Consider the following 240731-nt stretch of genomic DNA (forward strand, 5'->3'; position numbering starts at 1 on the left):
TGCTTCTGTTTCAGTTCAGTTTTCAGAACCGCCGTTTTCTTCTCTCTGAGAGAATCTAAGGAAGATTTCAGCTGATCCTGGGATTGGGAGAAAAAAATCACAGAATGAAAGTGTTCGACCATGAAAGTGTGATCAAATAATCAGGTGATCAAATCTGTTCCCTTTTACCTTATAGATTTCAACAGCTTCTTTAATCGGCATGAAGCGGTGGTCTCTGTGTTCCCGCGCATCTCTACAAGTGCAACAGATCAGTTTCTTGTCAGTTTCAGAAAACAGCTTCACTTCTTCCTGATGTTCCTCACAGTGAAGTTTACTTTCCTTCTCTTCCGGATTCAGCTTTAATTTTCGAGCTTTCTCTGCCAGATTCACTAAGGCCCGATTGACCCTGAAGTTTCTTTCCGGAAACTCCTCTCCACATTCCGGGCAGGAGTTTGTTTCCTTCTGTTCACAACACTGTGCGATACAGGAGCGGCAGAAGTTGTGCCCACACTCCAGTATAACCGGATCAGTGAACAAATCAAGACAGATGGGACAAATTGCCTCCTCGGTCCAACTCTCAGCCTGCCGTCTGGAAGCCATGTTCACACTCAGCACTTCCTCATTCAAACTGCTTTTACCTTCGATGTTACTGGGCTCCCAAACACCTTCAGACTACAAACCCTCCGGTGAATCACCGTGTAAGATACAGATCCATAAACTGAATTGTGTTAATGATTGTAGCCGCTCACCCTAAAATACAAAGCGTCATAAATGTCAAGGAGCTGTCTGGAAGCTGTGATCAGTTTCAGTCCTTCCTGATTCAAACTGTTGGTGTCATGTTTCTGTGGGTGGATCCAGCCCCGCCATCTCAATCTGATTGACAGTCCCCGGTCTCACTCACTCACTCCTTGCCCCTCCGCCTCGTCTGATCGACAGTTCCCGGGCTCCTTCACTCCAAGCCCCGCCCCCTCAGTCTGATTGACAGTCCGCGGGCTCCCTCACCACCAGCCCCGCCCCCTCGTCGGATCGACAGTCCCCGGGCTCCCTCACACCTGAACCTGCCCCCTCAGTCTGATTGACAGTCCCCGGGCTCCTTCACTCCCAGCACCGGCCCCTCAGTCTGATTGACAGTCCCCGGGCTCATTCACTCCAAGCCCCGCACCCTCAGTCTGATGGACAGTCCCCGGGTTCCTACACTCCAAGCCCCGCACCCTCAGTCTGATGGACAGTCCCCGGGTTCCTACACTGCAAGCCCCGCACCCTCAGTCTGATGGACAGTCCCCGGGTTCCTACACTCCAAGCCCCGCACCCTCAGTCTGATGGACAGTCCCCGGGCTCCTTCACTCCCAGCCCTGCCCCCTCAGTCTGATGGACAGTCCCCGGGCTCCTTCACTCCCAGCCCTGCCCCCTCAGTCTGATGGACAGTCCCCGGGCTCCTTCACTCCCAGCCCTGCCCCCTCAGTCTGATGGACAGTCCCCGGGCTCCTTCACTCCAAGCCCCGCACCCTCAGTCTGATGGACAGTCCCCGGGCTCCTTCACTCCAAGCCCCGCACCCTCAGTCTGATGGACAGTCCCCGGGTTCCTACACTCCAAGCCCCGCACCCTCAGTCTGATGGACAGTCCCCGGGCTCCTTCACTCCAAGCCCCGCACCCTCAGTCTGATGGACAGTCCCCGGGTTCCTTCACTCCAAGCCCCGCACCCTCAGTCTGATGGACAGTCCCCGGGTTCCTACACTCCAAGCCCCGCACCCTCAGTCTGATGGACAGTCCCCGGGTTCATAGAGTCATAGAGTTATACAGCACGGAGAGAGGCCCTTCGACCCATCGTGTCCACGCCGGCTATCAGCCCTGTCTACTCTAATCCCATATTCCAGCATTTGGTCAGTAGCCTTGTATGCTATGGCATTTCAAGTGCTCATCCAAATGCTTCTTGAATGTTGTGAGGGTTCATGCCTCCACAACCCTTTCAGGCAGTGAGTTCCAGACTCCAACCACCCTCTGGGTGAAAAAGTTCTTTCTCAAATCCCCTCTAAACCTCCCGCCTTTTACCTTGAATCTATGTCCCCTTGTTATAGAACCCTCAACGAAGGGAAAAAGCTCCTTAGTATCCATCCTATCTGTGCCCCTCATAATTTTGTACACCTCAATCATGTCCCCCCTCAGCCTCCTCTGCTCCAAGGAAAACAAACCCAATCTTCCCAGTCTCTCTTCATAGCTGAAGCGCTCCAGCCCTGGTAACATCCTGGTGAATCTCCTCTGCACCCTCTCCAAAGCGATCACATCCTTCCTGTAGTGTGGCGACCAGAACTGCACACAGTACTCCAGCTGTGGCCTAACCACGGTTTTATACAGCTCCATCATAACCTCCTTGCTCTTATATTCTATGCCTCGGCTAATAAAGGGAAGTACCCCATATGCCTTCTTTACCACCTTATCTACCTGTTCCGCCGCCTTCAGGGATCTGTGAACTTGCACACCAAGATCCCTCTGACCCTCTGTCTTGCCTCGGGTCCTCCCATTCATTGTGTATTCCCTTGCCTTGTTAGTCCCTCCAAAGTGCATCACCTCGCACTTTTCCGGGTTAAATTCCATTTGCCACTGTTCCGCCCATCTGACCAACCCATCTATATCGTCCTGCAGACTGAGGCTATCCTCCTCGCTATTTACCACCCTACCAATTTTTGTATCATCAGCGAACTTACTGATCATACCTTTTACATTCATATCCAAGTCATTAATGTAGACCACAAACAGCAAGGGACCCAGCACCGATCCCTGTGATACCCCACTGGCCACAGGCTTCCAGTCACAAAAACAACCTTCGACCATCACCCTCTGCCTTCTGCCACTAAGCCAGTTTTGTATCCAAAGTGCCAAGGCACCCTGGATTCCATGGGCTCGTACCTTCTTGACCAGTCTCCTGTGGGGGACTTTATCGAAGGCCTTACTGAAATCCATGTATACCACATCCACTGCATTACCCTCATCCACACGCCTAGTCACCCCCTCAAAAAATTCAATCAAATTAGTCAGACATGATCTTCCCTTGACAAAGCCATGTTGACTATCCCTGATTAATCCTTGCTTCTCCAAGTGGTTCCTTCACTCCAAGCCCCGCCCCCTCAGTCTGATCGACAGTCCCCGGGCTCCTTCACTCCCAGCCCTGCCCCCTCAGTCTGATCGACAGTCCCCGGGCTCCTTCACTCCCAGCCCCCGCCCCCTCAGTCTGATCGACAGTCCCCGGGCTCCTTCACTCCCAGCCCTGCCCCCTCGTCTGATGGACAGTCCCCGGGCTCCTTCACTCCCAGCCCCACCCCCTCGTCTCATCGACAGTCCGCGGGTTTCTTTGCTCCCAGCCCCGCCCTCTCAGTCTGATTGACAGTCCCCGGGCTCCTTAACTCCCAGCCCCGCCCTCTCAGCCTGATTGACAGTCCCCGGGTGTCGAAGCCCTGCTTTCCCTGTCCTGCGAGTTTTTACTGGGACAGTTTAGAGGGAGCTTTACTCTGCATCTATCCCATAAGACCATAAGAGATAGGAGCAGGAGTAGGCCATTCGGCCCCTCGAGCCTGCTCCGCCATTTAATGAGATCATGGCTGATCTGATTTTTCCCTCAACTCCACTTTCCCGCCCTTTCCCCAGATCCTTTGACTGCCTTGTTGATCAAAAATGTGTCTCACTCAGCCTTGAATGTATTCAATGACTCGGCCTCCACAGCTTTTTAGGATTAAGAATTCCAAAGATTCATGACCCTTTGGGAGAAGAAATTCCTCCTCATTTCCGTCTTAAACGGGCGACACCGTATTCTGAGACATTGACCCCCAGTTTTAGATGCCCCCACGAGGGGTAACATCCTCTCAGCATCTACCCTATCGAGTCCCCTCAGAATTTTGTATGTTTCATAAGATCTCCTCTCATTCTTCTAAACTCCAATGAGTATGGAGCAAACCCGTTCAATCTTTTCTCATAAGACAACCCTTCCATCTCTGGAATCAACCTAGTGAAGCTTCTCTGAACTGCCTCCAAAGCAATTATGTCCTTCCTTAAATAAGGGTACCAGAACTGCATGCAGTACTCCAGGTGTGGTCTCACCAGCACCCTGTACAGTTGTAGCATGACTTCCCTGCTTTTATACTTCACCCCCCTAGAAATAAAGGCCAATATTCAGTTTGGCTTCCAGATTACCTGCTGCACCTGTATGTTGACTTTTTTTGTCTCATGTACGAGGACACCCAGATCCCTCTGTACCGCAGCACTTTGTAGTATTTCTCCATTCAAATAATATTTTGCTTTTTTATCTTTCCTCCCAAAGTGAATGACTTCACATTTTCCCACATTATGTTCCTTCTGCCAAATCTTTGCCCATTCGGTTAACCTGTCAAGATCCCTTTGCAGACACTTTGTGTCCTCATCGCAACTTGCTTTCCCACCTATCTTTGCATCATCAGCAAATTTGGCCACAAGACACTCTGTTTCTTCATCCAAGTCATTGATATATATTGTAAATAGTTAAGGCCCCAGCACTGATCCCTGCGGCACCCCACTAGTTACTCATTGCTGTTTTGAAAACGACCCTTTTATCCCAACTCTTTGTTTTCTGTAAGTAAGCCAATCCTCTATCCATGCCAGTATATTACCTGCAACACCATGAACTCTTATCTTGTGCAGTAATCTTTTATGAGGCACCTTATTGAATGCCTTTTGGAAAACCCAATATACTGCATCCATTGGTTCCCCTTTATCCACTCTGCCTGTTACTCCCTCAAAGAACTCTAATAAATTTGTCAGACATGATTTCCCCTTCATAAAACCATGTTGAATCTCCTTCATTGTATTTTGAGTCTCCACATGTCCTGCGACTACTTCCTTATGAATGGATTCTCGCATTTTCCGAATGACAGGTGTTCGGCTGACTGAGCTATAGTCACCTGCTTTCTGTAACACCCTTCTTGAATAAGGGTGTTACGTTTGCGGTTTTCCAATCCACTGGGACCTTTCCAGAATCTAGTGAATTCTGGAAGATTACAATCAATCACAACGAACCCGTGCTGTGCCTGACCTGGGACTGTTTTTTTAGAGCAGTGTTGGCAGATCTCTGGGGGCCGATTGACTCAGTGCCGTCTGGTTGGGGAGTGATGTGTGTTTTGGGATAAGATCAAATAAATGCAAAGAAAAAGAAGAAAAGAAAGAAACGGGTAAATAATTTAGGTACCTCTGAAGAAGGCATTTAATCTCCTGAAAAAGAAAATGAATGAAAACATAACTTTAACATTGTGCCATCACAGTGCGGTCAGTGACCATAATCTGCATCGTCACTTGCTAATTACGTGTATAATTTCAATATACTTTTCGGCCAAGAAAACAGGGATTTTTTATTCTGAATTTAGCTCGTGGTGTAATTCACCTGGGAGGACTTCATGTTCAACGTGAAAATGTTTTTCATTTCCCAGCACCGAGAACACTCCACTCGATGGATACTGGGAGACACCAGCAGAGGGAGGTGGATAAAGGTGAGACTGAGTACAGTGATACTGAAATACACCGGGTGATAATGTTTGAGGTGCTTGAGGTGTTGGTATCGGTGGTCCAGGTCTGGTCCATTGTCCGATGCTCCGCCACCACAATCATCCGAGTCATCGTCCACTTTGTCTGGAGTTCCAAGATAGACAGCGTCCACTGGGAAACCATGTCCAAGACCCCAGACAAAAGGGTGAAAGGGCATCAACAACGCTGCCCTAATCCTGATGGCCACCTTTCTGCGTGACTGCCCCAGGATTTGGGTGGAGCCCCATTATGCAAACACCAAGTGTCACTACGTGCTCAGTTTCTACCTGTCCACCACACTGACAAGATTAAGTTCCCTGGCCCTCCCTGTGCGTTCTTTCCTGCACGCACAGAATCTCCGCGCCACTGCGAGCTGTCATCGATGCTGCAGTGGGAATGAGACCGTTGCCCAAATTGGACTGCCCCTTCACACAGAGAGTGTGGAGAGAGATGCGTTGGTATTTGTCTCAGATCATCGCCAACCGCTCGGTAACAAAGGAATCTGTGCTCTACAGGCTGTTCCCCAGGACGCAAACAGAGACAGATATCAACTGCTGCTGGAAGACGAGCAACTCAGTGAAGGAGGCCCTTTGGTCTGCCCAAAACCTGCTGGTCTTCCAGCTCAAGCACGACCGAGTACTGCCGATTGGCACACTCCAAAGTCCGTGCTTTGGAACGAACTGAAGTGAGGTGCGCTCCACGCAAAGGCTCCATGGGGAAAGGCCACCGTGTAAGGCCATCCCACCTTGTATTGTACACCATATATTAGGAGATATGTACTGTGCTTGAATTGTAATATTGAGATCATTTGTGAACGATCTGTATTGTATTGTTTTGTATTGTATGCTTTCGAATTGTTTTTTTTATATTGTATCTTTAAATTCTATGAAATAAAGTATATCTTGAATTTTTTTAATAAAAGGCTGTCTGTACCTTTAAAAACTATGTCTAACTGCACAAGTATTTGGAATATATTGTAGGACGGTGTGATTGTTTCTGTACCTTTAAATTCTCAGACTCACTGCACAGTTATTTCAAGTGTATTGAAGGGTGATGTGTGAGGGAGGAGGGTCTGTGAGGTGATGTGTGTGAGAGGAGGGTCTGTGAGGTGATGTGTGTGAGAGGAGGGTCTGTGAGGTGATGTGTGTGGGAGGAGGGTCTGTGAGGTGATGTGTGTGGGAGGAGGGTCTGTGAGGTGATGTGTGTGGGAGGAGGGTCTGTGAGGTGATGTGTGTGGGAGGAGGGTCTGTGAGGTGATGTGTGAGGGAGGAGGGTCTGTGAGGTGATGTGTGTGGGAGGAGGGTCTGTGAGGTGATGTGTGTGGGAGGAGGGTCTGTGAGGTGATGTGTGTGGGAGGAGGGTCTGTGAGGTGATGTGTGAGGGAGGAGGGTCTGTGAGGTGATGTGTGTGGGAGGAGGGTCTGTGAGGTGATGTGTGTGGGAGGAGGGTCTGTGAGGTGATGTGTGTGGGAGGAGGGTCTGTGAGGTGATGTGTGTGGGAGGAGGGTCTGTGAGGTGATGTGTGAGGGAGGAGGGTCTGTGAGGTGATGTGTGTGGGAGGAGGGTCTGTGAGGTGATGTGGGAGCAGCGCCTTTGTGCAGGGTGAGGATTGCACTCTTTATTTTCTCTCTCCCCTCTTTCTTTCTCTTCCTTTCCTCTCCTTCCTTTCACTCTCTTTTCATTCCTCTTATTTCTTACTCTTTCTTTCTGCCTCCAGCTCCATTGTCTGTATCCTCTTTTAAAGCGTTTCATTCCCTCATCCTATTTCCCTTGCCTTGCCCCTCTCTCGCGTTCCCTTTTTCATCTCTCTGTTTTCACTTTCTCGCTCTCTCTTTTCTCTTTCTCTCTCTTTTCTTGCTTCCCTCTTTCATTCTTTTTTCATCATCTCTCATTCATTTTTCTCTCTATTTACACTTTCTCGCTCTCTCCTTTATTTCTCTCTCTCTCTTTCCTTTCTCTCCTCTTTATCCGGCGAGAATAGTATGGGAGAGGGTTCCCACCACGGTCCAGGAATCGCAATCCCCCGGGGTAAATCTCCCTCACTGTGACCTGACCCCCATGGTATCATTCCCCCCCCCCCCCCACCGCGCTCTCCCTGCCATCACCCCTGTAGTGCACTGGACATTACAATATACAGGACCTTGCAATGCACCAGATGTTACTTCACTGGTGGTGTTCAGGCAGCTTCAAGAATCCAAACTGGTGGCCCTTGTGGAGAAATGGAGACATATTTTTGAGTATTTGGGATTTTAACTTTTATTTCCCAAGCTCTTCCAAAGGGCAGGCTATTGACAACATATAGTCATGGCCACTAAATTTATTAACGTGACATAGTTGATACAATAAAATGAGAATATTAACATTTGGTATTGAGTTACAAAAAAGGTAAGTAAAGAGCATGCATTACCACTTGTTCTGATCAGCTGCTTTCCAATCGAATAAACACAGAGCTTCGCTCACACTGAGAGTGTTCTCTGCTTAATCGATTGTCAGGCTCGTGGTAGCAAGATCAGTCATATCAAAGTGATTGCAAGAGTATCAACTCCTCAATATTCTCGCTGGAACAATGACAGAAACGAAATATATCTGGAAAGTTACATTTCTGTGCAGTTATGGACATTGCCATGAAATTAGTCCCAGTGACACTTGGAAACACCCAAGGGAACTAAAACAAGATTTCAAGATAATTACAGGTGAGGAAGGCCTTTCTGCCCATCTTGATCCATCCATCCAGACAGATCTTAACATCACCCCATTGTAGCATCAAATTGTTTCTGAAATGATTCCAGGGTTCTTGTCTCCATCGCTCTATCTGGAACCTCACTCCACAAGATGATGACACTTTGGGGTGGAAACAAGGTGGTAGTACCCCCAAAAATGGTGGGCAGAGACAGAGGAGAATTAAAACTTGGGCAATGCTCCGTCAGTGCTGCACTGAAGTGTCAGCCTGGATTATGTGCTCAAGTCTGTGGGGCGAAAGAGAGGCAGGAGGGTTCCATGGGAGTACGAATAATTGGATGGCTCTTTCAAAGAGCAGCCACAGGCACGATGGATTGAATGGCCTCCTGCGCTGCACGGTTCGAAATGAGGCTGGTTTGTAATTTAAATGGGATTATCACCTGACTCGGGACTATCCGCACCACCTGTGACTGAGGCCGACGCCCAGCAGTTTGCAGCTGGCAGGAGGCAGGTCGGCGGTGTGGAATTATGGGATGGACATGTTAGTGACCTTTAACCCCGCGGATTGTCAGCGGTGCTGAGTTTCTCCCGTCCTCATTCAGTCCTGGACTGAAGATCGGAAAGATTCTCTCAGTGAAAGTGTGGGTGAAAGTGTGGAGATGGGACATGTTGTCCGCATTGTAAAATGACACCTGTCCTCCCTCATAGTCCAGGTGCACCCCGATCATCCGGGGCTTCACACTCGGGGTGAGGGGGGTCCGTGAGGGGGAGGTGGCGGCAAAATAACCAGTTCCAGGATTCAGCCGCACAGTCCAGTATCCGGTCTCAGGTCTCGGGTCGATGATCACTTTCCTGTTAACAGACACACGGGCCACTCCCACTCTCCACCAAGTCTTGTTCCCCACCTCCACCTCCCAGTAGTGTCTCCCTGATGTGAATCCCTCCGATCCCAGGACACAGGCCACACAATCAAACCTCTCCGGGGTGTCAGGGATCGGCTGCCGTTTCTCTCCGTCTCTCACACTGGTCCGGTCCTCAGATACGATGAGCCGGGGATGGGCTGTATTCGGATCCAGAGTCAGAGAGGCTGGAGCTGGGGGAAGGTTAAAATAACACAGTCAGTGAGTGAGTTTCTTGCTGTGATTTATTCAAACACTTTCCTGTTTAAAGTGCCCACTCGGGAAGTTCCCGGGACCTCTGGTGTTTTTAAAGGGTTCCAGGTTCTGTGATTGGAATCTGCTCCCACCCGGGGGTAGACGCTCCTGGGGCCGCTCTGACTTCCAAACCCAGTGAGAGCTGAGCGGGGACCGGGCGCACCTTGTGTTTTATTTTTGTCTTTCTTCAGCCCCTGACGCCCTGCTTCGACACCGACCCGCCACAAGGAACCCAGCGCCCCCTTGCCCTTCCCACTCCCCACCCCAACCCGAGTCCCATGTGGTTCTCAGCTCCTGCAGAGTGACCCTCGGGCCTGTAGAAATAAACAAGGAACCGGCACCAAGAGGCTCCGACGTGACTTGGAGCACAATCTCGGCCCGGAGATGTTACCCCTGATATCCCACATCACCAATCAGCTCGATTAACGAGGGAAGATGGGGTGTGGAGGCGGAAATAGGATACCAGAAGGAAAGAAAATGAAGAAAGGGTGAAAGAAGTAAAAAGTAAGGAGGGGAACCGCTGCAGAAGAGAAGAAAGAACCGAGAGAGAGTGGAGGGGAACTAAACTCATCAGAGGGAATGGGAACCACAACAGATGCCGCAGAGGGCGGGGCGGAAAGAGCGCTCGCGGGGCAAACAGTGAGGAAGGGAGAGAGTAAAGAGTGCAAGGGGAAAATTAGAAAAGCAAGGGGATAAAGAAGCTGCGGTCCACAACTCGATGTGTCCAACAGCCTGACTCGGAACTCGAGATATACTGGAACAACCGGGCAGTCTCAGATTCAGAGAAACCCGCCCCCGTAATAGAAAAAAACACCCTGGACACAACAAATCGACATCATCCTGAATACAGTCCATCAACAAAATTATATCCAGGAATCTCAACAGACTCCAACACAAAATCAGCCAAAACAAAACGGATCTACATAAAAGGAGAGGTGGGAGTGTCATTTCTACAGGAGACCCTCCTCACCATATGTGAACTGCTGCAGCCTCAGAACAGGGCAAGGACATCATTGCTTGTGGATGTCAAGGTAACGGTGGCACTGAACTTTAATGGCTTTGGATCCATTCAGGTCTCTGCTGGCGATATTCTTGACAGAGAGAAGCAGAATGACCAAGCACGAGTGTGTGCCGCATTGCAGGCTTCCCCATGGTGCAGGGTGTCTTTGACTGCACGCATATAGCCATGTGTGTTCCATATCTCAACTCAGCCATCGTTATGAGCAGAAGGGGTTCGACTCCCTCAATTTGCAGCTGGTATGTGACCGCACGCAGTGCATCATGCAGCTCAATGCAGTCATGACGCCTCCATTGTGCTGCAGTCCAATCTACCAAATACCTTTGAACCGGCTCCATAAATCAATGGCTGGCTACAGGGTGACAATCGCTATCCCTTCATGAGGTGGCTTGTGATTCCGTTCAGTCACGCATGCACGCGCACAGACCGGCCTACAATGAGAGCCATGCAGCCACATGAAATGTCATTGTGCAAACCACAGGAATCTTATAGCAACGTTTCCGCTGCCTGGACCATTCTGGAGGAGCCCTGCATTACTCAGCTGAGCGGGTGTCTAGATACGTCGTGTTATGTTGCATGCTGCAAAAACTCGCCCTTATGAAGGAACAGCCCTTGCCACCGCCTATCCACCAACTCCCTGAGCCAGAGGCAGAGGAGGAGGAGGGCGAGGAGGAAGTGGAGGAAGAGGAAGTGTCAAGAGCAACAAAATGCACAGGCCCTGTCTGCCAGGGCTCTTCATGCTCACCTTATTCAAGAGCGATATCTGTAACCTCATTGACAACTCCCAAGTCACCAACAGTCCTACACTCCTCACATTTCCTCTCCCTCATGACCATCAAATCGCCCTCCACGTGACTGCACATTGCTTCCTCCCACAGCTTAAAGCGTAAATAAAAACCACCACCAACTGCGACTTCCAAACAAACATTTATCAGATTGCAGATTAACTCAAGTATAAAACCATTCACCTTTGTGAATTCCGTCAGTGCCTTTCATTCGTCTGCCTTTGCCCTTCCTGGTGCTTCTACGAGATGCACCCCTGTGGCTGGAGCATGGGTGGTGGAAGGTTGCTGACCTTCAATTGAGGTGCATACAGAGGAAAAATCGGAGCAGCTGTGGACCAGGAGGGTCCGGATTTGACTGCACCATCTGGACATGGAATGCAGCAGTCTAGCCTGGCAGGCTGACAGGCAACAGCAAGGGCACTAACAGAGAGGCAGGGCTGGGAGCAGCAAAACTGTCATCCTGAGAGAGGACAGCAAGTTCGACTGCCATGGCGCCACTGCCAGTCGAATGGGGCGGCACCTCAGCAATCGTGGTGATCAACTGAAGAGCAGATGGATGGAGTGCTGTGATGCCGTGGAAGCCCCGTTCCACAGTGGTACCTTCCGGCGAGCGGGCACCTGTGGTATCCGTTCACCCCGCCCCGGCTCCTGTGAACTTGTGCCCATTGTCTCAGCACGTGCCGATCCCTGCTCTAATCTAGTCTCTACACTAAACGTGGTGTCAGTATCTCAGCTGGTGGATGCGAGTGTCAGCTCAAGAGCTGGTGTGGCTTCATTATCCTGTCTTTCTCATCCTCCACCTCAGATAGTGCCGGCTCAAGTCTTGCTTATCTGCAATGAAAAAAGGAGACGGGTTGAGCTGTGGAGCGGTGAGAGGAGCAAGTAAGACGTGCGTGCTGACACCACCGACAGCACATTAGTCAGAAAATATTGTGGGATGTGGGAAACGAAAAGTAGAAGTAGGTATGTCGAGAACCTCTTCGTTGGGACCTCCAGCGCGCCACTTGCCATCGCCACAGCAATGGCCCGCCCAATTATCCAAAGCACAGTCACCTCCAGAGGAGTGAGGACATGCAGGAGTGTTGATACTCCCTGAGGTCTTTCACACTGCCCGCTGATATGCGCCATCTTCTGTTGCAAGACAGAGAGAAGAATGTCAGTGAGTGTCCTGTAAGAAGTTTGGGTGATGTGCCTGTCATGGGTGAAGAACTGCCGGTAAATGTGACCTGTGAGTGGTGGGTGTGTGGATTGAAAGTGTGGTGTTATGTGAGGGTGAGATGCAGCATGCGAATTGCAGCATTGTGTACAGATGGGCAGCGTTTGTTGGTGGGTGGGTGACGGGGGTGGGGGGTGGGTGTCATCTTGGAGCAGTGTTGTGATTGATAGGATGTGTCACTTGACACTTGCATTCACTCACCTTGACCACTTGTGTCAAATCATTGAACTTCTTATGGCACTGCACCCACGTGCGTGGTGCAATGCTCCTGGCATTCACCTCCACCGCCACTTCCTCCCTCTGCCTCCGCAGTTGGTGTCTGGAGGGTCTCCTGCCGCCGTGCAGGTACAGGATGGCTCTCCGTTCGTCCACTTACTCAGCCAGGGCCTCCACTGAGCTGTCGGAGAACCTCGATAAATTCTCTCTTGCCGGTCTACTCGTTCTAATTTTTATCCTCCACTGCTTGCATTTGCAGTGCACTTCCCCTTTAAGAAGTGGAGGCGGCCTTGAACTTGTGCTGGCCACGCCCCATATTGAGCCTCCTGGTGGCTGCACCCTCTCGCCAAGGATAGCGCTGGCCGCAGGTACAAATAATGGAAATGAGCCTGAAGCATGAATCTCGCCTGATGCCTGCATCGGAAACAGCGGGCGCGGGTTAATCGCACACCGCGACCGTCGCGCCCGAATTCGGGCGTTCGCGAATTTAACCCCCACTCTCTTTGATATAATCTGATTCGTTATAATAAGAAATGAGTTGCAAATCAGCACAAAGAATCATCTCGGACTTTTACCGGGTTTGATGGCATCAATCATTTCTCTCCACACTGTGTACTGTAAAGGGCCGTTGAATTTTTCGATCGACAGGGCGCCATCTGCTAATGACAGTAATTGACCATCCTCGCTAATCCTGCAAATATTCAATAGTTGGTTATAAATTGATCATAAACACCTTTCTGAATTATTTTACCAAACTGTGCAGAGTTTCAGTAAAGAACATGTCCTACCTCCTCTTCTGACAAATTTTCTCCTGAAATAAATAAAACACAAATCTAAGTTGACAGACACTGACCATCTATATCCGGACAGCAGAATTAGCCCAAATTGTGATAATCTGTTAATAATTCTGAATTCTCACTGCTGCCGGCACACAGATTGAAAGATGACATTACAAAAAGGTACAGAAGCATCGTAGAAAGTGCAAAAAGTTCCATGTCCGATATATTTGAAAGCCGGACAGAAGAAATTACACCCAAATTATTAAATGCTTCTCATAGAAACAGGGTATGGCTGAAAAATCGTATTTGTTTCAGACGATGGAAATCAGCATCAGTCCCCCTCACAGACACAGTGACTCTCACACCCACCGGACCAGACACACCCACACACTCACACAATGTAACTGTAACTGCATTGCAATATGAGTTTCAGGAGAATATTAAACTCGTGGGCAACACGGAAATAATTACAAGCTAAATATCAAGATCAGGGCAAATCATTCCCGGGGTGGTTGCTGGTATTCCAGGGATTCTGTAGACATTGTGTGAGGCCGATTAGTTCGGTGACAATAACAGATCCGCCTCGGAATTGACAAAAAATCGATCGATTTACAACAGTCCCGAATTATCTGGAAATTCTGCATTTACTTCAAAATTCTTGCCCATCATTTTGTGAATGTGAACATTCACTGAACTAAACTGAAATATAATCCTCACCTTCAGAAATATCACTCCGTCTTTTTCCTCTATCTGGTTTTGGAACTTTGAGAGCTTTTCCTGAATAGAATTTAAATTCTCTTGAATTTCTCGAAGATTTTCCTCCATTGTTTCTAGAATCCTCTCCTCTTCTTCCCTGAGATCTCTGATTAAACGCTGCTCTTTCTCACTGAGAATCTGGTGCATTTTAGCGAACTCGGATGTGATGCGGGTCTGCAGACTGCTCGACTGTTCCTACAAAATGAAATGTGAAAAATAATAATGTACCGCGATAAAGGAACAAAACTAATCGAGTTCGCAGAGAATCAGCTCAGGGAGACCTCACCCTAACTTTGGAAATCTGCTGCTTCTGTTTCAGTTCAGTTTCCAGAACCGCCGTTTTCTTGTCTGTGAGAGAATCTAAGGAAGATTTCAGCTGATCCTGGGATTGGGATCAAAAAATCACAGAATGAATGTGTTCGACCATGAAAATGTGATCAAATAATCAGGTGATCAAATCTGTTCCCTTTTACCTTGTAGATTTCAACAGCTTCTTTAATCGGCATGAAGCGGTGGTCTCTGTGTTCCCGCGCATCTCTACAAGTGTAACAGATCAGTTTCTTTTCAGTTTCACAAAACAGCTTCAGTTCTTCCTGATGTTCCTCACAGTGAAGTTTACTTTCCTTCTCTTCCGGATTCAGGTTTAATTTTCGAGCTTTCTCGGCCAGATTCGCTAAGGCCCGATTGGCCCTGAAGTTTCTTTCCGGAAACTCCTCTCTACATTCCGGGCAGGAGTTTGTTTCCTTCTGTTCACAACACTGTGTGATACAGGAGCGGCAGAAGTTGTGCCCACACTCCAGTATAACCGGATCAGTGAACAAATCAAGACAGATGGGACAAATTGCCTCCTCGGTCAAATACTCGGCCTGCCGTCTGGAAGCCATGTTCACACTCAGCACTTCCTGATTAACCCCGCTTTTACCTTCGTTCCTGCTTCAAACTGCTTTTACCTTCGATGTCACTAGGCTCCCGAACACCTTCAGTTCAGTGATTTCACAATGCTGGTCACTGCAATAGTCAGGGAATTATTATTATATACTCGTCTATGTCTCGTCGAATTTTACACGGGGAGATGAAAACTGGAGCAGGATTAACCACAAACAGTGTTAGAGGACGGAGAGGCAATAGTTGAACCTGGGCGGGGAGGGTGAAAGTCCAAGGAATTGGCAGTGTGGGGAGGGGAGAGATCGAGGGAGGGGGCGGAGATGGTCAGGGATCGAGATTCCACTGCACTTTGCTCCTGACCGAACTCGCTGACGACTACAAACCCTCTGGTGAATCACTGTGTAAGATTTAGATCCATAAACTGAACTATGCTAATGCTTGTAGCCGCTCACCCTAAAAGACAAAGTGCCATAAATGTCAAGGAGCTGTCTGGAAGCTGTGATCAGTTTCAGTCCTTCCTGATTCAAACTGCTGGTGTCATGTTTCTGTTGGTGGATCCAGCCCCGGTTCCCAGTCTGAGATCACTCCAGAGTCCCTGCAAGTGCTCTTCACATCTGGATGAAATTGTATCACATTTATAAAGAGAAAAGACATTCGATGAAGTTTGGGTGTGCACCCATCATCAGACTGAGAGACAAACGGGTATTTTAGTCAGTCTGGGAAACGGAGAGGGAAAAAGGAGGAGGGGAGAGGTGAGATCAACGCTCATTTGAAAGAAATTGTTCTGTTGCATGGATCGCAGGCTCGGGCTCAGGATTGGTGTCAGCCTCGCCCACCTTGTCTGTTTTGCCGGCCTGTGATTCGGGCAGCTCCTGCGGACGAGCCCCATCTCCTCACAGGCGGGGCACCGGACACCCTCCGATATCCAGAGGACGCGGTGGGCCGTCCCCTCGTGACTCACATAAAAGCCACCCTGGGTTTCCTCCTCCCGGGCCGGCTGGACGCAGGTCTATTGCCGGAAGTATTGGACCTGACGGAGGTTCGTCTCCCTGAGGCCGAGCGGGATCGGTGCAACATCTGTCCTCACCTCTCCCAGTTGATTCTGAAGGAGGAGGAGCTCGTTGGGGGATCAATGGCGGGATGTTTGATGAAACGATCCTCTGCCTCCCGGCTTGGAGAGGATCCACCAGCTTGAATCTCCCGACCACCGTGAGCTCCTTATTGAGGGCCAGGAACACAGCCCGCTCCGACCTCAGGAAGAACACGGCCTTCCCGGACATTGCTGAGGCGGCGACTATGACTGAGTGGCTGACAACCCCAGGCATGGTCTTCACACAGGCTTCAATGGGCATGTTGGGCTGAGTGTAGCTCTTGACCCCATTCTGTTTCGTAAAGAGCCGAAAAGGTGCGGGGGCAGCAGGAGCAGCTGCGGAGGCCACGCACGCGTACGTCCGGCTTGTAGCCGGCACCGGCGAAGGTGAAGTCGCCCGATGAAAAATGGGAGCTGCAGATGAGAATGCCCACGTGGCAAAGGAGCAGAATGCAAAATGGTTAGGCAAGGGTTAATTAGTTGGTAGCTGAGGTGGGCCGAGAGGCCCGCCCCCCTTCTAGGCCATATGTTTGCGTAATCAGCAGGCCTGCATTGTCTTATCAATGTGGAAGTCTTTGATGTGATTCAGGATCTGGTCTGAGTGTCTCCATGTTTATGGCAAATCAATAGAGGTAACGAGCTTAGCCAGTTTGAAAGACATTCCAAGTTAGGAGATAAGGAACAGAAGGGACAGGAAAGAACATTCCAAGTTGGAAGATAAGGAGGTATCCCCTTTGATGTCTAATTGCAGCATGATCAGCATATGGACTATCTATGATTGGCCGGCAATAATATAACCCCGCATGGCAACCTATGCCCAGCTTATGATTGGTGTTGACCCTTGTGTTAACGATGTTCCAACCCCTACTGATCTGTATAAAGGTGTGAACTTCTGTATGTGTCTTTGTCTTCTTATTCTGTCAGGGTCATCCGGACTCTCTCAGGAGTCTGAATCGAAGCTGCAGACTGAGTCCTGCTATTAAAGTTGTGTTGAACTTTAAAGGTGTATTCGACTCAGTGTTTGCTGAACCAGACTGAGGGGAGAAAAAGAATCCGGTTCATCATTTGGTGGCCCGTACGGAGATCTCAACGGTCGTTCACCGAGAGTTCGCGGAGTAAGAGGCGGATTTGTCTTGGACACGGAGGAAGGAGAGAGCGCGCCCGGTGTGAGTAAACCTTTCTTTACTATATCGGCTTTCCTGAATCTGTTAAGTCTGACGACGAATCGTCCAATCGCTAACACTCGTGTGGCTTCCATACGAGATTCAGGTCAGCCTGACGAATACACAATGATAGCAGGAAGAGGTCAGTGGTCAGATATCACTGAGGGTCAGTACATGTACTGAGGGAGTAACTTGTAAGCGGTAGGTCAGTGATCGAACTATCACTGAGGGTCAGTGATCAAATTATCACTGAGATTTAAAGTTCGAGTTCCTGGTGATTGGATATAAACCGGAACTTCGAGTCAGTGATTAAATTATCACTGAGAGTTAGAGTTCGAGTTCCTGGTGATTGGGTATAAACAGGAACTTCGAGTCCCTGGGGATTGGGTATGAATCGGAACTGATTGCTTGTGCTGATCGACTAAGGAAGGAAGTGCCTGTCTCAACGCGCAGCCTTAGACCGGTTGTTAAGAGGGGGAATCCCCCACGCGAAGGTCAGGACCCTGAAGTGGGCGTAGAGACCAAAGGCACTTAGGATTGTGAGGCACAAGGAGTCAGGTCCATCCTTGAATTCTGTTCGAATACGGTTGTATTAATAAGTTGACTAGGATAAAGGAAAACGGGACATAGAATGGGTAATTGTCAGGACATCACTGCAGAACCGGGAAGTGCCTTACAGACTTTGTGTGAAAATATCCGGACAAGGCAAAACAATTTAGACAATTGTCAGGCAGACTGAATAAAAAACTGGGGAATGTCAACTGGCCATTGGGAGGAACTAAAGACCTGGATACTGCCATAAAAGCACAGGAATTAATTTGGAAAAGTAATAGAGGCAAACCAGTCAAAGGGTTAATTGCTTTATGGAGACAGTACTGTCAAGAAATAAAAGAAGCTTCGTTATTAGCAAGTTGGCAGGATAACGCGTTGAAGTTAGGGATAGGACTCACTGAAGGAGGGGTAGTCAAGTCTGTAGAAGTCCTAAAAGGAGAATATGCTCATGGAAAACGCTCTAAACAGGAGTCTGAAAAGACTTCGGGCGAGCCCAAAACAGTTGAGAAAAGTGAATTATGTAATCCAATGATTGGCCTTGCCTTGGCTGGGGGAGACGATGATGATTTGGATGAGTGGAATTATAGGCCCCACGTAGCTCCCCAGGGTCCCAGTGCCCCTCCTGAGTACAGTAACATCGATTCTTCAGTGCCTACGGGACCGACTGTTCAAACCCCTGTGACACGACAGGACATACTCCAGTAGATATAGGGAATAGATATGCTGATCAGGAAGCTAAGGAAGCGTCCCAGACACAGAGGGTGGTTGTCCCTAGAATGGTGAGTCAGATTAAAAGCTAAAACCAGAGCAAGTCTCCCTCTGAAAAGCCAATGCCAACCATCCAAGACGTCATTAACTTACAGGAGGACGCTGCTGACTGTGATAAACAATTGTGGAAACAACTTGGTTGTACTTATGACTGTGTATCTAAATTGTGGGTTACCCCTGCGGGGCAGACCTGAATGTCAGATGAATTAGCAGTATGGGTTATTGAATGTGTACACTTTGCAACTCATTGTGGTGCCAAAGCTGCTAGTGATACGCTGCTGGCCACTTGGTGGCATCCTAGGTTGCAAGCATTAGCCCAGTGCATCAGCAGTCATTGTCTCGTTTGTCAACAACACAACCCTGGGAAGGGAGTGCCTTGCGAATGTGGAAATACCCCTTTGCCAGAAGGTCCCTTTGAGACCCTCCAGATGGACTACATTGAGTTGGAAAGATGTCAGGGTTATAAATATGTTCTAGTTATTGTTGATGTATTTAGTAAATGGATAGAGGCCTATCCGACAACGGATAACAAAGCCTCCACTGTTGTAAAGGTTCTGATGAAAGAGATCATCCCTAGATACGGAATCCCAAATCAAGTGAGTTCAGATAACGGCCCTCATTTTGTGGGTCAGGTGAACAAGGAATTCTGCACCCAGATGGGCATTAAACAGCAGCTACATTGTGCTTACAGACCACAGGCCGCTGGATTGGTTGAGCGTGCTAATCAGACTTTGAAAAATAAACTGGCTGAACTGCAGGCAGAGACTGGTACTACTTGGCTCAAACTTCTTCCTGTAGCCTTATTTCAGATACGTACTACTCCGGCTGGGGTAGCGCGATTAAGTCCTGCTGAAATTATATATGGTAGACCCCTCAAGACCCCGTGGAATCAAAACGTTCCGAAAACCATCCACTTTCACCACATGACGACAGAAATGACTAACTATATTTTGTCATTAACTAAGGCATTGAGAAGCCTCCACTCTCGGGTACGAGCGGCCTACGTCGAACTTCCTCCTATAGCCAGTCCATCTAAAATCGAACCTGGAACGTATGTGTTAATCAGGAATTGGACAAGGAAAGGACTGGAACCTCGTTGGGAGGGACCCTATCAGGTTCTACTCACCACCCCTACCGCTGTGAAGGTAGAGGGGAAGAGTGCTTGGGTTCACCTCCACCACTGTAAAACTATCAGTCCCACGTCTCAAATTTAAAATGCTAACTTCTCTCTTCTTCTAAGAAATCTTACCTATACAGGTATCTTGACCAGCCATGAAAGTCTTCCCTTGGATTTTCTGCCTTGAACTCTTGCTGACCCTGAGAGTAACCAAAAGGAGAACATGTCGACGGGACCAGCCTAAGCGCATACATCACCTATGCCAAGGAGACGTACTTCGGTGCAACGATAACGACCCAGACGGATTCGGAAGGTGGAACATCACCCGGATAGACGGATGTGCCGGGCTCCTGAGGCAGCCCCACCGCTCGATAGAGTTAGAAATATCGCAGGGAGGAATACCTTGTTACTGGACTGAATGTCAATTTGATTATGTCTGTCGAAGGTCTGGAGAGAGAACCCGTAAGATGTGCCAACAAGACTTAGATAGTGAACGGCACAATCGTTACTTAAAATTTAACCAAGAGAGAAAGCGTAATGGGTTAGCCCCCATGGATATTTTTGACTATCTAAGATTAGAGGGTTCTCTGCCACAAAGACGTAAGAGAGATCTCCAACTCCAAAAGCGCGAACTGCACGTTAACACCTTCCTGTACATGAGTTATGTGTATGCCAAACGGCAAGGTATCTCTAGCTGTTGGATGTGTTCCCACATCCCTAACCATTCCAAGGGAGGTATCCCTTTAAGGCCGATTCCCTTTACGTCCCATGAATCCGCGGAATGGGTCATAAGACGAAACCATTCGGGAAATGCGATAAGAACCCCGGAAACAATAGAATGGGCATCAGCGGGGTATAGCCTTAATGAGTTTAGAGGATGGTACCAGCCTAATTACAATCGAGCCCATAAGCCCCCGTTTCTGCTCTTGACCAACACGTCTAGACCAAACGGGACGGTATGTTGGAATAAGAATGCCCCAAATAATGGCCTTTTATGGGACAAAGTAATTATAGCACCACCCACTATTGGCTACCGCCCATAGTCAACCTGACGACCCAGGGCATGTTCCAGGGCCAGTGGGCCCCAACGCTTAATAAAACCAATGGGTTGCCGTGTAATCACCTTGACTCTCAGCCTTTTATATATATGGCTAATGAGGGAAATTTAACTGCATATAATGGTACGTATTTTATATGCGGCCATAAGGCATACCCATGGTTGCCTCAGAACTGGATCTATTTAGGATATGTAGTACCATATGTTTATCACTTGCCTTCCCTAGCGGATCACCACCATTACAGGCCAAAAAGGGCAATTACAGAAACGGAGCGGTATTTCGCTATTTTGTTTCCTGGATATGGGGTAGCCAGGACAATCAAGGAAATTCGGCAGTTGGCTTCGGTATTAGAAGAAGTAGCCAATGAAACTGCAGTAGCACTGAAGGATATTAATGCAGAAATGATAGCCATTCGGACAGTGGCCTTGCAGAATCGCATGGCTCCAGACTACCTGTTTGCCGCAAAAGGGGGAACATGTGCACTGATTGGATCAGAATGCTGCACCTACATACCAGATAACTCAGAAAATATAACTAATCTGACTGAGCATATACAGAAAGCCGTAACAAAACTACACCAAACCCTGGGAGAAGTTTGGTTAGAATGGCTTTTCAGTGGCTCATGGGGATCGTACTTGATGCACGGATTAGTTATGCTAATTGTAGCAATACTTACTTGTGGCCTGATCGTTGCTTGCGTCAAAATCTGCTGTAAGGTAGCAATGGAACAAATTCGAATATGAGACTCTGCTCAGGCAGAACTGCTGAGTGAGCAAAAATTAGTTATCAAGGAATGATATAAGGGGAGGACGAGAATGCCAACGTGGAAAAGGAGCGGAATGCAAAATGGTTAGGCAAGGGTTAATTAGTTGGTAGCTGGGGTGGGTAGAGAGCCCCCCCCCTTCTAGGCCATATGTTTGCGTAGTCAGCATGCCTGCATTGCCTTATCAATGTGGAAGTCTTTGATGTGATTCAGGATCTGGTCTGAGTGTCTCCATGTTTATGGCAAATCAACAGAGGTAACGAGCTTAGCCAGGTTGAAAGACATTCCAAGTTAGGAGATAAGGAACAGAAGGGACAGGAAAGAACATTCCAAGTTCGAAGATAAGGAGGTATCCCCTTTAATGTCTCATTGCAGCATGATCATCACATTTTTTTTTATTCGTTCATGGGATGTGGGCGTCGCTGGCGAGGCCGGCATTTGTTGCCCATCCCTAATTGCCCTCGAGAAGGTGGTGTTGAGCCGCCTTCTTGAACCGCTGCAGTCCGTGTGTTGCCGGTTCTCCCACAGTGCTGTTAGGAAGGGAGTTCCAGGATTTTGATCCAGTGACAATGAAGGAACGGCAATATATTTCCAAGTCGGGATGGTGTGTGACATGGAGGGGAACGTGCAGGTGGTGTTGTTCCCATGTGCCTGCTGCTCTTGTCCTAGGTGGTAGAGGTCGCGGGTTTGGGAGGTGCTGTCGAAGAAGCCTTGGCGAGTTGCTGCAGTGCATCCTGTGGATGGTACACACTGCAGCCACAGTGCGCCAGTGGTGAAGGGAGTGAATGTTTAGTGTGGTGGATGGGGTGCCAATCAAGCGGGCTGCTTTATCTTGGATGGTGTCGAGCTTCTTGAGTGTTGTTGGAGCTCCACTCATCCAGGCAAGTGGAGAGTATTCCATCACACTCCTGACTTGTGCCTTGTAGATGGTGGAAAGGCTTTGGGGAGTCAGGAGGTGAGTCACTCGCCGCAGAATACCCAGCCTCTGACCTGCTCTCGTAGCCACAGTATTTATATGGCTGGTCCAGTTAAGTTTCTGGTCAATGGCGACCCCCAGGATGTTGATGGTGGGGGATTCGGTGATGGTAATGCCGTTGAATGTCAGGGGGAGTTGGTTAGACTCTCTCTTGTTGGAGATGGTCATTGCCTGGCACTTATCTGGCGCGAATGTTACTTGCCATTTATGAGCCCAAGCCTGGATGTTGTCCAGGTCTTGCTGCATGCAGGCTCGAACTGCTTCATTATTTGAGGGGTTGCGAATGGAACTGAACACTGTGCAGTCATCAGCGAACATACCCATTTCTGACCTTATGATGGAGGGAAGGTCATTGATGAAGCAGCTGAAGATGGTTGGGCCTGGGACACTGCCCTGAGGAACTCCTGCAGCAATGTCCTGGGGCTGAGATGATTGGCTTCCAACAACCACTACCATCTTCCTTTGTGCTAGGTATGACTCCAGCCATTGGAGAGTTTTCCCCCTGATTCCCATTGACTTCAATTTTACTAGGGCTCCTTTGTGCCACACTCGGTCAAATGCTGCCTTGATGTCAAGGGCAGTCACTCTCACCTCACCTCCGGAATTCAGCTCTTTTGTCCATGTTTGGACCAACGCTGTAATGAGGTCTGGAGCCGAGTGGTCCTGGCGGAACCCAAACTGAGCATCGGTGAGCAGGTTATTGGTAAGTAAGTGCCGCTTGATAGCACTGTCGATGACACCTTCCATCACTTTGCTGATGATTGAGAGTAGACTGATGGGGCGGTAATTGGCCGGATTGGATTTGTCCTGCTTTTTGTGGACAGGACATACCTAGGCAATTGTCCACATTGTCGGGTAGATGCCAGTGTTGTAGCTGTACTGGAACAGCTCGGCTAGAGTCGCAGCTAGTTCTGGAGCACAAGTCTTCAGCACTACAGCTGGGATGTTTTCGGGGCCCATAGTCTTTGCTGTATCCAGTGCACTCAGCCGTTTCTTGATATCACGTGGAGTGAATCGAATTGGCCGAAGACTGGCTTCTGTGATGGTGGGGATATCGGGAGGAGGCCGAAATGGGTCATCCACTCGACACTTCTGGCTGAAGAAGGTTGCAAACGCTTCAGCCTTGTCTTTTGCACTCACGTGCTGGACTCCACCATCATTGAGGATGGGGATGTTTGCAGAGCCTCCTCCTCCCGTTAGTTGTTTAATTGCCCACCACCATTTACGACTGGATGTGGCAGGACTGCAGAGCTTTGATCTGATCCGTTGGTTGTGGAATCGCTTAGCTCTTTCTATAGCATGTTGCTTCCGCTGTTTAGCGTGCATGTAGTCCTGAGTTGTAGCTTCACCAGGTTGGCACCTCATTTTTAGGTACGCCTGGTGCTGCTCCTGGCATGCTCTTCTACACTCCTCATTGAACCAGGGTTGATCCCCTGCCTTGTTGGTAATGGTAGAGTGAGGAATATGCCGGGCCATGAGGTTACAGATTGTGGTGGAATACAATTCTGCTGCTGCTGATTGCACACAGCGCCTCATGGATGCCCAGTTTTGAGCTGCTAGATCTGTTCTGAATCTATCCCATTTAGCACGGTGGCAGTGCCAAACAACACGTTGGATGGTGTCCTCAGTGCGAAGACGGGACTTCATCCCAGCGAGGACTGTGCGGTGGTCACTCCTACCAATACTGTCATCGACAGATGCATTTGCAACAGGTAGATTTGTGAGGACGAGGTCAAGTAAGTTTTTCCCTCGTGTTGGTTCGCTCACCACATGCCGCAGGCCCAGTCTAGCAGCTATGTCCTTCAGGACTCGGCCAGCTCGGTCAGTAGTGGTGCTACCGAGCCACTCTTGGTGATGGACATTGAAGTCCCCCACCCAGAGTACTTTTGTGCCCTTGCTACCCTCAGTGCTTCCTCCAAGTGGTGCTCAACATGGAGGAGGACTGATTCATCAGCTGAGGGAGGACGGTAGGTGGTAATCAGCAGGAGGTTTCCTTGCCCATGTTTGACCTGATGCCATGAGATTTAATGGGGTCCAGAGTCAATGTTGAGGACTCCCAGGGCTACTCCCTCCTGACTGTATATCACTGTACCGCCACCTCTGGTTGGTCTGTCCTGCCGGTGGGACAGGACATACCCAGGGATGGTGATGGAAGTGTTTGGGACGTTGGCTGAAAGGTATGATTCTGTGAGTATGGCTATGCCAGGCTGTTGCTTGACTAGTCTGTGGGACAGCTCTCCCAATTTTGGCACAAGTCCCCAGATGTTAGTAAGGAGGACCTTGCAGGTTCGACTGGGCTTGGTGTTTTGCCGTTGTCGTGTCCGGTGCCTAGTGGTCCGATGCCGGGTGGTCCGTCCGGTTTTATTCTTATTATGACTTTTCGTAGCGAGATTTAACAACTGAGTGGCTTGCTAGGCCATTTCAGAGGGCAATTAAGAATGAAACACATTGCTGTGGACTATCTATGATTGGCCGGCAATAATGTAACCCCGCATGGCAAGCTATGCCCAGCTTATGATTGGTGTTGACCCTTGTGTTAACGATGTTCCAACCCCTATTGATCTGCATAAAGGTGTGAACTTCTGTATGTGTCTTTGTCTTCTTATTCTGTCAGGGTCATCCGGACTCTCTCAGGAGTCTGAATCGAAGCTGCAGGCTAAGTCCTGCTATTAAAGTTGTGTTGAACTTTAAAGGTGTATTCGACTCAGTGTTTGCTGAACCAGACTGAGGGGAAAAAAAGAATCCGGTTCATCACACTCACCCCAATTATCAGGCCTGGTTTTAAAAATGGCTTTTTATAAAGGAGGCTTTAAAAGGAAACCATCTCTTCCCCCAGTTGCTAACTGGTAATGAGAGAGGGGCATTCTCACCTCTTTGAACAAAAAACAGGGGGGATCGCTCCAACGAGAGAGAAAGGGGAGGAAAGATGGGAGAGAGAGAGGGAAGGACGGAGAGAGAGGGAAGGAACTGAAGGAAGGTGGGGGAGAGAGAGGGAAGGAAAGGAGCGAAGGAGGGAGGGAGAAAGAAGGAAGGAATGGAAAGAAGGAGGGGGAGAGAGAAGAAAGGAAAGGAGTGAAGGAGGGAGACTGTAGGGGTTGGGTTGCTGCAGAAGTGGGAAAAACATTGGGTTTCGTTGCGGTGCACTCGACTGATGATGTTCCTCCCCTTCTTGATGGGGGGAGGGGAGGTGTGGGGGGTGGGGGTGGGGGGAAGAGACGTCTTCACCCAGACAGCTGGAACTGCCGAGGCTCAGTGCTCCACAAAGTGTTCTTTGCAAAAATGCATCAACCAGGCAGCTCCAGCTCTCCTGGACCAGGCAATGGGGGTGTTTACATCAAGTTTTGTTCTTAATCAATCAATCAATCAGCCCCTTGTTGTTCCGGCCTTGTCCAGTGACACAGATGATTGACATTCCCCGGGCTCCATCGCTCACAGCCTCGCCACCTCAGTCTGATTCACAGTTCCCGGGCTCACATGCTCATAGCCCCGCCACCTCAGTATGAATGACAGTTCCCGGGCTCCATCGCTCCCAGCCCCTCCGATTGGCGCTCTTAAAGCGTTACCGCAATCTGCCACTCAGGGGATGAATGACCGCAATCTGCAGCTCAGGTGATTAATGACCGCAATCCGGTGCTGACGGACCTGTGTGTTTACAGCATTTCCTCTCTCCCTTTCACCTTAACTGTGGGAATGAAGGCCATTGTCTCTGTGGCTCATACAAACCAGTGTCACCTGAAGCCTGGGCTTCCAAGTGGTGTTGTCACTGGGAACAGCAGCTCTTGGAGAGAAAGCCCATCTGCTCAGTGTTTAATTACAAACAGAGAGAGAGAGCAACCTCATTGCTCACTCAGTCAGATTATCAGGGATGTGCCTCACACATAGCAACAAGAGAAAAGGGCAAGAAACTAACTCCAATTTATCTTCAGAGTCTGTTCAAGCAGTCATCTGTTCTTAAAGTCTGAAAACATTTATTCGTTTTTAAAGAACCAACGAGAAATCGCTGACTCCAGCATCTACAGAGAGATTCCCGACAACGTTCATATCACGTTCATGGCCAACCAGTGATGTGCTGTCAGATCCTGGGATACTTCCATTCCCACCCGTGGTGTCAGACACTTCCACCCACTCCCCCCGCCAGAAAACACAGTCCACTCCCAAGCTCTGCAAGACTCCCGGTTCTGCCTCTGCGGTGCTGCCAAAGGGAAGGATTCCCTGAGGACCTATTCTCCCAATTCCCCATTCCCAGTGCGGTCTAAACCCAAGGACCACCCCCACCCAAAACCTCGGTTTTAATTCACCTCAGAACCGCTACCGCAGCGCTGCAGAACCCGAGACCCATCACTTTGTGTGTTCACACCTCAGGACACCTCCTGCAAAACCGCTACCATTTAATCCTGGACCCTTAATCAAATTCTTCTAAATCGAACAATCGTGTCCCATCTTTACCGAATGTCAGAACTCTGCCTCCATTGTGCAAATTCTTAGCTCACCCACTGCCCTGCAGGTGAACCGCGGGACTCCCACACCAGCTCGGTGAAACCCGAGACCACAACCAATGTGACCAGAATCTCTCCCACCCTCCCAGTGCTGCCGAAACTCGCAACTAACCCCCGCTCCGCCACATTTTCGCGAAATGGCAGACGCAGTCCTCCATCGTGTTAACTCCTCCCAAGCGCTTCATTTTGTGCTGGAGACCGTAAAGAGGTAAGAGGTGAATTAAGCTCGCAGCCAAACGAATTTCCAATTGGAAATAAAATCACTGATTCCGTTTTGAACGAGAAATTGACAGAATCAGTGAATTACTTGCCTGAACAGAGGTAAAAGCCCAGGATATCATATCATTAAATAATCACTTAGAAACCTTAAACCAGTCGCCCTGACGGTATTGAATTACCTCTCAACGGGTACATCCCCTCCGTAATTCTAAAATAGCACGGCCGGGGTTTCAGCTTGAACGCTCTCGGCCCCTCGTCCCCAGTTATTCATTTCAATTGACAGGAAAATGAGGCTGGCGAGCGGCGAACCAGGAAACTCAGATCCATATATTTCCTCTGAGTGTGAGCAATTCGACGGGAGATTCACGTTTGCACATTTTCACTTCTGCTGAAGAACTCCTGTTAAATTTGGAGGGATTTAATTGGAGCTAATTTTAACTTGAGGGATAGTGTAAAATGGACGCTTTGAATTTAGCCGCCCATTATGGAAGGATGCAAAGGCTGCAAGTGGATATAGACAGGTAAAGTGAGCGGGCAAGAACATGGGAGATGGAATATAATGTGGAAAAATGTGAAGTTATCCACTTTGGTCGGAAAAACAGAAATGCAGAATATTTTTAAATGGTGACAGATTGGGAAATGTTGATGTTGAAAGGGACCTGGGTGTCCTTGTACATAAATTACTGAAAGCTGACATGCAGGTGCAGCAAGCAATTAAGAAGGCAAATGTTATCTTGGCTTTTATCACAAGAGGCTTTGAGTACAGGAGTAAAGATGTCTTACTGCAATTATATAGCGCCTTGGTGAGACCGCTCCTGGAGTATTGTGTACAATTTTGGTCTCCTTACCAAAGAAAGGATATACCTGCCTTAGAGGGAATTCAAAAAAAGTTCGCCAGACTGATTCCTGGGATGGCGGGATTGTCGTATGCGGAAAGAGTGAGTAGACTCGGCCTGTATTCTCTAGAGTTCAGAAGAATGAGAGGTGATCTCATTGAAACATTAAAAATTCCCTCAGGGCTCGACAGGGTAGATGCAGGGAGGATGTTTCCCCTGGCTGGGGCGTCTAGGACCAGGGGTCACAATCTCAGAATAAGGGGTAGGCCATTTCAGACTGAGATGAGGAGAAATTTCTTCACTCAGAGGGTGGTGAATCTTTCGAATTCTCTACCCCAGAGGGCTGTGGAGGCTCAGTCATTGAGTACATTCAAAACAGGCATCGATAGATTTCTGGATATTAAGGGCATCAAGGGATATGGGGATAGTGCAGGAAAATGGAGTTGAGTTAGAAGATCATCCACGATCTGATTGAATGGCGGGGCGGGCTCGAGGGGCCGGATGGCCAACTCCTGCTCCTATTTCTCATGTTCTTATTATAAACCACTTCCGATTTTCCTTTCCTTTAAGTCAATGGACGGGAAATTGGGCGTGGTGCATAGTGGGCGCTCAATTCGATATCACCCCTTTTGCACCAATCCCCAAATTAAAATGATTCACATCGTGTTTTAATATGGCGAAGCAATTTAATTATTTACATGAATACGTTATTCGAGACAGGGGACGCTTTACCATATTCTTCAGCTCATCTCTGAATTTACTCTGGGACGCTGCATAATCTAACGTGTTTGTGCAGGAACTCAAAGCCTGAAGCATGTGCCCGGATTGTTCCATAATGTTGAAAGGCGCATTGTAATTTGTTTCTAAAAATTGAGTATCTGTAAATTGTACATATATATGAGCTATGAATCTTACCATCCATAACAGTGTAAAACTGCCAGATATGGCTAGCTGCAAAATGATGGATTTTCTTCGGTTCTCCATCTCTGGATCATTGTGTATCTCACTATTGTTGTTTTCCCCGAGTCCCCTCCTCACTCTGTTGGCCAGTACAATGTGTCTGATGGTCAGAGCATTGAGCAGTAAAATCAACAGAAATGGAACAAACGGGGTTGAAATAGTTTCCAACCACAAAAATGCTACCCATATGGGTACGGTACAGAAGCTTCATTTTACGTAGCAGGACCACGGTACATTGTCAATTATTTCCCGTGGTTCATACACAAAATAGATTGGAACATTTTCCAACAAGCTCAAGGAACACACCATTGCGAGAACCACAGCCGCAGTTTCTTTGGTACAATATTTTGTTCTCAACTTTTGGCAACAAATGGCGACACACAGCGCCTCATGGATGCCCAGTTTCGAGCTGCTAGATCTGTTCTGAATCTATCCCATTTAGCACGGTGGTAGTGCCACACAACACGTTGGATGGTGTCCTCAGTGTGAAGACGGGACTTCATCTCCACGAGGACTGTGCGGTGGTCACTCCTACCAATAATGTCGTGGACAGATGCAACTGCGACAGGTAGATCGGTGCGGATGAGGTCAAGTAATTTTTTCCCTCTTGTTGGTTCGCTCACCACCTGCCGTAGGCCCAGTCTAGCAGTCATGTCCTTCAGGACTCTGCCAGCTCGGTCAGAAGTACATCATTTGTTCTTTGTTCTACTGAACCCGAAGACAGCAGCAGCAACGCAGACTTTATCTCCAGCAATACTTTCCGGGGTAGAATTTCGAGGGTTGGAGGTTCTTCCGATCGCTTGTCGTAAGTTCGGCGGTTCACACCTTTTCTCCAGAATTTCCGTTAATCTCAGCAACTTGTCTTGATGGACGTTTTCTACTTTTCAACGATACTAACGCACCAGATCCAAGACGGGATGCTAATATTTGGCTGGGACTGAAAATTACACGACTCTCTGCAAAGGAGACGAAATCCTCATTAAATTGTTTACTTTAAAACTTGAGTACAAATTGCACTGCCGTCAGGATATTACATCAAGAATATGTCTAAAACTTGACGTTTTCTTATTGTTATTTGATTGATGGCTGTAACATCGACTACATAAATACAAACCGATAATATTATTACTCCGACAGCAGGAGCAGTGATACAGTGAAACACTGTTAAAGATTAATATTAACTGATTATAAAAGGCTGACCGGGAACACCAATCACTGCAAGAATAGGGTAGTAAATGTTTTCTATCTGTGTGATTACCGGCTGTCCCATTTTCGGAGAGAAGCGACTTGTCTCTTAGTGTTATGGACACGCAGATCATCTGCCTTAAAAAAATGGGCTTCTTTATACCTGAGAAACACCTCAAGTGAAACATGAGCATTGCACAATGATTGGATTTAATTAATGAACAAACAGATTAAGCCGAGTGTATTCACTCCCACTGATGGGAAGTAGGTTATTATATAACGACATTTCACATTGAAAAAACGAAGTCTAGAATATTACTTTGATCACATTTTAGAAATAATATATTTTGAAATCTGCACTCCTAATGTAATGGTGCATACCCCCGAAACTGTGGATAATCCCTTATAGGTTCATGGAAGCTATTTAATTGAAGAAATGCGCACATTTGTGGTAGATTGGCTCCATCTACGTTTTAGGTACATCATATTTTTTTCTTTTTTAATTACACTCTACATAATATCGATATGAGGAGGCTCCATGGGGCACGTGAGATCGAAGAGCCTTCACAGATACACACAGAAAGTGATATAGTCAGTTGCATACAGCTGAGCAGCCACACGAAGATGCTGAGATGTTGGATTTCAGCATCAACAGGCGTTGGGCAGAGGTGAAAGCAACAGGGTCTGGTCTGATAAGTACTGGCTGTGAGAAAGATAATTGTGGATAAGGATCTTAATAGCCGTTTGGAAGGGCTTTGGGAGTTTATGGCCATCATGTAATAATGAGTTGGAGGGTGAAAAGGACACTTCATTGAGGCTGTGGAGCCGGAATTTGGATCGGGACCCGGTTCTGCCCGTCGGATCAAAGGGGCCGATTTATTTTAGAAATTTGGCACAGGGCCCCGAATGACCGACACCTTTTGGGATATTTCACTATTTGGCCAACGGTGGATTTTGGTGTGCTATGTATTAAAATGTTGATGTCCAGTCAAACTGTGGGAAAGGGATTACAATTCCCACAGCAGCAGATGCTGGCATGGGCGGGTGGGGCGATTTTGTGTATGAAAGTTAGATGGGCCACTTTGTGCTATTTGAATGCTGTTTTCATAAACTCCTCAAAAGACTGAACCGTACTTGATCCAGAGAGTTACTTCCCAGTTGGAACTGAGGTAACTGATTCCAGTCAGGGCCGCGATTCAGAAATTACAATCCGTCTCAGCTCCCTTGGATTATGTAGGATCATGGGCACAGGTGTGAGCCATTCTGCCCCTCGAGCCTGTTCCACCATTCAATTAGATCATGGGTGATCTGCATCTAAACTCCACCGATCCGCCTTGGTTCCATATCCCTTAGTACACCTACTGAACAAAAATCTATCAATCCCATGTTTGAAGTTTTCAATTGATCCCCCAGCCTCAACGGCCTTTTGGGGGAGAGAGTTACAGATATTCACTATCCTTTGTGTGAAGAAGTGCTTCCTGACATCACACCTGAACAGCCTAGCGCTAATTTAAAGGTTATGGCCCCTGTTCTGGACCATCCTACCAGAGGAAATAGTTCCTTCCTTCCTATCTTGAATCATCGTAAACACTTAGATCACCCCTTCACTTTCTATACTTGACGGAATACACGTCTAATCGATGCAACCTGTCCTCATAATTTCACCCTTTGAGCCCCAGTATAATTCTGCTGAATCTGCGCAGTGCTCCTCCAAGGCCGATTGTTCCTTCCTGAGATGTGGTGCCCAGACCGGAATGCATTACTCTAAATTGGGGTCAAACCAGAGTGCTGTACAGCTCCAACATAATTTCCACCCCCTTGGATTCCAGTCCTCTTGAGATAAAGGCCAACATTCCATTAGTCTTTTAAATTAATTTTTGTATCTGTCACACAAGGTAAAGGTGAGACTGAGTGTAGTGAAGCAGACACCAAGAGAAGGAGATTGATAAAGGTGTCACTGCGTACAACGAGTGATGGAGAGAGACACTAACAGAGGGAGACAGATAAAGGTTAGAGTGAGTAAAGTGATGCTTACACCCTCATCTACAAGCAGAAGGGGAGAGGGAAGAAATCAGAAATTGGCAATCCATTTCCGTGCGAAATATCGACTATAAAGTTCTGTCGAAGGCCATCGCCAAAAGGCTCAAGTCTGCTCTGGAGCGGGCGATCCTCCCCGGTTAGAGCTGCACTGTGCCTGGCAGGACGATCTCAAATCGCCTTGCGCTGCTCAGTGATAAGATCACCTAAGTGTAGGACAGAGGGGTGAACACCTGCCTCATCAGCTTGGACAAGGAGGAGGCGTTCGACAGAATATCCACCACGTACATGATGGGCGTGTTCTCCAAAATGGGGCTCAGGGAGGGAATTCGTGAATGGATCCGACTGCTCTGCGCAGATATCAGTTGCGCAGTCCTAATCAACGGGTGGGATTCGGTGAGCTTTCCAATCAGATCTTGAATCAGGTAGGGCTGTCCTCTCTTTGCAGTCTTGTTCATATATTGCATCGAACCGTTTGCCTTGTCCATCACCAAGGATGCAGGTGTCAGCGGGTGACGATCCCAGGCTCACAGGTTAAAGCTTCCCTGTACATGGAGGATGTTACGGTTTTTTGCACCGATCATTGGTCGGTACACAGACAGATGGGCACCTGCAACCAGTTTGAGCTGGCCTCGGGATCTCGAGTGAACTGAAATAAGACAGCGGCCATGTTCATTGGCAGGTGGGCAACCCGATCCTATGTCCCCTTCACTATCAGGTCTTACTACCTGAATGTGCTGGGGATCTGGTTCGGGGGGCCTCAGGCCTGCACCAAGAACTGTGGGGAGTGGGTCACCAAGGCCAGCGAAGGCTTGGTATTTGGGTGGTGGGGGGTGCGCTCCCTCTCCATAAACGGCAGGAACCTGGTGATAAGGTGTGAGGTGCTCGCGGTGTTGCTCTACATGGTCAAGGACTGGCCCATTCCCTGCCATCACAGTCACCTGAGCTATCGTGCACTTTGTCAAGGTGGACCACACCCACTGGGACACCATGTGCAAGCCCCTAGACAAAGGGGGTAAGGGCGTCCCCAATGCCACCTGATCCTGATGGCCACCTTTGTGTGTGGCTGCCTCAGGATGTGTGTAGAACCCCTCTACGCAACACCAAGTGTCACTACCTGCTGAACTTCTATCTGTCCACCACACTGAGAAGACTGGTCTGGCCACGCTGGCCGAGCAGACGCAGGCTGTCCCATCCAGCTGGTCCGTACCCCAGCTGAAGGAGCTGTCCATGACCGTGTATTGCCGACTGGCACACTTCAAGATCCATGAGTACGTGCTGTGAGACGTAATGAAGTGAGGTGCATATTACGCTATGGGAAAGGCCACAGAGTAAGGCCATCACACCTTGTATTGTACACCATGTATTGGGAGATAAACGCTGTGTTTGAATTGTAATATTGGGATCGTTTTGTCTACGATCTGTATTGTATTGTTTTGAATTGTATTGCTTTTGAATTCTGTTTTTTACATTGAACTGTGTGTATCTTTAAATTCTATGAAATAAAGTATATCTTGAATTTTTTTAATAGAAGAGTGTCTCTGCACCTATCAAACTCTGTCTCACTGCACAGATATTTATAATGTTGGACCGTGTGATTGTTTCTGTATCTTTCAACTCTCTGACTCACGACACACTTATTTAAAGTGTATTGTAGGATGATGTGTGTGGGACGAGGGTCTGTGAGGTGATGTGAGAGCAGCACCTTTGTGCAGGGTGAGTATTGCACTCTTTATTTTCTCGCTCCCCTCTTTCTTTCTTTTTCTCTCCTTTCCATCCTTTCACTCTCTTTTCATTCCTCTTATTTCCTTCTTTTTCTTTCTGCCTCCAGCTCCACTGTCTGTATCCTCTTTTTATGTGTTTCATTCTCCGATCCTATTTCCCTTGCCTTGCCCCTCTCTCACGTTCCTTTTTCCATCTCTCACTTTACTCTTTCTCCTTCCCTTTGTTCTTTCTTTCCTCTTTCTCTCTTTTCTTGCTTCACTCTTTCATTCGCTTTTTTTTATCGCTCTTTCATTTTTCTCTCTATTTACACTTTCTCGCTCTCTCCTTTCTTTCTCTCTCTCTCTCTTTCTTTTCTCTCCTCCCTATCCAGCTAGAATCAGTTAGGGAGAGGGCTCCCACCATGGTCCAGGAATTGAAATCCTGCCGGGGTAAATCTCCCTCACTGTGACCTGTCGCCCCGTGGAATAATTCCCCGCAACCCCTCCCTGCCATCACCCCTGCAGTGCACTGGACATTACAAAATTCAGGACTTTGTAATGCGCCAGATGGTAATTCACTGGTGGTGCTCAGGCAGCTTCAAGAAGCCAAAGTGATGGCCCTTGTGGAGAAATGTTGACAAATTCTTGAATATTTGGGATATAAAGTTTTATTTCCAATGCTCTTACAAAGGGCAGACGATTGACAACATATAGTCATTGCCATTAACTTTATTAACGTGACGCAGTTGGCATAGTAAAATGGGAATATTAACATTAATTATTGAGCTACAGAAAACTTATGCAAAGAGTATGCATTACCTGCTGTTCTAATCAGCTGCCTTCTAATCTAATAAACACAGACCATCGCGCACACTGAGAGTGTTCTGTGCTTAATTGATTGTCAGGCCAGCAGAGGCCTGAAATGATCCAAAGCCATAAAAGTTCAGTGCCACGGTCACCTTGACATCCACAAGCAATGATGTCCTAGCCCTGCTCTGCGGCTGCAGTTGTGGCTGCAGCAGTTCACATATGGTGAGGAGGGTCTGCTGGGGAAATGAGACTCCCACCTCCTTTTATGTAGATCGGTTTTGTTTTGGCTGATTTTGTGTTGAGTCTGTTGAGATTCCTGGATATAATTTTTTTGATGGACTGTATTCGGGCTGACGTCCGTTTGTTGTGTCCAGGGTGTTTTTTCTGTTAGGGGACGAGTTTTTCTGAATCTGGGGGCTGCCCGGTTGTTCCAGTTTATCTCGAGTTCCGGGTCAGGCTGTTGGACACATTGAGTTGTGGGCCGCAGCTTCTTTATCCCGTTGCTTTTCTACTTTTCCACTTGAACTGTTTATTCTCTCCCTTCCTCACTGTTTGCCCCGCGTTAGCTCTTTCCCTCCCTCCCTCTGCCGGATCTGTTCTTGTTCCCATTCCCTCTGATGAGTTTAGTTCCCCTGCACTCTCTCTCGGTTCTTTCTTCTCTTCTGCAGCAGTTCCCCTCCTCACTTTTTACTTCTTTCACCTTTTCTTCCTTTTCTTTCCCTCTGGTTTCTTATTTCCGCCTCCCCCACCCCCCATCTCACCTCATCGATCGAGCTGATTGGTGATGTGGGGATTTCAGGGGTAACATCTCCGGGCATCTTAAAGCAACGTTTCTGCTGCCAGGACCGTTCTGATGGGAACCTGCATTACTCAGCTGAGCAGATGCCTGGATTCGTCATGGAATGTTGCCTGCTGCAGAACCTCGCCCTTATGAAGGAACAGCCCTGCCACCGCCTATCTGGCAAGATCCTGAGCCAGAGGCAGAGGAGGAGGAGGACGTGGAAGAAGTGGAGGAAATGGATGAGGAGGAAGAGGAAGAGGCAAGGAGGCAACAAGATACACAGGCCCTGTCTGCCAGGGCTCTGCGTGCTCACCTTATTCATGAGCGATATCTGTAACCTCATTGACACCTCCCAACTCACCAACAGTCCTACACTCCTCACCTTTCCTCTCCCTCATGACCATCATATCGCCCTCCATATGATTACACATTGCTTCCTCCCGAGGCTTATCACATAAATAAAAACCACCACCAACTGTGACTTCAAATACAAATTCATAACGTTACACATTAACTCAAGTATAAAACATTACATTATTCACCCTTGTGAATTCCCTCAGTGCTTGTCGCTCGTCTGCCTTTGCCCTTCCTGGTGCTCCTACGAGGTGCATCCCCTGTGGTTGGAGCATCGGTGGTGGAAGGCTGCTGACCTTCAATTCAGGTGTGTGCAGATGGACTTGGAGGACAAACACAAGCAGCTGTGGGCCAGGAGAGTCCGGCTTCACCCTGCACCATCTCAACATTGGTTGCAGCAGTCTGGCCTGGCTGGCTGACAGGCAACAGCAAGGGCAATGACAGAGTGGCAGGGATGGGAGCAGGAAATCTGTCATCCGGAGAGAGGACAGCAGGTTTGACTGCCATGGCGCCACTGCCACTCGAATGGGGCTGTGCCTCAGCAATCCTGGTGATCAACTGAAGAGCAGATGGATGGAGTGCTCTGATGCCTTGGAAGCCCCGTTCCACAGTAGTGCCAACAGCCACGATCGCAGCAGTCTGCACTTCCAAAGCAGCAGTCCGAGATTCAATTGAAGCATGAAGACCTTTGATGACATCGGATGGTGCTGCATTGGAAGTCGTGGTTTCGGCCATCAGGCGTTGCATCTTATGGGTTCCTCAGTTGTGCTGATGGAGGTGATCACCCATTCCATGTGGGTAAGGATGGGCTCCAAGCTCTGCGCAAAACCTGTGCCAAGTTTGAGGTGACTCCTCCATGGCCCTTGACGTTGCATGCAGGCTTTCTGGCTGGCTTTCCAGTGTCTCAAGCATTTGGTGGTGTACGCCCATCAGAATTCCTCTGTTGCCTGGTCCATCAAACTCATCATCTGACAGCCGAACCATTGGGCGACCTCGCACTCTGGTGGAGCTGGCATCTGTGATAACTGTTCACCCCACACCGACTCCTGTGCACTTGTGCACGAAATCTCACCACGTGCAGATCCCTACTCTAACCTAGCCTCTACAATATGCGTAGCGTCAGTATCTGAGCAGTTGGCTGTGAGTGTCAGAACAAGTGATCGTGTGGCTTCATTGTCATTGTCTTCCTCCTCGACCTCGGGTGGTGCCGGCTCCAGTCTTGGGTATCTGCAATGACAAAAGGAGGTGGGTTGAGTTGTTGAGCCGTGAGAGAAGCAACTATGATGTGCGTGCTGACACCATTTACAGCACGTGAGTCAGAAAAGATTGTGGGATGTGGGAGATAAGAAGGACAATTAGGTTTGAAAAGACACCCTCCATTGTGACGTTCAGCGCCACCAGTGGCCATGGCCGCAGCGACGGCCTGTCCAATTATCAGAAGCACGGTCTCCTCCAGGGGAGTGCGGATGTGCAGGTGTGCCCGTCCTCCCTCAGGTCTTTCATGCTACCAGCTGTTATGTGCCTCCTCCTCCTGCAAGACAGAGGGAAGTGTACCAGTGAGTGTGCTGCAAGATGATTGGGTGATGTGCCTGTCGTGGGCGAAGAGCTGCCAGTGTGTGTGACCTGTGGGTGGTGGGTCAGTGGGTTGCAAGTGCGGTAATATTTGAGGGTGAGATGCAGCCTGCAACGTGCTGCATTGCATACAGATGGGCAGCGTTTGTTGGTCGATGGGTGACTGGGTGTGTCGTGGTTAAGCCATATTGCGGTTGGCAGAACGTGTCACTTGACAATTGCATTCACTCACCTTGACCATTCGCGTCAAATCATTGAACTTGCTCCAGCACTGCACCCACGTGCGTGGTGCAATGCTCCTGACATTCACCTCCACGGCACCGTCCTCCCACTGCCTCCGCAGCTCGTGTCTGGAGGGTCTTCTGCCACCCTGGGGGTACATGATGGCTCTCTGTTCGTCCGCTGCCCCCACCAGGGCCTCCACTGAGCTGTTGTGGAACCTCGATGCACGCGCACTTGCCGGTCCAGCCATTTTACTTGTTACCCTCCACCGTTTGCATTTGCAGTGCAGTTCCCCTTTAAGAAGTGCAGGTTGCCTTTAACTGGTGCTGGCCACGCCCCATATCGAGCCTCCTGGTGGGTGCAGCCTCTCGCCAAGGATCGCTCTGGCCTCAGGGACAAATAATGGAAATGAGCCTGAAGCACGAATCTCGCCTGCTGCCTGCATCCGAAACACCGGGCGCAGGTAAATCGCACACCGCTACCCTCACGCCCGAATTTGGGCGTCAGCGAATTTAACCCCCACTCTCTGATATAATCTGATTCGTTATAATAAGAAATGAGATTTCAATCAGGACAAAGAAACATCTAGGACTTTTACCGGGTTTGATGGCATCAATCATTTCTCTCCACACTGTGTACTGAAAAGGGCCGTTGAATTTTTCGACAGACAGGGCGCCATTTGCTAATGACAGTAAATTATCTTCCTCGCTAATCCTGCGAATATTCAACAATTGGTTATAACTTGATCATTAACACCTTTCTGAGTTATTTTCCCAAAATGTGCAGAGTTTCAGTAAAGAACATGTCCTACCTCCTCTTCCGACAAGTTTTCTCCTGAAATAAATAAAACACAAATCTGAGTGGACAGAGACTAACCGTCTACATCCGGACAGCACAATTAGCCCAAATTGTGACAATCTGTTGATAATTCTGAATTCTCACTGCTGCCGACACACAGATAGAAACATCACATTACAAAAAGGTACAGAAGCACCGGAGAAAGTGCTAAAAGTTCGATGTAGGATGTATTTGAAAGCCGGACAGGAGAAATTACACCCAAATTATTAAATGCCTCTCACAGAAACAGGGTGTGGCTGAAAAATCTTATTTGTGTCAGACGATGGAAATCAGCATCAGTCCCCCTCACAGACACAGTGACTCTCACACCCACCGGACCAGACACACCCACACACTCACTCAATGAAACTGTAACTGCATTGCAATGTGAATTTCAGAATAATATTAAACTCTTGGGCAACACCGAAATAATTACAAGCTAAATATCAAGATCAGGGAAAATCATTCCCGGGGTGGTTGCTGGTAATCCCGGGATTCTGTCGACATTGTGAGAGGCCGATTAGTTCGGTGACAATAGCAGATCCGCCTCGGAATCGACAAAAAATCGATCGATTGAAAACAGTCCCGAATTATCTGGAAATTTTGCATTTACTTCAACATTCTTGCCCATCATTTTGTGACTGTGAATATTCACTGAAGTAAACTGAAATATAATCCTCACCTTCAGAAATATCACTCCGTCTTTTTCCTCCATCTGTTTTTGGAACTTTGAAAGCTTCTCCTGAATAGAATTTAAATTGTCTTGAATTTCTCGAAGATTTTCCTCCATTGTTTCTAGAATCCTCTCCTCTTCTTTCCTGAGATCTCTGATTAAACGCTGCTCTTTCTCAGTGAGAATCCGGTGCATTTTAGCGAACTCGGATATGATGCGGGTCTGCAGACTGCTCGACTTTTCCTACAAAATGAAATGTGAAAAATAATAACGTACCGCGATAAAGGAACAAAACTAACCGAGATCGCAGAGAATCAGCTCAGGGAGAACTCACCCTAACTTCAGAAATCTGCTGCTTCTGTTTCAGTTCAGTTTCTAGAACCGCCGTTTTCTTCTCTGTGAGAGAATCTAAGGAAGATTTCAGCTGATCCTGGGATTGGGAGAAAAAATCACAGAATGAAAGTGTTCGACCATGAAAATGTGATCAAATAATCAGGTGATCAAATCTGTTCCCTTTTACCTTGTAGATTTCAACAGCTTCTTTAATCGGCATGAAGCGGTGGTCTCTGTGTTCCCGCGCATCTCTGCAAATCATACAGATCAGTTTCTTGTCAGTTTCACAAAACAGCTTCAGTTCTTCCTGATGTTCCTCACAGTGAAGTTTACTTTCCTTCTCTTTCGGATTCAGCTTTAATTTTCGAACTTTCTCGGCCAGATTCGCTAAGGCCGGATTGGCCGTGAAATTTCTTTCGGGAAACTCCTCTCTGTATTCCGGGCAGGAGTTTGTCTCCTTCTGTTGCCAACTCTGTGCGATACAGGAGCGGCAGAAGTTGTGCCCACACTCCAGTATAACCGGATCGGTGAAAAAGTCAAGACAGATGGGACAAATTGCCTCCTCGGTCAAACTCTCTGCCTGCCGTCTGGAAGTCATGTTCACACTCAGCACTTCCTGATACAAACCGCTTTTACCTTCGATGTTACTGGGCTCCCGAACACCTTCAGTTCAGTGATTTCACAATGTAGGTCACTGCAGTATTCAGGGAATTATTATTATATACTGGTCTATTTCTCGTCGACTTTTACACGGGGAGATGAAACCTTGAGCACGATAAAGGACAAACAGTGTTGGAGGACGGAGAAGCAATAGTTGAACCTGGGCGGGGAGGGTGAAAGTCCAAGGAGTTGGCAGTGGGGGGAGGGGAGAGAGGGAGGGAGGAGGCGGAGATTGGAGGGGATCGAGATTCCACTGCACTTTGCTCCAGACCGAACTCGCTGACGACGACAAACCCTCTGCTGAAAGACGATGTAAGATATCGATCCATAAACTGAATTGTGTTAATGATTGTAGTCGCTCACCCTAAAAGACAAAGTGCCATAAATGTCAAGGAGCTGTCTGGAAGCTGTGATCAGTTTCAGTCCTTCCTGATTCAAACTGCTGGTGTCATGTTTCTGTGGGTGGATCCAGCCCGGTTCCCAGTGTGAGATCACTCCAGAGTCCCTGGAAATGCTGTTCACATCTGGATAAAAATGTATCACATTTACAAAGAGGATAGACATTCGTTGAAGTTTCGGTGTGCACCCATCATCAGACTGAGAGACAAACGAGCTGGCGACTCAGGCTGGGAAAACGGAGAGGGAAAAAGAAGAAGGGGAGAGGAGAGATCAACGCTGATTTGAAAGAAATTGCTCTGTTGCATGGATCGCAGGCTCGGGCTCAGGATTGGTGTCAGCCTCGCCCACCTTGTCTGTTTTTCCTGCCTGCGTTGCGGGCAGTTCATGCGGACGAGCCCCATCTCCTTACAGGCGGGGCACCGAACACCCTCCGATGTCCTGGACCCACCCTGGGTTTCCTCGTCCTGGACAGGTTGGACGCAGGTCTGGTGCGGGTAGGATTGGACCTGACGAGGTTCGTCTCCCTGAGGCCGAGCGGGATTGGTGCAACATCTGTCCTCACCTCCCCCAGTTGAATCCGATGGAGGAGAAGCTTGTTGGGGATCAATGGCGGGACGTTTGATGAAACGATCCTCTGCCTCGTGGCTTCGAGAGGATCCACCAGCAGGAATCTCCCGCCCACCGTGAGCCCCTTATTGAGGGCCAGGAACACAGCCCGCTCCGACCTCAGGAAGAACACGACCTTCCCGGACATTTTAGAGGCGGCGACAATGACTGAGGGGCCGACAACCCCAGACATGGTCTTCACACAGGCTTCAATGGGCATGTTGGGCTGAGTGTAGCTCTTGACCCCATTCTGTTTCGTAAAGAGGCGAAAAGGTGCCGGGGCATTCTCAACTCTTTGAACAAACAACAGGGGAGATCTCTCCAACGAGAGAGAGGGAAGTAAAGGAGGCAAGGAGGGAGAGAGATAGGGTAGGAACGAGAGAGAGAGGGAAGGAACTGAAGGAAGGTGGGGGAGAGAGAGGGAAGGAAATGAGCCAAAGAGGGAGGGAGAGAGAAGGAAGGAATGGAAAGAAGGAGGGGGAGAGAGAAGAAAGGAAAGGAGTGAAGGAGGAAGACTGTCGGGGTTGGGTTGCTGCAGAAGTGGGGAAAACATTGGGTTTCGTTGGGGTGCACTCGACTGATGATGTTCCTCCCCTTCTTGATGGGGGGAGGGTGGGTGCGGGGGGGGGGGGTGGGGGGGGGGGAAGAGACGTATCTTCACCCAGACAGTTGAAACACCCGAGGCTCAGTGCTCCACAAAGTATTCTTTGCAAAAAGGCTTCACCCAGGCAGCTCCAGCTGTCCTGGACAAGACAATGGGGGTGTTTACATCAGAGTATAATTCATAATCAATCAATCAATCAGTCCCTTGTTGTTCCGGCCTTGTCCAGTGACACAGTCTGAGTGACAGACCCCGGGCTCCATCGCTCCCAGCCCCTCCAATCGCGCTCTTAAAGCGTGACCGCAATCTGCATCTCAGGGGATTAATAACCGCAACCCGGTGCTGACGGACCTGTGTGTTGAAAGCATTTCCTCTCTCCCTTTCAGCTTAACTGTGGGAATGAAGGCCATTGTCTCTGTGGCTCTTACAAACCAGTGTCACCTGAAGCCTGGGCTTCCAAGTGGTGTTATCACTGGGAACAGCAGCTCTTGGAGACAAAGCCCATCTGCTCAGTGTTTAATTACAAACAGAGAGAGAGAGAGAGAGCAACCTGATTGCTCACTCAGTCAGATTATCAGGTTTGTGCCTCACACTTAGCAACAAGAAAAAAAGGCAAGAAACTAACTCCAATTTATGTTCAAAGTCTGTAAAAGCACTCATTTGTTCTTAAAGTCTGAAAACCTTTATTCATTTTTAAAGAACCAACGAGAAATCGCTGACTCCAGTATCGACAGAGAGATTCCCGACAACGTTCATATCACGTTCATGGCCAACCAGTGACGTGCTGTCAGATCCTGGGATACTTCCATTCCCACCCGTGGTGTCAGACACTTCCACCCACTACCCCCGCCAGAAAACACAGTCCACTCCCAAGCTCTGCAAGACTCCCGGTTCTGCCTCTGCGGTGCTGCCAAAGGGAAGGATTCCCTGGGGTCCGATTCTCCCAATTCCCCATTCCCAGTGCGGTCTGATCCCAAGGACCACCCCCACCCAAAACCTCGGTTTTAATTCACCTCAGAACCGCTACCGCAGCACTGCAGAACCCGAGACCCATCACTTTGTGCGGTCACACCTCAGGACACCTCCTGCTAAACCGCAACCATTTAATCCTGGACCCTTAAGCAAATTCTTCTTAATCGAACAATCGTGTCCCATCTTAACTGAATGTCAGAACTCTGCCTCCATTGTGCAAATTCTAAACTCACCCACTGCCCTGCAGGTGAACCGCGGGACTCCCACACCAGCTCGGTGAAACCCGAGACCACAACCAATGTGACCAGAATCTCTCCCACCCTCCCAGTGCTGCCGAAACTCGCAACAAACCCCCGCTCCGCCACATTTTCGCTAAATGGCAGACACAGTCCTCCATCGTGTTGACTACTCCCAAACACTTCATTGTGCGCTGGAGACCGTAAGGAGGTAAGAGGTGAATTAATCTCGCAGCTGAACGAATTTCCAATGAGAAGTAAAATCACGGATTCCGTTTTGAACGGGAAATGGACAGAATCAGTGAATTACTTGCCTGAACAGAGTTAAAAGCCCAGGATATCATATCATTAAATAATCACTTTGTCACCTTCAACCAGTCGCCCTGACAGTATTGAATTAGTTCTTATCGGGTACATCCCCTCTGTAATTCTAAAATAGCACGGCCGGGGTTTTCAGCTTGAACGCTCTCGACCCATCTTCCCCATTTATTCATTTTAATTGACAGGAAAATGAGGCTGGAGAGCGCAGAACCAGGAAACTCCGGTCCATATATTTCCTCTGAGTGTGAGCAATTCGACGGGAGATTCACGTTTGCACATGTCATTTCCATTGAAGAACTCCTGTTAAATTTGGAGGGAATTAATTGGAGCTAATTTTAACTCGTGAGATAGTGTAAAATGGACGCTTTCAATTTAGCCGCCTATTTTGGAAGGATGCAGAGGCTGCAAGTGGATATAGACAGGTTACGTGAGCGGGCAAGAACATGGGAGATGGAATATAATGTGGAAAAATGTGAAGTCATCCACTTTGGTCGGAAAAACAGAAATGCAGAATATTTTTAAATGGTGAGAGATTGGGAAATGTTGAAGTTGAAAGGGACCTGGGTGTCCTTGTACATAAATCACTGAAAGCTGAAATGCAGGTGCAACAAGCAATTAAGAAGGCAAATGGTATCTTGGCTTTTATTACAAGAGGCTTTGAGTACAGGAGTAAAGATGTCTTACTGCAATTATATGGGGCCTTGGTGAGACCGCACCTGGAGTATTGTGTACAATTTTGGTCTCCTTACCTAAGAAAGGATATACCTGCCGTAGAGGGAGTGCAAAGAAAGTACAGCAGACTGATTCCTGGGATGGCGGGAGTGTCGTATGAGGAGAGGTTGAGTCGACTCGGCCTGTATTCTCTGGAGTTTCGAAGAATGAGAGGTGTCCTCATTGAAATATATAGAATTCCTTCAGGGCTCGACAGTGTAGATGCAGGGAGGATGTTTCCCTTGGCTGGGGAGTCTAGAGCCAGGGGTCACAACCTCAGAATAAGGGGTCGGCCATTTCAGACTGAGATGAGGAGAAATTTCTTCACTCAGAGGGTGGTGAATCTTTGGAATTCTCTACCCCAGAGGGCTGTGGAAGCTCAGTCACGGAGTACATTCAAAACAGAGACCGATAGATTTCTGGATATTAAGGACATCAAGGGATATGGGGATAGTGCAGGAAAATGGAGTTGAGTTAGAAGATCATCCACGATCTGATTGAATGGCGGAGCGGGCTCGAGGGGCCGGATGGCCAACTCCTGCTCCTATTTCTCATGTTCTTATTATACACCACTTCCGAGTTTCTTTCCTTTAAGTCAATGGACGGGAAATCGGGCGTGGTGCATAATGGGCGCTCAATTCGATATCACCCCTTTTGCACCAATCCCCAAATTAAAATGATTCCCATCGTGTATTAATCTGGCGAAGCCATTTAATGATTCACATAAATACGTTATTCGAGACAGGGGACGCTTTACCATATTCTTCAGCTCATCTCTGAATTTACTCTGGGACGCTGCATAAACTAACGTGTTTGTGCAGGAACTCAAAGCCTGAAGCATGTGCCCGGATTGTTCCATAATGGTGAAAGGCGCATTGTAACTTGTTTCTAAAAATTGAGTATCTGTAAATTGTACAAATATATGAGCTACGAATCTTACCATCCATAACAGTGTAAAACTGCCAGATATGGCTAGCTGCAAAATTATGGATTTTCTTCGGTTCTCCATCTCTGGATCATTGTTGTTTTCCCGGAGTCCCCTCCTCACTCTATTGGCCAGTACAATGTGTCTGATGGTCAGAGCATTGAGCAGTAAAATCAACAGAAATGGAACAAACGGGGTTAAAATAGTTTCCAACCACAAAAATGCTGCCCATTTGGGGACGTAAAAGAAGCTTCATTTTACGTAGCAGGACCACAGTACATTGTCAATTATTTCCCGAGGTTCATACACAAAATAGATTGGAACATTTTCTAACAAGCTCAAGGAACACACCATCGCGATAACCACAGCCGCAGTTTTTTCGGTGCAATATTTTGTTCTCAACTTTTGGCAACAAATGACGACAAATCGATCAAAGGTGAAAGCAACAGTTAACCAGACAGCAAAATCAATCGATGTAGAAAGCAGGGGGAGATTGAGACAGCAAATGGGAGTGTAGTTCAGGAATGAATGTGGGAAATAAGCATCTATAGTCTCAAACAGTATTACATGAAATTTCAGGACCGGCAGATCCGCCGCTGCCATGGCCACCAGGTAACAATTGATGCATTTGGAGAGGCCGTAACTTCCGCGGGAGAGAATCACAATTGTCACCAAATTACCTGCAAAAAAGAGGGAATGAAATTACTAACTCTCCTCATCTTGAGAGGATGATCATTCGACAGTTCTTTTGTGTGAAAATTCATGCGCTCTTTATCCTGTCAATCAAAAAGTCTCTCTGGGGCTCATTTTAACCGAACTCGCAGGGCGGGGAACCTCACGGGATCGGGTTGAACGCTGGTTTTACACTCCGCCCAAGATTACTCTCCTGCATTTTCATCAAGTAATCTTTCTACGAGATTGAAATCATATATTTCAGGTTGTCTTTAAACCCCGTTTAACGACGTGAAAACTGTTCTTTTACATCTAAGCTGAGTAGAATAATGTAAAATTGTCTCAGGCCCCAAGCTCCTGATGTGATTGGGAATTTGAGGCTTATAAAAGTACAGTTGAAAATCTCTGTCACGAAACCAACATCCCATATAAGAAATACGTTCTAATTTATCAATCCCACTTTAAGGATCTGATTATGATGCGATATTTTCCTGCCTTCAGTTTTCCAGAATAACAATATTTTTTGAAGAATCTGCAGCCAATAAAGTCTATTACTTTTTTTATATTTCTTCATGGGATGTGGGCGTCGCTGGCGAGGCCAGCATTTATTGCCCATCCCTAATTGCCCTCGAGAAGGTAGTGGTGAGCCGCCTTCTTGAGCCGCTGCAGTCCGTGCGGTGAAGGTTCTCCCACAGTGCTGACAGAAAGGGAGTTCCAGGATTTTGAGCCAGCGACGATGAAGGAACGGCGATATATTTCCAAGTCGGGATGGTGTGTGACTTGGAGGGGAACGTGCAGGTGGTGTTGTTCCCATGTGCCTTCTGCCCTTGTCCTTCTAGGTGGTAGAGGTCGTCGGTTTGGGAGGTGCTGTCGAAGATGCCTTGGCGAGTTGCTGCAGTGCATCCTGTGGATGGTACACACTGCAGCCACTGTGCGCCGATGGTGAAGGGAGTGAATGTTTAGGGTGGTGGATGGGGTGCCAATCAAGCGGGCTGCTTTGTCCTGGATGATGTCGAGTTTCTTGAGTGTTGTTGGAGCTGCACTCATCCAGGCAAGTGGAGAGTATTCCATCTCACCCCTGACTTGTGCCTTGTAGATGGTGGAAAGGCTTTGGGTAGTCAGGAGGTGAGTCACTCGTCGCAGAATACCCAGCCTCTGACCTGCTCTTGTAGCCACAGTATTTATATGGCTGGTCCAGTTATGTTTCTGGTCAATGGTGACCCCCAGGACGTTGATGGTGGGGGATGCGGTGATGGTAATGCCGTTGAATGTCAAGGGGAGTTTGTTAGACTCTCTCTTGTTGGAGATGGTCATTGCCTGGCACTTATCTGGCACGAATGTTACTTGCCACTTATCAGCCCAAGCCTGGATGTTGTCCAGGTCTTGCTGCATGCGGGCTCGGACTGCATCATTATCTGAGGGGTTGCGAATGGAACTGAACACTGTGCAATCCTCAGCTAACATCCCCATTTTTGACCTTATAATGGAGGGAAAGTCATTGATGAAGCAGCTGAAGATGGTTGGGCCTGGGACACTGCCCTGAGGAACTCCTGCAGCAATGTACTGGGGCTGAGATGATTGGCCTCTAACAACCACTACCATCTTCCTTTGTGCTAGGTATGACTCCAGCCACTAGAGAGTTTTCCCCCTGATTCCAATTGACTTCAATTTTACGAGGGCTCCTTGGTGCCACATTCGTTCAAATGCTGCCTTGATGTCAAGGGCAGTCACTCTCACCTCACCTCTGGAATTCAGCTCTTTTGTCCATGTTTGGACCAAGGCTATAATGAGGACTGGTGCAGAGTGGTCCTGGTGGAACCCAAACTGAGCATCGGTGAGCAGATTATTGGTGAGTAAGTACCACTTGATAGCACTGTCGACGACACCTTCCATCACTTTGCTGATGATTGTGAGTAGACTGATGGGGCGGTAATTGGCCGGATTGGATTTGTCCTGCTTTTTGTGGACAGGACATACCTGGGCAATTTTCCACATTGTCGGGTAGATGCCAGTGTTGTAGCTGTACTGGAACAGCTTGGCTCGAGGCGCTGTTAGTTCTGGAGCACAAGTCTTCAGCACTACAGCCGGGATGTCGTCGGGGCCCATAGCCTTTGCTGTATCCAGTGCACTCAGCCGTTTCTTGATATCACGTGTAGTGAATCGAATTAGCTGAACACTGGCTTCTGTGATGGTGGGGATATCAGGAGGCAGTCGAGATGGATCATCCACTCGGCACTTCTGGCTGAAGAAGGTTGCAAACGCTTCAGCCTTGTCTTTTGCACTCACGTGCTGGACTCCGCCATCGTTGAGAATGGGGATGTTTACAGAGCCTCCTCCTCCCGTTAGTTGTTTAATTGTCCACCACCATTCACGACTGGATGTGGCAGGACTGCAGAGCTTTGATCTGATCCGTTGGTTGTGGCATCGCTTAGCTCTGTCTATAGCATGTTGCTTCCACTGTTTAGCATGCAGATAGTCCTGTGTTGCAGCTTCACCAGGTTGGCACCTCATTTTTAGGTATGCCTGGTGCTGATCCTGGCATACTCTTCTGCATTCCTCATTGAACCAGGGTTGATCCCCTGGCTTGTTGGTTATGGTACAGTGAGGAATATGCCTGGCCATGAGGTTACAGTTTGTGCTGGAATACAATTCTGCTGCTGCCGATGGCACACAGCGCCTCATGGATACCCAGTTACGAGCAGTTAGATCTGTTCTGAATCTATCCCATTTAGCACGGTAGCAGTGCCACACAACACGTTGGATGGTGTCCTCAGTGCGAAGAAGGGACTTTATCTCCACGAGGACTGTGCGGTGGTCACGCCTACCAATTCTGTCATGGATGGATGCATCTGCGACAGGTAGATTGGTGAGGATGAGGTCAAGTAAGTTTTTCCCACTTGTTGGTTTGCTCACCACCTGCCGCAAGCCCAGTCTAGCAGTTATGTCCTTCAGGACTCTGCCAGCTCGGTCAGAAGTACATCATTTGTTCTTTGTTCTACTAAACCCGAAGACAGCAACAGCAACGCAGATTTTATCTCCAGCAATACTTTACTGGGTAGAATTTCGAGGGTTGGAGGTTCTTCCGATCGCTTGTCGTAAGTTCGGCGGTTCACACCTTCTCTCCCGCGTTTCCGTTAATCTCAGCAACTTGTCTTGATGGACGTTTTCTACTTTTCAACGATACTATCTAACCAGATCCAAGACGGGATGCTAATATTTGGCTGGGACTGAAAATTACACGACTCTCCACAAAGGGGATGAAATCCTCATTAAATTGTTTACTTTTAAACTTCGGAACAAATTGCACTGCCGTCAGGTTATTACATCAAGAATATGTCTAAAACTTGACGTTTTCTTATTGTTATTTGATTGATGGCTGTAACATCGACTACATCAATACAAACCGATAATATTATTACTCCGACAGCAGGAGCAGTGTAACAGTGAAACACTGTTAAAGATTAATATTAACTGATTATAAAAAGCTGACCGGGAACACCAATCACTGCAAGAATAGGGTAGTAAATGCTTTCTATCTGTGTGATTACCGGCTGTCGCATTTTCAGAGAGAAGCAACGTTGTCTGTTAGTGTTCTGGACACGCAGATCATCTGCCTTCAAAATATGGGCTTCTTAATACCTGAGAAAAACCTCAAGTGACACATGAGCATTGCACAATGATTGGCATTAGTTAATGAACAAACAGATTAAGCCGAGTGTATTTACTCCCACTGATGGGAAGCAGGTTATGATACAATGACATTTCACATTGATAAAACGAAGTCTAGAATATTACTTTGATCACATTTTAGAAATAATATATTTTGAAATCTGCACTCCTAATGTAATGGTGCATACCCCCGAAACTGCGGATATTCCTTTATAGGTTCATGGAAGCTATTTGATGAAACAAATGCGCACATTTGTGGTAGATTGGCTTCATCCACGTTTCAGGTACATCATATTTTTTTCTTTTCTAATTACGCTCTACATAATATCGATATGAGGAGGCTCCATGGGGCACGTGAGATCGAAGAGCCTTCACAGATACACACAGAAAGTGATATAGTCAGTTGCATACAGCTGAGCAGCCCCACGAAGATGCTGAGATGTTGGATTTCATCGCCAACAGGCGTTGGGCAGAGGTGAAAGAAACAGGGTCTGGTCTGATTTGTACCGGCTGTGAGAAAGATAATTGTGGATAAGGATCTCAATAGCCGTTTGGAAGGGCTTTGGGAGTTTATGGCCATCATGTACTGATGAGTTGAAGGGTGAAAAGCGGACATAATGTCGGCTGTGGAGCCGGAATTTGGATCGGGACCCGGTTCTGCCCGTCGGATCAAAGGGGCCGATTTATTTTAGAAATTTGGCACAGGGCCCCAAATGACCGACACCTTTTGGGATATTTCACCATTTGGCCAACGGTGGATTTCGGTGTGTTATGTATTAAAATGTTGATGTTCAGTCAAACTATGGGAAAGGGATTACAATTCCCACAGGAGCAGATGCTGGGATGGGCGGGTGGGGCGATTTTGTGTATGAAAGTCAGATGGGCCACTTTGTGCTCCTTGAATGCTGTTTTCATAAACTCTTCAAAAGGCCGACCCGTACTTGATCCAGAGAGTTACTTCCCAGTTGGAACTGAGGTAACTGATCCAAGTCAGGGCCGCGATTCAGAAATTACAATCCGTCTCAGCTCCCTCGGATTATGTAGGACCATAGGCACAGGAGCAGGCCATTCTACCCCTCGAGCCTGTTCCGCCATTCAATTAGATCATGGCTGATCTGCATCTAAACTCCATCTTTCCGCATTAGTTTCATATCCCTTAGTACACCTACTGAACAAAAATCTATCAATCCCATGTTTGAAGTTTTCAATTGATCCCCCAGCCTCAACGGCCTTTTGGGGGAGAGAGTTCCATATTTTCACTCACCTTTGTGTGAAGAAGTGCTTCGTGACATCACCCCTGAACAGCCCAGCGCTAATTTTAAGGTTATGCCCCCTGTTCTGGACTATCGTACCAGAGGAAATAGTTACTTCCTTACGACCCGTTCAACAGCTTTATTCATCTTAAACACTCAGATGAACCCTTCATTTTCTATACTTGATGGAATACAAGTCTAGTCGATGCAACCTGTCCTCATAATTTCACCTTTTGAGTCCCAGTATAATTCTGCTGAATCTGCGCTGCACTCCTCCAAGGCCGATTTTTCCTTCTTGAGATGTAGTGCCCAGACCTGAATGCTGTACTCTAAATGGGGTCTAACCAGAGTTCTGTCCAGCTCTAACATAATTTTCATCCCCTTGGATTCCAGTCCTCTTGACATAAAGACCAACACTCCATTAGTCTTTTTAATTCATTTTTGTATCTGTCACACAAGGTAAAGGTGAGACTGAGTGTGGTGAAGCAGACACCAGTAGAATGAGATGGATAAAGGTGTCACTGCGTATAACGAGTGATAGAGAGAGACACCAACAGAGGGAGAAAGATAAAGGTGAAAGTGAGTATAGTGATGCTTACACCCTCATCTACAAGCAGAAGGGGAGCGGGAAGAAATCAGAAATTGGCAATCCATTTCCTTGCTAAGTATCAACTACAAAGTTCTGTCTAAGTCCATCGCCAACAGGCTCAAGTCTGCTCTGGAGCTGGTGATCCTCCCCGGTTAGAGCTGCACTGTGCCTGGCAGGACGATCTCTCATCGCCTTGCGCTGCTCAGGGATAAGATCACCTAAGTGTAGCACAGAGGGGTGAACACCTGCCTCATCAGCTTGGACAATGAGGAGGCGTTCGACAGAATATCCACCACGTACATGATGGGCGTGTTCTCCAAAATATGTCTTTGTGAGGGAATCCGTGAATGGATCCGACTGCTCTGCGCAGATATCAGTAGCACAGTCCTAATCAACGGGTGGGAATCGGAGAGCTTTCCAATCAGATCTCGAATCAGGTAGGGCTGTCCTCTCTTTGCAGTCTTGTTCATATATTGCATCGAACCGTTTGCCTTGTCCATCACTAAGGATGCAGGTGTCAGCGGGTGACGACCCTAGGCTCACACGTTAAGGCATCCCTGTACATGGAGGATGTTACGGTTTTTTGCACCGATCACTGGTCGGTACACAGACTGATGGGCACCTGCAACCAGTTTGAGTTGGCCTCGGGGGCTAGAGTGAACTGAAATAAGACAGCGGCCATGTTCATTGGCAGGTGGGCAACCCGTTCCTTTGTCCCCTTCACTATCAGGTCTTACGACCTGAATGTGCTGGGGATCTGGTTCGGGGGGCCTCAGGCCTGCACCAAGAACTGTGGGGAGTGGGTCACCAAGGCCAGCAAAGGCTTGGTGTTTGGGTGGGGGGTGGGTGGGAGCGCTCCCTCTCCATAACTAGCAGGAACCTGGTGATAAGATGTGAGGTGCTCGCGGTGTTGCTCTACATGGTCAAGGTCTGGCCCCATTCCCTGCCATCACAGTCACCTGAGCTATCGTGCAATTTGTCAAGGTGGACCAAACCCACTGGGACACCATGTACAAGCCCCTAGACAAAGGGGGTTAGGGTGTCCTCAATGCCACCTGATCCTAATGGCCACCTTTGTGTGTGGCTGCCTCAGGATGTGTGTACAGCCCCTATACGCAAACACCAAGTGTCACTACCTGCTGAACTTCTATCTGTCCACCACACTGAGAAGACTGGTCTGGCCACGCTGGCCGAGCAGACACAGGCTGTCCCATCCAGCTGGTCCGTACCCCACCACCAGTCCCAGGTGGAGAAGTTCCTGAGGAGATCCCCTTCGACCACAAGGCCGTCAGACACTGATCGGCACTGAAAGTTCTGTATGTTCTGCAGGAAAGGGAGAAGATGGATCTGATCGGGTAGTTCGCCGACCAGACGGTCGATGTCATTTGGCAGAAGGTCTGGTCACTGGAACTGACAGGCAGGCACTAGGATGTAGCCTGGATGGCGGTGAGATGGGCCCTCCCAGTGCGGTCTTTCCAACACGCATGGAATCTCAGCACCACTAACTGGTGAACTGCCCCTTCCCACAGAACGTGTGGAGAGATGCGTTGGTATCTGTACCAGTTCATCCCCAATAGTTCAGCAACACATGTCGCTCTGCTCTTTGGGCTGTTTCCCACGACGCACATCTGAGACAGGTATCAACTGCTGCTCGAAGACCATCAACTTGGTGAAGGGGGCCCTTTGGTCCTCCCGATACCCGATGGTCTTCAGCTGAAGGAAATGTCCACGACCGAGTGTTTCCGACTGGCACATTCCAAGGTCCAGGAGTACGTGCTGCGGAATGCATTGAAGCAAGTTACGGCCTACTCAAAGGTTCAATGGGGAAATGCCACGATGTAAGGCCACCCCACTCTGTATTGTAGAAAATGTATTCCAACATATGTACTGTGTTATGACTTGTAATAATGGGATCACGCTCTGTGCGATCTGCATTGTATTAGTCTGAACTGCACTGCTTGATATTGTGGCTTTTCACATTCAACTGTGTGTATCTTCACATTTCCTGAAATAAAGTAATATGTTGAATTTTTTTTTAAAAAGAGACACCAACAGAGTTGTGATAGATAAAGTTGAGAATGAGTACAGTGATACAGAGAGACACCAACGGAAGGAAATAGATAAAGGTATGACTGATTACAGTGACACAAAGAGACACCAGCCTCGGGAGATGGATGAAGGTAAGACGGAGTACAGTGAGTGATACAGAGAACCATCAACAGAGGGAGATAGATAAAGGTGAGACGGCAGTATGCAGAGCATGAGCAGGGCAAATGTGGGGAATATCAGGGTTATAAAGGTTTAAAAAGGGTTAGAGGAAAAGAGAGAGGGAAAAGAGCGAGGGGGGGGGGTTGGGGCGGGAACCACAGAGTGAGCACGGCAAACGTGGGGAATATCAGAATTATAAACGTTTAAAAAGGCGGAGAGGGAAAGAGAGAGGGGAAACAACAGCGGGGGTGGGGGGCGGGGGTTAGGGGGGAACCAAAGAAGCAGAAATTGAGCAGAGAGAAATCAATCAAAGGGGAAGTGAGAACTGAACAGGAATCCCAGAAACAAGCAGCAGGGTGAACACAGACAGACACAGTGATGGGACAGCACAATGTAATTGTGCAGGTGACAGTAATTATCTGGACATGAAGTAAATAAAGATTCCCATTTATTTATGTTATGAGCCCTACTATATTGTTGATGATGTACAGTGGGGCCGTCGTACAGTAACAGAATATTTTTGTTTACTGGCATAGATACCTTATAGCGGATGAGCACTCTGTCATCCCCATTATGGTTATTCCATTTGTTGTATGTATTAAATGCTCTCACTGTCAGGCACATCTTTCCAAGGTTCAAACTCATTTTAGAATCATCGAATCATAGGATGGTTGCAGCACGGACGGAGGCCATTCGGCCCATCGAGTCCTTGCCTGCTTTCTGTGAGAGTAACCCAGCTAGTCCCACTCTCCCGCCCGAACCCAGTAGACCTGTAAATTTATTCCCTTCAAGGAATTATCCAGTTCCCCTTTGAAAGCCACGATTGAATCTGCCTCCACCACAACCTCAGGCATTGCATTCCAGATCATAACCACTCGCTGTGTAAAAAAGATTTTTCTCATGTCGCCTTTGGTTCTTTTGCCAATCACCTTAAATCTGTGTCCTCTGGTTTTTGCCCCTTCCGCCAATGGGAACGGTTTCTCTCCATCGATTCTGTCTAGACACTTCATGATTTCGAATAACTCTATCAAATCTCCTCTCAACTTTCTCGGCTCTAAGGAGAACAACGCCACCTTCTCCAGTCTATCCACATAACTGAAGTCCCTCATCCCTGGAATCATTTTAGTAAATCTCTTCTGCTCCTCTTCTTCTCTAAGGCATTCACATCCTTCCTAAAGTGCGGTACACAGAACTGGACACAATACTTCAGTTGTAGCCAAACCAGTGTTTTATAAGGTCCATCATAACCTCCTTGCTTTTGCACTCTATATCTCTATTTATAAAGCCCAGGATCTCGTATGCTTTCTTAACCACTTTCCCAATCTGTCCTGACACCTTTAACAATTGTGCACATATACTCCCAGATCTCTCTGTTCCTGCACCCCTTTTCGAATTGTATCCTTTATTTATATTGCCTATCCTCGTTCTTCCTACCAAATGCATCCCTTCACACGTTTCTGCGTTAAATTTCATCTGTCACGTGTCCGCCCACTCCACCAGCCTGTCCATGTCCTCTTGAAGACTATCACTATATTCCTTATTGTTCACTACCCTTCCAAGTTTTGTATCATCTGCAAATTATGAGCTTGTGTCCTGTACACTCAAGTCCAAGTCATTAATATATATCGAGAAAAGCAATGGTCCCCGTCCTGACCCCTGGGGGACACAATTGTATACCTCCATCACATCCAAAAAAACAACCGTTCACCACTACTCTCTGTTTCCTGTTGCTTGCCCAATTTCGTATCCATGATGTCACGGCCCCTTTTATTCCATGGGCTTTGATGACAAGCCTATTATGTGGCACTTTATCGAATGCCTTTTGGAAGTCCATATACAACACATCAACCACATTGCCCTCATTGACGCTGTCTGTTACCTCATCAAAAAAATCAATTTCGTTAAGCACGATTTGCTTTTAACAAATCCATGCTGGCTTTCCTTAATTAATCCACACTTGTCCAAGTGACTATTCATTTTGTCCCGGATTATCGTTTCTAAAAGTTTCCCCACCATTGGGATTCAACTGATGGGCCTGTCGTTGCTGGGTTTATCCTTACACACTTTTTTGAAAAATGGTGTAACATATGCAATTCTCCAGTCCCCTGGCACCACCCTCGTATCCAAGGATGATTGGAAGATTATGGCCAATACCTCCGCAATTTCCACTCTTACTTTCCTCAGCTACTTCGGATGCATCATATCTGGGCTGGGTGACTTATCTACCTCAAGTACAGCTGCCTTCCCAGAACTTCCTCTTTATCAATGAGACCATCGCCCATCTTGGACTGCCCCTTCGTGCAGAGAGTGTGGAGAGAGATGCGTTGGTATTTGTCCGGGTTCATTCCTAACCGCTAGTTAACACAGGACTTTGTGCTCTATGGGCTTTTCCCTGGGACGCAAACCGAGACAGATATCAACTGCTACTGGAAGACCATCAAGTCAGTGAAGGAAGCCCCTTGGTCCACCCGAAACCTGCTGGTCTACCAGTTGAAGGAGCTGTCCATGACCGAGTATTGCCGACTGGCACACTTCAAGATCCAGGAGTACGTGCTGTGAGACGCAATGAAGTGCGGTGCGGATTACGCTATGGGAAAGGCCACCGAGTAAGGCCATCACACCTTGTATTGTGCACCATGTATTAGGAGATAAACGCTGTGTTTGAATTGTCATCTTGGGATCGTTTTGTGTACGATCTGTATTGTATTGTTTTGAATTGTATTGCTTTGGAATTGTGTTTTTTACATTGAACTGTGTGTATCTTTAAATTCTATGAAATAAAGTATATCTTGAATTTTTTTAATAGAAGAGTGTCTCTGCACCTTTAAAAACTCTGTCTCATTGCACAGATATTTAAAATGTCGGACCGTGGTAATTGTTTCTGTATCATTAAACTCTCTGACTCACTGCACAGTTATTTATAGTGTATTGTCGGATGATGTTTGTGGGACAAGGATCTGTGAGGTGATGTGGGAGCAGCATCTTTGTGCAGGGTGAGTATTACACTCTTTATTTTCACGCTCCCCTCTTTCTTGCTTTTTCTCTCCTTTCCTTCCTTTCGCTCTCTTTTCATTCCTCTTATTTCCTTCTTTTTCTTTCTGCCTCCAGCTCCACTGTCTGTATCCTCTTTTAATGTGTTTCATTCTCCCATCCTATTTCCATTGCCTTGCCCCTCTCTCTCGTTCCTTTATCCATCTCTCCCTTTACGCTTTCTCATTCCCTCTGTTCTTTCTTTCCTCTTTCTCTCTTTTCTTGCTTCACTCTTTCTTTCTCTTTTCTTTATCGCTCTTTCATTTTTCTCTCCATTTACACTTTCTCGCTCTCTCCTTTCTTTCTCTCTCTCTCTCTCTTTCTTTTCTCTCCTACCTATCCAGCGAGAATCAGTTAGGGAGAGGGCTCCCACCATGGTCCAGGAATTGAAACCCTGCCGGGGTAAATCTCCCTCACTGTGACCTGTCGCCCCGTGGAATAATTCCCCACCCAACCCCTCCCTGCCATCACCCCTGCAGTGCACTGGACATTACAACATACAGGACTTTGGAATGCGCCAGATGGTAATTCACTGGTGGTGCTGATGCAGCTTCAAGAAGCCAACGTGATGGCCCTTGTGGAGAAATTGAGACAAATTCTTGAATATTTGGGATTTAAAGTTTTATTTCCAGTGCTCTTACAAAGGGCAGACTATTGACAACATAGAGTCATTGCCATTAACTTTATTAACGTGACGCAGTTGGCATAATAAAATGGGAATATTAACATTAATTATTGAGTTACAGAAAACTTATGCAAAGAGCATGCATTACCTGCTGTTCTGATCAGCTGCCTTCTAATCTAATAAACACAGACCTGCGCTCACACTGAGTGTTCTGTGCTTAATTGATTGTCAGGCTTGTGGTAGCAATATCAGTACTATCAAAGTGGTTGCAAAAGTATCAACTCGTCCATCTTCTCAACGGGACAATGAGAGAAAAAAACAAATCGGGAAAGTTACATTTCTGTGCAGTTATGGACATTGACTTAAAATTACTCCCATTAACACTTGGAAACACCCAAGGGAACGAAAACAAGATTTCAAGATAATTACAGACGAGGGAGACCATTCTGCCCATCTTGATCCAACCATCCAGAGAGATCTTAACATCCCCCCATTGTCGCAACAAATTGTTTCTGAAATGATTCCAGGGTTCTTGTCTCCATCGCTCTATCTGGAAGCTCACTCCACATGATGATGACACTTTGGGGTGGAAACAAGGTGGTAGTGCCCCCAAAAATGGTGGGCAGTGAAAGAGGAGAATTAAAACATGGGCACTGCTCCCTCAGTTCTGCACTGAAGTGTCAGCCTGGATTATGTGCTGAAGTCTGTGGAGTAGAAGAGAGACAGGATGGTTCCATGGGAGTGGGAATAATTGGATGGCTCTTTCAAAGAGCCGCCAGAGGCACGATGGACTGAATGGCCTCCTCCGCTGTATGATTCTCTTTGAGGCTGGTTTGTATTTTAAGTGGGATTACCACCTGTCTCGGGACCATCCGCACCACCTGTGACTGAGACCGACGCCCAGCAGTTTGCAGCTGGCAGGAGGCAGGTATGCGGTGTGGAATTATGGGATGGACCTGTTAGTGACCTTCAACCCCGCAGATTGTCAGCGGTGCTGAGTTTTTCCCGCCGTCACTCCATCCCGGAATGAAGAAGGGAAAGATTCTCTCGGTGAAAGTGTGGGTGAAAGTGTGGAGATGGGACATGTTGTCCGCATTGTAAAATGACACCTGTCCGCCCTCATAGTCCAGGTACACCCCGATCATCCGGGGCTTCACACTCGGGGTGAGGGGGGTCCGTGAGGGGGAAGTGGCGGCAACAAAGCCACTTCTAGGATTCAGCCACACAAACCAGTATCCGGACTCAGGTCTCAGGTCAATCTCCCCTTTCCTGTTAACAGACTCTCGGGCCACTCCCACACCCCACCAAGTCTTGTTCCCCACCTCCACCTCCCAGTAGTGTCTCCCTGATGTGAATCCCTCCGATCCCAGGACACAGGCCCACTGATCAAACCTCTCCGGGGTGTCATGGAGCGGCTGCCATTCCCCCCCGTCTCTCACACTTGTCCGGTCCTCAGACACAACGAGCAGGGGATGGGCTGTGTTCGGATCCAAAGTCAGAGAGGCTGGAGCTGGGGGAAGGTTAAAATTACACAGTCAGTGAGTTAGTTTCTTGCTGTGATTTATTCAAACACTTTCCTGTTTAAAGTGCCCACTCGGGGGATTCCCGGGACCTCGGGTGTTTTTAAAGGACTCCAGCTTCTGTTATTGGAATCTGCTCCCACCCGGGGTTCACGCTCCTGGGGCCGCTCTGACTTCCCAACCCGGTCAGAGCTGAGCGGGGACCAGGCGCACATTGTGCTTTATTTTTGTCTCTCTTCAGCCCGTGGCGCCCTGCTTCGACACCGACCCGCTACAAGGAACCCAGCGCCCCCACGCCCTCCACACTCCCCACCCCACCCCGAGTCCCCTGCGGTTCTCAGCCCCTGCAGAGTGACCCACGGGCCTGTCGAAATACACAAGGAACCGGCATGAAGAGGCGCCGATGTGACTTGGAGGCACAATCCCGGCCCGGACATGGTACTCCTGATATCCCACATTACCAATCAGCTCGATTAATGAGGGGAGATGGGGGTGGAGGCGGAAATAAGAAACCAGAGGGAAAGAAAAGGAAGAAAAGGTGAAAGAAGTAAAAAGTAAGGAGGGGAATTGCTGAAGAAGAAAAGAAAGAACCGAGAGAGAGTGGAGGGGAACTAAACTCATCAGAGGGAATGGGAACAAGAACAGATCCCGCAGAGGGAGGGAGGGAATGAGCTAACGCGGGGTAAACAGTAAGGAAAGGACAGAGCAAATAATTCAAGGGGAAAAGTAGAAAAGCAAGGGGATAAAGAAGCTGCGGCCCACAACTCGATGTGTCCAACAGCCTGACCCGGAACTCGAGATAAACTAGAAAAACCGGGCAGCACCCAGATTCAGAGAAACCCACCCCCCAACAGAAAAAACACCCTGGACACAACAAACCGACATCACCCTGAATACATTCCATCAAAAAACATTATATCCAGGAATCTCAACAGACTCCAACAGAAAATCAGCCAAAACAAAACGGATCTACCTGAAAGGAGAGTTGGGAGTGCCATTTCTACAGGAGACCCTCCTCACCATATGTGAACTGCTGCAGCCACAACTGCAGCCTCAGAGCAGGGCGAGGACATCATTGCTTGTGGATGTCAAGGTAACCGTGGCACTGAACTTTTATGGCTTTGGATCCTTTCAGGCCTCTGCTGGCGATATTCTTGACAGAGAGAAGCAGAATGAGCGAGCACAAGTGTGTGCCGCATTGCAGCCTACCACATGGTGCAGCGTGTCATTGACTGCACGCATAGAGCCATGTGTGTTCCATATCTCAACTCAGCCATCTTTATGAGCAGAAGGGGTTCCACTCCTTCAAAGTGCAGCTGGTGTGCGACCACACGCAGTGCATCATGCAGCTCAGTGCCTGCTACCCGGGCAGCAGTCATGATGCCTTCGTTATGCCGCATCCCATCATCCCAACTATTTTTGAATAGGCTCTGGACGTCAATGGCTGGCTACTGGGTGACAAGGGCTATTCCCTCCCCATGTGGTTCATGTCTCCGGTCAGGCACACATGCACACGCACAGAGCAGTACAACAACGAGAGCCCTGCAACCACACGAAACGTCATCGAGCACACCGTTGGCATCTTAAATCAACGCTTCTGCTGCCTGGACCGTTCTGATGGGGACCTGCATTACTCAGCTGAGCAGGTGTCTAGATTCGTCATGGAATGTTGCCTGCTGCAGAACCTCGCCCTTATGAAGGAACAGCCCTGCTACCGCCTATCTGGCAAGAATCTGAGCCAGAGGCAGAGGAGGAGGAGGACGTGAAAGAAGTGGAGGAAAAGAATGAGGAGGAAGAGGAAGAGGAAAGGAGGCAACAAGATGCACAGGCCCTGTCTGCCAGGGCTCTGCGTGCTCACCTTATTCATGAGCGATATCTGTAACCTCATTGACACCTCCCAACTCACCAACAGTCCTACACTCCTCACCTTTCCTCTCCCTCATGACCATCAAATCGCCCTCCATATGATTACACATTGCTTCCTCCCGAGGCTTATCACATAAATCAAAACCAACACCAGCTGCGACTTCAAATACAAATTCATAACGTTACACATTAACTCACGTATAAAACATTACATTATTCACCCTTGTGAATTCCCTCAGCGACTGTCGCTCGTCTGCCTTTGCCCTTCCTGGTGCTCCTACGAGGTGCATCCCCTGTGGTTGGAGCATCGGTGGTGGAAGGCTGCTGACCTTCAATTGAGGTGTGTGCAATTGGACTTGGAGGACAAACACAAGCAGCTGTGGGCCAGGAGAGTCCGGCTTCAGCCTGCACCATCTCAACATTGGTTGCAGCAGTCTGGCCTGGCTGGCTGACAGGCAACAGCAAGGGCAATGACAGAGTGGCAGGGGTGAGAGCAGGAAATCTGTCATCCGGACAGAGGACAGCAGGTTTGACTGCCAGAGCGCCACTGCCACTCGAATGTGGTGGTGCCTCAGCAATCCTGGTGATCAACTGAAGACAAGATGGACGGAGTGCTCTGATGCCTTGGAAGCCCCGTTCCACAGTGGTGCCAACAGCTACGATCGCAGCAGTCTGCACTTCCAAAGCAGCAGTCCGAGCTTCAATTGAAGCATGAAGGCCTTTGATGACATCGGATGGTGCTGCAGTGGATGTCGTGGTATCGGCCATCAGGCGTTGAATTTTATGGGTCACTCAGGTGTGCTAATGGAAGTGATCACCCATTCCATGTGGGTAAGGATGGGCTCCAAGCTCTGCGCAAAAGCTGTGCCAAGTTTGAGGTGACTCCTCCATGCCCCTTGACCTTGCACGCAGGCTTTCTGGCAGGCTTTCCAGTGTGTCAAGCATTTGGTGGTGTATGCCCATCAAAAGTCCTCTGTAGCCTGGTCCATCAAACTCATCATCTGACAGCAGAACCATTGAGCGACCTCGCACTCCGGTGGAGCTGGCATCTGTGATAACTGTTCACCCCACACCGGCTCCTGTGCACTTGTGCACGATGTCTAACCACGTGCAGATCCCTACTCTAACCTAGCCTCTACAATATGCGTAGCGTCAGTATCTGAGCAGTTGGCTGTGAGTGTCAGAACAAGTGATCGTGTGGCTTCATTGTCATTGTCTTCCTCCTCCACCTCGGGTGGTGCCGGCTCCAGTCTTGGGTATCTGCAATGACAAAAGGAGATGGGTTGAGTTGTTGAACCGGGAGAGAAGCAACTATGATGTGCGTGCTGACACCATCTACAGCACGTGAGTCAGAAAAGATTGTGGGATGTGGGAGATAAGAAGGACAATTAGGTTTGAAAAGACACCCTCCATTGTGACCTCCAGCGACACCAGTGGCCATGGCCGCAGCGACGGCCTGTCCAACTATCAGAAGCACGGTCTCCTCCAGGGAAGATCGGATGTGCAGGTGTGCCCATCCTCCCTCAGGTCTTTCATGCTACCAGCTGTTATGTGCATCTTCCTCCTGCAAGACAGAGGGAAGTGTACCAGTGTGTGTCCTGCAAGATGCTTGGGTGATGTGCCTGTCGTGGGCGAAGAGCTGCCAGTGTGTGTGACCTTTGGGTCGTGGGTCAGTGGGTTGCAAGTGTGGTAATATTTGAGGGTGAGATGCAGCCTGCAACGTGCTGCATTGCATACAGATGGGAAGCGTTTGTTGGTCGATGGGTGAGTGGGTGTGTCGTGGTGAAGCCATGTTGCGGTTGGTAAAAAGTGTCACTTGACAATTGCATTCACTCACCTTGACCACTCGCGTCAAATCATTGAACTTGTTCCAGCACTGCACCCACGTGCGTGGTGCAATGCTCCTGACATTCACCTCCACGGCACCATCCTCCCACTGGCTCCGCAGCTCGTGTTTGGAGGGTCTTCTGCCACCCTGGGGGTACATGATGGTTCTCTGTTCGTCCGCTGCCCCCACCAGGGCCTCCACTGAGCTGTTGTGGAACCTCGATGCACGCTCATTTGCCGGTCCAGCCATTTTACTTGTTACCCTCCACCGTTTGCATTTGCAGTGCACTTCCCCTTTAAGAAGTGCAGGCTGCCTTTAACGAGTGCTGGCCACGCCCCATATCGAGCCTCCTGGTGGGTGCAGCCTCTCGCCAATGATAGCTCTGGCCGCAGGGACAAATAATGGAAATGAGCCTGAAGCACGAATCTCGCCTGCTGCCTGCATCGGAAACACCGGGCGCGGGTTAATCGCGCACCGCGAGCCTCGCGCCCGAATTTGGGCGTTAGCGAATTTAACCCCCGCTCTCTTTGCTATAATCTGATTCGTCATAATGAGAAATCAGTTATAAATCAGGACAACGAAACATATAGGACTTTTACCGGGTTTGATGGCATCAATCATTTCTCTCCAGACTGTGTACTGAAAAGGGCCGTTGAATTGTTCGATAGACAGGGCGGCATCTGCTAATGACAGTATATGATATTCCTCGCTCATCCTGCAAATATTCAACAATTGGTTATAAATTGATCAGAAACACCTATCTGAGTTATTTTCCCAAACTGTGCAGAGTTTCAGTAAAGAACATGTCCTACCTCCTCTTCCGACAAGTTTTCTCCTGAAATAAATAAAACACAAATCTGAGTGGACAGAAACTGACCGTCTACTTCCGGACAGCAGAATTATCCCAAATGGTGACAACCTGTTGATAATTCTGAATTCTCACTGCTGCCGACACACAGATAGAAAGATCACATTTCAAAAAGGGACAGAAGCACCGGAGAAAGTGCAAAATGTTCTATTTCGGACATATCTGAAAGCAGGACAGCAGAAATTAGATCCAAATTATTAAATGCCTCTCAAAGAAACAGGGTATGGCTGAAAAATCTTATTTGTATCAGACGATGGAAATCAACATCAGTCCCCCTCACAGACACAATGACTCTCACACCCACCGGACCAGACACACCCACACACTCACTCAATGTAACTGCATTGCAATGTGAGTTTCAGGATAATATTAAACTCTGGGGCAACACAGAAATAATTACAAGCTAAATATCAAGATCAGGGCAAATCATTCCCGGGGTAGTTGCTGGTATTCCCGGGATTCTGTGGACATTGTGTGAGGCCGATTAGTTCGGTGACAATAACAGATCCGCCTCGGAATAGACAAAAAATCGATCGATTTAAAACAGTCCCGCATTATCTGGAAATTCTGCATTTACTTCAAAATTCTTGCCCATCATTTTGTGACTGTGAACATTCACTGAACTAAATTGAAATATAATCCTCACCTTCAGAAATATCACTCCGTCTTTTTCCTCCATCTGTTTTTGGAACTTTGAGAGCTTCTCCTGAATAGAATTTAAATTCTCTTGAATTTCTTGAAGATTTTCCTCCATTGTTTCGAGAATCCTCTCCTCTTCTTCCCTGAGATCTCTGATTAAACGCTGCTCTTTCTCAGTGAGAATCTGGTGCATTTTAGCGAACTCGGATGTGATGCGGGTCTGCAGACTGCTCGACTGTTCCTACAAAATGAAATGTGAAAAATAATAATGTACCGCGATAAAGGAGCAAAACTAACCGAGTTCGCAGAGAATCAGCACAGGGAGAACTCACCCTAACTTTGGAAATCTGCTGCTTCTGTTTCACTTCAGTTTCGAGAACCGCCGTATTCTTCTCTGTGAGAGAATCTAAGGAAGATTTCAGCTGATCCTGGGATTGGGATAAAAAAACACAGAATGAAAGTGTTCGACTATGAAAATGTGATCAAATAATCAGGTGATCAAATCTGTTCCCTTTTACCTTGTACATTTCAACAGCTTCTTTAATCGGCATGAAGTGGTGGTCTCTGTGTTCCCGCGCATCTCTGCAAATCATACAGATCAGTTTCTTGTCAGTTTCACAAAACAGCTTCAGTTCTTCCTGATGTTCCTCACAGTGAAGTTTACTTTCCTTCTCTTTCGGATTCAGTTTTAATTTTCGAGCTTTCTCGGCCAGATTCGCTAAGGCCCGATTGGCCCTGAAGTTTCTTTCCGGAAACTCCTCTCTACATTCTGGGCAGGAGTTTGTTTCCTTCTGTTCCCAAAGCTGTGCGATACAGGAGCGGCAGAAGTTGTGCCCACACTCCAGTATAACCGGATCAGTGAACAAATCAAGACAGATGGGACAAATTGCCTCCTCGGTCCAACTCTCTGCCTGCCGTCTGGAAGCCATGTTCACACTCAGCACTTCCTGATTCAAACTGCTTTTACCTTCGATGTCACAATGCTGGTCACTGCAATACTCCGGGAATTATTATTATATACTCGTCTATGTCTCGTCGACTTTTACACGGGGAGATGAAACCTGGAGCAGGATTAACCACAAACAGTGATCGAAGACGGACAGGCAATAATTGAACCTGGGCGGGGAGGGTAAAAGTCCAAGGAGTTGGCAGTGGGGTGAGGGGAGAGAGAGGGAGGAGGCGGAGATGGACAGGGATCGAGATTCCACTGCACTTTGCTCCTGACCGAACTCGCTGACGACTGCAAACCCTCTGGTGAATCATGGTGTAAGGTATAGATCCATAAACTGAATTGTGTTTATGATTGTAGCCGCTCACCCTAAAAGACAAAGTGTCATAAATGTCAAGGAGCTGTCTGGAAGCTGTGATCAGTTTCAGTCCTTCCGGATTCAAACTGCGGGTTTCATGTTTCTGTGGGTGGATCCAGCCCCGGTTCCCAGTCTGAGATCACTCCAGAGTCCCTGCAATTGCTGTTCACATCTCGGTGAAATTGTATCACATTTACAAATAGAAAAGACATTCGATGAAGTTTCAGAGTGCACCCATCATCAGACTGAGAGACAAACGGGTATTTTACTCAGTCTGGGAAAAGGAGAGGGAAAAAGAAGGAGGAGGGGAGAGGAGAGATCAACGCTGATTTGAAAGAAATTGTTCGGTTGCATGGATCGCATGCTCGGGCTCAGGATTGGTGTCAGCCTCGCCCACCTTGTCTGTTTTGCCGGCCTGGGATGCGGCAGTTCCTGCGGACGAGCCCCATCTCCTGACAGGCGGGGGCACCGAACACCCTCCGATGTCCAGAGGACGCGGTGGGCCGTCCCCTGGTGACTCACATCAAAGCCACCGTGGGTTTCCTCCTCTCGGGCCGGTTCGACGTAGGTTTGGTGCCGGAAGGATTGGACCTGACGGAGTTTCGTCTCCCTGAGGCCGAGCAGGATCGGTGCAACATCTGTCCTCACCTGCCCCAGTTGAATCCGATGGAGGAGGAGCTCGTTGGTGATCAATGGCGGGACGTTTGATAAAACGATCCTCTGCCTCCCGACCTGGAGAGGATCCACCAGCAGGAATCTCTCGCCCACCGTGAGCCCCTTATTGAAGGGCCAGGAAGACAGCCCGCTCCGACCTCAGGAAGAACACGGCCTTCCCGGACATTTCAGAGGCGGCGACAATGATTGAGCGGCCGACAACCCCAGACATGGACTTCACACAGGCTTCAATGGGCATGTTGGGCTGAGTGTCGCCCTTGGCCCCATTCTGTTTCGTAAATAGGCGAAAAGGTGCCGGGGCAGCAGGAGCAGCTGCGGAGGCCACGGCTTGTACCCGGCACCGGTGAAGGTGGAATCGCCCGATGAAAATTGGGAGCTGCACTCACCCCAATTGTCAGGCCTGGTTTGAAAAATGGCTTTTTATAAAGGAGGCTTTAAAATGAAACCACCTCTTCCCCCAGTTGTTAACTGGTCATGAGAGAGGGGCATTCTCACCTCTTTGAACAAACAACAAACGGGGGGGATCTCTCCAACGAGAGAGAGAGAGAGGGAAGGAATGGAGGGAAGGAGGGAGAGAGAGAGGGAAGGAAGCAGAGAGAGGGATTGAACTGAAGGAAGGTGGGGGAGAGAGAAGAAAGGAAAGGAGCGAAGGAGGGAGGGAGAGAAAAGGAAGGAATGGAAAGAAGGAGGGCGAGAGAGAAGAAAGGAAAGGAGCGAAGGAGGGAGACTGTCGGGGTTGGGTTGCTGCAGAAGTGGGGAAAACATTGGGTTTCGTTGCGGTGCAGTCGACTGATGATGTTCCTCCCCTTCTTGATGGGGGGAGGGGGCGTGTGGGGGGGAAGAGACGTCTTCACCCAGACAGCTGAAACTGCCGCGGCTCACTGCTCCACAAAGTGTTCTTTGCAAAAAGACTTCACCCAGGCAGCTCCAGCTGTCCTGGACGAGGCAATGGGGGTGTTTACATCAAGTATAGTTCTTAATCAATCAATCAATCAATCAGCCCCTTGTTGTTCCGGCCTTGTCCAGTGACACAGTCTGATTGACAATCCTCGGGCTCCATCGTTCACAGCCCCGCCCCCTCAGTCTGAGTGACAGTTCCCGGGCTCCATCGCTCCCAACCCCTCCTATTGGCGCTCTTTAAGCGTTACCGCAATCTGCCACTCAGCGGATGAATGACCGCAATCTGCAGCTCAGGGGATTAATGACCGCAATCCGGTGCTGACGGACCTGTGTGTTTACAGCATTTCCTCTCTCCCTTTCACCTTAACTGTGGTAATGAAGGCCATTGTCTCTGTGGCTCATACAAACCAGTGTCACCTGAAGCCTGGGCTTCCAAGTGGTGTTGTCACTGGGAACAGCAGCTCTTGGAGACAAAGCCCACCTGCTTCGTGTTTAATTACAAACAGAGGGAGACAGAGAGAGCAACCGCATTGCTCACTCAGTCAGATTATCAGGTTTGTGCCTCACACTTAGCAACAAGAAAAAAAAGGCAAGAAACTAACTCCAATTTATGTTCAGAGTCTGTTCAAGCAGTCATCTGTTCTTAAAGTCTGAAAACATTTATTCGTTTTTAAAGAACCAACGAGAAATCGCTGACTCCAGTCTCTGCAGAGAGATTTCCGACAACGTTCATATCACGTTCATGGCCAACCAGTGAAGTGCTGTCAGAACCTGGGATACTTCCATTCCCACCCGTGGTGTCAGACACTTCCACCCACTCCACCCGCCAGAAAACACAGTCCACTCCCAAGCTCTGCAAGACTACCGGTTCTGCCTCTGCGGTGCTGCCAAAGGGAAGGATTCCCTGAGGACCTATTCTCCCAATTCCCCTTTCCCAGTGCGGTCTGATCCCAAGGACCACCCCCACCCAAAACCTCGGTTTTAATTCACCTCAGAACCGCTACCGCAGCACTGCAGAACCCGAGACCCATCACTTTGTGTGGTCACACCTCAGGACACCTCCTGCTAAACCGCAACCATTTAATCCTGGACCCTTAAGCAAATTCTTCTTAATCGAACAATCGTGTCCCATCTTTACTGAATGTCAGAACTCTGCCTCCATTGTGCAAATTCAAAACTCACCCACTGCCCTGCAGGTGAACCGCGGGACTCCCACACCAGCTCGGTGAAACCCGAGACCACAACCAATGTGACCAGAATCTCTCCCACCCTCCCAGTGCTGCCGAAACTCGCAACTAACCCCCGCTCCGCCACATTTTCGCTGAATTGCAGACACAGTCCTCCATCGTGTTAACTCCTCCCAAACACTTCATTGTGTGCTGGAGACCGTAAAGAGGTAAGAGGTGAATTAAGCTCGCAGCCAAACGAATTTCCAATTAGAAATAAAATCACTGTTTCCGTTTTGAACGAGAAATGGACAGAATCAGTGAATTACTTGCCTGAACAGAGGTAAAAGCCCAGGATATCATATCATTAAATAATCACTTTGACACCTTAAACCAATCGCCCTAACAGTATTAAATTACCTCTTAACGGGTACATCCCCTCTGTAATTCTAAAATAGCACGGCCGGGGTTTTCAGCTTGAACACGCTTGGCCCCTCTTCCCCATTTATTCATTTTAATTGACAGGAAAATGAGGCTGGCGAGCGTAGAACCCGGAAACTCAGGTCCATATATTTCCTCTGAGTGTGAGCAATTCGACGGGAGATTCACGTTTGCACATGTCATTTCTGTTGAAGAACTCCTGTTAAATTTGGAGGGATTTAATTGGAGCTAATTTTAAGTTGAGGGATAGTGTAAAATGGACGCTTTGAATTTAGCCGCCCATTATGGAAGGATGCAAAGGCTGCAAGTGGATATAGACAGGTTACGTGAGCGGGCAAGAACATGGGAGATGGAATATAATGTGGAAAAATGTGAAGTTATCCACTTTGGTCGGAAAAACAGAAATGCAGAATATTTTTAAATGGTGAGAGATTGGGAAATGTTGATGTTGAAAGGGACCTGGGTGTCCTTGTACATAAATTACTGAAAGCTGACATGCAGGTGCAGCAAGCAATTAAGAAGGCAAATGTTATCTTGGCTTTTATCACAAGAGGCTTTGAGTACAGGAGTAAAGATGTCTTACTGCAATTATATTGGGCCTTGGTGAGACCGCACCTGGAGTATTGTGTACAATTTTGGTCTCCTTACCAAAGAAAGGATATACCTGCCATAGAGGGAGTTCAAAAAAAGTTCGCCAGACTGATTCCTGGGATGGCAGGATTGTCGTATGAGGAAAGAGTGAGTAGATTCGGCCTGTATTCTCTAGAGTTTAGAAGAATGAGAGGTGACCTCATTGAAACATATAAAATTCCCTCAGGGCTCGACAGGGTAGATGCAGGGAGGATGTTTCCCCTGGCTGGGGCGTCTAGGACTAGGGGTCACAACCTCAGAATAAGGGGTAGGCCATTTCAGACTGAGATGAGGAGAAATTTCTTAACTCAGAGGGTGGTGAATCTTTGGAATTCTCTACCCCAGAGGGCTGTGGAGGCTCATCATTGAGTACATTCAAAACAGGCATCGATAGATTTCTGGATATTAAGGGCATCAAGGGATATGCAGATAGTGCAGGAAAATGGAGTTGAGTTAGAAGATCATCCACGATCTGATTGAATGGCGGGGCGGGTTCGAGGAGCCGGATGGCCAACTCCTGCTCCTATTTCTCGTGTTCTTATTATACACCACTTCCGATATTCCTTTCCTTTAAGTCAATGGACGGGAAATCGGGCGTGGTGCATAATGGGCGCTCAATTCGATATCACCCGTTTTGCACCAATCCCCAAATTAAAATGATTCCCATCGTGTTTGAATCTGGCGAAGCAATTTAATTATTTACATGAATACGTTATTCGAGACAGGGGACGCTTTACCATATTCTTCAGCTCATCTCTGAATTTACTCTGGGACGCTGCATAAACTAACGTGTGTCTGCAGGAACTCAAAGCCTGAAGCATGTGCCCGGATTGTTCCATAATGGTGAAAGGCGCATTGTAATTTGTTTCTAAAAATTGAGTATCTGTAAATTGTACATATATATGAGCTATGAATATTACCATCCATAACAGTGTAAAACTGCCACATATGGCGAGCAGTAAAATGATGGATTTTCTTCGGTTCTCCATCTCTGGATCACTGTGTATCTCACTATTGTTGTTTTCCCGGAGTCCCCTCCTCACTCTATTGGCCAGTACAATGTGTCTGATGGTCAGAGCATTGAGCAGTAAAATCAACAGAAATGGAACAAACGGGGTTGAAATAGTTTCCAACCACAAAAATGCTACCCATATGGGTACGGTACAGAAGCTTCATTTTACGTAGCAGGACCACGGTACATTGTCAATTATTTCCCGAGGTTCATACACAAAATAGATTGGAACATTTTCCAACAAGCTCAAGGAACACACCATCGCGACAACCACAGCCGCAGTTTCTTCGGTGCAATATTTTGTTCTCAACTTTTCGCAACAAATGGCGACACACAGCGCCTCATGGATGCCCAGTTTCGAGCTGCTAGATCTGTTCTGAATCTATCCCATTTGGCACGGTGGTAGTGCCACACAACACGTTGGATGGTGTCCTCAGTGCGAAGACGGGACTTCATCTCCACGAGGACTGTGCGGTGGTCACTCCTACCAATACTGTCGTGGACAGATGCAACTGCGACAGGTAGATCGGTGCGGATGAGGTCAAGTAAATTTTTCCCTCTTGTTGGTTCGCTCACCACCTGCCGTAGGCCCAGTCTCGCTGTTATGTCCTTCAGGACTCTGCCAGCTCGGTCAGAAGTACATCATTTGTTCGTTGTTCTACTAAACCCGAAGACAGCAGCAGCAACGCAGATTTTATCTCCAGCAATACTTTACTGGGTTGAATTTCGAGGGTTGGAGGTTCTTCCGATCGCTTGTCGTAAGTTCGGCGGTTCACACCTTTTCTCCAGAATTTCCGTTAATCTCAGCAACTTGTCTTGATGGACGTTTTCTACTTTTCAACGATACTAACTAACCAGATCCAAGACGGGATGCTAATATTTGGCTGGGACTGAAAATTACACGACTCTCTACAAAGGAGAGGAAATCCTTATTAAAATGTTTACTTTAAAACATCGGTACAATTTGCACTGCTGTCAGGTTATTACATCAAGAATATGTCTAAAACTTGACGTTTTCTTATTGTTATTTGATTGATGGCTGTAACATCGACTACATCAATACAAACCGATAATATTATTACTCCGACAGCAGGAGCAGTGATACAGTGAAACACTGTTAAAGATTAATATTAACTGATTATAAAAGGCTGACCGGGAACACCAATCACTGCAAGAATAGGGTAGTAAATGTTTTCTATCTGTGTGATTACCGGCTGTCCCATTTTCGGAGAGAAGCGACTTGTCTCTTAATGTTATGGACACGCAGATCATCTGCCTTCAAAATATGGGCTTCGTTATACCTGAGAAAAACGTCAAGTGAAACATGAGCATTGCACAATGATTGGAATTAGTTAATGAACAAACAGATTAAGCCGAGTGTATTCACTCCCACTGATGGGAAGTAGGTTATAACACAATGACATTTCACATTGAAAAAACGAAGTCTAGAATATTACTTTGATCACATTTTAGAAATAATATATTTTGAAATCTGCACTCCTAATGTAATGGTGCATACCCCCGAAACTGTGGATAATCCCTTATAGGTTCATGGAAGCTATTTAATTGAAGAAATGCGCACATTTGTGGTAGATTGGCTCCATCTACGTTTTAGGTACATCATATCTTTTTCTTTTTTAATTGCACTCTACATAATATCGATATGAGGAGGCTCCATGGGGCACGTGAGATCGAAGAGCCTTCACAGATACACACAGAAAGTGATATAGTCAGTTGCATACAGCTGAGCAGCCCCACGAAGATGCTGAGATGTTGGATTTCAGCATCAACAGGCGTTGGGCAGAGGTGAAAGCAACAGGGTCTGTTCTGATATGTACCGGCTGTGAGAAAGATAATTGTGGATAAGGATCTTAATAGCCGTTTGGAAGGGCTTTGGGAGTTTATGGCCATCGTGTACTAATGAGTTGGAGGGTGCAACGGACACTTCATGTCGGCTGTGGAGCCGGAATTTGGATCGGGACCCGGTTCTGCCCCTCGGATCAAAGGGGCCGATTTATTTTAGAAATTTGGCACAGGGCCCCTAATGACCGACACCTTTTGGGTTATTTCACCATTTGGCCAACGGTGGATTTTGGTGTGTTCTGTATTAAAATGTTGATGTCCAGTCAAACTGTGGGAAAGGGATTACAATTCCCACAGCAGCAGATGCTGGGATGGGCGGGTGGGGCGATTTTGTGTATGAAAGTTAGATGGGCCACTTTGTGCTATTTGAATGCTGTTTTCATAAACTCCTCAAAAGACTGAACCGTACTTGATCCAGAGAGTTACTTCCCAGTTGGAACTGAGGTAACTGATTCCAGTCAGGGCCGCGATTCAGAAATTACAATCCGTCTCATCTCCCTTGGATTATGTAGGATCATAGGCACAGGTGTCGGCCATTCTGCCCCTCGAGCCTGTTCCACCATTCAATTAGATCATGGGTGATCTGCATCTAAACTCCACCTGTCCGCCTTGGTTCCATATCCCTTAATGCCCTGACTGAACAAAAATCTATCAATCCCATGTTTGAAATTTTCAATTGATCCCCCAGCCGCAACAGACTTTTGGGGGAGAGAGTTCCAGATTTTCACTATCCTTTGTGTGAAGAAGTGATTCCTGACATCGACCCTGAACAGCCGAGCGCGAATTTTAAGGTTATGCCCCCTGTTCTTGACCATCCTACCAGAGGAAATAGTTACTTCCTTACTATCTTGATTCATCGTAAACACTCAGATCACCCCTTCATTTTCTATACTTGAAGGAATACAAGTCCAGTCGATGCAACCTGTCCTCATAATTTCACCTTTTGAGCCCCAGTATAATTCTGCTGAATCTGCGCTGCACTCCTCCAAGGCCGATTTTTCCTTCCTGAGATGTAGTGCCCAGACCTGAATGCATTACTCTAAATTGGGGTCTAACCAGAGTTCTGTGCAGCTCTAACATAATTTCCACCCCCTTGGATTCCAGTCCTCTTGAGATAAAGGCCAACATTCCATTAGTCTTTTTAATTAATTTGTATCTGTCACACAAGGTAAAGGTGAGACTGAGTGTAGTGAAGCAGACAGCAATAGAAGAAGATGGATAAAGGTGTCACTGCGTATAACGAGTGATGGAGAGAGACACTAACAGAGGGAGACAGATAAAGGTGAGAGTGAGTAAAGTGATGCTTACACCCTCATCTACAAGCAGAAGGGGAGAGGGAAGAAATCAGAAATTGGCAATCCATTTCCTTGCTAAATATCGACTACAAAGTTCTGTCTAAGTCCATCGCCAAAAGGCTCAAGTCTGCTCTGGAGTTGGTGATCCTCCCCGGTTAGAGCTGCACTGTGCCTGGCAGGGCGATCTCTAATCGCCTTGCGCTGCTCAGGGATAAGATCACCTAAGTGTAGGACAGAGGGGTGAACACCTGCCTCATCAGCTTGGACAAGGAGGAGGCGTTCGACAGAATATCCACCACGTACATGATGGGCGTGTTCTCCAAAATGGGGCTTAGGGAGGGAATCCGTGAATGGATCCGACTGCTCTGTGCAGATATCAGTAGCGCAGTCCTAATCAACGGGTGGGAATCAGAGAGCTTTCCAATCAGATCTCGAATCAGGTAGGGCTGTCCTCTCTTTGCAGTCTTGTTCATATATTGCATCGAACCGTTTGCCTTGTCCATCACCAAGGATGCAGGTGTCAGCGGGTGACGATCCCAGGCTCACAGGTGAAGGCTTCCCTGTGCATGGAGGATGTTACGGTTTTTTGCACCGATCACTGGTCGGTACACAGACTGATGGGCACCTGCAACCAGATTGAGCTGGCCTCGGGGGCTAGAGTGAACTGAAATAAGACAGCGGCCATGTTCATTGGCAGGTGGGCAACCCGATCCTTTGTCCCCTTCACTATCAGGTCTTACGACCTGAATGTGCTGGGGATCTGGTTCGGGGGGCCTCAGGCCTGCACCAAGAACTGTGGGGAGTGGGTCACCAAGGCCAACAAAGGCTTGGTATTTGGGTGGTGGGGGGTGCGCTCCCTCGCCATAACCAGCAGGAACCTGGTGATAAGGTGTGAGGTGCTCGCGGTGTTGCTCTACATGGTCAAGGACTGGCCCATTCCCTGCCATCACAGTCACCTGAGCTATCGTGCACTTTGTCAAGGTGGACCACACCCACTGGGACACCATGTACAAGCCCCTAGACAAAGGGGGTAAGGGCGTCCCCAATGCCACCTGATCCTAATGGCCACCTTTGTGTGTGGCTGCCTCAGGATGTGTGTAGAGCCCCTATACGCAAACACCAAGTGTCACCACCTGCTGAACTTCTATCTGTCCACCACACTGAGAAGACTGGTCTGGCCACGCTGGCCGAGCAGACGCGGGCTGTCCCATCCAGCTGGTCCGTACCCCACCATCTGTCCCAGGTGGAGAAGTTCCTGAGGAGATCCACTTCGACCACAAGGCCGTCAGACACTGATCGGCACTGAAATTTCTGTATGTTCTGCCCGGAAGGGAGAAGGTGGATCTGATCGGGTCGTTCTCCGACCAGACGGCCGATGCCATTTGGCAGAAGGTCTGGTCACCAGAACTGACCTGCAGGCACTAGGATGTAGCCTGGATTGCGGTGAGATGGGCCCTCCCAGTGCGGTCTTTCCAACACGCATGGAATCTCAGCACCACTACCTGGTGAACTGCCCCTTCCCACAGAACGTGTGAAGAGAGATGCGTTGGTATCTGTACCAGTTCATCCCCAATAGTTCAGTAACACATGTCGCTCTGCTCTTTGGGATGTTTCCCACGACGCACATCTGAGACAGGTGTCAATTGCTGCTCGAAGACCATCAACTTGGTGAAGGGGGCCCTTTGGTGCTCCCGATACCCGGTGGTCTTCAGCTAAAGCAAATGTCCACGACCGAGTGTTTCCGACTGGCACATTCCAAGGTCCAGGAGTACGTGCTGCGGAATGCATTGAAGTAAGTTACGGCCTACTCAAAGGTTCTATGGGGAAATGCCACTGTGTAAGGCTACCCCAATCTGTATTGTAGAAAATGTATTCGAACATATGGACTGTGTTATGAATTTTAATAATGGGATCACACTCTGTGCGATCTGCATTGTATTAGTCTGAACTGCACTGCTTGAAATTGTGGCTTTTTACATTCAACTGTGTGTATCCTTACATTTCCTGAAATAAAGTAATATGTTGACATTTTTTTAAAAAGCGACACCAACAGAGTTGTGATAGATAAAGTTGAGAATGAGTACGGTGATACAGAGAGACACCAACGGAAGGAAACAGATAAAGGGATGACTGATTACAGTGATGCAAAGAGACACCAGCCTCGGGAGATGGATAAAGGGAAGACGGAGTACAGTGAGTGATACAGAGAACCATCAACAGAGGGAGATAGATAAAGGTGAGACGGCAGAATGCACAGAGTGAGCAGGGCAAACGTGGGGAATATCAGAATTATAAACGTTTAAAAAGGCGGAGAGGGAAAGAGAGAGGGGAAACAACAGCGGGGGTGGGGGGCGGGGGTTAGGGGGGAACCAAAGAAGCAGAAATTGAGCAGAGAGAAATCAATCAAAGTGGAAGTGAGAACTGAACAGGAATCACAGAAAAAAGCAGCAGAGTGAATACAGACAGACACAGTGATGGGACAGCACAATGTAACTATGCAGGTGACATTAGTTATCTGGACATGAAGTAAATAAAGATTCCCATTTATTTCCGTTATGAGCCCTACTATATTGTTGACGATATACAGTGGGGCTGCCGTACAGGAACAGGATATTTTTGTTTCCTGGCATAGATAGCTTACAGCGGATTAGCACTCTCTCATCCGATTATGGTTATTCCATTTGTTGTTGATATTAATTGCTCTCACTGTCAGGCACATCTTTCCAAGGTTCAAACTCATTTTAGAATCATCGAATCATAAGATGGTTGCAGCACGGACGGAGGCCATTCGGCCCATCGAGTCTTTGCCGGCTTTCTGTGAGATTAAACCAGCTCGTCCCACTCTCCCGCCCTAACCCAGTAGACCTGTAAATTTATTCCCTTCAAGTAATTATCCAGTTCCCTTTTGAAAGCCACGATTGAATCTGCCTCCACCACCCCCTCAGGCATTGCATTCCTGATCATAACCACTCGCTGTGTAAAAAAGTTTTTTCTCATGTCGCCTTTGGTTGTTTTGCCAATCACCTTAAATCTGTGTCCTCTGGTTTTTGCCCCTTCCGCCAATGGGAATGGTTTCTCTCTATCTATTCTGTCTAGACACTTCATGATTTCGAATACCACTATCAAATCTCCTCTCAACTTTCTCGGCTCGAAGGAGAACAACGCCAGCTTCTCCAGTCTATCCACATAACTGAAGTCCTTCATCCCTGGAATCATTTTAGTAAATCTCTTCTGCTCCTCTTCTTCTCTCAGGCATTCACATCCTTCCTAAAGTGCGGTACACAGAACTGGACACAATACTTCAGTTGTAGCCAAACCAGTGTTTATAAAGGTACATCATAACCTCCTTGCTTTTGCACTCTATGCCTCTATTTTCCAAGCCCAGGATCCCGTATGCTTTCTTAACCACTTTCCCAATCTGTCCTTCCACCTTCAACGATTGTGCACATATACTCCCAGATCTCTCTGTTCCTGCACCCCTTTTAGAATTGTATCCTTTATTTATATTGCCTCTCCTCGTTCTTCCTGCCAAATGTATCACTTCACACGTTTCTGCGTTAAATTTAATCTATCACGTGTCCGCCCGCTCCACCAGCCTGTCTCCGTCCTCTTGAAGTCAATCACTATTTTCCTTACTGTTCACTGCCCTTCCAAGTTTTGTGTCATCTGCAAATTTTGAGTTTGTGCCCTGTACACTCAAGTCCAAGTCATCAATATATATCGAGAAAAGCAATTGTCCTCGTACTGACCCCTGGGGAACACAATTGTATCCCTCCATCACATCCAAAAAAACAACCGTGCACCACGACTCTCTGTTTCCTGTTACTTGCCCAATTTACGCTCTCATTCCCTCTGTTCTTTCTTTCCTCTTTCTCTCTTTTCTTGCTTCACTCTTTCATTCTCTTTTCTTTATCGCTCTTACACTTTTCTCTCTATTTACACTTTCTCGCTCTCTCCTTTCTTTCTCTCTCTCTCTCTTTCTTTTCTCTCCACCCTATCCAGCGAGAATCAGTTAGGGAGAGGGCTCCCACCATGGTCCAGGAATTGAAATCTCCCTCACCGTCACCTGTCGCGCCGTGGAATAATTCCCCCCAACCCCTCCCTGCCATCACCCCTGCAGTGCACTGGACATTACAACACACAGGACTTTGTAATGCGCCAGATGGTACTTCATTGGTGGTGCTCAGGCAGCTTCAAGAAGCCAAAGTGATGGCCCTTGTGGAGAAATGTCGACAAATTCTTGAATATTTGGGATTTAAAGTTATATTTCCCAAGCTCTTACAAAGGGCAGACTATTGACAACGTATAGTCATTGCCATTAACTATATTAACGTGACGCAGTTGGCATAATAAAATGGGGATATTAACATTAATTATTGAGTTACAGAAAACTTATGCAAAGAGCATGCATTACCTGCTGTTCTGATCAGCTGCCTTCTAATCTAATAAACACAGACCTTCGCGCACACTGAGAGTGTTCTGTGCTTAATTGATTGTCAGGCTCGTGGAAGCAAGATCAGTCCTATCAAACTGGTTGCAAAAGTATCAACTCCTCGATACTCTCGCCGGGACAATGACAGAAAAAAACCAAATCGGGAAAGTTACATTTCTGTGCAGTTATGGACATTGACTTAAAATTACTCCCACTGACACTTGGAAAAACCCAAGGGAACGAAAACAAGATTTCACGATAATTACAGACGAGGGAGACCATTCTGCCCATCGTGATCCATCCATCCAGAGAGATCTTAACATCCCCCCATTGCAGCATCAAATTGTTTCTGAAATGATTCCAGGGTTCTTGTCTCCATCACTCTATCTGGAAACTCACTCCACGTGATGATGACAGTTCGGGGTGGAAACAAGGTGGTAGTGCCCCCAAAAATTGTGGGCAGTGACAGAGGTGAATTAAAACATGGGCAATGCTCCCTCAGGACTGCACTGAAGTGTCAGCCTGGATTATGTGCTCAAATCTGTGGGGCGGAAGAGAGGCAGGAGGGTTCCATGGGAGTGGGACTAATTGGATGGCTCTTTGAAAGAGCCGCCACAGGCACGATGGACTGAATGGCCTCCTGCGCTGCACGGTTCGAAATGAGGCTGATTTGTAATTTAAATAGGATTACCACCTGACTCGGGACCATCCGCACCACCTGTGACTGAGACCGACGCCCAGCAGTTTGCAGCTGGCAGGAGGCAGATCGGCGGTGTTGAATTATGAGATGGACATGTTAGTGACCTTTAACCCCGCGGATTTTCAGCGGTGCTGAGTTTCTCCCCCCGACACTCCATCCCGGATTGAAGAAGGGAAAGATTCTCTCAGTGAAAGTGTGGATGAAAGTGTGGAGATGGGTCATGTTGTCCGCATTGTAAAATGACACCTGTCCGCCCTCATAGTCCAGGTACACCCCGATCATCCGGGGCTTCACACTCGGGGTGAGGGGGGTGTCATCGGGGGAACTGGGGGCAAAATAACCACTTCCAGATTTCAGCCGCACAATCCAGTATCCGGACTCAGGTCTCAGGTCGATGTTCCATTTCCTGTTAACAGACTCTCGGGCCACTCCCACACTCCACCACGTCTTGTTCCCCACCTCCACCTCCCAGTAGTGTCTCCCTGATGTGAATCCCTCCGATCCCAGCACACAGGCCCACTGATTAAACCTCTCCGGGGTGTCAGTGAGCGGCTGCCATTTCTCTCCGACTCTCACACTGGTCCGGTCCTCAGACACGATGAGCCGGGGATGGGCTGTGTTCGGATCCAGAGTCAGAGAGGCTGGAGCTGGGGGAAGGTTAAAATAACACAGTCAGTGAGTTCGTTTGTTGCTGTGATTTATTCAAATACTTTCCTGTTTAAAGTGCCCACTCGGTGGATTCCCGGGACCTCGGGTGTTTTTAAAGGGCTCCAGGTTCTGTTGATGGAATCTGCACCCACCCGGGGGTTCAAGCTCCTGGGGCCGCTCTGACTTGCCAACCCGGTCAGAGCTGAGCGGGAACCGGGCGCACATTGTGTTTTATTTTTGTCTTTCTTCAGCCCCTGGCGCCCTGCTTCGACACCGACCCGCCACAAGGAACCCGGCGCCCCCTCGCCCTCCCCACTCCCCACCCCAGCCCGAGTCCCCTGCGGTTCTCAGCCCCTGCAGAGTGACCCACTTGCCTGTAGAAGTACACAAGGAACCGGCGCCAAGAGGCTCCGACGTGACTTGGAGGCACAATCTCGGCCCGGAGACGTAACCCCTGATATCCCACATTACCAATCAGCTCGATCGTTGAGGGGAGATGGGGATTGGTGGTATGAAATAAGAAACCAGAGGGAAAGAAAAGGAAGAAAAGGTGAACGAAGTAAAAAGTAAGGAGGGGAACTGCTGCAGAAGAGAAGAAAGAACCGAGAGAGAGTGTTGAGGGGAACTAAACTCATCAGAGGGAATGGGAACAAGAACAGATCCGGCAGAGGGAGGGAGGGAAAGAGCAAAGGCGGGGCAAACAGTGAGGAAGGGAGAGAGTAAAGAGTTCAAGAAGAAAAGTAGAAAAACAACGGGATAAAGAAGCTGCGGCCCACAACTCAATGTGTCCAACAGCCTGACCCGGAACTCGAGATAAACTGGAACAACCGGGCAGCCCCCAGATTCAGAAAAACCCGCCCCCGAACAGAAAAAGCACCCTGGACATAACAAACCGACATCACCCTGAAAACAGTCCATCAACAAAATTATATCCAGGAATCTCAACAGACTCGAACACAAAATCAGCCAAAACAAAACGGATCTGCATAAAAGGAGAGGTGGGAGTCTCATTTCTACAGGAGACCCTCCTCACCACATGTGAACTGCTGCAGCCACAACTGCAGCCTCAGTGCAGGGCGAGGACATCATTGCTTGTGGATGTCAAGGGAACCGTGGCACTGAACTTTTATGGCGTTGGATCCATTCAGGCCTCTGTTGGCGATATTCTTGACAGAGAGAAGCAGAATGAGCGAGCGCGAATGTGTACCGCATTGCAGGCTTCGCCATGGTGCAGGGTGCCATTGACTGCACGCATATAGCCATGTGTGTTCCATATCTCAACTCAGCCATCTTTATGAACATACGGGGTTCGACTTCCTCAATGTGCAGCGGGTGTGTGACCGCAAGCAGTGCATCATGCAGCTCAATGCTGCAGTCCAATCTACCAACTATCTTTGAACCGGCTCCGTAAGTCAATGGCTGGCTACAGGGTAACAAGCGCTAACCCTTCACGAGGTGGCTTGTAATTCCGGTCAGGCACGCACGCACGTGTACAGACAGGTCTACAATGAGAGCAATGCAGCCACAAGAAATATCATTGAGCAAACCATAGGCATCTTAAAGCAACGTTTCCGCTGCCTGGACCATTCTGGAGGAGCCCTGAATTACTCAGCTGAGCAGGTGTCAAGATTCGTCGTGGTATGTTGCATGCTGCACAACCTCGCCCTTGAGAAGGAACAGCCCGTGCCACCGCCTGTCCACCAACTCCCTGAGCCAGAGGCAGAGGAGGAGGAGGACGAGGAGGAAGTGAAGGAAGAGGAAGTGGCAAGAGCAACAAAATGCACAGGCCCTGTCTGCCAGGGCTCTTCATGCTCACCTTATTCAAGAGCGATATCTGTAACCTCATTGACGCCTCCCAAGTCACCAACAGTCCGACACTCCTCACATTTCCTCTCCCTCATGACCATCAAATCGCCCTCCATGTGAATGCACATAGCTTCCTCCCACAGCCTAAAGCATAAATAAAAACCACCACCAACTGCGACTTCCAAACAATAATTTATCAGATTGCACATTAACTCAAGTATAAAACATTACACCATTCACCTTTGTGAATTCCCTCAGTGCCTTTCATTCGTCTGCCTTTGCCCTTCCTAGTGCTTCTACGAGATGCATCCCCTGTGACTGGAGCATGGGTGGTTGAAGGCTGCTGATCTTCAATTGAGGTGCATGCAAATGGACTTGTAGGAAAAACTGGAGCAGCTCTGGGCCAGGAGGGTACGGATCAGACTGCACCATCTCGACATGGGCTGCAGCAGTCTAGCCTGGCTGGCTGAAAGGCAATAGCAAGGGCACTAACAGAGAGGCAGGGCTGGGAGCAGGAAAACTGTCATCCTGAGAGAGGACAGCAGGTTCGACTGCCATGGCGCCATTGCCACTCGAATGGGGCGGCACCTCAGCAATCCTGGTGATCAACTGAAGAGCAGATGGATGGAGTGCTGTGACGCCGTGGAAGCCCTGTTCCACAGTGGTACCTTCCGGCGAGCTGGCACCTGTGGTATCCGTTCACCTCGCCCCGGCTCCTGTGAACTTGTGCCCATTGTCTCAACACGTGCCGATCCCTCCTCTAATCTAGTCTCTACACTAAACGAGGTGTCAGTATCTCAGCTGGTGGATGCGAGTGTCAGATCAAGAGCTGGAGTGGCTTCATTATCCTGTCTTCCTCATCCTCCACCTCAGATGGTGCCGGCTCAAGTCTTGGGTATCTGCAATGAAAAAAGGAGACGGGTTGAGCTGTGGAGCGGTGAGAGGAGCAAGGAAGACGTGCGTGCTGACACCACCGACAGCACATTAGTCAGAAAATATTGTGGGATGTGGGAAACGAGAAGTAGAATTAGGTATGTAGAGAACCTCTGCGTTGGGACCTCCAGCGCGGCACTTGCCATGGCCACAGCAATGGCCCGCCCAATTATCCAAAGCACAGTCACCTCCAGAGGAGTGAGGACGTGCAGGAGTGCTGATACTCCCTGAGGTCTTTCACACTGCCCGCTGATATGCGCCATCTTCTGTTGCAAGACAGAGAGAAGAATGTCAATGAGTGTCCTGCAAGACGTTTGGGTAATGTGCCTGTCATGGGTGAAGAACTGTCGGTATATGTGACCTGTGAGTAGTGGGTGTGTGGATTGAAAGTGTGGTGTTATGTGAGGGTGAGATGCAGCATGCGAAGTGTAGCATTGTGTACAGATGGGCAGCGTTTGTTGGTGGGTGGGTGACGGGGGTGGGGGGTGGGTGTCATCTTGGAGCAGTGTTGTGTTTCATAGGATGTGTCACTTGACACTTGCATTCACTCACCTTCACCACTGGTGTCAAATCATTGAACTTCTTCTGGCACTGCACCCACATGTGTGGTGCAATGCTCCTGGCATTCACATCCACGGCCACTTCCTCCCTCTGCCTTCGCAGCTGGTGTCTGGAGGGTCTCCTGCCGCCGTGCAGGTACAGGATGGCTCTCTGTTCTTCCACTTACTCAGCCAGGGCCTCCACTGAGCTGTCGGAGAACCTCGATAAATTCTCTCTTGCCGGTCCAGTCATTCTGCTTGTCATCCTCCACTGCTTGCATTTGCAGTGCACTTCCCCTTTAATCGGTGGAGGCTGCCTTGACCGAGTGCTGGCCACGCCCCATATGCAGCCTCCTGGTGGGTGCAGCCTCTCGCCAAAGATAGCGCTGGCTGCACGGACAAATAATGGAAATGAACCTGAAGCACGAATCTCGCCTGCTGCCTGCATCGGAAACACCGGGCGCGGGTTAATCGCACACCGCGACCCTCGCGCCCGAATTCGGGCGTTCGCGAATTTAACCCCCACTCTCTTTGATATAATCTGATTCGTTATAATAAGAAATGAGTTTTAAATCAGGACAAAGAAACATATAGGACTTTTACCGGGTTTGATGGCATCAATCATTTCTCTCCACACTGTGTACTGAAAAGGGCAGTTGAATTTTTCGATAGACAGGGCGCCATCTGCTAATGACAGTATATTACCGTCGTCGCTAACCCTGCAAATATTCAACAATTGGTTATAAATTGATCATAAACACCTTTCTGAGTTATTTTACCAAACAGTAGAGTTTCAGTAAAGAACATGTCCTACCTCCTCTTCTGACAAGTTTTCTCCTGAAATAAATAAAACACAAATCTAAGTTGACACAAACTGACCATCCATATCCGGACAGCAGAATTGCCTTAATTTGTGACAATCTGTTGATAATTCTGAATTCTCACTGCTGCCGACACACAGATACAAAGATGACATTACAAACATGTATAGAAGAACCGGAGAGAGTGCAAAAAATTCTATGCAGGAAATATTTGAAAGCCGGACAGAAGAAATTACACCCAAATTATCAAATGCCTCTCATCGAAACAGGATATGGCTGAGAAATTTTATTTGTGTCAGACGATGGAAATCAACATCAGTCCCCCTCACAGACACAGTGACTCTCACACCCACCGTACCAGACACTCGCACACACTCACTCAATGTAACTGTAACTGCATTGCAATGTGAGTTTCAGGAGAATATTAAACTCTGGGGCAACACGGAAATAATTACAAGCTAAATATCAAGATCAGGGCAAATCATTCCCGGGGTGGTTGCTGGCATTCCCGGGATTCTGTAGACATTGTGTGAGGCCGATTAGTTCGGTGACAATAACAAATCCGCCTCGGAATAGACAAAAAATCGATCGATTTAAAACAGTCCCGAATGATCTGGAAATTCTGCATTTACTTCAAAATTCTTGCCCATCATTTTGTGACTGTGAACATTCACTGAACTAAACTGAAATATAATCCTCACCTTCAGAAATATCACTCCGTCTTTTTCCTCCATCTGTTTTTGGAACTTTGAGAGCTTCTCCTGAATAGAATTTAAATTCTCTTGAATTTCTTGAAGATTTTCCTCCATTGGTTCTAGAATCCTCTCCTCTTCTTCCCTGAGATCTCTGATTAAACGCTGCTCTTTCTCACTGAGAATCTGGTGCATTTTAGCGAACTCGGATGTGATGCGGGTCTGCAGACTGCTCGACTGTTCCTACAAAATGAAATGTGAAAAATAATAATGTACCGCGATAAAGGAACAATAATAACCGAGATCGCAGAGAATCGGCACAGGGAGAACTCACCCTAACTTCGGAAATCTGCTGCTTCTGTTTCAGTTCAGTTTTCAGAACCGCCGTTTTCTTCTCTGTGAGAGAATCTAAGGAAGATTTCAGCTGATCCTGGGATTGGGAGAAAAAATCACAGAATGAAAGTGTTCGACCATGAAAATGTGATCAAATAATCAGGTGATCAAATCTGTTCCCTTTTACCTTATAGATTTCAACAGCTTCTTTAATCGGCATGAAGCGGTGGTCTCTGTGTTCCCGCGCATCTCTACAAGTGCAACAGATCAGTTTCTTGTCAGTTTCACAAAACAGCTTCAGTTCTTCCTGATGTTCCTCACAGTGAAGTTTACTTTCCTTCTCTTTCGCATTCAGCTTTAATTTTCGAGCTTTCTCTGCCAGATTCACTAAGGCCCGATTGACCCTGAAGTTTCTTTCCGGAAACTCCTCTCCACATTCCGGGCAGGAGTTTGTTTCCTTCTGTTCACAACACTGTGTGATACAGGAGCGGCAGAAGTTGTGCCCACACTCCAGTATAACCGGATCAGTGAACAAATCAAGACAGATGGGACAAATTGCCTCCTCGGTCCAACTCTCAGCCTGCCGTCTGGAAGCCATGTTCACACTCAGCACTTCCTGATTCAAACTGCTTTTACCTTCGATGTTACTGGGCTCCGAAACACCTTCAGACCACAAACCCTCTGGTGAATCACCGTGTAAGATACAGATCCATAAACTGAATTGTGTTAATGATTGTAGCCGCTCACCCTAAAATACAAAGCGTCATAAATGTCAAGGAGCTGTCTGGAAGCTGTGTTCAGTTTCAGTCCTTCCTGATTCAAACTGTTGGTGTCATGTTTCTGTGGGTGGATCCAGCCCCGGGGCTCCTTCACTCCAAGCCCCGCCCACTCGTCTGATTGACAGTCCCAGGGCTCCTTCACTCCAAGCCCCGCACCCTCAGTCTGATGGACAGTCCCCGGGCTCCTTCACTCCCAGCACCGGCCCCTCAGTCTGATGGACAGTCCCCGGGTTCCTTCACTCCAAGCCCCGCACCCTCAGTCTGATGGACATTCCCCGGGTTCCTTCACTCCAAGCCCCGCACCCTCAGTCTGACTGACAGTCCCCGGGCTCCTTCACTCCCAGCCCTGCCCCCTCAGTCTGATTGACAGTCCCCGGGCTCCTTCACTCCAAGCCCCGCACCCTCAGTCTGATGGACAGTCCCCGGGCTCCTTCACTCCAAGTCCCGCACCCTCAGTCTGATGGACAGTCCCCGGGTTCCTACACTCCAAGCCCCGCACCCTCAGTCTGATGGACAGTCCCCGGGTACCTTCACTCCAAGCCCCGCCCACTCGTCTGATTGACAGTCCCAGGGCTCCCTCACTCCTCGCCCCGCCCCCTCAATCTGATCGACAGTCCCGGGGCTCCTTCACACCCAGCCCCTCCGCCTCGTCTGATCGACAGTTCCCGGGCTCCTTCAATCCAAGCCCCGCTCCCTCAGTCTGATTGACCGTCCTCGGGCTCCCTCACTACCAGCCCCGCCCCCTCGTCGGATCGACAGTCCCCGGGCTCCCTCACTCCTGAACCTGCCCCCTCAGTCTGATTGACAGGCCCCGGGCTCTTTCACTCCTGAACCTGCCCCCTCAGTCTGATTGACAGGCCCCGGGTTCCTTCACTCCCAGCACCGGCCCCTCAGTCTGATGGACAGTCCCCGGGTTCCTTCACTCCAAGCCCCGCACCCTCAGTCTGATGGACAGTCCCCGGGCTCCTTCACTCCAAGCCCCGCACCCTCAGTCTGATGGACAGTCCCCGGGCTCCTTCACTCCAAGCCCCGCACCCTCAGTCTGATGGACAGTCCCCGGGTTCCGACACTCCAAGCCCCGCACCCTCAGTCTGATGGACAGTCCCCGGGTTCCTTCACTCCAAGCCCCGCACCCTCAGTCTGATGGACAGTCCCCGGGTTCCGACACTCCAAGCCCCGCCTCCTCAGTCTGATGGACAGTCCCCGGGTTCCGACACTCCAAGCCCCGCACCCTCAGTCTGATGGACAGTCCCCGGGTTCCTTCACTCCAAGCCCCGCACCCTCAGTCTGATGGACAGTCCCCGGGTTCCTTCACTCCAAGCCCCGCACCCTCAGTCTGATTGACAGTCCCCGGGGCTCCTTCACTCCCAGCCCTGCCCCCTCAGTCTGATTGACAGTCCCCGGGCTCCTTCACTCCCAGCCCTGCCCCCTCAGTCTGATTGACAGTCCCCGGGCTCCTTCACTCCCAGCCCTGCCCCCTCAGTCTGACTGACAGTCCCCGGGCTCCTTCACTCCAAGCCCCGCACCCTCAGTCTGATGGACAGTCCACGGGCTCCTTCACTCCAAGCCCCGCACCCTCAGTCTGATGGACAGGCCCCGGGCTCCTTCACTCCAAGCCCCGCACCCTCAGTCTGATGGACAGTCCCCGGGTTCCGCCACTCCAAGCCCCGCACCCTCAGTCTGATGGACAGTCCCCGGGTTCATAGAGTCATAGAGTTATACAGCACGGAGAGAGGCCCTTCGACCCATCGTGTCCGCGCCGGCTATCAGCCCTGTCTACTCTAATCTCATATTCCAGCATTTGGTCCGTAGCCTTGTATGCTATGGCATTTCAAGTGCTCATCCAAATGTTTCTTGAATGTTGTGAGGGTTCCTGCCTCCACAACCCTTTCAGGCAGTGAGTTCCAGACTCCAACCACCCTCTGGGTGAAAAAGTTCTTTCTCAAATCCCCTCTAAACCTCCCGCCTTTTACCTTGAATCTATGTCCCCTTGTTATAGAACCCTCAACGAAGGGAAAAAGCTCCTTAGTATCCATCCTATCTGTGCCCCTCATAATTTTGTACACCTCAATCATGTCCCCCCTCAGCCTCCTCTGCTCCAAGGAAAACAAACCCAATCTTCCCAGTCTCTCTTCATAGCTGAAGTGCTCCAGCCCTGGTAACATCCTGGTGAATCTCCTCTGCACCCTCTCCAAAGCGATCACATCCTTCCTGTAGTGTGGCGACCAGAACTGCACACAGTACTCCAGCTGTGGCCTAACCACGGTTTTATACAGCTCCATCAAAACCTCCTTACTCTTATATTCTATGCCTCGGCTAATAAAGGCAAGTATGCCATATGCCTTCTTTACCACCTTATCTACCTGTTCCGCCGCCTTCAGGGATCTGTTATCCTGCACATCAAGATCCCTCTGACCCTCTGTCTTGCCTAGGGTCCTCCCATTCATTGTGTATTCCCTTGCCTTGTTAGTCCCTCCAAAGTGCATCACCTCGCACTTTTCCGGGTTAAATTCCATTTGCCACTGTTCTGCCCATCTGACCAACCCATCTATATCGTCCTGCAGACTGAGGCTATCCTCCTCGCTATTTACCACCCTACCAATTTTTGTATCATCAGCGAACTTACTGATCATACCTTTTACATTCATATCCAAGTCATTAATGTAGACCACAAACGGCAAGGGACCCAGCACCGATCCCCGTGGTACCCCACTGGCCACAGGCTTCCAGTCACAAAAACAACCTTCGACCGTCACCCTCTGCCTTCTGCCACTAAGCCAGTTTTGTATCCAAAGTGCCACGGCACCCTGGATTCCATGGGCTCGTACCTTCTTGACCAGTCTCCTGTGGGGGACTTTATCGAAGGCCTTACTGAAATCCATGTATACCACATCCACTGCGTTACCCTCATCCACACGCCTAGTCACCCCCTCAAAAAATTCAATCAAATTAGTCAGACATGATCTTCCCTTGACAAAGCCATGTTGACTATCCCTGATTAATCCTTGCTTCTCCAAGTGGTTCCTTCACTCCAAGCCCGGCCCCCTCAGTCTGATCGACAGTCCCCGGGCTCCTTCACTCCCAGCCCTGCCCCCTCAGTCTGATCGACAGTCCCCGGGCTCCTTCACTCCCAGCCCTGCCCCCTCGTCTGATCGACAGTCCCCGGGCTCCTTCACTCCCACCCCCACCCCCTCGTCTCATCGACAGTCCGCGGGTTTCTTTACTCCCAGCCCCTCCCCCTCTGCCTGATTGACAGTCCCCGGGCACCCTCACTCCCAGCCCCGCCCACTCAGCCTGATTGACAGTCCCCGGGTGTCGAAGCCCTGCTTTCCCTGTCCTGCGAGTTTTTACTGGGACAGTTTAGAGGGAGCTTTACTCTGCATCTAACCCATAAGACCATAAGAGATGGGAGCAGGAGTAGGCCATTCGGCCCCTCGAGCCTGCTCCGCCATTTAATGAGATCATGGCTGATCTGATTTTTCCCTCAACTCCACTTTCCCGCCCTTTCCCCATATCCTTTGACTGCCTTGCTGATCAAAAATGTGTCTCACTCAGCCTTGAATGTATTCAATGACTCGGCCTCCACAGCTTTTTAGGATTAAGAATTCCAAAGATTCATGACCCTTTGGGAGAAGAAATTCCTCCTCATTTCCGTCTTAAACGGGCGACACCGTATTCTGAGACATTGACCCCCAGTTTTAGATGCCCCCACGAGGGGTAACATCCTCTCAGCATCTACCCTATCGAGTCCCCTCAGAATTTTGTATGTTTCATAAGATCTCCTCTCATTCTTCTAAACTCCAATGAGTATGGAGCAAACCCGTTCAATCTTTTCTCATAAGACAACCCTTCCATCTCTGGAATCAACCTAGTGAAGCTTCTCTGAACTGCCTCCAAAGCAAGTATGTCCTTCCTTAAATAAGGGTACCAGAACTGCATGCAGCACTCCAGGTGTGGTCTCACCAGCACCCTGTACAGTTGTAGCATGACTTCCCTGCTTTTATACTTCACCCCCCTAGAAATAAAGGCCAATATTCAGTTTGGCTTCCAGATTACCTGCTGCACCTGTATGTTGACTTTTTTTGTCTCATGTACGAGGACACCCAGATCCCTCTGTACCGCAGCACTTTGTAGTATTTCTCCATTCAAATAATATTTTTCTTTTTTATCTTTCCTCCCAAAGTGAATGACTTCACATTTTCCCACATTATGTTCCTTCTACCAAATCTTTGCCCATTCGGTTAACCTGTCAAGATCCCTTTGCAGACACTTTGTGTCCTCATCGCAACTTGCTTTCCCACCTATCTTTGCATCATCAGCAAATTTGGCCACAAGACACTCTGTTTCTTCATCCAAGTCATTGATATATATTGTAAATAGTTGAGGCCCCAGCACTGATCCCTGCGGCACCCCACTAGTTACACATTGCTGTTTTGAAAACGACCCTTTTATCCCAACTCTTTGTTTTCTGTAAGTAAGCCAATCCTCTATCCATGCCAGTATATTACCTGCAACACCATGAACTCTTATCTTGTGCAGTAATCTTTTATGAGGCACCTTATTGAATGCCTTTTGGAAAACCCAATATACTGCATCCATTGGTTCCCCTTTATCCACTCTGCCTGTTACTCCCTCAAAGAACTCTAATAAATTTGTCAGACATGATTTCCCCTTCATAAAACCATGTTGACTCTCCTTCATTGTATTTTGACTCTCCACATGTCCTGCGACTACTTCCTTACGAATGGATTCTCGCATTTTCCGAATGACAGGTGTTCGGCTGACTGAGCTATAGTCACCTGCTTTCTGTAACACCCTTCTTGAATAAGGGTGTTACGTTTGCGGTTTTCCAATCCACTGGGACCTTTCCAGAATCTAGTGAATTCTGGAAGATTACAACCAATCACAACGAACCCGTGCTGTGCCTGACCTGGGACTGTTTTTTTAGAGCAGTGTTGGCAGATCTCTGGGGGCCGATTGACTCAGTGCCGTCTGGTTGGGGAGTGATGTGTGTTTTGGGATAAGATCAAATAAATGCAAAGAAAAAGAAGAAAAGAAAGAAACGGGTAAATAATTTAGGTACCTCTGAAGAAGGCATTTAATCTCCTGAAAAAGAAAATGAATGAAAACATAACTTTAACATTGTGCCATCACAGTGCGGTCAGTGACCATAATCTGCATTGTCACTTGCTAATTACGTGTATAATTTCAATATACTTTTCGGCCAAGAAAACAGGGATTTTTTTATTCTGAATTTAGCTCGTGGTGTAATTCACCTGGGAGGACTTCATGTACAACGTGAAAATATTTTTCAGAGCGCAGCACCGAGAACACTCCACTCGATGGATACTGGGAGACACCAGCAGAGGGAGGTGGATAAAGGTGAGACTGAGTACAGTGATACTGAAATACACCGGGTGATAATGTTTGAGGTGCTTGAGGTGTTGGTATCGGTGGTCCAGGTCTGGTCCATTGTCCGATGCTCCGCCACCACAATCATCCGAGTCATCGTCCACTTTGTCTGGAGTTCCAAGATAGACAGCGTCCACTGGGACACCATGTACAAGACCCCCAGACAAAAGGGGGGAAGGGCATCAACAATGCTGCCCTAATCCTGATGGCCACCTTTCTGCGTGACTGCCCCAGGATTTGGGTGGAGCCCCATTATGCAAACACCAAGTGTCACTACGTGCTCAGTTTCTACCTGTCCACCACACTGAGAAGATTAAGTTCCCTGGCCCTCCCTGTGCGTTCTTTCCTGCACGCACAGAATCTCAGCGCCACTGCGAGCTGTCGTCGATGCTGCAGTATGAATGAGACCGTTGCCCAACTTGGACTGCCCCTTCACAAAGAGAGTGTGGAGAGAGATGCGTTGATATTTGTCTCAGATCATCGCCAACCGCTCGGTAACAAAGGAATCTGTGCTCTACAGGCTGTTCCCCGGGACGCAAACAGAGACAGATATCAACTGCTGCTGCAAGACTATCAACTCAGTGAAGGAGGCCCTTTGGTCTGCCCAAAACCGAGTGGTCTTCCAGCTCAAGCACGACCGAGTACTGCCGATTGGCACACTCCAAAGTCCAGGAGTACGTGCTTTGGAACGAACTGAAGTGAGGTGCGCTCGACGCAAAGGCTCCATAGGGAAAGGCCACTGTGTAAGGCCATCCCACCTTGTATTGTACACCATATATTAGGAGATATGTACTGTGTTTGAATTGCAATATTGGGATCATTTGTGAACGATCTGTATTGTATTGTTTTGTATTGTATTGCTTTCGAATTGTGTTTTTTACACTGTATATTTAAATTCTATGAAATAAAGTATATCTTGAATTTTTCAAATAAAAGACTGTCTCTGTACCTTTAAACTCTGTCTCACTGCACAAATATTTAAAATTTATTGTAGGACGGTGTGATTGTTTCTGTATCTTTAAATTCTCAGACTCACTGCACAGTTATTTAAAGTGCATTGTCGGATGATGTTTGAGGGACGAGGGTCTGTGAGGTGATTTGGGAGCAGCGCCTTTGTGCAGGGTGAGAATTGCACTCTTGATTTCCTCCCTCCCCTCTTTCTTTCTTTTTCTCTTCTTTAAACCTTTCACTCTCCTTTCATTCCTCTTATTTATTGCTATTTCTTTCTGCCTCCAGCTCCACTGTCTGTATCATCTTTTAATGCATTTCGTTCCCTCATCCTATTTCACTTGCCTTGCCCCTCTCTCGCGTTCCTTTTTTCATCTCCCTCTTCTCATTTTCGTGTGCTCTCTTTTCTTTCTTTCCTCTTTCTCGCCCTTTTCTTGCTTCCCTCTTTCATTCTCTTTTCATTATCTCTCATTCATTTTTCTCTCCATTTACACTTTCTGGCTCTCTCCTTTCTTTCTCTCTCTCTCTTTCCCTACTCTCCTCTTTATCCGGTGAGAATAGTATGGGAGAGGGTTCCCACCACGGTCCAGGAATCGCAAACCCCCGGGGTAAATCTCCCTCACTGTTGCCTGACCCCCATGGTATAATTCCCCGCCGCGCCCTCCCTGCCGTCACCCCTGCAGTGCACTGGACATTACAACACACAGGACTTTGCAATGCACGAGATGTTACTTCACTGGTGGTGTTCAGGCAGCTTCAAGAATCCAAACTGGTGGCCCTTGTGGAGAAATGGAGACATGTTGTTGAGTATTTGGGATTTTAACTTTTATTTCCCAAGCTCTTACAAAGGGCAGGCTATTGACAACATATAGCCATGGCCACTAACTTTATTAACGTAACATGGTTGGAAAAATAAAATGGGAATATTAACATTAATTATTGACTTACAAAAAAGGTAAGTAAAGAGCATGCATTACCTCTTGTTCTGATCAGCTGCCTTCTAATCGAATAAACACAGAGCTTCGCTCACACTGAGAGTGTTCTGTGCTTAATAGATTGTCAGGCTAGTGGTAGCAAGATCAGTCCTATCAAAGTGATTGCTAAAGTATCAACTCCTCAATATTCTCGCTGGGACAATGACAGAAACGAAATATATCTGGAAAGTTACATTTCTGTGAAGTTATGGGCATTGACATGAAATTAGTCCCACTGATACTTGGAAACACTCAAGAGAACGAAAACAAGAGTTCAAGATAATTACAGGTGAGGAAGGCCTTTCTGCCCATCTTGATCCATCCAGCCAGAGAGATCGTAACATCCCCCCATTGTAGAATCAAATTGTTTCTTAAATGATTCCAGGGTTTTTGTCTCCATCCCCCGATCTGGAACCTCACTCCACATGATGATGAAACTTTGGGGTGGAAACAAGGTGGTAGTGCCCCCAAAATTGGTGGGCAGTTCGAGAGGAGAATTAAAACATGGGCAATGCTCCCTCAGTACTGCACTGAAGTGTCAGCCTGGATTATGTGATCAAGTCTGTGGAGTAGAAGAGAGACAGGATGGTTGAATGGGAATGGGAATAATTGGATGGCTCTTTCAAAGAGCCGCCACAGGCAAGATGGATTGAATGGCCTCCTGCGCTGTATGATTCTATATGAGGCTGGTTTGTAATTTAAATAGGATTACCACCTGACTCGGGACCATCCGCACCAACTGTGACTGAGACCGACGCCCAGCAGTTTGCAGCTGGCAGGAGGCAGGTCGGCGGTGTGGAATTATGGGATGGACCTGTTAGTGACCTTTAACCCCGCGGATTGTCAGCGGTGCTGAGTTTTTCCCGTCGTCATTCAGTCCCGGATGGAAGATCGGAAACATTCTCTCAGTGAAAGTGTGGGTGAAAGTGTGGAGATGGGTCATGTTGTCCGCATTGTAAAATGACACCTGTCCGCCCTCATAGTCCAGGTACACCCCGATCATCCGGGGCTTCAAACTCGGGGAGAGGGGGGTCCGTGAGGGGGAGGTGGCGGCAAAATAATCACTTCCAGATTTCAGCCGCACAATCCAGTATCCGGACTCAGGTCTCGGTTCAATTTTCACTTTCCTGTTAACAGACTCTCGGGCCACTCCCACACTCCACCAATTCATGTTCCCCACCTCCACCTCCCAGTAGTGTCTCCCTGATGTGAATCCCTCCGATCCCAGCACACAGGCCCAGAGATCAAACCTCTCCGGGGTGTTAGGGAGCGGCTGCCGTTTGTTTCCGTCTCTCACACTGGTCCGGTCCTCAGACACAATGAGCCAAGGATTCGCTGTGTTCGGATCCAGAGTCAGAGAGGCTGGAGCTGGGGGAAGGTTAAAATAACACAGTCAGTGAGTTAGTTTCTTGCTGTGATTTATTCAAACACTTTCCGGTTTAAAGTGCCCACTCGGGGGACTCCCAGTACCTCTGGTGATTTTAAAGGGCTCCAGTTTCTGTTATTGGAATATACCCCCACCCGGGGGTTTACGCTCCTGGGGCCGCTCTGACTTCCCAACCCGGTCAGAGCTGAGCGGGGACCGGGCGCACATTGTGTTTTATTTTTGTCTTTCTTCAGCCCCTGGCGCCCTGCTTCGTTACCGACCCGCTACAAGGAACCCTGCGCCCCCTCGCCCTCCACACTCCCCACTCCACCCCACTCCGAGTCCCCTGCGGTTCTCCTGCAGAGTGACCCACGGGCCTGGAGAAATACAAAAGGAATCGGCACCAAGAGGCGCCGATGTGACCTGGAGGCTCAATCTCGGCCCGGAGACGTTACCCCTGAAATCCCACATCACCAATCAGCTCGATCGATGAGGGGAGATGGCGGCGGGGGCGGTGGCGGGGGGGTGGGGGGTTGTGCGGAGGCGGAAATAAGAAACCAGAGGGAAAGAAAGGGAAGAAAGGGTGAAAGAAGTAAAAAGTGAGGAGGGAACTACTGCAGAAGAGAAGAAAGAACCGAGAGAGAGTGGAGGGGAACTAAACTCAACAGAGGGAATGGGAACAAGAACAGATCCCGCAGAGGGAGGGAGGGAAAGAACTAACGCGGGGCAAACAGTGAGGAAGGGAGAGAATAAAGAGTTCAAGGGGAAAAGTAGAAAAGCAACAGGATAAAGAAGCTGCGGCCCACAACACAATGTGTCCAACAGCCTGACCCGGAAAACGAGTTAAACTGGAACAACCGGGCAGCCCCCAGGTTCAGAGAAACCCGCCCCCTAACAGAAAAAACACCCTGGACACAACAAACCGACATCACCCTTAATACAGACCATCAACAAAATTATATCCAGGAATCTCAACAGACTCCAACACAAAATCAGCCAAAACAAAACGGATCTCCATCAAAGGAGAGGTGGGAGTGTCATTTCTACAGGAGACCCTCCTCACCATATGTGAACTGCTGCAGCCACAACTGCAGCCTCAGAGCAGGGCAAGGACAGCATTGCTTGTGGATGTCAAGGTGACCGTGGCACTGAACTTTTATGGCTTTGGATCCTTTCAGGTCTCTGCTGGCGATATTCTTGACAGAGAGAAGCAGAATGAGCGAGCACGAGTGTGTGCCGCATTGCAGGCTTCCCCATGTTGCAGCGTGTCATTGACTGCACGCATACAGCCATGTGTGTTCCATATCTCAACTCAGCCATCTTTATTAACAGAAGGGGTTCCACTTCCTCAATGTGCAGCTGGTGTGCGACCACACGCAGTGCATCATGCAGCTCAATGCCTGCTACCCTGGCAGCAGTCATGATGGCTTCATTATGCGGCAGTCCAACGTCCCAACTAACTTTGAACCGGCTCTGCTCGTCAATGGCTGGCTACTGGGTGACAAGTGCTATCCCCTCATGAGCTGGCTCATTTCTCCGGTCAGGCACACATGCACACGCACAGAGTAGGCCTATAATGGGAGCCATGCAGCCACATGAAACGTCATCGAGCACACCGTAGGCATCTTAAAGCAACGCTTCCGCCGCCTGGACCGTTCTGATGGGGACCTGCATTACTCAGCTGAGCAGGTGTCTAGATTCGTCATGGTATGTTGCCTGCTGCAGATCCTCGCCCTTAAGAAGGAACAGCCCCTGCCACCACCAAATTTGGCAAGACCCTGAGGCAGAGGCAGAGGGGGAGGAGGACGTGGAAGAAGTGGAGGAAAAGGATAAGGAGGAAGAGGAAGAGGCAAGGAGGCAACAAGATGCACAGGCCCTGTCTGCCAGGGCTCTGCGTGCTCATCTTATTCATGAGCGATATCTGTAACCTCATTGACACCTCCCAACTCAACAATAGTCTTACACTCCTCATCTTTCCTCTCCCTCATGACTATCAAATCGCCCTCCATATGATTACACATTGCTTCCTCCCGAGGCTTATCACATAAATAAAAACCAACACCAACTGCGACTTCAAATACAAATTCATAACGTTACACATTAACTCAAGAATTCCCTCTTCTGCCTATGCCCTGCCTGGGGCTCCTACGAGGTGCATCCCCTGTGGTTGGAGCAAGGGTTGTGGAAGGCTGTCGACCTTCATTTGAGGTCCGTGCAGATGGACTTGGAGGACAAACACAAGCAGCTGTGGGCCAGGAGAGTCCGGCTTCAGCCTGCACCATCTCAACATTGGTTGCAGCAGTCTGGCCTGGCTGGCTGACAGGCAACAGTAAGGGCACTGACAGAGTGGCAGGGGTGGGAGCAGTAAAGCTGTCATCCAGAAAAATCACAGCAGGTTCGACTACGATGGCGCCACTGCCACTCGAATGGGGCTGTGCCTCAGCAATCCTGGTGATCAACTGAAGAGCAGATGGATGGAGTGCTCTGACGCCTTGGAAGCCCCGTTCCACAGTGGTGCCAACAGCCACGATAGCAGCAGTCTCCACTTCTAAAGCAGCAATCCGAGCTTCAACTGAAGCATGAAGACATTTGATGTCTTCGGATGGTGCTGCAGTGGAAGTCATGGTATCGGCCAACAGGTATTGCATCTTATGGGTTTCTCAGGTGTGCTGCTGGAGGTGATCACCCATTCCATGTGGGTAAGGATGGGCTCCAAGCTCAGCGCAAAGCCCTGTGCCACGTTTGATTTGACTCCCCCATGCTCCTTCGCATTGCATGCAGGCTTACTGGCAGGTTTTCCAGTGCACCAAGCATTTGGTGGTGTATGCCCATCAGCAGTCATCTGTAGCCTGGCACATCAAAGTCATCATCTGACAGCAGAATCATTGTGCGACCTTACACTCCGGTGGAGATGGCATCTGTGGTATCTGTTGACCCCGCACCGGCTGCTGTGCACTTGTGTCTGATGTCCCACCCTGTGCACATCCCTACTCTAACCGAGCCTCCACAATATGCGTAGCTTTAGTATTTGAGCTGTTGGCTGTGAGTGTCAGATCAAGTGATGGTGTGGCTTCATTGTCATTGTCTTCCTCCTCCACCTTGGATGGTGCCGGCTCCAGTCTTGGGTATCTGCAATGACAAAAGGAGAGAGGTTGAGCTGTTGAGCTGGGATAGGAGCAAATGTGACGTGTGTGCTGACACCATCTACAGCACGTGAGTCAGAAAAGATTGTGGGATGTGGGAGATGTGGGAAACAAGAAGGAGAATGAGGTGTGCAGAGACCCCCTCCATTGTGTCCTCCAGCGCCACCAGTGGCCACGGCCGCAGTGACGGCCTGCCCAATTATCAGAAGCACGGACTCCTCCAGGGGAGTGCAGATGTGAAGGTGTGCCCGTCCTCCCTCAAGTCTTTCGTGCTACCAGCTGTTATGTGCCATCTCCTCCTGCAAGACAGAGGGAAGTGTACCAGTGAGTGTCCTGCAAGATGTGCGGGTGATGTGCCTGTCATGGGCAAAGTGCTGCCAATGTGTGTGACCTGTGACTGGTGGGTCTGTGGATTGAAAGTGTGGTAATATTTGAGGGTGAGATGCAGCCTGCAAAGTGCTGCATTGCGTATGGATGGGCAATGTTTGTTGGTCGGTGGGTGACTGGGGGTGTCACGGTGGAGCAGTGTTGCGCTTGGTCGAATGTGTCACTTGACACTTGCATTCACTCACCTTGACCACTCGCGTCAAATCGTTGAACTTCTTCCAGCACTGCACCAATGTGCGTGGTGCAATGCTCCTGGCATTCACCTCCATGGCAACTTCCTCCCACTGCCTCCGCAGCTGGTGTCTGGAGGGTCTCCGGCCACCCTCGGGGTACAGGATGGCTGTCTGTTCGTCCACTACCTCCACCAGGGCCTCCACTGAGCTGTCGGAGAACCTCGATGCACGCTCTCATGCCGGTCCAGCCATTTTACTTGTTACCCTCCACTGCTTGCATTTGCAGTGCACTTCCCCTTTCAGAGGTGCAGGTTGCCTTTAACGAGTGCTGGCCACGCCCCATATCCAGCCTCCTGGTGGCTGCAGCCTCTCGCCAAGGTGAGCGCTGGCTGCACGGACAAATGATAGAACTGAGCGTGAAGCACGAATCTCGCCTGCTGCCTGCACCGGAAACACCGGTCGCGGGTTAATCGCACACCGCGAGCCTCATGCTCGAATTCGGGCGTTCGCGAATTTAACCCCCACTCTCTTTGCTATAATCTGATTCGTTATAATAAGAAATGAGTTATGAATCATGACAAAGAAACATATAGGACCTTTACCGGGTTTGATGGCATCAATCATTTCTCTCCACACTGTGTACTGTAAAGGGCAGTTGAATTTTTCGATAGACAGGGCGCCATCTGCTAATGACAGTAAATTATCTTCCTCGCTAATCCTGCGAATATTCAACAATTGGTTATAAATTGATCATAAACACCTTTCTGAGTGATTTTCCCAAACTGTGCAGAGTTTCAGTAAAGAACATGTCCTACCTCCTCTTCTGACAAGTTTTCTCCTGAAATAAATAAAACACAAATCTGAGTTGATAGAAACTGACCGTCGACATCCAGAGAGCAGAATTACTCCAATTTTGACAATCTGTTGATAATTCTGAATTCCCACTGCTGCCGACACACGGATAGAAAGATGACATTACAAAAAGTTACAGAAGCACCGGAGAAAGTGCAAAAAGTTCGATGCAGGAAATATTTGAAAGCCGGACAGCAGAAATTACACCCAAATGATTAAATGCTTCTCATAGAAACAGGGTATGACTGAAAAATCTTATTTATGGCAGACGATGGAAATCAACATCAATCCCCCTCACAGACACAGTGACTCTCACACCCACCGGACCAGACACACCCACACACTCACTCAATGTAACTGTAACTGCATTGCAATGTGAGTTTCAAGAGAATATTAAACTCTTGGGCAACACGGAAATAACGACAAGTTAATTATCAAGTTCAGGGAAAATCATTTCCGGGATGCTTGCAGGTATTCCCGAGAGTCCTTAGGCATTGTGTGAGGCCGATTATTTCGGTGACAATAGCAGATACTCCTCGGAATAGAAAAAAAAATTGATCGATTTAAAACAGTCCCGAATTATCTGGAAATACTGCATTTACTTCAAAATTCTTTCCCATAAAATTGTGACTGTGAACATTCACTGAACTAAACTGAAATATAATCCTCACCTTCAGAAATATCACTCCGTCTTTTTCCTCCATCTGTTTTAGCAACTTTGAGAGCTTTTCCTGAATAGAATTTAAATTCTCTTGAATTTCTCGAAGATTTTCCTCCATTGTTTCGAGAATCCTCTCCTCTTCTTCCCTGAGATCTCTGATTAAACGCTGCTCTTTCTCAGTGAGAATCTGGTGCATTTTAGCGAACTCGGATGTGATGCGGGTCTGCAGACTGCTCGACTTTTCCTACAAAATGAAATGTGAAAAATAATAATGTACCGCGATAAAGGAACAAAACTAACCGAGTTCGCAGAGAATCAGCACAGGGAGAACTCACCATAACTTTCGAAATCTGCTGCTTCTGTTTCAGTTCAGTTTTCAGAACCGCCATTTTCTTCTCTGTGAGAGAATCTAAGGAAGATTTCAGCTGATCCTGGGATTGGGATAAAAAATCACAGAATGAAAGTGTTCGACCATGAAAATGTGATAAAATAATCAGGTGATCAAATCTGTTCCCTTTTACCTTGTAGATTTCAACAGCTTCTTTAATCGGCATGAAGCGGTGGTCTCTGTGTTCCCGCGCATCTCGACAAATCACACAGATCAGTTTCTTGTCAGTTTCACAAAACAGCTTCAGTTCTTCCTGATGTTCCTCACAGTGAAGTTTACTTTCCTTCTCTTTCGGATTCAGCTTTAATTTTCGAGCTTTCTCGGCCAGATTCGATAAGGCCCGACTCACCCTGAAGTTTCTTTCCGGAAACTCCTCTCTACATTCCGGGCAGGAGTTTGTTTCCTTCTGTTCCCAACACTGTGCGATACAGGAGCGGCAGAAGTTGTGCCCACACTCCAGTATAACCGGATCAGTGAACAAATCAAGGCAGATGGGACAAATTGCCTCCTCGGTCCAACTCTCTGCCTGCCGTCTGGAAGCCATGTTCACACTCAGCACTTCCTGATTCAAACCGCTTTTACCTTCGATGCGACTGGGCTCCCGAACACCTTCAGTTCAGTGATTTCACAATGCTGGTCACGGCATTACTCAGGGAATTGTTATTATATACTCGTCTATGTCCCGAGGCGGGGAGTGTGAAATCCGGAGTTGGCAGTGGGGGGAGGGGAGAGATAGAGGGAGAAGGCGGACATGGTCGGGGATCGAAATTCCACTGCACTTTGCTCCTGACCGCACTCGCTGACGTCTACAAGCCCTCTGGTGAAACACGGTCTGAGATATCGATCATTAAATTCAATAGTGTGAATGATTGTTGCTGCTCACCCTAAAAGACAAAGTGCCATAAATGTCAAGGAGCTGTCTGGAAGCTGTGATCAATTTCAGTCCTTCCTGATTCAAACTGCTGATGTCATGTTTCTGTGGGTGGATCCAGCCCCGGTTCCCAGTCTGAGATCACTCCAGAGTCCGTGGAAGTGCTGTTCACATCTCGGTGAATTGTATCACATTTACAAAGATAAAAGACATTCGATGAAGTTTGGGTGTGCACCCATCATCAGACTGAGAGTCAAGCGGGCATTTTACTCAGGCTGAGAAACGGAGAGGGAAAAAGGATGAGGGGAGAGGAGAGATCAACGCTGATTTGAAAAAAATTGTTCGGTAGCATGGATCACAGGCTCGGGCTCAGGATTGGTATCAGCCTCGCCCACCTTGTCTGTTTTGCCGGCCTGGAATGCGTGCAGTTCCTGCGGACGAGCCCGGCTGTGAGAAAGATAATTGTGGATAAGGATCTCAATAGCCGTTTGGAAGGGCTTTGGGAGTTTATGGCCATCATGTACTAATGAGTTGAAGGGTGAAAAGCGGACATTATGTCGGCTGTGGAGCCGGAATTTGGATCGGGACCCGGTTCTGCCCCTCGGATCAAAGGGGCTGATTTATTTTAGAAATTTGGCACAGGGCCCCTAATGACCGACACCTTTTGGGATATTTCACCATTTGGCCAACGGTGGATTTTGGTGTGTTATGTATTAAAATGTTGATGTCCAGTCAAACTGTGGGAAAGTGATTACAATTCCCACAGGAGCAGATGCTGGGATGGGCGGGTGGAGCGATTTTGTGTATGAAAGTCAGATGGGCCACTTTGTGCTCCTTGAATGCTATTTTCATAAACTCTTCAAAAGGCTGACCCGTACTTGATCCAGAGAGTTGCTTCCCAGTTGGAACTGAGGTAACTGATCCCAGTCAGGGCCGCGATTCAGAAATTGCAATCCGCCTCAGCTCCCTCGGATTATGTAGGATCATAGGCACAGGAGTAGGCCATTCTGCCCCTCGAGCCTGTTCCGCCATTCAATTAGATCATGGCTGATCTGCATCTAAACTCCATCTATCCGCCTTAGTTTCATATCCCTTAATACTCCTACTGAACAAAAATCTATCAATCCCATGTTTGAAATTTTCAATTGATCCCCCAGCCTCAACGGCCTTTTGGGGGAGAGAGTTCCAGATTTTCACTAACCTTTGTGTGAAGAAGTGCTTCCTGACATCACCCCTGAACAGCCTAGCGCTAATTTTAAGGTTATGCCCCCTGTTCTGGACTATCGTACCAGAGGAAATAGTTACTTCCTTGCGACCCGTTCAACAGCTTTATTCATCTTAAACACTCAGATGAACCCTTCATTTTCTATACTTGATGGAACACAAGTCTGGTCGATGCAACCTGTCCTCATAATTTCACCTTTTGAGCCCCAGAATAATTCTGCTGAATCTGCGCTGCACTCCTCCAAGGCCAATTTTTCCTTCCAGAGATGTAGTGCCCAGGCCTGAATGCAGTACTCTAAATGGGGTTTAACCAGAGTTCTGTACAGCTCTAACATAATTTTCATCCCCTTGGATTCCAGTCCTCTTGAGATAAAGACCAACATTCCATTAGTCTTTTTAATTAATTTTTGTATCTGTCACACAAGGTAAAGGTGAGACTGAGTGTAGTGAAGCAGACACCAGTAGAAGGAGATGGATAAAGGTGTCACTGCGTATAACGAGTGATAGAGAGAGACACCAACAGAGGGAGAAAGATAAAGGTGAGAGTGAGTATAGTGATGCTTACACCCTCATCTACAAGCAGAAGGGGAGCGGGAAGAAATCAGAAATTGGCAATCCATTTCCTTGCGAAATATCAACTACAAAGTTCTGTCTAAGTCCATCGCCATCAGGCTCAAGTCTGCTCTGGAGTTGGTGATCCTCCCCGGTTAGAGCTGCACTGTGCCTGGCAGGACGATCTCTAATCGCCTTGCGCTGCTCAGGGATAAGATCGCCTAAGTGTAGGACAGAGGGGTGAACACCTGCCTCATCAGCTTGGACAAGGAGGAGGTGTTCGACAGAATATCCACCACGTACATGATGGGCGTGTTCTCAAAAATGGAGCTTAGTGAGGGAATCCGTGAATGGATCCGACTGCACTGCGCAGATATCAGTAGCACAGTCCTAATCAACGGGTGGGAATCGGAGAGATTTCCAATCAGATCTCGAATCAGGTAGGGCTGTCCTCTCTTTGCAGTCTTATTCATGTATTGCATCGAACCGTTTGCCTTGTCCATCACTAAGGATGCAGGTGTCAGCGGGTGACGATCCTAGGCTCACAGGTTAAGGCTTCCCTGTCCATGGAGGATGTTACGCTTTTTTGCACCGATCACTGGTCGGTACACAGACTGATGGGCACCTGCAACCAGTTTGAGTTGGCCTCGAGGGCTAGAGTGAACTGAAATAAGACAGCGGCCATGTTCATTGGCAGGTGGGCAACCCGTTCCTTTGTCCCCTTCACTATCAGGTCTTACGACCTGAATGTGCTGGGGATCTGGTTTGGGGGGCCTCAGGCCTGCACCAAGAACTGTGGGGAGTGGGTCACCAAGGCCAACAAAGGCTTGGTATTTGGGTGGGGGGGGGGGCGGGGGAGCGCTCCCTCTCCATTACTAGCAGGAACCTGGTGATAAGATGTGAGGTGCTCGCGGTGTTGCTCTACATGGCCCATTCCCTGCCATCACAGTCACCTGAGCTATCGTGCAGTTTGTCGAGCTGGACCAGACCCACTGGGACACCATGTACAAGCCCCTAGACAAAGGGGGTTAGGGTGTCCCCAATGCCACCTGATCCTGATAGCCACCTTTGTGTGTGGCTGTCTCAGGATGTGTGTACAGCCCCTATACGCAAACACCAAGTGTCACTACCTGCTGAACTTCTATCTGTCCACCACACTGAGAAGACTGGTCTGGCCACGCTGGCCGAGCAGACGCAGGCTGTCCCATCCAGCTGGTCCGTACCCCACCACCTGTCCCAGGTGGAGAAGTTCCTGAGGAGATCCACTTCGACCACAAGGCCGTCAGACACTGATCGGCACTGAAAGTTCTGTATGTTCTGCAGGGAAGGGAGAAGGTGGATCTGATCGGGTAGTTCTCCGACCAGACGGCCGATGCCATTTGGCAGAAGGTCTGGTCACTGGAACTGACCAGCAGGCACTGGGATGTAGCCTGGATGGCGGTGAGATGGGCCCTCCCAGTGCGGTCTTTCCAACACGCATGGAATCTCAGCACCACTAACTGGTGAACTGCCCCTTCCCACAGAACGTGTGAAGAGAGATGCGTTGGTATCTGTACCAGTTCATCCCCAATAGATCAGTAACACATGTCGCTCTGCTCTTTGGGCTGATTCCCAGGACGCACATCTGAGACAGGTATCAACTGCTGCTCGAAGACCATCAACTTGGTGAAGGGGGCCCTTTGGTCGTCCCGATACCCGATGGTCTTCAGCTAAAGGAATTGTCCACGACCGAGTGTTTCCGACTGGCACATTCCAAGGTCCAGGAGTACGTGCTGCGGGATGCATTGAAGCAAGTTACGGCCTACTCAAAGGTTCTATGGGGAAATGCCACTGTGTAATGCCACCCCACTCTGTATTGTAGAAAATGTATTAGAACATATGGACTGTGTTATGAATTGTACTAATGGGATCACACTCTGTTCAATCTGCATTGTATTAGTCTGAACTGCACTGCTTGAAATTGTGGCTTTTTACATTCAACTGTGTGTATCTTTACATTTCCTGAAATAAAGTAACATGTTGTTTTTTTTTAAAAAGAGACACCAACAGAGTTGTGATAGATAAAGTTGAGAATGAGTACAGTGATACAGAGAGACACCAACGGAAGGAAATAGATAAAGGTATGACTGATTACAGTGATACAAAGAGACATCAGGCTCGGGAGATGGATAAAGGTAAGACGGAGTACAGTGAGTGATACAGAGAACCATCAACAGAGGGAGATAGATAAAGGTGAGACGGCAGAATGCACAGCGTGAGCAGGGCAAACGTGGGGAATATCAGAATTACAAACGTTTAAAAAGGCGTAGAGGGAAAGAGAGAGGGAAAACAGCAGCGGGGGGCGGGGGGAGGGTTAGAGGGTAACCAAAGAAGCAGAAATTGAGCAGAGAGAAATCAATCAAAGTGGAAGTGAGAACTGAACAGGAATCCCAGAAACAAGCAGCAGAGTGAATACAGACAGACAGACAGTGATGGGACAGAACAATGTAACTGTGCGGGTGACATTAATTATCTGGACATGAAGTAAATAAAGATTCCCATTTATTTCCGTTATGAGCCCGACTATATTGTTGACGATATACAGTGGGGCTGCCGTACAGGAACAGGATATTTTGGCTGACTGGCATAGATAGCTTACAAGTGGATTAGCACACTCTCATCCCCATTATGGTTATTCCATTTGTTGTTGATATTAATTGCTCTCACTGTCAGGCACATCTTTCCAAGTTTCAAACTCATTTTAGAATCATCGAATCATAGGATGGTTGCAGCACGGACGGAGGCCATTTGGCCCATCGAGTCCGTGCCGGATTTCTGTGAGAGTAACCCAGCTAGTCCCACTCTCCCGCCCCAACCCAGTAGACCTGTAAATTTATTCCCTTCAAGTAATTAACCAGTTCCCTTTTGAAAGCCACGATTGAATCTGCCTCCACCACCCCTCAGGCATTGCATTCCTGATCATAACAACTCGCTGTGTAAAAAAGTTTCTTCTCATGTCGCCTTTGGTTGTTTTGCCAATCACCTTAAATCTGTGGCCTCTGATGTTTGCCCCTTCCGCCAATGGGAACGGTTTCTCTCTATCTATTTTGTCTGGACACTTCATGATTTCGAATAACTCTATCAAATCTCCTCTCAACTTTCTCGGCTCTAAGGAGAACAACGCCAGCTTCTCCAGTCTATCCACATAACTGAAGTCCCTCATCCCTGGAATCATTTTAGTAAATCTCTTCTGCTCCTTCTCTAAGGCATTCACATCTTTCCTAAAGTGCGGTACACAGAACTGGACACAATACTTCAGTTGTAGCCAAACCAGTGTTTTATAAAGGTTCATCATAATCTCCTTGCTTTTGCACTCTATGCCTCTATTTATAAAGCCCAGGATCCCGTATGCTTTCTTCACCACTTTCCCAATCTGTCCTGCCACATTCAACGATTGTGCACATATACCCCCAGATCTCTCTGTTCCTGCACCCCTTTTAGAATTGTATCCTTTATTTATATTGCCTCTCCTCGTTCTTCCTACCAAATCTATCACTTCACACGTTTCTGCGTTAAATTTCATCTGCCACGTGTCCGCCCATTCCACCAGCTTGTCTATGTCCTCTTGAAGTCTATCACTATACTACTTACTGTTCACTACCCTTCCAAGTTTTGTGTCATCTGCAAATTTTGAGTTTGTGCCCTGTGCACTCAAGTCCAAGTCATTAATATACATCGAGACAAGCAATGGTACTAGTACTGACCCCTGGGGAACACAATTGTATCCCTCCATCACATCCAAAAAAACAACCGTTCACCACTACTCTCTGTTTCCTGTTACTTGCCCAATTTCGTATCCATGATGTCACTGCCCCTTTTATTCCATGGGCTTTGATGACAAGCCTATTATGCGGCACTTTATCAAATGCCTTTTGGAAGTCCATATACAACACATCAACCGCGTTGCCCTCATTAACGCTGTCTGTTACCTCATCAAAAAACTCTATTTCGTTAAACAAGATTTGCTTTTAACAAATCCATGCTGGCTTTCCTTAATTAATCCACACTTGTCCAAGTGACTATTCATTTTGTCTCGGATTATCGTTTCTAAAAGTTTCCCCACCATTGAGATTAAACTGATGGGCCTGTCGTTTTTTGAACAAGGGTGTAACATTTGCAATTCTCCAGTCCCCTGGCACCACCTTCGTATGTAAGGATGATTGGGAGATTATGGCCAGTACCTCTGCAATTTCCACCCTTACTTTCCTGAGCAACCTCGGATGCATCACATCTGGGCTGGGTGACTTATCTACCTCAAGTACAGCTAGCCTTTCCAGAACTTACTCTTTATCAATTTTTAGCCCATTCAGTATCTCAAACAGCTCCTCTTTTACTGTGACTTTGGCAGCATCTTCTTCTTTTGTAAAGACAGATGCAAAGTGTTCATTTAGTACCTCAGCAATGCCCTCTGCCTCCAAGCCTGGATCTCCTTTTTGGTTCCTAATCAGTCCCACCCCTCCTCTTACTACCCGTTTACTGTTTACATGCCTATAGAAGACTTTTGGATTCCCTTTTATGTTAGCCGCCAGTCTATTCTCATACTCTCTCTTTGCCCCTCTTTTTTACGTTTTCGCATCCCCTCTGAGCTTTCAGCCCGGTTCTCACTTGTATTATCAACCTGACATCTGTCATACGCCCATTTCTTTCTGCTTCATCTTACTGTCTATCTTGTTTGTCATGCAGGGAGCTCTGGCTTTAGTTTTTCCACCGTTCTCCCTCGTGGGAATGTACCTGGACTGTACCCAAACTCAGGGGACTCCTGCTCTATCTGCTTCGTCCTCCTTGTCTGTCTGGCGGTCACCCATTCTCACTCTGCCTGCACTCCCTTAAGCTGCAGGGTGACCACCTCCTGAAACGTGCTATCTACGTACCTCTCAGCCTCGCGGGTGCACTGCAGTGACGCCAGCCGCTGCTGAAGCTCTGAAACCCGGAGCTCAAGCTCGCATGTGATCCTCGAACGTTCACCGGATTGAAACATCTGGATGTACCTCTCCAATATGTAATTTGCATTTCAAAGTTTTTCACCAGTCTACATATATTGTAAATCTGCCTTCATAATGGATCGCAACTGGAGTAATACAAAAATCAAATGAATTACTCTCATGCCTGATTATTACTTCTTCGTTCTGCTGAGCCAATGTGAAGACAAATTCCAAGGTATTTATGGTACTTTAAATTATTTTTAGTTAGACAATGTGCAGCAATACTTTTCCGTGCAATTTGATTTGATATAACTTTCCTGCTTAACGAGTCGAAGGCCATTCTATCAGGGCATGAGCAGTGTTCAAAGGGGCAGAGGTGCAAATTACGTCATTCGGGATGCAATGGTCAGATGATGATCAACTTGGGCAAGAAACGTTCGTGGATTAAAAGAGGAAAGGTGATTATATCGTTCGGCTATTAACTAAACAGTGGATACAATTGGATGATGAATGATGAAAGTAATTGTTTTGGGAAAAGAACCGAGGGATCAGAGAACAGATTCTAGGGAGGTCCTCAGTTGACAATAAAAGATTCAGGGGATGGTCCAAGAGCTAGTGCACAGGTAGAAGGATATATGCAGAAGTTTGACACCAATAAGCAAAGTTTTCATTCAAAATCTAATGATATTAGCTTTTTTAGATGTTCCAATGTCACAAATGCTTTGAATATCAGGAACCTAAACGATCAAAACCTCACCAGTGGGAATCTGGTGGTGCATAGAGGAGCCAAAGAGGGCATCAATACAACAGCCGCACCTAACCCCAAATTGGTGATCAGGGATTAGAGGTGAAGTTTCAAGTGGATGAATAAATTAAGACTTCAAAATTGCCTCCTTAATTTTGTAAAACACAGGATTAAGCGCAACAGGCCTTGAGTTAGAAGGTCAGAACTATCGAGGTACTTCTGGATACGATGTTGACAAATGGGTCTATAAGTAAAGGGAAAGGTGGAATCAATGAAACCGAGACTCATAAACAGAACAACACATGGCTTTGGTCAGACATATGCATCTGGAGAACCATAGGAAGGATTCTATCAGAGTTCGAGTTTTCTTGGAGTCAATAAAATGCAGAATGTAACATACAGTCTGTTATAATCTTGACAACATTATATAAAGTTCCATTACAGCTACAAGACTGGCATCTACCCGACAATGTGGAAAATTGCCCAGGTATGTCCTGATCACAAAAAGCAGGACAAATCCAATCCAGCCAATTACCGCCCCATCAGTCTACTCTCAATCGTCAGCAAAGTGATGGAAGGTGTCGTCAACAGTGCTATCAAGCGGAACTTACCCTCCAATAATCTGCTCACTGATGCTCAGTTTGTGTTCTGCCAGGAGCACTCGGCTCCAGACCTCATTACAGCCTTGGTCCAACCATGGACAAAAGAGCTGAATTCCAGATGTGAGGTGAGAGTTTTTGCCCTTGACATCAAGACATCATGGTAAAAAGACAAAATTAAAGGTTCTTTACCTGAATGCATGCAGCATTCGTAATAAGATAGATGAATTGACGGCACAAATAGAAACAAATGGGTATGATCTCGTGGCCATTTCAGAGACGTGGTTGCAAGGTGTCCAAGGTTGGGTGCTAAATATTCAGGGTTATTTAACATTTTGGTAGGATGAGAAAAAAGGTAAAGGTGGTGGGGTAGCTCTGTTAATAAAGGATGTAATTGGTATAACAGTGAGAAATGATCTTGGCTCAGAAGATCAAGATGTCGAATCAATTTGGGTGGAGGTAAGAATTAACAAGGGAAAGAAATCACTGGTGGGAGTAGTATATAGGCCCCCTAACACTAGCTACACTGTAGGGCAAAATATTAATCAGGAAATAAGGGGGCCTTGTAAAAAAGGTAATGCAATAATCATGGGCGATTTTAACTTTCACATAGATCGGACGAATCAAATTGGGAAAAATAGCCCTGGGGAGGAGATCATAGAGTGTATTAGGGACTGTTTCTTAGACCAATACGTCGGGGAACCAACCAGGGAACAGGCTATTTTGGATCTGGTAATGGGTAACCAAACAGGAGTAATTAATGATCTCAAAGTAAAGGATCTCTTGGGAAGCAGTGATCATAACATGATAGAATTTCACATCCAGTTTGAGAGCGAGGGTCTTGGGTCTGAAACTATTGTATTAAACTTAAATAAAGGCAATTATAAAGGAATGAGGGCGGAATTGGAAAAAAGTGGACTGGGTAAACAGTTTAGATGGTATGATGGTGGATAAGCAGTGGCAAACATTTAAAAAGATATTTTATGATTCGCAACAAAATGATATCCCTCTGAGGAGGAAAGACTCCACAAAAAGGGTAAAGCAACCATGGCTGTGTAAGGAAGTAAAGGATGGTATCAGGTTGAAAGAAAAAGCATACAACATAGCAAAGGTTACCAGTAAGCCCGAAGATTGGGATAACTTTGAAAACCAGCAGAGGATGACTAAACGAATAATAAAGAGGGAGACAATATATTATGAGAGTTAACCAGCAAGAAATATAAAAACTGACAGTAAAAGCTTCTACAAGTATATAAAAAGGAAGAGGGTAGCTAAAGTAAACATTGGTCACTGAGAGGATGAGACGGGGGAAATAATAATGGAAAACAAGGAAATGGCAGAGGAATTGAACAGATATTTTGTATCTGACTTCACAGTAGAAGACACTAATAATATACCAATAATAGTAGAAAATCAAGGGGCAAAGGGGAGGGAGGAACTGAAAGCAATCACTATCACTAGAGAAAAAGTACGAGGTAAACTCATGGGCATAAAGGCTGAATAGTCCCCTGGACCTGGTGGCTTGCATCCGAGGCTCTGAAAGGAAGTGGCTGCAGAGAACGTGGATGCATTGGTTGTAATCTTCCAGAATTCACTAGATTCTGGAAAGGTCCCAGCGGATTGGAAAACCGCAAACATAACACCCTTATTCAAGAAGGGAGAGAGACAGAAAGCAGTTAACTATAGACCAGTTAGCCTAACATCTGTCATTGGAAAAATGCTAGAATCCATTAGAAAGGATGCAGTTGCTGGACATTTGTAGACTCATAATACAATCAAGGAGAGTCAACATGGTTTTATGGCGGTGAAATCGTGTCTTACAAATTTACAGGAGTTCTTTAAGGAAGTAACGCGCAGGGTGGATAAAGGGGAACCAATGGATGCAGTATATTTGGATTTCCAAAAGGCATTCGATAAGGTGCCACATAAAAGATTACTGCACAAGATAAGAGCTTATGGTGTTGGGGGTAATATACTGGCATGGATAGAGGATTGGCTAACTAACAGAAAACAAAGAGCAGGGATAAAAGGGTCATTTTCAAAATGGCAATGTGTAACTAGTGGGGTGCCGCAGGGCTCACTTCTGGTGCCTCAACTATTTACAATATGTATCAATGACTTGGATGAAGGAACAGAGTGTCTTGTGGCCACATTTGCCGATGATACAAAGACAGGTGGAAAAGCAAGTTGCGATGAGGACACAAAGTGTCTGCAAAGGGACATTGACAGGTTAAGTGAATGGGCAAAAATTTGGCAGATGAAATATAATGTGGAAAAATGTGAAGTCATCCACTTTGAGAAGAAAAATAAAAAAGCAAAATATTATTTGAATGGAGAAATACTACAAAATGCTGCGGTACAGGGGTATCTGGGTGTCCTCGTACATGAAACACAAAAAGTAAACAAACAGGTGCAGCAGTTAATCGGGAAGGCAAATGAAATATTGGCCTTTATTTCTAGGGGGATGGAGTATAAAAGCAGGGAAGTCATGCTACAACTGTACATGCTCTTGGAGGCAGTTCAGAGAAGGTTCACTGGGTTGATTTTGGGTATGGAAGGGTTGTCTTATGAGAAAAGATTGAACAGGTTGGGTCTATACTCATTGGAGTTTGGAAGAATGAGAGGAGATCTTAGTGAAACATACAAGATTCTGAGGGGGTGCGATATGGTAGATGCTGAGAGGATGTTACCCCTCATGGGGGAATCAAAAACTAGGGGGCATAGTCTCAGAATAAGGGGTCGCCCGTTTAAGACGGAAATGAGGAGGAATTTCTTCTCCCAGAGGGTCATGAATCTTTGGAATTCTTTACCCCAAAAAGCTGTGGAGGCTGAGCCATTGAATAAATTCAAGGCTGAGTTAGACACATTTTTGATCAGCAAGGCAGTCAAAGGATATGGGGAAAGGGCTGGAAAGTGCAGTTGAGGTAAAAATCGCATCAGCCATGATCTCACTGCATGGCGGAGCAGGCTCGAAGGGCCGAATGGCCTGCTCCTGCTCCTATCTCTTATGGTCATATGGTCATTTGACCGAGTGTGGCACCAAGGAGCCCTAGTTAAATTGAGGTCAATGGGAATCAGCGAGAAAACTCTCCAGTGGCTGGAGTCGCACGTAGCACAAAGGAAGATGTAATGGTAGTTGGAGGCCAACCATCTCAGTCCAGGACATTGCGGCAGGAGTTCCTTAGGGCAGTGTCCGAGGCCCAACCATCTTCAGCTGCTTCATCAATGAACTTCCTTCCATTATAAGGTCTGAAATGGGGATGTTCGCTGATGATTGCACAGTGTTCTGTTCCATTCACAGACTCTCAGATAATGATGCAGTCCGTGCCCGCATGCAGCAAGACCTGGACAACAACCAGGCTTGGGCTCATAAGTGGCAATAAAGTTCGCGCCAGACAAATGCCACGCTATGACTCTCTCCAACAAGGGAGTGTCAAACCATCTCCCCCTGACATTCAACGGCGTTACCATCGCCGAATCCCCCACCATCAACTTCCTAGGTGTTGCCATTGACCAGAAACGTAACTGGACCAGCCGCATCAATAATGTGGCTACAAAAGCAGGTCAGAGGCTGGGTATTCTGCGGCGAGTGACTTACCTCCTGACTCCCCAAAGCCTTTCCACCATCTATAAGGCACAAGTCAGGAGTGTGTTGGAATACTCTCCTCTTGCCTGGATGAGTGCAGCTCCAACAACACTCACTAAGCTCGACACCATCCAGGACAAAGCAGCCCGCTTGATTGGCACGCCATCCACCACCCTAAACATTCACTCCCTTCACCACTGGCGCACTGTGGCTGCAGTGTGTACCATCCACAGGATGCACTGCAGCAACTCGCCAAGGCTTCTTCGACAGCACCTCCCAAATCCACGACCTCCACCACCTAAAAGGACAAGGGCAGCAGGCACATGGGAACAACACCACCTGCACGTTCCCCTCCAAGTCACACACCATCCCGACTTGGAAATATATCGCCGTTCCTTCATCGTCGCTGGGTCAAAATCCTGGAACTCCCTTCCTAACAGCACTGTGGGAGAACCTTCACCACACAGACTGCAGCGGTTCAAGAAGGCGGCTCATCACCACCTTCTCAAGGGCAATTAGGGATAGGCAATAAATGCTGGCCTCACTAGCGACGCCCAAATCCCATGAACGAATAAAAAAATGTGGCCAAGAGAATGCATTGAAGACACTTTAGTGGTGTTTCATTCTATTGTTGGTCTTTTAACATCTTCCAACTGAGCTTTCGCAAGCTTAACATTTAAACATATTCACAAGACAGGAAACCAAGACGAGTTGCTCTCCCTTCCCCATAAATTTTGCTTGGGACATGGTCCTACTACAGATCTATTGTCTGGGATTCCCGTGGCCGAATGCGAGGCAGGGCCAGAAGAAAATGATTTTATTTCGCTCCCGTTATTTCCAGAGGATTTTAACCCGCCTCCTAGGAGTAGCGTCGACTGATGGGAATCTAGCTACATGCGAGCTTGGCCTCTGAGTCAGCAGATCTTTGTTTTAAACCTTACGTTCAAAAACCTAAGCACTAAATCTAGGCAAACATTTCGGTGCAGCATTGGTGGAGGTGCCATTTTTCACACAAGACGTTAAATCGAAGCCTCATCTGCTTTTTCAGAGGGATGTAAGAATTCTCATGGAACTATTTCAGCAGGGAGCTTTGAGAGAGCCCCGGCCCACAGTTTTCCCTTTATAAGCAGCACAGATTATCTGGCCATTTATCGCATTCCTGTTGTGTGACCTTTGATCTGCCCAATTTGCGGCTGGATTCGTTTGGGTAAAAATAGTGACCACAACACAAAACATTCCATTGGAACTGATGCTGTGAGGGAAATTCTGAGTACCTCTTCCTGTCTCTTTCACTCTCCATCTTTTTCTCCCTCTGCAGCCCCCCACCCCGACCTCTTTTTAAATTCATTCTCGGGATGTGGGCGTTGCAAGCAAGGCTGTTATTCATTGCCCATCCATAGTTGTCCTTGAGAAGGTGGTGCGCTTTCTTCTTGAACTGTTGCAGTGGTTTGATACAACTGGCTCACTGCTGAGCAGTTACGAGTCAACCACGTTGATGGTTACGCATAAGCCAGACTGGGTGAGAACGGCAGGTTTCCTTCCCTAAATGAAATTAATGAACGAGTTGGGATTTTATTACAATCCAATGACTTCATGGACAATTTTACTGGTACCAGCTTTTCAGTTCCACAAGCGTGGCCCCAGACGAACAATTGGGTTAAATGAATCACTGTAAAGTTTATTTGTTTGATATAACAAGGGTAAATGTGAAAAAAAAAACAGTAAAAAGGTCGCGTGCCTTCAGAAGAGTGAATTTTAGAAAAAGAGCCAGAGCACTCAGAGAGGAGAAAGTTAACACTGGAACCGGAAAATAAATAACAGAAGGAATGGATTGGCTGAAGACCATTTTTCTTCCAGAGAAATGGAAATAAATCCTTGCATAAAGAATCAGAAACATAACAACATTGAGAATAAAATGAACAAACAAGGCAGAAAATAAGCAAAGGCGAAGCAGGAATATCACAACAAGGACATTGATGACTGATTCCTCCCATTTAGTCAATTGCAGAAACCATTTAAGGTGCAGTGAGGTATTTATTTTATATCCAGATAATTAATGTCTCTTCTCGAGCACAACTTTGCAGGACTTTCAGAATGGTAAAAAAATGTATTATGATTGTGATTATTATTGTTATTCTCAAATATCATGTCCGTATTTAATATGATAGTTGATCAAAAAGGAAACACTGGTTATTCTGTTTTAGAGCTCCTCTTATTTGTTAATTTGAATCCCTCAGTAGGAGTGGGTTCAGCGTAGACTGTTTGATTTATTTTACGCCACTAAGTTAAGTGTAGATTTTTTATTTTGATGAGATAACCATTCAGGGTATGACGGTGACCGTTGGTCACTCAATCGCTGACCATGTTGAGCTGCTAAAAATGTGTTAATCGCCCTGGTACTTGAATGAAAGATACAGACGGATGATGACCCATTTTATATTCCTCTCCCAACTTCGATATTGCATCTCATGAAGTCAATGCGGTTTACCCTACCACTCTCATAGCTTTTGGATATAATATACACTTTGACTGTTATGTGCTACCGGACTGGTCACATTCAATTCCCCTTCTTCTACATTTAATCTTTCATTTTTATAACTGGAGCGATGGAGCCTTCGCAGAATTAATTAAAGCACCGTGTTACCAAAAGCAAAATGACGCGATCAAGATGCTGCAACGTCGTAACAGTTTCAGAGCGGGGGATTAGTTAGCCTGAGAATGCCCAGTGGAGCCTCGATTTTCGCACTGCCTCATTAAGTGATCGTGCTTTAGTCATTTATTACTTTATTCATTGATTTGGAAAATAAATATGTTCTAATATGTTTGTTCGAAGGCCCGTTGCTAATGCCAGGTCTTATGTAAAACCACTGTCTCCCTGTGGGATTGGCTGGTGTATAAAACAGCTCCTGTTTCGATGCATTGTCTTTGTGTCCAAACCAGACTCTTGTTTCCACGATTGTCTGGTCTACAGGAAATGGGACGAACAGAAGTTGTGTACGAATCAGTCATTTGCTATCCAATTCTTGCAATTATTGGTGTTCCCGGTAAGCAATAACAAGCATTCATTATTTGGACCATCATTTCAATGAATTATTGCTTTGACTATGCGCTGTTTGTATCTATATCTTTGTTCCTTATTTGTCCATTTTATGGTAACAGTTTATAGAATAGAAGTCTCTCACTTCACCTTGTTTACTTTAAAATGACAAATTTGTGGTATTATATAATGTTCCCTAAAAGTATACACCAAAAGCAAGTTCTCCCCTTTGTTTAACGCCCTGCAATCTGCTGCCTGGTTGAAGTGTGGCCATCAGGTCGAACGTGAGGGTCCGCATGCGAAACATTAACCTATCTTTCTCTTCCATGCCTGTTGCTCATCTCTAAGATCTAGTTTTTCTGAATCACGTGTATGAATTGGCAACAAATCAATGGCTATTTTACATAACTCTGTTCATTACCTTGCCAGAATGAAAAGCCTTCTGATCAGTGATGTATCTCCTAAAAGATAATTGACATAATTGTAAAACTGTCTCGGTTAATCAGATGTATCAAACGCGGGGCCAATTCTCACCAATTCGTATGCTGTACAATGTATGTTCTGGACTGAGGTCAGTTAATTCAGCAGAGAGCAGGGTGTGAATTTGGCACCATCCAGTTCCGGTTGTCTCAAGTACCGCTTCCACTGAGAATGAAAGGGTGCCATTTCCCTAACAAGCCTCTGTTCTTACAATTGCGAGATTTTATATCGCCGATCTATTTCTTCATTAATTCTCTTGTTTTTGCAATTTCTGACAGCGAATCTGATGTCAGTTGTGATCCTGTCCCGGGGAAAGTGCGTTCTCTCCAAAGGAATCACTCGTTACATGGTGGCCATGGCAATAGCAGATCTATTGGTCTGTATCTTTAATGTATCTGTAGAAAGCATCTTTAGGTATCATTTCCCAAATACATTCTTGAACTACACTTACACGTGTCGCTTTAGTGCCATTATACAAGTAGTTAGCCCTCGACTCTCTATCTGGTTCACACTGGCATTCACCTTTGACCGCTTCATAACCATTTGTTGCCAGAAACTGAAATTAAAATATTGCACTGAAAGAAATGCTGCTATAGTTATCACTGTAGTGTGTGTGCTCAGTATATTGATCAATATTCCTGTTTATTTCCGTTATGAGCCCTACTATATTGTTGACGATATACAGTGGGGCTGCCGTACAGCAACAGGTTATTTTTATTTACCGGCATGGATAACTTACAAATGGATTAGCACTCTCTCATCCCCATTACTTCCATTCCTATTGTTGTTGGTATTAAATATCCTCACTGCCAGGCACATCTTAGTGGCCAGTAGATCTCGCAGAGCCCTGAAGAGCCAAAGCATCGGGGAGAACAAAAGTGATCCTGAGATGAAGAGCAGAAGAAGGTCCATCATTCTACTCTTCTCTGTCTCAGGTAGTTTAATTTTGTTGTCGGCTCCAATTACTGTAATACACATCTCTGTCGGTGTCACGGAAACAGCTAATTTCCAAGGTTCAAGCTCATTTTATTCAGCAATTAGAATCACACTTCTGTTGTATTATTTGAGCTCCTGCACAAACACGTGCATTTATGCATTGACCCAGAGGAGATTCCGGGAGGAAATGAAGAATACGGTGAAATATCCGTTTACTCTCATTCTTACATTATTTAAGTAATGTAAATAACTAAATTGAAATTAAACTCATTTTACCGGTATCTAGCTTCTCTGTTGCCGGTTGATCGGTTCGGCTGAAGCAGGGGTTCCGCCCATTACTTCTTATCTTTCCAGAACATCAGTTGTCCCACTTTCCAATTTCGCAAGGAGATGGTACTTGTGCTGCTGTTGTGAAACTCGCCATGGCGACGTCACAAAACTTCTCTCCTGAATGACTTGGCTCTGTTTTTAAGGTTATATCCCTTTCTCCTAGACTCCACTACCAGCGGAAAAAAATCATCTTTATCCACCCTATCAATTCTTTTCAAAGTCCTAAAAAGCTCATCAAATCACCCCTTAACCTTCGATATTCCAGGGTGTAAAATCCTAGTTTATGCAAACTCGTTTAAATAATCAAACCCTTAGTACCATGGTAACATTCTGGCGAATCTGCGCTGCACTTCAATCAAGGCCAATATATCCTTTCTAAGATGCAGTGCCCGGAACTGTGCACAGTACTCCGGATTTAGTCTGACCGGGACTTTGTATGGCTGCAGCAAATCTTCCTCCTCTACATAGTTTAACCCTCTGGTTATAAACGCTAACATTCCATTAGACTTCCTGATTTTTTTTTACCTGACTGCTACGTTTTATTGATCTGTGTACATGGACACCTAAATCTCTTTGGACCACCACTGTTCCTAGCTTTTTACCATTGAAAGAATATTCGGATGGTTGATCTTTATTTTAACTCCATCTACCCGTCTTTGCTATATATCACTTGATACTTCTACCTGATCAAACTATATCTATCTCAGTCTTGAAAGCTCCAATTGCGCCAGCATCCGTAACATTTTGGGTGAGCGCGTTCCATATTTCGTGTGAAAAAGTGCTTTATGATTTTGCTCCTGGATGGCCAAGATCTAATTTTAAGATTATGTCCCTTTGTTCTTGATTCCTCCACCAGAGGAAATGATTTCTCTGTATCGACGCTATCAAATCCCTTTAACGTTATAAATACGTTGATCAGATCACCGTCAATCCCTACACTTAAGGGAATTCAAACCAACTTTATGGAACCTGACTGCATAATTTAGCCCTTGAAGCCCCATCAGGAGTATCAATGAGGAGGGCATTCAGACCCTCGAGCCTGTTCCACCATTCAAATAGATCATGGCTATTCGGTATCTCAACTCCACGAACCGCCTTTGTACAAAATCCCTTAATACCCTAAGCAGAAAATAATCTATCAATCTCAGCTTTAAATTGTCAATAGACACCCAGCCTCAGTAGCTTTTTGGGGAGACAGTTCTAGATTTCCACTAACCTCGGTGTCAAAAAAGGTTTCCCGGCAACACCTCCGAACGGCCTAGCTCCAATTTTAAGGTTGTGCCCTTGCACTGGATCCCCCCCCCAACCCCCCCCCCCCCCCCCGCCCAGAAGAAATAGTTGATCTCTATCTATCCTATAATATCCTTTAATCATCTTAAACACTTCAATTCGATCGCGCCTGAGTGTTCTATACTCAAGGAAGCACAAGCCGAGTCTATGCAACCTATCCACGTAATTTAACACTTTTAGCCCCGGAATCATTCTGGTGAATCTGTGCTATACCCACTCGAAGGCCAATATATCCATTCCTTCTTGAGGTGTGGTGCCCAAAAGTGAAGGCAATACTCCTGATGGGATTGGATCAAGAATAGAACCATAGAAGCATAGAAAAGATACAGCACAGAAAGGGGGCCATTCGACCCATTGTGTCCGCGCCGGCTCGTAGAACAACCAGGTGCCCATTCTAATCCACCTTCCAGCACCCGGTCCGTAGCCCTGCAGCTTACAGCACTTTAGGTGCAGGTCAAGATACTTTTTAAAAGATTTGAGGGTCCGCGCCTTGACCACCAATTCGGGCAGTGAATTCCATACCCCCACCACTCTCTGGGTAAAAAAAAGTTTTTCCTAATGTCCCCTCTCATCCTTCCGCCAATCAGCTTAAATCTATGTCCTCTAGTTCTTAAAGTCTCCGCTAGGGGAAACAGGTACTTCCTGTCGACTCAATCTGGGCCCCTCATGATTTTGTACACCTCAATCAAGTCACCCCTCAGCCTCCTCTGCTCCAAGGTAAACAACCCCAGCCTATCCAATCTCTCCTCGTAGCTGCAATTTTCAAGCCCTGGCAACATTCTTGTAAATCTTCTCCGCACTCTCTCTCCAGAGTAATTCCGTCCTTCCTGTAATGTGCTGACCAGAACTGCGCACAATACTCCAGATGTGGCGTATCAGCCTTTTCTATAGTTCCATCATTACATCCCTACTTTTGTATTCCACAACTCGGCTAGTAACAGAGAGCATTCTGTATGCATTCTTCACACCCTTATCTACCTGTATTGCCACCTTCACGGACCTGTGCACATGCACTCCAAGGTCCTCACTTCCTCTAACCCTCTCAATATATTCCCGTTTACTGCGTATTCGCTTTTACTGTTTGCCCTCGCTAACTGCATGACCTCACACTTGTCCGGGCCCACTCCACCAATCCATTGATATCTTCTTGAAGTCTACAGCTATCCTCTTCACTATCAACTACACGACCAGTTTTTGAGTAGTCTGCAAATTTGCCAATCATGCCCCTTACATTCAAGTCTAAATCATTAATATAAACCACAAACAGCAAGGGACCCAACACTGAGTCCTGTGGCACACCACTGGAAAAGAATTTCAATTCGCAAAGACATCCATCGACTTTTACTCTTTGTTTCCTGTTACTGAGACAATTTTGGATCCAATTCGCCACATTTCCCTGTATCCCATAGGCTTTTACCTTTTTGTCCAGTCTGCCATGAGGGACCTTGTCAAATGCCTTACTAAAATCCATGTAGCCAACATCCACTGCATTACCCTCATCAATCCGCCTCATCACTTCCTCAAAGAATTTAGTCAGATTTGTAATGCATCACCTTCACTGAACAAATCCATGCTGACCATCCTTGATCAAACCATGCCTTTCCAAGTTACAGTTTATCTTATCTCAGTATTGATTCGAATAGTTTGCCCACCACCGAGGTAAGACTGACCGGCCTAAAATTTTTCGGCCTTTCCCTCGTACCCTTTTAAAACAATGGTACTACGTTTGCAGTCTTCCAGTCCTCCGGTACCTCCCCTGAGCTTCAATCTATTCTACTGAATCTATTCAACTGAAGCATAACTTCCTCCCCTTTGTAATCCAGCCCCCTTAAGATAAAGACTAACATTCTATTAGCCTTTTTGAATGCTTTTGTACCTGTCAACTAGCTTCTAATGATTTATGTGCTTAGACTCTCAGATCTCTTTGCCCACATTGAAATCTATTTGCCAGAGTTTTGACACTCAATTAGCTTTCTATGTCCCTTTGCAAGTTCCTGCTAGCAACTGCACTATTTACCGGCCCTACTAACTGAGTGTCAACTGCAAACTTGGATTTACAACTCTATTACTTCATCCAAGTCATTAATAAATATGGGGGAAATGTTGAGGTTCCAGAACAGATCCCCATGGAACACCACTTGTCACATCTCGTCAATTAGAGTGTGCCCCCTTTAGTACCATTCTCTGTTTCCTTTATAACCACTTTGCCTTGGGTACATGCCTCTCTGATCTCCATATTTATGCATCGCGCTGCTGCATCATTGCTGTCAGTGGGTCTGTCGACGAATCCAACCAGAGTCTTAAAGTCCTTTGTTTATAAAAAGCACACGGGGTCCTGGGCTATATAAATAAAGGCATAGAGTAGAAAAGCAAAGACTAGATGCTAAACCTTCATAAAGCATTGGTTCGGCCTCAGTTGGAGTGTTGTGTCCAATTCTGGGCACCATGCTGTAGGAAGGATGTGAATGCTTTGGAGAGGGTGAAGATGAGACTTCCCACAATGGTACCAGGTTGTGGGACCTCAGTTATGTGGAGAGAATTAGAGAACATAGGATTGTTCCCCTTGGAGCAGAGAAAGTTTATGGAAGATTTTAGAAGGTGTTCAAAATTATGAATGGTTTTGAAGGAGAAATTGTTTCCACTGGAAGGAGGATCGGTAACCAGAGGACAGAGATTTAAGATATTTGGCAAAAGTACGAAGGGGGAGATGAGGAGAAATTATTTTATACAGTGAGTAGTGATGATCTGGAAAATATTGCTTGAAAGGGCGGTGGTAGCAGGATAAATACTTGAAAAGGAAAAGAATTACAGGGCTTTGGGGAAAGACGTGGGCAGTGGCACTAATGGGATAGCTTTTTCAAAAAGACGGCACAGGCACAATGGGCTGAATGGCCTACTTCAGCGCTGTAACGTTCTATGATTCTTTGTGTTTCTTAATTCTACCAGAGTGTATCCACAGTTTGCTCACCCATACTGATATGCTTCCTTTCAACTGCAGCAATATTGACTTGTAGCAATATTGCTAATCCTCCTCTTTTCCCTATTTCCCTGTTATTTGTAAAGTCCTTATAGCCTGAATATTAAGTTCCCATTCTTTTATTGTCAACTGAGGAGTTCCGTTACTCCGTTCATTTCCCATATCAATTATTTATTCATCCATCATCCAATCTTCCCTAACTTTCTCTTGATATCCCCGCAATGAAATCTCCTTTTCAATTTTAATTCGCCAAGGTTTCCTGCCAAAGTTTATCATTACTGGTTCATTGCATTTTGAATGAAGTCATTGGCACATCGAATGTTGCTCATGTCCTTATTGAGTGGCCTTCGACTCATTCGAACATGAGAAATCTACGCATTCAGATTGCAAGGGAAATTATTTCTGCAGACTTGTTCAACTGAACCTTTGACAAGATCCAACAAGGTTACCATAATTTGTACTTAGCATCCTGAGCAAATCGCAAATTAAGTCATGGAAGAAAGAACCGAATGAATTTGATGTCGTTTTCCTTTTCAAGTTACAATCAGTTTTGAAACTGAATTTACAATGTTATTTTTCTTGGAAATACATAAATAAATACACTTGCTGCACCATCGCATGGCTTCCTGCAGCTAAATCAAACCAACGAGTATTCAAAAGTGACTGATAGGCCAAGGGAAATGCGGGCTTTATTATCACCAATTGGATCTGAATTCCCCCTTTACTCTGCTCCTCAGCTGAACTTCGATTCCAGGGCAAACGCTCAGCCACTGACGCCATTCTTCACCTGTGTGGGGACACAATGGGGTAATTTTAAATTAGCTCACCGGGCAGGAAACCCATGGGATCGGGTGGAATGCCGGCTTTACACTCCGCCCAATATTACTGTGCACTGACTTCAATAGAGAGTAAAATCAGGCGGGGTGATCAAGTGGGTTTAGGGCGGGTTAGGTTAAAATTGCTATTGGCGGCCAGTTATACATCTCTCCTGATTCATCGACTTCAATGTTATTAAAAATGGGGAGGTATGTAAAATGAGCTGTTGTCTCGTTATCACGGGTTTTACACTCTCGCAAAAAGTCAAGATCTCCACCAATATCTTTCCATTGTTTGCCTGATATCTTCTCCCATCGAGATCAGAGGGAATATTTGCACGAACCTGAATTTTAATTTGAACTTTCGGCCAAGGTGCAAAACAGATGATATCGGATTGGCCGTCCATCATCCATTATTCTTTCTACTGATTTGAGTGAAAGGAAAAAGCGGCGGGTGTATAATGTCCGCCCAACCCGATATCGCCGAAAGTTAAAATTGCCCCGGTCCGACAGTGTTGAACAACAGGTGATACCGTTCAGCCGCCCGCTATAAACACCGTCCAATCTTCCTCTCGGATGAAGTCCGATGGGATAATTTTAACCGAACACACAGTTCGGGAAGTCAATGCAGAATAATAATTGAAGAGGGGTATAAAAACGGTTTTCCTCCTTTTATGCTGTGTGTCTCCCGCCTGATTAGTTAGTTGAAAATTACCCTCGCGGTTTTACACCCGGCACAGTATACTCGACATATTAATCGCTCCGGGTGCAAAAATAGCATGGCCCCCGATCCCGTCAGTTTCCCGACGGGCGGGTTAGGTTATAATTGCTACACTATGGAAAGAAAAACCAGGCGGGCTGTTCAATGGTCAGCCTGTTCGATATTGTCTGTTATACACTCCCGCTGAAATTGAACTTTTGGCCTTGTGTTTTGGTCCCAAAAATCAACAATAGTGAAAAGTTGAGATGTTTCACTTACTATCAGCAATATGTTTTGTTATTAAACCTGAAAAGGTGAGTTTCAGAAAAACGGTATTAATACCGTCTCCTTCCGCTAATGGAAAGATGGGAGGAGCTGATTCTGGGAAAGGATGAGATGCGATGGACGGGAAGACCTGCCTCATCGAACTGATCAGATGGCAACGGTGAACTGAGATACCGGGCAATGAACTCTGACTGAATCCGGTTGTTTTCATTGCTTCAATAATTTAATAATGAGAGTAAATGGATATTTAACCATATTCTTCATCTCCTCTCGGAATCTCCTCTGGGTCAATGCATAAATGTACGTATTTGTGCAAGAACTCAAATACATCAACAGAAGGCAGAATCTAATTGCCAAATAAAGTGAGTTTGGACCTTTCAAAGTAATTGTCTCCGTGAGGTCCAAACAGAGGTCAAGTACCACAACTGGCGTCCACAACACAATAAAACTCCCCGAGATAGCGAAGAGCAGAATGATGGATGTTCTTCGGTTCTTTATCTCAGGATCACTGCTGTTCTCCGCATTGTTGCGGCTCTTCAGGGCTCTCCGAGATCTACTGGCCACTAAGATGTGCCTAACAGTCAGAGAATTTAACAGCAATAACAAGGGCAGTGGTATTAATGGGACTGAGAGATTAGCGATCCATTTGTAAGCTCCCCATGCCAGTGAAGAATAATATCCTGATACTGTACGGCAGCCCCACGGTATATCGTCAATAATAGAGTAGGGCTCGTAACGGAAATAAACAGGAATATTCATCAAAAAGCTAAGCGCACACACGATCGTTAAAACCATGGTGGCGGTCCTTTCGGTGCAATATTTTAATTTTAGTTTCTGACAACAAATGGCTACGAAGCGGTCAAAGGTGAACGACACTGTGGACCAGACAGAGAATTGGATGCTCGATACTTGTATAACGGTATTAAGACTACAAACGTAAGTGTGGCTCAAGAATGAATCCAGGAAATGATACCGAAAGACGTTTTCCACAGTTACATTAAAGATACAGACCATTAGATCTGCTATTGCCATGGTTACCATGTAACGAGTGATTCCTTTGGAGAGGCCGCACTTTCCCCGGGAGAGGATCACAATTGACATCAAGTTCGCTGTAAGAAATTAGAAAACAAGAAAATTAGCAAAGAAATAGATCAGCGATGTGAACGGAATTGAGCGGGTATGAACAACCAGACCGAGGAGACTTGTTCCGTGATTCGATGGGTGTTACAGGTCCCTCCCAGTCTCACTGGATACGGCCCTTCCTGCCGATGCCGCATACAACCTTCTGTGAAACAGACGTTGGTTTATTTCAGAATCTGACACGATGACAATTAACACAGTGTCCGATACATTCGACACATCGGAGTCTGAAACACAGAATCTTGTAAATGCACAAATGTGTCAACACCTGGAAGAGAAAAACTCGGTGTTCGGGCCCGCCCGTGTTCGCTCTGATGGTGACACAGGGGCAATTTTGAAGGCGGATGAGCCAATTCTTAAATTAGCCAATGATGACCACAACCTGCAACCCGTGACGCAGCCACAGCACAGAACAAGTCATTGAAAGAGCAAGAAAAGTTCCGATAACCGACGGCCGATGATGATAACGGTCATAACACAAAAGTTGTCATTTTCAAGTAAATAAGGAAACGTGAGAGACTTCTATTCAATAAATTGTCACCAGAAACAGGACAGTCACGGGAGAAAGAGATGGAGACAAACAGCAGGTTAAAAAAAACAACAATGCATTGAAAGAATGGCCTTCCAAAATTAATAATCGGTTATTATTGCTTACCAGGAATACCGATACTTGCAACAATCGGATAACAAATCACTGTGCTGTCTGCTCCTCCCATTTTACACGAAAACAAATTTCGAAATGTTGGGCGAAAGGATCCGGCTGGTGCACTGAGGCCATGCATTGAAAGCAGCCCTGATTTATACAGGAGCCAGATCTCCATTGAGACACTGAAGTTACATAACACCTCTCATTAACGGCAGGCAATTCAACAAACACTACTAAGATAGTTCTTTCCAAATCAATGAGCAAAGTGAACTCCACAGTCACTAATTGGGGATTGTGATAAACCAGGTAGCACTTGGCTCACTAATCCCCTAGACCTGAATCTATTGACTTGTCATAATATCCTGATTCATTGGCGGCTCTTGGTAGGAATGTGCTTTATTAGTCCTTCGATTACAATCCACTTTAACCTACTGATTGTCTTTCTAATAGGTCCGATATGTACTAACGTGACCGGCGGGTACGGACCGGATTCAGGTCTGACATTCGTTTCACACTCGGTCGGATTTTACTATCTATTAACTTCAATAGAAAGTAAAAGCGGACCGGGTGTAAATCAGGCATTACAACGAAACCGAGTGATATGGAGAGACACTGGCAGGAGGAGATATATAGAGCTGTGACTAAGTACTGCGGGTGATAAATGGACACCCGAAAAGACGTTTATACAAAAAGGGTTGACTCTATGCAGTTTGTGATACAGGAGTTGATCAAGGAAGTGGGCTTGGCTCAATTATCTTCCACTGCTTCCTCAATAACCTTTCAACCCTCATAAGGTCAGAAATGGGGCTGGTCGCTGATGATTGCTCAGTTTGCAGCTCCATTCACAATTCCTCAGATAATGAAACGGTCCATGCCCACATGCAGCAAGAGCTGACTAATATCTGGCCTTGGGCTGCTACTTCCACGCCACACAAGGCGGTGACCATCTCTATCAAGGGAAAAACTAACCACCTCCCCGTGACATTGAATGGCATTACCATCGTTGAATGCCCCACCACAAACATCTTGAAGGGGGGTCACCATTGACCAAAACTCAACTCGATCAGCCACATAAATGCGGTGGCCATGTGAAATGAGATGAGAAGTTTCACTACAGGAGCCGAGCCGAGCGGAGGGAGCGTCCGATAAAAGGCGGGATTTCAGAGCGCTGAGAGGAGCCGAGCCGAGCGGAGGGAGCGTCCGATAAAAGGCGGGATTTCAGAGCGCTGAGAACAGCTGAGAGGAGCGGAGGGAGCGTCCCATAAAAGGCGGGATTTCAGAGCGCTGAGAACAGCTGAGAGGAGCCGAGCCGAGCGGAGGGAGTGTCCGATAAAAGGCGGGATTTCAGAGCGCTGAGAACAGCTGAGAGGAGCCGAGCCGAGCGGAGGGAGCGTCCGATAAAAGGCGGGATTTCAGAGCGCTGAGAGGAGCCGAGCGGAGCGGAGGGAGCGTCCGATAAAAGGCGGGATTTCAGAGCGCTGAGAACAGCTGAGAGGAGCCGAGCCGAGCGGAGGGAGCGTCCGATAAAAGGCGGGATTTCAGAGCGCTGAGAACAGCTGAGAGGAGCGGAGCGGAGGGAGCGTCCGATAAAAGGCGGGATTTCAGAGCGCTGAGAACAGCTGAGAGGAGCGGAGCGGAGGGAGCGTCCGATAAAAGGCGGGATTTCAGAGCGCTGAGAACAGCTGAGAGGAGCCGAGCCGAGCGGAGGGAGCGTCCGATAAAAGGCGGGATTTCAGAGCGCTGAGAACAGCTGAGCCGAGCGGAGGGAGCGTCCGATAAAAGGCGGGATTTCAGAGCGCTGAGAACAGCTGAGAGGAGCCGAGCCGAGCGGAGGGAGCGTCCGATAAAAGGCGGGATTTCAGAGCGCTGAGAACAGCTGAGAGGAGCGGAGCGGAGGGAGCGTCCGATAAAAGGCGGGATTTCAGAGCGCTGAGAGGAGCCGAGCGGAGCTGCGACCGAGTTCGAAGTGACGTCAGGAATCAGATCGGGACGCGACACAGGGGAGGCACCTGATTGGTGAGTAGGTTCAGGTGAGTATTTCTCCTTCTCTGCAGTAACTGAAGTAAAAGGAAAGGGAAGGTCTGCAGGTCTTATAGGAAGTAGCGTTTATTTTTTAGTGAATCAAGGTCCCTAGTGTAGTTAACATTCTCTAAATTGAGAACAATTTAAAGGAGTAAACTCCTTAAAGGGAGTGGTAAGTAGTTTTTCTTTCCTTTTTTTTTTCTCTTGACATTGTAGTTGTTCTTAAGCTAATTTAAGGGTTAAGTCATGGCAGGAGATCCCAGCGCCGTGTCATGTTCCTCTTGTGGGATGTGGGAATTCAGGGCTCCTTCCTGTATCCCTGATTCCTTCACCTGCGGGAAGTGTGTCCAGCTGCAGCTATTGTTTGACCGCTTGACGGCTCTGGAGCTGCGGATGGACTCACTTTGGAGCATCCGCGATGCTGAGAAAGTCGTGGATAGCACGTTCAGTGAGTTGGTCACACCGCAGATAAAAATTACTGAGGGAGATAGTGAATGGGTGACCAACAGACAGAGGAAGAGTAGGAAGGCAGTGCAGGGGTCCCCTGCGGTCATCTCCCTCCAAAACAGGTATACCGTTTTGGATACTGTTGGCGGAGATGGCTCACCAGGGGAAGGTGGCAGTGGCCAGGTTCATGGCACCGTGGCTGGCTCTGCTGCACAGGAGGGCAGGAAAAAGAGTGGCAGAGCTATAGTGATAGGGGACTCGATTGTAAGGGGAATAGACAGGCGTTTCTGCGGACGCAACCGAGACTCCAGGATGGTATGTTGCCTCCCTGGTGCAAGGGTCAAGGATGTCTCGGAGCGGCTGCAGGACATTCTGGAGGGGGAGGGTGAACAGCCAGTTGTCGTGGTGCATATAGGCACCAACGATATAGGTAAAAAACAGGATGAGGTCCTACAAGCTGAATTTAGGGAGTTAGGAGTTAAACTAAAGAGTAGGACCTCAAAGGTAGTAATCTCAGGATTGCTACCAGTGCCACGGGCTAGTCAGAGTAGGAATGACAGGATAGCTAAGATGAATACGTGGCTTGAGAGATGGTGCAAGAGGGAGGGATTCAAATTCCTGGGCCATTGGAACCGGTTCTGGGGGAGGTGGGACCAGTACAAATTGGACGGTCTGCATCTGGGCAGGACTGGAACCAATGTCCTAGGGGGAGTGTTTGCTAGTGCTGTTGGGGAGGGTTTAAACTAATGTGGCAGGGGGATGGGAACCGATGCAGGAAGTCAGTGGGAAATAAAGTGGTGACAGAAACAAAAGGCAGTAAGGGAGAGTGTACAGAACATGACCGGACAGATGGTCTGAGAAAGCAGGGCAAAGACCAAGGGAAGACTAGATTAAACTGCATTTATTTCAATGCATGAAGTCTGATGGGCAAGGCAGATGAACTCAGGGCATGGATGGGTACATGGGACTGGGATGTTATAGCTATTACTGAAACATGGCTAAGGGAGGGGCAGGACTGGCAGCTCAATGTTCCAGGGTACAGATGCTATAGGAAAGATAGAGCAGGAGGTAAGAGAGGAGGGGGAGTTGCGTTCTTGATTAGGGAGAACATCACGGCAGTAGTGAGAGGGGATATATCCGAGGGTTCGCCCACTGAGTCCATATGGGTAGAACTGAAAAATAAGAAGGGAGAGATCACTTTGATAGGATTGTACTACAGACCCCCAAATAGTCAACGGGAAATTGAGGAGCAAATATGTAAGGAGATTACAGACAGCTGCAAGAAAAATAGGGTGGTAATAGTAGGGGACTTTAACTTTCCCAACATTGACTGGGACAGCCATAGCATTAGGGGCTTGGATGGAGAGAAATTTGTTGAGTGTATTGAGGAGGAATTTCTCATTCAGTATGTGGATGGCCCGACTAGAGAGGGGGCAAAACTTGACCTCCTCTTGGGAAATAAGGAAGGGCAGGTAACAGAAGTGTTAGTGAGGGATCACTTTGGGACCAGTGATCATAATTCCATTAGTTTTAAGATAGCTATGGAGAAGGATAGGTCTGGCCCAAAAGTTAAAATTCTAAATTGGGGAAAGGCCAATTTTGATGGTATTAGACAGGAACTTTCAGAAGTTGATTGGGAGAGTCTGTTGGCAGGCAAAGGGACGTCTGGTAAGTGGGAGGCTTTCAAAAGTGTGTTAACCAGGGTTCAGTGTAAGCACATTCCTTATAAAGTGAAGGGTAAGGCTGGTAGAAGTAGGGAACCTTGGATGACTCGGGAGATTGAGGCACTAGTCAAAAATAAGAAGGAGGCATATGACATGCATAGCCAGCTGGGATCAAGTGGATCCCTTGAAGAGTATAGAGATTGCCGGAGTAGAGTTAAGAGAGAAATCAGGAGGGCAGAAAGGGGATATGAGATTGCTTTGGCAGATCAGGCAAAGGTGAATCCAAAGAGCTTCTACAAATACATAAAGGGCAAAAGGGTAACTAGGGAGAGAGTAGGGCCTCTTAAGGATCAACAAGGTCATCTATGTGCGGAACCACAAGAGATGGGTGAGATCCTGAATGAATATTTCACATCGGTATTTACGGTTGAGAAAGGCATGGATGTTAGGGAACTTGGGGAAATAAATAGTGATGTCTTGAGGAGTGTACATATTACAGAGAGGGAGGTGCTGGAAGTCTTAACGCGCATCAAGGTAGATAAATCTCCGGGACCTGATGAAATGTATCCCAGGACGTTATGGGAGGTTAGGGAGGAAATTGCGGGTCCCCTAGCAGAGATATTTGAATCATCCACCGCTACAGGTGAGGTGCCTGAAGATTGGAGGGTAGCAAATGTTGTGCCTTTGTTTAAGAAGGGCGGCAGGGAAAAGCCTGGGAACTACAGACCAGTGAGCCTGACATCTGTAGTGGGTAAGTTGTTAGAGGGTATTCTGAGGGACAGAATCTACAGGCATTTGGAGAGGCAGGGACTAATTAGGAACAGTCAGCATGGTTTTGTGAGAGGAAAATCATGTCTCACGAATTTGATTGAGTTTTTTGAAGGGGTAACCAAGAAGATAGATGAGGGCTGTGCAGTAGACGTGGTCTACATGGACTTCAGCAAAGCATTTGACAAGGTACCGCATGGTAGGTTGTTACATAAGGTTAAATCTCATGGGATCCAAGGTGAGGTAGCCAATTGGATACAAAATTGGCTTGACGACAGAAAACAGAGGGTGGTTGTCGAGGGTTGTTTTTCAAACTGGATGCCTGTGTCCAGCGGTGTGCCTCAGGGATCGGTGCTGGGTCCGCTGTTATTTGTTATTTATATTAATGATTTGGATGAGAATTTAGGAGGCATGGTTAGTAAGTTTGCAGATGACACCAAGATTGGTGGCATTGTGGACAGTGAAGAAGGTTATCTAGGATTGCAACGGGATCTTGATAAATTGGGCCAGTGGGCCGATGAATGGCAGATGGAGTTTAATTTAGATAAATGTGAGGTGATGCATTTTGGTAGATCGAATCGGGCCAGGACCTACTCCGTTAATGGTAGGGCGTTGGGGAGAGTTATAGAACAAAGAGATCTAGGAGTACAGATTCATAGCTCCTTGAAAGTGGAGTCACAGGTGGATAGGGTGGTGAAGAAGGCATTCAGCATGTTTGGTTTCATTGGTCAGAACATTGAATGCAGGAGTTGGGATGTCTTGTTGAAGTTGTACAGGGCATTGGTGAGGCCACACTTGGAGTACTGTGTACAGTTCTGGTCACCCTATTATAGAAAGGATATTATTAAACTAGAAAGCGTGCAGAAAAGATTTACTAGGATGCTACCGGGACTTGATGGTTTGACTTACAGGGAGAGGTTAGACAGACTGGGACTTTATTCCCTGGAGATTAGGAGGTTAAGGGGTGATCTGATAGAAGTCTATAAAATAATGAGGGGCATAGATAAGGTCGATAGTCAAAATCTTTTCCCAAAGGTAGGGGAGTCTATAACGAGGGGGCACAGATTTAAGGTGAGAGGGGAGAGATACAAAAGGATCCAGAGGGGCAATTTTTTCACTCAAAGGGTGGTGAGTGTCTGGAACGAGCTGCCAGAGGCAGTAGTAGAGGCGGGTACAATTTTGTCTTTTAAAAAGCATTTGGACAGTTACATGGGGAAGATGGGTATCGAGGGATATGGGCCAAGTGCAGGCAATTGGGACTAGCTTAGTGGTATAAACTGGGCGACATGGACATGTTGGGCCGAAGGGCCTGTTTCCATGTTGTAACTTCTATGATTCTATGATTCTATGTGCTCCCTAAAATTGTAACGATAGGATAAATCCTTCCCAAACGCACCACGCTCAGAGATTCTCAAGTGGACGACGACAGTATTTGCAACACAACTGGAAACCGACATAATTGGGTTCTTGGGTTCCGGAAATTGTTAGAGAGCGTGATTCCGCTTCCGAACCCACCACACCCACTCCCCACCTCTCCAAGTTCCATCCTCAACTTCTCATTTCAAGATATATTCATATTAGGAAGCTTTATGGCTCCTTGTCATGAAGCAGTGTGATCTGTAGAAGTCTCCAAGCTTCTGTCATCAAGGGAAATCGGGGAATTCTATCCCGCAGAAAGAACATCGCGGGATGTACTCGGGTGGAATGTGAAATGATGGTGAGCTCTGTCCATCCGCTAATTAATGGCGAGCGACACTCTGCAAATTGCCAACATCCTGTCAATCTCACTCAGGCTGTTTGGGGAAAGATAACGAAAACTCCTAGCAGTTCAGTAGTTGCTGAGGAATCTTCTTGTTCCAGAATAGAGAGAGCTTTACTCTGCATTCACCGTGTGCTTTATTTGCAATGATTCATGTGGATGTTGGAATATAATCTGCTCCATTGCCTTTAATTTTTCGCATCTCACCTTGTACATAAAACATTCTCATATTTCCGATGAGAAATAACTACTTGATCGCTTTTTTTGCACTGGTGAGCCACGTTTTTTATGACCTCGGAAGCTGTGGTTCAGTGTGTAGTACACTCGCCTCTGAGTCAGAAGACCTTGGGTCCATTGATCCACTTGAGGGACCATCAGTGCACAATCTACGCTGACAGTTCCAGTACAGTACTGCGAGGACGCTGCACTGTCCGAGGTGCTGTCTTTCCAATGAGACGTTAAACCGAATCTTGGCACAGTTTCGAAGAGTTGAGGAATTCTCCGTATTGCCCTGGACAGTATTTACCCCTCAACCAACACCACTAGAAACAGATTAGCTGGTCATTATTACACTGCTGTTCGTGGATTTGCTGTGTACAAATTGGCTGCTGTCTTTCCTACACAATAACAGTGACTGCACATCAAAAGTGCTCAATGGGCTTTAAAGCACTTTGAGAGGCACTGAGGTCGAGAAAGGCGCTATTTTAATTCAAATCCTATCTTTTCTTTTAAATTACTTTCGTTGATCAACCCAGTGCAGCACTCTCCATTTTGATTATGCCCTGTCTTGAAGACAAGTGCCTATTGTTATTAACATTAACATTTTCTGCTTTCCCAAAGTTTAGCAGGATATTGTGAACCCCATTTTAAGGCCACTATCGCCTCTTCCTTTTTTCATTTGCTTGCTGCTCCTCAGAACCACCATCTCCTGCCATAGCACTAGTTTCCACGTGTATGATGATAAAAGTCCACAGTGCCATTCATTTGATTCCAAAAGCACTTCGGTTTTTCGACTTCCTATCTGAAATCAAGTCATGGATGAGCCAGAAGTGCATCCAATCAATGATGACAAAACCAAATCCACCCACTGCGCTCCCATCAAAAATTCTGTCCCCTTGTCCCTAACTTCCAGGTTGCTTGCTCAGGCTGAACCAGATCATGTGCAAGAAAAATGCCCTTGTTGACTCCAGCTGAATTTCAAACCACATGCCCTGCACAAAAAATAGCCTAGCTCCATCAAAACAATATCGCCCACTTCCGTCCGACCTCATCCTCTCTACCAATAAAGTCAGATCCTTACGCATATCAATTGATTGCAGTTCGCAATCTCTTGAGTTCCAAACCGTGTCCTTGTATTGCACTTCCTTACCCTACCCTGTGTAGGATAGTGTGTAATCGAATAGGTCAAAAGATTGGCATCGGTAAAGGGTATCATGGGATAGTTAGCATTGTAAAGGAGAAAGTGTCAAAACCATTGGCGTAATATGGGCGTGATTAATTGGGCAGAAGGTGTAGAATATCCGATGCAAAATTAGGAAAAATGGCTTCACGATACAGGTCAATACTAACATGAACATGAATTTATTCTGTGTGACACAGGATAACACGTGATTTAGATTAGGTCGTTAAGATTCTGTAGGATTCTTTCCGAGGAAAGACAGGATGTGTTGTAAACGTTATGGCAATTTAAGAAAATCGGGTTTCATTAAAGGCTCCGTGTAAAGAATCGTGGCCTAGTTTGGAGATAACATTCTCGTTTAGATTACTGCTATCCTGGGAAAAGTGTGAATGTTTATAACTGTTCAAAATTGTCTTATCTTCTCCTGAGAAGAGGCGAAGACCTCCACAGTCTAGTGAGCACGAAGTGGTCAAACATTGGCACATACAGGTGCAAGAACGTATAATACATAAGGATCACATGAGAATAATCTCAGAATTGACAGGTTTCCTCATCCGTTGCCTATTCCTGTCCCAAAACCAGTATCTTTCTACTGGAGGCGTGTTCCACTGACCCTTCCGTGACCTTCGGCTGAGGGGAGGGGTATTAATGATTCATCTACTGCCCTGTTATTGCGGAGGGGGCGGCAATGCCTCATCAGGCAATAAATGCTGGCCTTGCCAGCGACGCCAACATCCCATAATTGAATAAAAATAAAAGGTGGGAGGATTGGGGGGTAACTGTGCCACATCTGACGTCGTGTTATCGGGCATGATAACGAAATCCCCGACACGCACGCGTGGACAGAGGGAGGGCAATAGGGGTATAATCGCATCCCAACTAACAGGAGTCCAGAAATCTCATTTTAGGATTGTCTATTCGTTTACCTTGGAATTCGTGAACAAATTAATCTTCAAGAGGAAAATGCGGTATAAGTGTATTCCCTATAAATGATACAGCTACCAGTCATAAAACAAGACACTTAACGATTTCCTTTGAGCAGATTGAAACGGTAGTTCGATAGTTTTCCTTAGGAACGTCTCTGCTGTGACTGTGAGATGCTGAGAATTGGTCAGTCCCACACGCCCCATGTTACATTCCCCACGATGGTTCAGTGCCTCTTTTGACTGAAAGTCGCAGCTGACTCATGGCCGATGCTGATTATTCACCTTTGGTTTTGAAGTGTCATTTCATAAAATCAGTGCGATGTGCCGCACTACCCCTACTGTTTGTAGATATTATCCATAAGTTGACTGCATTGTGGTGAAAAATCGGCTCGCATTTTATTCCTGCTCTATCATGCAGCACTACTTTGTAATCGAAACACCGTTTATTTTTATTCAATTATGGGATGTTGGCATCGCCGGCAAGGCCAGCATTTATTGCCCCTCCCTAATTGCCCTTGGGAAAGTGGTGGAGAGCCGCCTTCTTGAACCGCTGCAGTCCGTATGGTGAAGCAACTCCCACAGTGCTGTCAGGTAGGGAGTTCCAGGATTTTGACCAAGCGACAGTGAAGGAACGGCGATATATTTCCAAGTCAGAATTGTGCATGACTTGGAGGGGAACGTGCAGGCGGTGATGTTCCCATGTGCCTGCTGCCCTTGTCCTTCTAGGTGGTAGAGGTCTCGGGTTTGGAAGGTGCTGTTGAAGAAGCCTTGGCGAGTTACTGCAGTGCATCTTGTAGATGGTACACACTGCAGCCACTGTGCGCCGGTGGTGGAGGGAATGATTGTTTCGGGTAGTGGATGGGGTGCCAATCAAGCGGACTGCTTTGTCCTGGACGGTGTCGAGCTTCTTGAGTGTTGATGGAGCTGCTGTCATCCAGGCAAGTGGAGAGTATTCCATCACACTCCTGACTTGTGCCTTGTAGATGGTGGAAAGGCTTTGGGGAATCAGGAGGTGAGTCACTCGCTGCAGAATACCCAGCCTCTGACCTGCTCTTGTAGCCACGGTAATTATGTGGCTAGTCCAGTTATGTTTCTGGACAATGGTGACCCCCACCCACCCCCCCAGATGTTTATGGTGGGGGATTCGGCGATGGTAATGCCATTGAATGTCAAGGGAGGTAGTTAGACTCTCCCTTGTTGGGGATGGTCATTGCCTGGAACTTGTCCAGCGAATGTTACTTGCCACTTATCAGCCGAGGCCTGGCTGTTGACCAGGTCTTGATGCATGCGGGCATGAGCTGCTTCGTTATCTGAGGGGTTGCGAATGGAACTGAACACAGCGCAATCATCAACGAACTTCCCCATTTCTGACCTTATGATGGAGGGAAGATCATTGGTGAAGCAGCTGAAAGTAGTTGGGCCTAGCACACTGCCCTGAGCAACTCCTGCAGCAATGACATTCTTTCCCAAGAAAAGTTCAGCTCATTGCATGCAGTCAGGATGCGGTAACTTAGCAACAGATTGAGAGGTGGAGAGATAAATCAGCTGGAAATTTCTCGTATATTCTGCACCGTGCATTCCTCCACTGAGAGATCAGTGAGGTCACTATATTTTTGCAGAGAGAATTGTTGTAATGTGTTTGTTAAAACGCCTGTAACTAATATCAGTTGTTATGTAACTCCCACTGCCCCACTGGAGAATTCTCTCAGATATTAATAAGGATCTGTGTCCCATTCATTGCCTCACTGTGTCAGTCGGACCTGTCATTCACATGAGCTTTCCTCTTTCTGAAAATGGGACGGGCTCCAATACTGTACTTAAAAGAAATCAGCTATCCGATTCTGGCAGTGTTCGGTGTTCCTGGTAAGTGATAATTATACTTTTAATTTTGTGTGTTATTGCTCTTTCCCAATGTGTTGGAAATGCAGCCGATTTATCTGGGGGTCTTTGTTGCTGAGTTGCCTGTATTCTGATATAATTTTCATGAACTGCTTCCTCTATCTCTGTGATATTTGTATTGGATGATCTTTTATTGAAGTTATATTTTTTCGTGTTCTATTACCTTGAAATAAGGATCTAGACTGCGGCTCAGCGGTAGTATTCCCGCCTCTGAGTCAGGAGGTGAAGGGTTGGAGTCACACTCTGGATAGCCTAGGCAAGTGGAGGCTAGAATAAGGTCTCCAATAATGGATTGCATCCAGCGGGGTACTCCGGATTGGAAGGAGTGGTCGAATGCCCGCCTCTGAGCCAGAAGGGTTGGGTTCGGGTCCCACTCCTGATTGCTCGGTCAAGCAGTGACCAGAGTGTAGGCTCTGAATTGATGTCCAGCAGGGATACATGATATGGATGGGCGTTGTAGCAGATTCAGACGTGACACTAAATGGTAATCAATGTCTCATTTATTAATATATAAATCAAACGTGTAAAGGTATCAAAGATCAAAACAACATTATCCCATTTTGATCTCTGGGCAGAGGTCGTAATTAAGTTGGCAACATGGTCGTTTCAGGCTTTCCGACAGTGAGGTAGTCTTCTGATGGTCAGGTGTTCTTCTGACAGTAAGGTGTCATCTTCAGACAACTAGGTGTGCTTCAGACAGCAAGGTGTTCTTCTGAGAGCTAGGTTTCCTTCTGATCGCCAGGTGTGCTTCTGATAGCTAGATGTTCTTCTGATCGCTCGGTGTGCTTCTGATAGCGAGTTGTGCTTCTGATAGCTAGCTGTGCTTCTGATAGCCAGCTGTGTTTCTGATAGCGAGTTGTGCTTCTGATAGCTAGCTGTGCTTCTGATAGCGAGTTGTGCTTCTGATAGCGAGTTGTGCTTCTGATAGCCAGCTGTGCTTCTGATAGCTAGCTGTGCTTCTGATAGCGAGTTGTGCTTCTGATCGCTCGGTGTGCTTCTGATAGCTAGGTGTGCACCTGATAGCGAGTTGTGCTTCTGAGAGCTAAGTGTGCTTCTGATAGCTACCTGTGCTTCTGTTAGCTAGCTATGCTTCTAACAGTTCGGTAGCCTTCTGACAGCTGGGCGGGCTTTGCTGAATCCTCTGACCCGAGCTCAAAATACGTTGGGTTTATATGTCTCCCTTGGCAGGAACCTCCCACCATATATGGAACAATATTCACAAGATCCTTATCGAGTAACAAAGTTGTGTTTCAAAGAATTCAAGATAGTCAGCTTGTTTTAACATTACTCATTTAACCACAAGACTCTTTGCAATGTTATTTTTCAAGGTGACCAGTTTGTTTGTCCCTGTCGTCTCGCTATCTCGTCATGGTCCTGGTCTTATCGATATCTTTGGGTTATTGTTCCGCTTTTTGGGTCATTGTTCCTCTTTTGCTACATATCTGCCTTGCTGCATAGTGAGGGCAACAAGGGTCAGTCACGAGTCAAAGGTTAACTATTTATAATTCAGCAAATTAAGTTACACACTCGGCAAAATACACAGCACAGTCTGCAGAGCAAGATGGTTAGTAGCATTGGAAATACGTCAATTTTTCTCTATTTCCAATATTTTTACAGTGCCGGTGCACCCCCTCCTCCCATTGTAAAGGATATGTGGGGCTCTTTAGTTTAGTTTAGTGTTAGCCTTGGCTCAGTGGTAACACTCTCCCCGCTAAGTCAAAAGGTTGCGGGTTCAGGTCCCACTCCAGAGACTTTGAGCGCATAATCTAGGTTATCTCTTCAGTGCAGCACTGAGGGAGTACTGCGCTGTCTTTCAGATAAGAAGGTAAACTGAGGCCCTGTTTGCCCTCTTAGCTGGACATAAAGGATCCCATTGCACTTTTCGAAGAAGTGCAGGCAAGTTCGCCCCAGTATCCTGCCCAATATTTATCCCTCAACCAATATCTAAATAACAGATTATCTGGTCTTTATCTCATTGCTGTTTGTGGGTGCTTGCTGCCTTCCATTTCCTGTGTTACAACAGAGACTAAATTTCAAAGGTACTTCATTGGCTGTAAAGCGTTTCCTGACATCATGAGGTCGTGGAAGGCGCTATATAAATGCAAGTTGCACCTTTCTTTCTTTCGTAATGGATTTTCAAACTCCGACCGAATCCCTCGCTCCACAGTCGGCATTCAGTGTGGCCGTTCGCATGCATTTAATACAATAACCAATGACTTGTCGGTGGCATGTTCTTCGGTTTACCAGGTCATTCTTCCCATTCCCTTCAGTCATTTACCTCCATTAAAGTCACTTCTATCAAAGCAATCAGTTACCTTCCCAGCACAGTGATCTGCTCCGTTTAATTGACCATTTCCCTGTTGTTTCGTGTCCTACAGCGAACCTGATGACGGCTGTGATCCTGTCCCGGGGAAAGTGCGGTCTCTCCAGGGGAATCACGCGTTACATGGTGGCCATGGCAATCTCAGACCTACTCGTGCTGACCTTTCATGTACTGCTTCAACACATCTTTACTTATCATTTCCCCAAGTCATTCCTGTTCCACACTGCAGTCTGCCCTTCATACACCTACATGAAAATCATTATTCTGGATTGCTCCGTCTGGTTAACAGTGTCGTTCACCTTTGACCGTTTTGTCAGCATTTGCTGTCAGAAGCTGAAACTCAGATATTGCACGGAGAGAACTGCTGCTGTGGTTATTCTGACCATGTGGGTACTGAGCTGTTTAAAGTACGTCCCGTTTCACTTCATGTATGAGCCCCGCTTTGTCATTGACAACGTACCATGGGGCTGCCGGCCCAAAGCGGTCTTCTTCACTTATCCAGCCTGGGTGGCTTTCTCCTGGATCTGCAGTCTCTCCACCTCACTGCTCCCGTTCTTTCTCATCTTGCTGTTCAACGGCCTCACGATCAGACACATCCTAGCGGCCAGCAAAGTCCGCAGGGCTCTGAAGGGACTGAGCGGCGGGCAGAACCACGGCGACAGCGAGACGGAGAACAGGCATAAATCCATCGTCTTACTCTTCTCTGTGACCGGCAGTTATATACTGTTGTGGATGACAGCAACGGTGACTTACATGTTCACGAAGATCACAACGAATGTTTTGGACCAGAATCACACAAGCCCCGCATACATCGCCAATCATGTTGGAGTTGTGCTCATGCTCACTAGTTCTTGTGCAAACACGTGTATTTATGGAATGACCCAATGCAAGTTCAGAGAGGAGGTGAAGAACGCGGTTACATATCTGCCAGTTCGAGTTATTAAATTAATAAAATTAAAACTACAATCGGGCTAGAGCTCACATCTGAATATAACGGGTCCATTCTCTCCTATTCCTTCCCATCACTTCACCATCTGGTTCCTTCAATACGAACCAGAGTACATTCCTTGAATAGGGTTCTCGCTGTGCGTTGTACTGAGATAAAACACTGACTGTATGTAATGGTAATGTTTATGCTGAAAACACACTGCTGTAAAGGACTGGTGAAAACGACAAGAGTCACAGGTTACTGTTTCTTTAATGTTTCCTTGCATCAGAACGGACAAATTTTGTAACAACCGTCCCCATAACGAGTGGTAAATAAGGATAGAAAAGTAGCATATTGGGGCAATTTTAACCTAACCTACCGGTCGGGAAACTGACGGAATCAGTTGCAAAACTCGTTTTACAACCCGCCTGATTTTACTCTCCAATGAAGTCAGTGGACAGTAATATTGGGCGAGGTGTAAAACTAGGGTCACACCCGATCCCGTGGGATTCCCGTCTGGCGCGTTAGGTTACCCCATAAGCTACCAGATTTCTTCTACATTCCCTTTCCGAGAGTTTGAGGAGCTATTTGGCCTGAACTTGCTCAACTTGAAAGGTAACATATTGGGGTAATTCAATAGTTAGATATGGGACTGTTGCGAGACTTTTCAGCAACTTGTCAGGGCCCCTGGATTCGAGCCCGAGCATTAAGGCCTTCCCCACGTTGGTCCCTCTTCCCCCGCACAACTGTGTTGTAGGTAAGTGGGTGAAGATTATAGGGGATCCGGCCTTGCTCCAAGACCAGAGTCAAAGCAGTGCCGTGCTATCTGGCAGGAGGCCCAAAGAAAGCCTTGATTCCCTCACTGCGTTTCTTGGCTCCTTGAATACGCTTCTAGTAAAGTGGGTGAAATTGGGGAGAATCAGTCGAGTGAAGGGTTAGGACGTAGACCAGATCCTGAGATCGGTGACGCTGCGCGCAGTGGGATCCATTCGCACATTATCCTCAGCCTGTGCCTTCACGTTTTATACAGTGCGCACATCAAGCACCAAGTGCCAGGTACCTCGTGGGTTGAACGTAGGATGATACGTTATGTTACCTTCTCTCCACTGTCCACCCAGTATCAACATCTGTACGACACAAGAGAACTTCCTTAATGTCACTATTATCATATCGGTCAAATGTATGGAGTGATGTGACAGGTACAGGAATGTTCAAAATAGTGTTTGCATGCAGCCGTATGAGAATTAGGGTACAGGGCAGTTGAACCGCGATGGGTCCAGGAGCATTTCCCATCCCTGATTATTTCCTGCTCATCTGCACTGTTGCGTGTCTCCACTCTAACACCAATCAGTAACACCTGACAACGAAACCATTTCATGAAAGAAAGAGTTGTTTGAGGGATAAATATCGGCCTGGACACTGGGGAAAACGCCCCGAGTCTTTGAATTTTGTCAAGGGATCTTTTATGTCCATCTGAGTGGGCAGACAGTGCCTCAGTTTAGCTTCTTATCCGAAAGACGACACCTCCGACAGTGTCGCACTCTCTCTGTACTGCCCCTCTGACAGTGCAGCTCCCCTTCAGTACTGACCCTCCAACAGTGCTGCGCCCCTTCAGTACCGATCCTCCGACAGTGCAGCGCCCCCTCAGTCCTGACCCTCCAACAGTGCAGCACTCTCTCAGTCCTGACCCTCCAACAGTGCAGCGCCCCTTCAGTACTGACCCTCCGACAGTGCAGCGCCCCCTCAGTCCTGACCTTCCAACAGTGCAGCACTCCCTCAGTCCTGACCCTCCAACAGTGCAGCACTCTCTCAGTCCTGACCCTCCAACAGTGCAGCGCCCCTTCAGTACTGACCCTCCGACAGTGCAGCGCCCCCTCAGTCCTGACCTTCCAACAGTGCAGCACTCCCTCAGTCCTGACCCTCCAACAGTGCAGCACTCCCTCAGTCCTGACCCTCCAACAGTGCAGCGCCCCTTCAGTACTGACCCTCCGACAGTGCAGCACTCCCTCAGTCCTGACCCTGCAACAGTGCAGCGCCCCCTCAGTCCTGACCCTCCAACAGTGCAGTACTCCCTCAGTCCTGACCCTCCAACAGTGTAGCACCCCCTCAATACTGCCCCTCCGACAGTGCAGCGCCCCCTCAGTACTGACCCTCCAACAGTGAAGCACTCCCTCAGTACTGACCCTCCGACAGTGAAGCAATCCTTCAGTCCTGACCCACCAACAGTGTAGCACTCCCTCAGCACTGCACTTAAGTACCAGGTTAGATTATGTGGTCTGGAATGGGGCTTGAACCCACAACCTTCTGACTCAGGTGAGAATGCGACTGACTGAGCCACGACTGACATAGTAACATGGAAACCGTTTATAAAATATACCAATACAATAAATCTCTTCCTTAATGTGTGGAGCGCCGCCTCACTCCCCAAATGGCAAGGAGACCAAAACTGCACACAGTATTCTAGATGTGGTCTCACCAATGCCCTGTACAACTGTAGCAAAACATCTCTACTTTTATATTCCATTCCCCTTGCAATAAATGACAACATTCCATTTGCCTTCCTAATCACTTGCTGTACCTGCATACTAACTTTTTGTGAATCATGTACGAGGACACCCAAATACGTCTGTACCTCCGAGTTCTGCAATCTCTCTCCATTTAAATAATGTACTGCTTTTCTATTCCTCCTGCCAAAATTGACAAGTTCACATTTTCCCACATTGTACTCCATCTGCCAAATTTTTGCCCACTCACTTAACCTATCTATACACCTTTGCCGACTCCTTATGTCCTCTTCACAATTTACTTTCCTACCTGCCTTCGTGTTATCGGCAAATTTAGCAACCATACATTCGATCCCTTGAATGTTATTCTTAACAAATAAAAGCAAACAAATAATAACAACAACAACTGCAGATGCCGGAAATCTGAAACAATAATTACTATACAGGCCCTGGGAGCCCTCAATATTGACTGTCTTGGCTTTAAGTGATTTAAGGTCGAGGAAATAGCCTGCTGATCACCACCTACCCCTAACTGACGAATCTGTGCACCTCCATATTGAGCATCACTTGGATGAAGCTCTGAGGGAAGCAAGGCCACAGAATGTACACTGTGAAGGAACATCAATGACCACCCCACAGAGTGGCTTGACAGTGCCATCAATGACCACACTGGCTGAGTCCCAAATGGCATGGCGGTCAGACTGGGCTTCCATCAGTTCATGAGGGAATCAATTCGAGGCAGTAACTTAATTGACTTCATCGTCATCAACCTACCTGCTTCCAGGAGCAGCATCGACAAATGGAGAATTCACCGCTTCGCTCAGTGGTCGCACTGCAATCTCTGAATCAGTAGATCGTTGTTCTAAAAGCTTGACCGCATAAATTGCCAGAAATGAAGCACAGATACAAGGTGAAAATGAAAACCAGAAATTGCCTAATTTAAAACACAGGTACCAGGGTCTTTTTATGGTTTCCAGCTCAACAGGCCAGCCAGATTGACAGGCTGATTGACAGGCTGATTGACAGGCAAATTGACAGGCTGATTGACAGTCAGATTGACAGGTTGGCCTCAGTCAGACGGGAGAAGAGGAAGGAAGAGGACGTGAAAAGGTAAGTGATAGATGGGGGGAGGGTCAGTGGATATCAGGGACGGCTCAGTCATCAGGGGTCATCTGGCAGGATAGGGGGTCGCCAGGGGGAGTCAGGGGTCACTGGGGTGGGCTCAGTCATCGGAGGGCTGTCAGTCACCAGGGGGCTGTCAGTTATCGAGGGGGGTCTCAGTCATCGGGGGCGGGGGGTGGGGGTTGCTCAGTCATCGTGGAGGGCTCAATCATCGGGTGGAGGGGTCGTCAGTCATTGGGGGGGGCAGTCATCGGGCGGAGCTCAGTCATCGGAGGGGGCTCAGTCATCAGGGGTCATTGGGTGGTCAGTCATTGGAAACTCTCAGCCATCGGGGAGTCAGAGATTGTGAGGGGGGAGTCAGAGATCATGAGGGGGGAGTCGGAGATCGTGAGGGTGGTCGCTGCAGGACGGTTTGTTCGGCCTGGGGAAAGCACTCCTGCTCCTCCGGGCCCACAAGCTGTGCTATAAAGGCATTTACCTGCAGTTTCAGGCCTTCTCGCCTCCTCTCAAGTGACGTGAAGTAGAAGGAGCGGGAATCCCGCCCCCAGTGGTTAAAAACAAAAAATCTGTATTTATGGAGGCCCGCAGCCTCCGTGAAAGCTTTTAATGACCAACCCACCTATTGAGAGTTGGTCGCCTGTCCCTGGTCCCGCCTCTGTTAAAACCGGAACTGGGGGGTGCGGTTGGAGGCGGGATGGGGGCGGATTTTGGATTTTAAATCTTTTTACTGCCAGCAACCCGTTTTCCCCATTTAAAATCATGGCCAATATTTTTCAAAGGTCCAAACTCACCTTATTTGGCAAAGAGAATCACCCTTCCGTTGGCGTATTTGAGGTCCTGTACAAACACGTGTATTTATGCATTGACCCAGAGGCGATTCCGAGTGGAGATGAAGAATATGGTGAAATATCCATTTACTCTCATTATTAAATTATTTAAGCAATGAAAACAACCGGATTCAGTGAGAGTTCATTGCCCGGTATCTCGGTTCACTGTCGCCATCTGATCAGTTCGCTGAGGCAGGTCTTCCCGTCCATCGCATCTCATCCTTTCCCAGAATCAGCTCCTCCCGTCTTCCCATTAGGAAGGAGACGGTATTAATACTGCTGTTCTGAACTTCACCATATCGACTTCAATAACAAAACACATTGCTGATAGCAAGTGAAACATCACAACTTTTCACGACTGTTGATTTTTTTGGGAACAAAACACAAGGCGTAACTGTCAATTTCAGCGGGAGTGCATAACAGAAAATATCGGACGGGCTGACCGTTTAACAGCCCGTCCGATTTTTCATCCCATTCTGCAGCGATTTTAACCTAATCTATCCATCGAGAGACTGACAGGATCAGGTGCTTCGCTGGTTTTGCACGCCGTCCGATGTCACTCTCCATTTAAGTCAGTGGAGAGTATCATTGGGCGAGGTGTGAAGAGGTCATTTTAATCTAAATAGCCAGGTGGGAATCCCACGGGATTGGGTGAAACGCCGGTTTTGCACACCGCCCAATATTACACTCTACTGACTGCCGACCAGTGAGTTAGATTAAAATTGCCCAGACATCAGTGGTGAGGAAGATTGGAGGGTGTGTTTTGCAGGCTCACCTGTTTGCAGTTGAAAGAAAGGATATCAGTAAAGGTGAGCAGGCAGTGGAAACACTCTGGGTAGAATTAAGATACAGTAAAGGATGCAAGACTCTGGTGGGAATTGTCTCCAGACATCCTGACAGCAATGATGTAGTAATGAGGTGCATAAATACGGAGATAAGAAAAGCAAGTGGCAAAGGCAAATTGCTTATAATGGGTCTTTTAATTTTCACAAAGGCTGGGAAATGCAAAACAGCTCAAGTAGGAAAGGCAATTAATTTCTATGTTTCTAGGACAGTTTTCTGAAACAACAGCCCAGAAATAGCTTTTAAAATAACAATAAGCCCAATAGCACTCGCCGTTATTAGTGGTGAAATCGAAGAGCATGTTCGGGCGATCACACATGCGCAGTTAAATGCAGAAATCAGGGAATTGCTCTTCCTGGTTCGCCGGTGATGTCACAGTTTCACCTTTTTGGGATATCATCGGCTGCAATCAATGGAATCAACAGACCAGCGCCAACTTGCTCTCCTGCCCAGCTAGAAACTAACTAATCTCGCCACAAAACAAGCACACTCAGTTGTTTAAGTCTAAGCTAGGTTTTAACAGCGTGGTAAGTCTTAATGGATGCCAAGCAATCTCTCATGCACTAAAAATTAACTTTAAAAAATGTGAAATCTCATTACTCCTGATTTTGATACTTTTTGGACATGTGAACAAAATGTTAAAAAATTAAAACATTGCCTTTTTTACTTTTTCCTTCTGTCTCTTTTATCTCAGTCTTTTAATCTTATCATCTCTTTGTTTTGCTTTGTCTATGTCATTTTATAACATCTTCTCAGGCACATCCAACTTTTTAGTTTGCTCTGTTTCTCTATGAACTGCACTTCCTGGATCTCACAGTGTGGCTTGCTTCAAGCTGATTGCTTGAGGGGGCTTAGAGATTCTTTAACCACTCGCACAGCCCGGGAAAGAGATATCCAATTAGTCCCACTCCCCTGTTCTTTCCCCATAGCCCAGCAAATTTTTGCCCTGCAAGTATTTATCCAATTCCTTTTCAGGCATCGCATTCCAGATCATAACAACTTGCTGCATAAAAAAAATTCTCCTCATGTTGCCTCTGAATCGTTTGCCAATTACGTTAAATCTGTGTCCTCTGGTTACCCTCCTGCCACTGGAAATAGTTTCTCCTTATTTACTCTGTCAAAACACTTCATGATTTTGAACACCTCTATTAAATCTCCCCTTAACCTTCTCTACTCTAAGAAGAACAACTCCAGTTTCTGTAAATGTACACATGACCCTGATTAACATTTTTTTTTGACTGAACTGGGCAGAGCGTGTAGCAGGCACACTCCGAGCACTATCAGCTGGCAGCCAGGCCAAAGTGGATCCCAAAGCAAAGTTCCCCTTCATTACTGTGGGACCGGGAGCAGCAGGTGCGCTCCTCCGGACTTCCCAAAACCAGCCTTTGCTACAGCCGCTCTATTTGCCCCCTCAAGATATCGGGTAGTTCAACATCCTATTAACTTATTGATTGCTGCTCTGCATTGATTGGCCATAATTAACATTGCGTTTACTCTCCTCGGTCTCTTTCAGCTTTCTCCTCAGCTATTTCAGCACCATTCACGGAGTGTGCCTTGACTCACTGACAGCCTTCACTCAGTGGGAACACTCCTGCCTCTCTTCCATTCCACAGACTTGAGCACATAATCCAGGCTGACACTTCAGAGCAGTACTGAGGGAGCACTGCCCATGTTTTAATTCTCCTCTGTCTCTGCGCCCCGATGATTCTCGATGTTCTTGAGGTTTTTTTATTTAATTTTACAGGAGTGTCTGGAGCAGTTGCCATGAGTTTGTTGCACTGCACCGATTAAACAAAGAAATATAACCAATAAGATAATGTCACTCGGTTGTACCCGCCCTGACCTCAGGTGACATTTGGACCATCCACACCACCTGTGACTGAGAGCGACGCCCAGCAGTTTGCAGCTGGCAGGAGGCAGGTGGGTGGAGAGGAAATATGGGATGGACCTATTAGTGACCTTTAACCCCGCAGATTGTCAGTGGCGCTGAGTTTTCCCCGCCGTCACTCCATCCCGGATGGAAGATCGGAAAGATTCTCTCAGTGAAAGTGTGGGTGAAAGTGTGGAGATGGGACATGTTGTCCGCATTGTAAAATGACACCTGTCCACCCTCATAGTCCAGGTACACCCCGATCATCCGGAGCTTTACACTCGGGGTGAGGGGTGTGTCATAGGGGGAGGTGGCGGCAAAATAACCACTTCCAGGCTCCAGCCACACAATCCAGTATCCGGACTCAGGTCTCGGGTCGATGTTCCCTTTCCTGTTAACAGACTCTCGGGCCACTCCCACACTCCAAGTCTGGTTCCCCACCTCCACCTCCCAGTAGTGTCTCCCTGATGTGAATCCCTCCGATCCCAGGACACAGGCCCAGCGATCAAACCTCTCCGGGGTGTTAGGGAGCGGCTGCCGTTTCTCTCCGAGTCTCACACTGGTCCGGTCCTCAGACACAATGAGCCGGGGATTCGCTGTGTTCGGATCCAGAGTCAGAGAGGCTGGAGCTGGGGGAAGGTTAAAATAACACAGTCAGTGAGTTAGTTTCTTGCTGTGATTTATTCAAACACTTTCCTGTTTAAAGTGCCCACTCGGGGGACTCCCAGTACCTCTGGTGATTTTAAAGGGCTCCAGGTTCTGTTATTGGAATCTGCTCCCACACGGGGGTTTACGCTCCTGGGGCCGCTCTGACTTCCCAACCCGGTCAGAGCTGAGCGGGGACCGGGCGCACATTGTATTTTATTTTTGTCTTTCTTCAGCCCCTGGCGCCCTGCTTCGACACCGACCCGCCACAAGAAACCCTACGGCTCCCCGAGGCCCCTGTGGTTCTCAGCCCCTGCAGAGTGACCCACGGTCCTATAGAAATAAACAAGGAACCGGCACCAAGAGGCTCCGATATGATTTGGAGGCACAATCTCGGCCCGGAGACGTTGGGCATAACTTTTACTCTGTGCCGGGTACTCAGTGCTCCCGCAGTTATTTGCGTGGGGAACCCAGAAGCGAATTGAGTGCATCGCAATCTGCGATCACAACTCAACTGAAGGTGAGTGTTTGAGCTTTTGGGTTTCACACACACTGGGCAGCCAGAATGACAGGCTGGGGGCCAGTGGGCAGTGAAAGGAGATGCAAACCAGAGAGGGGCGCGGGAAGGATAGAGAGGTCATTGAAACTGCAAGAAAGCGGGGTGGAGGGGGTGCGATGGACGGCATGGGGGAGGGTCCAGCATCGGGGATCGGGGGTCAGCAAGCAACGGTGATGGCGGGGTCCAACATCGTGGAATGGGGATCGGCCGATCGCAGGGGTCCTATTGGCCAACTGAGCTTGTTGGGCCTGGATGAAGCACTCCTGCACCTCCGGGCCCACAAACATTGCAATAAAGGCACACATCTCATGGATCCGGTCCTTCCCGCCTGCTTTCACCTGACGTGAATCAGAAGCGATGAGAAACGGGAGCAAATAGGGGTAAATTCATTTTAACTGTCCAATACACCAAATATTAAGTACTCAAGTATCTCAATTAGATACACTGCCCCTTTAAGTATCCGCCCACCGGCTTTAAGTGGGGGTGGGACTTCCTGGTGCCTGTTCTGCAAAGGCACACAAACCTGCCTGGGTTAATATATCCTACATAGAATTACATAGAATTTACAGCCTGAGAAAGGCCATTCGGCCCAGCAGGTCTAGGCCAGTCTTTATGCTCCACATGAGCCTCCTCCCTCCTTACTTCATCTCACCCTGTCAGCAGATCCTTCTATTCCTTTCTCCCTCATGTGTTTATCTAGCTTTCCCTTCAATGCTAATGTGGTGTTCGCCTCAGCCACTCCTTTTGGCAGCGAGTTCCACATTCTAATTGCTTTCTGAGTAAAGAAGTTTCTCCTGAATTCCCGATTGGATTTATGAGTGACCATCTTATACTTAACTTTGGACTCCCGTTCTTAAGGGTTAAAATTTATCCCGTTAGCTCTGATATCCCCCACATCACCAAACAGCGCGATCAATGAGGGGAGAGGGGGGGATACAGACATCAGGGGGAAAGAAAGTAGTGAAGAAAAGAGGAAAAGAAAGGAGGGGAACAGCTGTAGAAGGGAAGAGAGAGCCAAGAGAGAGCGGGGGTGGGTAGGGGGACTGAACTCATCAGAGGGAATGGGATCAAGAACAGATCTCGCAGAGGGAGGGAGGGAAAGAGCTAAGGCGCGGCAAACAGTGGGGAAGGGAGAGAGTAAAGAGTTCAAGGGGAAAAGCAGAAAAGCAACGGGATAAAGAAGCTGCGGCCCACAACTCAATGTGTCCAACAGCCTGACCCGGAACTCGAGATAAACTGGAACAACCGGGCAGTCCCCAGATTCAGAGAAAACCGCCCCCTAACAGAAAAAACACCCTGCACATAACAAACCGACATCACCCTGAATACAGCCCATCAAAAAAAATATATTCAGGAAACTCAACAGACTCCAACATATAATCAGGCAAAAAAAAACAGATGTACATAAAAGGAGAGGTGGAAGTGGCATTTCTACAAGTGACCCTTCTCTCCACCCTCAGAACACACCAGGTTTATGAGTGAGTGGGTGGGACAAATGCTGGCAGCCTTCTACTCAGCCAAGAGCAGAGGGTAGTCACACCAATCAACAGGAACCTCCCTATTACTCTGGCGATACACATTCCTGGAGGCCGCTCCATCCTAATGGACTTCGAATAACAGGAGAACCCAAAGTGATGCTTCAATTCTGTGTCCCGAATGAGGAGTCTCCGCATTCTCCACATCAACATTCCTCACACTCGCCCCACGTATGGACAGCACAGTAACCATGAATGGAGACCTGAACTGTGCTCTTCACTCCCAATGGGAAAAACTCCCAGTGGACACAGGGCATGAGGACAAGCAGCCGGAGTAATTTGGGGACGAAGTAGTCACCTGGTCCCACACCAACTAATAGCTCCCCAAGCGAGTTTTACAAGGACCTAATCGTGGAGTTTACTCTCCTCCTACTGAAACACCTACACCGTGTGCTTGAGACAAGGACAAAGACACACTTGACTGAGTCACGATCATGTTAATCCATTTGAACAGAAAGATCGTCTCCCCGTGCTCATTGTCGAAAACTAAATTCCTCCTCAATGCTGACTAGAAAATATCGGTCAAGATCTTAACCGCCAGACATCTCCGGCCAGGTCCATGCAAACAAATAGGCTTCACACTAGGCCGCATGTGGAGGTATAACACCAGCGGCTATTCAATGTGCTGCCCCACTGTCATATCTCTACCCTGATACTCTCCCTGGATGCATAAAAGACATTCGTCTAGGGCGAGTGGAATATTTCCTCAAGAGAAATGAATGAATAAGGCTTGGTGATACTTTCAGGCAGTGGATTGCAATCCAGTGCCTGCTCCCCATGTTCACAGTGATTACCAGCTGACTCCATACCCCTCAACCGTCCTCCTCCCTGAACGGGCAGACAAAGCCTCGTTCCCAGGCTTCCTCAGACTTCCTGTCCCGACCATGTTCATGAACATGAATGTGGCACACAAGGTGGAGATACATCAGGAGGATGCCTTATTGGAGAGGAGGATAGGTTCTGCTGGGAAGGAGGGGAGTTGCCTCTTGCTGAAGTTTGCAAGGTATTGCTGTTTTCCGAGGGTCCCTGTATTGGTCATGTTGGGAGAGCTGAAATTTTCAGCTGACTGGTTGAAAGCGATGCTTTTTAGAAGGTGGATTTGGTGCATGAAAAACACTTTAATTCCACTCAGGGCCGGTTCTAACCGCGATGCTTTGCATCTACTTAGTACTAAAAGATACTCTAACATAAGGAAAATAAAAAATAGGAGCAGGAGTAGACCATACAGCCCCTCGAGCCTGCTCCACCATTCAATAAGATCATGGCCTATCTTCCACCTCAACTCCACTTTCCTGCCCGATCCCCATATCCCTTGATTCTTTTAGAGTCCAAAAATCTATCGATCTCAGCCTTGAATGTACTCAACGACTGAGCATCCACAGCCCTCTGGGGTGGAGAATTCCAAAGATTTACTACCCACTGATTGAAGAAATTTCTCCTCATCTCAGTCCTAAATGGCCGACCCCTTATCCTGAGACTATGCCCCCTCGCTCTAGACTCTCCAGCTAAAGGAAACAGCTTCTCAGCATCTACCCTGCCAAGCCCTGTCAAAATCTTATATCTTACAATGAGAGCACCTCTCATTCTTCTGAACTCTATAGATTATAGGTCCATTTTACTCAATCTCTCCAGTTTGACATAATCTGATATACTATACGAAGAAATGAGCGAGAAATCGGAAGAAATGATCCTATATGAGTTTTACCGGGTTTGATGGCATCAATCATTTCTCTCCATACTGTGTACTGCAAAGGGCCGTTGAATTTTTCGATAGGCAGTGCGGCTTCTGCTAAAGACTGGATACGAAAGCCCTCGCTAATCCTGCAAATATTAAACAGTTGGTTATAAATTGACCAGAAACACCTTTCTGAGTTATTTTCCCAAACTGTGCAGAGTTTCAGTAAAGAGCATATCCTACCTCCTCTTCAGAAAACTTTTCTCCTGAAATAAATAAAACACAAATCTGAGTTGACAGACACTGACCGTCTATATCCGGACAGCAGAAATTGCACCCAGATTGTTCAAAGCTGCTGATAATACCGAATTCTCACTGCTGCCGCTGCACAAATGGAAAGAGACTATTACAAAAAGGTACAGAAGCTTTGGAGAAGGTGGAAAAAAATGTTAAGGAATTATACCAGAATGAACAGGGTACAACTATCAGGAAAGACTAAACAGGCTGGGGCTCTCTTCTTTGGAAACGAGAAGACTGAGGGGTGACCTGATAGACGTCTTTAAAATTATGGCGGCGTGGATAGGGTGGATGTAGAGGAGATGTTTCCACTTGTGGCGGAGTCCAAAGCTAGGCGCCATAAATATAAGATAGTCACTAATAAAATCCAATCAGGTATTGAGGCGAAACTTCTTTACTCAGAGAGTGGTTAGAATGTGGAACTCACGAGCACGTGGGGTGGTTGAGGCGAACAGCACAGATGTATTTAAGGGGAACCAGATAAGTACAAGAGGAAGAAAGGAATAGAAGGATATTCTGTTAGGGTTAGAAGAAGCAAAGTGGGAACAGGCTTGTGCGGAGCATAAACACCGGCATGGACCTGTGGGGCTGAACGGCCTGTTTCTGTGCTGCACATTCTTTGTAATTCTATGTGGGATATATTTGAAAACCAGACAGCAGAAATTACACCAAAATTATTAACAGCAGCTGATAGAAACAGGATATAGTTGATAAAATTTGATTTGTGTCAGATTATGGAAGTCAACATCAGTCCCGCTCACAGACAAATAATGCCTCACCTTCAGAAATATCACACCGTCTTTTTCCTCCATCTGTTTTTGCAACTTTGAAAGCTTCTCCTGAATAGAATTTAAATTCTTTTGAATTTCTCGAAGATTTTCCTCCATTGGTTCTAGAATCCTCTCCTCTTCTTCCCTGAGATCTCTGATTAAACGCTGCTCTTTCTCAGTGAGAATCTGGTGCATTTTAGCGAACTCGGATATGATGCGGGTCTGCAGACTGCTCGACTGTTCCTACAAAATGAAATGTGAAAAATAATAATGTACCGCGATAAAGGAACAAAACTAACCGAGATCGCAGAGAATCAGCACAGGGAGACCTCACCCTAACTTTGGAAATCTGTTGCTTCTGTTTCAGTTCAGTTTCGAGAACCGCCGTTTTCTTCTCTGTGAGAGAATCTAAGGAAGATTTCAGCTGATCCTGGGATTGGGAGAAAAAATCACAGAATGAAAGTGTTCGACCATGAAAAAGATTTAATAATCAGATGATCAAATATGTTCCCTTTTACCTTGTACATTTCAACAGCTTCTTTAATCGGCATGAAGCGGTGGTCTCTGTGTTCCCGCGCATCTCGACAAATCATACAGATCAGTTTCTTGTCAGTTTCACAAAACAGCTTCACTTCTTCCTGATGTTCCTCACAGTGAAGTTTACTTTCCTTCTCTTCCGGATTCAGCTTTAATTTTCGAACTTTCTCGGCCAGATTTGCTAAGGCCCGATTGGCCCTGAAGTTTCTTTCCGAAAACTCCTCTCTGCATTCCGGGCAGGAGTTTGTTTCCTTCGGTTCCCAACACTGTGTGATACAGGAGCGGCAGAAGTTGTGCCCACACTCCAGTATAACCGGAGCAGTGAACAAATCAAGACAGATGGGACAAATTGCCTCCTCGGACAAACTCTCTGCCTGCCGTCTGGAAGCCATGTTCACACTCAGCACTTCCTGATTCAAACTGATTTTACCTTCGATGTTACTGGGCTCCCGAACACCTTCAGACTACAAACCCTCCGGTGAATCACCGTGTAAGATATAGATCCATAAACTGAATTGTGTTAATGATTGTAGCCGCTCACCCTAAAAGACAAAGTGCCATAAATGTCAAGCAGCTGCCTGGAAGCTGTGATCAGTTTCAGTCCTTCCGGATTGAAACTGCTGATGTCATGTTTCTGTGGGTGGATCCAGCCCCGGTTCCCAGTCTGAGATCACTCCAGAGTCCCTGGAAGTGCTGTTCACATCTGGATGAAATTGTATCACATTTACAAAGAGGAAAGACGTTCGATGAAGTTTGGGTGTGCACACGTCATCAGACTGAGAGACAAACGGGTATTTTACTCAGGCTGGGAAAACGGAGAGGGGAAAAGGGAGGAGGGGAGAGGAGAGATCAACGCTGATTTGAAAGAAATTGTTCGGTTGCATGGATCGCAGGCTCGGCCTCAGGATTGGTGTCAGCCTTGCCCACCTTGTTTGTTTTGCCGGCCTGGGATGCGGGCAGTTGCTGCGGACGAGCCCCATCTCCTTACAGGCGGGGGCACCGAACACCCTCCGATGTCCAGAGGACGCGGTGGGCCGTCCCCTGGTGACTCACATAAAAGCCACCCTGGGTTTCCTCCTCCCGGGCCGGCTGGGCGTCGGTCTGGTGCCGGAAGGATTGGACCTGACGGAGGTTCGTCTCCCTGAGGCCGAGCGGGATCGGTGCAAAATCTGTCCTCACCTCTCCCAGTTGAATTCGAGGGAGGAGGAGCTCGTTGGGGATCAATGGCGGGACGTTTGATAAAACGATCCTCTGCCTCCCGGCCGGGAGAGGATCCACCAGCAGGAATCTCTCGCCCACCGTGAGCCCCTTATTGAGGGCCAGGAACACAGCCCGCTCCGACCTCAGGAAGAACACGGCCTTCCCGGACATTTCAGAGGCGGCGACAATGACTGAGGGGCCGACAACCCCAGACATGGTCTTCACACAAGCTTCAATGGGCATGTTGGGCTGAGTGTAGCTCTTGACCCCATTACGTTTCGTAAAGAGGCGAAAAGGTGCAGGGGAAGCAGGAGCAGCTGCGGAGGCCAAGCCCGTGTCCGTCCGGCTTGTACCGGGCACCGACGAAGGTGGAGTCGCCCGATGAAAATTGGGAACTGCACTTCACCCAAAGAGAGAGAGAGAGGGAAGGAAAGGGTGGAAGGAGGGTGAGAAAGAGAGGGAGAGAGAGGGAAGGAACGGCGGAAAGGAGGAGGGAAAGAGGGAAGGAGGGAGAGCGAGAGAGGGAAGGAGACAAGGAGGCAGGCTGTAGAAGTGGGGGAAACGGTGAGTTGGGTGGGGTGCACTCGACTGGTGTTTTTCCTCCTCTTCTTGGTTGGGGGACAGAGACGTCTTCACCCAGACAGCTGAAACTGCCGAGGCTCACTGCTCCACAAGATGTTCATTGCTGGACAAGCCCTTGTTCCGGACTTGTCCAGCACCTCAGTCTGATTGACAGTCCCCGGGCTCCCTCATTCTCGGCCCCGCCCCTTCAGTCTGATTGACAGTCCCCGGGCTCCCTCACTCCCAGCCCCGCCCCCTCGTCTGATTGACAGTCCCCGAGCTCCTTCACTCCCAGCCCCGCCCCCTCGTCTGATTGACAGTCCCCGAGCTCCTTCACTCCCAGCCCCGCCCCCTCAGTCTGATTGACAGTCCCCGGGCCCCCACAATCCCAGCCCCGCCCCCTCGTCTGATTGACAGTCCCCGGGCTCTCTCACTCCCAGCCCCGCCCCCTCAGTCTGATTGACAGTCCCCGAGCTCCTTCACTCCCAGCCCCGCCCCCTCAGTCTGATTGACAGTCCCCGGGCTTCCTCACTCCCAGCCCCGCCCACTCAGTCTGATTGACAGTCCCCGGGCTCCCACAATCCCAGCCCCGCCCCCTCAGTCTGATTGACAGTCCCCGGGCTCCCACAATCCCAGCCCCGCCCCCTCAGTCTGATTGACAGTCCCCGGGCTCCCTCACTCCCAGCTCCGCCCCCTCACTTTTATTGACAGTCCCCGGGCATCCTGACTCCGAGCCCCGCCCGCTCAGCCTGATAGACAGTCCCCGAGTATCGAAGCCGGTGTCTCACCCGTGCTGTACCTTCCCTGGGAGTGTTTGATGGGACAGTGTAGAGGGAGCTTTACTCTGTATCTAACCCGTGCTGCACCTGCCCTGGGAGTGTTTGATGGGACAGTGTAGAGGGAGCTTTACTCTGTATCTAACCCGTGCTGCACCTGCCCTGGGAGTGTTTGATGGGACAGTGTAGAGGGAGCTTTACTCTGTATCTAACCCGTGCTGTACCTGCCCTGGGAGTGTTTGATGGGACAGTGTAGAGGGAGCTTTACTCTGTATCTAACCCGTGCTGTACCTGCCCTGGGAGTGTTTGATGGGACAGTGTCGAGCGAGCTTTCCTCTTTATCTAACCCGTGCTGCACCTGCCCTGGGAGTGTTTGATGGGACAGTGTAGAGGGAGCTTTACTCTGTAGTTAACCCGTACTCGACCTGACCTGGGACTGTTTTTTGGAGCAGTGTTGGCAGATGTCTGGGGGCCGATTGCCTGAGTGCCCTGTGACTGGGAAGTGATGTGTGTTTTGGGATGTGATCAAATAAATGCAAAGAAAATGAAGGAAATAAAGAAACGAGTAAACAAGTTAGGTACCGTTGAAGAAGGCATTTAATCTCCTGAAAAAGAAAATGGAAGAAAACATAACTTTAACATTGCGCCATCACAGTGCGGTCAGTGAGCATATCTGCATTGTCACTTGCTAATTAAATGTATAATTTCAATGTGGTGTTCGGCCAGAGAACAGGGAGTTTTATTCTGAATTTAGCACGTGGTGTAATTCACCTGGGACTACTTCATGTACAACGTGAAAATGTTTTTCAGTTCCCAGCACCGAGAACCTTATTCTCAGTGGATACTGAGAGACACCTGCAGAGAGAGATGGATGAAGGTGAGACTGAGTACAGTGATACTGAGATACACCTGATAAGGTGTGAGGTGTTTGAGGTGTTGGTCGAGGTGGTCCATGTCTGGCCCATTCCCCGATGCTCCGCTGCCACAATCACCCGATCTTCCACTTTGTCTGGAGGTCCAAGATAGACCGCGTCCAGTGGGGCACCATGTACAAGCCCCCAGACAAAAGGGTGGAAGGGCATCCCCAAAGGTGCCCTGATCCTGATGGCCACATTTCTGCGTGGCTGCCTCAGGATTTGTGTAGGGCCCCATTATGCAAACACTAAGTGTCACTACGTGCTGAGCTTCTACCTCTCCACCATACTGAGAAGGTTGGGTTTGGCCATGCTGGCCGAACAAATGAAGAACGTCCCGTCCAGCTGGACCGTAACCCTCCACCGGTCCCAGGTGGAGAAGTTCCTGAAGAGGAACCTTTTCGACCACAAGGCTGTCAGTCAGTGGTCTGGACAGTGGGGTGTTCTGGGGGTCCTGCAGGGAAAGGAGAGGGTGGATCCGATCGAGCAGTTCCACGACCAGACAGTCGAAACCATTTGGCAGAACGTCTTTCGCTGGAACTGACCAACAGGCACCAGGATGTAGCTTGGATGGTGGCGAGAAGGGCCCTCCCTCGTGTGGTCTTTCCTGCATGCTCAGAATCTCAGCACCACTGCGAGCTGCCGTCGAAGCTGCAGTGGGAATGTGACTGTTGCCCATCTTGGACTGCCCTATCACGCAGAGGGCGTGGAGAGAAATGATTTGGTATTTGTCCTGGTTCATTCCCAACCGCTCAATAACACAGGAATCTGTGCTCTACGGGCTGTTCCCTGGGCCCACACCGAGACAGATTTCAACTCAGTGAAGGAGGCCTTTGGTCTGCCCAAAACCTGCTGGTCTTCCAGCTCAGGTAGCTGTCCACGACCGAGTACTGCCGACTGGAACACCCCAAGGTCCAGGAGTACGTGCTGTGAGACGCACTGAAGTGACGTACGCATTATGCAAAGGCTCCATGGGGAAAGATCACTGTATCAGCCCATCCCACCTTCTATTGTACACCATGTATTAGGAGATATGTGCTGTGTTTGAATTGTAATATTGGGATTGTTTGTGTACGTATGTATTGTATTGTTTTGAATTGTATTGCTTTGGAATTGTGTTTTTTACATTCAACTGTGTGTACCTTTAAATTCTACGATATAAAGTATATCTTGATTTTTTCAAATTAAAGAGTGTCTCTGTACCTTTAAAAACTCTGTCTCACTGCACAGATATTTAAAATGTATTGTAGGACGGTGTGATTGTTTCTGTACCTTTAACCTCTCGACTCACTGAACAGTTATTTAAAGTGTATTGTAGGATGATGTGTGTGGGAGGAGAGTCTGTGAGGTGAGGTAGGAGCAGCGCCTTTGTGCAGGGTGAGAATTACACTTTTTATTTTCTCTCTCCCCTCTGTCTTTCTCTTCCTCTCCTCTCCTTCCTTTCACTCTCTTCTCATTCCTCTTATTTATTTCTCTTTCTTTCTGCCTCCAGCTCCACTGTCTGTATCTTTTTTAATGCGTTTCATTCCCTCATCCTATTTCCCTTGCCTTTCCCCTTTCTCGTTCCTTTTTCCATCTCTCTCTTTACACTTTCTCGCTCTTTTTTCTTTCTTTCCTCTTTCTCTCTCTTTTTTTGCTTCACTCTTTCATTCTCTTCTTTTTCTCTCATTCACTTTTCTCTCTCTTTAAACTTCCTCTCTCCTTTCTTTTTTTCTCTCTCTTTCCTTTCTCTCCTCTTTATCCGGCGAGAATAGTAAGGGAGAGGGCTCCCACCACGGTCCAGGAATCGCAAGCCCCCGGGGTAAATCTCCCTCACTGTGACCTGACCCCCATGGTGTAATTCCACCCCGCCCGCTCCCTGTCATCACCCCTGCAGTGCACTGGACATTGCAACGGACAGGAATTCGCAATGCACCAGATGTTACTTCACTGATGGTGTTCAGGGTGCTTCAAGAAACCAAACTTCTGGCCCTTGTGGAGAAATGTAAACATATTTTTGAATATTTGGCATTTAAAGTTTTATTTCCCAAGCTCTGACAAAGGGCAGACTATTGACAACATATAGTCATTGCCACCAACTTTATTAACGTGACGTAGTTGGTATCACAAAATGGGAATATTAACATCATTTATTGAGTTACAGAAAACTTAAGCAAAGAGCATGCATTACCTCGTGTTCTGATCAGCTGCCTTCTATTCCAATAAACTCAGAGCTTCGCTCACACTGAGAGTGTTCTGTGCGGAATAGATTGTCAGGCTCGTAGTAGCAAGATCAGTCATATCAAAGTGATTGCAAAAGTATCAACTCCTCGATATTCTCGCTCGGACAATGACAGAAACTAAATACACCTGGAAAGTCAAATTTCTGTGACGTTATGGACATTGACATGAAATTACTCCCACTGACACTTGGAAACACCCAATTGAACGAAAACAAGATTTCAAGATAATTACAGGTGAGGAAGGCCATTCTGCCCATCTTGATCCATCCATCCAGACAGATCTTAACATCCCACCATTGTAGCATCAAATTCTTTCTGCAATGACTCCAGGGTTCTTGTCTCCATCACTCTATCTGGAACCTCACTCCACATGATGATGATACTTTGGGGTGGAATCAAGGTGGTTGTGCCCCCAAAAATGGTGGGCAGTAAGAGAGGAGAATTAAAACAGGGGCAATGCTCCCTCAGTACTGCACTGAAGTGTCAGCCTGGATTATGTGCTCAAATCTGTGGAGTAGAAGAGAGACAGGAGGGGTCCATGGGAGTGGGAATAATTGGACGGCTCTTTCAAAGAGCCGCCACAGGCACGATGGATTGAATGGCCTCCTGCGCTGTCTGATTCTATATGAGGCTGGTTACCACCTAAATGCGATTACCACCTGACTCGGGACCATCCGCACCACCTGTGACTGAGAGCGACGCCCAGCAGTTTGCAGCTGGCAGGAGGCAGGTCGGCGGTGTGGAATTATGGGATGGACCTGTTAGTGACCTTTAACCCCGCGGATTGTCAGCGGTGCTGAGTTTTTCCCGTCGTCATTCAGTCCCGGACTGAAGATCGGAAGGAGTCCCTCAGTGAAAGTGTGGGTGAAAGTGTGGAGATGGGACATGTTGTCCGCATTGTAAAATGACACCTGTCCGCCCTCATAGTCCAGGTACACCCCGATCATCCGGGGCTTCACACTCGGGGTGAGGGGGGTCCATGAGGGGTAGGTGGCGGCAAGATAACCACTTCCAGATTTCAGCCGCACAATCCAGTATCCGGTCTCAGGTCTTGCGTTAATCTCCTGTTTCCTGTTAATAGACTCTCGGGCCACTCCCACACTCCACCAAGTCTTGTTCCCCACCTCCACCTCCCAGTAGTGTCTCCCTGATGTGAATCCCTCCGATCCCAGGACACAGGCCCAGCGATCAGGGAGCGGCTGCCGTATGGTTGCGATTCTCACACGTGTCCGGTCCTCACACACAATGAGCTGGGGATTAAACCTCTCCGGGGTGTCAGGGAGCGGCTGCGGATTCCCTCCGTCTCTCACACTGGTCCGGTCCTCAGACACGATGAGCCGTGGATACGCTGTGTTCGTATCCAGAGTCAGAGAGGCTGGAGCTGGGGGAAGGTTAAAATAACACAGTCAGTGAGTGAGTTTCTTGCTGTGATTTATTCAAACATTTTCCTGTTTAAAGTGTCCACTCGGGGGATTCCCGGGACCTCGGGTGTTTTTAAAGGACTCCAGGTTCTGTTATTGGAATCTGCTCCCACCCGGGGGTTTACGCTCCTGGGGCCGCTCTGACTTCCTAACCCGGTCAGAGCTGAGCGGGGACCGGGCGCACATTGTGTTTTATTTTTGTCTTTCTTCAGCCCCTGGCGCCCTGATTCGACACCGACCCGCCACAAGGAACCCAGCGCCCCCTCGCCCTCCCCACTCCACCCCATCCAGAATCCCATGTGGTTCTCAGCCCCTGCAGAGTGACCCACGGGCCTGTAGAAATACACAAGGAACCGGCATCAAGAGGCTCCGATGTGACTTGGAGGCACAATCTCGGCCCGGAGACGTTACCCCTGAAATCCCACATCACCAATCAGCTCGATTGATGAGGGGAGATGGGGGAGGGGGAGGCGGAAATAAGAAACCAGAGGGAAAGAAAGGAAGAAAAGGTGAAAGAAGTAAAAAGTAAGGAGGGAACTGCTGCAGAAGAGAAGAAAGAACCGAGAGAGAGTGGAGGGGAACTAAACTCATCAGAGGGAATGGGATCAAGAACAGATCCCGCAGAGAGAGGGAGGGAAAGAGCTAACGCGGGGCAAACAGTGGGAAAGGGAGAGAATAAAGAGTTCAAGGGGAAAAGTAGAAAAGCAAGGGGATAAAGAAGCTGCGGCCCACAACTCAATGTGTTCAACAGCCTATCCCGGAACACGAGATAAACTGGAACAACCGGGCAGCCCCCAGATTCAGAGAAACCCGCCCCCCAACAGAAAAATCACACTGGACACAACAAACCGACATCACCCTGAATACAGTCCATCAACAAAATTATATCCAGGAATCTCACAGACTCCAACACAAAATCAGCCAAAACAAAACGGATCTCCATAAAAGGAGAGGTGGGAGTGTCATTTCTACAGGAGACCCTCCTCACCATTTGTGAACTGCTGCAGCCACAACTGCAGCCTCAGAGCAGGGCTCGGACATCATTGCTTGTGGATGTCAATGTAACCGTGGCACTGAACTTTTATGGCTTTGGATCATTTCAGGCCTCTGCTGGCGATATTCTTGACAGAGAGAAGCAGAATGAGCGAGCACGAGTGTGTGCCGCATTGCAGGCTTCCCCATGGTGCAGGGTGTCATTGACTGCACGCATGCAGCCATGTGTGTTCCATATCTCAACTCAGCCATCTTTATTAACAGAAGGGGTTCCACTCCCCCAATGTGCAGCTGGTGTGCGACCACACGCAGTGCATCATGCAGCTCAGTGCCTGCTACCCTGGCAGCAGTCATGATGCGTTCGTTATGCGGCAGTCCAACGTCCCAACTATCTTTGAACCGGCTCTGCTAGTCAATGGCTGGCTACTGGGTGACAAGGGCTATCCCCTCATGAGCTGGCTCATTTCTCCAGTCAGGCACACATGCACACGCACAGAGCAGGCCTATAATGGGAGCCATGCAGCCACATGAAACGTCATCGAGCACACCATTGGCATCTTAAAGCAACGCTTCCGCCGCCTGGACCGTTCTGATGGGGACCTGCGTTACTCAGCTGAGCAGGTGTCTCGATTCGTTATGGAATGTTGCCTACTGCAGATCCTCGCCCTTATGAAGGAACAGCCCTTGCCACCACCAATCTGGCAAGACCCTGAGGCAGAGGCAGAGGGGGAGGAGGACGTGGAAGAAGTGGAGGAAAAGGATGAGGAGGAAGAGGAAGAGGCAAGGAGGCAACAAGATGCACTGGCCCTGTCTGCCAGGGCTCTGCATGCTCACCTTATTCATGAGCGATATCTGTAACCTCATTGACACCTCCCAACTCACCAACAGTCTTACACTCCTCACCTTTCCACTCCCTCTTGACCATCAAATCGCCCTTCATACAATTACACATTGGTTCCTCCCGCAGCTTATCACATAAATAAAAACCAACACCAACTGTGACTTCAAATACAAATTCATAACGTTACACATTAACTCAAGTATAAAACATTACATTGTTCACCCTTGTGAATTCCATAAGTGCCTGTCGTTCATCTGCCTTTGCCCTTCCTGGTGCTCCTCCGAGGTGCATCCCCTGTGGTTGGAGCATGGGTGGTGGAAGGCTGCTGACCTTCAATTGAGGTGTGTGCAGATGGACTTGGAGGACAAACACAAGCAGCTGTGGGCCAGAAGAGTCCGGCTTCAGCCTGCACCATGGGCTGCAGCAGTCTGGCCTGGCTGGCTGACAGGCAACAGCAAGGGTACTGACAGAGTGGCAGGGGTGTGAGCAGCAAAGCTGTCATCCAGACAGAGGGCAGCAGGTTCAACTGCCATGGCGCCACAGCCACTCGAATGGGGCAAGAGCAGCAGGCACATGGGAACAACACCACCTGCACGTTCCCCTCCAAGTCACACACCATCCCGACTTGGAAATATATCGCCGTTCCTTCATTGTCGCTGGGTCAAAATCCTGGAACTCCCTTCCTAACAGCACTGTGGGAGAACCGTCACCACACGGACTGCAGCGGTTCAAGAAGGCGGCTCACCACCACCTTCTCAAGGGCAATTAGGGATGGGCAATAAATGCTGGCCTCGCCAGCGACGACCACATCCCGTGAACGAATAAAAAAAAAGCTACTCACCAATCCTGGTGTTCAACTGAAGGGCAGATGGATGGAGTGCTCTGACGCCTTGGAAGCCAAATTCCACAGTAGTGCCAACAGCCACGATAGCAGCAGTCTGCACTTCTAAAGCAGCAATCCGAGCTTCAATTGAAGCATGAAGAGCTTTGATGACATCGGATGGTGCTGCAGTGGAAGTCGTGGTATCGGCCATCCGGAGTTGCATCTTATGGGTTCCTCAGGTGTGCTGATGGAGGTGATCACCCATTCCATGTGGGTAAGGATGGGCTCCCAGCTCTGCGCAAAGCCCTGTGCCAAGTTTGAGGTGACTCCTCCATGCCCCTTGACATTGCATGCAGGCTTTCTGGCAGGCTTTCCAGTGTGTCAAGCATTTGGTAGTGTAGGCCCATCAGCAGTCCTCTGTAGCCTGGCCCATCAAAGTCATCATCTGACAGCAGAAACATTGTGCGACCTTGCACACCGGTGGAGCTGGCATCTGTGGTATCTGCTCACCCCGCACCGGCTGCTGTGCACTTGTGCCCGATGTCTCACCACATGCAGATCCCTACTCTAACCGAGCCTCAACAATATGTGTAGCATCAGTATCCGAGCTGTTGGCTGTGAGTGTCAGAACAAGTGATGGTGTGGCTTCATTGTCATTGTCTTCCTCCTCCACCTTGGATGGTGCCAGCTCCAGTCTTGGGTATCTGCAATGACAAAAGGAGATGGGTTGAGTTGTTGAGCCGGGAGAGGAGCAACTATGATGTGCGTGCTGACACCATCTACAGCACGTGAGTCAGAAAAGATTGTGGGATGTGGGAGATAAGATGCAGAATTAGGTTTGTAAAGACACCCTGCATTGTGACCTCCAGCGCCACCAGTGGCCACGGCCGCAGCGACAGCCTGTCCAATTATAAGAAGCACGGTCTCCTCCAGGGGAGTGCAGATGTGTCGGTGCGCCCATCCTCCCTCAGGTCTTTCATGCTACCAGCTCTTATGTGCCACCTCCTCCGGTAAGACAGAGGGAAGTGTACCAGTGAGTGTCCTGCAAGATGTTTGGATGATGTGCCTGTTGTGGGCGAAGAGCTGCCAGTGTGTGTGACCTGTGGGTGGTGGGTCAGTGGGTTGCAAGTGTGGTAATATTTGAGGGTGAGATGCAGCCTGCAAAGTGCTGCATTGCATACAGATGGGCAGCGTTTGTTGGTCGATGGGTGACTGGGTGTGTCATGGTGAAGTCATGTTGTGGTTGGTAGAACGTGTCACTTGACACTTGCATTCACTCACCTTGACCACTCGCGTCAAATCATTGAACTTGTTCCAGCACTGCACCCACGTGCGTGGTGCAATGCTCCTGACATTCACCTCCATGGCAACTTCCTCCCACTGCCTCCGCAGCTCGTGTCTGGAGGGTCTTCTGCCACCCTGTGGGTACAGGATGGCTCTCTGTTCATCCGCTGCCCCCACCAGGGCCTCCGCTGAGCTGTCGGAGAACCTCGATGCACGCTCTCTTGCCGGTCCAGCCATTTTACTTGTTAACCTCCACTGTTTGCATTTGCAGTGCACTTCCCCTTTAAGAAGTGCAGGCTGCCTTTAACTAGTCCGGGCCACGCCCCATATCGAGCCTCCTGGTGGGTGCAGTCTCTCGCCAAGGATAGCTCTGGCTGCAGGTACAAATAATGGAAATGAGCCTGAAGCACGAATCTCGCCTCCTGCCTGCACCGGAAACACCGGGCGCGGGTTATTCGCACACCGCGACCCTCGCGTCCGAATTTGCGCGTTTGCGAATTTAACCCCCACTCTCTTTGCTTTAATCTGATTCGTTATAATAAGAAATGAGTTATAAATCAGGACAAAGAAACATATAGGACGTTTACCGGGTTTGATGGCATCAATCATTTCTCTCCACACGGTGTACTGTAAAGGGCCGTTGAATTTTTCGATAGACAGGGCGCCATCTGCTAATGACAGTAAATTATCTTCCTCGCTCATCCTGCAAATATTCAACAATTGGTTATAAATTGACCATAAACACCTTTCTGAGTGATTTTCCCAAACTGTGCAGAGTTTCAGTAAAGAACATGTCCTACCTCCTCTTCTGACAAGTTTTCTCCTGAAATAAATAAAACACAAATCTGAGTTGACAGAAACTGACCATTTATATCCAGACAGCAGAATTACTCCAATTTGTGACAATCTGTTGATAATTCTGAATTCTCACTGCTGCCGACACGCAGATACAGAGATGACATTACAAAAAGGTACAGAAGCATCGGAGAAAGTGCAAAAAGTTCGATGTAGGATATATTTGAAAGCCGGACAGCAGAAATTACACCCAAATTATTAAATGCTTCTCATAGAAACAGGATATGGCTGAAAAATCTTAATTGTGTCAGACGATGGAAATCAACATCAGTCCCCCTCACAGACACAGTGACTCTCACACCCACCGGACCAGACACACCCACACACTCACTCAATGTAACTGTAACTGCATTGCAATGTGAGTTTCAGGAGAATATTAAACTCTTGGGCGACACGAAAATAATTACAAGCTAAGTATCAAGATCAGGGCAATTCATTCCCGGGATGGTTGCTGGTATTCCCGGGATTCTGTAGACATTGTGTGAGGCCCATTAGTTCGGTGACAATAAAAGATCCGCCTCGGAATAGACAAAAAAATCGATCGATTTAAAACAGTCCCGAATTATCTGGAAATTCAGCATTTACTTCAAAATTTTTGCTCATCATTTTGTGACTGTGAACATTCACTGAACTAAACTGAAATATAATCATCACCTTCAGAAATATCACACCGACTTTTTCCTCCATCTGTTTTTGAAACTTTGAGAGCTTCGCCTGAATAGAATTTAAATTCTTTTGAATTTCTCGAAGATTTTCCTCCATTGTTTCGAGAATCCTCTCCTCTTGTTCCCTGAGATCTCCGATTAAACGCTGCTCTTTCTCAGTGAGAATCTGGTGCATTTTAGCGAACTCGGATGTGATGCGGGTCTGCAGACTGCTCGACTGTTCCTACAAAATGAAATGTGAAAAATAATAATGTACCGCGATAAATGAACAAAACTAACCGAGATCGCAGAGAATCAGCACAGGGAGAACTCACCATAACTTTGGAAATCTGCTGCTTCTGTTTCACTTCAGTTTTCAGAACCGCCGTTTTCTTCTCTGTGAGAGAATCTAAGGAAGATTTCAGCTGATCCTGGGATTGGGAGAAAAAATCACAGAATGAAAGTGTTCGACCATGAAAATGAGATAAAATAATCAGGTGATCAAATCTGTTCCCTTTTACCTTGTACATTTCAACAGCTTCTTTAATCGGCATGAAGCGGTGGTCTCTGTGTTCCCGCGCATCTCTACAAATCATACAGATCAGTTTCTTGTCAGTTTCACAAAACAGCTTCACTTCTTCCTGATGTTCCTCACAGTGAAGTTTACTTTCCTTCTCTTCCGGATTCAGCTTTAATTTTCGAGCTTTCTCGGCCAGATTCGATAAGGCCCGACTCACCCTGAAGTTTCTTTCCGGAAACTCCTCTCTGCATTCCGGGCAGGAGTTTGTTACCTTCGGTTCCCAACACTGTGCGATACAGGAGCGGCAGAAGTTGTGCCCACACTCCAGTATAACCGGATCAGTGAAGAAATCAAGACAGATGGGACAAATTGTCTCCTCGGTCCAACTCTCTGCCTGCGCTCTGGAAGCCATGTTCACACTCAGCACTTCCTGATTCAAATTGCTTTCACTTTCGATGTTACTGGGCTCCCAAACACATTCAGATCAGTGATTTTACAATGCTGGTCACTGCAATACTCAGGGAATTATTATTATATACTCGTCTAACGCCCATCGACTTTTACAGGGAGAAACAAAACCTAACTTCTATGATTCTATTGCAGGCAATTGGGACTAGCTTCGTGGTATAAACTGGGCGACATGGACATGTTGGGCCGAAGGGCCTGTTTCCATGTTGTAACTTCTATGATTCTTATGATTCTATGATTCTAAAGCAGGATAAAGGACAGTGCTGGAGGACGGAGAGGCAATAATTGAACCTAGGCGCGGAGGGCGAAGGTCCAAGGAGTTGGCACTGGCGGAGGGGAGTGGGGGGGGGGGGGGGTGGAGATTGGAGAGAGGGAGGAGGCGGAGATGGGCCGGCATCGAGATCCCACTGCACTTTTCTCCAGACCGAGTTCGCTGCCGACTACAAACGCTCTGGTGAAACACGGTCTGAGATGTAGATCCATGAACTGAATTGTGTTAATGATTGTAGCCGCTCACCCTGAAGCACCGAGGGCTCGAAATTGCGCCTTTAAGAGATTTTGAGAGACATGATCCCTTTAAGAGATTCGGGCTCCCCCTGCTGGTGGAAAGTGCACTTGTCCTTGAATCCTCGTGTCAGGCTCAGTTTCCAACTCTGCTGTCAGCTCAGGAATGAGCCTCACTGCCTGCGCAGGAAGCACTGGGCATTAACTGATTTGAAATAAATTGTTCTGTTGCATAGATTGTGTTTGCAAAATGTTCCATTTCTGTCATCATGTCCAACATTGAGCAGATTTTTGTCGTTAACTATCCGGCATTAGGCAGGAAGCAGAAAGGAAAATCTGGTCGGGCGGATCACAAAATGAATTTCTTTTGAATTGAATGGAAGGGAATTCAGGCGGGTTCTGTTATCAGCAAACAATCCTCTGCCTCACATTTTCCTTTCAGTGTTCTGCACAAATAGCATTTAACACCCAGGCGATAAAGACTAAAATCCACTTCATTGTATTCTGGAACACACTTTCACCAATTGTATATACTGATAGCGAGTGTTGGAGAACATCTGGGAAACATGTGGGCCTAGAAATTCGATGCTGCCGCGCCTGTCAAGCAGATGTAGAGCGGGCGCTCATTACACGTTGAAAATGTGCTGCCCGCCATATTGGTAAAGGCAGTAAAAGTGGTGTCCAGGACCCAGGCCTGAAACAGGCATTAGACCCTTTGCATATGGAAATAGGGGGCCTAAAGGCCTGTTTTTAGGCCCCTTTGTAAAATTGGACTGCCCTGAACACAGCTGGCACCGGGGACAGCTGAGTTCAACCTGGTCTGTAAGTGGCTTAACCAGGGGTCCTAAAAATAACTACCTGAATGTACAGCCGGGTTGTGCAGGAGTGATCCGCCCAACTCCGCTGCAGAGACCGTGTCAGCCTCCTCCTGATCACCACTCCCTCTCCCATTACTGCACCCTCCCTCTCCCCATCACTGCTCCCTTCCTCTCCCCATCACTGCTCCCTCCCTCTCCCCATCACTGCTACATCCCTCTCCCCATCACTGCTCCCTCCCTCTCCCCATCACTGCTCCGTCCTTCTCCCCATCACTGCTCCCTCCCTCTCCCCATCACTGACCCCTCCCTCTCCCCATCACTGCTTCCTCCCTCTCCCCATCACTGCTCCCTCCCTCTCCCCATCACTGCTCCCTCCTTCTCCCCATCACTGCCCCCCCTCTCCCCATCAATGCCCCCTCCCTCTCCCCATCACTGCTCCCTCCCTCTCCCCATCACTGCTCCCTCCTTCTCCCCATCACTGCCCCCCCTCTCCCCATCAATGCCCCCTCCCTCTCCCCATCACTGCTCCCTTCCTCTCCCCATCACTGCTCCCTTCCTCTCCCCATCACTGCTCCCTCCCTCTCCCCATCACTGCCCCCTCCCTCTCCCCATCACTGCTCCCTCCCTCTCCCCATCACTGCTCCCTCTCCCCATCACTGCTCCCTCCCTCTCCCCATCACTGCCCCCCTCTCCCCATCACTGCCCCTCCCTCTCCCCATCACTGCTCCCTCCCTCTCCCCATCACTGCCCCTCCCTCTCCCCATCACTGCCCCACTCTCCCCATCACTGCCCCACTCTCCACATCGCTGCCCCCTCCCTCTCCACATCACTGCCCATCCCTCTCCCCATCACTGCCACTCCCTCTACCCATCACTGCCCCCTCCCTCTCCCCATCACTGCCCAATCACTGCCCCCTCCCTCTCCCCATCGCTGTCCCCACCCTCTACCCATCACTGCCCCCTCACCCACCCTATCACTGCCCCTCCCCATCACTTCCCCCTCCATGTGCCCATCACTGCCCCCTTCCGCTCCCCATCACTGCTATCTCCCTCTTCCCATCACTGCCCCCTCCCTCTTCCCATCACTTCCCCCTCCCTCTCCCCATCACCGCCCCCTCCCTCTCCCCATCACTGCCCCCTCCCTCTCCCCATCACTGCCCCCTCCCTCTCCCCATCACCGCCCCCTCCCTCTCCCCATCACTGTCCCCTCCCTCTCCCCATCACTGCCCCCTCCCTCTCCCCATCACTGCTTCCTCCCTCTCCCCATCACTGCCCCCTCCCTCTCCCATCACTGCCCCCTCCCTCTCCCATCACTGCCCCCTCCATCTCCCCATCATTGCCCCCTCCCTCTCCCCATCACTGCTCCCTCCCTCTCCCCATCACTGCTCCCTCGCTCTCCCCATCACCGCCCCCTCCCTCTCCCCATCACCGCCCCCTCCCTCTCCCCATCACTGCCCCCTCCCTCTCCCCATCACCGCCCCCTCCCTCTCCCCATCACCGCCCCCTCCCTCTCCCCATCACTGTCCCCTCCCTCTCCCCATCACTGCCCCCTCCCTCTCCCCATCACTGCTTCCTCCCTCTCCCCATCACTGCCCCCTCCCTCTCCCATCACTGCCCCCTCCCTCTCCCATCACTGCCCCCTCCATCTCCCCATCATTGCCCCCTCCCTCTCCCCATCACTGCTCCCTCCCTCTCCCCATCACTGCTCCCTCGCTCTCCCCATCACTGCTCCCTCCCTCTCCCATCACTGCTCCCTCCCTCTCCCATCACTGCTCCCTCCCTCTCCCCATCATTGCCCCCCTCCCTCTCCCCATCACTGATCCCTCCCTCTCCCATCACTGCTCCCTCCCTCTCCCCATCATTGCCCCCCTCCCTCTCCCCATCACTGCTCCCTCCCTCTCCCCATCACTGCTCCCTCCCTCTCCCCATCACTGCTCCCTCCCTCTCCCCATCACTGCCCCCTCCCGCTCCCCATCACTGCTCCCTCCCTCTCCCCATCACTGCACCCTTCCTCTCCCCATCACTTCCCCCTCCCTCTCCCCATCACTTCCCCCTCCCTCTCCCCATCACTGCTCCCTCCCTCTCCCCATCACTGCTCCCTCCCTCTCCCCATCACTGCGCCCTCCCGCTCCCCATCACTGATATCTCCCTCTCCCCATCACTTCCCCCTCCGTCTCCTCATCATTGCCCCCTCCCTCTCCCCTTCACTGCTCCCTCCCTCTCCCCATCACTGCTCCCTCCCTCTCCCATCACTGCTCCCTCCCTCTTCCCATCACTGCTCCCTCCCTCTCCCCATCACTGCTCCCTCCCTCTCCCCATCACTGCTCCCTCCCTCTCCCCATCATTGCCCCCCTCCCTCTCCCCATCACTGCCCCCTCCCTCTGCACATCACTGATCCATCCCTCTCCCAATCAATGCCCCCTCTCTCTCCCTATCACTGCCCCCTCCATTCCCCCATCACTACCCCTCTCTCTCCCCATCACTGCCCCCTCCCCCTCCCTCTCCCCATCGCTGCCCCCTCCCTCTCCCCATCACTGCCCCCTTCCTCTCCACATCGCTGCCCACTCCCACTCCCCATCACTGCCCCCTCCCTCTCCCCATCACTGCCTCTCCCCATCACTGCCCCCTCCCTGTCCCTGTCACTGCCCCCTCCCGCTCCCCATCATTGCTACCTCCCTCTTCCTTTCATTGATCCATCCCTCTCCCGATCATTGCCCCCTCCCTCTCCCCATCATTGCCCCCCTCCCTCTCCCCATCACTGATCCCTCCCTCTCCCCATCACTGCTCCCTGCCTCTCCCAATCACTGCCCACTCCCACTCCCCATCACTGCCCCCTCCCTCTCCCCATCACTGCCCCCTTCCTCTCCTGATCACTGACCCCTTCCTCTCCCTATCACTGCCCCCTCCCTCTACTCTTTCACTCTCTTTTCTTTATCTCTATTTTTTCTCATTTTTCTCCGTGCAATCGCCCAATGAGCACAAAATGGAGCACAGCTGGAAATCACCAAAATGGCCTCACTTGCAACTATCACTAAACGGCCTCACTTGCACCTAACACAAAATGACCCCCTTGCACCTAACGCAAAATGGATGTCCTACTATGTAAGTCCCACCACACCTCCCCCGCCCCCCTCCAATGTAATGCTACTCCCAGCTCCCACTAGGAAGCTGCAATAAAAATTTAAAAATTAGTGACCTGGATTTCTTCTGGCTGTGGATTCATCTTGCCATAAATTTCTCTGGACATGAATTGGACAAAATGGAGCCCAGCTGGAAATCAACAAAATGGCCTCCTTGCACCTCACACAAAATGGCCCCCTTGCACCTAACACAAAATAGCCCCCTTGCACCTAACACAAAATGGATAATCTCACCTAATGCTAAATGACTGTCCAGAATCTAAATGGAGAGTGAGAGAGAAGCCTGGAGATACACCAGTAGGGAGGCAGAGATCAGGGGTTGCAGAGGGAGCATAAAAGAGATAAGAACAATAGGTACAGAATTAAAGAGACACACAGAGGCTAACTGGAATTCTAAGCCTTTACACACAGGAGGATCCGAGCCCCAGACATATCCCTCACCGCAGAAAGATGCTCCTCCCATCACCACAGGGAATCACAAACTCAAGCTTGGTATCCCTTATCCCTGAACAGAGAAAGATAAGAGAACAGAGAGAAGGGAAGAGAGACACAAATATTGGGTGACATAGGAACAGGAGGAGGCCATTCAGCCCCTTGAGCCTGTTCCACTGAACGGTTGGATCATGGCTAATCTATACCTCAACTCATCCACAAGAGGGAGAGAGAGAGGGAGAGACGGTGAGGGGAGCAAAGATGAAGAGAGAGGAATAAACATTGGGGTAGGGTTTGACTTTACGCGATAGTGTAAACTGGGTGATGCTAAATGGGCCACCTGTTTTACATCTCTCCCTATTTTTACCTCAATGGGAAAAAAAACTTGGGCTCCCAATTCACTGTCACCCATTTTACACTATCACACAAAGTCAGCATCTACCCCCAGTGAGAGGGACTGAGAAACAGAAAACAGGGAGACAGAACAAGCGATGCACAGAGAATAACAGGGAGGGAGATCACCAGAGAGAGAGAAACTGAGACCAGAAGGCAGAGATATTCAGAGAGAGAGATAAAAAGGACAGAAAGGGATACATAGATGCAGAGTAAAAATACAAAGGGATGTAAAGACAGACATAAAGTGATACAGAGACATACAAAGAGATACAGAGATATAAAGGGAAAGATACATATAAAGAGAGAGGTACAGAGATAAATAGAGAGATACAGAGATTTATAGAGAGAGAGAAACAGATAAAGAGAGAGCATATAAAGAGAGAGCAATACAGAAATATAAAGAGAGACAGGGGAGATACAGAGGTATAAAGAGGGAGAAAAGGAGATATAAAGAAATGTCGAGATAGAGGTATGAATGGACCACCCTCGCCCCCTGGTGTAATTACCCCCTCTTTGTAATTCCCCTGCCCCAGTATAATTGCCCCCCAATGTAATTTCTCCCCCCCCCCCCCCCCCCCCAGGTGTAATTCTCCCCTGGTGTAATTTAGACTCAGGTTTCATTCCAGTTCTACGCCACATTAAGTAAGTCAGCAGCATTCTCGTCTCTGAGTCAGAAGGTCATGGGTTCACAAGGGAGGAAATTATCCCCTTACTTTTCTGCTTTTCTCCCTTGAATTCTTTATTCTCTCCCTTCCTTACTGTTTGCCCCATGTTAGCTCTTTCCCTCCCTCTGTGGATCTGTTCTTCTTCCCATTTCCTCTGCTGAGTTTTTTCAAATTTGGTTTCCCTCCTCTCTCTCTTGGTTCTCTCTTCCCTCCTGCAGCAAGTCCCCTTCTTGCTTAGTCTCTTCTTTCACACCTTTTCTTCCCTTCTTTCTTTCCCTCTGGTGCCTGTATCTCTCCCCTCATCAATCGCATTGATTGGTGATGTGTGCGTATCAGGGGTGATGATTCTGTCATACCTAGTAATGTTCGATTTGATAGAAAAAAGTGTCACAAATATCACATATGAGGGACATGTGTCACTGACTGTTCAAAGTGTGTGTGTCTCAGTGTCACTGGTCGCAAAATGTAACCCAGGTGCAGGTGGTGTTATTCCAATGTGCCTGCTGCCCTTGTCCTTCTAGGTGGTAGAGATCGCGGGTTTGGGAGGTGCTGTCGAAGAAGCCTTGGCGAGTTGCTGCAGTGCATCCTGTGGATGGTACACACCGCAGCCATTGTGCGCCGGTGGTGTAGGGAGTGAATGTTTAGGGTGGTGGATGGGGCGCCAATCAAGTGGGCTGCTTTGTCCTGGATGGTGTCGAGCTTCTTGAGTGTTGTTGGAGCTGCACTCATCCAGGCAAGTGGAGAGTATTCCATCACACTCCTGACTTGTGCCTTGTAGATGGTGGAAAGGCTTTGGGGAGTCAGGAGGTGAGTCCCTCGCCACAGAATACCCAGCCTCTGACCTGCTCTTGTAGCCACAGTATTTTGTGGCTGGTCCGTTTAAGTTTCTGGTCAATGGTGACCCCCAGGATGTTGATGGTGGGGGATTCGGCGATGGTAATGCTGTTGAATGTCAAGGGGAGGTGGTTAGATTCTCTCTTGTTGGAGATGTTCATTGCCTGGCACTTGTCTGGTGCGAATGTTACTTGCCACTTATCAGCCCAAGATTTTGTTCAGGTCTTGCTGCTTGATTGCACGGACTGCTTCTTTATCTGAGGGGTTGTTATTATAAACAGCGAGACTGAAATATTTCAGCGTGCTTTTCAATCAAGAAAAATTCAGACAGACAACAGAGAGGGAGAGTGAATGAGAGAGGGAGAGAGACAGGGTGAGATATAGGAGCAGAGAGAGGGGGCCAGGGATAGGGACAGGGAGAAATAGAGAGAGAGAGAAAGACAAACAGTGACTCAGGTTCAGCTCCTGCACATGTACAGCACACGGCGGGTAAAAGGGAACGATTCACTCCCTTCTCGTACTGTACGGCTTGTGTGTGTCTCAGTGTCAGGTCCTGTACAGGTACAGCACACAGATAGAATGAGATAGAGAGAGAGACAGAGAAAATGAAACAGAGAGATAGACAGAGAAAGAGAATGAGACAAAGAGAGAAAGAGACAGGCAGAGAGAATGAGAGACAGAAAGAGAGAATAAGACAGAAAAAGAATGAGACAGAGAAACAGATGGAGAGAAAATGGGAGAGAGGGAGAGTCAAAGAGAGAGACAATGAGACATAATGTGAGACAAAGTGAGACAGAGATACAGAGCAAGAAACACAAAGTGAGAAGGACAGAGACTGATGATGGCAGAGGGTGAGAGAGAGAGAGAAAAGGAGAAAGGGAGACAAAGAGTTGAGGAAAAGAGAGAAAGAGAAAGGAAGTCAGAGGGAGAAAGAGAGAGAGAGAGAGAAACAGTGGGAAACAGAGCAGTACTGAATGAGACAGAGGGTGTGTGAGAGAAAGACTGAAACAGAGAAAAGGACTGGTACAAACTCAGATTGACAGATTGGTCGGGTCTGGGGCGCAGGTTGGAGGATGTGGGATGTAGTTTTTAGAAACCTTTATTCAATATTTTTTTTTAAACACCAATTTTTAAACATAACGACGCTATCTGCACCTGTGTTTTACTTGTTCAATTTCTGATCAGATGCTATTTAATGCGGACAAGTGTGAAGTTATGCACTTTGAGAGGAACAACATTGAGAGGCAGTTTAATCTAAATGGTACTGTTTTGAGGGTGGCGGAAGAGCAGAGGGACCTGAATATTCACAAATCTTCAAAGATGGCAGATTGATAAGACGGTTAAGAAAGCGTGTGGGATACTTGGCTTTGTAAATAGGGGCACTGAATGGCCTCCTTCTATGCTGTAATAGTCTATGATTCTGTAACTGTGTTTCACTTTGTATTTTGTGTCCCTCTGTACAGTGCGAGTCTTTCTCAGTGAGGAGTGGTACTCTGTAACAAATGTCCCAGTTCTGTGTTAACACAAAATGGTGGCCCTGAACCAACACAAAATTGAGGCCTGTACTTGAATCAAAATCACTGCCTTTTCATTTAACAAAAATGTCTCCCTCCGTCTGTATCTCCTTCTCTGTACTGAATGGCCTGTGTGGGACTAATTGGATAACTCTTTCAAAGAGCGGCACAGGCACGATGGGCCAAATGGCCACCTCCTGTGCTGTACCCACTATGATACCATGCATGTCTCAGTGTCATTTACGGTATATGTACAGTACACAGTGGGTAAAAGGAAACGATTCACTCCTGTCTGGGACATATTGAAGGGTGACCGAACCCCGACATGGACCGGAGGGTGACCGAACCCCGACACGTACCAGAGGGTGATCGAACCCCATGATTCGGAGGGTGACCGAACCCCGGCATGGACCGGAGGCTGACCGAACCCCGGCATGTACCGGAGGCTGACCGAACCCCGGCATGTACCGGAGGCTGACCGAACCCCGGCATGTACCGGAGGCTGACTGAACCCCGGCATGTACCGGAGGCTGACCGAACCCCGGCACGTACCGGAGGCTGACCGAAGCCCGGCACGTACCGGAGGCTGACCGAACCCCGACACGTACCGGAGGCTGACCGAACCCCGACACGTATCGGTAAGTGATTGAACAAGTTACCTCCTTCAATACTGAAGGGGGAATATAACTAAACACGAGGCGCAAGATCATTACTCCCACACCCCCGAGGCACCTGGGCTCATTCCTATGTGATGACAAATTTTGGCTGTCTACCTATATCGTGTTTCACCAGCTTCACTGCCCTTCTGATGAGGGCTTGCACGGGTTGGAATACAAAGAGCTGAAGTTATGCTAAAGTTTATGAAGCTCGGGTTAGACCCTATCACGAAAACTGTGTTCAGTTCTGGGCACCTCACCTCAGGAAGGATGTACTGGCCTTGGAGGGGGTGCAGCGTAGATTCACCAGAATGATAGCGGGGCTAAAAGGGTTAAATTAGGAGCAGAGGTTGCATAGACTAGGCTTGTATTCCCTCAAGTATAGAAGATTAAGGGGTGATCTAATTAAGGTGATTAAAAGGAGTTGATAGGGTAGATAGAGAGAAACTATTTCCTCTGGAGGGGGGAGTGCAGAACAAGGGGGCATAACCTTAAAATTAGAGCTCGGCCATTCAGGGGTGATGTCAGGAAGCGTTTCTTCACACAAAGGGGAGTGGAAATCTGGGACTCTCTCCCCCAAAAAGCTGTCAAGGCTGGGGGTCAATTGAAAATGTCAAAACGGAGATTGATAGATTTTTGTTAGGCGAGGGTATTAAGGGTTACGGAACCAAGGCGGGAAGATGGAGTTAAGATACAGATCAGCCATAATCAAAATGAACGGGGGAACAGGCTCGGGGTGGGGGGTTGAATGGCCTGCTGCCGTTCCTACATAACAGGCTGGAAGGACTGAACGGCCTCCTGTTCCGAACGCACGAGCTGCCTTCGCGTCACGCTGGAAGAGAGTTTTGAAAGGAGGAACACAGGGGACACCAGGTGCTTTGGAAGTCTTTACATTTGAAGAAGAAAGTGCTTTAGGCAAAAAAACAGGGAAAGATTTCTCAACATTCCAAAGCCGTCCAGTACAAGAACAGAAGCATTAGCTTACAAAGAAAAAAAAACTCCTTCATTTTCCAAAATACAAAATAAATTTTACACAAACAAAAAAAAAACAACTTTATTTTTATATAATATATATATTTATATATATGTAGAATTTTTTAATTACAGAATAGCAAAATAAACTCTTCTCCCAAAAGACCCCAAGCATCTTGAAAGGAGTCCGACTCCCATCTTGCTGAGTTAACCCTTTCCTGTCGGCATTGGGTTTACGTTCAATTAAACAAGCGATACAGAAACAGGGAGCACGGGCAGGGAAATCTTACAACAGATTCATATTTCTATGTCTGGAAAAAGAAATCTGAATGACAGACAGGCAGCCCCACAAACCCCACTTTCACCCTACTTCTCAACAGACCCTTCCCCCCCCCCCCACATTACACCACCCCCTAAGCATTCCTGGGTCTAACTAAACCCTGGAACTTCCCACCTAACAGAAACTGCGGGAGCACCTTCACCACACAGGACTGCAGCGGTTCAAGAATGCGCCACCTTTCTCAAGGGGCAATCGGGGGACGGGCAATAAATGCCAGCCTTGCCCGCGACGATCACATACCCAGAGTGGATTTTTTTCTAAACTCAGACTCGTTGTGGTGGGGACGAGATCTTTGTACCACCCAGACCCCCCCACCCTCACCCCCCCCGGGCAGGGCTTCTCTTGTCCGTAACAGCAGTTCACACACAGCGCTACACTGCCACCTCCTGGTGGGTGGGATAGTCCTACAGGGGATGGGGAAGGAACTTGTGATAGTCCTACAAGGGACGGGGAAGGAACTTGCGATAGTCCTACAAGGGACGGGGAAGGAGCTTGCGATAGTCCTACAAGGGACGGGGAAGGAGCTTGCGATAGTCCTACAAGGGACGGGGAAGGAACTTGGGGTTCTCCTCCTCCTCTGTAACAGGGAGGGGGGGGCAACTTAGTTTCCCGAACCCAAGTCTAGCATCTTCCAAAAGACAAGGAGGGAGGGGAGAGTGGGGAAATAAAGACTGCAAACGTGTAGCACAAGATTGCGGCTGAATGAGTTTACAGCGAACAGCTATTGGGACCCTGCGAGACAGGCTCGCTGGCAGGAAATGGCCGACTGCAGTATCACAATGGAAAGCAACAGGCGGGTGATGTCAACTTGCGATCGAGGCTTCATCGGCGCCCAATAGCGAATGGCCGACGGTGACATCGTTCGTGGGTCAAGAGGATTGACTGGAGTCTGGATTCTCACTCTGTTTAAGGGGCCTTGTAGTGGGGGGCGATTTTTAAACCCCAAGAACGGGCGGGTTGGGAGTTGAAAATAGTTGTTTTTTTGGGTCGCGACCGCAACCCGGCTTTATTTCCGGGTTTAACCTCGGCACGGAGAAGTCCAGGCTTCACACTGGGGAATGCAAAGTCCCAAAATTTCGCGGCCCAAAGAAACCAACTATTTTCAACGCCCACCCGCCCCACAACCCGCCCGTTCTTGGGGTTTAAAAATGGTGTGGGAATGGGTTTTAACTCTTTATGGTGGCACTGGCTCTCGCTGTCACCTAGGGCGACTGTTCCACTTGCTAATTCACTCCGTGATCAGATCAGCGGGGGGCTCGGTTTTGTACTTTGTGCCTGTCACGTTCAACTAAGGGCCTGTTAAAGGAGAAGGGGAAAAAAAAAGAGGGAGATTCATTTTCCTCGCTGCCGTCTGTTTTTTTGCAGAAATGAACAGGAAATTCAAACAAACAATAAAACGATGAATAAAGCATTCTGTCAGTAAATGTTCCGTCACACTTAAACCTCTTTTCGATCTGTAATGAGTCGTATTTTGCCCTTTATTCTCCATCCCCCTACTCACTGTTTTAAAAAAAAAAGAAACAAGTGAAAGTTTTGGATTGTCTTACTAACTGCACCCTGCGGGAAAAAGGAGCTGAGAGAAAGAGGCAATTAGTTGAAGAACGAGGGACAGATATATGGAGGAAAAATAGAGATGCAGAGACGGAGAAAAGGGGAACGAGACAGGCAGAAATAGAGACAAGGAGCAAGAGAATGTGAGAGAGGGGAAAGAAAGAGATATACGCAAGCAGAAGCTCGATATGCAGCGAGAGAGAGAGAGAGGGAATGAGACAGATATACAGAAACAAAGAGAGAGAAACAGAGATATACACAGAAAAAGAGATGGAGAGAGAGGGGGAATGTGAGAGAGAGAGATAAAGATAAAGCGGAAGAGGTAACAAGTCGCGAGAGAAAAGGAAACACAAATACAGGCAGAAAAAGAAATGCAGAGACAGGCAGAGGTAGAGAAACAAGAGAAATGCATGGTGAAAGGGACAACATGGAGTGAGAGAAGACAGAGAGAGAGAGACAGAGAACACACCTAAGAGACAGAGAGAGAAGGGAGAGACAGAGAAGGGAGAGACAGAGAAGGGAGAGACAGAGAAGGGAGAGACAGAGAGAGAAGGGAGAGACAGAGAGAGAAGGGAGAGACAGAGAGAGAAGGGAGAGACAGAGAGAAGGGAGAGAGAGAGGGAGAGAGAGAGGGAGAGAGAGAAGGGAGAGAGAGAGAGAGAGAGAAGGGAGAAGGGAGAGAGAGAGAGAGAGAGAGAGAGAAGGGAGAGAGAGAGAGAAAGAGAGAAGGGAGAGAGAGAGAGAAGGGAGAGACAGAGAGAGAAGGGAGAGAGAGAGAGAGAGAAGGGAGAGACAGAGAGAGAAGGGAGAGACAGAGAGAGAAGGGAGAGACAGAGAGAGAAGGGAGAGACAGAGAGAGAAGGGAGAGACAGAGAGAGAAGGGAGAGACAGAGAACACACCTGAGAAGGGAGAGACGGAGAGACAGAGAGAGAGAGACAGAGAGAAGGGAAAGAGAGAGAGAGGAGAGAGAGAAAACACACCTAAGAGACAGAGAGAGAGAGAGAGAGAGAGAGAGAGAAGGGAAAGAGAGAGAGAGAGGACACACCCATGAGACAGAGAGAGAGAAGGGAGCACTTGATGGGTGATGGGGAACAGAGTGCCTACATAAAAAGTGCTTTCAAATTGAAGATAAAAGTGACCATTAATTTAAACCAGGCAGAGGTGGGGGGCCGTGCACAGCTCGATACACATTCCCGGGGCTCGCGGCCCCTCGCTCCAGTATCTGCCGGGCTCTCCTTTCCATACCCTTCCTCAGGCCGACCCTCCATCACATTAAAAGTCATCAGCCCCCGGGATAAGCTTGTCTCTCTGCGCGAGGACACGCTCGAGAATCCTATATAGAAAGCAAGGCTCAAGCCTATCAAAGACTCCCAAAGATTAAAATGTGTGGGTTTAAAACCCGCTCTCCGGCGACTGGCAGCCCGAGATTGAACGGAGCTGCTTTGGGTTGGCACTTCCCTCCACACCCACCCCCCCCCCTCCCCCCTTTGCCCGGTTGGCATTCGCTGCCTCGGAGCTTGCGCTAAAATATGGAGGAGCCCCCCCACTCGACCAGATACTGCACTTTGTTGTCCAGGGTGAGCCTGCGGGCGAGAATGCGGACCGTCTCGCCTCGCGCCAGTCTCCCCATCGCCCCGAAGTAGCTGTTGACGGAGGAGCGCAGGTAGGAGAGGGGCAGGTCGTCGTCGCTCGAGTCGCACTGGGACCTGGCGTCCATCGGGCTGTCGGAGCAGTCCTCCTCCTCCTCCTCCTCCTCCACCTCTTCGTCCTCTTCCTCCTCCTCTTCGTCATCCTCCTCCTCCTCCTCCTCCGGGTCGGGCGTGCGCTCTTCCACGCCCTCTTCGCCGTCTGACAGCGGGCCGCTGGTACTAATGGTCCTCGCCTGACTGCCAGAGTTCTCACTGAGGGAGACAAGAGCGGGGGAGGTGTGAGAGAATCAGTCTGATGGGGGAACGGTGAGCAGACACGTGATAGTATCGTCACACGCTCAACACACTGTGTTATATGATATATACAGGAGTGTTATACCCCTGTAACACACGGTGTGTTATATAATATATACAGGAGTGTTATACCCCTGTAACACACGGTGTGTTATATAATATATACAGGAGTGTTATACCCCTGTAACACACGGTGTGTTATATAATATATACAGGAGTGTTATACCCCTGTAACACACGGTGTGTTATATAATATATACAGGAGTGTTATACCCCTGTAACACACGGTGTGTTATATAATATATACAGGAGCGTTATACCCCTGTAACATACAGTGTGTTATATAATATATACAGGAGTGTTATACCCCTGTAACACACGGTGTGTTATATAATATATACAGGAGTGTTATACCCCTGTAACACACAGTGTGTTCTATAATATATACAGGAGTGTTATACCCCTGTAGCACACAGTGTGTTATATGATATATACAGGAGTGTTATACCCCTGTAACACACGGTGTGTTATATAATATATACAGGAGTGTTATACCCCTGTAACACACGGTGTGTTATATAATATATAGAGTGTTATACCCCTGTAACACACGGTGTGTTATATTATATATACAGGAGTGTTATACCCCTGTAACACACGGTGTGTTATATAATATATACAGGAGTGTTATACCCCTGTAACACACGGTGTGTTATATTATATATACAGGAGTGTTATACCCCTGTAACACACGGTGTGTTATATAATATATACAGGAGTGTTATACCCCTGTCACACACGGTGTGTTATATTATATATACAGGAGTGTTATACACCTGTAACATGCTGTGCGTTATGTATGTAGAGAGAGCAGGGAACAATTTGCACAAGGAGAAGTTGAGTCCGAGACCATTCCATTTTTTAAGGGAAAGTTGGTTAATATTTGAAGCCGAGGAAGATACAGGGTGCGGGGAGACAGGAGGGCAGTGGGATTGGTTTCGGACTGCTCGTGATGGGCCGAGTGGCCTCCTTCTGTGCTGTAACCTTCCACGGTTCAATAGTTTGTTCCCCCCCTTCCCCCACCCACCCCAGCAGATGGACCCCTGATTTCGGCTGGTGCAGCAAAATGCAAAAAGGAGGGAAGGAAAATGAAGATGGAGGAGGGAATCTCACCCGTATTCAAACGAGGAGGATGAGGAAGATTCCAGGCTGCGGGCAGTGTTGGAGGACGGCTGAATCGACGCATACATCATCTTCGGAGGAGTTCTACCAAAACAAAAGAGAAGAGTGAAAAGGTCATCGAGCCTTCCTTCCCTCTCTCCCTCCTCCCCCTTCCCTCCCTCCCTTCCTTCCTCCTCCCTCCCTCCTCCCCCTTCCCTCCCTCCCACGCTACAATCCACAGGCTATTAAAACACTAGTTGTTATGATCTGGAATGCACTGCCTGAAAGGGCGGTGCAAGCAGATTCAATAGTAACTTTCAAAAGGGAACTGGATACTTGAAGGGGAGAAAATTGCAGGGCTATGGGGAAGAGGGCAGGGGATTGGGGCTAATTGGATAGTTCTTTCAAAGAGCCGGTACAGGCACAATGGGCCGAGTGGCCTCTTTGTGTGCTGTAAGAGACCATGGTTTAGCTGAGCCACGCAGTCCGTGACGGGCCCTGCTCTGCACTGAGTTGTCAGGTCAAAGCCAGGTCCAGCGGCCGTGGACTTGGCCTCAGCACCACTTGGGTTGCAGAGGGGAGACGGATGGGTCCGTGTTCTTGGGCCTCCGATTGCGACCCTGGGAAGGGCATGTTGGTGGTCGTGGAGTGAGGGCTGGATCGGGCTCGACTGCGATGCCCTTCCGTGGCCGAATAGCCGGTTGAGCCTCACCCTCCAAAGTTCACACACGAACAACGGCCGCTCGGGTGGGATGTTGTGGGGCGACCAGTCCCCGTGGAAACATGTCTCAGCGAAGAGTCAGTGCCTTCAGGGGAGGAAGGGAAGAGATTGACAAGAAAGGGGAGGGGTGGGAATGCATTAATACAAGTCCTACGTTCTTTCTTGTTGGAAGCTGTGTTCTAGATTTCCATTGCCTCCTTTTAAGGCATGGCGGCCCCTAGTCTTTCATTGTGACTCGGTCCCCTAATGTTAGGGGTCTTCCTCGTACCGCCTCGCTCGACCTTAAGGGCTCGAGTGTCTCCCCCCTTGTATCTCGATGGCCAAGGGCACATGGTCATTATACTGGCCCCACTGTTTAATCTGTAGCACAGACACTCCCCGGGGTGGATTCACTTAGATGCTGAGAGGCGGCTTCCTCTGGCTGGAGAGTCGAGAACCAGAGGGCACAGTCTCAGGATAAGGGGTCGGCCATTTAGGACTGAGATGAGGAGGAATTTCTTCACTCAGAGGGTGGTGAATCTTTGGAATTCTCTACCCCAGAGGGCTGTGGAGGCTCAGTCATTGAGTACATTCAAGGCTGAGATCGATAGATTTTTGGACTCTCAGGGAATGAAGGGATGTGGGGATCGGGCGGGAAAGTGGAGTTGAGGTCGAAGATCAGCCATGATCTGAGTGAATGGCGGAGCAGGCTCGAGGGGCCGAATGGCCTACCCCTGCTCCTATTTCTCATGTGTTTATGTTCCTTATGGAAGGCAGGTGTGTGATCCCTTTCTGCCAGATCATCTTGTCTACGCTCCGCCCGGGTGACGCTCAACCAGGGGGTGAGGACGGACATCGACTTGCTGCCCCTTGTGGACTGTCCACTTACCTCTCAGAACTCTCCCTGATGGGACACACACTGGCGTTGCCTCTGCAGCCTTGGTAAGACTGATTGGGGCTGGAAGGATTCGCCACCACGTTCTGTAGGCACAAAGACACCGGCCGTCAGCCCCTCTACTCGCGGGGTGGTACTGGCCCCTCCCCAAGACGCACCGCGATGGGTGGGGGCGAAGCGGGGTGAAGGGGCGATCTCAGCACGGTCAACACTTGCGACGCGCTCACCGTTTCCCACGGGGGTCACTCACGCAAAAACAAAAGACAAATTGTTCAGATCACACGGTCCCAGTCAGCAACCTCCGAGGGTCTGAACGCAGCAAATCATATCTCGCACACTGTCTTTTCACACAAAGGGGAGCGGAAATCTGGAACTCTCTCCCCCCCCCACCACCGCCGACAGAAGGCTGTGGATGCTGAGGGACAATTGGTGCTTTCGAGACTGAGATCGATAGATTTTTGGACATTGAGGGTATCGAGGGATACGGAGCAAAGGCTGGTCAATGGGGTTGAGGTGCAGATCAGTCATGATCTGATCGAATGGCGGAACAGGCTGGAGGGGCTGAATGGCCGCCTCCTGTTCCTTTTGTTCGTATTTCCCCACTCCCTTCACATGTCCACACACGCACTCTCACAAAACACTCACTCCCTCTCTCCCCCCGCCCCGCGCTCCCTCTCTCCCCCCGCCCCGCGCTCCCTCTCTCCCCCCGCCCCGCGCTCCCTCTCTCCCCCCGCCCCGCGCTCCCTCTCTCCCCCCGCCCCGCGCTCCCTCTCCCCCCCCGCCCCGCGCTCCCTCTCTCCCCCCCCACAGCGCTCCCTCTCCCCCCACCGCGCTCCCTCTCTCCCCCCCGCGCTCTCTCTCCCCCCGCCCCGCGCTCCCTCTCCCCCCCCGCGCTCCCTCTCCCTCCCTCTCCCCCCCCGCGCTCCCTCTCCCTCCCTCTCCCCCCCCGCGCTCCCTCTCCCCCCCCGCGCTCCCTCTCCCCCCCCGCGCTCCCTCTCCCCCCCCGCGCTCCCTCTCCCCACCTCTCCCCCCCCCCCCCCCGCACTCCCTCTCCCCCCCCCCGCCTCTCCCGCACACACTCTCTCACTGGATAACTGCCTCACCCACTCCCTCTCACAGTCTCCCCCTTTCTTGTTTCCTACCTGTCGACCCTCTTGTTGTCCTCCTCTCTCTGATACATTTCCTCAGGTGCCCTCCCCACTCTCTGCTTCCTGTAGCCTCCCACCCCTCCCCCTCATCTCTACTACCCCGGGATCTCCATGTGCCTCAGGTCTGCCCCTACTCATCCTCTGGCACCTCTCCCTCTGACGGCCCACACACTCACACTCACTCTCTCTCTCCCCCCCCGCAGCTGGGTACCTGAGTGATGGCTTTCTGCAGCAGTCGACGGGCTCGCCTGGTCTTTAGCTCGTACAGGTCCTGGGGGTCCCTCCGTCGAGGGGGTCTTTTGGCCTTCAGCTTCTTCAGGCCCTCGAGCACGGACCTGGAGGCGAGGGGCGCAAATTTCATCAAAACTCTTTCAGATTCACACTTCCCCCGAGAACGCAGCTGTTGTAACGGTACGCAACATGGCGGGCACGGCACGGGGGCACGGAGAGCGCCTGGGCAGCAGAGGGGCACAAAGCAGTCGTGCCAGGTTCCTGCGATACCCTGTCCACCGGCCTCCCATCCCCAAGCTCGAGGAAAACAGCGAGTACAAGCCGGTCGGTCTCAAAGGGCGCGGAGCAGGAACTATTCTTTCTGGGTATTAATCTCCTCTCTCCTGCCAGTACAGTCCCCACCACTTAAAAGGTCCGCCTTTGAAACGGGCAGTCACTTATAGCGCCCATAATAAGATAACCGTTAACCATTTGCATTAATGCCAATTTCAAAGTCACCAGTTACAGCGTTTTAAGGGCTCGGTATATTCCGAGCAGAACCTGCTGTGTTTACTCACTGGTTTAACGTGCACTGAATGCAAGAACTAGCAGAAGTAACGCCTGGTTAATGTTTAACGACCGTTTGCACACTTCTAGGTCCCCTCTAGGCGGTGCGTGGGAGAGGGGGGGTATACAGTTTGTACTGAGCACTAGACTGCAGTTTAAATAAGGCTGCGCACGGAGACACCCCAAGTCCCGGCTAGAATGGAGATGACCAAGTAGAATCCCCCCGTCAATCACTGCCCGGAGACCGTAATGCCTGGGATTGATTTCACGCACACAATTTGTGTGATGTAACCACCTTCCGCTCGCTGGGGAAATCGCCCTGCTTTACCCCGGGGAAGGCTCAGCCTGCTCGCACTCCAACTCACTGGCTGAATCGTGGTGTCGATATTCACTCGGTTGGAATAAGGCGGCAGGTCAGAGTGGACCTGGAAACAAGGGGGCAAAAGGTCGCTCCAGAGAAAGAACACCCTGGTCGCATTGTAATAGTGCTACACCGTTGTACCGACCATCGGGCACAGCGGGCAAATCACATTGGCACGAAAGCCGCCCGCTGTGTTGGTGGGGATTGCATATCTATTAAAGCAATGCTGGGAGTCAGTGCGCGAGAACCTCCAGGGCTCAGTGTGTAACATACCGGCTGGAGGTGCGCAGCGGGCTGGCTGACGTCCCCATCAGGTGACTTGCGATCTCGGACAGAGTGGCAGCAGGCGGAGGCTGAGGCGGGAGTCTCTCCTGCAGGCCGAAGATGCATTTCTTCTTCTTGATCTCCTTCCCAGACACGAATCTGGAGAGAGAGAGTGAGTGAGAGAGTGAGAAAGGAGAGAAAAAGACAGAAAGAGGAGGAAAAAAAGAGAGAAACACACATACACACGCAGCTGAGAAGGGTCTGTGATAAGATTCAGGGTCTACTTAAAAGTGCATAAGTGGAAGGAAGTGTCACGGGGACGGGTTCACTACGAGAGAGAGAGAACGACAAAGACAGAGGGAGAGAAAGGGAGAGAGAAAGAAAGAGAGAAAGAAAGACAGAGAAAGAAAGACAAAGGGAAAAAAAAAAGACAGTGAGAAAGAAAGGGAGAGAAAGACAGAAAGAAAGAGAGAAATACAGAGAACGAAAGAGAGAAAGAAAGAAAGAAAGAGAGAGAGAAATACAGAGAACGAAAGAGAAAGAAAGATACAGAGAGAAAGAAAGGGAGAAAGAAAGAAAGAAAGAGAGAAAGACAGAAAGAAATACAGAGAAGGAAAGAGAAAGAAAGATGTAGAGAGAAAGAAAGAGAGAGGAGAGAAAGAAAGAAAGGAAGGAAGGAAGGAAGGAAGGACAGCAATGTGATAATGATCAGATAATTTGTTTTAGGTGTTGGTTGAGAGATAAATATTGGACAGGACACTGGGGAGAACTCCCCTGCTTTTCTTCGAATTGTGGCCCTGGGATCTTTTAGGTCCACCTGAGAGGGCAGACGGGGCCTCGGTTTAACGTCTCATCCGAAAGACGGCACCTCCGACAGTGCAGCACTCCCTCCGCCAGCCTGGATTTTGTGCTTAAGTCTCTGGAGTGGGACTTTAACCCACGATCTTTACAGTCGGTAGGTATTGGAAACGACTCTTTTCTCACCTGTTCCTGTGGCTGTTCAGGACATTCAGGATCTGCTCGTAGCGATCAGACTTGGAAGCGCTGGAAAGCTAGTAACAGGAAATGACACCGATTAAACAGGAAGTGCTCGGAAGGAGGGAGGGGGGGAATACCCCAAAACCGTAGCAACGAAATTTACCTGAAAACTTCGCCACGCTGAGAGAGACAACTGAAAACACATTGTTCCCCCCTTCAAGTGAATAGCTGAGCCGTACCAACCAGGAAGGCCCCTGGGTTCGATCTCCGGCCTGTTTAGCTGTTCCCAGCCAGGGCGGCGGTAATAGGGGCAATGCGAGTGGGTTAGGGTTAGGGTTAGGGTTAGGGGCAATGCAAGTGGGCCACTGGGTTAGAGGGGGCCGTAAAATAATGTCGGCCAGGGTTTCCGTTACCGATCGCTATCCAGAGACCCCCTCGCCCACCCATCCCCCCACCCCCCCCCCTTGCTGGAAAATGGCAGGTATGGATGTTTGGGTCGGGCGTGGCCGCGATGCCCCCCCCTCCACGGTCGAACAGCCGGCCGGCAATCACTGCCTTTGGTCTGCACGTTAAACGACGGGCCTTTAAGCGACCTACAGAGGGCTACGGGCAATCGTGGATTTGCTCCACGGCAAGATTCAGCCGCTTGGGGAGGGGAAAGGAGACGAAACGATGCTTTCTGTACAAAGGGAGGTTGCGGGGGGGGGGAAGCTCCACCCGACATGTGTTGTCTCCTGAAGGTACCGACCGAGCCTTGGGTAAAGGATCCACGGGTACCAGCAACTGTCCCATCTCACCCCCACAAGGGACCATTCACCCACTTTACAGTCTAGCGAGCGAGCAGCAGCAAGCAAGGGCGTGATAGTGTGTGCGGTGGTTATGGTACTGGTCTAGCAACCCAGAGGTTGTGAGTTCAAACCCCATCACGGCAAGTTTTGAAGCGTTAAAAACCTCAGCTGGATCACTAATGTCCTTCGGGGCAGGGAACCTGTTAATGTGCTCAGGTCTGGCCTACGAGCGTCTCCATTCCCCTCTCTCTCCTCCTCCTCCCCTCCCGCCATGTGGTTGGCTCTGAATTCCTGACCCCCATCCTCATTCAATGTCCACGTGCACTTTCAAGTAGGGATCGATATCCTCGGCCGTGCTGGAACCTTTGGGGGGCAATTTTAACCTCACCCACCCATCGGGAAACTGATGGGATCCGGGACAGAGGGGGGCGCAAAGCTGGTTTTACATCCCGCCCTGATTTTACTCTCTATTGAACTCAGCGGAGAGTGATATCGGACAGGGGTGTAAAACTGGCGAATCCCGTGGGATTCCCGCCCGGCCAGCTAGGTTAAAATTAACCCCTCCCCCCCACTTCAAGAGTCAGCCTCCCAGAAAATTAGGGGGGAGGAAGAGACAGCTTCTAATAATGAGAAATACAGTTTGTGCACTTATGCTCATTATCGTTTCTCTTTCTCCGACCGGTGCTGGATCGGTCGGAAAAGACTGCCGGTCATACTCCTTTCACCCTCTCCGTACGTACCGGTCCCACCAGCAAGTTGTCCCAGTTTTCATTGGTGAAGGCCAGGATCTCTCGGGCAAAGTCAAAGTACTTCCGTCTGCAGCAGGTGCTGAGGTGGTAGAGGACAATGTGGGCGATATCCACCCTGAAAATCAGACAGAGTCCCAGAGTTTTAACTCACCCCACTCGCTAACCGTCTCCCCCAACTTACCCCCCCCTACTCCCCCATGCCCCATCCAATCTGATCAAATCCTGTTTTAAGAGTCTTCAAATCAAACCACCTAGAAACCCACAGAGTTTTTGTCGAGACACGGAGTTGTCTGCCTGTCTGTCTCTGTCTCCTCCAGTTAGCCGTGCTCAGTTGGTAGCACTCTCGCCTCTGAGTGCAAAGGTCATGGGTTCAAGTCCCCTCTCCAGAGACTTGAGCACAAAATGCAGGTTGACGCTCCCAGTGCCAGTACTGAGGGAGTGCTGCATTGCCAGAGGTGCCGTCTTTCGGGTGAGAGGTTAAACCGAGGACTTTAGACATCTGCCCTCTCGAGTGGGTGCAAAAGACCCCACGGCCACTATTTTGAAGTAGAGCAGGGGAGTTCTCCCCTGTGTCCTGGGCCAATATTTATCCCTCAACCAACATCTTTTTAAAAAAAAAATTATCTGGTCATTATCACATTGCTGTTTCTGGGATCTTGCTATGCACAAATTGGCTGCCGCTTTTCCAACATGATAAGAGTGACTTCAAAATTACTTAATTGGCTGTAAAGTGCTTTGGGACATCCTGAGGTGGTGAAAGACACTTGATAAATGCAAGTCTTTCTTTCTTTCATTGGGGAACACTCAGCTATCAGTCCAGGCCAAGGTTTATAGACAATCGGCTAAGTGCGGGCATTTAACCAACTGAAACCGCAGAGCTTACCAGCACAGAGCACTGCTTCCTGCTGCTGCTCCTCCAGCAAGGACCACCCTACCTGTTGGGGCACTGGTTTGCCAAGTGGGAAGAAACCCGACAGGTCTGTCCTCAGGAGGTCCTAAAAGAGACCAGATTACTGAGCCTGCCAGGGAGGACCAGCTCAGTTCCAATCTCCCGTCACCCGTGCACGTCAGCTGGGAGCTAACTGGACCCTAAAGAGACCCTGTTAACCGACCCAAAGAAAACATTAGCCATGATCTAATTGAACGGCGGAACAGGTTCGAGGGGCTGAAGGGCCTCCTCCTTTTCCTCTGGGGGTAAATACCCCAATTGATTCTGCCTCTACTGCCTTCCGAGATTGTGCAGTCCACAACTGTTTGGCCAAAAAAATTATCTGGATTTGCCTTTAACTGGCTTCGGGGTGTTTTTCTACATTAAAGGCACTATATAAGCAGCCTACAAACATTTTTTTTTAGTAAGTAACACGTGAAGGCAAATAGGCTTCAGATGCTTCCATTCGTTGCCCTGAGATCCGTAATCTTCATATAATGTCCAACGGGTCCAATACTAACTGCTACGTAGACAATCTACACGCATTGTTTCAATGTATAATCAGAGGGAACAACAGGACCAAACCAGCTGTATAGGGAGTGCAGGAAGAGTATAACAGATTCACCTCCGCAACTTACAGCCGGTGTGTAACTGGTCTTTAGGTGCCCGCGCACACACATTGCAGTTCAGGACACCGCACTTACCAATCCAGAGGGAGTCGCTTCACATACTCAGGCCCACCGGTGCAGACGCAGCACACGAATAGGTAAAACCTACAAATTCGACAAAAGGCCACATATTAGCATTAGTTTGGGCAGTTTTAATCCAGTTCTTGAGCAAAGAGCACTAAAGCTCCACCTATTTGCACACTAGGTTGACAACTGCACTTGGAGAAGGCGTGGGAGTGTTTGATGGGACAGTGTAGAGGGAGCTTTACTCTGTATCTAACCCGTGCTGTACTTGACCTGGGAGTGTTTGATGGAACAGTGTAGAGGGAGCTTTACTCTGTATCAAACCCGTGTTGTACCTGCCCTGGGAGTGTTTGATAGGACAGTGTAGAGGGAGCTTTACTCTGTATCTAACCTGTGCTGTACCTGCCCTGGGAGTGTTTGATGGGACAGTGTAGAGGGAGCTTTACTCTGTATCTAACCTGTGCTGTACCTGCCCTGGGAGTGTTTGATGGATCAGTGTAGGGGCAGAATGAAAGGTAACATGAGGATTCGATGTTCGATCAATCAAGTAGATTAATCCAAGTGATATAAGTTCAGACGTCAGAGATAAATCAACTTGTTGGTTTTATTAATTTCGACAGAAAGTACAAGCAAGTTATAAGTCTATATACTTACTAGCAGGAGATCCTTTGGGTCTGCCTTTAACTCTAACCCATCCAGGCAAGTTCGCAGCACAGAATACCAAAGAATTACTGAAAGTGAGCTTATTTAGACACCTGACTTGCTCTAAACCTATCAAAGCTGAGATTATTTTCATGTGATCTTTGTGTCATCTGCTACTACAGCAGTAGATGGCAATATTGCACCACATACACTCCATTCTCACAGAATGTAAGTATCATTATGTAGAAGATATGACAATTTTGCTGTTATAAACATCACACCTAAACAGAATGATAACAGTTGAAATGTAGACATGTTGGCTCCAAACCAGCTACAGTTTCCATCACCATGAGAAGTGGTTTCCACTGTGTATAGTTTGTGCATAACAACTGTGGGTGTTATAGCATCAGGATTTTCCAGTTAATCTTTACTACATCGAGTTTAATCAGCAGGATTAAAGCTCTGGGCAGTGTATTTGTTGCTTGTGTTCCCGTTTATTCAGCAGGGTAAGGATTAAAGCTCTGGGCAGTGTATTTGTTACTTGTGTTCCCGTTTATTCAGCAGGGTAAGGATTAAAGCTCTGGGCAGTGTATTTGTTGCTCACTGTTCCAGTTTATTCAGCAGGGTAAGGATTAAAGCACTGGACAGTGTATTTGTTGCTCACTGTTCCAGTTTATTCAGCAGGGTAAGGATTAAAGCACTGGACAGTGTATTTGTTGCTCACTGTTCCAGTTTATTCAGCAGGGTAAGGATTAAAGCACTGGACAGTGTATTTGTTGCTCACTGTTCCAGTTTATTCAGCAGGGTAAGGATTAAAGCTCTGGACAGTGTATTTGTTGCTCACTGTTCCAGTTTATTCAGCACGGTAAGGATTAAAGCACTGGACAGTGTATTTGTTGCTCACTGTTCCAGTTTATTCAGCAGCGTAAGGATTAAAGCACTGGGCAATGTATTTGTTGCTTGTGCTCCCGTTTATTCAGCAGGGTAAGGATTAAAGCTCTGGGCAATGTATTTTTTGCTTCTTGTTCCCATTTATTAAAGAGGGTAAGGATCAAAGCACTACATATTTGTTGCTTGTGTTCCTGTCTATTCAGCAGGGTAATGATTAAAGCACTGGGCAGTGTATTTATTGTCTGTAGTCCCTGTTTATTCAGCAGGGTAAAGGAAAAACAGATGGCTGCTTTCTTCCAGGTGGTTATTGCGATTACACAAAAAAAATCAGGCAGTTTGAAGTTCATATTTATTTTTGCCCCTGTCGGCAGAGAATATTCATCAATCGTTTCAGGAACTGAGCGTGGCCCATAGCAACCCCAACCGACAACAGTGGCTCAATTTATTACTGCAACCCTTGCCCATTGGCTCATGAGCAGGTACTGGTCTGACAGACAAGGAAGGCTCCAGGTACACCATCCCCAGTCGGTACGGAGTTAGCTGATCTCAGTTTGGAGGACGTGGGGACTCGGAGAGGAATTTTCCAGCAGTTTCGTGTGGCACCTGCTGTGTAAGGAATGTCATAATGGTAATACATACATGTGTGTGTATGTGTGTGTGCGTGTGTGTGTGTGTCCACCCCGGTCAATCAGCTTACTAACAGACATTGTCTAGGCTCACACGAGGGAAAAACAAAAAAACACTTGCATTTATCTGGCCCCTTTCACGATCTCAGGACGTCCCAAAGTACTTTTCTAACAAGTACTTCATTTACTGTAGTGTAGTCACTGTTGTAATGTAGGAAACGCGGCAGCCAATTTGCGCACAGCAAGATCCCACAAACAGCAATATGATTTAAAAAATTTATCTGCCCATTAAGTGATGTTGGTTGAGGGATAAATATTGGCCAGGTCACCGGGGACAACTCCCCTGTTCTTCTTCGAAGTAATGCCGTGGGATCTTTTATGTCCGCATGAGAGGGTAGACGGAGCAGCAGTTCAATGTCTCATCCGAAAGTCGGGCCCTCCGACACTTGGGTAAGGTACAGGGTGACTGGGGCCCATGGAAACAGACTCCAAACATCAGTCCCATTTGAAGACAGCTCGGACTTGAGATAAGACGATAATTTCCCCTTAGTGGGAAAACAGAACAAAACTGGACCAATATCTGTTTGGAAATGTGATTGGAGGCCACCAGTATAAGGGATGGTACCTGAGCCCTTGGGCTAGGAAAAGGTATTGTTGTCGGAGGACATCAAGCCAGGGTTGACTATGGGGGAAATTATTTGGAGCTTTGTTTGATAACTTTTGGGAGTATTTAGGAATAATTTTCACTAAGGAGATTCTACAGGTGGGGTAGAGCCCATGATAGGGTAGACTGTACATGATCTGAGGGAGGAGCAGGTATCTCAGGAGGTCTACAGGTGGGGTAGAGTCCATGATAGGGTAGACCGTACCTGGTCTGTGGAGGAGCAGGTATCTCAGGAGGTTATACAGGTGGGATAGAATCCATGATAGGGTAGACTGTACCTGGTGTGTGGAGCAGCAGGTATCTCAGGAGGTTCTACAGGTGGGGTAGAGTCCATGATGGGGTAGACTGTACCTGGTCTGTGGAGGAGCAGGTATCTCAGGAGATTGTACATGATCTGTGGGAGGACCAGGTATCTCAGGGGGTTCTACAGGTGGAGTAGAGTCCATGATAGGGTAGACTGTACATGGTCTGTGGGAGGACCAGGTATCTCAGGAGATTGTACATGGTTTGTGGAGGAGCAGGTATCTCAGAAGGTTCTACAGGTGGGGTAGAGTCCATGATAGTGTAGACTGTACATGGTCTGTGGGAGGAGCAGGCATCTTGGGCTGAATAGCCTGTTCTCTTCCAATCACAAGGATAACAAGCTAAGCTGGAACTCCCCAGCCTCGAAAAGAGATGTCTCAGAGGAAACTTCATATAGAGCTGTACAAGATCCTTGAACGGCAGAGAGAAAGTAAACCTGGAGCAATACTTTCAGACGTACCAGGACAAGAGAACAAAGGATCGGGGCTGTAAAGGACAGGGGTCAGGAACAGAAGACAAATGGTGGAGGGCAACACACCAGACTGAGGTGCAACAGAGGATGGTAGGATTGGTATTCGAGGAGGAGATCAAATGAGCCAAGCAGCTTCAGTGTCAGTCATGGTTCAGTGGGTAAGCTCTCTCGCCTCTGAGCCAGAAGGTCGTGGGTTCAAGTCCCACTCCAGAGACTTGAGCACATAATCCAGGCGGACATTCCCAGTGCAGTACTGAGGGAGTGCTGCACTGCCAGGGATGCCATCTTTCAGATAAGACATTAAACCGATGCCCTTTCTGCCCTCACAGGTGGATTTAAAGATCTCATGGCCACTATTCGAGAAAGAGCAGGGGAGATCCCCCCAGTGTCCTGGGCCAATATTATCCCTCAATCAACATCACTAAAACTGATTATCTGTTCATAATCAATTGCTATTTGCGGGAGCTTGCTGTGCGCAAATTGGCTGCCAGGTATCCTACATTACAACAGTGACTACACTTCAGAAAAGTACTTCATTGGCTGTAAAGTGCTTTGGGACGTCCTGAGGTTCTGAAAGGCGCTATATAAATGCATGTCCTTTCTTTCTACACCTGAACATATCTTGTGATCGTATGTCGGCAAAACTCTGTAAATGTCCTCACCTGACAAGAGAGACGGAAGGACAAAGGACATGTGGGAGGGGGGGTTTCGCAGCGCTGAACATTACAGGTATCGCCATTTTCAACTAAGGCAGGCGCAGTAACTCGGCCCACCGATCTCACCTGTCTCCGTACAGCAGCGGCTTGTTCAGGCACTGGGTACAGGCCTCATGGAACCAGTGCAGGCACCGACAACACTGCAGCATCTTCAGGTTCCACCTTGTGAGGAGATCCAGGGAAAAGGGGAGAAAAAGACGACCATTAATCTTCCAGATCAACTTTCCAGTTATTCACTGTACACAACAACAAGCAAGTACAGAATGATACCGGGGCTAAGAGGGTTAAATTATGAGGACAGGTTGCAAAGACCAGACTTGTGTTCCCTCGAGTGTAGAAGATTAAGGGGTGATCTAATTGAGGTGCTTGAGATGATTCGAGGATTTGATGGGGTAGATAGAGAGAAACTATTTCCTCTGGTGTGGGGGGGGGGGGGGGGGGGCGGGGGAGTCCAGAACAAGGGGGCATAACCTTAAAATTAGAGCTAGGCCGTTCAGGGGTGATGTCAGGAAGCACTTCTTCACACAAAGGGGAGTGGAAATCTGGAACTCTCTCCCCCAAAAAGCTGTCGAGGCTGGGGGTCAATTGAAAAATTCAAAACTGAGATTGACAGATTGAGTAAGGGTATTAGGGGATATGGAACCAAGATGGGTGGATGGGATTAAGATACAGATCAGCCATGATCTAATTGAATGGCGGAACAGGCTTGGGGGGCTGAATGGGTTACTCCTGTTGCTACGTAACAGGCTCGAGGGGCTGAATGGCCTCCTCCTGTTCATGTGTGCACCCCTTCCCACCTTTAAAGGGAAGAACTGAATCTTTAAAAAGGGACGAGAGAAAACTATACATGAATACTCCCCGAGCGGCCACCTGTCGGAGACTGGTAACGGGAAGAGTGCACAGTGCAGCCGGAAATATCAGAGTTATACTGCCGGCTGTGCCTTGCACTCCACCCGCCAGGAGATAGCTGCCTGTGCTTGAAGCAAGCACAGAGCTCCGCTGCCAGGACAGCAGCTTGTCACGTTGAGACGGGTGAGAGCAAGCAGCAGCATCTGCTTTCTCCGAATGTGAAATGACCCGATATTAACAACAATTTGCATTTATATAGCACCTTTTAACATTGTCCAAAGCACTTCAGAGGAGCGATTATCAGACAAAATTTGACACCGAGCCACTTAAGGAGATATTAGGACAGGTGACCAAAAGCTTGGTCAACGAGCTAGGTTTTAAGGAGCGTCTTAAAAGGAGGAGAGAGGGGTTTAGGGAGAGAATTCCAGAGCTTAGGGCCTAGGCAGCTGAAGGCACGGCCGCCAATGGTGGAGCGATGAAAATCGGGGAGGCCAGAATCGGAGGAGCGCAGAGATCTCAGAGGGTCGAAGGACTGCAAGAGGTTACAGAGATTGGGAGGGGGCGAGGCCATGGGGGGATTTGAAGAAGAGGATGAGAATTTTCAAAAACAAAATCGAGGCATTGCCGGACCGGGAGCCGACGTAGGTCCAGCGAGCCCGGGGGTGGGGGTGATGGGCGAACGGGACTTGGTGCGAGTTAGGAGGACGGGCAGTAAAGTTTACAGGCGATCCGATCGGCCACCTGAGCCCTTTGCAAAAAGCAGCCTCCGCATCGGGCTGCGGTTTACACTCCAGCCGGGTCTCACCGCGGTTTGCCGTTGCTGAGCCGCGCGCTCAGATTGGGACCGGCCTCCCCGAATTGGACTGACAAATACCGTCAAACGCACACTGAAAACCGCTTTACACTGAAGTGTGGCGAGGGGCTCTGAATGCAGCTCCACTGGAAACCAATGGGGAACCCCTGGAATACGTTTGCTGGCTGGTGGGGTGGGTGCTGACTCTGCACTGCCCTCAAGAGGCAGCTGGACCAAAACCTCAGTTCTTGGCTGGGGCACAGAGCATTTGCAGAAAAGGTAAGTGGATTAATGGTTAAACTACGCACGGTCCATATGACCTCCTGGGCTGGTTTCGATCGCCTGAGGAGGGGGGAGGGCGGGTTCGGAGAGGAATTTTCTATGGGGGGGGGGGTGCGGAAAAGAGAGGGGTGGGGGAAGGAAATATCTCGTCAGGTTGCTCCAGGTATCACGAGTTGAGGGGCGGGCTTGAACAAACCGGTTGGTCTTTTCCTGCCTGTCTGTTTCATATGTCATTGTGCCCACCCCTCCCTGCCACACCCCAATTTGTGAATGGGAAGAATCCCCTTCCCTCCAGTGGCAGGTCTAACGCCTCCGAGCTCAGTCAGTGAGCCAGGCTGCCCGGTCCGTTGTGAACAGCGCCTCGGAGTCGCACAGGTACCAGCCACTGACTGAGCCGCAGTCGGCCATCACCGGGCAAGTCGTCCTGGGGCCAACACGTCCCCAGAAACCCCCTGTTTACCTCACTCCGAGGAAGAGACATCACCAGCCATTCCTTTTCAAGTATTTATCCAATTCCCCTTCAGGCAGTGCAGTCCAGAATCATAACAACTCGCTGCCGAAAAAAAAATGTCTCCTCATTTCCCCTCTGGGTCTTTTACCAATTATTTTAAATCTGTGTCCTCTGGTTACCGACCCCCCCGCCAGTGGAAACACTTTTCCCCTATCTACCCTGTCAAAAACCCTTCGTATCCAGTGAACCCCTGACTGGAAAGTGTGCGCGCGTAGGTCTTGTGTGCGATTGGGGTTAGGCTTGGCTGTGATGCCCCTTCTGGTCAAATAGCCCCGCTCGTCCTGGCAGTCTGGACTAACGCCTGAGGAATATCGGGTGAGGTAATGGAAGGTGATTAGCGTTTGTGGAACTATACCCACAGCAAGACTCAGTCCCTTCAGGGAGAGGGGGAGGAGAGAAGAGATGAAAGGAGAAATTAGGCTTTGTAATCAAAAAGAGGCCTTTGGACTGACAACACCAAATTGGGGTTTATGTTTAATACCGAGGAGGACCGCGACAAAATACAGGAAGACATTAACTTGCAGAATGAGCGCGGAATTGACAAATGAATTTCAATACAGATAAGTGTGAGGTGGTAGGAAGAATAAGGAGGCCACATACTGTGGATAATAAGAGTCTAAGTGGGGTAGAGGAGCAGAGGGATCAGGGGGTACAGATACACAAATCACTAAAAATAGCGATGCAGTTAATAAGGCCATAAATAAAAGCAAACCAAGCACTGGGGTTCATTTCTAGAGGGATAGAATTGAAAAGCAGAGAAGTTATGTTAAACTTGTATAGAACTTTGGTTAGGCCACACTTGGTGTACTGTGCACATTTCTGGTCTCCATATTACAAAAAGGATATAGAGGCACTGGAGAAAGTGCAAAAAAGGTTTACAAGGATGATACCAGAACGCGAGGTTATAACTATTGGGAAAGATTGAGCAGGCTGGGGCTTTTTTCTCTAGAAAAGAGAAGACTGAGGGGTGACCTGATAGAGGTCTTTAAGATTATGAAAGGGTTTGATAGGGTAGATATAGAGATGTTTCTAACTGCGGGGGAGACCAGAACCAGGGGCCATAAATATAAGATAGTCACTAATAAATCCAATAGTGAATTCAGTTGAAACTTCTTTATCCAGAGAGTGGTTAGAATGTGGAACTCGCAACCACATAGAGCAGTTGAGGCGAATAGCATAGATGGGGAAGCTAGATAAACACATGAGGGAGAAAGGAATAGAAGGATATGCTGATAGGGTGAGATGAAGTCGGGAGGGAGGAGGCTCGTGTGGAGCATAAACACCGGACTGGACCAGTTGGGCCGAATGGCCTGTTTCTGTGCTGTACATTCTATGTAATTCTATGTAAATAAATTACAATTGCTGAAAGTTCTCCAATAACAGTTTGAGGCAGATGAGGAAGATGAAATGCTTACTCTCCAGGGCCTCCGCAGTAACAGTAACATTGCTGCTGATTGGTGAGATGCTGTGAGTCCCATTCTAGTGACTTGAGCTGATAGGGCAGCACTTGCTTCATGGCCTGCATGGCTTTGGCATATGGCCCCTTCTTCAAGGCACCTCCTCTCTGACGGAAACATTAAGCGCATATGCGCACACACGTACGTTTATATATAAATACACACAGGTTACTAAAGATTCACAAGCAGCCCTCCATGAATGGAATTCCCAATAGCTATTCCGTTTCCTTCCAATTCAATCTCACTCTCGAGACCCCAGCAGATGCAAGCTATTCCCTAAAGACAGAAATCCCAGTGGATTCAAGCCCAATCCATTCACTCCAGTGATGGACCAAAGCCCCATCCATTCACTCCCATCAATGGACTAAAGCCCCTTCCCATTCACTCCCATCAATGGACTAAAGCCCCTTCCATTCACTCCCATCGATGGACTAAAGCCCCTTCCCATTCACTCCCATCGATGGACTAAAGCCCCTTCCCATTCACTCCCATCAATGGACTAAAGCCCCTTCCATTCACTCCCATCGATGGACTAAAGCCCCTTCCCATTCACTCCCATCAATGGACTAAAGCCCCTTCCCATTCACTCCCATCAATGGACTAAAGCCCCTTCCCATTCACTCCCATCAATGATCTATAGGCTCTTCACATTCATTTCCATTTAAAAGAATCCCAATGGACTCCGACCTCTTCCTGTTCACTCCCATTAACAAGAATCCCAATGGACTAAAATCTCTTCTCATTTATTCCATTGGTGAGAATTCCAATTCATCAAAGTCCTTTCCATTCACTCCCATTGAAATTTAAAAAACAGCAAACCCAAACCTGGGAACAGGAAGTGGTGATATTTTGTTCTCGTATATTTTCACTGCGCCTTGCTGGTGTATCAGGATTGTGATATTAACTAAACTGTACAAGTGACAAAGCTCCCCATGAGACTCAATTATTAATGACACCAAGTGTACAAGTAACGCATAGAAACCAGGACGGTCAGTAACAAGGGACATTGGCAGGGCACATAGGGAGTGGAAAAAATGAAATAAAATCAAACGAGGCTCCTAGCCCTGATCCCTGTGTAATGATCCCTTGCTAGAAAGTGAAGATATGTGGATTTGCAGGCAAAGAAAAGTTCTGGGCTCTGCTGTGATGCCCCACACAGCTAAATAGCCAATCTGCACTTACCGTGCTCACACTTGAAGGATGGCCTCTTGTGCAAAGTACCTGTGGAACTTGTACCTCCGTGCGAGGGGGCGCTGCCAGGAGTAGAGGGCACAAAAAAAGGGGTCGCCATCATTGCTGCATCTCCTTGCATCCCGGTTTGCCCAGACAGGCTGGTATAGACCTCTGGCTACGGTGGCCAACTGTCGGCCGTTCGCAGGGCGTACTTTCAGGTCTAAAGGCCCTGCTGCCCGACTGGGCGAAAGGGCTTTCACCACCAGAGTGGGTGACGCAAAAAAAAACGCATCAAATAGCAAGGAATTGGCCTAGTTTTACCCACGTTAAAAGGTGGGCGGCACTCTGTGCCCCCGCCACCCCCCCCCCCCCGCTCTGGGATCACCGAAACCATCGATAGACGCGGTGCCTTACCTTGGTGGCCACCGCGAAGATACACTGGCGACAAATCCACGGGGTCGGGACTCCGCTGTCAGCGTCAATTTTGGGGGCATGGCATCCCCGATGGTACCCTAAACACGATGAAGACAAAATGGTTCACGTCACGTGATCACATCGAAGTGCTCTGGGTGCCAAACATGGCTCAGTGGGCAGCACCCTCACCTCGAGAGTCAGAAGGTCGTGGGTTCAAGTCGTAAGAACATAAGAAATAGAAGCAGGAGGCGGCCATTCGGCCCCTCGAGCCTGCTCCGCCAGTCAATAAGATCATGGCTGATCTTCAACCTCAACTCCACTTTCTTGCCTAATCCCCATATCCCTTGATTCCCTCAGTGTCCAAAAATCTATCCATCTCAGCCTTGAATATACTCAACGACTCAGTATCCAGAGCCCTCTGGGGTAGAGAATTCCAAAGATTCACAACCCTCTGAGTGAAGAAATTTCTCCTCATCTCAGTCTTAAATCGCCCACCCCTTATCCTGAGACTATGACCCCTAGTTCTAGACTCTCCGGCCAGGGGAAACAGCCTCTCCGCATCTACCCTGTCAAGCCCTCTAAGAATTTTATACGTTTCAATGAGATCACCTCACATTCTTCTAAACTCCAGAGAATATAGGCCCATTCTACTCAATCTCTCCTCATAGGACAATCCTCTCATCCCTGGAATCAATCTACAGACTCTAGAGGCTTGAGCACATAATCCAGGCCAACACTCTCGGGTACTAGTACCAAGGGAGCGCTGCACTGTCAGAGGTGTTGTCTTTCATGAGATGTTAAACCGAGGGCCCCTTCTGCCCTCTCAAGTGTACGTAAAAAATCCCACGGCTGCTATCTCGAGGAAGAACAGGGGAGTTCTCCCCGATGTCCTGGGCCAATATTTATCCCTCAACCAACATCACTAAAACAGATTATCTGGTCATTGTCACATTGCTATTTGTGGGATCTTGCTGTGCGCAAATTGGCTGCCGAGTTTCCCTACATTACAACAGTGACTACACTTCAAAAAGTACTCGATTGGCTGTAAAGCGCTTTGGGACGTCCTGAGGTCGTGAAAGGTGCTATATAAATGCAAGTCTTTCTTTCTTCTTTACGGCAAGACGATGCCACTGAGGCAGTGTGGAGGAAGCTTAGCTTTGGATCTGGCTGTGCAACATCTGGCCTGGGGTGCAATTTTAACCTAACCCGCCCCAATAGAGTGTAAAATTGAGTCGGGGTGTAAAATGGGCATCCAACCCGAAACCGCCGGGTGGGTGAGGTTAAAATCGGGGCTCTGGCCTCCGAAGTGTTCTGTTTCCCTGCACCAACGTCCTCACCCTGAAAAGCACAAGAAAATGGAACACCAGGCCAAAAACAACCGTACGGACGATACGGCTCCCATATCTGGGGAGGGGAAGGCTTTTCAGCCAGCTCTCTCGCACTCCTGGGCACAATAGGAGAACCAGCTTCTTGCCTGATAGGTGACCCCTCTCTCACTTCCAGTGCTCCTCTGAGCTTCCCTCATAAGTCACAAATAACACGCCGCCTTCCACTCTCTTCCTCCTCCTCCTCCCTGCGTCACTGCGTTGAAATAAAAAAAACTTGCTTTCTTCCGCAAGACGTCAAAACCCCGGCAACTCATGACCTCCCTCGCACTCCCCTCTCCTCCTACAATCTTCAGGCTTTGCAAAGTCAAACTTGATGTCTCCTCGCTGTTACTTTCCCATTTGCCTCGTCTCTTCTCCTACTTTTTTTTCTTTCAACCTTGGCGGCCCCCCTTGCATTTATCAGTTCGGCTTGTTCGGTTTTAAGAGTTGAGCCAAAAACAAGTGACCCAGCCTCGATCGTCTAGATATGACTATCGGCGATATCTGCAGGCAAACACGTAACATTTCTCTTACCAAACATTCCTGTCCACTGATTTAATGCAGGTGTTAACTCATTTAAGACAAATGGCTGAGTGTCTCCATTAAATTAGCAGAGAGAGGAATGTCGTAATTATTATGTGCTGGTCTACTAATATCGCCAACAAGGAGCTCGTGTTAAATTCCCTGTATTTTCCAAAGGAAAAAATGTTTTGAAGTTGAAAGCATAAGAACGTGAGAAATAGGAGCAGGAGTAGGCCATTCGGCCCCTCGAGCCTGCTCCGCCATTCAACAAGATCACGGCTGATCTTCTCCCTCAACGCCATTTTCCTGCACTATCCCCATATTCCTTGATGCCTTTAATATCTAGAAATTTATCGATCTCTGTTTTGAACGTATTCAATGACTGAGCCTCCACAGCCCTCTGGGGTAGAGAATTCCAAAGATTCACCACCCTCTGAGTGAAGAAATTTCTCCTCATCTCAGTCCTAAATGGCCGACCCCTTATTCTGAGACAGTGACCCCTGGTTCTAGATGCCCCAGCCAGGGGAAACATCCTCCCTGCATCTACCCTGTCGAGCCCTGTAAGAATTTTGTATGTTTCAATGAGATCACCTCTCATTCTTCCAAACTCTAGAGAATACAGGCCTAGTCTACTCAATCTCTCCTCAAATGACCATCCCAGGAATCTGTCTGGTGAACCTTCATTGCACTCCCTCTATGGCAAGCATATCCTTTCTTAGGTAAGGAGGCAAAAATTGTACACAATACTACAGGTGCGGTCTCACCAAGGCCCTCTATAACTGCAGTAAGACATCTTTACTCCTGTACTCAAATCCTCTTGTAATAAAGGCCAACATAGTATTTGCCTTCCTAATTGCTTGCTGCACCTGCATGTTAGCTTTCAGTGACTCATGTACAAGGACACCCAGGTCCCTTTGAACATCAACATTTCCCAACCTCTCACCATTTAAAAAATACTCTGCATTTCTGTTTTTCCTACCAAAGTGGCTAACTTCACATTTTTCCACCTTATATTCCATGTTCTTGCCCACTCGCTTAAAAGCAAGCAGTAAAATGACAAAAACGCCAAATGAACATGACTTGGTCTTCCCATTGCTTCCTGTCCGATTCCAAAATGGCTGCTCCCAGAACCCAAAAGGATGCCATCAGGTGTATGTAGCATCAGAAGCAAGTTAGTTTCTGGAAAACGTATTTTGTGTCAGCTGTGGCTCAGTGGGTAGCACTCTCGCCTCTGAGTCAGGAGGTCGTGGGTTCAAATCCCACTCCGGAGACTTGAGCGCATAATCTAAGCTGACGCTTCAGTCCAGTACTGAGGGGGGTGCCGCACTGTCGGAGGTGCCGTCTTTCGGATGAGACGTTAAACCGAGGCTCCGTCCGCCCTCTCAGCAGGAGAGCGAGCGAGCGTGAGACAGGAACACAGAAATGGAGACAAAGTGATGGGCATAAGGAGAGGGGAGGCATACAAAAGGGGTCAGGTAGTGCGAAGAGGACACTTGGGGGAAAAAAGGGAAGGAAATTAAGAATAATAGATAGAGAAAGCAAGACAACCAGCTAAAGTCTGAAAAGGAAAAGAAAGAGAGTGCAAGACAAACAGTACGAGAGTGGATGAGACAACGCAATATTTTTAAGAGCTGCACAGCCATGAGCAATGCCATAGGAGATCAACAAGTCATCAAAAAACGATTACAGGGAACGAGCGCTGGGCAGCTGCCTTTACCTTGCTTGCACTTGGCACAGTTCATGATCTGGTTGTCCAGGGTGGATGTGTCATCTTTGCAGAGGCAGCAGATCTGCTCTGACCCGGGGAGAGCGGCTGGAAGCAAACAAGAGAGCGATTTCAAATCACGGGGGTGGCAGAGGGGACGAGAACGCGGTCAGTGGGCAAACTGGGGGGGGGGGGGGGGGGGGCCGGTGGGGGCAACAGTCCCCACTCCGGAGGCTGCAGTTACTTTCAGAGCAATCAAATCAGTCACAACACCCACCCCCGCAGAGAGAGTGACCGCCTCTGGACTCACCGGGCACGTACAGTAAGTCCATGAGGTGTTGCAGAGATCGTTGTGAATGTTACATCGAGTCTCTGCTGTCTAACGGTTTGTTAAAGTGAGGTGGGGGGGTGTGTAACAGACAGTGTTATAATCGAGAGTGATACAGTGAGGGAAGGGGGATATATAGTGGACAGTGTTATAACAGAGTGATACAGTGAGGGGGGGATTGTATAGTAGACAGTGTTATAACTGAGTGTGATACAGTGAGGTGGGGTGGGTATACCAGGCAGTGAAGTGGGAAGGGCGTCGCGGGGGGAGGGCGACCATCTCCCTGAGGTCTCAGATACTCACGGCAATGGATGTCCTTCCACAACACCCAGAACTCAGAGTTGTCCTCAAAGCGAACGAGGCAGATCTGTTTCCACCGGTCCACCTAAAGGTCGGGGGCAGAGACGGGAAGAGTAAGATCGAGGCGGTGAATTGGAATCTTCTGAGTGCAAACACTTTACCGGTCAGGTGCACTGCGCACTCTGCCTCAACGTGAAGCCGTGCAGCGCAACTGGGCAGTGACAGCGCCCGAACTGCGCTCAGGGAGGTACGAGAGGGTATCGCTGCAAAGACACACTGACGACGTTCCCAATTGGTGCACACAAGCAACAGGGATCTTTCTAAAACGTCATTTTTAGCCGACCACAGGTTGAAGATTGATATGATGGAGGAAAGTATCTCGCCCATCCCTTCCTCCATCAAGAACCCTCCTGTCCCCCATCATGGCACCCGATTAGTTCTTGAATGATTCCAATACTTTTCATCTCCTCCAACTTGAGGTCCATTCTACTTGTACTCCATTGATTATAAAGTGCTTTGGGACGTCCTGAGGTTGTGAAAGGCCCCAAAGAAATGCACGTCTTTCTGCGAAAAACTTCCTGATATTTGCCGCTCCCCCACTTTACAAATCCCCTCGTCTTGCTCTCGTGATTCAGTTTCGAGTGATGTTCTGGATCTACCTGCTCCACATCGTCGACTACCCTGAATACCTCCACAAGGCCCGCCTCTCAGTCGCCCCTCCTTCCAAGGCCGGCAAGCCCACGTTTCTCCAATCCGTCCTCCTAACCTGATGCTTTGTGCCGGGGGGAGGGGTAAATCAGTCTGGTGGGCCTCCACCACACCATCTCCAGGGATGAGTTTCTCCCCTTCGCTGACCCCTGGACATGGTCCTTAAAGCGGGCCTGACCAGGGCGCTCTACCTTTGAGTACCACTCCCTCTAACCTGTACTTTGGCCATACAGCTCAGCACCCTACTTCCCTTATTGACCGTCACTGCGCAGTGATTGGAAGTGTTCATTTTTGGCGAGAGTCCAGGACCGGGGTGGGGGGGGGAATAACCTTAAAATTAGAGCTGGGCCATTTAGGGGAAGTACTTCTTTGTACAAAGGCTTTGTGGAAATCTGGAACTCTCTTGCTCCCCCCATCCCCCGCAAAAAAAGCTGTTGAGGCTGGGGGTCAATTGAAAATTTCAAAACTGAGATTGATCGATTTTTGTTGGGTAAGGGTATTATGGGTTACAGAACCCAGGCGGGTAGATGGAGTTAAGATACAAGTCAGCCGTGATCGAATTGAATGGCGGAACAGGCTCGAGGGGCTGAATGGCCTGCTCCACTTCCTATGTCAAACGCAGAGTTTGCTAAAACCCTTAGATCTCTCAGCTTCACCCGTGACTGTTTTAACATCATTCAGGAGTTAGACATGCAGCAGATTTTTTTCTGCCTGTCGAAGGCCTTTCACTGGTCCCGATTATGTTTCATCTACTGCCCTTCAGATCATTTGCATATTTCCTCTATGTCACAGAATCTAACAGCACAGGACGCAGACATTCAGCCCATCGTGCCTGTGCTGGCTCTGTGAAAGAGCTATCCAATTGGTCCCGCTCCCCTGCTCTATCCCCGTAGCCCTGCAATTTTTCCCTTCAAGTATTTATCCAATTCCCTTTTGAAAATTACTATTGAATCTGCTTCCACCGCCCTTTCAGGCAGCGCATTCCAGATCATAACAACTCGCTGAGTAAAAAAATATTTCCTCTGGTTCTTTTGCCAATCACCTTAGGGGTGATTTTAACCCCCAAGAACGGGTGGGTTGGGGGGCGGGTGGGAGTTGAAAATTGTTGTTTTTTGGGGCGCGACCGCAACCCGGCTTTATTTCCGGGTTTAACGTCGGCACGTAAAAGTCCAGGCTTCCCGCTGGGAAATGCAAAGTCCGAAAATTTTGCGATTGCGACCCCAAAAAAACAACTATTTTCAACTCCCACCCGCCCCCAACCCACCCGTTCTTGGGGTTTAAAATCACCCCCCTTAACTCTGTGTCCTCTGGTTACCGACCCTTCTGCCACATGGAAGAGTTTCTCCTTATTTACTCTATCTAAACCCCTCATGATTTTGAACACCTCTATCAAATCTCCTCATAACCTTCTCTGTTTCTAAGGAGAACAACCCCAGCTTCTCCAGTCTCTCCATGCAACCGAAGTCCCTCATCCCTGGTACCATTCTGGTAAATCTCCTCTGACCCTCTCCAAGGCCTTGACGTCCTTCCTAAGGTGTGGTGTCCAGAAATGAACACAACACTCCAGTTCAGGCCTAATCAATGTTTTATAAAGGTTTAGCATAACTTCCTTGCTTTTGTACTCTATGCCACTATTAATAAAGCCCAGGGTCCCATATGCTTTTTTTTAATATAAATAGCCTTCTCAACTTGCCCTGCCACCTTCAAAGATTTGTGTACATATGGATTCTGCTTCCAACATAATTTCTGGTCGGGAGATTCCGAGACCTAACAACTCTCTGCATTAATAAAAAATTCTCCCAACCTGCCTTTGTTCTTTTGATGATCTTAAACTCTTGACCTCTGGATACCAATGAATGGAACGTTTTCCCCGATTTACTTCATCAACATCTCACAACTTGAACACCTCTATTAGATCTCCTCTTAACCTTCTCCGTTCTAGTGTCAGCCATGGCTCAGTGGGTAGCACTCTGGCCTCGGAGTCAGAAGGTCGTGGGTTCAAGTCCCCACTCCAGAGACTTGAGCACAAAATCCAGGCTGACACTCCCAGTGCAGTACCGAGGGAGTGCTGCACTGTCGGAGGTGCCGTCTTTCGGATGAGACGTTAAACCGAGGCCCCGTCTGCCCCTCTCGGGTGGACGTAAAAGATCCCACGGCCACCATTTCGAAAAGGAGCAGGGGAGTTTCTCCCTGGTGTCCTGGGCCCAATATTTACCCCTCAGCCAACACCTAAAACCTGGTCATTATCTCATTGCTGTTTGTGGGAGCTTGCTGTGCGCAAATTGATTGCCACGTTTTCTACATCACAACAGTCACTTCGAAAAGCACTTCATTGGCTGTGAAGCACTTTGGGACGTCCTGTGGTAGTGAAAGGCGCTATAGAAATGCAAGTTCTTGCTTTCTTCCGAATGAAAACAGATCCACTTTCTTCTTATAACTGATTGTCGTTTCATCCATAGTGTTATCTTCGCGAATCTCTGCTGATGAGACGGGGAGGGGAGAGGAGGCTGTCATCCCCGTCATTCTGAGCTGGTCCCAAAGGGGAAGGGGGATGTGACCCCATGTTACCCCGCCTGCCGCCAAAACACCCCCTCACCTTCCGCACGTTTCCCAGGTACAGTAAGCCGTCGGTCCATCGGGCCAACACGTCCTGACCCTCCCACAGCCTGGGCTTGGCACCGGCTCGGGTCGCTCGGGCTTTCGGCTTGCTGCCTGGCGCCCGGGGGCTGCTCCTTTTGACCTTTGAACTCCGCCCCGAGGGCCTGCCCTCCATCGCTTTGGGCAGGTGAGTTATCTGCAGGGAACAGAAAGAATTGAGAGTCAGAACAAAAAAAGTAACAAACGGGGAAACAAGACAAAAAAAAACTAACTCAATTGTGACAGGAAGGTGTGAGGAACACTGTGGAGGAAGGAGAGCAATTTAAACACAAGTGGGAGATGTTGAAATATCCTTTGCCCTCGAGTGGCTTGACACATCGCCACTCAAGGTCCTGACTGGAAATCAACAAGGGTAATTAGATTTTACACAAATCTTCTCACACATACTCATCGGGGGTCATTTTAACTGAACCGGCCGGGCAGGAAAGCCACGGGATCGGGTGGAACGCTGGTTTTACACCCCATCCGTTGAAGTCAGTGGAGAGAATTATTTGGCGTTCGACCCGATCCCGTGCATTTCCCGCCCAGTCAGTTCGGTTAAAATTATCCCCATCGTATCCAGTTGCACAATGCAATGTGGAAAATATCGGCAATGTTGTTTTAAGAATATTCTGGGATCGTTGCATCCCATTTAGCTTTTACGAATGCAATCTGCGTGCATTGGCTGAATACTCAACCAGAGAGAGCTAGTTAAAGCCAGTTGTACAGTCAAACTACCATAACACTGTGAGGTGTTATCGTCAGTGCTTCTGAATACAAACGCACGTGTACACGCACACGCAGACACACACGCACACGCAGACACACGCGCACACGCACAACAGGCTTTGTTCAGGAATCTTGCCCAGTCTGCTGGCTGGTGATGGGCTATGGTGTTCAAGGATCAACAGCAGAGGGCAGACACTTGGTTTCCAGACTTATAAGTTTTTACCATGGTCTATTGTAAAACAACTTAATGGATCTCAAAATACATGAGAACACAATGACATTTCATCGCCAATTACATCATGTTACTAACTGTTCTTTTTACTTTCTTTATTTTGTGAGTTTTTATGCTAATGAAGACATGGGAAATAGAACGTGTTCTCAAATCAGGCGCCTAATGTCAGTAAGAAACACTCCCAGGACAGGTACGGCATGGGTTAGATACAGAGTAAAGCTCCCTCTACACTGTCCCATCAAACACTCCCAGGGCAGGGACGGCATGGGTTAGATACAGAGTAAAGCTCCCTCTACACTGTCCCATCAAACACTCCCAGGGCAGGTACAGCACGGGTTAGATACAGAGTAAAGCTCCCTCTACACTGTCCTATCAAATACTAGTAGGGCAGGTACTGCATGGGCTAGATACAGAGTAAAGCCCGCTATGCACTGTCCCATCAAATACTCATGGGGCAGGTGCAGCAGAGGTTGGATACGGAGTAAAGCTCCCTCTACACTGTCCCTTCATCCAACTTCAGAACAGCGTGCCCTTCTGCACAGTATATTTCCCCCCGACTGATCCTTGGCCTTCAAGTTTGAGATAATACACAACATTAATGGGTTTATTCAGATCTTGACATCCGATTGTGACATCGTTACTGCAAGATTATCCTGAAATAACTAGTAACTACTGGGACGTTAGCAGAGCTACAAAATTACTGACTATTAAAAACTCTTCGGGCCCTTTCACCCATCACAATCCAGTTAGGCAGCACTTCACCTGTCCCGGCCCTGCAGTTAACCCTTTCATTCACCTCGTCCCATTGAGAGAGACCCCGGACAGCTTGTCTACAATGGGGCAAATTAACCCTTATTTTGCTGTTCTGTGCCTCCAAGAGTAGCACCCATGGTATCTACTAAACCAGGGACTCCCACATCCCCTCCTCTCACGTGGACTCCACATTTTAGGAAGGATGTCAAGGCTTCAGAGAGGGTGCAGAGGAGAATTACCAGCATGGTACCAGGGATGAGGGACTTCAGTTGTGCGGAGAGACAGGAGAAGCTGGGGTTGTTCTCCTTAGAGCCGAGAAGGTTACGGGGAGATTTGATAAGAGATGCTCACAATTACGAGGGGTTTTGACAGAGTAAATAGGGAGAAACCGTTTCCAGTGGTAGAAGGGTCATTAACCAGAGGAAAACAGATTTAAGAGAATCAGAGGGGAGATGAGGAGAAATTTATTTAACGCAGCGAGTTGTTATTAACTGGAACGCACTGCCTGAGAGGGCGGTGGAAGCAGATTCAATAGTAACTTTCGAAAGGGGATTGGGTAAATACTGTAAAGGAAACAAATCTGCAGGGCTATGGGGGGGGGGGGGGCGGAATGGGACTAATTGGACAGCTCTTTCAAAGAGCCAGCGCAGGCATGATGGGCCGAATGGCCTCCTTTTGTGCTGCATCAGAACTTGACCTTCATTCAATGGTATAAACCCCACCCCCCAGGAACAGTATGCAGAGGACACTTACATTTTGCTGGGGGTCCACTGGGTTAAGAGAGGGCGTCAGCTTGAGGTCCAAAGATGTCCTGTAACGGCCTCAGGTTGGCACCGAGTGACTGGCTCTTCGAACAGAACACGGTGCTGACCCTGACGCGGGGAGTACATTACGCGGTACAATCGATGAGCTCCCAATGCTCAGAGCTGTGGAGAGTAAACAAGCTGTGTAAACGAATGGTGATAGCAAAGTGAAACAAGTGAGACACGTCCGATAGATCCTGGCAGATGCCATGGTGCGTGTTCGATCAACCGCCCAGCTGATTCATCCAAATTTTGGGGGGGTGGGGGGGGTGATTTTAACCCCCAAGAACGGGTGGGTGAAAATAGTCGGGTTTTTTGGGTCGCAACTGCAAAATTTTCGGACTTTGCATTCCCAGTGGGAAGCCTGGACTTTTACGCGCCCGAGTTAAACCCAGAAACAAAGCCGGCTTGCGATCGCGCCCCAAAAAACAACTATTTTCAACCCCCATCCGCCCCCAACCCACCTGTTCTTGGAGGTTAAAATCACCCCCTTGGGCTCCATATTACAAAAAAAAGGATACCGAGCCACAGGAGAAAGTGCAAAAACAAAAGATTCACAAGAACTGAAACGTTGTAATGATCAGGAAAGGCTGGACAGGCTTGGGCTCTTTTCTCTGGAAAAGAGAAGGCTGAGGGGTGACCTGATAGAGGCCTTTAAGATTATGAAAGGGTTTGATAGGGCAGATGTAGAGGAGATTGAGGGGGAGTCCAAAATTAGGGGCCATCAGGAGAAACTTCTTTAGCCAGAGAGTGGCTAGAATGTGGAACTCAGACCACATGGAGCGGTTGAGGCAAATAGCACAGATGGATTTAAGGGGAAGCTAGATAATTACAGGAGGGATACTCAGATAGGGTTAGAGTAAAGTGGGAGGAGGCTCGTGTGGAGCATAAACACCGGCATAGACCTGTTTCTGTGCTGTAAATTCAATGTAATTCCATGCAATTGCTATAGGCTCGGACGCCAGAGATAAATCAACTTGTAGGTTTGATTAATAGCGACACAAAGTACAAGCAAGTTATACTTTTGTACACTTACTACAGCAGAATATCCATCCAGTTGGGGTGAGGTGGTCTGCCTTTAAGTCTAAGCAATCCAGGTCCACCGAATACCAAACAGTTGCTGAAAGTGAGTTTATTTATACATCTCAATGGACAATGTCAGATGACTTGCTCTGAACCTATGGATTCTGAGATTATCATCATGTGATCTTGATGTGTCATACACTACTACACCACCAGTAGATGGCACCATCCCTCCATTCTCACTGGAACGTGGTTTAGTTTGTGTTGGAAAGATCATTTTCTATGGTTACAAACCTCACGCCTTAATAGCTGACTCCAAACTAGTTATGATTCTTACACAAACCCTTTGGTGCTTCTTCAATTGCATTAACCCCACACCTCCTTCTTACTCCAGGCGCCAGCCGTGGCTCGGCGGGCAGCACACTCGCCTCTGAGTCAGAAGGTCGTGAGTTCAAGTCCCCGCTCCAGAGACCTTGAGCACAAAATCCAGGCCGGCACTCCCAGTGCAGTACTGAGGGAGCGCTGCACTGTCGGAGGTGACGTTAACCCGAGGGGCCCCGTCTGCCCTCTCGGGTGGACGTATAAGATCACGGGGCCACTATTTCGAAGAGGAGCAGGGGAGGTGTCCTGGGCCAAAATTTATCCCTCAACGAACACCTGAAACAGATTATCATCATCACATTGCTGTTTGTGGGAGCTTGCTGTGCGCAAATTGGTTTCCGAGATTACAACAGCGACTACACTTCAAAAGTAGTTCACTGGCTGCAAAGCGCTTTGGGACGTCCTGAGGTCGTGAAAGGCGCTGTACAGGAACAGGAGGAAGGCCATTCAGCCCCTCGAGCCTGGCCGCTGTTCAATTAGATCACGGCTGATCTGTACCTCAACTCCATCTACCCGCCTTTGCTCCACCTAAAGGATATCCCTTATCTAACAAAAATATAAATGCAAGTTTTCTTTCTATCTTATCTGTGCTGTTCTGTAACTGTAGAGTGTCTGGGAGAGTGGCCTTCCCCTCCCTCCCTCCCTATGGGGGACGTCTGCCCCAGGGCCAGATGTGAAGAATCAGCCTCACAAGCTCCAGGCCTGTCTGGTCAAGGTTGCCGGAGCCATTTCTTCGTGCAAGAGCCACCCTGTATCATAGTATGGAACAGCACAGGAGTGCGGCCGTTCGGCCCATCGTGCCTGTGCTGGCTTTTTGAAAGAGCTCTCCATTAGGAAGGACCTACTAGTACAGTTTGTATCACCAGGAGACTTAGTGGATGCAAGAAAATCCCAGCACAATCCAAGACTGTAAGACTTGCATTTATATAGCGCCTTTCACGACCTCAGGACGCCCCAAAGCACTTTACAGCCGATTAAATACTTTTTGAAGCGTAGTCACTGTGGTAATGTAGGAAACACGGCAGCCAATTTGCGCACAGCAAGATCCCACAAACAGCAATGCGATAATGACCTGGTAATCTGTGTTTAGGTCAACTGAGGGATAAATATTGGCTCAGGACACCGGGGGCCCCTGCTTTTCTTCAAAATAGTGCCGTGGGATCTTTAACATCCACCCGAGAGGTCAGGCGGGGCCTCGGGTTTATCGTCTCATCCGAAAGACGGCACCTCCGACAGTGCAGCACCAGAACGCTAGCCTAGATTATTGTGCTCAAGTCTCTGGAGTGGGAATTGAACCCACGACCTTCTGACTCAGAGGCAAGACTGCTCCCCACTGAGCCACGGGAAACCGCACAAGGCGGTCAGCACCTTAGCTGGAAATGTGGTCAAGCACGCATCTGGCCATAGCAGACCTGTGAGGTCAGGGCCTGGCCGCCACAGGGCAAGTACTGCAACACACACACACACACACACACACACACGTCAGATTGTTAAGATGGCTTCTCCAGTCAAGAACTTAATCAGACAGGATTTGCCGAAGTAGGAGATACTGTAACAGATTGTTTCTTGTTTTGCGAAGGAGCTGGGCCTTCTTGGCTGAACAACTGCACTGACTACAGCTGAAACCAGTCCAAAAACCCTCCATCCCGAAACCTCGATTCTCCCAGGAATTACAGGCTCTTTCTGTCTCTCTCTCTCTCTCTCTCCTGTCCTCGCCAATTCCCAGCTTTGACCTCCAAAACATGAGGTAATTTCAGACTCGGGCTGAAGAAAAAGAATCTTACAGAAGCACTCGAGAATGTCTCGGGGCTAAGAGGCCTACTCCTAAGGCTTCACATGCACACACATATAAAGCTAGGTTAAGTTCATTTTACTGCGAACGCTGCTCAAAAAGCTATCCAGAAAACAAACACAATTGTTGAAGGCACATATTGGCTTTCTGCCATTTGACGTGTCTGTCTGTCTGTCTGTGTCCATCCTGCTGGGCACTGTAAATGCAGTAAGGGAGGACATACTGTGCTCGAGGGTAATGCAAAAAAGCTTCAGCGCTTCACAAACAGCCCAAAAAGCTGCAGAATCAAAACAGAAAATGGAGAGGGAGCTCTTCCAAAAATCCCCCAAAAAAACACTGAGAGCCAGATTTACGATCAGCCAGAGGGGAAACTCATTTAAACCCGCTGGGAACCGGTGATTCACGCAGCAAGATATCAAAAGCCCTCACAGTTATAAAACGAGAACAGTCATGGTCAGAGAGCAATTCTTGACAAGTCTGTGCAGACAGAAACTAATTTAACCCATTAACTGCTGAGCTGGCCGTGAAAAACTTAACCACGTATGATGGAGGCCAGGGGGCGAGAGGGGAAAAGAAAGAGGGGTCGCAGCAGATGCTTATTAGCTTGCTGATAGTATCTCGCACTTAAAAACATTTATAGGATCAGCCCCGCTGGCTCAGTTGGCACACGCGATGCGCAAACTTAACCTGGGAAGGAAGGCCCCAGGCTCGATTTCTGATCTCAGGCAGTCAGGCCTGAGGCCAAAGCACTAGGCCCGTGATCTAAAGTGGGTGGGACAGGGAAATCAGACAGGGTTTCTGCTCCTGCGTAGGCCATCAGGCCCATTCAGGCCTGCTCCGCCATTCAACAAGGTCATGGCTGGTCTTCGACCTCAACTCCATTTTCCCGCCCGATTCCCATATCCCTTGATTTCCTCAGTGTCCAAAAATTCTATCCATCTCAGTCTCGAACACACTCAGCATCCACAGCCCTCTGGGGTACAGAATTCCAAAGATTCACGACCCTCTGAGTGAAGAAAATTTTTCCTCATCTCCGACCTAAATGGCTGACCCCTTATCTTGAGACTACGACCTCTAGTTCTAGACTCTCGCCAGGAACTCTGCGTAAAAAGAAACCAAAAACATAAATTCCGCCACCTCGCACGTTTCCCCCTCAATTAGCGCGATTGCTTTACCTGACCCTAAACTGAGATTAATTTGCACCGCAGCAGAGGGTGCAGTTCCGTTTCCCACCCTTTGGTGGCGGTGATGCGCACTGTGCGGTTCAAATCGTCCTGCCTCGCGCCTGCCATCTTGGATCAGGAAAACGTTGCAGAGGAGAAAAGGCCATTCGGCCCATTGAACCGGTTTCTATGGCATTCCGACTCACTCAGCTCAGGACCCAACCGTCTCTTAAACTACATCAACTGCCTTTGGCTCACTTTGAAGATGATTCAAAACGTCTGGGTGAAGAAATTAGTTCTCTTTTCTGTTTTGGATTCACCTTTCACGACTTTAAATTAATGCCCTCTGGTCTCACAGGCCTGGCTCACTGAGTTCACCCCCATCTATACTGGTTAACCTTTTATTTACCTCGGTAGCTCGTCCCTTAACCTCCTTGACAGATGCAAGACTGCAGCTTCTCTCATCTTCCCTCACAGTCCGTCTCCTTTACACCTGCGATCAGTCTCGATGCTCCTCTCTGCGCTGACGTCCCTTTCAAAGCCGTTGATCCAACTGTTTTAATTTTTCCACAGTCCCACACACCTTTAATTAAATCCCGACACCCTCCCTTTAAAAAGGGGAGTCGTCCAAAACTCTGCTCCCCGTATCCTAACTTGTACCAAGTCCCCTTCACCCGTCACCCACGTGCTCGCTGACCTACTTTGGCCCCCGGTCCGGGAACGTCTCGATTTTAAAATTCTTGTGTTCAAATCCCTCCATGGCCTCGCCCCCTCCCTATCTCTGTAACCTCCTCCAGCCCGACAACCCTCCGAGATCTCTGCGCTCCTCCAATTCTGGCCTCTTGCGCAGTCCCCGATTTTAATCGCTCCACCATTGGCGGCCGTGCCTTCAGCCGTCTAGGCCCTAAGCTCTGGAATTCCCTCCCTAAACCTCTCCGCCTCTCTCTCCTCCTTTAAGATGCTTCCCAAAACCTACCTCTTTTGACCAAGATTTTGGTCACCTGTCCTAATATCTCCTTATGTGGCTCGGTGTCAAATTTTGTTTGATAATCGCTCCTGTTGGGACGTTTTTACTATGTTAAAGGTGCTATATAAATGCACGTTGTTGTTGTTGATGATGATGAGTCCCTTTAAACAAGTGAGGGCCTCAAGATTCGCTCCTTAGCAACAATGGCGTCTCCCCCTTCCAGCAGTGATACCCTGGCGTGGGCCCACCCAACAAGAGAGAGCCCTTCTCTAAGGGAAAGATCGATTCCAATCAAATGACCAAATAGGAAGCATCTGCGGGAACGGTCAGTGGGACGACGTAGGGGGAGCTGGACTCTGGGGAGAGTTGCTCACATTCTTAATATTTCAGTGCATGAAGGACGTCCGTCTAAGCCAATGCAGTGTGATACGGCTCAAAAGAGCTCTCTCCAGACGTACGCCACCAGTTCGAAGGGCGAAACCTGTCATTTCACCACTGTTTATGCACAAACACCTCCCCACACCCCCCCCTTACTACGCTTTAAAACAAAGATGATCAAAGGAGGCTAATTATTATCTCGAGTCTTCCCACCGCCCATTCATAACAACAGCCAAGCAACAGGCCCAGCCTCACAGTAACATTGGAACAGGAGGGGGCCATTCAGCCCCTCCCTCCATTCAATGAGATCACGGCTGATCTATACCCGAACTCCATATCCCTTGGCACCCTTACCTTACAAAAATCTATCGATCCCAGTCTTGAAAATTTCAATTGACCCCCAGCATCTACAGCCTTTTCGGGGGGACGAGAGTTCCAGATTTCCAGTGTGAGAAAACATGCTTCCTGAATTTCACTCCGAAATGGCCTGGCCCTGATTTTAAGATTACGCCCCTCCCCTTATTCTGGACTCCCCCACCAGAGGAAATAGTTTCTCCAAATCTATTCTTTCAAATCTCTTAATCATTTTAAATACCTTGATTCGATTACCCTTCGACCTTCTAACGTCGAGGGAATACAAGCCAAGTCTATGCAACCTGTCCTCGTAATTTAGCCTGTTCAGCCCCAGTATCATTCTGGTGAATCTGCACTGCACCCCCTCCAAGGCCAATATATCCTTCCTGAGGTGCGGCGCCCAGAACTGAACGCAGTATTGGAGATGGGGTCTGACCAAGGTTCTGTACAAGCATCACTTTGACCACCTTGTATTCCATCCCCCGAGATAAAGGCCAACATTCCATGAGCCTTTCTGATTGATTTTTGTACAAAGTGGGGCCCAGCATGGCGGAGTCCTGATTGAAGCCAATTCAGGACACGCGTCAACGAGGTTAAGATTTCATAGCGCTCCAGTAGAGAAGGGGGGTTTAAAAGGTGTTGTACTGTGGCCTATTTAAACAGTTATTCAGCAATTCTATCCGTAACAAGCTACCATCAGCATTTCTGCGCAAGAACGATCGGCCATTGAAAACGCGGGGCTGTCAATCGGTCGCGATATTTAGAAGGTGGCGGTTTGTGTGTTAATCATCGGTTAGTAGATGCAGAAATGGGAAAACATCGAGTTACATCGGAACTACAGCACAGAAACAGGCCTTTTGACCCAACTGACCTATGCCGGTGTTTATGCTCCACACGAACCTCCCCCCTACTTCATCTAACCCTATCAGCATATCCTTCCATTCCTTTCTCCCTCATGTGTTTATCTAGCTTCCCCTTGAATGCATCTATGCCGTTCCTCTCAACTACTCCTTCTGGTAGCGAGTTCCACATTCCAATCACTCTCTGCGTAAAGAAGTTTCCCCTGAATTCCCTACTGGATTTAATAGCGACTATTTTACATTTACGGCCTCTAGTTTTGGATTCCCACACAAGTGGAAACATTTTCTCTACGTCTACATTATCGAAACCTTTCATTATCTTAAAGACCTCAGTTCTGACTCGGGTCAGCAATTCTACACAATAGGAGTGATTTTCATCTGAGCAAGGAATCAAGATCCACAGGAGCGCGCCAAGGAACACGGAAAAGGATAGAGTAGAAAACAAAGTTAAGTGAAAAAGCAGGCATCAGGTGCCAACCAATCTGGGTTCTCAACGCCTGTAGATTGTAGCAAGGAGGGAAGTAATGAAGGAGGTGAGGAGAAGCTGGTGCAATTCAGCTCCCTCTACACTGTCCCATCAAACACTCCCAGGACAGGTACAGCACGGGTTAGATACAGAGTAAAGCTCCCTCGACACTGTCCCATCAAACACTCCCAGGGCAGGTACAGCACGGGTTAGATACAGAATAAAGCTCCCTCTACACTGTCCCGTCAAACACTCCCAGGGCAGGTACAGCACAGGTTAGATACAGAGTAAAGCTCCCTCTACACTGTCACATCAAACACTCCCAAGGCAGGTACAGCACGGGTTAGATACAGAGTAAAGCTCCCGCTACACTGTCCCATCAAACACTCCCAGGGCAGGTACAGCACAGGTTAGATACAGAGTAAAGCTCCCTCTACACTGTCACATCAAACACTCCCAAGGCAGGTACAGCACGGGTTAGATACAGAGTAAAGCTCCCGCTACACTGTCCCATCAAACACTCCCAGGGCAGGTACGGCACGGGTTAGATACAGAGTAAAGCTCCCTCTACACTGTCCAGTCAAACACTCCCAGGGCAGGTACGGCACAGGTTAGATACAGAGTAAAGCTCCCTCTACACTCTAGAGCTGCAGGGCCTCAGAAAATACCACCCAATAACTGAACAGAATAGTAAAGACATGCTAATTCATTTTTAATACTAGAACCAGTCATGAATATAGTCTACTCCCGATGACTCAGTCGTTTTTTGCGCTAATAAATTTGAATTAGCCAACAATCTGCATTAAGTATTGTAAATGATAGAACAAAGTGGGAATTCAATGCTCGGCAATTTAAATCATCAGATAATTTAAGTGACTTTGAAGTAAGACTTGACATTTACGATTAAACATCGCAATGACGTTTTCAATGTCCAATTAAATCAACGCACTCTTGCACTTATCTATCTCCAAGGAATTAGGATAATTGGATACTTAAGATCTCCTGATGCTTTATTGTTGAAATGAGCCTTAACAAGACAGTCAACTGTTTGCAGAAAGACTGATCCCAAATGTAATGGGGATGAGATCTGAAGAAAGATTAGAGGCTCTGAATGGAACGAGGTTAAGGAGGGCAGCAAGCTATATAAAATATTAAATAGTAGAGATAAGTTAAAGCCAGACTATTCAAAGTATGGTGTGTCAGTAGACATCTATCTATATCCATATATTAATAATCGTGTGTGCACTTCCTGTCAACTTTTTCCATCATAAACTCCTGCATATACATTTATAATGGAAACTGCCTATGTAAACTTGTCTTGCTGTAATTAAACTCTCTCTCCCAATGGGGGCGCCACAGTATCACTGTCAGAAGGATGACTTTTTTTTTTAAAACTTGTTCTCAAGATGGGAGTATCCTTACCTTAAAAAAAATCTATCCATCTTAATTCTGACATTTTCAATTGACCCCCAGCCAAAACAGCTTTTTGGGGGAAGAGAATTCCAGATTTCCACTCCCCTTTGTGTGAAGAAACGCTTCCTGACATCACCCCTGAACGGCCTGGCTCTAATTTTAAGGTTATGCCCTCTCGTTCCGGACGCCCCCCACCAGAGGAAATAGTTTCTCTCTATCCACCCTATCAAATCCTTTAATCATCTTAAACACCTCGATTAGATCACCCTTTAATCTTCCAAACTTGAGGGAATACAAGCCTAGTCTATATGCAACCTCTGCTCATAATTTAACCATGATGTGGAGATGCCGGTGATGGACTGGGGTTGACAATTGTAAACAATTTTACAACACCAAGTTATAGTCCAGCAATTTTATTTTAAATTCACAAGCTTTCGGAGGCTACCCCCTTCCTCAGGTGAACGATGTTCACCTGAGGAAGGGGGTAGCCTCCGAAAGCTTGTGAATTTAAAATAAAATTGCTGGACTATAACTTGGTGTTGTAAAATTGTTTACAATAATTTAACCCTTTTAGCCCCGGTATCACCCCTCTAAGGCCAATATATCCTTCCTGAGGTGAGGTGCCCAGAACTGAATGCAGTTCTCCAGATGGGGGTCTAACCAGAGCTTTACGGAAGCTGGCAGCCAGAGGACAATTTAAAAGCTATTCACAACAGGGTGGCATTGAAAGGCATCCTAACCCCTTGCCCGCCTCTAAACACACTAGGTTACTTACGCTCTGCTATAGTGAATGCCCCCGACCCCTGATGTTAGGTCAAGTGTTGATGAGCAGAAAGATGTGATAAATTTGTTTTTTTTGCACTGAAGCCCTTATTAAATTTATTATGTGTTACCAGCTGACTCTACGGGTTGCCAACTCTGGTTGGAGGTATTCCAGGAGGTTTTCATCACATGACCTCCAACCACCCCGCCCCCAGCTCCCATCATTGGTCACCCGACACGTCCATCCTCACGGTGCTCCGCCTTCCCACGGCCAATTGAAAAGCGAACAGACTCTTCTTTACCCGACTGGGCAATTCTGGACTGTTTGTCAAGCAGCCTTTTTTCCCCTCCTGCACACCCCCCCACCTTCCAATATTTTTAAATTAATAAACAAAAAAAAGTGTGCAAAAGAAAAAAAACATTTTTTGTTTTGTTTAACGCCCATAACATGAATTACTGTCTCTGGTCTGTTTTTTGTGTCCTGGGAGATCGATCTTTTTTCATTCCTGGAGGCTCCAGGTCAATCCTGGAGGCTCCAGGTCAATCCTGGAGGAGTTGGCAACACCCCCACCCCCTTCCCGACTGAATGAATCCTGATCCTTGTTTTATTTCTGTATACAAAAACAAAACAGGAAGGGGGGGGGGGGGATTTGTACAGAAGCTCGGCCTCTTCCCACGCCCGCCCCCTTACTATTACAACACGTAGCTAAAGAGGAAAGAGGGGGGTACTAATTGGGAACAGGTTTGCTCCTGTAGGACATACGGCGGGGGGGGGGGCAAATTGCACAGCATGATCCCAAGTCTGTACTTGCCTTTGCTGATCGATCCGGGGACCAGACACACTCGTGTAAGGGAAGGAGGGGGTTGATACAATGTTACCGTTTCGCGGATGTAGCAATTGAATGTTTCTGTCTGGTGTCTGTCTGTCTGTGCTCGATTAGCTACAAAGTTCACGTTGCAGATTTCACTGAAATCAATCACATTTTGGGGTGGGGGCGGGTTCCTCTCTCTCTCTCTCTCTCTCTCTTCCCCCGCACCCACCACAATCATTGTTTTCCTCTGGATCAGTCTTAAGGAGAAACGCTACTGTTGCAATGTGAAAAAAGATTTAGTACTGACTCTTGAACGTTTTGGAGGGAGGGGGGAGAAACCCCGAGGTTGGAAACGTACAAGGAACATGTTGCTGCAGAGCTCTCGCTCTCTCTGGTTAGAGAGAAAGTAAAATTGCGCAGAGCCTTGATTCTGGGGTATTTTCTATATATATATATATATAACCCACCCTTTCCCCTACTGCCTGAAAGCTCTCACCTGCAAGATGAGGGGATACACAGACATATTGGCCCGCTGCTCCTCCTGTTCTGTCGCAGCTCCCCTCTCTCTCTCTCTCTGCACTTGGCTGCTTTACAAGAAGGTCTGCAACTAAGATAAAAACACACAACACACATCTCCACCAGTCGCCATCTTCCTGTGACGCAGGACTGCAGCTAATTTCGGTCCAGAGATTGAAATTCAATCTGTGTGTGGAAAGTGAGAGCGAGAGAGAAATTATATAAATAAATATATGTGCAGCCCACTTAATGTATTCTGATGTCTCCTGGGCGCAGAGTATTGCATCAGGCTGACGTATTATGTAATGCAGACATGTCATATAAATACTTCAAGAAGGAATTGCGTTGCAAAATACTTTTTTTTAAAAATAAAGGTTTGATGGGAACTGTATTTCGCCCCTGTACGTCGTTACTGAGAGTGCAGTTAACTTTCTGGGATTTAAATTTCGCCTGCAAGGGAAAGATAAGATAATGTAGTTAAGAGGCTTAAATAACTCACCAAAAGACTTTGATGTAACTTTTTTCCCCCCTCAAACCTGGTTGATTATTTCTGCGAGTTAAATAAAATCAACGCAGCAAACAATAAATGACCCAATGACAGAGAATCACACAGCACAGGAGGAGGCCAATTGTACCTGCACCAGCTCTTTGAAAGAACTATCCAATTAATCCCTCTTTCCCCATAGCCCGGTAAATTTTTTCCCCCTTTCAAGTATTTATCCAATTCCCTTTTGAAAGTTATTATTGAATCTGCTTCTATAGTGCATTCCAGATCATAACAACTCGCTGGGTAACAAAATATTTTCCTCAACACAGTGGGAATGCTTAAATTACATAGAATTTTACAGCATAGAAACAGGCCATTTGGCCCAACTGGTGTTTATGCTCCACACGAACCTCCTCCCATCTAACCCTATCTGAATATCCCTCATGTGTTTATCTAGCTTCCCCTTAAAGGCATCTATGCTATTCGCCTCAACTACTCCCTGTGGTAGCGAGTTCCACATTGTAACCACACTTTGGGGAAAGAAGTTTCGCCTGAATTCCCCATTGGTTTTATTAGCGACTGCTTTATATTTATGGCCCCTAGTTTTGAACTCCCCCACAAGTGGAAACATCTCTATATCTACCCGATCAAACCCTTCCATAATCATAAAGACCTCTATCAGGTCACCCCTCAACCTTCTCTTTTCTAGATTCACCTCTGCTTTTTTTTTTAAACAGTGATGTTAACCTGCTTATAATAAAGAACTTGCATGTTGTATGTTGTGTTGTCACGTCCTCGGGATGCCCCGTAACAACTTTTTGAAGTGCAGCCAGTTTGCACACAGCAAGATCCCACAGGCGGTAACTGAGACAAATGACTCTTTTGGCGGTGATGAGTGATGGTTGAATGTTGGTCAGCACGCTGGGAGAACTTGTTTTCATGTATATATTCATTCTCAGGATGCGGGCGTCGCTGGCAAGGCTGGCATTTATTGCCTGAACCCAAATGTCCCTTGAGAAGTTGGGGGTGAGCCTTCATCTCGAACCGTGTAGTGAAGGTGCCTCCCGCTGCTTTTACTTGAATAGTGCCCTGGGGATCTTCCGTGCCCACCTAAGCTGGCAGAGACAGAACCTCAGTTTAACGTCTCAACCCAAAGACAGTAGCTCACTGGTACAGCGCCCTTCCCCCCTCAGTACTAGACTGAAGTGCCCTCACGCATTGTGTGCTGAAATACTGGATTGGAGTTGGAAACCATAACCCTCTCAGCTAACCGAACACTTTGGCTGATTACTCTGTTACAACAGTGGATGAAGGAATTTGGTGGGAACCACAGTATCACTTGGGCCTCAAGTCTTTTTTCTGTTGGCCATCGTCGGGGCTGGTGTCCAAGGTTATTGGTCTCCAAACGTCTGGTGTTTGACATAAGCCTTAAGCCACCACCAACCTCAAAAAGTAATAAATCTGCTTCTATCTGGCGTCGAAGAAATAAAGATTACAATTATTGAGAGGAGATGAGGAGAAATGATTTTACGCAGCGAGTTGTTATGATCTGGAATATACTGCCTGAAAGGGTATTACATAGAATTACACGGAATCGACAACACAGGAACAGGCCATTCAGCCCAACTGGTCCATGCCGGTGTTTGTGTTCCACACGAGCCTCCCCCCACCCCTCTCCATCTCACCCTATCTGCATATCCTTCTTTTCCTTCCTCTCTCATGTTCTTCTCTAGCTTCTCCTTAAAAGCATCTGTGGCTGGTCACTTTTTTTTTTATTCGTTCATAGGACGTGGACATCGCTGGCGAGGCCGGCATTTATTGCCCATCCCTAATTGCCCTTGAGAAGGTGGTGGTGAGCCGCCTTCTTGAACCGCTGCAGTCCGTGTGGTGAAGGTTCTCCCAACTACCTCAACTACTCCCTATGGTAGCGAGTTCCACATTCTAACCACTATCTAGGTAAAGAAGTTTCTCCGCAGTTCCTATTGGATTTATTAGTGACTATCTTATATTTAAGACCCCTAGTTTTGGACTCCACCACAAGCAGAAACATCTTCTCTACGTCTACCCTATCAAACCCCTTCATAATTTTAAAGACCTCGATCAGGTCACCCCTCAGCCTTCTCTTTTTCCAGAGAAAAGAGCCCCAGCCTGTTCAGTCTTTCCTGATAGTTATAACCTCTCAGTTCTGTTATCATCCTTGTGAATCTTTTTTTGCACCTTCTCCAGTGTCTCTATATCCTTTTTATAATACGGAGGCCCAGAATTGTGCCCAATACTCCAAGTGTGGTCTAACTAAGGTTCGATACAAGTTCAACATAACTTCTCTGCTTTTCAATTCTATTCCTCTAGAAAAGAACCCCAGTACTTTGTAGCATTTTTTATGGCCTTGTTAACCTGCGACGCTACTTTTAATCATTTGTGAATCTGTACCCCTAGATTTCTTTGCGCCTCTCCCCCATTTAACACCCTGCATCAGTAACAGATTAATATAACACTCCATCATTAACAAACGAGGCGTCAGACAACAATTTAACACAAACATAGACCAGAAAATCTGATTACACCTCCATCTATTTGCTCTCCCTCCAGCTGCAGCTCTGTTTACAACTTCCTTCTCCTCCTCCTCTGAGAATTGTCGACATCCCCCGTGGTGAAGAAGCTCAGGGCTGCAGTGACCTTGACCGCAACGTACAATGCTGTGCGAGCTGCAGCAGTTGGCGGCAGGTCTGCCTGCAGGAACGCGACACAACTCTTGTCACTGCCTCCCTGGAGAATCGAAGCCTTCTCATGCACTGCTCCTCAGAGAAATGCAGGTTAAAGAAAGAAAGAACTTGCATTTATACATCGCCTTTCACGACCTCAGGACGTCCCAAAGCGCTTTTTTCTTATTCATTCATGGTGTGTGGGCATCGCTGGCAAGGCCAATATTTATTGCCCATCCCTAATTGCCCTTGAGAAGGTGGTGGGTGACTTCTGGTAAAAAATGCATCTGAAATCTAAAATCAATGGCTGGGTGACAGCAAAGAAAGTCAAAACACTCCCATGTGAAGTTCTGACGGGATGAAAGTCTCATGGAATCATAGAAATTTATGGCACAGAAGGAGGCCATTCGGCCCATCGTGTCTGTGCCGGCCGAGAAAGAGCCATCCAGCCTAATCCCACTTTCCAGCTCTTGGTCCGTAGCCCTGTAGGTTACGGCACCTCAAGAGCACATCCAAGTACTTTTTAAATGTGATGAGAGTTTCTGCCTCTACCACCCTTTCAGGCAGTGAGTTCCAGACCCCCACCACCCTCTGGGTGAAAAATTTTCTCCTCAGCTCCCCTCTAATCATTCTACCAATTACTTTAAATCTTTGCCCACCGCCCCCCCCACCCAGTCACTGACCCCTCTGCTAAGGGAAATAGGTCCTTCCTATCCGCTCTATCTAGGCTCCTCATAATTTTATATTGCTCAATTAAATCTCCCCTCAGCCTCCTTGTTCCAGCCTATCCAATCTTTCCTCATAGCTAATATTCTCCAGTCCTCACAACATCCTCGTAAATCTCCTCTGTACCCTCTCTAGTGCAATCACTTCTTTTCAGTAAAGTGGTGACCCGAACTGTAAGCAGTACTCGAGCTGTGGCCTAACTAGTGTATTATACAGTTCTAGCATAACCTCTCCTTTGATAACTGTGAAGGTCCTACATGATACAAGTTTGGGCAATCACTCAAGCTGGTCCCGAGAGGGCTACGGGCCAGGGACAAACGGCCCCTAAGCCGCCAGGATGTGGAAACAGTGGGACAAGGGGAAAATGCCACGCAGTAGGCGGCGGGGGGGGGGGCAGAAAAAGAGTGAGCTTTACCCTGCGCCTAATCATGGTGCCTAATGCCTGAAACGGGAAAATGTTCCATTCCTCAGCACTGACAGGCATCACCTCCACGGCCAAAGAAAATTCACAGGGAAATAATTTGGAAAAACCTTTCTGAAAAGGCTTTTCAAAGAACCAACTCAGGCAGTGAAATGAACCTCGTGCGATTGGAACAGAAAAAACAATCACAAATTGGCAGGAGTAAAGGAACTGAGGAGCGATGCCAAAACAAGATCTGATAGGCAGTGTTGACAAGAAGAGGGCCATGTGCTGGCACGACTTCTCTGTAGGACCAAAAGAAAGAACTTGCATTTATATAGCACCTTTCAGGATGTGCCAAAGCGCTTTACAGCCAATGAAGTACTTTTTGAAGTGTGGTCACTGTTGTAATGTAAGAAACGTGGCAGCCAATTTGCGCACAGCAAGATCCCACAAACAGCAATGTGATAATGACCAGAACATCCGTTTCAGGTGTTGGTTGAGGGATAAATATTGGCCCAGGGCAAACTCCCCTGCTCCTCTTCAGAATAGTGGCCGTGGGATCTTTCACATCCACCTGAGAGGGCAGACTGAGCCTCGGTTTTAACATCTCATCAGGAAGGCGGCACCTCCAACAGCGTAGCACTCCCTCAGTACCGCACTGGGAGTATCGACCTGGATTATGTGCTCAAGTCCCTGGACTGGGGTTCGAACTCACAACCTTCTGACTCAGAGGCAAGAGTGCTTTCCACTGAACCACAACTGACACTTAAACTCTTGTAGTCCCCTTGGTTCCTCCCCCATTAACTTGCCTGTAGCAGTTGAATAAATGAGGAAATTTTGATCTCTCCCTCACACATACATTGAAAAAACAAGAATAGAGGAACAGAAAGAGATCTTTCACATATGCTACTTGTTCCCGCCTTTTCCCTCGAAAGTTTGCCATGAGTTACCTCTGGACACCCCCAACTCAAATATGGTGTGAATTGCCAACAGATGGACAGTCGACGACAACAACAACTTGCATTTATGCAGTGCTTTTGACACAGTAAAACGTCCCAGGAGCGATTATCAAACAAAATTTGACACCGAGCCACATAAGGAGATATTAGGACAGGCGGCCAAAATCTTGGTCAAAGTGGTAGGTTTTAAGGAGGGTCTTAAAGGAGGAGAGAGAGGTGGAGTGGTGTTGGGAGGGGATTCCAGAGCTTAGGGCCTAGGCAGCTGAAGGCACGGCCGCCAATGGTGGAGCGATGGAAATCGGGGGTGCGCAAGAGGCCAGAGTTGGAGGAGCGCGGAGATCTCGAAGGGTTGTAGGGCTGGAGGAGGTGACAGAGAGGTTGCATCTTATAAGGCTCCCTCGAGTAGGACAACACCTCAGAGCACTTTGCGAGAGGGAGAGGAAGGCATTGAACAGGAGGCAAGAAAGATAAGGAGGGAACTGTATGCACAATCAGAGAAATAGGTATTTAAGACGCTATTGAAGGAAGGTTGAGAGAGGAAGGTCCAAAGAACTTTGTCCAATGATGGCACAGTATGACCGCCTCCATTCTGGTGTACACCAGCCTTGTGAGACATTGAGCAGAGACCACTGTAAGGTGCTGGTGTGACAACAAGACTAGGTCTTCAATGTGATGCATGAGATGCAAGCCAGGAATGAGCCCCCTCAAGTTTGTTTATGCATTATAGAATCATAGAATCTTACAGCACAGAAGGAGGCCATTCAGCCCGTCGTGCATGTGCCGGCTCTTTGAAAGAGCTGTCCAATTTAGTCCCATACCCCAGCAAATGAGTCCTCTTCAATACATGTCCAATTGCCTTTTGTAAGTTCCTACGGAATTTTATTCCCCCACCTTTTCAGGTGGTGCATTCCAGATCTTAACAACTTTCTGTGTGAAACAATTTCTTCTCATTTCCCCACTATTTCTTTTGCCAATTATTTTAAATCTGTGCCCTCTGGTTACCGACCCACCTGCCAAAGGAAACAGTTTCTCACTATTTGCTCTATCAAAACCCCTCATAATTTTGAACATCTCTATCAGGTCTCCCCTTAACCTTCTCTGCTCTAAGGAGAACAATCCCAGCTTCTCCGATCTCTCCACATAACTGAAGTCCCTCATCCCTGGTATCATTCTGGTAAACCTCCTCTGCACCCTCTCCAAGGCCTTGTCATCCTTCCTAAAGTGTGGAGCCCAGAATTGTACACAATACTCCAGCTGAGGCCTAACCAGTGATTTGTAAAGGTTTAGCAGAACTTCCTTGTTTTTGTATTCAATGTCCCAATTTACAAAGCCAAGTATCCCATACGCTTTCTTAGCCGCCTTATCAACTTGCCCTTCCACCTTCAAAGATTTGTGAATATGCACCCCAAGGTCCCTCTGCTCTTGCCCCCCACCCCTCAAAATAGTACCATTTAGATTATGCTGCCTCTCCATGTTGTTCCTCCAACAATGTATCACTTCACACTTATCTGCATTAAATTGTATCTGCCCTGTGCCTGCCCATTTCACCAGTCTGACTATGTCCCCCTGAAGTCCACAGGATGCACTGCAGCAACTTGCCAAGGCTTCTTCGACAGCACCTCCCAAACCCGCGACCTCTACCACCTAGAAGGACAAGGGCAGCAGGCACATGGGAACAACACCACCTGCACGTTCCCCTCCAAGTCACACACCATCCCGACTTGGAAATATATCGCTGTTCCTTCATCGTCGCTGGGTCAAAATCCTGGAACTCCCTACCCAACAGCACTGTGGGAGAACCTTCACCACACGGACTGCAGCGGTTCAAGAAGGCGGCTCACCACCACCTTCTCAAGGGCAATTAGGGATGGGCAATAAATGCTGGCCTTGCCAGCGACGCCCACATCCCACGGATGAATAAAAAAAGATCTGAAACGTTAACTCTGTTTCTTCCTCCACAGATGCTGCCTGACTTGCTGAGTATTTCCAGCAATTTTTCTGTTTTTATTTCAGATTTCCAACATCCGCAGTATTTTTCTTTTGATCACTCACTGTGTCGGACGGCAGACTATTTTGCAAGTTGGCATCTTCTGCTTAAGTGATATGTTGTCAGTGTCTTCCTAAGCTGGTGATCTCATCCCCTGGTCCTTTGATCCAACTCTCACACGAAATGTCTCAATCAACTCACATTAGGTTCCAGTTTAAGGTAGTGTTACAGATGATACAGCCCGGGGCTCATTAGTGGCCCAATTCACTCTCATCTGTAGAACCATAGCACGCTCAGTCGATCTGCAGTTCCATCTGTCTTTCAGGACCTGCCCACAGCTATGGAATGTCACTAGACCTGGGATTCAGCATTGATACTCAACGCAAGCTCGAGGAACAGCACCTCATCTTTCAGATTAGGCACTTTACAACCTTCCGGACTCAACATTGATTTCAATAACTTCAGATCATAATCACTGCTCCCATTTTCTCAGAGAGCGGGTGCTGGTAATGGTTCTGCTGCTGCCATTTACAGCTCATCTTTTGTTTCTTTACATGTCCCTTTTGCCTTGCACATCATCCCCTTTGTCATTTAATCACTCCCACCCTTCACCCTATCACAGACCTTTCCCTTTTGTTCTTTCCTCCCCTCCCCTCTCCTACCCCCCTCCCCTCTCCTTCCCCCCTCCTCTCCCCCCCTCCCCTCCCCTCACCACCCCGCTCACCTTTCCCCTGGCTCTGTACTTGCTTCTAAACTGTTAAATCTTCCAGCTCTGACGAAAGGTCATCGACCTGAAACGTTAACCCTTGTTTCTCTCTCCACAGATGCCGCCTGACCTGCTGAGTATTTTCCTGCGTTTTCTGTTTTTATTATTGATCTCTCTCCTTCTCTTGCTGTCCAGTGGAAGAGAGCAACGGTGTGGAGGGGGGTGGGAGCTGTGGGTGGGGTTGGGGGAGCAGTGCCAACCCAGCATCCACAGAACGAGGAGCCATTCACTTGAAGGGAGTCCCGGTCCGGAGCCGCGGGACACTCCTTGCTTGTTTTGGTTTTGCTTCAGTCCTATCTGGAGGTTCTCACTTGGACACAGGGTTAGGTCATTGCAACGCCGACCTTTCACCTCTGTAACTTGGGATTCCAGGCCGATGGGATGAAACTCTCTTCCTTAGCAGACAGGGTTACTAAGTGGAATGACTGGGATAGTCTCAACGGAGGTCCTGATGGCAACAAGGTGCCCTAAATTGGAAATATCGTTAAAACACTTCACGAGAATGGTTAGGAAAGAGAAATGGAAACGTCCGATCAGATGGAGAACTCTTCAGATAAAATGGGGACCTCTTCAGATTAGATTGGAACCTCCAGATGAGATGGAGAGCCTTCCAGATGAGATGAGGAGCCCTCCAGATGAGATGGGAATCCCTCCAGATGAGATGGGGAGCTCTTCAGATGAGATGAGGAGCCCTCCAGATGAGATGGGAATCCCTCCAGATGAGATGGGGAGCTCTTCAGATGAGATGGGGAGCCCTTCAGATGAGATGGGAATCCCTCCAGATGAGATGGGGAGCTCTTCAGATGAGATGGCAATCCCTCCAGATGAGATGGGGAGCCCTTCAGGTGAGATGGGGATCCCTCCAGATGAGATGGGGAGCTCTTCAGATGAGATGGGGATCCCTCCAGATGAGATGGGGATCCCTCCAGATGAGATGGGGAGCCCTTCAGGTGAGATGGGGATCCCTCCAGATGAGATGGGGAGCTCTTCAGATGAGATGGGGAGCCCTTCAGATGAGATGAGGAGCCCTCCAGATGAGATGGGGAGCTCTTCAGATGAGATGGGAATCCCTCCAGATGAGATGGGAATCCCTCCAGATGAGATGGGGAGCCCTCCAGATGAGATGGGGAGCTCTTCAGATGAGATGGGGAGCCCTTCAGATGCGATTGATTGATTTTAATAGAACTGCCATTCCTGCAGTTGCTTTCCCTGTGAGCAAGTGCCTGGCCCCTATTTGGTAACAACTGACAACGCGCAGGTGAAATCAGGAGTTTACCGTCCGCTGCAGGTCTAGGACCCATATCTCACCACCCTGTCAGTGCAACATGTTAAAGTGTTCTCTTTTTAATATCATTCTTAATAGGTGGCAGCCATGGCTCAGTGGGTAGTGCTCTCTCGCCTTTGACTCAGAAGGTGGTGGGTTCAAAGTCTCCGCTCCCTGGGAATTGAGCACAAAATCTAGGCCGACACTCCAATGCAGTACTGAGGGAGTGCTGCACTGGAGGAGGTGCCGTCTTTCGGATGAGATATTAAAACCGAGGCCCCATCTTCCCTCTCAGGTGGATGTAAGAGATTCTTTCGCCACTATTTCGAAGAAGAGCAGGGGTGTTCTACCCCAGTGTCCTGGGCCAATATTTATCCCTCAACCAACACCACTAAAATGGATGATCTGGTCATTATCACATTGCTGTTTGTGGGATCTTGCTGTGTGCAAATTGGCTGCCAAGTTTCCCAACATTACAATAGTGACTGCTCTTCAAAAGTACTTCATTGGCTGTGAAGCGGTTCGGGACATCCTGAGGTTGTGAAAGGCGCTATAGAAATGGGAGTTCTTTCTTATTCTTTTAGAAGTATAAGGTAGAGTTTAGAAGGAATTCTTTTCATGCAAAGGGTTATTAGAATGTGGAATGCGTTACCACAAGTGGCTACTGAATCAGAATCATTTAAGAGGGAATGAGATAAACACTTCGAGACGTACTAATGGGTACGGGGAAAGAGCAAGGAAATGGGAGCAGAGTAGATAGTTCCAGTGAGGGGCTGGTGGTGGCATGGGTATAATGGCTAACTTCTGCGTTTGCCATGAAAAGGAGTTTTGTACAAATGTAACCCATTTGCCACTAATATCTCACAATGCAATTTCAACTCAAATGTGCCTTAACTCGAACCACCGAAGGGCTCCCCATCTGATGTGGCGAGCTCCCCATCTGATCTGAAAGACTCCCCTGCTCATCTCATCTGGAGGTTCCGATCTAACCTGAAGGACTCCATATCTCAGCTGAAAAACTCCCCATCTCATCTGGAAGGCTCTCCATCTCATCTGGAGGTTCCAATCTAACCTGAAGAGGTCCCCATTTTATCTGAAGAGTTCTCCATCTGATCGGACGTTTCCATTTCTCTTTCCTAACCATTCTCGTGGAGTGTTTTAACGATATTCCCAATTTAGGGCACCTTGTTGCCATCAGGATCTCCGTTGAGACTATCCCAGTCATTCCACTTAGAAACCCTGTATGCCAAGGAAGAGTTTCATCCCATTGGCCTGGAATCCCAAGTTACAGAGGTGAAAGGTCGGCGTTGCAATGACCTGACCCTGTGTCCAAGTGAGAACCTCTAGATAGGACTGAAGCAAAACCAAAACAAGCAAGGCTCTGTACCGGGACTCCCTCCAAGCCAATCGCAATCATTGTGGAGAACTTGTCGTCATGGGTACAAACTATTATCACCCACACCAGTGCATTCTTACTCCTTTGACGATGCATCTATTCCCATTTTTGGTATTTGTAAAGTTTCCTTTATAGGTCTGCATTAAAATCTATCTCGAACAGATCAAGTCCAGCGGGCAATCCTGGACTGTATCAGCCTGACGGTAAGGTGTAGAAACTTTTATCTAGAATTTAACACAATTGACTCACCCACGTGCCAAACCCAGGAAAGGTATAAGCCGGTCTAGGGGCACCCAGGACAGGCCAAGGGTTGCCAACTCTGGTTGGACGTATTCCTGGAGGGGTTTTCATCACATGATCATTCTGCCTCCAACCGCCCCGCCCCCACACTCCCGCCATTGGTTGCCCAACACGTTCATCCTCGCGACTCCCTCCCTTTCCCCACTCCAAGTGTAAAGTGAACAGACGCTTCTGTTATTTGATTGACAGTCAAGAATCACCCAATCAGCCAATTCTCCCATCTCCAAATATTTTCACAACCAATAAACAAAAGGGCTCAAAGAAAATGAAAACAGACTATTTTTAATTCATTTTTTGTTCCCTATGATTTTTTTTGCTCCTGAGGGGGGAGGGGGAGGGTTTGCTGGCAGCAAGTGTCCTGGACATTAATCTTTTAATTCCTGGAGACTCCAGGCCAATCCTGGAGGGTTGGCGACCCCCAACTGCGGCCACATTCAGTGGGGCACCTACAAGTCTGAGAGGGATGGTTTTAGGAGTCTTTCGGGTGGACCTGGAAACAGTTGGAAAAGGGAGGATCCCCCTCAGGATGCGCATGAGTTACGGAGAACTCACAGTAGGCATGGGGTGGGTGTAGGCACAACAGACCTGGGGTTTGGCAGGGGGGTAGAATGATGCAGGGCAGGGGAGGGGTTTCTGAGCACGGGATTGGGGCGGAGCCTTAGAGTGCAACGGAGCCCTGGACCACAGGCAAAGTGGAGCCCAAGTGCTGCTGGACCTCACGGCGGATCAGCCCCGTAGCAGTCGCTCAGCGGCAACGCGTTAGAGGAGGGGCGCACGTGGCCAATTACAGCTCAGATCTAGAGCTCACATGGTACCCACGAGCCAATCAGACCTGAGACAAGACACGCCCGAGACAAGCACGACACATACAGCCTGCTGGATTGGTCCCATTACATTTCGTCGTTACATTTTATTGCACGTATGATATGAAATCCTCATGCACACAAGACAATGTACATTTATACACGTAAAAAAAATTCTGAATGCTGTGTGTGAGCGACGGAACAGAAAGCTACAGGAAAAGCAACTTCAGGAGCACAGTCAAGGCAGGTGTTGTATCTCCTTCGGCCCCGACCTTCACTTGACTTTCGTGAAGTTTTCTTTAAATTCGTTAAAACCGAGGTGTCCCCGCAGCACCAGCCGGCCAACGGTGATCGATCGGGGGGGGTGGGGGGAGGCTAAATTAACTCTTCAGTCACTGAAGAGGCATTTCTCAGTTTGATCCTGTGAAACACGATTCGAGCATCGGAGGGTAAAATCGGGAGCGGGCGTAAAACCAGCGTGGCATCTGATCCCGTTCTGCCGACGGGCGGGTTAGGTTAAAATTGCCCCCCAGGGGTTGCCCTTTAAATATTAAAAGACGAATGAATTCTTCAGCACTTTAATTAGTCAAGCGGTTTATTCCCTTTCTTTTAAAGCTGCTCCGCCTCCTCACGGCCAGGCTTTTTAGTGAGATATATTGTGCGGCGGAATCTCTTTGTAGTGTTGTTGACTCCAGTGCGAGTGCAGGACACTGCGGCGCCCGTCACCGACGTCAGGTGGCACCCATCGTCCGCCGCCAAGGCTCCCGCCACGTGCCGGGTGTGGGAACAACGCCCGTTTTTAACTAACCCGAGTAGCACGCTCTCGCCTCTGAGTCAGCAGGGTCGAGGGTTCAAGTCCCACTCCAGAGGCTTGAGCGCAAAATCCAGGCCGACGCTCCCAGTGCCAGCGCTGAGGGAGTGACGCACTGTGCGAGGGTGCCGTCTTGCGGATGAGTCGTTAAAATCGAGGGCCCCGTCTGCCCTCTCAGCTCGACGCAAAAGACCCCGTTGGCCACTATTTCGAAGAAATGCAGGGGAGTTCTCCCCGGTGTCCTGGCCAATATTTACCCCACAACCAACACCTAAAAACAGATTATCTGGTCATTTATCTCATTGTGGGAGCATGCACAAATTGGCTGCTGCATTTCCTAAATTACAAGAGTAATTACACTCCAAAAGCGCTTTGGGACGTCCTGAGGTCGTGAAAGGCGCTATATAAATGCAAGTTCTTTCTTTGACCTGTGCAGCCATTTAAGGCGCTGGCCCATGCACAAGACCCCAAGGGTGCAATCACCTCCCATTTTACTGCCAGCTGTTGCCGGGGGAGGGGAGGGCAGGGGAAAGACTTTTAGTTTTTAAGCCAGTCCTGGTGCACGCAGTCAGGATTCCGGTTTTGTATCAGGGGGGCCGGAGACGGGAAGTCAGTTTGTGGTCAGTGGCTGGGCTGGAGAGGAAGCTGCCTTCGAGCAGACGTCGTTGAAATGCCACCAGCAGCCCACCCCACCCAGTGAAAGTCACTGCGGTTTGTGTGTTTTTTTCTTTGCGAGTTCTTCGAAATGCTAAGTGGTGATGCCCCGGAGCGCTGTAAACAGGCAAGGTCCCAGTTTCAATTCACCCCTGCGGTGAGTTCAAAGTCAGGGCTGTCACGTTGAGAGTTTTGCAGTGAACGGAGAGCGCTGTGCGTAGGGCGGACGAGAAGGGATGGGCGGGGATACGTAACGTACAATTCAACTTTCTTCATGCACCTCCTCGCTGCGGCTAATCACAAACTGCACCGGCAGACATCGTGGACGCCAGCAGGGCAAGGGAGAGGTCTGAGGGGGTACCCTGCTGTGTTATCTCCACTCAGCCTTGACTGAGGGAGCCATTTTAACCCATCCCGCCCGTCGGGAGACTGACGGGATGGAGAGGGGGCAACGCTGGTTTTACCCCCCTGCCCCGATCTCAGGCTATATTGAAGTCAGTGGAGGGTAATATCGGGCGGGATGTGAAACCCGCGTTCCACCCGATCCCGTGGGATTCCCGCCTGGCGAGTTAAATTAACCCGGGGTGTCAACTACTATTCGACTGTGGAGAGCATCACCGCCAAGCCGTATCCTGTCCTTATCCCGAGTTACACGCACTTTCCGGCACAGATCTCCGGGCGGTGTCGAGCAGCGGGAATACCGGCCTTCAGTTTGGCCCCCCCCAGCCCAGGGAGCCCACCGAGGCGCTTTGACTGAGAGCAGCCGACTCACCCGCATCGCGGCTCGGGATCGGCCGGTCTGTCCGGCTCGGTAACGCGCTTTCACCCGCTGGGCGCGTTACCGTTCCCACAGACGACGTTGGCCGGTCCAGTCTGCACTGAAAATTAAAACACAGAAACACTCAGCAGGTGGGACAGACTGCGTGGGCCCCCACCCCTGCCTCCCAGGGCAAGGTTAAAAAACGTCTCGCACCCATCACTGAACACGAAATAGGGCAACATCGGAATCGGTGACAGCGCCCGCAGCCCGGTTGGCGCTAGGAAGAACTTAAAAGGCACGACCAGCGTGGAATCTCGAACGAGCGATCCGGCCCTCCTCCCCCCCTCGTGTCCCGCCCCCCCGTCGCTGGCTCGCTCTCGGGAAGAGCAGCGGCGCGAAGTCACGACGCGGAGATGCCTGCGCCGTGGGGAGGGACCGTCATCGGAGGCAGAAACATGGACTTCAGCTTGCCCGACATGGCCGCTATCTCGGGGTCCTGTCCTTCGTACGCCTTGACAATCCGAGCAAACTTCAGCACACCTTTTGGAACAAAAAAAAAGAAAACAACACAGAGTCACGCTCGCACGTTTTGAAATCCCGCCGCTGAACCACCTGAAGTGGGCGCGTACACCGTGCAACGTGGTGACCTCTGCCTGCCCGTTTCCGGGGGCTTAAAAGGGTTAAATTACGAGCAGAGGTTGCATAAAGTTGGCTTGTATTCCCTTGGAGCATGAGGGGGTGAGCGGATCGAGGTGTTTAAAATGGTCAAGGGGTTCCATAGGGTAGACGCAGAGAAACTATTTTCTCTGGTGGGGGGGGAAATCAAGAAGAAGGGCGGCGGGGGGGGGCCATAATCTTAAAATTAGAGTCAGGCCAGTTCAAGAATGAAATCAGCAAACATTTCCTTCACATGAAGGGTAGTGGAAATCTGGAATTCTCTCCCCCCAAAAGACCCCCCCCCGGAACAAATGAAATTTTCAAGACTGAGATCAAAAGCAAGGAAGTTCTGCTAATCGTTTACAAATCACTGTCTAAGCCCCAGCTGGAGTATTGTGTCCAGTTCTGGGCCCCACACTTTAGGAAGGATGTCAAGGCCTTGGAGAGGGTGCAGAGGAGATTTACTAGAATGGTACCAGGGATGAGGGACTTCAAGTTATGTGGAGAGACTGGAGAAGCTGGGATTGTTCTCCTTAGAGCAGAGACGGTTGAGAGGAGATTTAATAGAGGTGTTCAAAATCATGAAGGGTTTTGATAAGAGTAAATAAGGAGAAACTGTTTCCAGTAGCAGAAGGGTCGGTGACCAGAGGACACAGATTTAACGTAATTGGCAAAAGAACCAGAGGGTAGAGATGAGGAGAATTGTCTTTACGCAGCGAGTTGTTCTGATCTGGAATGCGCTGCCTGAAAGGGCGGTGGAAGCAGATTCAATAGTAACTTTCAAAAGGGAACTGGATAAATACTTGAAAAGGAAAAATTTGCAGGGTTGTGGGGAAAGAGTATGGGGGATTGGGACTAATTGGATAGCTCGTTCAAAGAGCCGGCACAGGCACGATGGGCTGAAAGGCCTCCTTCTGTGCTGTATGATTCTACGATAGATTTTTTTGTTGGGTAATGGTATCAAGGGACATGGAGCAAAGGCGAGTAAATGGAGTTGAGGTACACGATCCACTGTGATCTGACTGAACGGCGGAACAGGCTCGAGGGGCTGAATGGCCTCCTCCTGTCCTTTTTGTTTCAGGAAGTGGGGGGCTTACAGATAGAGGGATTGTTCTTGCAAGTAAGCACAAAAGGAGGGGGGCTGGGCCAGCAGAGACTGCAGCGCAAGCAATTCATAGAACGTCACAGCACAGAGGGAGGCCATTTGGCCCATCCTGCCTGTGCTGGCTCTTTGAAAGGGCCATCCAATTAGCCCCACTCCCCTGCTCTTTCTCCTTAGCCGTGCAAATGTTTCCTTTTTAAGTAAATATCCAACTCCCTTTTGAAAGTTACTATTGAATCTGCTTCCAAGCCCTTTCATGCAGCGCATTCCGGATCAAAACAACTCACTGCATTAAAAAAAAATTCTCCTCGTCTCCCCTCAATCAATTGTAATCTTTGACTCATCAACACCAAATACGAACCAGATTTATTATTTTGAGGGTGGGATGGGTGGGGGTGGTTTAATGCTGATATTGAACATTAGACTTTGGGAGACCAATAAGCCTTGGATACCAGTCCTGACGATGGCCAACAGACAAAAAACATGAGACTCGAGGAAAGCTCCTGCAATAAAAGGATGAAGCTGTAAACTGGATAACTGGGGGGGGCGGGGTGACGGGAGGCGCGCGGTACCGGCCGACGGTACAGTCTGAACTGGGTAGCATAGCGTCACAGGGATTCTCCTTGGGATCTAGGAGAATAGGAACAAGAATCGGCCATTCAGCCCCTCGAGCCTGCTCTGCCATTCAATTAAATCATGGCTGATTTGTATTTTAACTCCATTTACCCGTCTTGGTTCCATAACCCTTAATACCCAACAAAAATCGATCAATCTCAGTTTTGAAATTTCCAATTGACCCCCAGCCTCGACAGCTTTTTGGGGGAGAGAGTTCCAGATTTCCACTCCCCTTTGTGTGAAGAAATGCTTCCTGACATCACCCCTGAACGGCCTGGCTCTAATTTTAAGGTTATGCCCCCCTTGTTCTGGACTCCCCCCACCAGAGGAAATAGTTTCTCTCTATCCTTCAATCTTAAACACCTCGTTTAGATTGTCCCTTAATCTTCTAAACCCAAGTGAATACAAGCCTAGTCTATACAACCTGTCCTCATAATTTAACCCTTTTAGCCCAGGTATCATTCTGGTGAATATGCGCTGCACCCCCTCCAAGGCCAATATATCCTTCCTGAGGTGCGGTGCCCAGAACTGGACGCAGTTCTCCAGATGGGGTCTAACCAGAGCATTACGGAAGCTGGCAGCCAGCGGACAATTTAAAAGCCACTCACATCAGGGTGGCATTGAAACAGCAAAAGGCATCCTAACCCCTTACCCACATCTTAAACACCTCAATTAGATCACCTCTTAATCTTCTACACTCAAGGGAATACAAACCTAGTCTATGCAACCTGTGCTCATAATTTAACCCTTTTAGCCCCAGGTATCATTCTGGTATCTAAAAATAAAATGCATCATGTCTAGGCTTGCAGTCGATGCCAAGTTGTACACGAAAGCAAGATATTCGGAAGAAAGGAATAAAATTCAGGGACGCCTACAGAGGCGACAAAAGGTGTCCAGGTTGATTTGTGTCGAGGAATGAGCTTCTGTGATGATCCAATTAGCAGATGCATCACTCAGCCATACAATCCAGGAGGTCCCAGACTAAATCCCTGGTCCGTGTGGACTTTGATGTCAGCTGTGGCTCAGTGGGAAGCAATTCTCACCTCCGAGTCAGAAGGTTGTGGGTTCAAGTCCCTCTCCAGGCCGACGCTCCCAGTGCGGTTCTGAGGGAGTGCTGCACTGTCGGAGGCGCCGCCTTTCAGATGAAACGTCTGCCCTCTCAGGTGGACGCAAAAGATCCCAGGGCCACTATTTCAAAGAAGAGCAGGGGGGTTCTCCCGGTTGTCCTGGGCCAATATTTATCCCTCAACCAACATCACTAAAAATCAGATTATCTGGTTATCACATTGCTGTTTGTGGGATCTTGCTGTGCGCAAATGGGCTGCCATGTTTCCCACATTACAACAGTGACTACACTTCAAAATAATCGCTGTAAAGAGCTTTGGGATATCCTGAGGTCGTAAAGGGCGCTATATAAAAGCAAGTTGTTCCTTTTCTTGCTGATTTTGGTTCAAGTGGCAACAGGAGATGGGCATTAGGGATGGGCAATAAATGCCGGCCTTGCCAGCGACGCCCACATCCCGTGAACGAATAAAAAAAAAGGAGACTACAATTTGCCTTCGGAGTCCCTGCACCGAGGGCTGGGGGAAATAAGTCAAAACACCAGCTGCTCGTCGCTCTGTAGTGCGTCCAGCTGGAAAGTGTGTGCACTCTCACGGGCTTCAATGCACGTCTTGCGTGTTTGGGGAAGGCAAGACTGGGCTCGGGCTGTGATCTCCTTACGGTCGAACAGCTTACTACATAAGAACGTAAGAAATAGGAGCAGGAGTAGGCCGTACGGCCCCTCGAGCCTGCTCCGCCATTCAATAGGATCATGGCTGATCTTCGACCTCAACTCCACTTTCCCGTCCGATCCCCTTGATTCCCTTAGAGTCCAAAAATCTATCAATCTCGGTCTTGAATGTACTTAATGACTGAGCATCTACAGCCCTCTGGGGTAGAGAATTCCAAAGACTCACCACCCTCTGAGTGAAGAAATTCCTCCTCATCTCAGTCCTAAGTTGTTCAACCCTTATCCTGAGACTATGCCCCTTGGTTCCAGACTCCCCAGCCAGGGGAAGCAGCCTCTCAGCATCTACCCTGTCAAGCCCTCAAAGAATTTGATACGTTTCAATGAGATCACCTCTCATTCTTCTAAACTCCAGAGAGTATAGGCCCATTCTACTCAACCTCTCCTCAAAGGACAATCCTCTCATCCCAGGAATCAATATAGTGAACCTTCGTTGCACCCCCTCTAGGGCAAGTGTATCCTTCCTTAGATAAGGAGACCAAAACTGTGTACAGTATTCCAGGTGTGGGCTCACCAAAGCCCGATATGATTGCAGCAAGATTTCCTTACTCTTAAACTCCAATCCCCTTGCAATAAAGGCCAACATACCATTTGCCTTCCAAATTGCTTGCTGTATCTGCATGCTAACTTTCTGTGCTTCGAGTACAAGGACATCCAAATCTCTCTGAACACCAACATTTCTTAGTCTCTCACCTTTTAAAAAATATTCTGCTTTTCTATTCTATTACCAAAGTGAATAATTTCACATTTCCTCACATTATGTTCCATCTGCCACCTTCTCACCCACTCACTTAACCTGTTTATATCCCTTTGCAGTCCCACTGGAACTTAGGCCAGGCAGTCATCACTTTCAGCAGAAGGAAGAAAGCAATGGGAGGGAGAGATACCAACAACTTGCATTTATTTAGCGCCGTTAATGTAGGCGCTGAGCTCCGGCGCGGGGAGCTCCGAGGCGCAGGGCCTCAGCGTTGACTCTACTTTCTGCACACTTGCCTTCTCCGTCGTTGCTGAATCCGTACGATTTGATGACTTCTTGCTGGATCTGGGTGGCCACAGGCAACACGAACTGCAGCATCTTGCCCATGTCGTTACAGGCGTTGTCGCGGGCCTCCTCCATCCTCATCGCGTTCTCAGGGGAATTGAAGGCCTTGATCACTTCAGCTAAAACCACTGGGCAGAGGAGAGGGAGAATCAATGGGAGGTCAAGTTACGGAGAGGGGGCGGGGGCGAGGGTGAGGGGGGGTGAGGGCGAGGGGGGTGAGGGGGGGGCGAGGGTGAGGGGGGGGCGAGGGTGAGGGGGGGGCGAGGGTGAGGGGGGGGCGAGGGTGAGGGGGGGGCGAGGGTGAGGGGGGGGCGAGGGTGAGGGGGGGGCGAGGGTGAGGGGGGGCGAGGGCGAGGGGGGTGAGGGTGAGGGGAGGGGGGGCGAGGGTGAGGCGAGGGTGAGGGGGGGCAAGGGTGAGGGGGGGCGAGGGTGAGGGGGGGTGAGGGGGGTAAGGGCGAGGGGGGCGAGGGCGAGGGGGGGCGAGGGCGAGGGGGGTGAGGGTGAGGGGAGGGTGAGGGGGGGCGAGGGTGAGGGGGGGGTGAGGGGGGTAAGGGCGAGGGGGGGTGGGAATGAGGGGGGGTGGGGATGAGGGGGGGCGAGGGTGAGGGGGGGCGAGGGTGAGGGGGGGCGAGGGTGAGGGGGGGCGAGGGGGAGGGGGGGTGGGGATGAGGGGGGGCGAGGGGGAGGGGGGGTGGGGATGAGGGGGGGCGAGGGGGAGGGGGGGTGGGGATGAGGGGGGGTCAGAGAACAGGCGGGGCACAGGGGGGAAAGGCCACAAGATATCGTCTGGTGATGGCAGAGGGTTTATATCATCGCACATTACAGACTCGCAGGGTCCAGGTCCAGACCCTGACCCAGACTGAGGTCCAATCCCAGGCCCCAGGCCCCAGAGTCCAGGTCCGGCCTTTCCATCCCCGGCTCCGCCTCACCTTTCGCCTGCTCCACGCTCAGGCCCGGCTGCTGCTGCGGTTGTTGTTGTTGTTGTTGCTGCTGTTGAGCCGCCGCCATTTCACCCTCTCGGTGCCCGATCTCCGCTCACCCCGCGATAAACATCCACTCTCCAGCGGGCACAACAGTGAAATCCAGCGCCCGGTCCGGGATCCGTCCGCCTGGGCCGCAAACTCCGAGCGGCAGCGCCCCCCGGCGGCCGGAGGAGCGACTCACATCGGGTAACAGCGACCCCCGGCGGCCGGAGGAGCGACTCACATCGGGCAACAGCGACCCCCGGCGGCCGGAGGAGCGACTTACATCGAGTAACAGCGACCCCCGGCGGCCGGAGGGGCGTCTTACATCGGGTAACAGCGACCCCCGGCGGCCGGAGGAGCGACTCACATTGGGTAACAGCGACCCCAGGCGGCCGGAGGAGCGACTCACATCGGGTAACAGCGACCCCCGGCGACCGGAGGAGCGACTCACATCGGGTAACAGCGACCCCAGGCGGCCGGAGGAGCGACTCACATTGGGTAACAGCGACTCCCGGCGGCCGGAGGAGCGACTCACATCGAGTAACAGCGACCCCCGGCGGCCGGAGGAGCGACTCACATCGGGTAACAGCGACCCCCGGCGGCCGGAGGAGCGTCTTACATCGGGTAACAGCGACCCCCGGCGGCCGGAGGAGCGTCTTACATCGGGTAACAGCGACCCCCGGCGGCCGGAGGAGTGACTCACATCAGGGAACAGCGACCCCCGGCGGCCGGGGGAGTGACTCACATCGAGTAACAGCGACACCCGGCGGCCGGAGGAGCGACCCACATCGGGTAACAGCGACTCCCGGCGGCCGGAGGAGCGACTCACATCGGGTAACAGCGACCCCCGGCGGCCGGAGGAGCGACCCACATCGGGTAACAGCGACTCCCGGCGGCCGGAGGAGCGACTCACATCGGGTAACAGCGACTCCCGGCGGCCGGAGGAGCGACTCACATCGGGTAACAGCGACCCCCGGCTGCCGGAGGAGCGACTCCAATCGGGTAACAGCGACTCCCAGCGGCCGGAGGAGCGACCCACATCGGGTAACAGCGACCCCCGGCGGCCGGAGGAGTGACTCACATCGGGTAACAGCGACCCCCGGCGGCCGGAGGAGTGACTCACATCGGGTAACAGCGACCCCCGGCGGCCGGAGGAGTGACTCACATCGGGTAACAGCGACCCCTGTTGGCCGGAGGAGCTTGTCATTTCAGTTCGGGTTTTATTTGGACAGGTGCTGTCTGTTTGAAGGAGCGACTCAAAGGGGGAGAGGGTGGTAGAGTGGCCGGGAGGTTTATCGAGGGAATTCCAGAGCTTAGGGCTGATTCTGATTTGACACTCGACGCTCACAAGGACACCAGGTGTGACGCTCGACGCTCACAAGGACACTAGGTGTGACGCTCGACCCTCACAAGGACACCAGGTGTGACGCTCGACGCTCACAAGGACACTAGGTGTGACGCTCGACCCTCACAAGGACACTAGGTGTGACGCTCGACCCTCACAAGGACACTAGGTGTGACGCTCGACCCTCACAAGGACACTAGGTGTGACGCTCGACGCTCACAAGGAC

At 48.4% G+C, this 240731-nt stretch overlaps 11 protein-coding genes across 11 annotated transcripts in view; 2 read left to right on the forward strand and 9 right to left on the reverse strand.

Moving 5' to 3' along the window:
• LOC137305234 (zinc-binding protein A33-like) overlaps window positions 1–771 on the reverse strand; it is an 8857-nt gene extending 8086 nt beyond the window's left edge. The window contains exons 1-2 of the mRNA XM_067974079.1: window positions 169–771; window positions 1–77 (exon numbers count right to left, since the gene is read on the reverse strand). The exon at window positions 1–77 is cut by the window's left edge and continues 19 nt beyond it. Coding sequence (XP_067830180.1) covers window positions 1–77; window positions 169–579 — 488 coding nt within the window. The 5' untranslated portion in view covers window positions 580–771. The remainder of the gene's footprint in view (window positions 78–168) is intronic.
• A 7072-nt stretch (window positions 772–7843) lies between these two features.
• On the reverse strand, window positions 7844–40111 carry LOC137304932 (zinc-binding protein A33-like). Its single transcript, XM_067973717.1, has 6 exons — window positions 39701–40111; window positions 39515–39610; window positions 39190–39423; window positions 38482–38504; window positions 13164–13279; window positions 7844–9292 (listed from the first exon to the last, which is right to left on the reverse strand). Exons 1-6 carry the CDS (start codon window positions 40109–40111, stop codon window positions 8742–8744), a joined length of 1431 nt encoding a protein of 476 aa, XP_067829818.1. The 3' UTR covers window positions 7844–8741.
• Window positions 40112–57949: 17838 nt separating this feature from the next.
• LOC137304933 (zinc-binding protein A33-like) lies at window positions 57950–64640 on the reverse strand. Its single transcript, XM_067973718.1, has 6 exons — window positions 64230–64640; window positions 64044–64139; window positions 63719–63952; window positions 63017–63039; window positions 62804–62919; window positions 57950–58500 (listed from the first exon to the last, which is right to left on the reverse strand). The coding sequence occupies exons 1-6, from the start codon at window positions 64638–64640 to the stop codon at window positions 57950–57952; spliced, it is 1431 nt and encodes a 476-aa protein (XP_067829819.1).
• A 13588-nt stretch (window positions 64641–78228) lies between these two features.
• On the reverse strand, window positions 78229–99899 carry LOC137305264 (uncharacterized). The gene is made up of 13 exons (XM_067974120.1): window positions 99121–99899; window positions 98935–99030; window positions 98610–98843; window positions 97902–97924; window positions 97689–97804; window positions 92843–93385; window positions 89960–90204; window positions 84092–84652; window positions 83906–84001; window positions 83581–83814; window positions 82873–82895; window positions 82662–82777; window positions 78229–78779 (listed from the first exon to the last, which is right to left on the reverse strand). Exons 1-13 carry the CDS (start codon window positions 99529–99531, stop codon window positions 78229–78231), a joined length of 3249 nt encoding a protein of 1082 aa, XP_067830221.1. The 5' UTR covers window positions 99532–99899.
• A 2418-nt stretch (window positions 99900–102317) lies between these two features.
• LOC137305265 (probable G-protein coupled receptor 139) lies at window positions 102318–116219 on the forward strand. Its single transcript, XM_067974121.1, has 4 exons — window positions 102318–102464; window positions 112970–113044; window positions 114497–114569; window positions 115321–116219. The coding sequence occupies exons 1-4, from the start codon at window positions 102318–102320 to the stop codon at window positions 116217–116219; spliced, it is 1194 nt and encodes a 397-aa protein (XP_067830222.1).
• A 6363-nt stretch (window positions 116220–122582) lies between these two features.
• LOC137305266 (probable G-protein coupled receptor 139) lies at window positions 122583–124195 on the reverse strand. The gene is made up of 2 exons (XM_067974122.1): window positions 124173–124195; window positions 122583–123453 (listed from the first exon to the last, which is right to left on the reverse strand). Exon 2 carries the CDS (start codon window positions 123414–123416, stop codon window positions 122583–122585), a length of 834 nt encoding a protein of 277 aa, XP_067830223.1. The 5' UTR covers window positions 123417–123453; window positions 124173–124195.
• A 10744-nt stretch (window positions 124196–134939) lies between these two features.
• On the forward strand, window positions 134940–138343 carry LOC137305267 (probable G-protein coupled receptor 139). Its single transcript, XM_067974124.1, has 2 exons — window positions 134940–135009; window positions 137424–138343. The coding sequence occupies exons 1-2, from the start codon at window positions 134940–134942 to the stop codon at window positions 138341–138343; spliced, it is 990 nt and encodes a 329-aa protein (XP_067830225.1).
• Window positions 138344–143710: 5367 nt separating this feature from the next.
• On the reverse strand, window positions 143711–152934 carry LOC137305236 (zinc-binding protein A33-like). Its single transcript, XM_067974081.1, has 6 exons — window positions 151462–152934; window positions 151278–151373; window positions 150953–151186; window positions 150120–150142; window positions 149907–150022; window positions 143711–146091 (listed from the first exon to the last, which is right to left on the reverse strand). The coding sequence occupies exons 1-6, from the start codon at window positions 151870–151872 to the stop codon at window positions 145544–145546; spliced, it is 1428 nt and encodes a 475-aa protein (XP_067830182.1). The 5' UTR covers window positions 151873–152934; the 3' UTR covers window positions 143711–145543.
• Window positions 152935–156995: 4061 nt separating this feature from the next.
• Window positions 156996–165288, reverse strand: LOC137305235 (zinc-binding protein A33-like). The gene is made up of 6 exons (XM_067974080.1): window positions 164536–165288; window positions 164350–164445; window positions 164025–164258; window positions 163316–163338; window positions 163103–163218; window positions 156996–158534 (listed from the first exon to the last, which is right to left on the reverse strand). Exons 1-6 carry the CDS (start codon window positions 164944–164946, stop codon window positions 157915–157917), a joined length of 1500 nt encoding a protein of 499 aa, XP_067830181.1. The 5' UTR covers window positions 164947–165288; the 3' UTR covers window positions 156996–157914.
• A 9712-nt stretch (window positions 165289–175000) lies between these two features.
• On the reverse strand, window positions 175001–219129 carry phf1 (PHD finger protein 1). The gene is made up of 16 exons (XM_067974082.1): window positions 218953–219129; window positions 208036–208208; window positions 205528–205725; window positions 202227–202308; window positions 201608–201703; window positions 198002–198099; window positions 196373–196521; window positions 192589–192684; window positions 188221–188289; window positions 186580–186703; window positions 185058–185125; window positions 184083–184232; window positions 182883–183006; window positions 181518–181609; window positions 179941–180033; window positions 175001–178725 (listed from the first exon to the last, which is right to left on the reverse strand). The coding sequence occupies exons 3-16, from the start codon at window positions 205702–205704 to the stop codon at window positions 178347–178349; spliced, it is 1797 nt and encodes a 598-aa protein (XP_067830183.1). The 5' UTR covers window positions 205705–205725; window positions 208036–208208; window positions 218953–219129; the 3' UTR covers window positions 175001–178346.
• Window positions 219130–230843: 11714 nt separating this feature from the next.
• Window positions 230844–239336, reverse strand: grcc10 (gene rich cluster, C10 gene). Its single transcript, XM_067974083.1, has 3 exons — window positions 239125–239336; window positions 238147–238323; window positions 230844–233530 (listed from the first exon to the last, which is right to left on the reverse strand). Exons 1-3 carry the CDS (start codon window positions 239201–239203, stop codon window positions 233391–233393), a joined length of 396 nt encoding a protein of 131 aa, XP_067830184.1. The 5' UTR covers window positions 239204–239336; the 3' UTR covers window positions 230844–233390.
• Window positions 239337–240731: the final 1395 nt, after the last annotated feature.

The sequence above is a fragment of the Heptranchias perlo genome, chromosome 39, assembly GCF_035084215.1.
Source record: "Heptranchias perlo isolate sHepPer1 chromosome 39, sHepPer1.hap1, whole genome shotgun sequence".
In the NCBI taxonomy this organism is placed as follows: domain Eukaryota; kingdom Metazoa; phylum Chordata; class Chondrichthyes; order Hexanchiformes; family Hexanchidae; genus Heptranchias; species Heptranchias perlo.

Excerpts from the sequence above, each read along its gene's own strand:
- LOC137304933 (XM_067973718.1), bottom strand. The coding sequence starts at position 64,640 with ATGGCTTCCAGACGGCAGGCAGAGAGTTGGACCGAGGAGGCAATTTGT. Across the intron at positions 64,140-64,229 it reads AAGCTGTTGAAATGTACAAG|GATCAGCTGAAATCTTCCTT; the intron begins GTAAAAGGGAAC and ends TCCCAATCCCAG. Across the intron at positions 63,040-63,718 it reads ACGGAGTGATATTTCTGAAG|GAGAAAACTTGTCGGAAGAG; the intron begins GTGAGGATTATA and ends TATTTATTTCAG.
- LOC137304932 (XM_067973717.1), bottom strand. The coding sequence starts at position 40,111 with ATGACTTCCAGACGGCAGGCAGAGAGTTTGACCGAGGAGGCAATTTGT. Across the intron at positions 39,611-39,700 it reads AAGCTGTTGAAATCTACAAG|GATCAGCTGAAATCTTCCTT; the intron begins GTAAAAGGGAAC and ends TCCCAATCCCAG. Across the intron at positions 39,424-39,514 it reads AGCAGATTTCTGAAGTTAGG|GAAAAGTCGAGCAGTCTGCA; the intron begins GTGAGTTCTCCC and ends TTCATTTTGTAG.
- LOC137305267 (XM_067974124.1), top strand. The coding sequence starts at position 134,940 with ATGGGACGGGCTCCAATACTGTACTTAAAAGAAATCAGCTATCCGATT. Across the intron at positions 135,010-137,423 it reads GGCAGTGTTCGGTGTTCCTG|CGAACCTGATGACGGCTGTG; the intron begins GTAAGTGATAAT and ends CGTGTCCTACAG.
- LOC137305235 (XM_067974080.1), bottom strand. The coding sequence starts at position 164,946 with ATGGCTTCCAGAGCGCAGGCAGAGAGTTGGACCGAGGAGACAATTTGT. Across the intron at positions 163,219-163,315 it reads AAAACTTGTCAGAAGAGGAG|GATGAGCGAGGAAGATAATT; the intron begins GTAGGACATGTT and ends GAATATTTGCAG. Across the intron at positions 158,535-163,102 it reads GATTGATGCCATCAAACCCG|CTCCAGCCTCTCTGACTCTG; the intron begins GTAAACGTCCTA and ends ACCTTCCCCCAG.
- LOC137305265 (XM_067974121.1), top strand. The coding sequence starts at position 102,318 with ATGTTCATTGGCAGGTGGGCAACCCGTTCCTTTGTCCCCTTCACTATC. Across the intron at positions 113,045-114,496 it reads TTACGCATAAGCCAGACTGG|GAAATGGGACGAACAGAAGT; the intron begins GTGAGAACGGCA and ends TCTGGTCTACAG. Across the intron at positions 114,570-115,320 it reads TGCAATTATTGGTGTTCCCG|CGAATCTGATGTCAGTTGTG; the intron begins GTAAGCAATAAC and ends AATTTCTGACAG.
- LOC137305236 (XM_067974081.1), bottom strand. The coding sequence starts at position 151,872 with ATGGCTTCCAGACGGCAGGCAGAGAGTTTGTCCGAGGAGGCAATTTGT. Across the intron at positions 151,187-151,277 it reads AACAGATTTCCAAAGTTAGG|GAACAGTCGAGCAGTCTGCA; the intron begins GTGAGGTCTCCC and ends TTCATTTTGTAG. Across the intron at positions 150,143-150,952 it reads ACGGTGTGATATTTCTGAAG|GAGAAAAGTTTTCTGAAGAG; the intron begins GTGAGGCATTAT and ends TATTTATTTCAG.
- LOC137305266 (XM_067974122.1), bottom strand. The coding sequence starts at position 123,416 with ATGGTAACCATGGCAATAGCAGATCTAATGGTCTGTATCTTTAATGTA.
- LOC137305264 (XM_067974120.1), bottom strand. The coding sequence starts at position 99,531 with ATGGCTTCCAGACGGCAGGCAGAGAGTTGGACCGAGGAGGCAATTTGT. Across the intron at positions 98,844-98,934 it reads AGCAGATTTCGAAAGTTATG|GAAAAGTCGAGCAGTCTGCA; the intron begins GTGAGTTCTCCC and ends TTCATTTTGTAG. Across the intron at positions 84,653-89,959 it reads TGTACATGAAGTCCTCCCAG|GGTGAGCGGCTACAATCATT; the intron begins GTGAATTACACC and ends TTTGTATTTTAG.
- grcc10 (XM_067974083.1), bottom strand. The coding sequence starts at position 239,203 with ATGGCGGCGGCTCAACAGCAGCAACAACAACAACAACAACCGCAGCAG. Across the intron at positions 238,324-239,124 it reads GAGCGTGGAGCAGGCGAAAG|TGGTTTTAGCTGAAGTGATC; the intron begins GTGAGGCGGAGC and ends TCCTCTGCCCAG. Across the intron at positions 233,531-238,146 it reads ATTCAGCAACGACGGAGAAG|GTGTGCTGAAGTTTGCTCGG; the intron begins GCAAGTGTGCAG and ends TTGTTCCAAAAG.
- phf1 (XM_067974082.1), bottom strand. The coding sequence starts at position 205,704 with ATGGAGGGCAGGCCCTCGGGGCGGAGTTCAAAGGTCAAAAGGAGCAGC. Across the intron at positions 196,522-198,001 it reads TCTTCGCGGTGGCCACCAAG|AGAGGAGGTGCCTTGAAGAA; the intron begins GTAAGGCACCGC and ends TGTTTCCGTCAG. Across the intron at positions 192,685-196,372 it reads TACTGCGGAGGCCCTGGAGA|GTGGAACCTGAAGATGCTGC; the intron begins GTAAGCATTTCA and ends TCTCCTCACAAG.